General features: G+C 43.7%; 2 protein-coding genes and 1 non-coding gene across 5 annotated transcripts; all 3 read right to left on the bottom strand.

Moving 5' to 3' along the window:
* Positions 1 to 107,716: 107,716 nt before the first annotated feature.
* On the bottom strand, positions 107,717 to 145,657 carry TMEM86B (transmembrane protein 86B; the record flags this gene model as incomplete). Its single annotated transcript, XM_056541711.1, has 3 exons — positions 107,717 to 108,464; positions 110,681 to 110,939; positions 145,598 to 145,657. Coding segments are annotated over 3 exons (747 nt in total), but the record flags the coding sequence as incomplete, so codon positions are not given.
* Positions 145,658 to 159,791: 14,134 nt separating this feature from the next.
* Positions 159,792 to 279,242, bottom strand: PPP6R1 (protein phosphatase 6 regulatory subunit 1). Of its 3 annotated transcripts, XM_056543901.1 has the most exons (24): positions 278,743 to 279,241; positions 230,759 to 230,991; positions 228,831 to 229,017; positions 225,694 to 225,831; positions 224,308 to 224,373; positions 218,425 to 218,537; positions 215,220 to 215,333; positions 213,418 to 213,586; positions 204,713 to 204,865; positions 204,489 to 204,623; positions 202,412 to 202,476; positions 197,094 to 197,209; positions 196,897 to 196,982; positions 196,110 to 196,199; positions 191,466 to 191,563; positions 180,553 to 180,576; positions 179,495 to 179,552; positions 179,243 to 179,388; positions 176,708 to 176,829; positions 176,447 to 176,609; positions 169,815 to 169,912; positions 168,600 to 168,795; positions 167,405 to 167,524; positions 159,792 to 165,040 (listed from the first exon to the last, which is right to left on the bottom strand). In XM_056543901.1, exons 2-24 carry the CDS (start codon positions 230,983 to 230,985, stop codon positions 165,037 to 165,039), a joined length of 2,688 nt encoding a protein of 895 aa, XP_056399876.1. In that variant the 5' UTR covers positions 230,986 to 230,991; positions 278,743 to 279,241; the 3' UTR covers positions 159,792 to 165,036. The 3 variants fall into 3 exon arrangements, with proteins under 3 accessions (XP_056399876.1, XP_056399878.1, XP_056399877.1); XM_056543903.1 differs by lacking the exon at positions 180,553 to 180,576 and having other exon boundaries at positions 278,743 to 279,239; XM_056543902.1 differs by lacking the exon at positions 159,792 to 165,040 and having other exon boundaries at positions 167,401 to 167,524; positions 278,743 to 279,242.
* Positions 209,794 to 209,896, bottom strand: LOC130294718 (U6 spliceosomal RNA). The gene has a single exon (XR_008848593.1). It is a non-coding gene; the product is annotated as a U6 spliceosomal RNA (small nuclear RNA).
* Positions 279,243 to 288,358: the final 9,116 nt, after the last annotated feature.

Here is a 288,358-nt window from a genome sequence, read left to right as displayed (position 1 = left end):
ATGCGATCGCCACCCAACCCCCAATGAGCTGCTTCCATAGCTGTCCCAATTTGGAAGGAATGGGAACTTTACTCACTAGGGACCAAAGCCCTGGCCACCAAACACTGCCGGAAAATAGCCACAGCACCAGCAATATAACCGGACCCACTGGACGCAGCTCCAAAAATGCCCTGAAACACTGCACAGGGCAGACCACAGAACCCACCAACGCCCCCAGCACTACCCTACGCCCCTTACTGCATTGATCCATTTTTGACTGACGAATCCTACACCACACCTCCTCCTCCCTCAACTCTACATCCCCAAACAATAAACCACCCACCACTGAACTACTATGCGCCATTAACTCGGACACCGGAAACACCACCCCTCCTATACCCACGCAGAGCCCTGAGCACTAGAAAATGTTTAGTCGCATCAGCCAATCCACTGGCAGCGAACCAAAAGGCTAAAGCCAACATGCAACCATTCACACCCGACACATACACCCCCAACTCATAAGACATACCAACAAAGTACAACACCGCTGACACCCAAACATCAGCACTCAAGCACGCACCCACTCTGCTCAAAACTTGTTGACACTCAAAGACCTCTGGATCAACTCCGCTGCTGACCCCAGACCACGCTCCACAGCCATTCGGGACATGGAATCCCGCTCCGCATCCGGTGCTAGTCCATGAAATCTGTCCCACTGAGAACGAGAGAGAGAATCAGCAATTGAGTTAAAGGGGTACTCCCATGGAAACCTTTTTCTTTTTTAAATCAACTGGTGCCAGAAAGTTAAACAGATTTGTAAATTACTTCTATTAAAAAAATCTTGATCCTTCCAATACATTTTATGGGCTATATACTACAGAGGAAATGCTTTTCTTGTTGGATTTCTCTGATGTCACGACCACAGTGCTCTCTGCTGACCTCTGCTGTCCATTTTTGAAACTGTCCAGAGCAGCATATGTTTGCTATGGGGATTTTCTTCTGCACTAGACATTTCCAAAAATGGACAGCAGAGGTCAGCAGAGAGCACTGTGGTCGTGACATCAGAGAAATCCAAAAATAAAAGCATTTCTTCTGTAGTATATAGCCCCTAAAATGTACTGAAAGGATTAAGATTTTTTAATAGAAGTAATTTACAAATCTGTTTAACTTTCTGGCACCAGTTGATTTAAAAAAAAAAGTTTTCCATGGGAGTATCCCTTTAACCCCTTAAGGACCAAGGACGTCCGGGGACGTCCTGGCACCCTGGGCTTTAAGGACCAAGGACGTCCCCGGACGTCCTGGCGTTTTCCGGTCCCTGCCACGCCCTTGGCGTCTGGGCATGCTGGGAGTTGCAGTTTTGCAACATCTGGAGGTCCACAGTTTGGAGACCACTATGCCCTTCCAGATGTTGCAAAACTACACATCCTCATCATGCCCTTACTGTCCAGGCATGCTGGGAGTTGTAGTTCTGTAACATCTGGCCCTTCATATGTTGCAGAACTACAACTTCCAGCATGCCTGGACAGTTGTGGCATACTGGGAGTTGTAGTTTTGCAACATCTGGAAGGGCACAGATTGGGAACCACTGTATTAGTGGTCTGCAAACTGTAGTCCTCCAGATGTTGCAAAACTACCACTCCAAGTATGCTGGGAGATGTAGTTCGGCAACATCTGGCTCTAAAGATGTTGCTGAACTACTACTTCCAGCATGCCTGAGAATGCTTGGAGTTGTAGTTTTGCAACATCTGGAGGGCTACAGCTTGGACACCACTACCCAGTGGTCCCCAAACTGTTCTCCAGCTGTTGCGTAACTACTACTCCCAATATGCCCTTTGGCTGTCTGGGCATGCTGGGAGTTGGGGTTTTGCAACAACTGGAGGCACACTGGTTGGGAAACATTGTTTGTTTCCCAACTCAGTGTTTCCCAACCCTTGTGCCTCCAGCTGTTGCAAAACTATAACTACCAGCATGCACTGATAGACCGTGCATGCTGGGAGTTGTAGTTTTGCAACAGCTGGAGGTTTCCCCCCCCCCTGTGAATGTACAGGGTACATTCACATGGGCAGGGGGCTTACAGTGAGTATCAGGCCGCAAGTTTGCGATGCACCAAATTTTGCGCGGCAGCTCAAACTCGCAGCGGGAAACTCGCTGTAATCCCCTGCCCGTGTGACTGTACCCTAAAAACACTACACTACACTACCACAAAATAAAATAAAAAGTAAAAAACACTACATATACACATACCCCTACACAGCCCCCTCCCCAATAAAAATGAAAAACGTCTGGTACGCCACTATTTCAAAAATGGAGCCTCCAGCTGTTGCAAAACAACAACTCCCAGTATTGCTGGACAGCCATTGACTGTCCAAGCATGCTGGGAGTTTTGCAACAGCTGGAGGCACCCTGTTTGGGAATCACTGGCGTAGAATACCCCTATGTCCACCCCTATGCAAATCCCTAATTCAGGCTTCAAATGCACATGGCACTCTCTCACTTTGGAGCCCTGTCGTATTTCAAGGCAAAAAGTTTAGGGCCACACATGGGGTATTGCCGTACTCGGGAGAAATTGCCTAACAAATTTTGTGGGGCTTTTTCTCCTTTCAACCCTTGTGAAAAGGTGAAGTTGGGGTCTACACCAGCATGTTAGTGTAAAAAAAAAAATTTTTTTACACTAACATGCTGGTGTTGCCCTATACTTTTCATTTTGACAAGAGGTAAAAGGGAAAAAAAAAAAATTTGTAATTCAATTTCTCCAGACTACAGAGATACCCCATATGTGGGAGCAAAGTGCTCTGGGGACGCACAACAAGGCCCAGAAGGGAGAGTGCACCATGTACATTTGAAGTGATTTGCACAGGGGTGGCTGATTGTTACAGCGGTTTTGACAAATGCAAAAAAAAAAAAACACATGTGACCCCATTTCGAAAACTACACCCCTCACGGAATGTAATGAGGGGTGCAGTGAGAATTTACACCCCACTAGGGTCTGACAGATCTTTGGAACAGTGGGCTGTGCAAATTAAAAATTGTGTACAGCCCACTGTTCCAAAGATCTGACAGACACCAGTGAGGGGTAAATGCTCACTGTCCCCCTTGTTACGTTCCTCAAGGGGTCTAGTTTCCAAAATGGTATACCATGTGTTTTTTTTTGCTGTCCTGGCACCATAGGGGCTTCCTAAATGCGACATGCCCCCCAAGCAAAATTTGCTCTCAAAAAGCCAAATTTGACTCCTTCTCTTCTGAGCATTGTAGTTCGCCCGTAGTGCACTTCAGGTCAATTTATGGAGTAGCCCCATACTCAGAATAGATGGGGTTACACATTTTGTGGGGTATTTTCTGCTATTAACCCTTGCAAAAATTTGAAATTTGGGGGGAAACACACATTTTTGTGAACATTTTAATTTTTTTATACATATGCAAAAGTCGTGAAACACCTGTGGGGTATTAAGGCTCACTTAATTCCTTGTTACGTTCCTCAAGGGGTCTAGTTTCCAAAATGGTATGGCATGTGTTTTTTTTTTTTTTGCTGTTCTGGCACCATAGGGGCTTCCTAAATGCAACATGCCCCCCAAAAACCATTTCAGAAAAACGTACTCTCCAAAATCCCCTTGTCGCTTCTTCGCTTCTGAGCCCTCTATTGCGCCCGCCGAACAATTTACATAGACATATGAAGTATGTGCTTACTCGAGAGAAATTGGGCTACAAACATAAGTGTACATTTTCTCCTTTTACCGCTTGTAAAAATTCAAAAATTGGGTCTACAAGAACATGCGAGTGTAAAAAATGAAGATTGTGAATTTTCTCCTTCACTTTGCTGCTATTCCTGTGAAACACCTAAAGGGTTAAAACATTGAATGTCATTTTGAATACTTTGGGGGGGGTGCAGTTTTTATAATGGGGTCATTTGTGGGGTATTTCGAATATGAAGACCCTTTAAATCCACTTCAAACCTGAACTGGTCCCTGAAAAATAGTGAGTTTGAAAATTTTGTGAAAAATTGGAAAATTGCTGCTGAACTTTGAAGCCCTCTGGTGTCTTCCAAAAGTAAAAACACATCAATTTTATGATGCAAACATAAAGTAGACATATTGTATATGTGAATCATAAACATTTTTGGGGAATATTCGCCATGTTGATGGTATTGGAGTGGTGGCTTCCTTTCTGCAGACCAGGGGTATCCAGTTCCGGACACACAATGAAGACGTCATGCAGCTGCTCGATTTTTTGTTAAAGTACTACCACCAGCTCAGGGGAACCGCAATGGGGAGCCCAGTGGCTCCCTCATGTGCAAATCTTACCTTACCAAATCTGGACCTCCTGATTCCTAGAGAGAAGAAGGAGGGAGACAGTCAAATACGACTGATTGGTATGTTTGACAATCAGGTGTATAGGGTAAAGGCGATTTTGAGGAGGCACTGGCCTATCCTATTACATGATGAGGATGTCAGTGACGTGTTACCTGCATATCCTTCCATCACCTACAGGAAAGGCAGATCATTGAGAGACAGGTTAGTACGTAGTCATTTTCAAGGTATAAAAAGAGTAGGTACCTGGTTAGAAAGGCGGCCCCTTGGAACTTTCCGTTGTGGAAAATGTAGGGCTTGTGCATTTGTATCACAGACTAAAACTTTTGCCAGTGCAGTGACTAAGAAGAGCTATGTGATTCGTGATTTTGCTAACTGTGAAACTGAGGGGGTCGTGTACTTGTGCACTTGCACATGTCCTAAACAATATGTAGGAAAGACAAGGAGAGCCTTTAAAAGACGCGTTAGGGAGCATATATGCAACATCGAAAACAGATGTTATGATTCGGCTAGCTGGATGTGGATCCACTGTGTCAGCGAGGGATTGGCGTGGGCCGTGTCGGTGACCGTGACCGGTTTTCACCAGAGCCCGCCGCAAAGCGGGATGGTCTTGCTGCGGCGGTAGCAACCAGGTCGTATCCATCAGCAACGGCTCAACCTCGCTGACTGCTGAGAAGACGTGGGACAGAAGGACTAGACAGAGGCAAGGTCAGACGTAGCAGAAGGTCGGGGCAGGCGGCAAGGTTCGTAGTCAATGTGGATAGCAGAAGATCTGGAACACAGGCTTTGGACAACACTAAACGCTTTCACTGGCACAAAGCAACAAGATCCGGCAAGGAAGTGCAGGGGAAGTGAGGTAATATACACAGGGAGCAGGTGGAAGCTAATTAGGCTGATTTGGCCAGGCACCAATCATTGGTGCACTGGCCCTTTAAATCTTAGAGAGCTGGCGCGCGCGTGCCAGGACATGACAGCCGGGGGCCGGGACAGGTGAGTGACTTGGGATGCGATTCGCGAGCGGGCGCGTCCCTCTATGCGAATCGCATCCCCGCTGGCAGTGTCAGTGCAGCGCTCCCGGTCAGCGGGTCTGACCGGGGCGCTGCAGAGAGAGGAACGCCGCGAGCGCTCCGGGGAGGAGAAGGGACCCGGAGCGCTCGGCGGAACAACAGATACTCCCCTAGCACAACATGTCTCAGAACAACATGGAGGCAATACAGGAGATATTACGTTCTGTGGTAGTGGTCGTTCGTAGACCCCTGAGAAAGGGAAAATGGGATAAAAGGATATTACAGTAGGAAACGGAATGGATCCACAGGTTAAAGTTACACCGCAGGGACTTAATGAACGTTTATCGTTTAGCTGTTTCATTTGATTGGACAACATGAATACAGTATTCCATTTTTTCTTATCCTGTTCAGTTATATAAGAGGCAATGATTTTAGGGATACCTTGAGTACCCTTGGATGGCAATATTATGGTAAAAAGACCCTTGTCTCTGTTTGGAAGTGAGTTGGCTATTATTATTGGCTCTAATGAGTAATAGAGAGTTTATGGTATTTTATATCGATACTTTCTGGGGGTGGGTAAAATAATAGAAGAACATCCCTGTTTATTGTTAATTCTGTTCAAATACCTATATGTATGATGGCTAGGTCGGTCTTTATGGAGGAGATAATGAATGCCCATTTTGTATATGTGTACTTTTGTGAGTTAATGCCACTGTCTGCTTCCTATAGTTATCACCAATGGCCCCTTTAAATTAAAATAATTACCTCCCTGTGTATTTGTTTTTTGCAGTGCACTATGGGTTATTCATGAGATTATATTAGGTCACTGAATCGATCCAGAGGATTGGAATGCAAAATAATAGGCGTTGGAACGCACCCCATCTATCTGACACGCATATGTGCACCAGAGTGAGATGTGGAACGCATCAGGCAGTCCTGATGGGGAAACCGGAAATAGAAAGGGGCCGGTTATTGAGGCGTGGAACGCAGCAGACTGGGCTTTGACACGCATGTAAGACACACGGCCGGAAGTGACACACTTGGCGTCCCAGTCCAATGCATGTGATTGAAGCAAGGAAGGAGGCATATATAAAGAGCAGCTATGCTCCGCATAGATGCCGCCAGCCAGAATCGGAGTCTGGTACGGTCATTATCTGTGCCCGGACCATTGTTGAGGTGAGAACCATCTGTTTTATGGGGTTGTGTTGAGTGTTGTTTACCAAGTTGCATGACGGTGTTTTTGTTATCTAGGCAGAATAGTTACATGGCAACAAGAGAGGCCTCCTCTTCTCTTTGTACTTTGTGGATCTATTGCAGTCAGGGAGTGTTGAGGTAAGAGTCAGTTACATTTATTTTCTGACCACATGTATATCCAGCAAGTTGGTTACTGTATGAATTGTGCTAGTTTGGTCATTCTATCCTATTGTTATTACTAGGAATAGATCATTCTTCTCCGGCTTATAGTAGCACTGTGAAGGTTATATTTGGTTACATCAATCCTTATACAGTGAAGACCAATAGTAAAGGTATTATCATTTCCACTCCCTCCCCATTTTGGGATATATATATATATATATATATATATATATATATAATTTTTTTTATTTTTTATTTTTTGTATTGTTGTGGAGCCTCATGTATAGTTGTTTGTTTTCTTATGGTGTAGTTCCCTTTGGGAGTTATAGTAACATATTTTTCATCTGGACATACACACGGAGGTAATGTTTATTTATTTATTTACTGATATATTGAGAATTCTCTCCTAAGCAACTACCTTTTGCTAATTAATTCTATATATATTGATTTTTTAGCGAATAAGGGCCATTGATGAGAAGGAAAATAACAGTTTGTTTACCTACTCTATTATGTATGGGTATACGCAGAAGTACTTTAGTCTGGCATCCAGGTACTTATTACAATTATTCCATTCTATCAAATTTATAATGAGTAATCCTCCTTGTTTATCTATTTATTTGTCAGTAGCAGCACACTGAAAGTGACAAGCTAATTTGCACTTTTGTGCACGCATTCAGGGTGGCCGGAATTTTAATTTATAAGTTCCTCACTGTATATACCAGAGCACCTTACATTTTTTCTTATACTGATAATGAATAAAAGTTAATTTTTAAATTTGACTGTAGGCAGTCTCTAGTTTAGGGCAGTCCTGAGGGGCTTGTCCCTAAAATTGTGAATAATTATACCCAAAAACTTAACAACCGTCGCCGGGCCCTCCGTCTTATCCGCAACCAACGGCACCCCAAAACGTAAAGCCACAGCTTCCATGGTGTGCAACAGAACTGAACAAACCTGTGAACCTTCAGGACCTAAAAACAAGAAATCCTCCAAATAGTGAAGTACAGAAGACCAGCCGGCCTCCTGCCTCACCACCCACTCCAAAAGACAACTAAAAGCCTCAAATATGCACACAAAATAGAACAGCCCATAGGCAAACAACAATCCACATAATACATCCCACCCCCAACGAATGCCCAACAAACGAAAGCTATCCGGGTGAACAAACGAAAGCTATCCGGTTGCCGCTTCCACATTCGTCTTAGCCAACAATGCCCCCTTGCCAAACTTCCGCACCCACCTGACTGCCGTGTCAAACGAAGTAAAATGTACACAACAAGAATCCTCAGCAATGCCATCATATACCGAAGTCCCAGCTGGGTAAGATAAATGATGAATAAGCCGATACTTCCCAGGTTCCTTTTTAGGAACCAAACCCAAAGGGGGGCTCAACAAAAGGGCCCGCCATCCGCCCCAAAGCAACTTCAGCAGACAACTTAGCAGACACCACTTTAGGACAGCCATAGGCAGAGACGAAATTGCGCCCCCCTGCCACAGACGCCACAGCAGAACTAGGGATCGGAAACCCATTTCGGAAACCAGCCTCCAACAGAGCAGCCGCGGCCCTATCTGGGTACAGCCTTAAAATCGGAAGCATCTTTTCCACCATGACCGGTGTCGCCCCGCGGTTGCAAAGTATCAGCAGATTTCCCCTTTCCACGCTTAAAACACCTGGACAAACTATGTGCTCCCCCACACCCTGAGCATTCATGCTTGAACTTACAATCGGAGACAAACTTACAGTATCCCTCATTATACTGCCAGCAACAGCCCCGGCGCAACCAGGCCGACTGCCTGACTGTTGAGGAACCGCCAGCCGCCCCATGAAAGGGCTGAGAACCGCCCCGCAGTGCAGACATTAGACACATCCACAGCACAGTTCAGGATGCACCACCTTGCGCTGATGAAATTGTTCGTCACAGCGCAACCAAGCTACACCCCCATAAACCCTATAAGCCTCTCCCACTGCATCAAGATAACAAAAAAGGACCGAACAGTGATCAGGCACCTTCTCACCTATAACACTCTCCAGAATGGAAAATGCCTGTGTCCAATTAGAAAAAGTGAGTGGAATCAACCGATACCGGTTACAAATTTTGGGTGGCTTTTTCTTCTATTACCCCTTGTAAATTTCCAAAAACTGGGTCTACAAGAATACAAAAGTGTAAAAAATGAAGATTTTGAATTTTCTCCTTAACTTTGCTGCTATTCTTGTGAAACACCTAAAGGGTTAACACACTTACTGAATGTCATTTTGGATACTTTGATGGGTGCAGTTTTTATAATGGGGTCATTTGTGGGGTATTTCTAATATGAAGGCCCTTCAAATACACTTCAAATCTGAACTGGTTCCTGAAAAATTCAGATTTTGAAAATTTTGTGAAAAATTGGAATATTGCTGCTGAACTTTGAAGCCCTCTGATATTTTCCAAAAGTAAAAACATGTCAACTTTATGATGAAAATATAAAGTAGACATATTGTATTTGTGAATCAATATATAATTTATTTGGAATGTCTGTTTCCTTACAAGCAGAGAGCTTCAAAGTTAGAAAAATGCAACATTTTCTACTTTTTCATCAAATTTTTGAATTTTTCACAAAAAAAATTATGCAGGTATCGACAAAAATTTTCCACTAACATGAAGTAGAACATGTCACGAAAAAAAAGTATCGGAATCAGAATGATAGGTAAAAGCTTCCAAGAGTTATTAATACTTAAAGTGACAGTGGTCAGATGTGCAAAAAATGTCCGTGTCCTTAAGGTGAAAATGGGCTGTGTCCTTAACCCCTTAAGGACGCAGGGTTTTTCGTTTTTTGCAATTTCGTTTTTTCCTCCTCACCTTTTAGAAATCATAACCCTTTCAATTTGGCACCTAAAAATCCATTTGATAGCTTATTTTTCGCCACCAATTCTACTTTGCAGTGACATCAGTCAATTTACCCAAAAATCTACAGCGAAACGGAAAAAAAAACATTGTGCGACGAAATTTAAGAAAAAACACAATTTTGTAACTTTTGAGGGCTTCCGTTTCTACGCAGTACATTTTTCAGTAAAAATGTCACCTGATCTTTATTCTGTAGGCCCATTAAGGTTCGATTAAAATGATCCCCTACTTATATCGGTTTGATTTTGTTGTACTTCTGGAAAAAATCATAACTACATGCACGGAAATGTATACGTTTCAAATTGTCTTCTTCTGACCCCTATAACTTTTTATTTTTCTGTGTATGGGGCGGTATTAGAGCCCATTTTTTGTGCCGTGATCTGAAGTTTTTAACGGTACCATTTTTTTATTGATCGGACTTTTTGATTGCTTTTTATTAATTTTTTCATGATATAAAAAGCGACCAAAAATACGTTATTTTATTTTTTTGCGCATATGCCATTGACCGTGCAGTTTAATTAATGATATATTTTTATAGTTCGGACATTTACGCACGTGGGGATGCCACATATGTTTATATTTATTTTTATTTACAAGGTGTTTTTTTATGGAAAAAGGGGGGTGATTTGAACTTTTATTAAGGAAAGGGTTAAATCACATTTATTAACTTTTTTTTACACTTTTTTTTTGCAGTGTTATAGCTCCCATAGGGGGCTATAACATTGCGTACACTGATTGCCAGCACTGTTCACTGCAAAGCCATAGCTTTGCATTGATCAGTGTTAATGGGAAAATGCGGTGTCCTGATCAGCTGGGACACGAGTGGAGGTCCTCTTACCTTCCTCCGGAGTGTCCCTCCGGCGATTGATTGCTCCAAGCCGGAGATGCAGGCTCGATTGCTCAAGCCTGCATCTCCGGCTTGGAGCAATCAATCGCCGGAGGGACACGCCGGAGGAAGGTAAGAGGACCTCCACTCGTGTCCCAGCTGATCAGGACACCGCATTTTCACTGCGGTGATCCCGATCAGCCCCACTGAGCAGCCGGGAAAGTTTTACTTTCGTTTTAGATGCGGCGTTCAACTTTGAACGCTGCATCTAAAGGGTTAATAGCACGCGGCACCGCGATCGCTGCCGCGTGCTATTGGACCCGGGTCCCAGCTTCAGATACATGCCGGAACCGACACCGTGTGACCCCGCATTATATCGCGGGAGCCAGCCAAAGACATAAATATACGTCCTTGGTCATTAAGGGGTTAAGGGTGCCAATAATTTTGTCCAGACCATTTTTGGAGTTTGGTGTGACCTTATGTCCAATTTTCTTTTTTTCCTCTCTTTTTTGGTTTAGTTCCAATACACACAAAGGAAATAAATATGTGTATAGCAAAACATGTGTTACTGCAATCCCTTTCTGTGAGAAATACTTCATTCTCTTGAAAAATTTCTGGGGTGCCAACATTTACAGCCATGACTGTACATTACATTACTTATCCTGTACTGATTCTGAATTATATCCTGTATTATACTCCAAAACTGTACCCACTATTCTGCTGGTGAGGTCACTGTGTACATACATTACATTACTTATCCTGTACTGATCCTGAATTATATCCTGTATTATACTCCAAAACTGTACCCACTATTCTGCTGGTGAGGTCACTGTGTACATACGCTACATTACTTATCCTGTACTGATCCTGAGTTATATCCTGTAATATACTCCAGAACTGTACTCACTATTATGGAAAATCTGTAGAAAATTATGCAGGGCCTCATGTTCGAATTTTGCCTCAGGCCTCACAAAGTCTAGAGCTGCCTCTGGACAACATTATAATGATCATTGTCTTCATACAGAGGATGAGGATCTACTGACAGTGAGGAACCAATGATGTTCGGCATCAAACTCTGCAGAGAAGAAGTAGCTGGAAAAAGACATGTTGTCTGGACCAGATGAATAAGAAAAGGAAAAGACAACAGAGAAGATGTCACTCAGGTCACTGATATCATTGTGTATTCTCCTGACTAGGTCCCATTAGAGCTGTATTCACTTGTAAGTTATGCAGTAATGATGGGTAAAACTGTACCCCAATCTGTAGCTGTAACTCCCATAGGGCCTGAGGCTCTCCAAGAAAGATTGGAGTTGTAGAGCCACTGGAAACCACTTGAACCAATTGGATTTTAGACTATGCAGCCCATTTTATTTAGGTGGGGGTCCAACTGTTGAGACCCTCACCTAAAAACTGGGCTGCATAGTCTAATATGCCCGGGCCTATTTTTGGTCCCAGTCCAGCCCTGGCACAGTGTTACATGTTGGGCCTCAAAACCAGGAAGAAAACTGGAGCCAGAGGACGGGAGACATCGGCAGCACCAGCGAAGTGGAGGTAAGTTAAAGTTTTTTATTTTAATAGTGGCAGTCAAGGCATATAGGATAAAGAAAATATTTGCCTCCAGTGCCCCTTTAAAATTGTCCCTTTTCCGCTGATACCACACATTTTATTTAAAAAATGGGGGGTGATTCTTTTATTAAGAAAGGTTCTTATTCACATTTTTCACAAATTTTTTTGACTATTTTATGTCACCATAGGGGACTATTACATGCAGTTTTGCAATTTCATACACTATGCCAGAGAACAGCATTGATCAGTGTTACCGAGGCTCCATTACTACTGGTTGCTGCAGTGAAGAAGCATCGATCAAATAGATGGATGTAGGGAGGAAAGCCTTGCCCTTCCTCTTAACTGATCGGGACCCAGCTCCATTGGTCCCGATTAGCATCCTAAGGTAACTGGCAACATCTTTTCCTATTTATCTGCTGCAATCCGCTTTGCTTCCTGTGCCTAAAGGGTTAATGCCGGACATCGACATGAACGGCGATGTTCGGCATTAGCAGTGTGTCCTGGCTGCTGATAGCAACTGGGACCCACCGAGTATAAAACCTGCTCAGCACCTGAGCACACAGCAAAAATCACAGCCTCAGGATAATATTTATCCTGATCCCATTGAGATGGCAAATGGAGCTGTAATGGGAGGAGTTTGGGAGCTAGTAGGAGGTATCTAGTAGGTGATGATTTCATCCTATAGTTAGGTCCGGTGCAAATTTTTGTCTCCACCGGCAATGGTGCATTTTGGTGCCTCCCCCATTCTGCTACAATCGCCTGGCATCCCTCGGTGCCAATCTGCTTATGTCCCTTGCTCTGTCCCCATCTCTCCTGTTCATATTAGGTGGGATGACAGCTTCTGTGTTAAACAAGTGACATCCTCTCTGATCAGAGATGTTCTCTTTCCTTTCCTCCATCCAGCCTTTCACACTATGACTGCTTCTCCTGCTGATGACTTTCTGCTGATTTGTTTGTTTTGTCACTTTTAGCTGGACATCCCCTCTGTACCCCCTAAGTATAGTAGGGCCACCTTTATGTAATAGCCCCACACAATGTGCCTCTAAGAGTTCCACACTGCTCCCCTTGGATATAATACTGCCACACATTGTTTCTCCTTGATATAATACTGCCACACATTGTTTCTCCTTGATATAATACTGCCACACATTGTTCCCCCTTGATTTAACATTGCCACACACTGTTCCCTCTTAATTATAAAACTGACACACACTGTGCCCATGATTAGAATACTGAATACTGCCACACACTACCTCCCATGGATATACCACTGATGCCACACACTGTGTCCCTGAATATAATACTACCATACACTGCCCCCCACTTGGATATAATACTGCCATATACTACCCCTGAATATAATACTGACACACACTGGCCCCCTTAATACAGTACTGCCCCACACTGTACCCCTGATTATAATACTGCCACATACTTTCTCCCTGAATATAATAGTGACACATACTGCACTTACTGAATATAAGAGTATTGTTTATGCATACATAATCTGCTGCAGGTTTTCCGAAGAGGGAATCCCACTTGTGGAGCAAAAGATCTGCAGCAGATTATGTATGTGTGAACACACCCTCAGTACAACACTGTCCAGAGCAGGATAGTTTTGCTATGGGGATTTGCTCCTGCTCTGGACATGCCTGATGAAGCCGCACCGGCAGTGAAACGCGTTGCATTGTTTTAATAAAGCCATCTTGCTACCTACTTGTGTGTCTGCTTTCAGTCAGCGCCGTTGAATCCCACCACCTTCAGAAGCCTCAGAAGTCTCTCCTGACATGAACAGAGGTGTCAGCAGAGAGCACTGTGGACAAACAGAAAAGAAATTCAAAAATAAAAGAGCTTTCTCTGTAGTATACAGCAGCTGATAAGTACTGGAAGGTTTAAGATTTTTTAATAGAACTAATTTACAAATCTGTATAACTTTCTGGCACCAGTTGATGTAAAATAAATAGTTTTCCACCGGAGTACCCCTTTAAGGGGTTAATGGATTGTGGCATAGTGACCAGGTGACCCTGAAACCCCAATGGGGGACCCCCAAACCTAGCCCTTATGTTGTGTGGGGGGAGGAGCTGTTCAGTGTGGGTCTGAGTCTGGACCTGCTCAGTTGCAGTTTAGTGTAAGAGGAGTAAGGAGTGGGGTGCTGATATCATGAGGAGAAGCCTAGGGAGAAGAAGACTACAAAATTCCAAAGCCACGCCAATCTCAAGAAAAAATCCCTACGTACAGGGGAATGTCAAAGCCTGGCAGTAAGCAAAGCTCTTGGAGAAAAATCTCTTCAGTCAGTCACTCAAGTTAAGTCTTTTAAGTCAGCGTCTGCTGCTAATAATCTTAAAGCTGCGTTCAACAGTAAGTACAACTTCCAGCAAAGCAACAGGCTCCCCGGGTCCCACTCTGCCCATTCCTCTGCACAAGAGACTGTATAGTTTGAGATTTGCTACTTCCAGCAAAGTAAGGATAATTAACCGTAACCTTGCATTGGTGTATTCATTACCCCACGCCTGGCCCAGTATAAACTATCTCAACCTTGGACCGTGTAGGTTAACGGTGCCCTGGCGTAAAGAACTGATCTACACACCCTGCACACAGTCAGTAGCAGTAGTTGCCACAAATTCTCAAATGCTTTTTCCAGAAGAGTGGAAGCTGGTATAACTGCAAAGGGGGTGTCAAATCTATATTAATCCCTAAAGGACAACGACAATTTTCACTTTCCATTTTTTCTTTCTCCTCTTTTAAGAGCCAACAGAGCCATGTAACAAAAAACAAACAAAGCCTCCTTCAGGCATCACAGGCACGGGGTGCGTTAATTGGCTCTATTATAAGCATGGATATTATTCCCAACATGGCCTAGGTTTTTTGTTTAGTTTTTTTGCGGATTTATGGTCTATTATCTGTACAAGCTTTGATTGACGCTCATTCCACTCCCCAGTCTGTCCACTGAAGATCCCAGCACCATCCGAGTAAAACACTTTGGAACTGATGCGTTTCTTTTTGTCACACATATCGACATGACATGTTACTGGTATAATAATAATAATAATTATTTATTTATATAGCGCCTACAGATTCTGCAGCGCTTGGTATACTTAGGCTTTAAATCTATAGACATTTTTTGTTACTGGGTTATCTGTTCTATTGTTCCAGTGAGCTTGGAGGGGCAAGCTGTTCATAACTAGCTTGCCCCCTGACTGTTGAGCAGTTAAGGGGTTAAGAAAAATACAGGCAAGGTTTTTAGCCCCCTCCCCCGCCTGTAAAATTTGTTGGTAACTTTAGTGGTGGGGGGGAAGGAGTGCACCAATCAGGGGTTTAATAGTTTCCCTGGTTTTCAGGGACCCTCCCCTGGGTATTTATAGCTGGGGTGTCTCCCTTCCCCCTCAATCTGCCCAGGACCCGGAGTTTTGCCCTTCCTCCCTTTTTTGTATCTTTGTTTGTTGTAAGTCACAGCTTGGAAGACGGTGAAAGTGGAGTCAACCCGGGGTAGACCTCCGCACAGGGTTGGCAAGTAGACAATCGGTGTCTTTGTTACAGTTAAATTGTTATTTATATAAGTAATTTTATAAATAAAGCTGTGGCCGATCCCCACCCACGCAAAAGTTAAATTGTTGTTGTGTCAGTTGTTATTTCTTTATTTAATGTAGTAAGGGGGAGGGGTAGTTTTAGCCTGCTAGGAGGTAATTGGGTCTCAACAGTCTGCCTCATTCATCAGCAATTGATACTACACTACTGATCCTGTGTGGAATTAAGGTGACCCATATATTATCTTTGATAACCTGGTAACAGAGCTCTATTCTTGACACCTGTACATTGAGCTGCATTATTATTGCTCTGAGTCTATTTGATACATTTGCTCAGTATCTATATTTATTATATACAGGTCCCTGGATTTATCAATGAGTTTAATCTCCTCATAGTGGAGTTTTGTTCACTCACTTTTTATTTGGGGTTTATTTTTACCTTTTACAATTTTTTAAGTTATATTTTAAATGCAGGTGCTACAGTGACATCTTAATCCAAAGTGAAACCTGTAGCGGACGGCATTTTTTAATACAATAGTTTAGAAAAAAAAATCATATGCAATACAACACATATTCAATAAACTAGTATACAAAAGAATCATACATTTGTTATAACCTAGTTAAACATAAACACCAAATCTTAAAAGTAACCTGAGCCTTACAAAGGTAGAGAAGCAAAGAAGAGGGGAAAAGGAGAAGAAATAACAATAATGTATGTAATTTATCCCTTAATTTATTGTCCAAACTTAGAATACCATTACTGTTTTTATTAATATTTTTATTAAAGAAACCATTCTTACAAGAGCTGTTTGTGTGAGCAATATTAGGATAATTGAAATAATGCTGCCCAAAGTAGAGATCTACATACAGTGGTCCCTCAAGTTACAATATTAATTGGTTCCAGGGTGACCATTGTATGTTGAAACCATTGTATGTTGAGACCATAACTCTATGGAAGCCTGGTAATTGGTTCTGAAGCCACAAATTGTCATCCAAAAATAGGAAAAAGTCAGGATTAAAGATAAATAAGTAGATAACTAATACGGATAAAGCAAATCCTTATATATAAAAGTAAGAAAGATCTTGCTGGAAGCTGTAAATCACTGTCTATGTCAGTGTTTCCCAACCAGGGTGCCTCCAGCTGTTGCAAAACTACAACTCCCAGCATGCCCGGACAGCCAACGGCTGTCCGGGCATGCTGGGAGTTGTAGTTTTGCAACAGCTGGAGGTACCCTGGTTGGGAAACAATGGTTTATGTTGAGAACAGGAGCTTCTTCAGGGTCCTATACAGTACACACAGGGTCCCAAATGGAGCCACCCTTACTTGGTGTCCAAAGGAGCAGCTAACCCTGGCACAGGTAAGGAGTAGTACATAACTTTTAGTTCCTCCCTGTACTGTAGGGGGGCGCTACCAGACAGCCAGTCAGTGCTTTTACTTCAGTAATAGAGGCGATTTACCAGTAAAATGCCAATTCTGATTGGTCAGTTCCTCCAGTTGTGACATGTCTCACACATCTGGACTGTCTGTAGCATTGTATGTTGAGGTTTCAAGTTACAATGGCCCAGAAAAGACCATTGTATGTTGAAGCTATTGTATGTTGAGGCCATTGTAAATTGAAGGATCACTGTATTTTTTTTTTTTTTTTGCACTAACAAAAAACGTTTATTATGGAATAAAATAGATAAAAATCAAAGTATTTATTAGCATTTTTTTTTTTTTTACTACCACTACTATACAATGTGAACTTCAGTGATATGGCATTATATCGGCAGTGCCACTTAAAAAGGAGCTAAAGATCTTAAAGAATGATGACATCATGACAGAAGTTTTTATAAGCCACTGCCGGCTGGACTCTGATTTCAGTTGAAGTTGGAGTTGGATTGTAAGTATGCCTTTTCATTGACTCTTGTTTATTTTTGTTTCTTTCTATATAATTTCAATAGATGAAGAGCCACAAAATATGGACATGGGAGAAGATCAAAATGGATTTGGACCAGCCCCTTAGAGGGCATGCATCAACAGTTTTTCCTGAATTTGCAATTCAGGAAAAATTTGGCTGGAGTATTTTTGCTAATTTAATGAAGTCCCCAGAATATAATCCAGGTAATCCCAAACCAGTGCTTTACCTGTACAAGGCACAATACAGGGGATTATAGCAGATACACTACACTACACTACACACTTGTTTAGAGAAGGGGTTGTGTAGATTGTGTTTTGTACTGTCCATGAATATCTGTAATTGTACAAGATTCCCCACTGATCACATGATGTTACATTGGCGACCCCCCCTTATAGGAGAGCAGTGGTGATAGGGGTTAAGATCTGTAGGATAGAGATCTATAAACACCTTACATTGTATTTTCCATGTTTCTGAGCTGCGCCATTCCCAACTGTCACTTTCTAATGGTCTAGTCACACGTACAGTATTCTTCGCAGAATTGATTCGCAGGATTTTCTGCTGCAGATTTCAATGTAAACTGAATGACCGAACACAGCTTAAAATTCTGGGCATCAAATCCTGTACGTGTGAATAGACCCCAACTGTCACTTTTCCCTCTTCCCTGCAGTGGGTGGGGCTTAGTTAGAAGATGACAACTGTTGTGTGGTCAGCAAAAAAGAAGACATTGAAGGAAGAAATATAAATAAAAAGCACATAAGAAACATAAAACATGAACCTGGTCTAAGACTTTATGTAGAATTACACTCCGGGCTGCCTATAATTATGATTGGACCCCGGACAACATCTCACCTCCCAGAGGTCGCTTAACCAATGCTGGATGTCTCCTCGGACACCCAGCATCTAAACAAGAAAACTCATAGGAAGGCATTATACAATTAGTTTAAGGAGTTTATAAGGCTCATTAAAAGCCAATTGAGAAACCTCTGTGAGAAGAAGGCTTGGTCTCTCAGGCAAGGGCTCCCAGTGTGAGACACCGGCCGAGGCGTGGCTTGTAGCTTCTGGGCCCCGATACAAAATCTGCAACAGGGCCCCATATGCCAATTAAACTACTTGTTCTCTTATGGGGCAGATATGCTTTGGGGCCCCCTTATGCACCAGGGCCCTGGTGCGACTGCTACCTCTATAGCTACACCCCTGGACACAGGCCAGGTCTGTGGGAGCTACAGCATGGAGGAACCCAAGTCTGGTGAGAAAGGCAATTGGTAGCAAAGAGAAAAGTTTCTACTGTAAAAAGTGCACACCCAGATAATGTAATAAATAAATAATTCACACCTTTATTATGTTAACCAAATGTAATACAAAAGGAGACATAACCTCTAAAATCATTTAAAAGAGCTCAAAGGTGAGCTCAGCACAACAACTGGGGGAGGGGCCATGAACCCCCTCTCCCCTACCCTGCCCGGCAGATGTATACAATAATAATATACTGATGCTCCAACAATCTATACTGAAACAAATAATAAATAACAAATAGATGTGAAGAAAGTATATATGCCGCTGCCTAAATAACACAAATAATCAATAAACAATATTAGTGAGGCAAACCAGACAGAGGAGCAGATGCACAGATAAACACAGGGCAGGGAGGCTGGAACCCCAGGCGTTCCGTCACTCTGAGGTGACTTCCTCAGGGGTGTTGAGCCAAAAGAACCATGTTCCCCTTTATATATACACAAATACTAAGTATAAATACCTGTCAGGTGGAGTGTCTCATAGATTTCATGATGCGCGTAGCGCGCCCAGCACACGCCATGTCGCGGCGTGAACTTCCACCGCAGCTATACATGGCACTTCCATTAAAGTGCCGACTGGCAGCATAACAACGCCAATGCCAGCACTATGCGCATGCACCAATTCCCACGCAAGGTATAATCATATGCATGCGTAGTTGGCATCACTGCGCTGGTTTAAGCTGTGTAGGTTTGTTGACACACGTGACTCGGATACGAGTCACGTGTGTCAGGCATGTGATCACATGACCCTTCAAACTAGTAAATAGTAGGATGACTGCGCATGCGCAAATACTCTTTGTTAGAACATAGCAATACATCGATAAATATAGAAAACAACAACATAAAAGAGTATACAGACAATGTAAAAAGATGAGCCACATTGAAAAGTCAGGATACACTGCATTAATGTGACAAGGATTGGAGCCACTGCGTTATAGCCGTACGTACTACAGCATGGTGGATCTCGTAAGTGTATATACTACATCAATACAGAAATAATAGTAACTGGAAAAACAAATATTTTGTCATGGCAAAATTAGTGTTCAAAGGACAGCTAATAAAAAAGGCCATATATCAATAATGATAGCTGAGTGTCACAAATGATATAATAATATGAATTAAATAGTATATACAATAAATGAATATTTAGTGAAAAATAAATAATTAAATATGAATTACTAATAATTAATATTGTATTATGTGAAAATACAATGATAATTAATGCTATGTATGTAAACAATAATAGTTGACAGATTATATCAATAATCCTTTTAATTCGTGATTAGTGAATAAAGATTAAATTAATAATAGGCTAATCGAGTTAGAATAAAATATACGTATAATTAAATAAATATAATTGATTAAAGAACAATAGAAATAAATAATAAATATATTCTTTATTTTTTGTTTTTTTCTATTTTTAGTTTTTTTCTTATATTTTTTATATATTTTTATATTTTTCTATATTTTCGTTATTTTTTATATATATGTTAATTGATTTAAAAAAAACATATACACATTAAATAATTTATAAATATATGCTATATAAAGAATTTATTTTCTAAATGCCATGGCTATATCCATATAGAAAAAAAAAATTATATGATCCACAAAATGCTATCCAAGGGGCCCACCCAAGGAAATGTTAACACAGTGACTCCAACCAACGCGATACACAGCATAATTCAACACTCCACTTATTCAAATACTACATGTGTGTACATAACAAATGATCAAATTTATATAACTATGATTCATGATCAGTTTTTGCTGACATATACAAAGAGGTCAAAAAAATAATAATAAAATAGTAACAAAAATAGCTTGCTGTGTGGAATGCAAGTAGTCTTATATTTCACACCTCAGCTTATGACCCAAAATCAAAATATGGGTCAAACATCCAAAAATTGGTTAGCAGATGAGTCCACAACCCTTACAGAGTCAAGTTTAAAGTCAAGTGTCCACAAAATGTATATACGTGTATATACATATGTGTATGTCCATAATAGCACAGGATCAGCACATGTTTAGGTCTCCCACCTCCAATCTGTGCTCTCAAAAGAGAGTCCATAATGGGTAACGAAGATCCAGAGTGATAGATACAAATGTATATGTTGCCGAAGCAGCAGGAAAAGTAGGGTGTTTTGGCGAATTTTCATACAGCTGGGCAAGAAAAATCAAAACTTGTCCATTGGGCGGAAGATCCAAGTGTCCCCTTCAGACACCATTGCAAGGCAATAAGTACTTTTCAACTCCTATTGTGGGTATTGGGCCAGATGTTAGTATTATTCCAGGTGTTCATCCCCTCCCATGCAAAAGAGTGAAAGCCTGTCTTTCTCCAGATTCACAAATATTGTATCTCCTATAGGTATACCCCTCTTCATCTCCTAAGGATAGCATAAACGGATCCCGTTAACACAATATTACAGATACGTATCTAGGGAAAGACAATACAAAGATGTATCCTCATTATAAGACACACACATTGTTATTATAAATGTTGTTGTTAACACCACCACATGGACAGAAATGCTGGACCCGGGAGTCCAAATATTGGAAATACTGTAGAAATACAATATATAAATATGTGGTTGTTGACACCACCACAAGGAAAGATGATGCTGGACCCAGAAGTCCAAAAAATTGGAATGCTGAGGGCATTTAGAATATAGATATAGTAATATAATAGTATATAAATGTTGCCCAGCATTGTCCATACCTAACGTTATGGAAGGTGTCAACAGAATATAATAAACCCTCACATCCAAACCCACACCCTCACACGTGTATTAGATGTCAGAGTGATACTATGTGTGTGATACTAAGTGTAATAAATAATATACTATGTGTATGATTGAACTATGTGTGCTATATGGGTGAAGGTGCTATATGTACAATTGACCACAGTGGTGGTGAATGTGTGTGTATAATGCATATATATAGTGCTGTACCTAATAATAGTATGTGTAAACCTAGTGAAAATCTGTGAGTAGTGAATAAGTGACATATATGTGTAAATGGTGGAATGTGTAAGAATGTGAGTGTACCTGTGCTGTTTTTAGACTGCAATTTGTGGTGTGCCAACCATCTCGTACGCTGGAGATGGCGATCCCCACAAGTGAGTAACCCCTAAGTATGTTGCGATATGTATATATATATATATATATATATATATATATATATATTTAATAAAGAAGAAGTTAAGGAATTGGCCATCTTCATCATACCCAGGTGAGATATCAATGCCTATAACCTTATGAATGCATGAAGTGACTTTTATTCACTATCCCATATAAACCAGGAGCAATGAGAGGGAAACAGGGGGCCATTTAGTTGGGGATAGGCCCATACTGCTCCATTTGTTTGAATGCCAAAATACTTTACCAAAAAATTACATATTTTAGTATTTAAAAAGTGTATACGATTCTTTTCATCATAACCTTTGCCTGAAGCTGTTCAGAACACTAAAGAATGGAGAAATGTGACCTAAACATGTTGCCTATTATATATAGCTTTTTTACATTAGTTTTGCCTAATAAATGAATAAAATGAATGTGTAATGTAACTCTCAGCTACAAGAAAGTATGGTGCTTATTAAGTTCTTATATCACCTTCTACATGGGCCAGATGGAATAAGTAATGTCTGTAGTTCTATTGTGCTTTTTTTTTTAGTAATTTATTAATTTACTGCAGCAGTGAATAGAGCTATGATAAATGCTGCAAAGATATCAATAAAATCTCAAGGACTTTGATACAGGTATCTGCCAGGGCTTATCTGTACAATGTTTTTTAATGGTTTTTAACAAACCATTTATTTCTGACCATTACTTGGGCATTTGTCCTTTGCACAAAAAGCTATGAGAGAACCTATCCAGGTAAATACAAGTGAGAATACATCTACATGATGAACAGCGCTCTTAGAATTGTCACTCTTTTTCTATATTTGTTCAGGTGCAGCCTAACATAGTAAGTAGAAGAGACACACAGGATGGTAAGACCCTCTAAGCACCCACAAAGCATTACACACAGATAAGGATGGGCAGCCAGAGACAATAGGGGAGATTTATCAAATCCTGTGTAAAGTAAAAGTTGGTCAGTTGCCCATAGCAACCAATCAGATCACTTCTTTTATTTTTCAGATGCCTTAAGAATGAAAGAAGCAATCTGATTGATTGCTAAAGGCAACTGGTCAATTTATCCTCTGCATGGATAAATCTCCCCCATTAATATGTCATAAGTCACATGGTCTACGGGGAACATGCCTATGCTGCAGTGAGTGGGTAGATAGCAGGGCTAGAGATGAACACATTTTTGAAAAATTCAATTCGGCTGATTCGCTGATTTTTTTTAAATTGAATGAATTTGCTGAATTTGATTTGATCTGAATAAATTTGTGGCGAATCGATATAATAAAGTGTGTGTTTTTAACTTTTTTCCCATTTTTTTTTTTTTTTTTAGGTAGTACTGCTACGTAGTACTGCTACTCCCAGTATGGAACAGACTGTTCCATGATGGGAGCTGTAGTACCTGTACTGATAGACAGATCGCCCCAGGTGTCACTTCTGACACCCGTTGCAATCCTCTTGTATAATGCATAGAAGCGGGCAGCTGGCCGCTCTTCCTCGCAATCCTACGCTATGTTCTTAGATGTAAAGTTCTTCACATCACAGATTCATTTTTCCCGCAGAGAGCTGAGATTGGCCAAATGGTTCCAGCCAATCACAACTCTTTGCAGGAAATATGAATAATAGGTATTTGTGGTCGTTGCTACATGACTGATATGCGTACAACCCTAATACTAACCTAACAACCAACTGTAACCAATAATCTATCAACCTCAACTAAGCAGTTTGGAGTGTGCCATAACTGCGGCGTAAAGAATATGCCTGGAAAAGAGGGCATACCCTGTGGTAAGTGTGATGAAATGAAAAGAAGGGGGGGGCGGGTGGGAGCGAAGAACCCACGGCGTCAATGAAGGGGGGAGAGCCGTGGGTTTTATGGTCATCCCGCTCCTCCCACAATTACAGGCCAGCTGCGCAGGCCTTTCCATTTGTGGTCGTTGCTACATGACTGATATGCGTACAACCCTAATACTAACCTAACAACCAACTGTAACCAATAATCTATCAACCTCAACTAAGCAGTTTGGAGTGTGCCATAACTGCGGCGTAAAGAATATGCCTGGAAAAGAGGGCAAAACCCGGATTTAAACAAACATTTGTTTATTGCAGATTACAACACAAGAGACTGGAATGCGCTAGCCATTTCTTTGCGAGGGTTAGGGAAATACTGCATGTAGCATCCACATTTCCAACATCCTAATTTCATGATTACTTGGGTCGGGACCCCGTGCCTAGAAGTGGCTGTAGCTGCGCCAAAACGGAAGGAGTGACCGGATAATGAAGTCGGGACTCCTCCCAGCGACCTGACCGAAATGCGTAAATGTTAGATGAATTGAGAAGTAGTTAGCGGGTTGGATCTGAAATGGAGTAAAGAGTCATCAGCTGATAGGTTAACACAGGCATTCAACAATTCACGGAGGATTGTGACAGGACACCATTTGTGCACGGTGGGAAAACCGAACAACCACCGTATGACCCGGAGACGAGGTCTTGGTCTGACTGAGGGACAGCTGGAAATGATCAGAGACACGTGACAGCTGACTGACCTAAGGAAAGGGTGCGTTAATGGTCCGAGTAGTACACTCACCCGGTCTGAGAACCCATAACAGGCAAGGTACATGGCCGCTTTTAATGTGAGGCTATCACGGATACCCAATGGTGTGGAGTCTAACAAGTCGGACAACTGCCTGAACATGTTGCCTGTGATTGGTTGTCTGACTGGGCTGCGAGGGACTTCCTTCTCAAGGATGCCCTTCAGAGCGGACTTCACCAAGCGAGAAGGGAGTATGGAGTAACTACGGGTATTGGTCAAGGATAAATGGTGTTGGATACCGGCTAGATAACTCTTAAAAGTATTGTGGGATAAATGCAGTGTGGAATGGCAAAACCCGATATATGCTAAATAGGAAGGGAACTGAAATCTTGTCGCCCTCGGCGTGCTTGGATCTGGATTTGGAAAACGAGTTCCACGCCGTACCATAAATTTTTGCGTATTTGCGGACAAGGCATCTGCTGCAATATACTGGACTCCTTCAACGTGAGCACATGTGAAAGTAAATGTATGTAGTAGGGACAGCCAAACTAACCGTCTAGCCAAGCTCATTTATCTATAACATGGCTGACCGTCTAACACCAGGACAGAGAGAGAGTATCCGAAGACGTGACGGGTGAGAATTGTATACGTGACGGACCTAGACAAGTATGTGCCCGGTGACAAGAGCGAAACGTTATACAAGTACCTTAACAACCTGGAACACCCTGAAGAGCATCTTTAGGAACGAGACTACACGGAGAAAGGAGCGCATCGACAACGCAAGCAATCACAACCTGAAAACGCGTCAGGTTCATGAGGTGATTACTTGGAGAACAATGTACGACACTTTAAACCAGAACAGAGGGAAAGTATCCGAAGACGTGTTGGACGAGAATCGTATGCGTAACCGGGCCTAGACGAGTATGCGCCCGGTGACAAGTGCGAAACGCTAAACGAGTATCATATCAACCTAGAACACCCTGAAGTACACTTTTGGACATGACTACACAGAGAAAGGAGCGCATCGACAACGCAAGCAATCACAACCTGAAAGCGTGTCAGGTTCATGAGGTGATTACTTGGACAATAATAATCAACTCTTTAAACCAGGGCAGAGGGAAAGTATCTGAAGACGTGTCGGACGAGAATCGTATGCGTAACCGGGCCTAGACAAGTATGCGCCCGGTGACAAGTGCGAAACGTTATACGAGTATCATATCAACCTAGAACAGCATGAAGTACATTTTTTGGGACATAACTACACAGAGAAAGGAGCGCATCGACAACGCAAGTAATCACAACCTGAAAGCGTGTCAGGTTCATGAGGTGATTACTTGGACAATAATAATCAACTCTTTAAACCAGGACAGAGGGAAAGTATCTGAAGACGTGTCGGACGAGAATCGTATGCGTAACCGGGCCTAGACGAGTATGCGCCCGGTGACAAGTGCGAAACGTTGAGAAAGGAGCGCATCGACAACGCAAGTAATCACAACCTGAAAGCGTGTCAAGTTCATGAGGTGATTACTTTGAGAACAATGTACGACACTTTAAACCAGAACAGAGGGAAAGTATCCGAAGACGTGTCGGATGAGAATCGTATGCGTAACCGGGTCTAGACGAGTATGCGCCCGGTGACAAGTGCGAAACGTTATACGAGTACCAAATCAACCTAGAACACCATGAAGTACATTTTTAGGACATAACTACACAGAGAAAGGAGCGCATCGACAACGCAAGTAATCACAACCTGAAAGCGTGTCAAGTTCATGAGGTGATTACTTGAGAACAATGTACGACACTTTAAACCAGAACAGAGGGAAAGTGACCGAAGACGTGTCGGACGAGAATTATATGCGTAACTGAGTCTAGATAAGCGTGTGCCCAGTGGTAAGTGCGAAAGTTTATACGAGTACCATGACAACCCAAAACATCGTGAATTCCGTTTTTTGAGAACGTGACTATATCGTAAAAGAGGTGCACCGACGATACAAGTAAACACAACCTGAAGACGTGTCAGGTTCATGAGGTGATTACTTGGATAATAAAACAAATCTTATCACCTATGTGTGGCGTTATTGCTGTTCTGAAGGCGTGTCAGTAACAACCGTGCGACGTACTCCCTGCAGGCGTGGCAGGCATGATGGGTATACATCACCTATGTGTGGCATGACAGTCATAAGAACTATGCGACGTACCCTTCCTGTAACATGACAGGCTTAACAGGTAAATACCACCTATGCGTAATGTCAGTGTCGCTCAGAAGGCATATCAGTACCAACGATAATGAGACATACCCCGTCTGCAACGGTTTACTGGGTAAGCCCCGCCTGTGCGTCGTGTAATTGTCGTTCTGAATATGTGTCAGCAGCGACAACTGCTATGTATCACTCTGTCTATACAAAGATGCGTGCAGAACGACTACGTGTGAAACTGTCGTGAACCGCTATGCATGGCTGTACCACCAACTTGATGAACCTATACTCGGGCCAACCATATACGCGTATAGACCACCAGTGAATGCCTGAAGCTAACCACGACCTGATGGCAGAGAATATGCCGGGAAGTAGTAACTATTATAACCACATACCTGCGTACAGGGCCACACCCCATGAGCTGTATGAGCATGTGCGCTGCACTAAACTGCGGGCGTACGAACTTCACAAATAGCGCAAGTGCAGGTACAGAACACATGCCACGGGTGCACGGGCAGCCTGATTCCCGCGTGCACCCGAGTAATATAACCCTACAAACACGCGTGATACAGGTCCTGCGAGCGGGAGTGCAGCACAAACCTTATGAGTGCATATTCAGTAGTAATCTTACAAGCGTGGACCATGTAATACTATAAACGTGCGTACAGAGTGACTCGTATGAGCGTGTACAAAGTATGAAACCTATGAGTGTGTACAACATGACTCCTACAAGAGTGTGTGTAGTATGAACCCTGGAAGCGAGTAAAAGCGTGTATACTACGTAAACCTACGAGCAAGTGTACAGTATGGATGCTACAATGGTATGTACCGCATGAACTTTATGAATTATGCGATCAAGTGAACCGTATAAATGCTACCGGCGAATGTGCTGGATAATCCTAACGCGTGTAAGTAAGAATCCAACAAGCGTGTGTACAGGATATCCTACCAGTGTGTACCGTGTATGGCATGAATCTTATAAGTGTGTACGCAGCATAATGCTACAATTATGTACAAGCGTGTGTATAAATGTAACCGGCATGAATCCTACCAACGTGTATGGGTACCAGGATGTGTACAGCATGAACCCTACGGCATGATTCCTATAAGTGAGAATCGTAGCTCCACAACAGCTGGAGGCACACCGCCCGGAAACACAGAAGTATAAAATAAATGAAAAGAAAACTGTGAGGAAGTTAGTTAAGAGACAAAGGTTGGAGGTGAGCGCAGCTGTTGGTGTAGCGTGCCTAAGACTGACCAGATTGGCAGCTGTGGGGGTGAAGCATAAGGCCACAGGGTGGGGCGGAGCGGTGAGTCTGATTGAGTGTAAAGGTGTGCGAGTCTCAGTATACTGGAGACACATATAGATCCTCCCAGCAGCACAGAAGTACAAAATGTGATAATGATATATATGTGCAGGAGGCTGTTACATAGAGCGGCAATGATATATATGTGCAGGAGACTGTTCACATAGTGCGGCAATGATAAAATAAGTAGGAGGCTGACCACATAGTGCGGTAATGATATACATGTGCAAGAAGCCTATCACGTGGTGCGGTAATGATAAGCATGTGCAGGAGACTGTTCATACAGTGCGGTAATGATATGTATCAGCAAGAAGCCTATCACACAGAGCGGTAATGATATGCATGTGCAGGAGACTGATCACACAATGCAGCAATCAAATACATGTGCAAGAGGCCAAACACATAATGCGGTAATGATATGCATGTGCAGGAGACTGTTCGCACAATGCAGTAATCATATGCATGCGTAGCAAGCCGTTCACATAGTGCGGTAATGATATGCACGTGCGGGAGGCTATTCACATAACAAAGTAACGGTATACATGCTCAGCAAGTCGATCACATAGTGCGGTAATGATATGCACGTGCAGGAGACTGTTCAAATGGTGCGGTAATGATATGCATGTGCAGGAGGCTGTTCACATAACAAAGTAATGGTATACATGCGCAGCAAGTCGTTCACATAGAGCGGTAATGATATGCACGTGCAGGAGACTGTTCACATAGTGCGGTATTGATATGCATGTGCAGGAGACTGTTCACATAGAGCGGTAATGATATGCATGTGCAGGAGACTGTTCACATAGTGCAGTAATGATATGCACGTGCAGGAGACTGTTCACATAGAGCGGTAATGATATGCATGTGCAGGAGACTGTTCACATAGTGCGGTAATGATATGCACGTGCCGGAGACTGATGACATAGTACGGTAATGATATACATGTGCAGGAGACTGTTCATATAGTGCAGTAATGATATACATGTGCAGGAGACTGATGACATAGTGCGGTAATGATATGCACGTGCAGGAGACTGATGACATAGTGCGGTAATGATATGCACGTGCAGGAGGCTGATGACATAGTGCGGTAATGATATGCACGTGCAGGAGACTGATCACATAGTGCGGTAATGATATGCACGTGCAGGAGACAGTTCGTGTAACAAAGTAATCATCACATAACAAAGCAAGCCATAAGTAAACACATACATGCGCAGCAAACCGATCACCTAGTGCGGTAATGATATGCCTGTGTAGGAGGCTGTTCGCATACAAAGTATCCATATACATGCGCAGCAAGCCGAAGTAAATATATGTGGCCGAAAACCGTATAATGCGACCGGCGAATGCCGAATGCCGACATGTAATACGAAAAACCTGGGGCCGGGCTGACCAAGGGTTTCCCTGAACTCCGGCTCACCTCCGGAGTCCGGGAACCGCCAGCGTTACCCCCGGTCAGCCACGGCCACTTACCCCCACCATGCTGGCTGAAGCGAGGTTCCTGTCAGCTGACTCGTGCAGTCAGCTGACCGGTGGGAACGTGACTCCACTTCCTGCCGACGTCACGTGACACCCTGAAGCGAAGAACCCACGGCGTCAATGAAGGGGGGAGAGCCGTGGGTTTTATGGTCATCCCGCTCCTCCCACAATTACAGGCCAGCTGCGCAGGCCTTTCCATATATACATCAGTGCAGGGGACCAGAGAAGTGCGGCTGTGACCCGCATTCACAGAAAAGGATTGCAGTATCACATGTTTTGCTATACATATGTTTATTCCCTTTGAGTGTATTGGAACTAAACCAAAAAAAGGGAGGAAAAAAAGCAAATTGATCATAATGTCACACCAAACTCAAAAAATGGGCTGGACAAAATTATTTGCACCCTTAACTTAATATTTGGTTTAACACCATTTGGAAAAAAATAACTGAAATCAGTCGCTTCCTATAACCATCAATAAGCTTATTACACCTCTCAGCCGGAATGTTGGACCACTCTTCCTTTGCAAATTACTCCAGGTCTCTCTTATTTGAAGGGCTTTTCCCAACCGCAATTTTAAGATCTCTCCACAGGTGTTCAATGGGATTTAGATCTGGACTCATTGCTGGCCACTTCAGAACTCTCCAGTGCTTTGTTGCCATCCATTTCTGGGTGCTTTTTTTTACGTACGTTTGGGGTCATTGTCCTGCTGGATCTCGCACACAAACCCAGCTTTCTGACACTGGGCTGTACAGTGTGACCCAAAATCCATTGGTAATCCTCAGATTTCATGATGCCTTGAGCACATTCAAGGCACCCAGTGACAGAGACAGCAAAACATCCCCAAAACATCATTGAGCCTCCACCACATTTCACTGTAGGTACTGTGTTCTTTTCTTTGTAGGCCTCATTCTGTTTTTGGTAAACAGTAGAATGAAGTGCTTTACCAAAAAGCTCTATCTTGGTCTCATCTGTCTGCAAAATGTTTTCGCAGAAGGATTTTGGCTTACTCAAGTTAATTTTGGCAAAATGTAGTATGTCAGCAGTGGGGTCTTCCTGGGTCTCCTGCCATAGCATTTCATTTCATTTGAATGTTGACGGATAGTTCGCGCTGACACTGATGCTCCCTGAGCCTGCAGGACAGCTTGAATATCTTTGGAACTTGTTTGGAGCTGCTTATCCACCACCCAGACTATCCCGCGTTGACACCTTTCATCAATTTTTCTCTTCCATCCACGTCCAGAGAGAGATTAGCTACAGTACCATGGGTTGCAAACTTCTTGATATTGTTGCCCACTGTGGACAAAGGCAAATCTAGATCTCTGGAGATGGACTTGTAACCTTGAGATTGTTGATATTTTCCCACAATTTTGGTTCTCAAGTCCATCAGTTCTCTTTTCCTTCTTTCTGTTGTCCATGCTCTTTCTCTCCTTTTTATCTGCTTTGAGGTGTGATTTTCATATTGCCCACACATGTTATTTGCCCCAGGTGAGTTTAAAGGAGCATCACATGCTTGAAACAATCTTATTTTTCCACAATTTAGAAACATGTGTATAGCAAAACATGCTACTGCAATCCTTTTCTGTGACGAATACTTAATTTTCTAGAAAAATTTCAGGAGTGCCAACATTTACAGTCATGATTGTATAATAGGCTCCACAAGAATAATATAGTGGAGCTGTTAATAACAAGGATGATTCTGGATATTGTTGTCATATAATTATGAGCTGCAATAGAGTATCTGGGCTTATATATATTTTTCAGTAATTTTGTATCTTGAACTCCCACACAAGCAGAAATAATCTAAGGTATGGACAAATGTGCAATAACATGTAGTAATGTGGTATGCTGCTGTTCAATTTGAGCATTTAAATACACATATATATATATATATATATATATATATATATATATAAATGATCTAATGGGAAAGTTTACATCTACATACTGTACATCTACATTATATATTATTACATATTATCCATATAGTACATATACTCAATATGCTGGGTCCTGCAACAGTAATGAGATATGCTGCGGGACGCACTGACAGTCAGTTTACAAACAGTGCAAAATATATGTTTGCAAACTGTCCTTGGGTATTCAAATAGGATGCAGGTCTCGTTCCTTCAACCCAGGTCAGATATGCAGATATGCTGCAGGATCAGTGGTACCCACGGACAGTTTGCAAACATATATTTGGCACTGTTTGTAAACTGACTGTTGCATATCTCAATACTGCTGCAGAACCCAGCATATCGAGTATATGTACCATATGGATAATATGTAATAAAATATACTGTAGATGTATGTAGATTTAAACTTTCACATTAGATCATATATATATATATATATATATATATATATATATATATATATATATGTAATTATCAAATAGGAGGGAAAGACCTTAATTGAATAATAAAACCACAGCCAAATAAGGTTAAACCACTTGACCCCCAGGACGGCCATGGACTCCCTGCCGGTCCCGCTGCAACCACTGTACTGGAATTCAGGAATTACAACTCCCATCATCCCCTACATATAAAATAAAAGATTTTTCACATACAGAGCAGAGACATTGGCATTGCAAAAAAAAATTTTCAGTTATTTGTCAATTAAAACCAGCTCATACTGTAGTACAATTACAATGACATCGTCTTTCCTAATTACATTAAATTCTTACATAGATTATTGTCCCGGCCATCTGCCTCCTCAAATAACAATTTGAAGAATCTTTAATTTCTGATAGAAGACCTCTGTAAATGTATGGATTTTTGGTAAATTAAGGAAACTGTCAGCTCTTTTTTTTGCCTGCTGTATTATACATATTACTGATGTCCCTGTCCTTGTCTCGTCTCTGACCTCTGCAATTATTCATGCCAGTACCTCTAAATGACCAAAAAAATTAAATAAATGGGGTTAAATAAGTAAAGTGAAAATATATATAATATCGCTCCCAATAATTAGTCTCTGTAGTAATTGCATTAATAGACGGATCAGAACAGGTGTAAGAAGTGACACCTGTTGCGATCTGTCTATTAATGCAGGTACTATAGCTCCCAGCATGGAGCAGAGTGTGCTCCATGATGGGAGTAGTAGTACCTGCAGTTAAGGAAAGATCACAGTGGGTGTCACTCCTGACACCCCCTGTGATTGTCCTGTATAATGTATAGATGCGGGGCACAGCCGCTCTTCTCTGGTCTCCTGCACTGCAGTATATATACCTATTATTCATATTTCCTGCAGAGAGTTGTGATTGGCTGGAACCATTTGGGCAATCACAGCTCTCTGCGGGAAATATGATTCTGTGATGTGAAGAACTTTACATCTAAGAACGTAGTGCAGGATCGCGAGGAAGAGCGGCCGTGCCACGGCTTCTATGCATTATGCAGAAGGATCGCAATGGGTGTCAGAAGTGACACCCGGGGTGATCTGTCTATTAGTACAGTTACTACTACTCCCATCATGGAATAGTCTGTTCCATGCTGGGAGTAGTAGTACTACCTAAAAAAATGTAAAAATAAAGAAATATAGTGCAAAAAGTTAAAAACACATACCCACTTTATTAAACACATTATTAAAATTCATCACGAATAAAAAGTTTAACAAAAATAATTCTAAAAAATTAATTATGTTTACATTTAACCCCTTAAGGACGCAGGGTTTTTCCGTTTTTGCATTTTCATTTTTTCCTCATCACCTTCTAAAAATCATAACGCTTTCAATTTTGCACATAAAATTATATATGATGGCTTATATTTTGCGTCACCAATTCTACTTTGCAGTGACATTAGTCATTTTACCAAAAAATCCATGGCGAAACTGAAAAAAAATTCTATGACCGTGCGGTTTAATTAACGATATATTTTTATAGTTTGGACATTTCCGCACGCGTACCACATATGCTTATTTTTATTTACACAGTTTTTTTTTATGGGAAAAGGGGGGTGATTCAAACTTTTATAAGGGAAGGGGTTAAATGATCTTTATATACTTTTCTTTTTTTAGTTTTCTTTTTTGCAGTGTTCTAGCTCCCATAGGGAGCTATAGCACTGCACACACTGATCTTTTACTCTGATCCCTGCAAAGCCATAGCTTTGCATGGGTCAGCGAGATAGGGGCTCGATTGCTCAAGCCTGTAGCTCAGGCTTGGAGCAATCAAACGCCGATCAGACGCAAAGGAGCAAGGTAAGGGGGTCTCCGCTTGCGTCCTAGCTGATTGGGACATCTCGATTTTATCGCGATGTCCCGATCAGCCTGACTGAGCTGCCAGGAAGCGTTTACTTTCACTTTCAGACGCGGCAGTCAACTTTGATCGCCACGTCTGAAGGGTTAATAGCACATAGCACAACGATCGGTGCCGCATGCTATTAGCCAGGGGTCCCGACTATCATTAGCAGCTGGGACCGAGCCAGTGTGATGCGGGGTCACAGTATGACCCCGCTTTAAACACCGAGATCGGGCGTAGGGCGTACAGGTACACCCTACGTCCTTAACAGGTTAAATGGCCGCTTTCTACATTTGTATTTTTGTCGGCTACATTTTTTGGTCCCTGACGCCCACATTAATTGGTCCCTGTTTAAGAATGAATTAAAATTTTATTATAGAAAATAAAAAAAAAATTAAATACATTTTTTTACTGCAAACATTCAGTGGAATCCTAGCCTTAGAGTAATAACAAAATAGAGTGAATGAAGAAATTCTTTATTTCGAATCGAGTGGAAATTCACATTCGGATGGTGACCCCTCCACCTCCCGCTGAGCGCACCCTGAGTCCGCCCCTAGTTCTAATAAGATTATAGCAGCATGCAGTGCAGTAAAACCCTGTGCTGCACAGTATTTTACTGCACTGCACTGCTATCATCTACTATACCCTATTCTGGTTACTGTGAAATTGCCCTATAATCACCCAAAAAATGTGTGAATATTTTGACAAACTGGGGAAGATTTATGAAAACCTGTGCAGAGGAAAAGTGCAGAGGTTACACATAGCAGCCATTCAGATTGCTTCTTTAATTTTTAGAAAGGCTTTGAAAAATGAAAGAAGCCACCTGATTTGTTGCTATGGTTAACTGCACCATTTTTACTCTGTATAGGTTTTGATGAATCTTCCCTGCTGACCATACAGAGATAGATACATTTAATGACTCACAGGCGACATCTTCTCTGATTGGAGTTGTTTACGTTTCCTTTTTTCCTCTATTCCACCCAGGGCATCATTAAGACTTCTCTTTGCCAAGACCCGTCTCCACAGAACCTGTCAGAGCATCCAAACATTTTAGGTACCTTTCTTCAGCACAATATCACATCTTAATACTTATATTTATAATTGTAGGCCGTCTGTGCCCCATATATATTTGTAGGCCATCTGTGTCCCATATATTGTTGTAGGTCCCCTGATATGTAATTGTAGGTCCGTAGTGCCCCCATATATAGTTGTAGGCCCTTCTATGTCCAAAATATAGTTGTAGGCCCCACTGTGCCCCCATATATAGTTGTAGGTCCCTGTTCCCCATATAAAGCTCCGATGCAGGTGCACACATCGTCCATCAGCCCATTTCTGGGCATCATATTACATCTCAGCACCTCATTGTCCCCTGGGGTTAGAAACGCGTCAGGAAAACTAGAGAACAGCCATCCAGAACAGATAAGATGGTTCAGTGTTTTATGCTGGTTCTCTCCCATCCTTGTATATATGCATGACATATGTATTTGATTTGCTGTGATATCGGTGTATTCATTTGAATCCATAACAGATATATGATATTGGTGATCTGTTGTGATATTGGGGTATTCATTTGAATGAATAACAGATTCATGATAAATTAGAAGCATTCATTCTGCTATTTGTATATTCATCTATTATAATTATTACTTTTATATTTATATAAATATATTTGATATATGAATATTCTACTATCTGGTGATGACATATACATGACTGCTATATATCATACAGTTCACTGCATGATTCACAGATTTGATTTGTATATAATTTCTGAAGTTCGCTGTGTTGAGCAATAGGCTCATTAGGGCATCATCGCTTCTCCTATCCAGAGAGTCAGACAGAGACAGAGAGTTCCCATGCTCCCCAACTGTCTGTTTATAGAGTTGAGTTAGGTCACTCAGGGGTAGGTTCCGGAGCGGGACCGCTCTTATCAGGGCGCCCACCCCGCCTAGGATTAGGGATAGGAGAAGGGACTCAATACAGGGTGATCAGGTAGGGACCACTATCATCAGGCCCTCCCCTTAGCACCTTCCCCCGTCTTTCCTTTCCTATTCCCTTTTCATTCCTTTAGTCCTAGTTGTGCAGTGCTCAAAAAAATAAACAAAACACTTAAACAACACAATGTAACTCCAAGTCAATCACACTTCTGTGAAATCACACTGTCCACTCAGGAAGCAACACTGATTGACAATCAATTTCACATGCTGTTGTGCAAATGGAACAGACAACAGGTGAAAATTATAGGCAATTAGCAAGACACCCCCAATAAAGGAGTCGTTCTGCAGGTGGTGACCACAGACCACTTCTTAGTTCCTATGCTTCCTGGCTGATGTTTTGGTCTCTTTTGAATGCTGGTGGTGCTTTCACTCTAGTGGTAGCATGAGACGGAGTCTACAACCCACACAAGTGGCTCAGGTAGTGCAGCTCATCCAGGATGGCACATCAATGCGGGCTTTAGCAAGAAGGTTGGCTGTGTCTGTCAACGTAGTGTCCAGAGCATGGAGGCACTACCAGTCGACAGGCCAGTACATCAGGAGATGTGGAGGAGGCCGTAGGAGGGCAGCAACCCAGCGGCAGGACCGCTACCTCCACCTTTGTGCAAGGAGGAGCACTGCCAGAGCCCTGCAAAATGACCTCCATCAGGCCACAAATGTGCATGTGTCCACTCAAACGGTCAGAAACAGACTCCATGAGGGTGGAATGAGGGCCCGACGTCCACAGGTGGGGGTTGTGCTTACAGCCCAACACCTTGCAGGACTTTTGGCATTTGCCAGAGAACAACAAGATTGGCAAATTCGCCACTGGCGCCCTGTGCTCTTCACAGATGAAAGCAGGTTGACACGGAGCACATGTGACAGACATGACAGAGTCTGGAGATGCTGTGGAGAATGTTCTGCTGCCTGCAACATCCTCCAACATGACGGTTTGGTAGTGAGTCAGTAATGGCGTGGGGTGGCATTTCTTTGAAGGGCTGCACAGCCCTCCATGTGCTTGCCAGAAGTAGCCTGACTGCAATTAGGTACCGAGATGAGATCCTCAGACCCCTTGTGAGACCATTTGTTGGCCCTGGGTTCCTCCTAATGCAAGACAATGCTAGACCTCATGTGGCTGGAGTGTGTCAGCAGTTCCTGCAAGAGGAAGGCATTGATGCTGTGGATTGGCACGCCCGTTCCCCAGACCTGAATCCAATTGAGCACATCTGGGACATCATGTCTCACTCCATCCACCAATGCCACGCTGCACCACAGACTGTCCGTCACCTCATCAGGAGCATGCCCAGGCATGGTAGGGAGGTCATACAGACACATGGAGGCACTATTGGAGGACACACTATTGAGCCTCATTGCCTCATTGTGACTTTTTTTAAGGACATTACATCAAAGTTAGATCAGCCTGTAGTGTGGTTTTCCACTTTGATTCTGAGTGTGACTCCATATCCAGACCTCCATGGGTTGATAAATTTGATTTCCATTGATAATTTTTGTGTTATTTTGTTGTCATCACATTCAACTATGTAAAGACGAAAGTATTTCATACGATTAGTTCATTCAATCAGATCTAGGATGTGTTATCTTAGTGTTCCCTTTATTTTTTTGAGCAGTGTATTTTATTACTCAGGAAGCTGTACATACAACAGGAAGCTGTACCTCTATCCTCTGTTCTGGCATTGGCGGCTGCTAACTGTGGGTGACTTATTCACCTTATTGTTATTGATTTTCAATAACTGGAACATTGCATCCATATTGCTGGTCCTATGTTGACCACTTGACCGACATATTTTTTTTATTGGATGGCAATGTGTATTTTTTTAAACAAACTATTAAATGTTAAGTATTAGTGTTGGTGGTGAAGGACACTTTAGAGGCCCCGTATGCCCAGATATATATTTGTAGGCTCCTCCTCCATCATAAAGCTGTAGTTCCCCTCTCCCCTATCTATAGCTTTAGGCCCCTGTGTCCCCATATATAGTTGTAGGTCCCCTGTGCCTCCACATGTAATAAAAGCCTCCTCTGTGCACCCATATATATATATTTATAGGTCCCCTGTGCTCCATATATACATAGCTATAGGCCCTCTATGTCTTCATGTAATAATATGCCTCCTGTGCCCCCTTATATAGTTGTAGGCCCCCTGTGCCTCCACATGTAACAATAGGCCTCCTGTGCCTCCTTATATGGTCGTAGGCCTCCTATGTCTCTTTATATGGTTGTAGGCCTGTGCCCCCACAGACATACTGCTTCCAGCCATATACAGTATATGGCTAGAGGCAGTATGTCTGTGTACTGCCCTGCTTCAATTCTTCGACCACTACTCCTCCAGGCCGAGGCCCATGGGCTATAGCAGTAGGTACCCGGACCGGAGGAGCAATGGTCGGAGCACTGAAGGCAGCCTGACTGCTGTATAATTACCTTCCTGGCCGACACACCTTCCCGCTCCGCTCCTCCAGGCTGGGCACACGCAGGCACATCAGTCACGTGTCTGCGTGCCCTGCCTCCCGACAGACTCTGAAAATTGAAAGTGACCGTGGGACATTCCTATATCCTGAAAAGATCTCTCAAGACACATGGATGTGCCTGGTGGGCAGTCGCTAGGGCCGGGCCTCCTGGAGGCATGGGCCCTCACTGGGGTACTACCTGTACTCCCCTGATGGCAGCCCTGATGAAGTATATTAGAAAGGTTAATGTTTTGCCAATATATACAACATATAAAAAGTTTTTGTATCTGACAGTACCCATTTAAGAACACAGCAAATATATATATATTTTTTTTGCATTTTCATGTTTTTTCTCCTCACCTTCTATGAGCCATAACTCTTTTATATTTCCATCCACAGACTCATCATATGTTGTTGTTTTTTGTGCAACTAATTGTACTTTGAAATGCATCACTCATTTTACCATAACATGTATGACAAAATTGGAAAAATATTATTTGTGCGCTGTGGGTGATCCGATCAGCCATTAGAACAGCTACATTGCCGCAGATGCCGTGATCAGTATTGATAACGGCATCTGAGGGGCATAGGCGTGCGCAGCCTATTGCATTAGGGTGTGCATCCTAAAGCACAAACTCACGCAGCGCACGCGTATGTGTGATATATATACACACACACACACTCTTGCTTGCATGCACACATACATAAACATACCTACACTCATAAATATCAATACAAACAAAATGAAAAACTTTATTAAAACTTTTTTTTGGATTGGAGGCTTTTTTTTGGATTGGACGCTCCATTATACATACACTGTACAGAAATCATATCGCCATTATACATACACTGTACAGCAATCATACATCCATTATACATACACTATACAGCAATCATACCTCCATTATACATACACTGTGACTGTACAGCAATCATACATCCAATCCATTAATAATGGATTGGATGTATGATTGCTGTACAGTCACAGACAGTGTATGTATAATGGTGGTATGATTGCTGTACAGTGTATGTATAATGGTGGTATGCTTGCTGTACAGTGTACGTATAATGGTGGTATGCTTGCTGTACAGTGTATGTATAATGGTGGTATGATTGCTGTACAGTGTATGTATAATGGATGTATGCTTGCTGTACAGTGTATGTATAATGGAGGTATGATTGCTGTACAGTGTATGTATAATGGTGGTATGCTTGCTGTACAGTGTATGTATAATGGAGGTATGATTGCTGTACAGTGTATGTATAATGGAGGTATGATTGCTGTACAGTGTATGTATAATGGCGGTATGCTTGCTGTACAGTGTATGTATAATGGCGGTATGCTTGCTGTACAGTGTATGTATAATGGCGGTATGATTGCTGTACAGTGTATGTATAATGGCGGTATGCTTGCTGTACAGTGTATGTATAATGGATGTATGCTTGCTGTACAGTGTGTGTATAATGGAGGTATGCTTGCTGTACAGTGTATGTATAATGGATGTATGATTGCTGTACAGTGTATGTATAATGGATGTATGCTTGCTGTACAGTGTATGTATAATGGATGTATGCTTGCTGTACAGTGTATGTATAATGGTGGTATGCTTGCTGTACAGTGTATGTATAATGGTGGTATGATTGCTGTACAGTGTATGTATAATGGTGGTATGCTTGCTGTACAGTGTATGTATAATGGATGTATGATTGCTGTACAGTGTATGTATAATGGATGTATGATTGCTGTACAGTGTATGTATAATGGATGTATGATTGCTGTATAGTGTATGTATAATGGAGGTATGATTGCTATGATTGCTGTACAGTGTATGTGTAATGGAGGTATGATTGCTGTACAGTGTATGTATAATGGAGGTATGATTGCTGTACAGTGTACGTATAATGGATGTATGATTGCTGTACAGTGTATGTATAATGGAGGTATGATTGCTGTACAGTGTATGTATAATGGTGGTATGCTTGCTGTACAGTGTATGTATAATGGAGGTATGCTTGCTGTACAGTGTATGTATAATGGATGTATGCTTGCTGTACAGTGTATGTATAATGGATTTATGCTTGCTGTACAGTGTATGTATAATGGTGGTATGCTTGCTGTACAGTGTATGTATAATGGTGGTATGCTTGCTGTACAGTGTATGTATAATGGATGTATGCTTGCTGTACAGTGTGTGTATAATGGAGGTATGCTTGCTGTACAGTGTATGTATAATGGATGTATGCTTGCTGTACAGTGTATGTATAATGGAGGTATGATTGCTGTACAGTGTATGTATAATGGTGGTATGCTTGCTGTACAGTGTATGTATAATGGAGGTATGATTGCTGTACAGTGTATGTATAATGGAGGTATGATTGCTGTACAGTGTATGTATAATGGCGGTATGCTTGCTGTACAGTGTATGTATAATGGCGGTATGCTTGCTGTACAGTGTATGTATAATGGCGGTATGATTGCTGTACAGTGTATGTATAATGGCGGTATGCTTGCTGTACAGTGTATGTATAATGGATGTATGCTTGCTGTACAGTGTGTGTATAATGGAGGTATGCTTGCTGTACAGTGTATGTATAATGGATGTATGATTGCTGTACAGTGTATGTATAATGGATGTATGCTTGCTGTACAGTGTATGTATAATGGATGTATGCTTGCTGTACAGTGTATGTATAATGGTGGTATGCTTGCTGTACAGTGTATGTATAATGGTGGTATGCTTGCTGTACAGTGTATGTATAATGGTGGTATGATTGCTGTACAGTGTATGTATAATGGTGGTATGCTTGCTGTACAGTGTATGTATAATGGATGTATGATTGCTGTACAGTGTATGTATAATGGATGTATGATTGCTGTACAGTGTATGTATAATGGATGTATGATTGCTGTATAGTGTATGTATAATGGAGGTATGATTGCTATGATTGCTGTACAGTGTATGTATAATGGAGGTATGATTGCTGTACAGTGTATGTATAATGGAGGTATGATTGCTGTACAGTGTACGTATAATGGATGTATGATTGCTGTACAGTGTATGTATAATGGAGGTATGATTGCTGTACAGTGTATGTATAATGGTGGTATGCTTGCTGTACAGTGTATGTATAATGGAGGTATGCTTGCTGTACAGTGTATGTATAATGGATGTATGCTTGCTGTACAGTGTATGTATAATGGATTTATGCTTGCTGTACAGTGTATGTATAATGGTGGTATGCTTGCTGTACAGTGTATGTATAATGGTGGTATGCTTGCTGTACAGTGTATGTATAATGGATGTATGCTTGCTGTACAGTGTGTGTATAATGGTGGTATGCTTGCTGTACAGTGTATGTATAATGGAGGTATGCTTGCTGTACAGTGTATGTATAATGGATGTATGCTTGCTGTACAGTGTATGTATAATGGTGGTATGCTTGCTGTACAGTGTATGTATAATGGTGGTATGCTTGCTGTACAGTGTATGTATAATGGTGGTATGATTGCTGTACAGTGTATGTATAATGGTGGTATGCTTGCTGTACAGTGTATGTATAATGGATGTATGATTGCTGTACAGTGTATGTATAATGGATGTATGATTGCTGTACAGTGTATGTATAATGGATGTATGATTGCTGTATAGTGTATGTATAATGGAGGTATGATTGCTATGATTGCTGTACAGTGTATGTATAATGGAGGTATGATTGCTGTACAGTGTATGTATAATGGAGGTATGATTGCTGTACAGTGTACGTATAATGGATGTATGATTGCTGTACAGTGTATGTATAATGGAGGTATGATTGCTGTACAGTGTATGTATAATGGTGGTATGCTTGCTGTACAGTGTATGTATAATGGAGGTATGCTTGCTGTACAGTGTATGTATAATGGATGTATGCTTGCTGTACAGTGTATGTATAATGGATTTATGCTTGCTGTACAGTGTATGTATAATGGTGGTATGCTTGCTGTACAGTGTATGTATAATGGTGGTATGCTTGCTGTACAGTGTATGTATAATGGATGTATGCTTGCTGTACAGTGTGTGTATAATGGAGGTATGCTTGCTGTACAGTGTATGTATAATGGATGTATGATTGCTGTACAGTGTATGTATAATGGAGGTATGCTTGCTGTACAGTGTATGTATAATGGATGTATGCTTGCTGTACAGTGTATGTATAATGGTGGTATGCTTGCTGTACAGTGTATGTATAATGGTGGTATGCTTGCTGTACAGTGTATGTATAATGGTGGTATGATTGCTGTACAGTTTATGTATAATGGTGGTATGCTTGCTGTACAGTGTATGTATAATGGATGTATGATTGCTGTACAGTGTATGTATAATGGATGTATGATTGCTGTACAGTGTATGTATAATGGATGTATGATTGCTGTACAGTGTATGTATAATGGAGGTATGATTGCTGTACAGTGTATGTATAATGGAGGTATAATTGCTGTACAGTGTATGTATAATGGAGGTATGAATCCTGTACAGTGTATGTATAATAGATGTATGATTGCTGTACAGTGTATGTATAATGGAGGTATGATTGCTGTACAGTGTATGTATAATGGTGGTATGCTTGCTGTACAGTGTATGTATAATGGAGGTATGCTTGCTGTACAGTGTATGTATAATGGAGGTATGATTGCTGTACAGTGTATGTATAATGGATGTATGATTGCTGTACAGTGTATGTATAATGGAGGTATGCTTGCTGTACAGTGTATATATAATGGTGGTATGCTTGCTGTACAGTGTATGTATAATGGTGGTATGCTTGCTGTACAGTGTATGTATAATGGAGGTATGATTGCTGTACAGTGTATGTATAATGGAAGTATGATTGCTGTACAGTGTATGTATAATGAATGTATGATTGCTGTATAGTGTATGTATAATGAATGTATGATTGCTGTACAGTGCATGTATAATGGAGGTATGCTTGCTGTACAGTGTATGTATAATGGTGGTATGCTTGCTGTACAGTGTATGTATAATGGTGGTATGCTTGCTGTACAGTGTATGTATAATGGTGGTATGCTTGCTGTACAGTGTATGTATAATAGAGGTATGATTGCTGTACAGTGTATGTATAATGGATGTATGATTGCTGTACAGTGTATGTATAATGGAGGTATGATTGCTGTACAGTGTATGTATAATGGATGTATGATTGCTGTACAGTGTATGTATAATGGAGGTATGATTGCTGTACAGTGTATGTATAATGGTGGTATGCTTGCTGTACAGTGTATGTATAATGGAGGTATGCTTGCTGTACAGTGTATGTATAATGGAGGTATGATTGCTGTACAGTGTATGTATAATGGATGAATGATTGCTGTACAGTGTATGTATAATGGAGGTATGATTGCTGTACAGTGTATGTATAATGGAGGTATGCTTGCTGTACAGTGTATGTGTAATGGAGGTATGCTTGCTGTACAGTGTATGTATAATGGATGTATGATTGCTGTACAGTGCATGTATAAAGGATGTATGATTGCTGTACAGTGTATGTATAATGGCGGTATGCTTGCTGTACAGTGTATGTATAATGGCGGTATGATTGGTGTACAGTGTATGTATAATGGCGGTATGCTTGCTGTACAGTGTATGTATAATGGAGGTATGATTGCTGTACAGTGTATGTATAATGGAGGTATGATTGCTGTACAGTGTATGTATAATGGCGGTATGCTTGCTGTACAGTATATGTATAATGGCGGTATGCTTGCTGTACAGTGTATGTATAATGGCGGTATGATTGCTGTACAGTGTATGTATAATGGCGGTATGCTTGCTGTACATTGTATGTATAATGGATGTATGCTTGCTGTACAGTGTATGTATAATGGTGGTATGCTTGCTGTACAGTGTATGTATAATGGTGGTATGCTTGCTGTACAGTGTATGTATAATGGATGTATGCTTGCTGTACAGTGTATGTATAATGAATGTATGCTTGCTGTACAGTGTATGTATAATGGATGTATGCTTGCTGTACAGTGTATGTATAATGGTGGTATGCTTGCTGTACAGTGTATGTATAATGGAGGTATGATTGCTGTACAGTGTATGTATAATGGATGTATGATTGCTGTACAGTGTATGTATAATGGAGGTATGCTTGCTGTACAGTGTATGTATAATGGTGGTATACTTGCTGTACAGTGTATGTATAATGGTGGTATGCTTGCTGTACAGTGTATGTATAATGGAGGTATGATTGCTGTACAGTGTATGTATAATGAATGTATGATTGCTGTATAGTGTATGTATAATGAATGTATGATTGCTGTACAGTGTATGTATAATGGAGGTATGCTTGCTGTACAGTGTATGTATAATGGTGGTATGCTTGCTGTACAGTGTATGTATAATGGTGGTATGCTTGCTGTACAGTGTATGTATAATGGTGGTATGCTTGCTGTACAGTGTATGTATAATGGTGGTATGATTGCTGTACAGTGTATGTATAATGGAGGTATTATTGCTGTACAGTGTATGTATAATGGATGTATGATTGCTGTACAGTGTATGTATAATGGAGGTATGATTGCTGTACAGTGTATGTATAATGGATGTATGATTGCTGTACAGTGTATGTATAATGGAGGTATGATTGCTGTACAGTGTATGTATAATGGTGGTATGCTTGCTGTACAGTGTATGTATATTGGAGGTATGCTTGCTGTACAGTGTATGTATAATGGAGGTATGAGTGCTGTACAGTGTATGTATAATGGAGGTATGATTGCTGTACAGTGTATGTATAATGGAGGTATGATTGCTGTACAGTGTATGTATAATGGATGTATGCTTGCTGTACAGTGTATGTATAATGGAGGTATGCTTGCTGTACAGTGTATGTATAATGGATGTATGATTGCTGTACAGTGCATGTATAAAGGATGTATGATTGCTGTAAAGTGTATGTATAAAGGATGTATGATTGCTGTAAAGTGTATGTATAATGGATGTATGATTGCTGTACAGTGTAAGTATAATGGAGGTATGATTGCTGTAAAGTGTATGTATAATGGATGTATGATTGCTGTACAGTGTAAGTATAATGGAGGTATGATTGCTGTACAGTGTAAGTATAATGGATGTATGATTGCTGTACAGTGTATGTATAATGGCGGAATGATTGCTGTAAAGTGTATGTATAATGGATGTATGATTGCTGTACAGTGTAAGTATAATGGACAGGGCCGTCTTTAATTTTGATTGGACCCTGTGCAAGCAATTTTTTTTGGTCCCCCCGGTCCCCCACCCCCATCCCACACACACTCGGGATCAGTACAGGATCAGTAATGTAATGTATGTACACAGTGACCTCACCAGCAGAATAGTGAGTACAGCTCTGGAGTATAATACAGGATATAACTCAGGATCAGTACAGGATACGTACGGGGGAGGGGATTATCAGATTATGCATGTGAGGGGAGGATAATAGTGATTATTATAATCCTCCCCTCACATATATGTAACATCTCCCCCTCACATGTATAATCTGATAATCCCCTCCTCACATTGATTATCCCCTCACATATATATATAATATCATACTCAGATTATATGTGAGGGGATTATCAATGTGAAGAGGGGATTATCAGATTATATATGTGAGGGGGAGATGTTACATATATGTGAGGGGAGGATTATAATAATCATTATTATCCTCCCCTCACATGCATAATTTCCTCCCGTCTCACATTATATAATAAATCCCCCCTCACATTATATAATAAATCCCCCCCACCCCCACACTATATAATAAATCCCCCCTCACATTATATAATAAATCCCCCCCACACTATACAATAAATCCCCCCTCACATTATATAATAAATCCCCCCTCACATTATATAATAAATCCCCCCTCACATTATATAATAAATCCCCCCTCACATTATATAATAAATCCCCCCCCACACTATATAATAAATCCCCCCTCACATTATATAATAAATCCCCCCCACACTATATAATAAATCCCCCCTCACATTATATAATAAATCCCCCCTCACATTATATAATAAATCCCCCCCACACTATATAATAAATCCCCCCTCACATTATATAATAAATCCCCCCCACACTATATAATAAATCCCCCCTCACATTATATAATAAATCCCCCCACCCCCACACTATATAATAAATCCCCCCTCACATTATATAATAAAACCCCCCCACCCACCACACACAAACACACACTATATAATAAATACCCCCCCCACACACACACACACACACACACACACACATTATACATACTCACATATCCGGCGGCGGGTCCCCTGCTGCGGCCTTGATCCTGGAAGCGGCCATGTGGGGACTGAGAGGAGCGGGAGACTCTCTCTGCTCCGCTCCTCTCTATGATGCCGCCCGTGACGTCGCACGTCACGTCACGTCACGTGACCATCTCCCAGACAGCCATTGCGGTACTGGCTGCCTGGGGATGAGTGACGACGGCGGCGGCAAACATAAAAAGGTAGCGTGCGGTGCAAACCCGCCCCCCCCCCGGCCCTCTCCTTCCCCCTGGGCCCCCTCCCACTAACATTTTGGCCGGGCCCCTGACGCCTGGCCCGCCAGCCTTTATCAGCTTTATCAGGGCCCATGGGGCAAAAGGGGCGAGCTGCTTTTGGGCCCCCAGGAATTACAGGGCCCGGGGCAGCTGTCCCTTTTGCTCCACGGCCGCGGTGATTAGGGTGTGCCTGGGCACACCCGGCACACCCTGTGCGCACGCCTATGCTGAGGGGATAATGGCAGACATCAGCCTGATCGCTGATGTCTGCTATTACCGGCAGGTCCCTGGCTGCTGAGAGCTGCATAAGTGAGTGTGGTGTCCCGGTACAGGACCTCATCCTGTCCCCTGTATTAAGTCCCCTCAGCTAGAGTTCCTCCATCTCCACAGGGCTCTCTTGCAGGGCTTGCCCCTTGGTCGCCTCATATAATTGTATTTACATGTCTATTATTTAATGTATAGGTAAAATAAATGTATAGGACCTTCCCAGGTTATGTGATCTACCGTTGTGAATGTACATATGTTTAAGGACCTTCCTGGGTCATGTGCTGTACCCAGAGTTCACTGGGTTCAGGACTTACAGGTTTGCTGGCCAATGAGCTTTGTCCAGCCCCCTTAATATATAAAGGGCTGTAGTCTGTAAATTCTCTCTCTTATTTCCCGGATCCAAAGCCAAGCACAATCAGCATATCTTCAATCTCATCTCAATTAGGCCAAAGCCTAAAGAAGCAGCAGCCACTAAAACCATGAGTTATAAAGCTCAACCTACACATCCTGTGTGACTACTATTCTACTCAAATCTTATAATTAATAGCACAGTGGCCTGCTTAAAGCTCATTACAATCAGTCCCAGCAAAGCCTGTGAGGAACCTGCATCCCGGTTACCTAAGAGAAACTGTTTCATTGTACAGACTGTTGCATAAAAGTAAAAGTTTCCAGTTATCTCATAAATTCTGCTGTGGACATTCCGTTTATTAACCCTGCCTTTTGTGGGCCGGTTGGCGGCAGGACCAATACTAAGCAAACTTCACCCTGGCATCACGACAATTAAGGGTTAATAACACCAGACCCTGTTACACGATTGGAAGACCCCAGACACCACATGAGCACAACTTTGATAACAGTCTCTAAAGAGTTACATAGTTACATAGTTAGTACAGCTGAAAAAAAGACATATGTCCATTAAGTTCAACCAAGGAGGTGAAGGGAAGGGGCCCTGATAGTTGATGTCGAGATTTAGCCATCAGCTCCTGAGCGCGCATCATAGAAAGGGAGCAGACGCAGGGTGCACACTTACATCCTGTGTCCTTAAGGTAATACTCTGCATACACACATACACTCATTTACATTTATATACATTACCTTGTAAGTTAGTGAGGTTATTACATGAAATTGCCATTTTCTGACTCCTATAACTTTTTATTATTTGGTCTTTGGGGCTGTGGAAGGGCTTAATTTTTCCGCTGTCGTATTTATCCGCTGTAGTATTTATCTGTACCACTTTTGCATACTTTTGTTATCCGTACCAATTTTGCATACATTGTTAATTTTTGTAAACTTTTAATCATTTTTTATTCTATTTTTTCTGTGATGTGACCAAAAATGTTCAAATTTTTACAATTTTTGTGCATTTATGTCGTTGATTGTGCAGGATCAGGAATCGGATAATTTAATAGTTAGTATATGCAAAATAGAAATTAGATTGGCGTCCTGGCTTGTACATGTAGTGTACTGAAGAAATAAAGAAACTATTCACGAGTGGTGAGTGTCACTAATCTAATTTCTATTTTGCATATATGTTTGAGACTTGTTGGTCTTTTGAAGCTGTGCAGCGCTAGCATGATCCCCAGTGGCTCCGCTCACGCATCTGCGATCCTTCTATATAAGTTGGAAGTATATGTGATGTGCCGATCTGCCTACCTCTGTTGAACAATTTAATAGGACAATTACATAGGATGTAGCAACAGACAGGCCATGGAGACCTAGGGAGGGGGCCAGCCCCCCCCCCCCCCCCCCCCCTGAGATTGCTATCTATCTCCTATCTATCTGTCTATCTAGAAATTGGAAATATCCGTAGCACACTGAGTAGTAAAATCCAAACAAGTTTTATTCCATCACAGTGAGGGTGTCCAGAACAACGTTTCAACCAGCTCCCTGGTCTTTTTCAAGCTCAGTATACAATGTGCACAACACACAATTTATAAGGGTACTCATCAAGTACCAAGATAAGTGTCAATAAATCCATAACATCAAATATAATGTTAAAAAAAAATCCATCATTAAAAAATAATCGAATACATCATACCAAAATTGTGAAAATATACAAATTCAATCCATAATTAATTCAAAAGTGTACATTAATACTGTGCTATGTGCACCAATACCTTAATAGGTGTCCGATTGTATAGATCAGACACCTGTGTGCAAATTAATCTATACAATCGGACACCTATTAAGGTATTGGTGCACATAGCACAGTATTAATGTACACTTTTGAATTAATTATGGATTGATTTGTACATTTTCACTATTTTGGTATGATGTATTCGATTATTTTTTAATGATTGATTTTTTTTCACATTATATTTGATGTCATGGATTTATTGACACTTATCTTGGTACTTGATGAGTACCCTTATAAATTGTGTGTTGTGCACATTGTATACTGAGCTTGAAAAAGACCAGGGAGCTGATTGAAACGTTGTTCTGGACACCCTCACTGTGATGGAATAAAACTTGTTTGGATTTTACTACTCAGTGTGCTGCCGATATTTCCAATTTCTGCTTACATATGGATCCCTGACCCGGGTCTGGACTCTGCGTGCACCGATCCTTGTTTACCTAGGGTGCTGCTCTCCTTCTATTATATATCTGTCTATCTATCTCAAATCAATCTATCTCCTATCTATCTATCTATCTCATATCTATCTATCTCATATCTATCTATCATCTTTCTATCTATCTCATATCTATCTATCATCTATCTATCTCATATCAATCTATCTATCCATCTCCTATCTATCTATCTATCTCATATCTATCTATCTCATATCTATCTATCATCTTTCAATCTATCTCATATCAATCTATCTATCTATCTCATATCTATCTATCTCATATCTATCTATCTCATATCTATCTATCATCTTTCAATCTATCTCATATCTATCTATCATCTATCTATCTCATATCAATCTATCTATCTATCTCCTATCTATCTATCTACAAAGCAAAACAGCAGCACTCAGGTTTCTGTGAAGAAAAAAGTGTGTGGCTTTATTCAACCAAACAACATAGGCGACGTTTCAGCCGTCTCGCACGGCCGTTGTCTAGCAATGGCTGGTACAAAGTGCAGAATATATATAGCATACAAGTGTAGTATAATCAATACATTAATTAGTGCTAATTAGATGAAAACAAAACAGTGATATTACGATTATGAGTTACAGGGCATAAACAGGCATATCAAAAACATAAAATAAGGCACCTGGCCCTCATGAAATAAAACATGGTGCAAAATCAAATCCATAATCAATCTGTTTCCAGTGACATAATACATAATTAATATACAAGTGGCGTAAGTGATCGGTGTACCTTCCTGGAGGGGAGGAGCCCCGCAACACATATTTCATCCACAGGGACACACGCGGACACCAGCCAATTTCCTGTATGATCTAATACATGTATCTTCCGGTTATCGCCGGAAGTGACGTCTGTGTAAACAAATGCACATGTGGACTTCACGCATGCGCTCCTCGCATGCCATTAATACAAACGCCATCTTGGGACCTGGCACATATCGCCCTTAGCTTGTTCCTTCTCATGATAGTGCAGGTAAGTACTGGTTATACCAGCACATCGTGGGGGTGGGGATGTACCCTAAACTGGAGCTTTATTATGGAGCGGGGGTCCGTTCCATTATCCAGACAACCATCCCCGGTGGGTGTCAATCCATACGGGTGTCGGGTTCTGGTTTTCTCGTGTCAGACATGGGCATCCTGGCATCCACTCACCCATCTTTGCATCAAACCATGCACTTAATCTTCTATCTTGGAGGGGTGCTCAGGTATCCATGGCGTGATAATGAAAAAATAATAAAATAAAAAAATAAAATAATAGAAAAGAAAACAATAAAAAAAAGAAATTGTTGCTGTTGTCCACGGTGTCCGGTGTGATCTATGTGTGTCGTTCTCCACTCACTCCTATGGAAGAGAAAAAAAAATTGTTGTTAAAAAAAGTACCAATCATACATCAGAGTTTGCATAGATATCATGGAGTCAGCGGTTTACATAATATTGAAGAGAATGAGCTATGGGTTACAAATATTATGACTTATCTTGTACTCAATATTCAAACCTGCTGGTTTGAGGGAGTTAAGCATGTAAATCCACTTCAACTCCCTCCTCTTTAGTATACTGGTGCGATCACCCCCTTTCTTTAGGGGGGGAATATGATCCAGTAGCATGAACCGAAGTTCTCGTTCAGTGTGTTTGTAATCATCAAAACGTTTCGCCACCAGGAGATCTTGGCGTTTTTTCCTAATGGTGTACCTGTGATGGTTAATTCTGGTCTTAAAATCCCCTACGTACAAGAGTTTACAGGGACACCATAACACATATATTACGTGAGTAGAATTACACGTGAGGTAGTGTTTAATTGCAAATTCCAGTGTTGGGGTGTATAAATTTGCTGCCCTTTTCCATGAGAGGACAGTTTACACATGACCTACATGGATATGATCCCAAATTAGCACTCGTGATATACCGTTGCTTGGGCCGTTCAGTCACCACATCTGCTCTTACTAGGTGATCCCTTAAATTCCCCGACCTACGGTATGACATTAAAGGGGGAGATACAAACTCTTTGACTTTTTCATGTCCGGTCTTCAGGATGTGCCAATGTCCCGTAGCACTCCTGCCACTCTCCCTGAAACTCCAGAGAAAGTGGAGACAAAAACAATTCTTGAAGGGGAATGTTCATGTGGTGTTGTTTGTGTAGTCTGATCATTCATATTCAGAATTTTACGTTTGGACTCCTGAATCAATTTTTTTGGATGCCATCTTAGTAAAAGCTGCATCCAACTTTTCCTCAGAACTGAAAAGCCTCTATGCTCTAAGCATTTGACTGGTTGGTAAAGAGTTTAACATGTGCTTAGCATGCTGGCTATCATACCTAAGGATGGAATTAACATCAGTGGTTTTGACAAACAGATCGGTCTGAAGCCAATTACCTTCAATCTGTTATTTTCTCTTCCCTAGGAGTGAGTGGAGAACGACACACATAGATCACACCGGACACCGTGGACAACAGCAACAATTTCTTCTTTTTTATTGTTTTCATTTTTATTTTATTATTTTTTAATTATCACGCCATGGATACCTGAGCACCCCTCCAAGATAGAAGATTAAGTGCATGGTTTGATGCAAAGATGGGTGAGTGGATGCCAGGATGCCCATGTCTGACATGAGCAATCCAGAACCCGACACCCGTATGGATTGACACCCGCCGGGGATGGTTGTCTGGATAATGAAACGGACCCCCGCTCCATAATAAAGCTCCAGTTTAGGGTACATCCCCACCCCCACGATGCGCTGGTATAACCAGTACTTACCTGCACTATCATGAGAAGGAACAAGCTAAGGGCGATATGTGCCAGGTCCCAAGATGGCGTTTGTATTAATGGCATGCGAGGAGCGCATGCGTGAAGTCCACACGTGCATTTGTTTACACAGACGTCACTTCCGGCGATAACCGGAAGATACATGTATTAGATCATACAGGAAATTGGCTGGCAATCGCGGATACTATAGGAAAAACAGTTCTTTCACGTCCCTTAATCTTCTATGCACCCTCTTCATGTACCTATATCTTAATATAATATGAAATATATTGGGAGAATTTATGTCCTATCACACTGGCTTCCGGATCACATGAATGACGGGCACATGATTTTTAATAAATCAGGCAGTGCAGAGGCTGCCGTGTACCAAGCCTTATAACCTATGCTAGCTACGGACTACTGTAGATTTCAGCTACAATTTACACCAGCTCTATAGCAGAAACACTATTTTCCGAAACTGCAGTAAATATAGCACAGTCACATCACAGTTGTGCGATATAAAGCAACTTATAAACACTGCCTAAATTAGGCATAGCAAGAGGCCATACCCGTTTCACGCACACTTTAAGCCAAACTCCAGCCACTTTGCAAGTGTAAAGTAAAATTGATAAAAGTAGCAAATGTGAAATGTGTTTGTGAAAAATTTTGCAACTTTTTTAAAACTGGCTTCATCAATTTCCTGTTCTGTTTTTCCTACAATGCCCCCATATTTTATGGCGCTAAAAAGGAGTAAATATTTGTGTTATGTTGCAGATCTAGTCATGGTCTCTATTGATTATTGGAAAGACCTATAGTTAGAACATTTTGATGTCACTGGTCAAGACTATGCTCTGGACATAGCGTGAAACGGCCCATCGGCCTTTACTTGTATTTCGAGACCTGACTGTCAAAAAAAGGAAGAAAAAACGGAGTCACTTATACAAACAAGTACCGTGTCCAATGGATACAAATACAAGCAAGATAAAAAAACATATAATATGAGGAATGCAGCAAATAAAGGTGATATCACCGGTTCTGCCCACTGAAATGAGTATATACTCATCAATTGTACAAATAACATGCAGTACGTATCTAGAAGCAACCAAAGACAATAGTCGGGTTGCAATATGTAAACATCAACAATGTATTATATATATATATATATATATATATATATATATATATATATTGCACCTATATATCCATAGCAGCAATGGCAACAAACCTCACAATGAGGTAAAAAGGTGCTATAAAGGACAAAGTGTCATGTGCATAAAAACAAGGTGATGGAAACAAATGCCAGATACAGAACAATGAAAATATTACCAAGTAAGAGCAGCAAGTGGGCAGACGCCGGGATAGCACCACTCCAACGTACGTTTCGGTACGTCACCTTCGTCTGGGAGTGGCTCTATCCCGGTCTGTCTGTCTATTTATGTGTGGAACCACCAATCAACACACTAACCTGAATTAGGTTCAGCAAACACCTGTGGCAACCGTCGGCACATGAACGCCGTCACAACCCATCGCCGGGGAATCCGGAAGCGGCCGCGTCACATGACCACGGCATGCAAAAATGTCACATGATCGCATCAGGACGTAGGCAAGACCGCCCGGATCCCCAGCGGCATCGGATCAGTGCATGCGCACGTGCGACAAGCACAGTGGCTATAAGACGTACAGCACACTGAAGCTGATTTTGGAAGAGACATTACATATATAACATAAATAATAACATCTAAAGAGCACAAATGGCATTATTAGGTGAAACTCTAACATGAGATATGTCTAAATGTGTTTTGAATCCATACACAAATAATTTGTATTATGGGTGTATGGAATCGCACCTATACAAAACAGGGGGGATTTTTAGGCTAATAGTTAAAGCACCATAACAAGCACATAAAGGACATTTATACAAATATATATAACTATTAGCTATTTAACTATTAGCCTAAAAATCCCCCCCTCTTTTGTATAGGTGCGATTCCATACACCCATAATACAAATTATTTGTGTATGGATTCAAAACACATTTAGACATATCTCATGTTAGAGTTTCACCTAATAATGCCATTTGTGCTCTTTAGATGTTATTATTTATGTTATATATGTAATGTCTCTTCCAGAATCAGCTTCAGTGTGCTGTACGTCTTACAGCCACTGCGCTTGTCGCACGTGCTGGTCTGACGCCGCCGGGCGGTTGCGCCTACGCCATGATGGGGTCATGTGACATTTTCGCATGCCGCGATCATGTGACACGGCCGCTTCCGGATTCCCCGGCGGTGGTTTGTGACGGCGTTCATGCGCCGCTGGTTGCCACAGGTGTTTGCTGAACCTAATTCAGGTTAGTGTGTTGATTGGTGGTTCCACACATAAATAGACAGACAGACCGGGATAGAGCCACTCCCAGACGAAGGTGACGTACCGAAACGTACGTTGGAGTGGTGCTATCCCGGCGTCTGCCCACTTGCTACTCTTACTTGGTAATATTTTCATTGTTCTGTATCTGGCATTTGTTTCCATCACCATGTTTTTATGCACATGACACTTTGTCCTTTATAGCACCTTTTTACCTCATTGTGAGGTTTGTTGCCATTGCTGCTATGGATATATAGGTGCAATATATATATATATATATATATATATATATATATATAATGCATTGTTGATATTTACATATTGCAACCCGACTATTGTCTTTGGTTGCTTCTAGATACGTACTGCATGTTATTTGTACAATTGATGAGTATATGAGTATATACTCATTTCAGTGGGCAGAACCGGTGATATCACCTTTATTTTCTGCATTTCTCATATTATATGTGTTACGCTGAGCGCTCCGGGTCCCTGCTCCTCCCCGGAGTGCTCGCGGCGTTCCTCTGTCTGCAGCGCCCCGGTCAGACCCGCTGACTGGGAGCGCTGCACTGACACTGCCGGCGGGGATGCGATTCGCATAGCGGGACGCGCCCGCTCGTGAATCGCATCCCAAGTCACTCACCTGTCCCGGTCCCCGGCTGTCACGTTCTGGCATGCGCGGCTCCGCTCTTTAGGGCGCACGCGCGCCAGCTCTCTAAAATTTAAAGGGCCAGGGCAACAATGATTGGTGCCTGGCCCAATCAGTCTGATTAACTTCCATCTGTGCACTTCCCTATAAAGCCTCACTTCCCCTTCCCTTCCTTGCTGGATCTTGTTGCCCTTGTGCCTTGTGAAAGCGTTTACAGTGTTTGCCTTACCAGTGTTCCTGACCTCTTGCTATCTCCATTGACTAGGAACCTTGCCGCCTGCCCCGACCTTCTGCTACGTCTGACCTTGCCTCTGTCTAGTCCTTCTGTCCCACGCCTTCTCAGCAGTCAGCGAGGTTGAGCCGTTGCCGGTGGATACGACCTGGTTGCTACCGCCGCAGCAAGACCATCCCGCTTTGCGGCGGGCTCTGGTGAATACCAGTAGCAACCTAGAATCGGTCCACAGACACAGTCCACGCCAATCCCTCGCTGACACAGAGGATCCACATCCAGCCTGCCGAATCCTAACAGTAGATCCGGCCATGGATCCCGCTGAGGTCCCGCTGCCAGTTGTCGCTGACCTTACCACGGTGGTCGCCCAGCAGTCTCAACAGATAGAGCAACCGCACAGAAACCTTGCTCATGAGCATTGGACTGCATCACGAAAAAATTGAACTTTTTGTTTTGCCCAACTGCACCTCTGAAGTCCTCCTCGGTCTGCCATGGCTCCAACGCCACTCTCCTACCCTTGACTGGACCACCGGGGAGATCAAGAGCTGGGGTGCTTCTTGCCACAAAAAATGCCTCACGTCTGCTCCCAGTCCCGTCAGTCAAACCTCAGTGTCTCCTCCTCATAGCCCCCGTCCTGGTAACACTCTGCCCCGTGCCAAGCTTCACCCTCTGCCCCCCCTCCCCATTCCCACTCCTTCTGAACTGCCTGCCGTTGATGAGTATACCCAGGACTTCTCTGTCTTCCAGAACGAGACTCTACAATCGCTCCCAATGTCCTCGTCCCATGTGGAGCGACAACCGGACAAAAAGAGGGGGAGACCTAAGGGGGGGTACTGTTACGCCAAGCGCTCCGGATCCCTGCTCCTCCCCGGAGCGCTCGCGGCGTTCCTCTCTCTGCAGCGCCCCGGTCAGACCTGCTGACCGGGAGCGCTGCACTGACACTGCCGGCGGGGATGCGATTCGCATAGCGGGACGCGCCCGCTCGCGAATCGCATCCCAAGTCACTCACCTGTCCCGGTCCCCGGCTGTCACGTCCTTGCGCGCGCCAGCTCTCTAAGATTTAAAGGGCCAGTGCACCAATGATTGGTGCCTGGCCCAATCAGTCTGATTAACTTCCACCTTAACACTAATAGGCTGCATATATTTATACTTACTGAACAAATAGTTTAAAAAAACTTATACCTCAGATGTTTACTTTATTTTGACGGCATTTATTTATTTTCTTTGTTTAAATTTACATTTTAAATGAATTAGAAGCCAAAAATTTTACTTGAAATTTTGAAAACTTTGGAAATTTGAAAAGTACATCTTTTCTTATGTGCTATGCATAGCCCCCCCCCCCCCCTCCAATGACCCCATTTATAAAAACTAGACCCCTCAAGGTATTCACTGGGGCATATAGTGAGTGTTCTTACACTATAGTTTTTTGGCAGTAATTCTTACAAAGTCAGTGTTAAAAATTTGGAATAGCTTTTTTTCACAAATTGTGTGTGTGACATATTTTTTGTACATTGCTTCTGATATTGAAAGAAATGCACCCTATATTTTATTGAGCTGCTTGTTTTGTGTTTGGAAATACCCCCGCTTAGGCCATATTTGTTTCCTTGGTCTTGTGGCGGGTCCTAGAAGGAGAGCAGCGCCATTTGGCTTTCAGGGCATCATTTTAGGCTGAATGGATTATAGGCCACACTTCATGCCTGCAAAGGATTTTAGCTGCCAGAACTATACAGAACCCCCACAAGTGACCCCATTTTTGGAAACTACACCCCCAAAAGTATTGGCCTAGACCAAAAGTGAGTACTTTGAGTCCTTTTTGTGTGTCTGGAATGGTTACAAAGTCAGTGTAAAAAATAGAAATTAGCTTTTTTTTCACAAATGCATAATTTTTTGTACATTGCGTCTGAAAAGTAGTACCACATATTTTATTACGCTGTTTGTCCCATATTCAGCAATACCACCACTTAGACCATATTTGGTTGCTTTGCTACATGGTGGGACCAAGAATGAAAGGAACCCCATTTTGATTTCAGGACATCATTATAAAAATTATAGGTCCCACTCCATGCCTGCAAAAGATTGAAGCTGGCAGATCCATACTGCACCCCCACAAGTGACCCCTTTTTAAAAACTAAACCCCCTAAAGTATTCACTTGGGTTAGTAGTGCGTTCTTTGAGGTCTTTTTGTGTTCATGGTATTCTGGGAAATCTGGCCTTAGCTGTGAAGATAATTCCATCTGTCTTATACTCAGTAAAGCCTCCGTTTGACCATAACTGGTTGTGGACTCTCATTTCCCTACTAGCAACTGGGATAGCGGAGAAGCCAGGCGTGTGGTGTTCCGGCACCCTAAAACCAAACTGGCATCACGAACACTAGGGGTTAACAACATCTTGCTCCCCGAGGTTAATACCATCTGATCCCACCACTCACACCGCTACACCCATGGTACCGCCATACACCGGTGGGTCACCACACTGGTCACTTAACATTGGTCACTTAACATTGGTTAATGTCACTTAACATTGGTTAAAAAATGTGTATATTTTCGGGCGAACCAATACTGTCTTGTTCCTGCAGCTATTTACTGTGTGTCTCTAAGCAGAGACACAATAAAGGAAGTGTGAGCAGAACATGCAGGGCTTTGTGCAGGCTCCTGTTTTGTCAATCAGCCTACAGGGCATGTCACAACCCAGCTTTTCAGTCCTGGATATCACCAGTTTGGCATCCTGAGGTCCCAGGAGTTCAAATATTGCTCCTATGAGTCTTTCCTGCTGTGTCAATGGTGTTGTAGGTATGATAAGGGTAATCTTAAAGGGCCAAACACTGGCAGTGTCAACTTGAAGATCAATAACAGACCTTTAGCAGAATAACTGGTGGATTGGTAACGGTGAGATATTTGTGGCAAGCTATGAAAATGGAGCTATACAACTAACATTTCCTTCATCAAATCAGCAGCTGGAAAGCAAAGGACCTGTATATTGTTCTCAGCAATCTATGTCCATTCCTGATGGTGTTAAACATTCATTCTTCCTGTCGACAGAGACCTGAATGCTACAAACACCCTCCTACGCAAAGTGTTTTTAGGCAAACATTGTAAAGAGTTCCCTGTAAACAATAAATACCTTTTTAAATCAAACAATTGCTCTGTTGTTCCAGTTTGTCTGCACATTGGACACCATATATAATGTACCAGGTTCCCTTTAACAGGACAGTGATGAAATTGTGTAAGAATAATGACATTCATTATAACAATGGGGTGGCCCAGTACAGGAGTGTTACCCCGTACCCTTGCTGTCCTGTCAGGCAGCCTCCTTCAGTGTCCCCAGGGCCCCTTGCACCTGTTTCCCCCTGTACATATGTTTTGCAGTGTATTGGATTATAAAATGTGTTTTATCTTTAAGAGTTATGTGATGTGATTGTTACCCAGGAGGTACCAGTGACCAGGTGATCCCAAGAGTGACCCATGGGCTCCATGCTAGTCTCCCCCATATAAGTCCTGGGTGGAGCTAGCTCTTTCTATTTTTTCCTTTTAGGTCTTTGCTGAGGTCCAGTGCAGTCGTGCCTAGTGTGTGTGTCCAGAGCGTTGGAGACCTCATAGTCAAGTCCTGCAGCAACCGTCATTTCAAGTAAGCTAAATGTGGTGACCCACAGGTGTATGGTGGGACCACGGGTGTAGCGGTGTGAGTGGTGGGGTCAGATGGTATTAACCCCAAGGGCAAGATGTTATTTCCCCTATTGTTCGTGACACCAGTGTGGTTTTAGGGTTCCGGAACACCACATGCCCGGCTTCTACGCTATCCCTGTTGCTATTAGTGAAATGAGAGTCCTTTTATATAGTGGGGGGCTGGCTCACAGGTTAAGCTGGTGCTGTCTGGGAAAACATGTGACAACAAATCATGTGACTACATGATTAGTGTGTATTGTGTGTATTGCTTTAATGTCTAGGCATTAAAGCAATACACACAACATTCTGGAAACAACAGGGGAGACCTTGCAGGGGAGTCCCCAGATCACTGAGGGTCTCAACTTGACTGGGCATAAGGTTAGTACAGGACCATGTCCTGTACTGGGATATTACATAAAGTCACAGCTTTATGAGTGAAGTCAGTCCCTGTCATCTGTCAAGTCAGCGTGGTCTACATTCAATTGTCCAGTCCTACTACAAGTCCCAGCAAGCCCTTAAGGTCTCTACATCACTGGTCACCTCCTTGGGCCCTGGCTGAACTGTTTAGACTTTATTGCCCCCGTGCCTAGCCCAGGATTCAGCGGTATACTTTCGGGTGGTTTTAGGCTAAACCACGCCCTGGCGTCACGAATACTAGAGGTTAATGCCATCTGCTCCGAGAGTAACAACATCTACCCTCATCAAACCCCGCTACCACACAATGTTGATAAATATAATAGCTCTCAGCATCCAGATAAAAAGAAATATCTGATAGATTGTGCCAGGTAAATATTAGCATTATTTTCTATCCACAGTGTTTAGTTTCTGGAGCTCTGCTGGTTCTTTGTGTACAAAACATTTCATACACTGGCTGCACTTTTCGTCTTCCAAAGTATTTTGTCTTAGGTGTATATTTTATCTGTATCCCTTCCTCTTTTCTTTCACATTCCCCCGTGTTATCAGTATATGTTGTAAATACGCTGTATCATTTATCATGTTTTGTTCCCTTTACAGGGAAAAAGACTTAGGAACTTTATTTGACCGTAAACATATCTGTAGCAACTTGGGTTGCCATCTTTCTTGCAAAAACAAAAATACCAGCCATGCTAATTTGCATAATTAATTACATATGTGTAACATCACAGGATACACGTATGCAGGGAAAATTTTGTCCTATTCTGACCCCTATAACTTTTTTATTTCTCTTTATACTGGGCCTGTATGAGGACTTATTTTTATGGCCCCAATCTGTGATTTTTAACAGTAGCATTTTTTTTTTTAAATTGACTTCTCTGATTGCTTTTTTTATTTCAATTCGGGATAAGCAGTCAGTTACTAACTACAACTCCCAGCATGCCCTGACACAACCTGTGGCTTAGCAGCTGCCCCAAACAAAAACTACAACTCCCAGGATGTTGGACTATATAGTCGTGTGGTAAGCCTCAGGGGTAGGGGTAGTGTAGTCAGGGTATTGTTTCAGTATATCAGGGGTTAAGGTTAACCCTATTGTTCGTGACGCCAGTCTGAGGGCTAGTATGCTGAGGTAATTCTCCGGCCTATCGCCGCCCTTCCCAGTAGCGATAGGTGCATGCATAAAATTACTGAAGGTCCACAAGGTAGTTGAACTTGGATAAACTTTACTTAAAGACTTGTGGTACATCCAATGAACAGTAACAGTCTCATCAATACAGTCTCTATACACTTCAGTGACTGACAGTTGTTGAGGACCTTGACTTTTGATATAAGTCTCAGAATTTAGGGTAATTTGCGAAGATCCGTCCGGATTTAGGGGTTAGATATGGTCTGGTGATCTTGCAGAGTGCTTAGGGATTGATTACACTCACAGTTTTGTAAAGATCAGCCGTCGCCGCAAGGCTCGGGCCTAACTCACTGATCACAGCAGCGCAGATCCTTCCCTATCAACAGTCCACGAGGAAAGAGAGAAAGCAATGGCCGCCGCTCCCTTATATGGGCAGGGGCAGGGCCGTTTTGGTTTGGTCCAAGTCAGCTGTCACTCACCGTTACATAGCCTGATGGGTAAACACCTGACTTCCTCCAAAGGTCCTTGAACTACAAACCATAGAGTCTTTGAAATGCATCACGTGACCCGCAGGTCCTGCGACGCTAACTAGGCAAGTACACCTACTATATAAATATATACATTAAATTTAAAAAAATGTATTTACAAAAGGGGTGACAAGGGGCTAGATAAGGATGAGGACCCCACCTACACCTAGGGACTCTGACTTTGGGGACCTCACCACAAGGCAGCGGATGCAATCCGGTGCCGGGACACCACAGTAGTATATAGTATAGGTCAGTGTTTCACAGCCAGGGATGCCCCCAGCTGTTGCAAAACTACAACTACCAGCATGGCCGGACAGCCGTTGGCTGTCCGGGCCTGCTGGGAGTTGTAGTTTTGCAACAGCTGGAGATGCTCTGTTTGGGAAACACTGGTATAGATTATGGTGCAACATTCCGGGGGTTGGAGGACTGGTTGGATAAATACCGCCATTGCATTGCCGGTATTTTTAATATACCGGCCAGGTGGCAACCCTAATAGCAACCAGTGTCAGGCAGCTGCTGCCAAGGCAAATGAAACCATGGGGTATATCAAAAGAAAGATTATCACACTTACTACTCCAACATGGAAGGGAGTTCTTTACTGTAAGAGCAGTGAGACTATGAAACTCTATTGATTGTCATAGTTTAAAAGGGGCCTGAATGTCTTTCTTGAATGTAATAATATTATAATATATTAGTAATAGATTTCTGGAAACAGAATGGTAATTCAGGGATTTATTGTGAATGTCATATCTGGAGTCAGGAAAGATTTTTTTCCCTTAAGATAAGCAAACCCTGCGCTACACATTGTGGCATTCGTATTTACGGTGCATTGAGACAATATTAGACCCTTTTTTCACATTTTGTTATGTTGCAGTCTTGTGCTAAAATAAAATTTTAAAAAATCCTGTTTTCCTCCTATCACTCTGCACTCAATATCCCAGAATAAGAAAGTGAAAACAGAATCTTAGAAATCTTTGCTAATTTATTAATGAGGAAATAAAAATCTTGAACAACAACAAAGACGTGGTCTCAAATGGCAGGAAGTGCTCAACCCCAAAAGCGGTTGCACATATATGCTGGGGGGCAACATATCAGCCAACTTGGGTGGGGCTTATAGTCTGCCTCCCTCCTCCCATTGTATGTGTGCCCAGCCACACTGGAGGTAACTGGGAGCTGTCGGGCCTAATGCTGCTGTAATTGCTCACTTGCCCCTGGTTTTGCTGTACTAACTAACACAGATAGGTTAGTGTTAGGTCCCGTGCCAATTGAGAAACCTTGGCATTGGTGTGCGGGCTCAGGTATGTCCTTCATATAAGGATATGTGGTGCCCCGGTAGAGGACTTGGTCCTGTCCCTTTGTCTGGAGTCCCCTCAGCCAGAGTCCCTCCATGCTAATGGAATCTCCTGAAGGGCTAACCCCTAGTTGCCTCTTAATATGGTAATATTCAATGTATATGTTTATATATGTAATTAATCTAGAATACCTCTGCATGGGACCTTAGAGGTCACGTGCCTTTAATTTATTTTATGCTATGGTTTACGGACCTTTGGGTCATGTGATATACTCAGAGTTCCATGGGTCAGGACTAACAGGTTTGGCTATCCAATGAGCTTTGTTCCACCCCCTTTATATATAAGGGGCTGCTGCCACTAAATTCAGGCTCTTGGTTCCTGCACTTCAAAGCAAGCACATCAATCTCATATCTCCTCATCAATTCAAGCTAGGCCTGAAGCCTTATCTTCCGCAGCCACTAAACCGTGAGTTATCCAGATCAAAACTACTAAAATCCTGTGTGACTACTTCAACTCAATTATCATAAATTCAGTAGCACAGTGGCAAGCAAATCAAAGCTCATTGCACTCAGAAGTCCTAGCAAACCTGTGAGGAACCTGAACTATGGTCCTCTATACAAAGAGACTGTTTTGTTACCTGCAGTTGTATAAAATATGCAGTAAAGTTTATTCCGGTTTTCATCAACATCTGCTGTGGACATTCCTTTATTCTCCCTACCGTTTATGGGATGGTTGGCGATAGGACTATTACCCTAAGGAAACCGCATCCTGGTGTCACGGCAATATAGGGTTAATACCAATACCCCACACTACCACTCACAACACCCCATTGCATCATTTGGTGTCTCACGAACAGGATTCGGGTGTGTGCCTTAAAGAACTTTGCTACCCTGACTAAAGCAATAGTACTCAACCTATCAAGAAAAGTGTTATATGGACTGTCCGAAATTTTTGCATGCTGCGATCATAATTGCACGCAAAAGTGCACAGGACTTTGCTATTGAGATTGTGCTTGACTGGTGCGCAAGAAAAAGTAAGGTGAAGATTGTTTTCTGCGAAAATGTGCAAAATCAGCAACGAAGCCATGCTGCGCTCCTCACGACCGTGTGTACCAGAAAGGGTTAAGGATTTACCCAAAAAGCACGTGAAAATGACCGGAAGTCAGAGCTGCACTGATTACGTCCTTCTGGCCGGAAGCCATTTTGTGGAAGCCTCACATAAAAGAAGCCCCGCAGCGCGACCTCTTCAGTCTGGAGATGGAAGCAAGGAGTACAGACATGGCGGAGCACAGTGGTACACGTGGTGAGAGCATCAATATGGCACCCGAACAGCGAAGAGTTGCCACGGCCGCAGCGCAAATTTTCCAAGACTTGGCCGATCGCTTGTAGCAGTTGTCCATCAGCACCGAAGGGACCTGCAACCTACCACCGCTGCCTGAGGATGACGAGTGGCCAGCTACCCCGAAAGGGGGATCACCTGGGACATCGCCTGCGGCATCACCGGTGAAACCCGGGGTCCTGGGCCGAGATCCCAACAGAGGAATCAGACGTGAGTACCCCGGCGGAAGCCACGTTTTCCTCTTTATCCAGCCCAGAGACAGAGATCCCCCTTGTCCCTAGTCCCGCTGCCGAGTGCACGACCGCGCTCACCCCCTCTCCCGAAGTGGGTGTTCGGCGATGAGCCTGAACTAATTGAGTATATGTGGGACCATGTTCTTCCCCGCCATCCACCGGTCCCCACAGCACAGAGGGAAAGGGCCCGCAGGGAGACTGAAATTAATGACATTATGGAAAAATTGAGAGTTGAGCACAGGGAGCGTTATGGGCCAAAGTATCTCCCCTATGAAGTGAGGGAAGAGCAGCAACGTGAAACTAAAAAGTTGGAGGCCCTATATACAAGGAAGTTGGACTACCCCCAAGAGGGTGAAGCACCATCTAGAGCGCCACTGTGATTAAGTTCAATAAGAACAAGGGTTTTGGTACCCTCCTGGATTGCAAGCATGGGGGAACCATCCTAGTGAACAGGAGGGCTGTGAAAAGGGACTATCTACCCAAGAGATATCACTCCCTGGAGCGAGGGGAGATTGTCGAGTATACCCCTGTCCAGAGTCGGTGGGGTGAATGGGCTGCAGCAGTCATGAGGCCCAGGAACCCTACCCAACTTCCTTTCAACTATTTTCCGGCGGACGGCTGTGAGGCAGACCCACATGGTATCCGGCTGATGAGGCTGCCTAGAAACGCAGAGGAAGAAGAAGGATTCAAAACCCCCATCATGCACCCCAAGTATCTGCAGAGATCCTACTCTGATTTCTCAGTGTCTGAAGATGTGCCCAGGCCTACTCCCCCTGAGGAGGTTTGGCCTAACCAGCGGGCACCAACAGAAGTGCCGCGGCCTACTCCATGCCTGGAGGTTTGGCCTAACCAACAGGCACCAACAGAAGTGCCACGGCCTACTCCACTTAAGGAGGTGAGGCCGGATCAACCGGCACCAACCGTGGCTCCAGTGGCCTCAGCAGCGGCCGTTAATTTAGTTGTAAGTGTGAATCCGTCTGTGTCCTAATCAACGCTCACAAATGTTTCGTGGGACACTGCCATTCATCCTCTGAGAGAGTCCCCACCTCGCTCCCCTCGTTATATGTCTGAGAGGAGAAAGAATCCTGACAGGACCTTTGGGTCATGTGATATACCCAGAGTTCCATGGGTCAGGACTGACAGGTTTAGCTATCCAATGAGCTTTGCTCCACCCCCTTTATATATAAGGGGCTGCTGCCACTAAATTCAGGCTCTTGGTTCCTGCACTTCAAAGCAAGCACATCAATCTCATATCTCATCATCAATTCAAGCTAGGCCTGAAGCCTTATCTTCCGCAGCCACTAAATCGTGAGTTATCCAGATCAAAACTATTAAAATCCTGTGTGACTGCTGCAACTCAATTATCATAAATTCAGTAGCACAGTGGCAAGCAAATCAAAGCTCATTGCACTCAGAAGTCACAGCTAACCTGTGAGGAACCTGAACTACAGTCCTCTATACAAAGACTCTTTTGTTACCTGCAGTCGGATAAAATATGCAGTAAAGTTTATTGCGGTTTTCATCAACATCTGCTGTGAACATTCGTTTATTCTCCCTACCGTTTATGAGACGGTTGGCGGTAGGACCATTTCCCTAAGGAAACCGCATCCTGGCATCACAACAATATAGGGTTAATACAAATATCCTACACTACCACTCGCAACACCCCATTGCATCCTTCCACCCCGGCACCACAGATATACTGGCTAATGTCTCAATTTTAACAACAGTTTTGAGGGTTAGCCAATGTCATTGTTCATATCTACAACAGTAGTGCACCTAAATTCCTGTATTGAAATTAAAATCTTGCATTGACAAAAGTATTCAGACCCTTTACTCATTATTTAGTATTTAGGGCTTACCCTTTGGAAACAATTACGGCCTCCAGTATATTCGGGTATGAAGCCACATTTTCTGACAATTTCATCTGCAGATCCTCTCAAGCTCTGTCAGGTTGGATAGGGACCATCAATGGAAGCCATTTTCAGGTGTCTCCAGAGATGTTCCACTAGGTTTAAGTCAGGGCTCTAGCTGGATGACTCATGGACATTCACAGAGTTGTCCTTAAGCCACCCCAGTGTTATCTTGGCTGTGTGCTTACATTCATTGCCTTGTTGGAGGGTCAATCTTTTTCCCAGTCTGAGGTCCAGAGCACTCTAGATCAGGTTTTTATTTAGAATATGTTTGGGCTTTTCTTCATTAAGGTTTTCCTTAACCCTGACCAATTTCCCTGTCCAAGCGACTGGAAAACATCCCCCACAGAATGATGCTGCCACCACCATACTTCACTGTAGAGATGGTATAGGGAAGGTGATGAGCAGTGTCTGGCTTACGCCAAACATGACACTAAGAATTGAGGGCAAAAAGTTCAATTTATTTCAATCAGACTGGAGAATCTGATAAACCTTATAGGTGTTTTTGTTTGCCAAATCCAGACAGGCTGCAATATGTCTTTTTCTGAGGAGAGGCTTTTTCTGGCCATGCTGCCATAAGGCCCAGATTGGTAAAGGCTGCAGATAAAGGGGTACACCGCTGCTCAGCGTTTGGAACAAACTCTTCCGAACGCTGGAGCCGGCGCCAGGAACTCGTGACGTAATAGCTCACATAGACTTGCATTGAGGGGGCGGGGTGTTACGTCATGAGGAGGGGGGCTATTACGTCACGAGCTCCCGGTGCCTGCTCCAGCATTTGGAACAGTTTGTTCCAAACGCTGAGCCACGGAGTACCCCTTAAAGTAGGCCACTGTGCTCATGAAAACTGTCAGTGCAGCAGAAAATGTTAAGTACCCTTCTACAGATCTTTGCCTCTAAGCAATTATGTCTCTGAGCTCTACAGGCAGTTCTTCTCACCTCATGGCTTGGTTTTTGCTCTTGTCAGCTGTGAGACCCAGCTGACAGCAAAACAAAGAACATCCATACCTTTTAGTATATATGTAGTGTTCACAATATTGTATACTGTTACGGGAGAGTGTTTATAGCTAATTATTAGTCATACATGTAAATGTGGGTGGAATAAAATAATATTCAGATTATATATTTTGTGTTTTGGAATCTTCTGATAGTAGTAGCAGGCAGGGACTGATATAATTTCTCCCTGTATTTGATGAATGCAACATTTCCCCTTAAACCATACCAATAACTTAAAGGAGTACTCCTCCCCTGTCCAAAGGATAGGGGATAAGATGTCTGATCGTGGGGGTCAGGCCGCTGGAAACCCCCCCCCCCCCCCCCTCCGCGTAATCTCTCCTGCAGCACCCTGTGTTATCTGCTCCACTGAGCGCACTTCGCTCCGTGGATGATGATGGGCGTTACAGGGGCCGGAGTATCCTGATGTCACAATCCTGCCCCCTCATGACATCACGGTCCGCCCCCTCAATGCAAGTCTATGGGAGGGGCGTGGAAAATGTCTTAGGTTGGGTTCAAATATAGAATTTTGGTATTTTTTGCCAAAACAAGGAGTGAGACCGACATAGACTATAAAGAAAAGCTATAATGGAAAGACTGCATCTTTATCTGTGTTTTGACTAAAACTACTGACCAAAATACTAGGGGTGAACCCAAATTCAACCTGATCATAAAGACAATATAGCTGTCAACTGAACTGTTATGCACTATAGCTGGCCACTATTGCTCTAACTGAGTAGGTACATTAGTAAGCCATGTCTGTTTGATTTTTTAGAAGACGTTGACAGCTTTAGTGCTTACCTCTAGGGGAACAACGGATCAGACATGTTTATATACAACATGCCTGATCTTTCTCACACAAGGGGACAGATGACACTCTAGGTTGAAAAGTCTCTGTACAATGGAAGATAACCTGCTGTCACTCATAGTCAGTAAGGCCTTTTCATCCCCCAGATCTCTAGTTCAATTTGTGCTACTACTTTAGTACGATCCAGATCTAGTACTTCTCTCTTTTTTTCTATAAAAAAAACCTCTGTTGGTTAACTGTAAAGCATGTGTAAATCTTCTTGTGTAATATCCATTGTTTCTTGCTGTCAGAAGCATTCATCTCCCTTCAACCATATTCATCACGTTTGTTTCCTCATATTGCTAAGGCTGCTTGTTATTTATCTTCTGTAACATGTTGTTCCTCTATTTTACTCTACATCAGGCTTTGCAGCCTTGTGTCTGGGTTTTTCCCTTTTATAGTTCATGTTTCTATGAAGTCGGAGGTGGGGGCAAATAGAAAACATGCAAGAATGTCAGAGCTCCTCGTTGTGAGATAACAGTTCTGGGTTCTGGCTACAGGTGCTTCTCAGTCACCTTCTCATTCTTATTATAAATCTTATCTATTTAAGTCTCCTTGTGTGTTTAAAGGGGTACTCCGATCCTAGACATCATATCCCCTATGCCTGCTGCACCCGGCATTCATTTAGGACGTCTGGTGCAGCGCTGGAGGCTCGTGACATCATGGCCGCCCCCTGCTCATGATGTCACGACCACTCCCCCTCAATGCAAGTCTATGGGAGGGGGCGTGAGAGCCATCACACCCCCTCCCATAGACTTGCATTGAGGGGCCATGGCCGTTACATCAAGAGCGGGGCATGATCCGTCAGTCATCCGGCATGGAGCGAGGTTGGCTCCGTACACTGGATGTCTAGAGGTGCTGCAGCTGAGATTACAGGGGTCCCCAGTGGCGGGACTCCTGCGATCAGACATCTTATCGCCTATCCTTTGGATGTCTAGGGACGTTAAGCTTTTCTTTTTCATTTTTTTGTGCTTAACAGACCCTGAACGCGGCAGAGCACTATGGGCACCAACGGGTCCCGATGGATCCCATTGACTTTTCATGGGGTCTGTTGGGTGTCCACTATTTTGGAGGAATATGCAGAAGAATACCAGACGTGCAATTATTTTCCCCCGATAAACTCTCGTCATTTTACAACTGAAGTCCATTTAACTGTGCTCAGCAGTAATGTGTAAGGGCCCTTATTGGCTTCAGCTGACCCAGGCTTCCTTTACCATCTACTTTTGACTCCTCAGCCATTACAGAGCTGTTGTATTGGCTTGTTTGACCTTCTTATTAACCTCTCAATATTTCAGTTTGATTTGCTCACTCCACAATTACTTTTCTGTTTCTATGATTTCCCTTTTATTCTGTAAAACAATTATACTGAAGAAAATTAAGATGCTGCAAATTGCTGTTGGTAGTGACAGCCCATGTTAACAAAGTGGCAGATTGAAGTTTAGTGGTAAGGAGTAAGTAAGACTGCCTGAAAATCTGCCTTCCAACCTCAACTCCTTAATTCATTCTCAGTGTTAACCTTGTAAGTAGACCAGCTGTCCCAACACTGTTGAAGTTTGATTTACCGTAACCCATAAAGCCCTGTTGTCAGGTTCACGATAACCTTTAATGGACAGTAATCTTTAAGACAAATATCTTACTATTTTATGTTCACTTTGTCCTGTCACTGACATATTGAAATAGTGGCTACTTAAGGTGATGTAAAACATTGTTTCCATGTCTAGTAATACTAGTATCCAATGGCAATGTCCTTTCTTGGATGGAGGGGAAGTTTGTATTGGTCTTTTAACTTCTGGCTCCCACAGTGTGTATTCTTATAAAGTGTGCATTTCTAGCCATAGATTATGTTCCCAGCCAAACAATCAAATTGAACTCAGCTATTAAGGATAAACACATTTTTAAGGTGTTTTTATGTGGGCCGATTATCAACTGATGGACATTCCTATAGCTTGTTTAAAAGAGGTAGAGATCAACGTTTGCTTGTCAGCTAACCATTCTCTGCCGCATATTGCTTTTTGTAAACAGGGGATATGCAGCCCACAATGATGAATTTTAGGTTTACACAAATGATCCAGCGATTGTGTGGTCTGGCTGCACAATAAACTAAGCATTGTATCAGGATCAGTAAATGAGCGCAGATAAACAAGATCAGCAATCATCGGGAGCCCATTGACCCATCTATAAGGGCCTTTACTTGCTGACTACTTTCCATTATCTAAGCGAGATCAGCCTCATACATTACACTCACCTTTGTGACTTTGAGATATAGTGATATAACACTGTCCTTTTATGGTCGAGAGCAATGCAGGACACCTATTTCTACTTCAATATATACACATAATATTGTCGAGTTTTTGGAAACAATCATTCTCTCCTTATTCTCTTTTTCATGTATTTTGATCAAAATACTGTCTCAAAATGTATATTGACATGTTTTACTTACCTGTTAAATTTTCAATTAAAAATCAATTGAAAAGAAAGAAAGTGCCATGTGGGAGTGGAAAAGCCATAGGCCAATTGGTGGTGACATTGATCATATCACAGCCACTTACTGAACAGAAAGAGGATGTTAACTTTCTGAAACTCACTTTTCACAGAAGGTGACTGCTGTTTATAACCAAAATCCTTTTTTGTTCTCCCATTAGCTTACTGGATAGAAATACATTTGTGTTCACAAAAGTTTACCAAATGGGAACCCACTTGTGTCAACACCAATAACTGCAGGCTTGTGTGCAAGAGCATTATATGAGTTCCTGGTCACATGTCAACAGTAGAGATGAGCAAACTTTAGAAAAATTCAATTTGGCCGATTCGCCGAATTTTCAGAAAAAAATTTGTTTTAGGTGGAATTTATTTGCGAGCCTTAATAGGGATGTAGAACACTTTGCTTTGTTCTAACACACATATGGAGTGAAATAATACTGTTATTCAGAATAACATGCAGATTACAGGCATCGCTATTAGAATCACGGCCGCAGAATCGGAATCAGAGCCTGGAGGTGGCATCAGTATGAGGAGACCATATAGTAGCTGAATGACACAGCGTGGAGGTGTTGGCAGCATGAGGAGACCATATAGTGGCTTAAAGACACAGCCTGGAGCTGGCAGCAGCATGAGAAGACACTAGGGCTTCACAATCCCTAAGATTAAAAGATTAATTTTTACATTTAAACTGAAGATTTATGGTAGCTAGTGCTACCATAATTTTTTTTAGACCCAGCAGCTTCAGTAAACCATATAGTGGCTGAATGGCACAGCCTAGAGGTGGCTGAAACATGAGAAGACTATATAGTGGCAGAAAGGCCCAGAATGGAGGTAGCTGAAGCATGAGGAGACCATATAGTGGCTGAATGGCACAGCCTGGAGGTGGCTGAAGCATGAATAGACCATATAGTGGCTAAATGACACAGCCCGGAGTTGGTTGAAGTATGAGGAGACCATATAGTGGCTGAATGACACAGCCTGGAGGTGGCTGAAGCATGAAGAGACCATATAGTGTCTGAATGGCACTGCCTGGAGGTGGCAGAAGCATGAGGAGACCATATAGTGTCTTAATGGCACAGCCTGAAGGTGGCTGAAGCATGAGGAGACCATATAGTGGCTGAATGCCACAGCCTGATGGTGGCTGAAGCATGAGGTGACCATATAGTGGCTGAATGGCACAGCCTAGAGTTAGCTGAAGCATGAGGAGACCATATTGTGGCTGAATGGCACAGCCTGGAGGTGGCTGAAGCATGAGAAGAGACCATATAGTGGCTAAATGGCACAGCCTGGAGTTGGCTGAAGCATGAGGAGACAATATAGTGGCTGAATGGCACAGCCTGGAGGTGGCTGTAGCATGAGAAGAGACCATATAGTGGCTAAATGGCAGAGCCTGGAGTTGGCTGAAGCATGAGGAGACCATATAGTGTCTTAATGGCACAGCCTAGAGTTAGCTGAAGCATGAGGAGACCATATTGTGGCTGAATGGCACAGCCTGGAGGTGGCTGAAGCATGAGAAGAGACCATATAGTGGCTAAATTGCACAGCCTGGAGTTGGCTGAAGCATGAGGAGACAATATAGTGGCTGAATGGCACAGCCTGGAGGTGGCTGTAGCATGAGAAGAGACCATATAGTGGCTAAATGGCAGAGCCTGGAGTTGGCTGAAGCATGAGGAGACCATATAGTGTCTTAATGGCACAGCCTGAAGGTGGCTGAAGCATGAGGAGACCATATAGTGGCTGAATGCCACAGCCTGATGGTGGCTGAAGCATGAGAAGAGACCACATAGTGGCTGAATGGCACAGCCTGGAGTTGGCTGAAGCATGAGGAGACTATATAGTGTCTGAATGTAACAGCCTGGAGTTTGTGGCTGCATGAGGAGACCATATAGTGGCTGAATGGCACAGCCTGGAGTTGGTTGAAGCATGAGGAGACCATATAGTGTCTGAATGGCACAGCCTGGAGTTTGTGGCAGCATGAGGAGACCATATAGTGGCTGAATGGCACAGCCTAGAGTTGGTTGAAGCATGAGGAGACCATATAGTGTCTGAATGGCACAGCCTGGAGGTGGCAGCAGAAGCATCAGGAGTCTTAAAGTGACCTGGTGACAGAGTGGTGTGATGGGTGGCAATACCAGTACCCAGTGACGAAGATGGGTGAAAAAAGGCCTGAGGAGGAGGAATGTTTGTAATTGTGGAGCAGCGCCTTAAATCTATTTGGCACTATCCATATTTGTGAAGTGTTGGTGTGGCACCATGGTCAATCTACTCTGATGCATCAGGCATTGGTGGGTGGAAATCCTGGCTGATCCATGCCTGATTAATCTTCACAAAGGTCAGTCTCTCCACATTTTTCGTGGACAGATGAGTTCTCCTTGGGGTGACTATGGCCCCCGCCGGACTAAACACCCGCTCTGATGGCAAACTACTGGCTGGGCAGGACAGCTTTCCCAGGGCAAACTCTGCTAGTTGAGGCCACAAATCAAGTTTGGCTGCCCAGAAGTCCAGCGGATCTTCAAGGTGTGTTGGCATGGGCATGTCAAGGTATGCCACCACCTTCTGGTTCAGGTCCTGCTCCAGGTCTACCTGCTGGTGATGAGTTGCTTCAGTATGCGGGTGAAGAAAGCTACTCATCAGTGACTGTAGACTTAGGCCGCTGCTGATGGAGCTGGTACTGCTCCTGCCACCCCACCCCTCCCCAGCAGCCATGGCAGTGGATGGTGAGCACAGGGGGGCCCCCGATTCAGACCTGCAAGAGAATGGACGATTGCGCCGATAGACATCGGCCAACTGACTACATAAGATGCACCTGTAGTAGGTCACTTTGTCCTCCCTCTCAGTGGGTGTAAAAAAGCCCCCTATTTTGTGGCGGTAGCGAGAGTCCAATAAGGTGGAGATCCAGAAGTCATCCCGCTGCCGAATGGTGACAATTCGGCTGTCACTACGCAAGCACGTGAGCATGCAGTGTGCCATTTGTGCAAGTGACTCAGAGGGACTCCCTGCCACCATCTCCATGCCACCTGGGTACTCTGTCTCACCTTCCTCATAACCCTCTAGCTCCTCTGGATGCTTCTACTCCTCCTCTACTGTCAGATTACTAGAAAAAAAGCCAATTTGGCGAAACCTAAACTTCCACTGTGCCCCTCCCCCTCCTCCTCCAGTTCAGCCCCCAAAGGGCTCATGTAGCCATGAGATGTAGGCGCCATGTCTCCAGTGCCCTGACCAGCCATCGTTTCCAACACATGTTGTAAGAAATTAAGCAGTGGAATGACGTCGTTCATCCCGTAATCCTGGTGACTTACTAATAATGTGGCTTCCTCAAAGGGCCTGAGCAAACGGCAGGTGTCATGTATGAGCTGCCACTGGTTCACATTGAAGTTACACAGGGGAGTACCCCTATCCGCTTGGGTCATCAAAAAATCGGTGATGGCTTTTCTCTGTCCATACAGTCGGTCCAACATATGGAGGGTGGAATTCCAACACGTGGCAAGGTCACAAATCATGTTGGGGGATACCGTTCTGATGCTGCAGCTCAAGGAGGGTGTGCTTTGCGGGGTACGAGTTTCTGAAGTGCATGCAAAGTTTCCTTCCCATTGTTAGGATGTCATGGAAATGGGGATAACACTTCAGAAACTGCTTCACAACCAGATTGAACACATGTGCCAACCAGGGAGCATGTTTCAGCCTTCCCAGTCGTAGCGTATGCAAGATGTTCTTCCCATTGTCACCATGGTTCCCATTTCCAGTTTTCGTGCAGTAAGTGTTAAATATTTATACCTGTCATAGTTTTTGACCTGTTCACCATTGGAGAATAAGTGAGAATCTTGCTAATATAAAAAACATACATTTATTGTAATCGTCTTGGCAGACATAAAACAAGACCTCAGGTACTGTAGAAGAGTTATGCAATCATGTCCTTAGACTTCTCACCAGCAGGGGTTTGGATTCATCTTGGAGTCCTAAGATGGCTTCCTCCTTCATCAAGCTTGTTTGGTCTGGTCAGGCTTGGCCCCGCCTTCCTTCCTCCTTGGTTAGTTTGGCTTTACTTCCTTCATTAGTCTTGCTTCCTTGTGTTGCCTTCTTGTAGTGGTGGTTGTGTCCCCCTTGTGTTGTATACAACCCTTCTTATATACCATATCTATGGGTGTGAATACAGGTAGAAAAAACGGACATGGCCACACATCCACAATTTTGTATTTTGACCTTATTGCTTCTCAGCATAATTTCAAAAACTAACAGGTTGTTAGTATACATTTTGATCAAAAGGTGCAAGCCCACTCGCTTCGTCAAGGCCACCTATTAAGAGTGGGTCCCTAACGTCCCTAGCATAAAATGGCGTAGCACCAGGCGGCGTCCACCACCGATGCGACATCAGTGCCCACCGAGGGAACGACCCACTGGCAGAGCGGCCCCAATGCCACTCAAACCAGTCTCTGGGCCGCAACCCCCCCCAGACACGGCGCCGCGGCAGCAATGGACGCCACACAGCACCACACCAGTGTGAACAAGGTGTAAAAGCTCACTTACCATGTGCTCCCAGTCAGACTGGGAGGCTGCTAGAAAATGAAAGGGCCTTCTGTGGGCAGGTGCGACCCAGGGACTGGTTTGAGTGGCATTGGGGCTGCTCTGCCAGTGGGTCGTTCCCCCTGTGGGCACTGGTGTTGCTTCGGTGGTGGTCGCCACCCAGTGCTACGCCATTTTATGCTAGGGATGTTAGGGACCCACTCTAATTAGGTGGCTTTGACGTGGCGAGTGGGCTTGTACCTTTTGATCAAAATGTATACTAACAACCTGTTCGTTTTTGAATTTATGCTGAGAAGCAGTTAGATCAAAATACAAAATGTAGATGTGCGACCATGTCTGTTTTTTCTACTTGAATTTACATATCTATGGGTGAGTTTACTATGATTGAAGTGTGTCCTTTACATATGGGGACGTGTTTATCTTAAGTAAACCTGTGTCTTCTATCCATAAATATACCTATATAGTATATATCTCCTCCTAGTGGGTTGGCTGAATGTATATTTATCTTCATGGGTGTATACATTATGTCATAGTTACCTTGTTATCTGATTGGATACTGCTAGCCTTACATATATGGTACTTCTAATCTCAACATGACTACGTGTCTATTCTCCAAATAGTATATAGTATGTCATGAGATTCCTCATGCTTAGCAATTTCTATCTATAGGATACAACTAGCTCAATTTAACTCTTCCTAAATGTCAGGGCAACCATGTTGTATACCCTACATGGGCTACAATGACATGAATATTAATATTTCATATATTTTTACATTAAGCCATGCTCCAATTTCTTTACGAATTACTTTTAGCAGTTCCTCCCCTGTGTGACTCAGTTCGCCAAGGCAAACCATGTGAAGAACAGTATGACACCACTGTGCCCTGCACACGGTATGCTGAAGGGTCACTGAGACTTGTCTGGGCAGTGGAGCCTTATGACACGATGGAGGAGGCGGAGTCGCGTACTGTCACAGGACCAACAGCCTGAGAGCGTGGAGGAGGAAGCGGCGTGACCTGTCCAAGTTGGGGTTGTGGCTGTGCAGGAACCACATTCACCCAGTGAGCCGTAAAGGACATGCATTGTCCCTGACCATAGTTACAGCTCCAGACGTTGGGGCTGCTGTGCACTTTGGTACACACCGACAGGCTCAAGGACTGACCCACCTTCTCTTCCACAAAATTGTGCAGGGCTGGTACTGCCTTCTTCGCAAAGAAATTATAGCTTGGCACTCTCCATCTCGGCTCGGCACAAGCCATGAGTTCTCTGAAAGGTGCAGAGTTCCACCACTTGAAAAGGGAGGGACTGCAGCACCAGCAACTTAGACAGGAGCACATTCAGCTTCTGCGCCGTTGGATGAGTGGGCGCATACTGTTGTCTCTTTGACATGGCTTTACCGATGAATTGTTGTCGGAATGGCTGACTAAAAGTAGGAGGAGCAGGAGCATCTGGAGCGACAGAAGGAGGTTATGACACACAGCTCCCTTCGGCTGAGGTGGTGGAGCCTTGGCTGGCTGAAAGAGGGAGCGGCATGCCACTGGGTGATACAGCAGGCTGGACCATGACATCGGAGCCACATTTCTCCCAGGCCACTTTATGGTGGCGAAGCATATGTTGACACAGGGCCATGGTGGCAACATTGGGACCCTGTCCACGCTTCACCTTCTGCCGACATATCTTGCATGTGGCTATGTGAACCTCCTCCGGATGCTTGATGAAAAACTGCCACTCCACCGAGTAGCTGATTTTCCCACCAACAGTCCTCTCGCTGCGACTCCTGCGGCCACTCACCCCTAGTCTGCCTGATGAATTTAGGCCTCTGCCACTCCTCTGTGCCCGTCCTGGCACTTCTCTGCCTGACATACTTAGTACGTATATGAGGGGAGTACAATACGCTTCACTACGCTTAAAACAGCAGGTGTGTACTTTTCACTGTCCTTTCCCAGTATCTGGGCCCTTGACAGATTAACAGGTACAAAATAGTACACTACTTGCATACCACATACGTACATCTATTTATGAGAACAGAAAAATGCGCTACAGTACACTTAAAAAAGTATCTGAATAAAAACACCAGCCAGTGAGTACTTTTGCCTGGACTTTCACAGTATCTAGGCCCTTGACAGATTAACAGGTACAAAATAATACACTTCTTAGATGTAGGTATGTGGTATGCTCTCATGAGGGCAGAAAAATGCGCTATAGTACACTTAAAAAAATATCTGAGTAAAAACACCAGCCGGGGAGTACTTTGACTGGACTTTCACAGTATCTAGGCCCTTGACAGATTAACAGGTAGTGTTGAGCGGCATAGGCCATATTCGAATTCGCGAATATTCGCGAATATATGGACGAATATTCGTCATATATTCGCGAATATTCGCATATTCGTAATATTCTCGTTTTATTTTCGCATATGCGAAACTTAACATATACAAAATTTGCATACGCGAAAACTCGCATGTGCGAAAAGTAGTATATGCTAATTTTCGCATATGCGAATTTTCGTCCGGCAGTCTCACACAGTAGTATTAGAGCCTTCTTTACACCACACAAGCTGGAAGCAGAGAGGGGTGATCACTGTTATGTGTGCTGTGAAGAAAAAAAAAAAAAAAAAAAAAAAACGAATATTCGTAATTACGAATATATAGCGCTATATTCGCGAAATTCGCGAATTCGCGAATATGCGATATTCGCGAATAATATTCGTATTGCAAATATTCGCGAGCAACACTATTAACAGGTACAAAATAGTACACTACTTAGATGTACGTATGTGGTATACACTTATGAGGAAAGAAAAATGCGCTACAGTATGCTTAAAAAATGTAAACCAGCAGTACACAACAGTGCTGCAGCACACAGTCGCTGTGTACTAAACACAAAATTGCACTTTTTCACGGACTATTAGGAATGGACTGCTGGGTATGTATTATGCCGTCTACAGACTAATATAACCAGCAGACCACTTGTGGTGGAACAAACAGGGCAGAAAAATGTGCTACAGTACGCTTAAAAGAAACGTATTGGAGTAAAACACCAACCGGTGATTACTTTTGGCTGTCCTTTCACAGTATATAGGCCCTTGACAGATTAACAGGTACAAGATTGTACACTACTTAGATGTACCTATGTAGCATGCACTTATGAGGGCAGAAAAATGCGCTACTGTATGCTTCAAAATTTATTTGAGTAAAACACCAGCCGGTGATTACTTTTGGCTGTCCTTTCACAGTATGTAGGCCCTTGACAGATTAACAGATAACAGGGACAAAATAGTACACCACTTAGATGTAGGCATGTGGTATGCACTTATGAGGGCAGAAAAATGCACTACAGTACACAAAAAAAAATTTGCCCACAACACCAGCAGTACACAACAATGCTGCAGCTCACAGTCACTGTGTACTAAATCCAAAATTGCAAAAAGACTGTCTCTCCAATACTATTAGGAATGGACTGCTGGGTATGGATTATACCATCTACAGACTAGTATAACCAGCAGACCAGTTGTTGTGGAACAAAGTCACAGATTTGCCCTAAAAAATAATTTTTCTCTCTGTGTCCTACAGAAGACTGAGGTGACTAAGAGGTGAAACGCTGCTGCAACAAGCTTTTCTGTGTAACATACACACAGCAATGTCCATCCTATCTCTCTGCAGTGTAATGAATGAAATGATGAGTCAGAAAATGGCTGCCAAATATATAGGGCTGTGACATCACAGGGGTAACTGGCTGCTGATAGGCTGCATCCTGCATGGGATTCAGGGTAATCCCGCCTACCTGCCTTCCCGTCTTACCTTTCCATCATTTCTTGCCCCATGTACTGACATGTGGATCTGCCATTTTAGATGTCCTGGAGCCTGGTAAATGGAGTTTAATTAAGCGATTGTGCTTTGCATTATTGTTTGTAAGTACTACTACTCCTATCATTTACAGTCATCTTAACCTGTTGCTGACGAAGGTTGTATGCATACGCCCTTGCGTCCTGGTACTTACGGATGAAAGGCGTATTCATATGCCCATTAGGAATTTCGGCCCCCGCCGTGCGCAGGGCGGGGACCGGGGTGACTGCTGATATCGATCAGCAGCCCCCCCCGTGCAAATGCCCATGTGGGCGATCGGCGCAAATCGCAAGTGAATTCACACTTGCGATTTGCGCCGATTCCGGGTCATACGGGTCTATGGTGACCCGGAATATAAGGGGGATCGCGGTTGTCTAAGACACCTACAATCCCCCTGAAGGGATAGGAGTGAGGTGGCAGGGGTGCCACCCCTCCTATCCCTGCTATTGGTGGTCTAGACACAACCACCAATAGCAGATCGGGGGCGGGGGGGGGGGTTACTTTCGTTTTCCCCGTCCTGCCCACCAACAATAGGCGGGGCAGGACGGAGAAACCGGCGGGGACCGGCGACGAAGATCCACTTACCGATCCGGAGGCTGCGGGCGACGGTGATCGGCAGGCGGCGATGACGTGCGGCAGAAGAGGACGGCTCCCTGGATCCTACGGAAGCCGGTAAGTTGCCTAGCAACATCTGGAGGGCTACAGTCTGAGACCATTATACAGTGGTCTCTAACCTGTAGCCCTCCAGATGTTGCAAAACTACAACTCCTAGCAAGCCCAAACAGCTGTTTTCTGTCTGGGCATGCTGGGATTTGTAGTTTTGCAACATCTGGAGGGTCACAGTTTGGAGATCACTGCAGTGGTCTATAAACTGTAGCCTTCCAGATGTTGAAAAACTGCAAATCCCAGCATGCCCAAACAGCATGCTGGGAGTTGTAATTAAGTACCTCCAGCTGTTGCATAACTACATCTCCCAGCAAAATACTGAGTTAGGTAACAGAACCTAACTGAAGGTTTTACAACCAGTGTGCCTCCAGCTGTTGCAAAAGTACAACTCCCAGCATGCACGGTCTGTCAGTACATGCTGGGAGTTGTAGTTTGAAACAGCTGGAGGCTTGCCCCCCCCCCCCCCCCCATGTGAACGTACAGGGTACATTCACACGGGCAGGTTTACAGTAAGTTTCCTGCTTCAAGTTTGGGCTGCAGCAACTTTTTCGCCACAGCGCAAACTCCTAGCTGGAAACTCACCGTAACACGCCAGTGCGAATCTACCCTAAAAACACTACACTACACTAAAACAAAATAAAGGGTAAAACACTACATATACACCCCCTTACACTCTTGTCCCCCCCCCCCCCCCCCCCCAATAAAAATGAAAAACGTATTGTACGGCAGTGTTTCCAAAACGGAGCCTCCAGCTGTTGCAAAACAACAACTCCCAGCATTTCTGGACAGCCACTGACTGTCCAGGCATGCTGGGAGTTTAGCAACAGCTGGAGGCACCCTGTTTGGGAATCACTGGCGTAGAATACCCCTATGTTCACCCCTATGCAATCCCTCATTTAGTCCTCTGCGCATGGCGCTCTCTCATTTTGGAGCTCTGTCGTATTTAAAGGAAACAGTTTAGGGTCACATATGGGGTTTATTTACAACAAACATAAAACTATTTATCCTTTTTTATGTTTGTTTTAAATAAATTGCACTTTTATTATTAGTCAATGTTCACACATTATTTTTGAGCCAGAATCACCATTTCAGCCTAAGAAAGAAAAGAAGCAAGAAACCTGAAGCTCACCTGTATGCGGGCGTATTCCAAAAGTTCACCGGCATGAGGGGAGCAGGACGGACTTAGCTCCCCTCGGTGAAGTAAGTTTCACCGGTGAAAGTATTCAAAGTGTGTATGCAGACATAAAGAACATAGGTGTGTCCGCTCCTCGTTGTTTTTTTCCTTTCATTCCAATGATGCAAACATAAAGTAGACATATTGTATATGTGAATCAATATATAATTTATTTGGAATGTCTATTTTCCTTATAAGCAGAGAGCTTCACAATTAGAAAAATGCTAAATTGTAAAATTTTTCATAAAATTTTTGAATTTTTCACCAAGAAATGATGCAAGTATCGACGAAAATTTACCACTACCATAAAGTAGAATAGGTCACGAAAAAACAATCTCGGAATCAAATTTATAAGTAAAAGCATCCCAGAGTTATTAATGCTTAAAGTGACAGTGGTCAGATTTGCAAAAAAATGCTCCCGTCCTTAGGGTCCTAATGGGCTCCGTCCCCAAGGGGTTAAAGAGGACTTGAGAAAAAACTATTCAATGCCATATATAGATAGGCAAGGGGCGGGTGATCACATACCTGTTAAAAGTATGGCATTTATTGCACCCTCCTCTTATATTCCAGAGATATAGGTTAGCCAATCTGAAAGTCTAGTTACTCCATCAGATAAGCAGGTACATTATTATACAGTGTGCTGAGTGTGTGCACTGTATTAGAATGGTGGAGGGGTATCTACTTAATGGCCAGGATGTGTATTAAGCTCCCACTGGTGCTTATTTAACCGGATCTCGTGCTTGCTGGGCAAAGCCAAATACATCCTCCCCCGATCATGACGTATGCACGCCTCCCCCCATCATAGTACAACACACCCATGCCGCACACTGCATAATGCCATCTCTGCCCATCTGACGGAGTAGCTAGATCATCAGATTGGCTAACGAGCCCTATATCTCTGAAAAGGAGGGAGTGGCAGGGCATCACCTCAGAGACCACAGGTCCTCTTGTAGTGAGTAGTTGCTCAGTCATCCTGTAAGTTCTTGCTCCTGTCTGTTGCAGCCACCCTTGGTAAGTGATCTCTTAAAGGGGTTCTCCGGTGCTTAGACATCTTATCCCCTATCCAAAGGATAGGGGATAAGATGCCTGATCGCGGGATTCCTGCCGCTGGGGATCCCCATGATCTTGCACGCGGCACCCCGTTTGTAAGCAGTCCCCGGAGCGTGTTCGCTCTGGGTCTGATTACCGGCGACCACAGGGCTGACAGCATGTGACGTCACGCCTCCGCCCCCGTGTGACCTCACGCTCCGCCCCTCAATGCAAGTCTATGGGAGGGGGCGTGACAGCTGTAGTCGCCGGTAATCAGACCCGGAGCGAACACGTTTCGGGGACTGATTACAAACGGGGTGCCGTGTGCAAGATCACGGGCGTCCCCAGCGGCGGGACTCCCGCAATCAAGCATCTTATCTGTCAGATCCCACAAAAAAAAAATGTTACTCAGTACCTAATCCCGACCATGTACATCTAATTTGTATGCTTCTATCACCTACATTTATTATATAAATACCTATTTTCCTTAGCTTACAGTGTTATAAATCCTCTGGGGAAGGGAGTGTGTCCCTCCCTTGTGGTGGTGGGAGGTGATTGGTGTGTCTGCTCATGCAGCTTTGCCCATGAGTCATCTCTTGTCCATGACTCATGGACATGCCTGATGCTGCTGCAGGACTGGTTAGTGTCCCAGTAGGTACGAGGACTCCTAGTGGTTGGATTTCCAGGAGTCGTTTTCCTTATTAAATATAAAAAAAATTAATGAACAACCATATTACAAAAGGTCTTTAATTTTCATCAGTAACAACCGTTTTTGGATCTGACAGTGTCCATTTTATCATACAGCAGGTACTACTGCTCCTATCTGCCACAATTATTCTCATGAGTAGCTACTCATTACTTCTGATTTGATATGGAGTTGTATGTATTTTATGTGTGATTACTGATGGGTCTCATATCCTCCCCTGCCATTAAGACCTGGGGGCTTCTAAGTACAGGGTACCATTATAAAGACCCCAGGAAGGCGGCTGGTGTAGGTGAAGTCTGGTACTGAAGCCTAGTGACCCTCTAGTATCGTATCAGCTCCCTTGCCTGCAGGGCCCCTGTGCAGCTTTACAGGTAACACATACTGTATGTCAGCCCCTGTGGACAACTTAGCCTGTTATTATTTGATCAAGGAATACTTGTGAGAAAAAAGACCAATGGATCCAGGCGCTGCTCTATCCAGGTATACACAGGATGCAGGTAAGTGTTCTTAATCAAGCAATTTTATTGAACACAAAACAACAAAAGGATCATGAAGCGTTTCGGGGTAAATTCCCCTTCCTCAGATGATCTAGGTTCTGCTACAACAAGCGCCCTTTATATAATGGCAAGGTGGAGGAGGTACAGGTCAGGAAGGGGTGGGCTGAATGTGATGTCACATCCAGTCCACTTACAAAAAACTTAATTTACATGTAGAAACAGCAGAAAATAATTATTGTCTAAAACATACAGGTGTGCGTTCGATTATGATAATAATATAACATCAATATAAACAGTACTAAGTGATATAACATGGGTGGAATCGGCAATGTGACAAACACATCCCGGTAGTGATTGTCCAAAACGAGGCTCAGTTGCGGGAGCTCTGACGAGGTAAACAACATAGCCATGTGGCTGAAAATAAACATAAACAATGGCATCGGTCTATTGTAAGGCGCTCCACTCGCAGCACGCGCCGACATAGCAGTGACAGGAGTATCCACGGACGCGTTGCCAAGCAGACGTCTCTGAACGGAAAACAACCAATCACAGTCCACGGGGCGCGGCTTGCAGCGGAGCGCCCAACATAGTGAGTAAACCGGGTGATACAAGATGGAATAAACTGCCATAGGGAACAACACCATCTATGGAAGAAAAAGGTAAAGTAAATACAAAAATAAATAAATGAAATGAAGGCAAGAGATACAAGTAATCCACAATATCCCATGTTAAAGGGTGGGAATTAAAAAATAAAATAAAATATATATAAACATAAAATGCCTTAGGATGTCCATATCGGGCGTTACTAACAGCAAAAACCACAAACTAAAATGTACCTTCTGAACACACATAATAAATTATTTAACACGCCAGAATAAATTAATTGGTAAAAAATAATTAATAAAAAATGCGCATTTTTTATTAATTTTTTTTTTATTAATTTTTTTTTATTAATTTTTTTTTACCAATTAATTTATTCTGGCGTATTAACTAATTTATTATGTGTGTTCAGAAGGTACATTTTAGTTTGTGGTTGTTGCTGTTAGTAACGCCCGATATGGACATCCTAAGGCGTTTAATGTTTATATATTTATTTTTATTTTTTTTATTCCCACCCTTTAACATGGGATATTGTGGATTACCGTATTTATCGGGGTATACCACGCACCGGCCTATAACACGCACCCTCATTTTACCAAGGATATTTGGGTAAAAAAAGTTTTTTACCCGAATATCCATGGTAAAATGAGGGTGCGTGTGTGCGCGTGTATACCCCGATATACCCCCAGGAAAGGCAGGGGGAGAGAGGCCGTCGCTGCCCGCTTCTCTCCCCCTGCCTTTCCTGGGGTCTAGAGCCCTGCTGCCGGCCCTTCTCACCCCCTGGCTATCGGCACCGCTGCCCGTTCTGTCCCCCTGTCTATCGGTGCCGGCGCCGATAGCCAGCGGGAGAGAAGCGGCGCCGACAGCCACGGGAAGAGAAGGGGCAGCGGCACCCATTGCCGGCGCCGCTGCCCCGTTGCCTCCCCCCATCCCCGGTGGCATAATTACCTGGGTCGGGTCCGCGCTGCTGCAGGCCTCCGGCGTGCGTCCCCTGCATCGTTGCTATGCAAGGCGTGGCGCACTGACGTCATGCGCTGCGCCGTGCAGCGCATAGCAATGACGCCGGGGACGCACGCCGAAGGCCTACAGCAGCGCGGACCCGACCCAGGTAATTATGCCACCGGGAATGGGGGGAGGCAACGGGGCAGCGGCGCCGGCAATGGGTGCCGCTGCCCTTTCTCTCCCCCTGGCTGTCGGCGCCGCTTCTCTACCCCTGGCTATCGGCGCCGGCAATGGGGCGCCGGCACCGATAGTCAGGGGGACAGAACGGGCAGCGGCGCCGATAGCAAGGGGGAGAGAAGGGCCGGCAGCAGCACTCTAGACCGCAGGAAAGGCAGGGGGAGAGAAGCGGGCAGCGACGGCCTCTCTCCCCCTGCCTTTCCTGGGGCTGTATCGGCCTATAACATGCACATGGACTTTAGGCTAAAAATTTTAGCCTTAAAAGTGTGTGTTTTACGCCGATAAATACGGTACTTGTATCTCTTGCCTTCAATTCATTTATTTATTTTTGTATTTACTTTACCTTTTTCTTCCATAGATGGTGTTGTTCCCTATGGCAGTTTATTCCATCTTGTATCACCCGGTTTACTCACTATGTTGGGTGCTCCGCTGCAAGCCGCGCCCCGTGGACTGTGATTGGTTGTTTTCCGTTCAGAGACGTCTGCTTGGCAACGCGTCCGTGGATACTCCTGTCACTGGTATGTCGGCGCGTGCTGCGAGTGGAGCGCCTTACAATAGACCGATGCCATTGTTTATGTTTATTTTCAGCCACATGGCTATGTTGTTTACCTCGTCAGAGCTCCCGCAACTGAGCCTCGTTTTGGACAATCACTACCGGGATGTGTTTGTCACATTGCCGATTCCACCCATGTTATATCACTTAGTACTGTTTATATTGATGTTATATTATTATCATAATCGAACGCACACCTGTATGTTTTAGACAATAATTATTTTCTGCTGTTTCTACATGTAAATTAAGTTTTTTGTAAGTGGACTGGATGTGACATCACATTCAGCCCACCCCTTCCTGACCTGTACCTCCTCCACCTTGCCATTATATAAAGGGCGCTTGTTGTAGCAGAACCTAGATCATCTGAGGAAGGGGAATTTACCCCGAAACACGTCATGATCCTTTTGTTGTTTTGTGTTCAATAAAATTGCTTGATAAAGAACACTTACCTGCATCCTGTGTATACCTGGATAGAGCAGCGCCTGGATCCATTGGTCTTTTTTCTCACAAGTATTCCAGTTTCAAAAGGGCGTTGACACACTCCTGTGACCATCAGGCTCGGCAGCTCATCCAACTCTATCTGGTACCCCAATCAAGGGGTGATATGCGCAATTCTTCTACTTTAAGGTGAGCGGCCACCCTGACTTAAGTCCTGGGTGTACATTCAGCATGCTTTTTGGTTCCCTTACCTGCCAAGGGTAATACATGAGGCGCTGCCTCCCGGTTGTCTTTTTTGTCTTTATTTCTTCATTATTTGATCAAGGTACCTAACAAAGATATATTCACACTGTATTTTGGACAGTATTTGGAGCTCATTTCAGAATATTTTTTAGCAAAACTTGTGGGTCCTAAACCCAGAAAAATGTGAAAATCATTCCATTATAGTGCCGATTCCTCTCCCGGTTTGGTAAAAATACCAATATGTGTGAACCTAGCCTAACAATATAAAGGGCCCGAGCATGGAGAATCCTAGACTACATTACAGATGGTAGTCATAGATCATAACTGCGTCAAGCTATGAGGGGCCTGGAGACTACAATCATCATTAACATTAAAAGGGTACAAACTGGGCACAATGGCCTCAGTTGTGTCTGGAGAAGTAGGTCAATGTTACAGTGGATGTTACAGTACACAGTGCCCCCACCCCCACACACACTTCCTGACAGAATGAAGTCTGGTCTCTTGGTCATGGTGGAGGAAGAAATTAGTATTGTGTAGAAAGCTATTAATATCATCAGGGAGTGTCTGTGAGACTTGACATAATGAGACGCTTTCTCTTCGCTCCCTCCCAGATCTTAGACATCTGCCAAGGAATGTGGGGTAACAGTTCGGATGCTAGATCTAACAAAGAATGCTGTTCCACAGAAGGGAGCGTGGCTCATATGTGATGTGTGTCGTGTAGTGACAGAGGTTACATGGCAACTTTAATGACATGTTGTTCGGTTTCCTAGGTTTCCTGCCCAGCACATTCAGTACGGCAATTCTGCAATAAGGAAACATATTTCTACACTGATAATAATAGTGAGGAGAATAACCTCCATGTATATAGCACCACATATTTAGTGACTTGTTTATTGATGATAACTATTGACATTGTTTGGCAGATTGGAGTCGGGAAGAAATTTTCCCTCTAGTATGGGGCAATTGGCATCAGCCTCATGAGGGTATATTCCTTTTCTCTGGATCCACACAGTAGGGACACCACACGGATTATAGGCTGAACTTGATGGACTCTGGTCTTTTTTAAACCCTATGAACTATGTTAGGCTCGGTTCACATCATGTTTTCAGCCATACGTGACAGCATACGGCTGGGGGGAGCTAAAACCGGGCGCTCCCGTATCCCTGCCGTATGCCGCCCGTATATAATTCATTTCAATGAGCCGACCGGAGTGAAACGCTGACTCCAGTCCGCTCATTTTTGCCCAATATGCGATTTTCCCACCAGACCTAAAACCGTGGTCGACCACGTTTTTAGGTCCGGTGGAAAACCATTTTTAATGGGAGGGGTGTTGAGTGGGGACTTTAGGATACAAATGTAAAAACCGTATACGGTTTCCTGCATGGAACTGTATACATGTGCGTTTCCCATTGACATCCATGTTAAAAAAAAACGAATGTGGTTGCGATTGACCACATTTTTGTCTCCTATTTAAAAACCGTACTGCAACCGCATATGTTTTTTTTAACATGGAGGGAAATGGGAACGCACATGTATACAGTTCCATACGGGAAACCGTATACGGTTTTTACATTTGCATCCTAAAGTCCCCACCCAACACCCCTCCCATTAAAAAGAAAAGAATTATCAAAAACGTATGTTGTTGTTTTTTTGTTTTTTTTTATAAAAACGGACGGAACTGTAGGCACTTTTCAAAACAGTATACAGTTTAAAAACGCATACGGTTAACTTTTTCCCATACTGTTCCATCCTTTTTTTGCCATACGGATTTCTTTAGAAAAACGGATAGAAAACAGTATGGCAAAATGTGATGTGAACCCAGCCTAAGCCAGTGTTCCCCAAGCAGGGTGCCTCCAGCTGTTGCAAAACTACAATTCCCAGCAAGCTCGGACAGCCGGCTGTCCGAGCATGCTGGGAATTGTAGTTTTGCAACAGCTGGAGGCACCCTGGTTGGGAAACACTGCACTAACCACTCACTTCTCCCAGCTTGTAATAATGATTGGTCGAGGTATGAACAGTCAGACCCTGACCAATCAAAAGTTCTGATATGACTCTGAAGGTCCTACAGAAAGACAAACTCCTTTTACAACTCTTCCTTTTGTCTAAACCAGTGGTCTTCACACTGCGGCCCTCCAGCTGTTGCAAAACTGCAACTCCCAGCATGCCTTGATCTGGGCATGCCTGGAAGTTGTAATTTTGCTATGGCTGGAGCAGCTTGGAAACAACTAGTCTAAACAATGAGGATCCTAAAGAGAGAATCCTACTTTATTAACCCACAAATTTCCAACAGAGAATATGAAAACAGATTTTTTTAAACAAGTGATCCATTTTATTCACTTCTATAGTTCAACAACATTCTAATATACTTCATGGTTCTACTTCTAACCATTTTCTTGATATTGATTTGTTGCATTTAATGTTTACAGTATATTAAACATTTTATCCATGCATCCAATGTTTAATGTACAACATAGTAACGTACCATAGGTTGCAAGGCTAAAAAAGACGAACAAACTAGAATATACCATCTCAGTGAGAAATGGAAACAATTGTATACAGTCCAGAAAATGCTTTGTGAGCTGAACAGGTAGGAATGCAGATTGATTTGTGGTGAGGGTGTGATGAGGGCAGATGGAATTACCCTAGGGGCAGATGGCATTAACCCCCTGTGTTTGTGACGCCAGGGCGTGGTTTATCCTCCACTTCCCCCGAAGGGATACCGCTGGATCCTGGGCTAGGCACGGGAGAAAATAATAACTCATGACTTACATGGGGAGACTAGGAGGGGTCCCATAGGTCACCCTTAGGTCACATGGTCACCGGTTCCTCACTGGATTACAATCACATGCCAACAGGTCTTAAAGGCATAACACATTTTATATACAACACTCTATATAACAAGCATAGAAGCAGGTATGCAAAGGAACAGGTGCAGGGGGGCAGGGGTCACTGTATGGAGGCTGTCTGATAGTAAACTTGTAGAAAGATGTGCTGCAGCAGCTGCTAATGTGCATTGCATGCATCATATACAACTGCATGTGATTCTCAGTTCAGAGTATGACTACCTATGTACAGCTTCAATCTCTGAGTGTAAACAGGAATATTGTCATTCACTGGCAGCATGATCTTAAATGGCCACTGTCAGATTCAAAAACTTTTTATATGTTGCTACTGATGAAAATTAAAGACCTTTTGTAATATTGTTTTTTGAAAATGTTTGAATATTTAATAAAGAAAATGACTCCTGAGAATCCCACCACTAGGGGTCCCCATACCTTCTGGGCTATTGGGACACTAACCTGTCAGCAGCAGTATCACACTTGTCCATGAGTCATAGACAAGGCTGCATGAGCAGACACACCAATCACCTTCCACCACCACCACAAGGGAGGGACACACACCCTTTCCCTGAGAGGATTTCTAACACTGTGAGCTAATGAAAAGAGGTATTTTTAAAGGAAATATAGGTGATAGAGGCTTTGAAATGTTTGAAATTTTATTCCCCCGTTGATCACCCTCTTCATGCCCCCCATGTGTCATTTCATTCTACCCCTTGATCCCCATCTGTGCCACTTCATCCTCCCCCTATATTCCCCCACCTGTGCCGCTTTATTCTTCATTCTTCCCCTTCCCTTTATTCTTCTCCTTGATCCCACGCTGTGCCTCTTCATAAAGCCGGCCCGCACTATTTTATTCTCACCTGGCCTCAGTCCAGCTGTGTACGGTGCCGACTCAGCGGGTCTGATGAGCAATGTCCTGCTCCACTTATCAGTGCATTGTCGGGGGCATCACTCATAAGTCCTGCCAGCCAGCCTGCTATACATTCTGGCTGTCAACTTTTTGGGGAAGATTTATCAAAACCTGTCAAGAGGAAAAGTTGCTCAGTTGTCCATAGCAACCAATCTGATTGCTTCTTTCATTTTTCAGAAGCCTTTTCAAAAATGAAAGAAGCAATCTGATTGGTTGCTATGGACTATTGGGCAACTTTTCCTTTGCACGGGTTTTGATAAATCTCCCCCTTTATGTTTTATCCTTTAATTTGCTGTCATTGGCTTACACACTTGTGTAGCCAATGTGGATTTAGATTTCAGTAAGTATATAGTAATGGGTTATTTTAATTTAGGTTCCTATAAGCAAATTATTTTATGTAGCATAAAGTTGCATTTATTAATATGAGCTTTTGGTCGCTTTCTTGCATTATAGACATTTTGTGATCTCATGGAGACAACTCTCTTTCAGATAACAGCCAGGAGCAGCGGCTATCAGCCTACCGCCAGGGCAAGTTTACTGCTATGCCACCTGCTATAGAATGCATCTTCAGGGTAAATCAATAATACTCAATATAGAGGGAGTGCTGAGCACATATAGAAGAGGGTTGTCTTGACAAAACAATCCTTTTACTACATTTCCCTCTTGTGTTGTGTCCATTATTCCTATATAGCATTTTTACTTTATGTTTTACTTTATATTCTTTACTTTTGTGTTACTTGTCTTACGTACTTCAGTCTATGTGCGCTATCTCAGGCGTTTAGCTTGCATTAGCTGCTCTGTTTCCTACTAGGCTACAAGGGATATAGATGTAAGCAGGGCTTTGACTCTATTGCCCTCTAGTGGTCACTGGCCAGAATACATTTAAAATGGAATAGTTTGTGTAATTAGAATGGGATATTTTGTATAGTTGTATAACAATCTAATGTTAGGTAGAAGCAACTACTTCCCCATCATCCACATCTCCGTGCTTACTATTTACTTTATTATTTTCTCTGTTTTCAATCTCTGCCTATCCACCTGACACTCACTGCCCTGACATCCCTCGACACCTCTGCATACATGCCCGCTGCCTCTTGATAAAGCTACAGTCGTAGCGAAACATGTCGAGGGGGGCTGTGTAATAAGATTTTAAACATCAGTGGTTACTGGCCTGCAATAGAAGCCGAGTGTGTTCTGCAGACATATACAAGCAGATGAGACTTGTCTCACCTAAAGTCTGAGACACAGAGTTCACAGTGACAGGCTGGTACACTGTATTTTTAATATTAGGTGCTAAGGCAATCAATAAAGTTTTGTTTGGGATTACTCTTATTATTATTTAAGTATATGGGAAGAATGGGATTATTGGATGACCCTTAGGGGCCATTTATTGGTATAGAAACTAAGTTAACCCTCCATATGCTGGTCTATAATATATGGACCTCTGCATACATCTCCTATTTGGGGGGCATCTGTCCGGCGGGTCACATGGGCTGTCATGACTGGTGTGGAATGCAGACAGAGTCCAGGGAGATCCTCCAGGCTCTGCTTAGTTGTTCCTCCTGTATCCTTTAAAGGGGAACTCTGGTGGAAACAAGTAGAAAACAAATGTTTTCAAATTTTCAAATCAACTGGTGCCTGAAAGTTTAACAGATTTGTAAATTACTTCTATTAAAAAATCTTTAATCCTTCCAGTACTTATCAGCTGCTCTATAAAACAGAGACACCTCTGTCCATGTCAAGAACTGTCCAGATTAGAATCATATCCCTATAGAAAACCTCTCCTGCTCTGGACAGTTCCTGACACGGACAGAGGTGTCAGCAGAGAGCACTGTGGTCAGACTGGAAATAATTTCACAAATTTCTCTGAAGTACACTGCTCAAAAAAAAATAAAAGAAACACTTAAACAACAAAATGTAACTCCACGTCAATGACACTTCTGTGAAATCCCACTGTCCACTCAGGAAGCAACACTGATTGACAATCAATTTCACATGCTGTTGTGCAAATGGAACAGACAACATGTGGAAATTATAGCCAATTAGCAAGACACCCCCAATAAAGAAGTGGTTCTGCAGGTGGTGACGACAGGCCACTTCTCAGTTCTTATGTTTCCTGGCTCATGTTTTGGTCACTTTTGAATGCTGGCAATGCTTTCACTCCAGTGGTAGCATGAGACGGAGTCTACAACCCACACAAGTGGCTCAGATAGTGCAGCTTATCTAGGATGGCACATCAATGCGAGCTGTGGCAAGAAGGTTTGCTGTGTCTGTCAGCGTAGTGTCCAGAGCATGGAAGCACTACCAGGAGACTGGCTAATACATCAGGAGATGTGAAGGAGGCCATAGAAGGGCAACAACCCAGCAGCAGGACCGCTACCTCTGCCTTTGTGCAAGGAGGAACAGGAGGAGCACTGCCAGAGCCCTTCAAAATGACCTCCAGCAGGCCACAAAGGTTCATGTGTCCACTCAAACGGTCAGAAACAGACTCCATGTGTCACGTATGGGCAGAGAAGGAGTGCACACTATTCTTGCCCACTCCCCTATCCCTGCCTACTTACGTACCTGCCTTAGGTGACAGGTACGTAACCACGGTCAGAGAGCAGAGATAAAGGGTCAAAATGCCATATATATCAGATACAGTAGAAAGCTTGCAAGGAGTACAAAAACTGAGCTCTTTAGCAGGCAAAGACTGGGAGTAGACTGCCAGCTTAAATAGGTCCAGACCAGGTGTTCAATCAAGGTCAGCTGACCAGTCTCAGCAGACATGCGTAACCAAAGCAACAAGACCAAACAAAAGCTCTCAGTGCAAGTTAACCCTTCGGTTCCTTACACCATGAGGCTGGTATGAGGGCCCGACATCCAGTCTGGAGATGCTGTGGAGAACGTTCTGCTGCTTGCAACATCCTCCAGCATGACTGGTTTGGCGGTGGGTCAGTAATGGTGTGGGGTGGCATTTCTTTGGGTGGGCCGCACAGCCCTCCATGTGATTGCCAGAGGCAGCCTGACTGCCATTAGGTACCGAGATGAGATCCTCAGACCCCTTATGAGACTATATGCTGTTGCGGTTGACCCTGGGTTCCTCCTAAAGCAAGACAATGCTGGACCTCATGTGGCTGGAGTGTGTCAGCAGTTCCTGCAAGAGGAAGGCATTGATGTTATGGACTGGCCCGCCCGTTCCCCAGACATGAATCCGATTGAGCACATCTGGGACATCATGTCACGCTCCATCCACCAACGCCACGTTGCACCAACTGCAGACTGACCAGGAGTTGGCGGAGACTTTAGTCCAGGGTCTGGGAGGACATCCCTCAGGAGACCATCCGTGACCTCATCAGGAGCATTGTAGGGAGGTCATACGGGCACGTGGAGGCCACACACACTACTGATCCTCATTTTGACTTGTTTTAAGGACATTACATAAAGTTGGATGAGCCTGTAGTGGGGTTTTCCACTTTGATTTTGAGTGTGACTCCATATCCAGACCTCCATGGGTTGATAAATTTGATTTCCATTGATAATTTTTGTGTGATTTTGTTGTCAGCACATTCAACTATGTAAAGACGAAAGTATTTCATATGATAACCAGCTTGCGATTGTTGGATTACAATGGAATCAGACGATTCTGCAGACAGTATCCCTGAAGTGCCGGATGGTGCAATAGGTGCCGGACGAAAGGACGTCAGTGAGTTTTTTAATCAATGTAACATTAAAGACACTCTGCAAGTTTTAAGTATTAAAAATCTTGAATTCAAAGTGTTCTCCTTAGCGGAGAGGGAAACACGGCTCTTCTGGACAGTGAGCTCTTTAAGATCCTACCTCGAATGTGAACGGGTCCCGAGCGGGCTGAGGACTTACAAAGATCCCTCACAGTTTGGGGATGACCCGGAATTCGTAGCAACATGGAAAAGAATTCACCAAGAACATGCATTACAAATGCTGAGAGCTGTCATAGATAGAAATGAGAAAGAATACTCCAAAGTCACGGAGGAACTGTTGAAAACTAAAACAGAATTAAGAGCACGTCTAGAGAATGAACAATTCCAGTCTTTTAGTAAGAAATTGGAAAAGAAAATTGTTACCCTTCAATCAATAATAAAAGATCAGAAAAAAGATAAATTTATCAGAGACCGCTTGGATTATGAATCCGATAAAGCTTTTCCACCAGGTGGGGCTAAAAAACAGTACCCTAGACGAACTAGGAACAATCCAAATAGAAGAAAAACAACGGATTACTGGACAACAGATTCCAGCTCCAGTGGGAATGAAGAAACAAGTAATAATAATAATAATAAAAATACAAAACCCACCAAAGATGTTCAAAAAAACAACAGAAAAACGGGTACGTCAGGACAAGAAAGAAACAATACAGAAAAAGCCTCTACGAGTGACCCTTTAGGAGGAAGATCAGAAGGGGCCCAAGGAGAAAAAAGAGACGACGGGTCAGTTCGACCGAAGAGGGTGATGCCAAGAAGGAAGAAAGTGTCATGGGACAAGTAGTTCCTCAGATGGACACACGTGCTGTCATCAACCTTACAGATAGGACCTTTGATGACGATACCCTGTCATTATTAAGCAGAGGCCTAAATTTCTGCCTCACTGAGGACTTTAACATTGTGGATTTTGAAGTGGATTTATTTAAATCTATAAGAAAATTAAACTTGAAAAAATTATATGCTAATAAAGGAAAAGTAGTAAATCCACTAGAGGGAGAAATCCCTGCCACTATAGGTCCGCTTGGCTTTAGCGTGATGAAAGATGCCACTATAGCTGAATTAGAATGCCTTGATAATTTGATAGATTTACAGGATGGTATAGAAAGTGACACCTTTTGTGACAATGATGTTTTGTCACTTGAGGATTTTAAGGGAGGGATAAAATCCTCCTTTTGTCCCCAAGTGACTCCGGGTAGCAACCTTGACATTTTCCAGAATAATGTTTTACGTGAAGTGAAGTCACTAATATACAAAAAAGATCCAAGTAATCTCAAGTTAGGTGAGAAAAGGGCGTTAGATCGTCTTAAAAATATGGACGATATAGTACTTAAAAAATCGGATAAGGGCGGTAACGTCGTTATCATGACCAGTGAATATTATGCCAGCGAAGCCCTCCGTCAACTTAATAACCCACTCACCTATCAAAAACTAGCAAATAATCCTGTTCCTAAAATTAAAACCAAACTCCAAACCCTATTACGAAAGGCAGTAGAGAACAATGTCATTTCCAAAAGTAGAGCCGAAAAATTGATCCCTCCATTCCCTTCCAGTCCGCGATGGTACTTCCTGCCGAAGGTGCATAAGACCTTAGATGCCCCCCCCCCGGGAGACCCATCGTCTCGGGGCGGGGCTCTGTCACAGAGCCACTTTCCAAGTATTTGGAGTGGTTGCTGCGACCCCTTCTGCAGGAAGTACCATCGTTAGTAAAAGATACTAACCAATTTCTCACCTGCATTCAGGACCTAGCTTGGTCCGATAATATGATGTTGGCATCGATTGACATCGAAAGCCTGTATACAAGCATACCACAGGAGAAGGGAGTGGACTGCATAAAAGAGATATTAATCAACGCAGGTAAATCAGAGAAAGTAATACAGTTTATATGTGAATCTTTGGCGTTTATTTTGGAAAATAACACGTTTTTGTTCGATGACGTATGGTACAGACAAATTGGAGGCGTGGCCATGGGCACCCCCGTGGCCTGCACCCTTGCCAATTTATATGTTGCAGCTTTTGAGTACAGGCATATCTTTACAGCTAATAATCCCTTCTTGAAGTCCGTCCGGTGCTACCTCAGGTTTGTGGACGATGTGTTCATTGCCTGGGATGGCACCGAGACGGACTTCGGGGATTTTGTAAAATTTCTGAACGAAACAAACAAAATGAATTTACGCTTCACTTAGAAAGTCGATGCCAAGCAGATCGAGTTTCTCGATGTGTTGGTAGAGATTAATGGAGGTGATATACAGACGTCAGGGTACAGAAAGCCCACTGCCTCCAATTCTCTCCTTCAGTACACCAGCTACCATCCCGAACATGTTAAGACTGCTTTGCCCTATGGCCAATTTTTACGGCTAAGACGAATAAATAGTTCTGATGAGAAATTTTTGGTACAGGCTGGTGAGCTGAAGGAGAGATTGGGGGCACGAGGGTACCCAGAAAAGATCCTTGAGAAGGCATTAAATCGAGCATTTGCACAAGATAGAAAAACTCTATTAGATAACAGCACGAAGAGTAAGAAATGGAAAAAAAACACATTTAAAGTCGCAAAGCACCACTCTACCCCATTTCTCTTTTGCATTTAAATTCAGCCCCTTGGAAAAAATTATAAGAACAGCTATTCATAACAATTGGTCTCTGATTAAAAATGATACAGATTTAGGAAAACTGGTTCATGAAAAACCTTTGATAGCTTTCAAACGGAGTAAAAACTTAAAAGATGTAGTAACCAGTAGCAACTTTCATTCCAAATCGAACACCTCAGACTGGCTGTCAAGAATCGGCCCCACGGGCAACCACAAATGCGGGACTTGCATTTGGTGTCCCCATATTAAGACAGGAAAGTCTACGTTGATAGGTGGTGAAGAAATCTACATTAAAAATCTTATTACCTGTAGAACACAATGGGTTATTTATGCTATGGTTTGCCCGTGTGGCCGCTTCTATATCGGCAGCACTAAACGTGCATTGAACACACGTTTTAGGGAACATGTGTATTCAGTTAGATCTAAAAAAAGGTGCTCCCCGTTTTATTGAACACATGAATTCTGTACATGGAGGGAACTGTAAGGATTTACTCTTTCAGGGAAATTTTACTTCAAGCGGAAGCTAAATGGTTAATTAAATTGAATGCTGCTGGAAACCTGGGGCTGAATGAAAGATTCGATTACAGTGTCTTTTTATGATATACCTTCTGGTACTATTTATTGCAGAGTGTCCTTTTGATAAAGAAAGTCGGTTGATTTATGTTTTTAATGTTTTAACATATATGTTCTTGATTAAGTAGTTTGCACCTGTTCTGTGCACGTCACCAGAGAGTAGCTTCAAAAAGGTGATGCAGCACGGAACAGACAGGGTCTGAAGAAGCGTGAATGCGCACGCGCAACAGCTGTCACCCAGTCTTACTCTGATTAGCTGAGTCCTTGGAAACGTCCGTGCACCATGTCTGTCTTTGCACCTTAAAGAAATAAAGAATTATCGGCACAGTACCCCGGTGAGTGACGTCCCTGCTTTCTACATATGTTTGATTTCATATGATAAGTTCATTCATTCAGATCTAGGATGTGTTATCTTAGTGTTCCCTTTATTTTTTTGAGCAGTGTATGTCTGTAGTATACAGCAGCTGATAAGTACTAGCATTGTTAAGATTTTTAAATAGAAGCGATTTACAAATCTGTTTAACTTTCTTGCACCAGTTGATTTGAAAACATTTTTTCCACCGGAGTTTCCCTTTACCAACACAAAATTGCACCAGTTCAGTAACAGGTGTAGGTTCAGGGTAATTATATTTAAGAATGTCTTTTTCTAGGTTTATCTATTGTGATGCTATGTTATATTTTATGTAATATTACGTGGACATTCTTAAATCTTTAATTAACTCTCACCTGTGATTATCCTACTTAGACCTTTTAACCCAGTAGCCTACTGCGCATGAGTAAGGGGGCTCCTCCCCCGAAATGTCGTGCCATGTCCATTTATGTTTGTAAAGTTGTGGTTTATGCATTGGTGCGGACATTATAGATGTACATAAGGTTCTGCTTACCGGTGCACGGTACAGGCCGCCATTGCGCCACACTGAATCAGTGTAGCAGCGTTTAAACTGCACTCCCTTCTGCTGGTTACATTACCACTATTCTGCTGATAAGGTTATGTTATACATTTGTTGCATTACTTGTCCTGTGCTGATTCTAAGTAATATCCTGTATTATCAAACACTCAAGTAAAGAATACAGGAATATCCTGCACTCACCGCACAGCATCAGACTCAAAGCTCCTAACCGGAGCAGCCAGGACCAGGACTGCAGAGATGCGTAGGCGCTCATATCCTGTGTTATACTCCAGGGCTGTGCTCCCTGTTCTGTTGGGGGGGTCACTGTGTATATGCATTACATACAGCATTTCATGCTTACGTTATACACTATGTACCATGCCTACGTATACTACGCGTACATTCCCACATGTGTATCACGCCACGGGGTGTACCATGCTTATGTTCCACATAATGCACCATTCTTACGTTCCACCTAGTGTACCACGCTTGTGTTCACACCATATACTATGCATGTTTTCATACAGTATACACGCTTAAGCCTTCGTGCAATGTAACTCCCATATGTTTCCTTACAGCACTGCCTTTATAGCTTTGTGGTCACGTTTTTCATGTGTGGCATGTTATTTGTTTTACATGTTTTTTTATTGATCATGAGTCATTTACGCGATAACATAACACCAACGCACACATTCCTATAGCAGGTGCATTATACATACCTTTCTAGAGCAGTAACACTACACATACGTTACCATGACATTTATTCTACATTAGTTCCTATGACGTATGTTATCAGGACTGATGTTCTGTGCTTCATGTCACTATATCTGCTGTCCCGGGCATTGATATTGTGGCTGATGTACTGTGCTTATGTTGTTTTAGCTGATATGCTGTGCTTCGTGTTCATATAGCCGATACTGTGATTACATTACTATAGCTGACATACGGTGCTTATGTTATATAGCTGATAATTTGCGTTTCAATCAAAGTATGTGTATTAGTGGCTAATTCTACTGTTATACTGTACTTTAATGTTGTTCAGGGCTTACGTCGCTATAGCTGGTATACTGAGCATTTAATGTTACTTTAGCTGACATTTGATGTTATGTTACTATAGCTGACAATTTGCGTTATCTTACAATTGCTTATATACTGTGTATTAGGGGTTAATTTAGCCGATATGCTGAACATTTATGTTTCTTAGGGCTTACATAACTTCAAGTAACGTACCATGCTTCAGTGTTAAGGGTTCCCTTCCGTATAGCACATCATAGTGTTTCTCTTTAGTTTCATGGACGCAGTAAGTATAGATTGTCTGGTAAGTATAGATTGTAATTGTAGCAATGAATGCACAGTTACTGTACTTGTTACTTCACTTACGTCCCTATAGCTTTGTTACAGGCCATACGTTATTATAAGTTACTTTGCTTCATTACTTAGGAATTGTACTACACATTTAGTATACAGCATGGTAGCTTAGTGGTTAGGACTGCTGCCTTGCAGTGCTGGGGCCTTTGGTTCAAATCCCACTAAGGACAACAATAAATAAATAAAGACTTATTATTAATATAATAACGTCAGCAGAGAGCACTGTGCTCGTGATGTCATCAGAGAGAATTCCAAAAAGAAAAGAATTTCCTCTGTAGTATTCAGCAGCTAATAAGTACAGGAAGGATTAAGATTTTTTAATAGAAGTAATGTAAAAATCTGTTTAACTTTCCGGAGCCAGTTGATTTAAAAGAAAAAAGGTTTTCCCCGTAGTACCCCTTTAAGCCTCGTCTTATAGGTTCCTTCCTGTTCGTTACACACACCTTGCTACAACCAGTTTGACCTCATTGTTCCAGGTAAGCTTCAGAGCGCAACTGTCATAAAATCTGCGCCATATAACCTATACACATCCTCTGTATTGTGTGCAGCTTGTGTATTAGGCAGTGTTTTTACCTTCTCTCTGCCATCCTTTATTGCCCCAAAACAGTTTTGATGGAAGCTGCACACAGTTGGATAAGCGTGGCGTGAGTTTCGCAATGCCTTGCCACCACCACGCCTATCCCCTGCATGTAAGCGCTGGGACTGCTGTGTGATTGACACACAGGTCCCAGCGCATGCCCCCCTTTGCTTATCCCCCTTGCACGCCGCAGCGTGTGTTGTCATGCTCTGCTGTTCAAAAAAACCTTTATTCAGATGTTCACCTTTATTATTACTGAATATCTAATAGTGCCCGCTATCCTCTTCTTTCTTCTTGCTGTGCCGGTGACCGGAGATGCGTGCTCTGTTGCTTCTATTCCCAAAGCCTAGAGGCAGAGAGGAAGTGCGCTCCCTGCCTCTAGCACTGGGCATGAGCACTGAGGAGGTAGGCGGTGGGAGCGAGCGCTTGTCATGACGACACACACCGGGGCACACACAGGGGATAAGCATAGGGGCGCATGTGCTGGGACCTGTCTGTCAATCACACAGCAATCCCAGGGCATTGCGATCCTCGCGCCATGCCTATCCGACTGTGTGCGGCTTCCATCAAAACAGTTTTTGGGGGTAATATAGGATGGCAGAAGGTAAAAACACTGCCTTATACACAATCTGCACACAGTACAAAGGCCGTGTAGGTTATTTGGTCCAGATTTGATGACAGTTGCGCTTTAAGTAGTCTCTTTACATTCTTTCATATGTCAAACATGCTCCTGTTAGAGATAGGCTGCACAACAATCCTTGAGCCTCAGGCCGTTGTCATTTTTCTTTGTATGTTACATACGTTCCTGTTAGTGGCAGATTGCATCGTCATTCCACGAGCCTCATGTAGTCACTGTTTTGTTCTTGTACGTTACATTCGCTAATGTTAGAGACAGATTGCTCGTCAATCCTTGAGCCTCATGTTGTCACTATTTTGTTCTTTTATTTGTTATTTACGCTTTTGTCCGAGGCAGATTGCATTGTCAATCCACAAGCCTCACGTTGTTGTTATTTCGCTTTTAACTTCCATCTCATTTCTATTACTAATACGGTTATTGTTGTCTTAGTTGTACTCGTCTTAGTGATAAATTATTCTGTGTGGGTATGGTTTCCAAGTTTCTTGTTGTGTGTGTTGATGTCTATTCATGTGTGTACCCATGTCTATTCATGTGTGTATCCTCTGTTTGCCTGCGAGTAGGAGGATTCTGCTTTTCTGGTACACTAAGCATCATGTTAACTACATCATGTCCTCTGTTGTATTGTATGGTTCAAAGAGTATTGCATGTATAGCATGGGCCTCTTTGTGTATTTCACAGCTACTTCTCTCTTCTGTCACTAACACTATCTTGAACACCTGCAGGGGTCTGTGTTTTGGCCACTTTTCAATCTGAGTCACTCATGGTACCTTCCAACTCTATTTAGAGGCTCTCCAGCTTTTCCCATCACCGACACCTGGGTTACCTTCGTTATACATGCGCACCTGGGTAGAGCCATTCTAATAGGCATGCCAAGAGGTACATCCAGAATTTCATTTCAACATCAGCTCCTCAACGGCATGAGTCAGTGTCTGGTTAGGGATCTTTGTTGGTCAGTTCTCTGTTATATTGGGTTAAGTAAGCTATGGCACTGCTTCCTCCCTGCTTCCATTGTCACATTCCCATCCTCAGGCTGATAGCTAGAGTATTTTTGTCCTTACCTCAAGTTTTATGTTATGTATGTTCTGCTTAAACCATCAATACATGCTTTTCCTAATTGATGTGTTTTGCCCCCTTCTTTAGGATACCCTTCACGGACGGCCAGGTCACCTCAGGCCTGTTTGTTCACCCAATGGTTCGCTCCACTCAGTTACATGTAACTTGACCACAAGTATAGGTTAACTAAATAAAGTTAACCAAATTTGTCGGAGGAGTCTGTTCATACTTATACTCACTAGTCCAGGGCGGAGCTGTCGTCAGCCTGCTAGACGTCCCAGCCCTCCCTCCCCTTTTTTCTTACAGTCACTCTTAGGGTATCCCCCTTCTGTAGTATATCCTTCACGGCCGGTCAGGCACACCTCAGGCCTGTTTTTTCACCCAATGGTTTGCTCCACTAACGATACATGTAACTGGACCAAGTACAAGTATTTAGATTAGAGCTTGTTCAAGGGTGTTGTATCCGGCTTGTTCTGTGTCTCCATGCCGAACTTTGCTCTCCCAAAGGTGGAAACTACACAGAAAAAACAATAAATCGAAGATTTGTATTTTTTTGCGCTTTGGCTCCATTCTTGGTTTTGGTAATAATACTGTCCAAAATACTTGGGGAGATTTATTTAAAAAAAACTTGTGTAGAGGAAAAGTGGAGCAGATGCAACCAATTACATTGCTTCTTTCATTTTTAAAAAGGCCTCTGAAAGATGGATGATGATTGGTTGGTATGGACAACTGCACCGCTCTTCCTGTACAGAGGTTTTGATAAATCTCCCCCACTTTGCCTTAGTGGAAAAACATAAATTTATAAAACTCATAGTGAGACCAGATGGAACAATGACTTAAATATTGTAATAGTGAACGTTCACATGCACAATACCTGCTGCATATTTTGCTACATGTTTTTTGCAGGTGACTTTGTTACCCAGTGATATCAATGGGTAGCAAAATCCGCGGCAGAAAATATGCAGCAGATCCTGCACGTGTTGTCATCACTCCTAAAGGGGCAGAACACCAACTGTTTATCACAAAAGGACAATATAGAATAGTGAGTGGGGGTGCAGTGCCTGCAGATCACCCCACATACAACATGATTGGAGCTGTGTTAGACTGGGTTCGCATATGTCCGGCATATGGCATAGGAGAACTCAGCATAAATCTTGACACAACCAACTGATGCCACAACTGATGACAACGTCTACCAGATGTCATCAGTTGTGTAGCATCCAGTGTCCGTTGCTTCTGGACGCTACATACCCTTGTCTGGTGCCGTTCGGTGTGTCCAAACATTTGGCATCCAAATTGATACGCAGGATGATTGTGAACTGTCCCATTCATATGAATGGGACCAATTCTACCATCAGTTTCCCTCCAGTGCATGCCGTAGGAAAATACTGGAGGGACAACTGATGTATGTGAGGGGGGCCTTACATGCCACTTCAGCACCTAGTCAAAAGCATTACTGGGTAAGAAAAAAAAAAAGTTAACCCTTTTTGTTCTTGGGATTGGTAAGAGTCTCTCTGATCAAATTTCAATGACATATATGTGGTGACCCAGTACAGAAGAAAGCATACTGTCCATCCTGTGGGATGTTGCCTTCAGTGTCCGTCTTGGACCCACATCACTCAGGACTCAATATAATGCAATGTTAATGTATTGGCATTTTCTGTGTACCTGTTGCTTTAAGCCTGTTAGGGGAGTGTGAATGTGGTAAACCATGTGCTTTGTCAGCCCAATGGGAATCCTCCAAATCTGCCCCATATATAGTGTGGTAGGAGTTCAGAGTTCAGTTCAGGAGAGGCGTGAGATTCAGCTGAGGTACAGTTTAGAGAAAGTCTGAAGAGAGAGAGTGTGAGGTGTTCTGAGGAGGCCTCAAGTCAAATCCTGCAACCACACATCAGCTAAAGAATAACCCCTGAACCCAGGTGAATGTCAAGCCTAGCGGTAAGCACTAAAGTCCCGGGGATCCAAGTCAGTCTAAAGCAGTCCTAGAAGTCAGTCATACAAGTCAGATATTTAAGTCACTAAAGTCAAGTGTGGGTTGCTATACAGCAAGTCAGTCATATACAGCACAATCAACTACAAGTTCCAGCAAGCCCATAAGCTTCCAAGGTTTACCCTGCACCTCCCTTTATACCAATCTGAGCTGTAACAGATTTTACCATCTATCCTGCCTCAGTAAAGTTATTTTATCTGTAACCTTGTGTCAGAGTATTCTTTGCCCCGTGCCTGGCCCAGGAGAAGCTGGCTCAACCTCAGACAGTGTATAGGCTAACCGTGCCCTGGTGTCACGAAAAGGTTAATTTGCACATTACCCTCATCCGACACCACATATATTTGTGCCCTCTATCAAGGCCACCATCAAGATAATATAGGAGTAGTGACAAAAAAGGCAAAAGGCTTTCAATCTGGAAAACTCAAACCATCTATATATTATATATGTTTTCCCATTTATTTAAATGGCCTCCATGTCATATTTTATTTCTCCTGTAGTGTCCACTGCAAAGACGATATCCCCCATGGCTTATGCCTGGCAGAGAAGCTACTACCGGCAGTGGTTTACTAATCCCAGCCATGGTTTCTTTTTAACTCCTTCCCGAAGATTGACATACGTGTACGCCACACGTCAGTCAAGGTGTATGTAGAGGGCTGAAAGTCCACACATACATGGCAGGTGCCTTCTGTAAACTTCCTTTCCTGTTATTTTAAGGAAACCGGTCATCTGTTCGCCCACACTAAACCCAATACACTGGGTTATACTGTGGGTGAACAGGAGACCGATGAGGGATTAACAGGTTAAATACATACCTGCACTCCGAAGATCAGCATCCATCTTCAGTGAATTGTGCGCTGGAGGCGGGCCCGCTGGCTCAATTTGAATATTCATTGTCGCAGGTCACATGAGCGCTCAGTCAGTCGATCGAATGCTGCCGTAATTGCCCACTGGCCACTGTTTTGCTTATCAAGCACAGGTAGGATTAGCGTAGGTCCCGCGCCATTTTGAGAAACCTTGGCGTTGGTGTGCGGGCTCTGGTGTGTCCTTCATATAAGGATACACTAGCGAATTTTAACATCAGTGTTGAGGGATTAGCCAATGTCATTGTATACATCTACCACAGTAGTGCACCTAAATTCCTGTATTGTATTTTTCTAATTGTTACACATCCACACCGTCTATGTGGTGTAGGATTCTATTGTGGCACTTGTAGTCCGCTGCAGGCATCCTCCATTGTACAGTAACCCCCCCGACCTACGATGGCCCCGACATATGATAAAATCGACATACAATGGCTTCTCATATAAAAGCATTGTATGTCAATGCTGACATCGATATGCGATGGCCTCTGTCAGGGCCATCGCATTAACTGCTATCCGACAGCGCAAAATGCTTAAGCTGCTGTCGGATAGCAGTTTAAGCATCCCGGGCAGGTTCGCTTACCTATTCCCGCTGCTCCGGGTCCACTTCGCGATCCTCCGGTGTCTTGCGCATCTTCTCCAGGGTCCGGGTCTTGGTTTCCGGCGTCGTTATTACGTCACTACACACGCCGCGCCGGCGCAGCAGCATAATAACGTCACCAGAAAGCGAGGCCCGGACCCTGCAGAAGATGCGGAAGAAGCCAGAGGATCACGAAGAAGACACCGGAGCAGCGGAACAGCATCGGGAGCGGTGAGGACCTGTCCGGAGCGACGGGGACAGGTGAGTACAGCTTCCTATACTTTACATTGCACGGATCCCTCAACATACGATGGATTCGACAAACGATGGGTCGTTTGGAACGAATTACCATCGTATGTTGAAGGACCACTGTATGCATTTTTATGCAGGGAATCGCCCCTAGCAACGGACTACAAGGGCAGGATCTGCTCCCCCAGTATAAATGCACAACCGCATTTGGGGTTGAGCACCTCCAGCCATTTGAGACCACGTTTTTTGTTGTTTGTTTAAATTTTATACTTGAAGGTGTGTAAACTCCAAAATTAATGCGCCTTGAATATCTTCAAGGCAGCATTAAAGGGGTATTCCGCCACTAGACATCTTATCCCCTATCCAAAGGATAGGGGATAAGATGCCAGATCGCCGGGGTCCCGCTGCTGGGGACCCCGGGGATCGCTGCTGCAGCACCCCGCTATCATTACACTCTGCACGTAATGACGCTTTGCACGTAATGACGGGCAAAACAGGGGCCGGAGCATAGTTACATCACGGCTCCGCCCCTCGTGACATCACGGCCCGCCCCCGTCAATACAAGCCTATGGGAAGGGGGCATGGCGGTCATCACGCCCCCTGCCATAGACTTGCATTAAGGGGACGGGCCGTGATGTCATGAGGGGCGGAGCCATGATGTCACGCTGCTCTGGCCCCTGTATCGCCCGTCATTACGCACAGAGCGAACTCGCTCTGTGCAGTAATGATGACTGGGGTGCCGCAGTGGCGATCCCCGGGGTCCCCAGCGGCGATCCCTGAGGTCCCCAGCAGCGGGACCGCGGCGATCTAACATCTTATCCCCTATCCTTTGGATAGGGGATAAGATGCCAGGGGCGGACTACCCCTTTAAGGTAGCACCTGTGAGGCTATGCATCCATATTAGCCAACTCAGGTGGGGCTTGCAGCTTGCCTCCCTCCTCCCATTGCATGTGTGCTCAGTCACGCTGGAGGATATCTGGGAGGAAGTTGTGAGTCGACCGAATGCTGCCGTAATTGCCCACTGGCCCCTGTTTTGCTTATCAAGCACAGGTAGGATTAGGTTCCGGGCCATTTTGAGAAACCTTGGCGTTGGTGTGCGGGCTCTGGTGTGTCCTTCATATAAGGATACACTGGCGAATGTCTCAATTTTAACATCAGTGTTGAGGGATAGCCAATGTCATTGTATACATCTACCACAGTAGTGCACCGAAATTCCTGTATTGTATTGAGCGCTCAGTCAGTGCAGCTCTCACATACCCCAGCGGGCCCTTTAACCCCTAAGATGCCACAATCAATGGTGCAATTTTTTAGCACTTCAGCCCCCTGCAAGGCAACTGCAGGTTGATGTTCATTGTCACAGCAGGGTGTAATAGCACAGTACATTACAATATATTAGTACTGCTGTGCAATGTACAAGCAATGGAGTAAGTCCACAGGGGGATTTAAAAATGTAACAAAATAAGTAAAAAATAAATTAAAAAAATTAAATAAATAAATCTCCATGAAATTGAATCACCTCTTTACCATGTTTATAAAAAAAATAATAATAATAAACATAAAAAAATGCATCATTAGTATAAATGCCAAAACTATTTGAACTATTTATATATAATATTTCACCTGCACTCTTTGACTTTAATGCCTCGAATATTAAATTGGGACTAGGCTTGGTCCATTTACCAAATTGAGGAGAATCATCAAAACCTGTGTAGAGGAAAAGCTGACCAGTTGTCCATAGCAACCAACCAGATAACTTCTTTCATTTTTAAAAATACCTCAGAAAAATATAAGAAGCAATCTGATTGGTTGCTATGGACAATTGCTCCACTTTTCTTCTGCACAGGTTTTGATAAATCTCCCCAATTCTGTTTCTGTGCAGGGCTTAAAAACGTGGTAGACCATGAGGAATCATTCTGGATATAGACTGAACATAGGCACATACTGTAGTTAGGCATAGTTCCTCCTAATAAAGTCAATGTCAAAAGCATAATACACCAAAGAGATAGCAGGCTCAACCTCAAAGTGATCACATGGGTTATACCTATGCCTTTTAACAACAAACCAATCAATCAAGAGGAATAGCAAGGAAACAAAGAAGGTTGAACACAGTATACAATAATAAAAATAATAATAATGTTTATTGAAAGTTCATAACAAACCGCCTCACACAATTAAAACAACTTAAAAAGAGGGGGTCCAAACAAGACACATTGACCACCCTCAACCACAGAGATGGACCCCAAAACCCAGCCCCCCCCCCCAAGGGACACCAGTCTAATCTCAATGATCTGTAATATATGAGCTCTCTTAAGATTCACAGCCCCTACATAAAGTGCAAAAAGTAGATCAAAAAAGACTAGCAGCTATATAATCATATATGAGTACATGCCTGGACTAAAGTGCAAAGTCAAGGATAAACATCCATATTCACATAAACATAGACATAGAGCAATGTACCAATAGCAGCTATGAGGTTAAACAGTAATATACAAAAGATATATGTGCACAAGAGAGAGAGAGAGAGAGTATAAAATACGTCACGCTGTCATCATGAGAACAGGTGTCCCTCCAAAAAAGGTCCCAATTTTTAAAGAAGTAGTATGGCGCACACTTTTCTCATTTTATCCCGTCTGGGCTGCAAAATAAAAGAGAACAAACCTTCTCTTACCTGCCATCGAGCCCCCGGATCTCCGGTACAGGTGTTCGGTCCCCGGGCTGTACTCTTCTTACTTCCTGTTAGCCCGGCACGTCACACGGAGCTTCAGCCTATCACCGTCAGCAGCGATGTCCCACCTCGGCTGGTGATAGGCTGAAGCTCCGTGTGACATGCCGGGCTAACAGGAAGTAAGAAGAATACAGCCCGGGGACCGAACACCTGTACCGAAGTGTACCGGAGCTCCGGGGGCTCGTTGGCAGGTAAGAGAAAGTTTGTTTTCTTTTATTTTGCAGCCCGGACGGGATAAAATGAGAAAAGTGCGCGCCGGACTACTCCTTTAAGTGGTTTTAATTGTGTGAGGCTATTTGTTGTTAACTTTCAATAAACATTATTATTATTGTATTTGGTGTGCAAACTTCTTTTTACCTTGCTATTCCTCTTGATTGATTTGAATGTCAAAAGCATGTCAGGCTTCATGCCTGCCGTTTGCCCCAAAACATGGTGTGAATTAAGTCCAACATCATATTTTACTGCAAATTGAACTAAGAAATATCAGCCCCCTCCCAAAGTGGTGCAGCTGTATTTATTTTTTTTTTTTTCCAATTCACCCCATGCATTTTTTTTTTGTATACAATGCATTATATGGTAAAGGAAAGAGTGCCATTGAAAAATACAACTTGTCAAACAACAAAAAAATAAGCCCTAATATGGTTATGTTGATGCAAAAATAAAACAGATATGGATCTTAGAAAGGCGAGGATAAAAAATACAAAAGTGAAAAAAAATTGCTGTGATGGAAAGGGGTCCAAAAAATTGTGTTCATGAGAAACCCCTTTAATAGTATACATACTTACATTGTTTACATATTACTTAAAAATACAGCCGTATGTGATTGGAGGCCATCCTAACTGATCATATATGAGGAATACATTCTGTATAGACGTTATTTCGATTTCCACATAAAGTCTTCTCTGGACCAGCCAGTGATGGAGAGAGCGATCAGCATCTGGGCACCATAATATGTTGACATGATAATCGCCCGAGAATTGGAAAGAGGGAAGCAGAATTTATCAACAGCCAGTACACAGTCAGAAATCATAAAAGAAATAGATCCCACAGCTGCAGAGACCTGTGCCCAGGAGAACTTGGAAGAGGCCAAGTTGACCCTCGAAAGTGCCCTCCATGTCATAATGCAAATAAGCATAGTGTATCCCGCTACCATATACACAAAAGGTCCACCAAGGTACTGGAAAGTCAGAGAGTAAAAACTGACCCCAAACATGGCAATAACAATGAAGATTCGGAGATTCAGAGGGTGGAAGCCAAATGCAGTCGTGTACATGATATGCGCCAATCCAAACATGACCATACCTGAAAGAGACCAAAACATGTTTTCATGTAAATAATCCTTTTTTAGAAGCGTATTTGGACTAAACATAGAAATGGTCAGCATGCAGAAAATCAATCAGATAGTAAAAGCCATTCTACCGCTAATATCATTAAAATAGATTCTAAAATGAAAAATACAGAACATAGATTAAAAAAAACTTTCAGATTAACTCTTTGTCTCATTTGTTGAGAAAAGACAAAGGGGTTGTTTGGGATCAGAAAAGATGGTTGCTTTTTTCTCCAGTAACAGTCTTGTTACTCTACTCTTGTCTTGTTTTTTTTTAGCTTGATCTCAACGTTTTACTGTGATATGGGACTCACTAGCAGTTTTCCCAAATTGCAGCATGCTGAGACTACGGCGTTTTTTAAAGCAAAAATTCCACAATTTCAGCATCAGAGGAAAGTAGTGATGCATAGCATCACTACTTACCGCCACCGCTGTATAGTATACACCGGTGCTTAGCCGCAGGCACAGCTCAGTCCCAATGTCAGCAGGGACAGTATACATTGGTGTATGCTGTGCAGCAGAGGTAAGTAGTGATACAATGCCAGGGGAGAACACCCTAAAAGTTCTTACCCATTTTTCATGTTTTTACTTTCTTTTTGTTTCAGATAAGTGAATGTGGTGGACTACATTGAATTTGAGGACTACGTTGATGACCTGTTTTTTTTTTTTATTTCAATGAAATGATTAATGAGGGCTTGTGGGGAAGTGGTTTTTGTAATAATGTTTTTTTTTCATGTGTCTTTTTTTTATTATTCATTTTTAGGCTTAATAGTAGAGTCCATTACTAAGCTGGGGCTTAGCATTGGTACCAAAAACAGCTAGTGCTAACCCTCAATATTATCCCCAGTTCCCACTGCCCCCAGGGATACTGGGTAGAGATGGTATCAAACATGCCTGGAATGCCAACAATGGTGCTTCTGGGCCTAGGTGGTAACAGACTGGCATTATTTTGGCTCGGGAGAGCCAATCACATACTATTTTTTCTTTCATAAATACATTTAAAAAAAGTGACAGCCTTTGGTTGTCTGGGAAAGATGGAGGTTGTAGTTTAGCAACAGCTAGAGGTCCCTGTCTGGGAAGACACTGCCAGAAAGGGTCTGTTCACATTATACAAAACGTACAACGCGAACAGAGCTCTGGCTCCTTGCTTGTGCTCTGCCTCTAATGACGTCAACAGGACTTATTAACTCTTTCCTTGCCAGGTCAACACATGCTAATTTTTTTTTATCACTTTTCTATTTTTTTCTAGAATGTGATGTGACCAAAATTGTGATTCTGGTGTTTAATTTTTTTCCTTTTACGCCATTCATCATGCAGGATTAAGAGCAATATATTTTAATAATTCAGATAATTCACTGTCAATTCAGACAGTGATACCAAATGTCTTGAGCTGCCATGACAATGGATTGGTTCTCCATGATTACGCAGGAGAGCCAATTCGAACCACTGCACCCCAGTGACTCTTAGTAAGGCCATTTAAGTTCCACCTAAATGGGCTGTGTGAAAAAAAATACCTGAACTTTTGTAAATACTTGATATACATGCTCCCTATGTAGTTTTATCGGGGGGGGGGGCGTTTCTTCATTAGCTGTCGGAGTAATATAGTGCTTCTACTAAGGCAAAGGCAGCTGATGTTAGGTCAGGGGGCTGGCTTGGATACTCATGCCAAGCCCTCAGAAAACAGGAGAGTGATGATTTGTCATCTGTAAAAGGTGATGGGGAACCAGGAGAAAAGTGCAAAGAACAAAAAGATGCCAGCTGAACTACAGAGCTTCCTGGTGATGGGGAGCAAATAATGGATAGGACAAAGATTTTATCTCAGCTAACTAAAGCATATTGCAAAGGCCAAAAACTTTTTATATGTAATTAATTTGAGCCACTTCTCCTTGTTGAGCGAAGCACACATCTCCATTCTTTTTGACCAATTTTGTTTTAGCACCTGCGTCAGGTTTTTTTCTTGTTACAAACTGCACCAAAATTCTTAAACATACAGTGGTTGCTCCAAGCTTCCCTCAGCAAGAACAGCTAACCACCAAGGGTTTAGGTGCCCAAGCCCACAATGATTACTGCCTTCCTTTCAGAAGGGCTTGTCTAGTTGGCAGAACCCCTTTAAAAAGTGATGAACCAACATTAAGCTGTAACACATGACCAATGGTTAGTTGAATTTGGGCATTCATTGTAGAGCTCTTACCCAGTTGAAAATACTCTGGCCAAACCAGGCTAATATCTCCAGCAGCAGAAAAGACTAGTCCCAGGAAGATTATCTTAGCATAGGGGCTGAACTTGCCCACACCGACGGAATAGACGAGAACAAAGTAGATCAGGCTTACAATAGGCAAACACTTAATCAGGGCATTGTACCAGTCTGGCTCCGAGAGTGGAATCCACAGCACAAAATAAGTGCACACAGTCATAAGGAAGGGGAGCAGTTTTGACACAGTGTTCCTTGCCTAGAAGAAAAACAAACAGTTATATAATATTATTGCCACTTCTTGTCATTGTGTCCTTGGTTTTGTTTCTTTTTGTATAATTGCCAGAAATTACAGAAATAGTAATATTAAATCTCATGTGAGATGTTAATGGATGCAACGTGATTTTGTACAATGTCAAGAAACAAATGTAACCATTGTAAATATAGTTTTAAAATGTAAATTTAAATCCCAGCAAAGGTTCAACAGGTGAGGACCATCACACACACTGCCAAGTACTTGATATATCGGTCATTCATGATAAACTGTCTGTAACCAGAAAACAGATATTGCACAACAGACATTGACGGATCCCAATGACTTTAATGGGGTTTGTCTGGTTTCTGTCTGGATCTGATCTGGAAAAAAAATATGAATGCTTCCTGCATTCTGCAAGAGATTCTGCAATGAAGCTCCGATGCATGTGTGAACATTGCCTTAGTTATTATATTTCAGAAACAGACTCCTAGATGCTTCATTGGCATATACACCACATGTCATATACAGACTTACTGTGGTAGAAAGAAAGCAAGTTCAGAAGTACCGTATTTATTGGGGTATACCCAGCACTGGCCTATAACACGCACCCTAATTTTTCCAAGGATATTTGGGTAAAAAAAGTTTTTTACCCAAATATCCTTGGTAAAATGAGGGTGCGTGTGTGTGCATGTGTATACCTTGATAGACTGTTTCTGACCCCGCAGAAGCGCGGATTTTGCGGGGTCAGAGACCGCCGTCGCTGCCCGCTTCTCTCCCCCTGCCTTTCCTGGGGTCTAGAGTCCTGCTGCCGCCGCTTCTCTCCCCCTGGCTATCCAGACACTGCCGCCGCCACTGCCCCATTACCTCCCCCATCCCCGGTTTTATAATTACCTGTTCCTGGGGTCCACGCTGCTTCTGGCTCTGGAGGCGTCCTTAGCTGTCACTGTGCGCCAGGCCACCGATGGTGACGTTGCGTGAAGACGTCACTCGTCATTGCGCAGCGCATAACAACAACGCAGGACACAGCCGGAGCCAGAAGCAGCGCGAATCCTGGGAACAGGTACCGTAATTATAAAATCGGGGATGGGGGAGGGAATAGGGCAGTGGCGGCGGCGGTCTCTGGACCCCAGGATAGGCAGGGCCAGAGAAGCGGGCAGCGACGGGAGGTCTCTGGCCCCGCAAAAGCCGTTGCAGTTCATTGATTTAAAGGGCCTGCTTTAAATCATTGAACTGCAGCGGCTTATCGGCGTATAACACGCAGATAGACTTTAGGCAAAAAAAATTTGCCTGAAAAATGCGTGTTATATGCCGATAAATACGGTAATAACCACATTGTTGAAAATTGTCTCTTTGACTATCCACATATTCTAGTAGATTTAGGGGGGGGACAAATTCCTTGTAACAGAGCCACAGGCGTAGTGGATTGGAACTCAGAGATGCCATATTAATGGTGCAATGGAAACATTCAGAAAATACTCTCTACTCTAGAGACAGCAAAGACAACTCTCAAGGTATGTTCACACTGCAGAACTTCCGTAATTTCACAGAGATTCCGTTCAACAAAGCTTTCCTAAATTGTGGCAGAATTGTGATGTAATTTCAGCAGAAATCTGGGTTATCTATACACAGAATTTTGCTGAAATTCCTCCCCATTGATTTTAATAGTATTCCAACTAGTCTAATATTTTGACATAATGAGGAAAGAAGAATATCCGTGGTGGAATATCTGCTGTGTAAATTCTGCTGTCTGAATGGGACTGTGAAATCCCATTCAAATTAATTTATAGTAAATTACCGTGGAATTTCTGTCGTAATTCTTCTGCAGAATTCTGAGCGGAAATTCCGCTGTGTGAACATATCCTCATAGACCACATGAAGGAATCGGAATCTGTTATCATTGGTAATCTGTTATCATGGACCTCCACATTAGCAAGTAAGGTAATGGAAAGACTTTTGATCTGTCTCAGTTAAGTGTTACAATAATGGGGTAGGGGTAAGTTTAAAAAGGGATTGTTGACAAGGCAATGGGGTCTTCCACACCTGCCTGATTTAGTAAAGCCTACTCCTGCAGATGTTTTAGCAAATGTCTACACTAGCTCTCAGCCGGCATATATTTCAGTGAGGCTCCCAGGGGCAAAAACGCGTCTGGATTCATTAACTAATTTCATCTGTAGATAAATCCAGCGCATTGTACAGTGGCAGGGTTTGACTTGAATTTTTTTCAAATCAACTGGTGCCAGAAAGTTAAACTGATTTGTAAATTCTAATTTAAAAAAAACTTAACCCTCTCAGTACTTATCAGCTTCTGTATACTACAGAGGAAGTTGTGTAGTTCTTTTCAGTCTGAAAAGAATATTATGACCCTCATATTTCCCCCATAGTATATTATGCCCCTCACATTGCCCTCCATTGTATATTATGCCCCTCAATTTGCCCCATTGTATATTATCCCCCTCATATTTCTCCCCTTTATATATTACCCCCTCATATTGCCCCCATTTTATAATTATCCCCTCATCATGCCCACTTTTGTATAATATCCCCCTCACACTGCCCCCCATCATATATTATGCCCCTAACAGCATGGGGGGCCTGCACTAAATTGTCCATATCTACTGCAAGTACCAGCAAGCCCTTAAGGTGTCTGAAGTCACTGGTCACCTCCGTGGGCCTGGCTACACTGTATAGACTGTACCATCTGTCACTGAGTAAAGCTACCGTTGTCTGTAACTTGGTGTCGGAGTCATTATTGCCCCCGTGCCTAGCCCATGATCCAGCGGTATACCTTCGGGTGGTGTTGAGGATAAACCATGCCCTGGCGACACGAATACAATTGGTTAATATCATCTGCCCCTAAGGTAATTCCATCTGCCCTGCATCTAACACCCCATACCACACTACCATCTATAGTGTGTACAACTCCTAGTCTGCACATGGTGGAGGTTGTGGTCTACATAAGAAAAGCAGCCACAGAGGGGCATAAGGGCTAAAAAAAAAAAAAAAAAAAAGGTGGGAACAACTAAGAGAAAGAGAGGGATTACAAATGATGGTCAATAAGGAAAATGTGTTTGGACAACCCCGTTTGGACAAGCAAATGAAACATGGGTCTTATTAAAGAGGTATTCCAGGCAAAAACTTTTTTTTATATATCAACTGGCTCCGGAAAGTTAAACAGATTTGTAAATTACTTCTATTAAATAATCTTAATCCTTACAATAGTTATTAGCTTCTGAAGTTGAGTTGCTGTTTTCTGTCTAACTGCTTTCTGATGACTCACGTCCCGGGAGCTGTCCAGCTCCTATGGGGATATTCTCCCATCATGCAAGGGATATTCTCCCATCATGCACAGCTCCCGTGACGTGACATCATCATTGAGCAGTTAGACAGAAAACTTCAGAAGCTAATAACTATTGGAAGGATTAAGATTTTTTAATAGAAGTAATTTACAAATCTGTTTAACTTTCCGGAGCCAGTTGATATGTAAAAAAAAGTTTTTGCTTGGATAACCCCTTTGAATACTCCCTGAAAAAGTGCATTCACATCACAGTTTTACCCTTCAGCAGCCAGATCCGGAATGGGGAATTAAACGGACCGCCCGATGTATCCCTGCCTGACCCGTGCCATAACCCATTCAGTTGAATAAGCCTACTGGAGTAAGCTAGTGACTCTGGTTAGCTTATTTTCTGACCATATCATATTTTTAAACCGAACTGAAAAAAGTGGTCTCCTGCGTGGGTACAGGCTGTTGTCACTAGGAGGCGACACTACAAAAAAGTGTTATCTCCTCCCTCATAGGCTATCAGTTTGTACACAAGCAGAAGTAGCCAACACGTGACTATGAATATATGGCGAGGCACCTAGGAGAAAACAAATCACCTGATGAGAACGACATGAGATGTACTGGCCAGTAGGGATATCTATCTGGATAAAAAGACAAAACAGAAGGCAGTCCTGCTTCAGAACAGAAGGATGGGGTGGGTGGGGGTATTCCCCTGGAGGATTTCCATTAAAAAATGACTATGTATTGTTGGTGTGGTGCTTAGATATTATTAGGGGTGGTTAGGTTATGGTGTGGGGGGAGTCGAGGCGCTAACAGCCTGGCTCTCGACTCGCCATTAAACCAAACCTGCCTCCAACTAAAAGAAACCAAATAGTTACAGTTCAGCATTAAGTCCCTTGGGAGCTAGGGTTCTTATCTCATATATGAATTTGGATTCTACTCTAGACATTTTTTAAGTAAAATTGCCCCCCTCCATTCTGGTTGTACAGTTTGTGTGTCTGCAGATTGTATACCTCTGATGTGACAGTTATGGTATTCTTTGTAGGGGGTGGATAGTATATGTTTGTCATATCCTCTTTTTCTATTATAGAAGTGTTCTGCGATGCGTTTTTTTATGTACGTGATGTGCGACCTGTATATTGTTTGTTACAGGGACAGGTAATGATGTATAGAACATTTTACTATTGCATGTGAGAAGTTCTTTAATCTTGTGTCCCTTGGAATTTGCAGTGGAAGTGACTGATTCTGTTTTTCTTGGAAAGTTTGTGATTTTATAGTTATTACATTGATTGCATCTATGGAAACCTGTTGTACCTGTTAAAGTGGATTTGTACCCTGTACCACTTTAGTCAGTTTGGTAGTGGGTGCTATTTTTAATCCCAAATTGGGTGCTTTTGTATAAATAATTGGTGCTTGTGAGGGTCCTATTGTTTTATCTGCTTGTAATGGATGCCAATGTTTATTGATAATTTTTTTGATTTGACAATGTGATGTGTTGAATGGGAGTAATAATTTAGATTGTTGTTCCAAGTGACTGGTTTTGTTTGTTTTTCTGTAAAAAAAAAAATGTATCACGGTTTTGTGTCCTAGCTTTGTGTAATGAATTTTGCCGAAGTTGAAAAGGATATTGTTTCTGTTGAAATTGTTCTGTTAATGTTTCGGCTTCTTTTTCAAAATTTTGGGTATCAGTGCAGTTACGTCTGAGGAGTCGATATTTTCCGTATGGTATATTAATCAGCCACTGAGGTAGATGACAGCTGTCAAACCTAATATAACTATTTTTAGATTTAGGCTTATGATATGTACTGCATGTTAACCTGTTGTTTGTGACTGTGATTTTTAGATCTAAAAATTCTATTGTGTGTAAATCGATGGTCGGTGTGAAATTGAGATTAAATGTGTTTGTATTGAGTTGTTTTATGAAGGTTTCTAGATGTTGAGGGTTTCCATTCAATATTATTATGATATTGTCTATATATCACTTCCAGGGGACTAGGTTCGCATCCAGGTCCGGGGTCAATGTGAGTTCTTCCCAGTAGGCCATGAATAGATTTGCGAAACTGGGTGCGAACCTAGTCCCCATTGCGGTCCCAACTGTTTGCAGAAAATTGGTAATTAAAACAAAAATTATTATGAGATAAGATGTTATTTATGCTTTCTAATATGAATTGAATTTGATTTTGTAGTAATGTACTGCTTTGTAAAAAATTCTTTATTGCTGTGGTTCCTTGTTTATGATCTATACATGTATACAGTGAACTTATGTCTAAGGTGGCTAGGTACCACTCCGGTTGTCATTTTATGGATTCAATAGTTTTAATGATTTGGGTGATATCTTTCATATATGACTTGGTTAGTTTGACAAATGGTTGAAGAAGGATGTCTATATATTCTGATAGATGAGATGTGAGTGATTTTATGACTGAGGTTGAGTGGGATGTTTATGGATTTTAGGTGTACAGTAGAAAATGGGTGTACGTTTTTCTGTTGTTGTAATATAATCATATATTTTTTGGAGTAGATTTCTGTTGGGTTATAAGATAATGTTTTATAAGTGTTTGTATCAGATAGTTGTATCAGCCGGAGCGCCGCTTGTGACAGATAGTTGTTTGTCACATTCTGCATATACATAGTAGTATCCATGATCACTATGCCACCACCTTTATCGGTGGGGCGAATTACAATTTGGTTATCTTTCTGTAAATCTTTCATAGCTTGAATTTCCCTATTTGTAAGATTATTTTTAGTATGCATTTTGAGTCTTTTTATGTAATTTTCAAAATTTAATTTAAATGCTGCCATATTTTCACAAATTTCCTGTTTTGCATACGATTTTGATTTGGGTTTTAAATCTGTGTGTTTGTATTCACCTATTGTATGCTGTTATTCGATGGGATTTTTTTGATGGGATTTCTTGAGACATAATTTTCCCATGTATTTTCTATTCCTATGTATGTCTTGAATTTTTCTAATGGTTCGCTGGTTGCGAACTTTAGACCTTTATTTAGTAGTTACAGATGTTGTGGATTCAAGGTTTTTTGGCTTAATTAATTATGGATGAGTGTGTCATGTGGATTTTGTCTGGTTTTGTCTTTGGTCTTAAGTCTGGTTCTTTTGCTTCTTCATCTGGCTTTGAGAGATATTTCTCACAGTGGGGGTGAATCTGAACTGATGTGGTTGATTGTGTTGGTGGTGTAGCTAAGGTTGGTGCTTGATTTGGAGGATTCTGTGGATTCTGATCTGTTGTGAGTGTGGGTAATAAGGGTTGCCTTTGTACTTGATTTAGTTGTGATTTGTAGTGTGTTGGTGATCTGTTTGGTATGTTGTGGCCTGAACTGTAGTGATTGTGCAGGTGTGGGGGGTATTGTGTGCCCCAATTTTGGGTTCAGCGGTGATTTGGATATCTGTTTGAGTAATGTGGGGGTTGATTTGTGTTTATAATGTGGGGATTCATGTGGATTGTATTGGTCTTGTGATAAAAAAAAGAAGCCAATGATAGTGGAGAATACCTATTTGTTTAAGGGGGACACTTTTTCAACGAAAAACCCATATGATGCCTTATTTTTTGCGCCACCAATTCTACTTTTTAATGGCATCAGTCATTTTACCCAAAAAATATATGGCGAAACAGGAAAAAGAAATAAGTGTGTGACAAAATTGGGGAAAAAAATGGCATTTTGTAAATTTTGGGGGCTTCCGTTTCTACGTAGTACATTTTTCGATAAAAATTACACCTTATCTTTATTCTATAGGTCCATACGATTAAAATGATACCCTACTTATGTAGGTTTGATTTTGTCATACTTCTGGAAAAAATCCTAACTACATGCAGGAAAATGTAAACGTTTAAAATTGTCATCTTCTGACCCCAATAACTTTTTAATTTTTCCGTGTAAGGGACGTTATGAGGGCTCATTTTTTGCGACGTGATCTGAAGTTTTTAGCAGTATAATTTTTATATTGATAGGACTTATTAACCCAAAATACACTATTTTGGACTTCGGAATCCTTTTGCATGTACAACATTGACCGTTTTGTTTAATTAAAATATTTAAATATGTTTAAATATAAATATTTAAAATATTTTTATAATTAGGACATTTATGCACGCAGCGATATCACATGTTTATTTTTATTTACACTTTTTATTAAATGGGAAAAGGGGGGGTGATTCAAACTTTTATTAGGGATTAAATGATCTTTATTCCCTTTTTTTTTTCACTTTTTTTTTTGCAATGTTACAGCTCCCATAGGGGGCTATAAGACTGCACACACTGATCTTTTACATTGATCAATGGTTTCTCATAGGAAACCATTGATCAATGATTCTGCCGCTTGACTGCTCATGCCTGGATCTCAGGCACTGAGCAGTCATCCTACTGTCTTACAGCTGTTCGGGATGCCGCGATTTTGCCGTGAACATCCCGAACAGCCCCCTGAGCTAACCGGCAACGATTTACTTTAACTTTAGACGCGGCGTTCAACTTTGAACGCCACGCCTAAAGGGTTAATAGGTTGCGGCACCGCGATCAGTGCCGCACACTATTAGCGACGGGTCCAGGCCATTGTTAGAGGCTGGGCCCGACCCACTTTGACGCGGGGCCATGCCGTGGCCCTGCATTATAGAATGGGAGCAGACTCAGGACGTACATTTACGTCATGGGTCCTTAAGAGGATAAATGAATACTTATATATAATCTCAGTCAGTAATAGTGAAAAAAAAATTATATATATATGTATATATATATATATATATATATATATATATATATATAAATATATATATAAATATATATATAAATATATATATATATATTATTCACTATTACTGAGAGGTATTTCTATATATGAATACTTATATATAATCTCAAAGACCAGACTTGAGGACAGTGTCCCCCTTGTACATATTTATTTGATTCAGTTTATATAGGATACATAACCTTCATATAAATATCTATTTGTTACTGGTACATTGTAAGTGACAGTGTTGTGAGGTTTCATAGTCTGATATTTTGTAGTTAGTCGAGATGATTAAGTTGAATAATCTCTGTTACATTTTTTGATTTTTTTTTCTCCATAATATCTTTCTCTACCTTCTCTAACTTTCTGCAAAGACATTCTTGGTACTTTAAGTATTCTTCCTTTTGCGTGAACTTATCTACCGTATATACTCGAGTATAAGCCGACCCGAGTATAAGCCGAGACCCCTAATTTTAACCCAAAATCCCAGGAAAAGTTATTGACTCGAGTATAAGCCTAGGGTGGGAAATACCTCATCCCCCCCTGTCATCATCCAGACCCGTCATTAACATCATCATCATCCCCTTGTCATCATCCCACACATCCCCCCTTCATCATCCCCTTATCATCCCACACATCCCCCCTTCATCATCCCCTTATCATCCCACACATCCCCCCTTCATCATCCCCTTATCATCCCACACATCCCCCCTTCATCATCCCCTTATCATCCCACACATCCCCCCTTCATCATCCCCTTATCATCCCACCCCCCCCCCCCTTCATCATCCCCACACCCCCCCTTCATCATCCTCTTCTCATCATTCGCCCTCAGTGGTCTTCAACCTGCGGACCTCCAGAGGTTTCAAAACTACAACTCCCAGCAAGCCCGGGCAGCCATCGGCTGTCCGGGCTTGCTGGGAGTTGTAGTTTTGAAACCTCCGGAGGTCCGCAGGTTGAAGACCACTGCGGCCTTCAACATCATCCAGCCCCCCTCTCACCCCCTTTAGTTCTGAGTACTCACCTCCGCTCGGCGCTGGTCCGGTCCTGCAGGACTGTCCGGTGAGGAGGTGGTCCGGTGAGGAGGTGGTCCGGTGGGGAGGTGGTCCGGGCTGCTATCTTCACCGGGGGCGCCTCTTCTCCGCGCTTCCGGCCCGGAATAGAGCCGTTGCCTTGGCAATGACGCAGAATTACGTTCGCAATGAACGCACCTCTGCGTCGTTGTCACGGCAACGTGACTATTCTGAGGCCGGGCCCGAAGCACTTAGAAGAGGCCTCCCCGGTGAAGATAGCAGCCCGGAACTACTATCCCACCGGACCACCTCCTCACCGGACAGTCCTGCAGGACCGGACCAGCGCCGAGCGGAGGTGAGTACTCAGAACTAAAGGGGGTGAGAGGGGGCTGGATGATGTTGAAGGCCGCAGTGGTCTTCAACCTGCGGACCTCCGGAGGTTTCAAAACTACAACTCCCAGCAAGCCCGGACAGCCGATGGCTGCCCGGGCTTGCTGTGAGTTGTAGTTTTGAAACCTCTGGAGGTCCGCAGGTTGAAGACCACTGCGGGTGGGGGAGTTCACTCGAGTATAAGCCGAGGGGGGTGTTTTCAGCACGAAAAATCGTGCTGAAAAACTCGGCCTATACTCGAGTATATACGGTAGTTCTTGCTTGATATCATTTCAGCTTTTTTCTAATTCTTCTAGTAGTTGTTTACATCTATTGATCACTAACTACACTGTGGCTATAGATTGTTGGTGAAAAATTTCTTGCCATTCTTTATAAAATGTTTCCCCTTGTAAATCTCCTGCTGGGTTTTTGTACGATCTCAAACCTTTAGTTACAAAACCTGATTGTATGCATTCTGATAGAGATTGAATTTCGCATTGTTGTCTTAATTGACCACCATTACCACTAACTATGCTAAATCTATGAACAGAAAATATATATTGGCCAGTTTAATATTGCATATTATAAGCTATATATGTTCTTTTATATTCACCTTTTAATATTCATTTTTAATATATTTTATAAGTTTTATAAATACTCTATAATGCTGTATGTACTATAATTTTTTCTCCTCAGCGTGACTGCAAGGGCCCTGCAGACTGTGCCTACTATATACATTGATTATAAATAAATGTAATATATTTTTACTATTACTGACTGAAATTCTATATACATACAGTGGTCCCTCAACATACGATGGTAATTCGTTCCAAACGAGCCATCGTTTGTCGAATCCATCGTATGTTGAGGGATTCGTGCAATGTAAAGTATAGGAAGCTGTACTCACCTGTCCCCGCCGCTCGAGATGGTGTCCCCGCCGCTCCCGATGGTGACCCCGGCCTCCGCTGGGCTCTCCGCTGTCTTCTCCGGTCCTCTGTTGTCTTCTCCGGTCCTCTTCTGTCTTCTCCGGTCCTCTTCTGTCTTCCGCAAGGCCTTACTGGGCCTGCATAGTGATGTCATTACGCCGCTGCGTATGCCATTCCTATTGGATGATGTGCGCAGCAGCGTATTGACATCATCGGAGAGGGCCGAAAAAAAACCGGAAGACCAGCACTGGACCCGGAGGGCACCCCGGAGCATCGAGGAGGGGTAAGTAATACTTACCGCACCACACGGGGAACATTAAGCTGCTAACCGGCAGCAGCTTAAGCATTTGGCGCTGCCGGATAGCACTTAATGCGATGGCCCCGACATAAAAAAGCATTGTATGTCGATGCTGACATCGACATGCGATGGCCTCTGAGAGGCCATCGTATGTCGATTTCATCATATGTCGGGGCCATCGTAGGTCGGGGGTTCACTGTATTCATATATATAAATACCTAAGACCAGACTTGAGGACAGTGTCCCCCTTAAACAAATAGATATTCACCACTAACATTGGCTTCTTTTTTTTATCACAAGACCAATACAATCCACATCAATCCTCACATTATTTATACATATTAGTTTGATTCAGGTTATATAGGATACATAACCTTACTACACCAGTACTCGTCTGGCAATATATATTGTGTTTTTCCTTGTGCCTTGTGGTTGAGCTGCACAATCCCGTTCACATATATATTTAATTCAAGTATCCAATAGATAAGCTCCCATCGCAAAGCCAAAACATAAAGCAAAGCAAAAATACATTGAAACATACACTTTTAATCCAAAGGGAACACAGACTACACAAGTAATTTGCACACAAAATATCGACAAAAATCTATCTGAAACATTTAGATCTTTAGAATATGTCTTAATTAAAAAATGAAGACAACAAAGGGAAATTCAATCTCTATCAGAATGCATACAATCAGGGTTTGTACCTAAAGGTTTGAGATTGTACAAAAAACCCAGCAGGAGATTTACAAGGGGAAACATTTGATAAAGAATAACAAGAATTTCTTCACCAACAATCTATAGCCACAGTGTAGTTAGTGATCAATAGATGTAAACAACTACTAGAAGAAGTAGAAAAAAGCCAAAATGATATCATACAAGTTCACACAAAATGAAGAATATTTAAAGTACCAAGAATGCCTTTGCAGAAAGTTAGACATGGCAGAGAAGGATATTATGGAGAAAAAAAATCAAAACAATTTAACAGAGACTATCCAACTCAATCATCTCGACCCACTACAAAATATCAGACTATGAAACTTCACAACACTGTCACTTGCAATGTACCAGTAACAAATAGATATTTACTTGAACGGGATTGGGCAGCTCAACCAAGGCACAAGGAAAAACACAATATATATTGCCAGATGAGTACTGCTGTAGTACGGTTATGTATCATATATAACCTGAATCAAATAGATATGTATAAGGGGGACACTGTCCTCAAGTCTGGTCTTAGGTATTTCTATACATGAATACGTATATATAATCTCAGTCAGTAATGGTAAATAACATATATATATATATATATATACATATATATTTCACTATTATTACTATATATACATCTTCATATATAGAAGTACCTATGACCAGACTTTAGGACAGTGTCCCCCATGGGCACTGTCAGATAAAAAAACTTTTGATATGTTGTAAAGCATGCAAAACCAATAGGTTTTGCAATTGCTTTCATTAGAAAAAGCCAGTCAAACAACTGCCCCCCTCTGCCTGCTTGGACACATACTAGGTCTGATGTCCATGCATCATCACCCATGTCATGGACACACTTCCTTGATTGACAGCTGTGAGCGCAGGGCTCACAGCTGGAGGAAAAATCCTCCAACTGTCAGCTTGTGTCCCGCTACTGTCAGTGAGAACAAGCTGGGAGTTGTAGTTTTGCAAATGCTAGGGGAGATGTGAGCAAACAGCATACTGAGGGAGGGGGCGGAGACCTGCACAGTGAGGAATTCAGACTAGTGAGCTAAATTAAAAGTGTAATAAAAAAATAAATAATGATGCTAAACACATAAAAATGTGATGTACATTGTCAGGATTAGTGATATATTTAAAAAAAAGTTTTTTTGTTTGATCTGACGGGTACGCTTTGAACAAATAGATATTCATCACTAACATCGGCACAATCACGAACGTTCATGCCACAACATACCAAACAGATCACCAACACACTACAAATCACGACTAAATAAAGTTCAAAGTCAACCCTTATTACCCACACCCACAACAGATCAGAACCCACAGAATCTTCCAAATCAAGCACCAACCTTAGCTACACCACCAACACAATCAACCACATCAGTTCAGATTCACCCCCACTGTGAGAAATATCTCTCAAAGCCACACCAACACGAAAACGAACACACGAAGAAGCAATAGAATCAGACATAGACAAAAACAGACAAAATCCACATCACACAGACTCGTCCATTATTAATCTAAGCCAAAAAAACTTGAATCCACAACATCTGTAACTACTAAATAAAGGTCTAAAGTTCGCACCCAGTGAACCATTAGACAAATTTAAGACATACATAGGGATAGAAAATACATGCAAAAATTATGTCTCAAGAAAACCCATCAAAAAAATCCCATCTCACAAGTTACAACAAGTGAATACAAACAAATCAAAATCGTATCCAAAACAGATTCACACAGATTCACACAGGTCCAGCGGATCTACTACTTCACCTGCTCCAGACTACCGTGGTATTACGGGTCATCTACTCCCTGGGTACCTGCCGTCTGCGGTGAGTCTTACACTATCTGATACAAATACTTATAAAACATTATCTTATAACCCCACAGAAATCTACTCCAAAGATTTACAGAAAATGTGATAGAGCATCCCAACAGAACATCCTCACAAAAAAAAATATGATTATATTACAACAACAGAAAAACGTACACCCATTTTCTACTGTACACCAAAAATCAATAAACCTCTCACTCAACCTCAGGCATAAAATCACTCACATCACATCTATCAGAATATATAGACATCCTTCTTCAACCATTCGTCAAACTAACCAAGTCATTTATCAAAGATACCACCCAGATCATTAAAACTATTGAATCCATGGAATGTCAACCGGAGTGGTGCCTACCCACCTTAGACATCAGTTCACTGTATACATGTATAGATCATAAACAAGGAACCACAGCAATAAATCATTTTTTACAAAGCAGTACATTACCACAAAATCAAATCCAATTCCTATTAGAAAGCATAAAACACTATAACTGTGTTATATTTGTTATGTATTGTTCCATGGCCACGTTGTTTTCTTTGGCCAATCTTTCCTTTGTTGTAAATTTCTCAAAAAAAATCCAATAAAAATTATTTAAACCAGAAAGCATAAAACACATCTTATCTCACAATTCTTTTTGTTTTAATGATCAATTTTTTCTGAAAACAGTTGGGATCGCAATGGGGACTAGGGTCGCACCCAGTTTTGCAAATCTATTCATGGCCTACTGGGAAGAACTCACATTGACCCCCGTACCTGGATGCGAACCTAGTCCTCTGGAAGTGATATATAGACGATATCATAATAATATGCTATGGAAACCCTCAACATCTAGAAACCTTCATAAAACAACTCAGTACGAACACATTCAATCTCAATTTCACACCGACCATCGATTTACACACAATAGAATTGTTAGATCTAAAAATCACAGTCACAAACAACAGGTTAACATGCAGTACATATCATAAACCTACATCTAAAAATAGTTATATTAGGTTTGACAGCTGTCATCTACCTCAGTGGCTGATTAATACACCATACGGAAAATATCGACTCATTAGACGTAATTGCACAGATACCCAAAATTTTTAAAAAGAAGCCGAAGCATTAATGGAACAATTTCATCAGAAACAATATCCTTTTCAACTCCTGCAAAATTCATTACAGAAGGCTATGGCACAAAACCGTCATACATTTTTTACAGAAAAACAAACAAAACCAGACAGTATGGAACAACAAGCTAAATTAATACTCCCATTCAACACATCACATCGTCAAATCCAAAAACATTATCAATAAACATTGGCATCTATTACAAGGAGATAAAACAATAGGATCCTCACTTCCCTCACAAGCACCAGTTATTTATAAAAAAAAAAAAAAAAAAGCACCCAATTTAGGATAAAAAATAGCACCCACTACCAAACTGACTAAAGTGGTACCGGGTACCAAATACCAATCCACTTTAATAGGTACTGTAACACTCACGTTTTAGTATACAGGAACACTGGTGGATGTGGATCCGCTGGACCTGTGAGGCAGATGACATGGACCGTACCAGGGAGCGGAGTCTAAGGTGCTGCTGGTTTTCACCAGAGCAAACTGCAAAGCGGGATGGACTTGCTGTGACAGGCGGTACCCAGGTCGATACCCCTGGCACGGCTCGACCACACAGGCGGCTGAGGAATTCGAGGCACAGGTAGGATACGGCAACTCATGGTCAGGATAGCAGAAGGTCAGGGCAGGCGGCACAGTAGCGTTGTCAGGAATGTCACAAGTGATCAGTAGGCAGGGGGCAAAGGAGCAAGGTCAGGTCACGGAGCAAAGGGTATGATACATGGCAAGGCAATACACAGGAATGCTTTCTCTCAGGCACTAGGGCAACAAAGATCTGTCAGGGAAGCCTGGAAGGAGGAGTAATTTATTAACTGAGCCACAGGTGATTATTTAATTAATGGGCCCTTTAAATCTTCTCTAGGGGATAGGGACACGCGTGCCAGAGCACAGAGTCAGAGGAAGAGGCAGGAGGAGCAGGGGGTGAGTGACGGACTGGGATTCGCATGCGGGCGTGTCCTGCGATGCAAATCCCAGCCCTGCCGGCAGCAGAGAGAAGCGAGGCCATGTGCTCACGGCCGGCATGTGCAGCCGGAGCACGGGCATAACAGTAACCCCCCTTTGTTTTCCCACTCCTTTTACAGTTCAGAAAACTCCTGAGAAGGTCACGGTCCAGAATATATAGGAGGTCTTCTACTCTTACCAGCTTGCGCCTTCATGAGTGAGGAAGCCTGAGATAACGACTGTCGGGTTTGTTGCCAGATGGTGGAGAAGTCACGAACCAGCTCATCTACAAAAGGCACACCGGAGGAAACTGGTAGTGGAAGAGGAGAACGGAGATGGAGTCCGTAGACAACAAAAAAAGGGAGATGACCCCGTGGACTTGGTATCCTTACGATTATATAAAAATTCAGCCCAGGGAAGCAGGTTGACCCAATCCTCTTGGCGAGCTGAAACAAAATGCCAAAGATAAGTCTCAAGAATCTGGTTAACCCTCTCCACCTGACCATTGAGGGTGGAAGGTCGAGAAGTCCAGACGGGTACAAAGGGCTCGCCAAACTGCACTCCGCGATCCGAAAGGGCTCAACAAACTGCACTCCACGATTCGAAACGATATGCTTAGGAAGACCATGTAAGCGAAAGATATGCAGCAAGAAGTACTTCGCCAGCTGGGGAGCAGAAGGAAGACCAGGTAAGGGAATGAAATGAGCCATCTTGGAAAACCGATCTACAACAACCCAAATGACAGTTTTATTACGAGATGGTGGCAAATCTGTGAGAAAATCCATGGCGATATGGGACCAGGGGGTCTGCAGAATGGGTAAAGGCTGTAAGAGTCCTGCAGGTCTCTGCCGAGGAGTTTTGTCACGGGCACAAGTATCACAAGAACAGACAAAATAAGAAACATCACATTCAAGATGGGGCCACCAGTAGTGCTGAGAGATTAGAAGTAGAATCTTCGGTATTCCAGGATGACCTGCTGTCAAGGAAGAATGACCCCATTTCAGTACCTTGCATCTCAATCTGGTGGGCACAAAGGATTTTCCCGGAGGAACTTGCTGAATTTCGGCAAGAGCGGCAGAAATCAAACAGTCAGGAGGAATAATATGCCTAGGCATGGAGTCCAAACCACTGACGTCAGAGGTCCTGGAGAGAGCACCTGCCCTGATATTCTTGTCTGCTGGACGGAAGTGAATGAAGAATTTGAACCTAGAAAAGAACAGTGACCACCTTGCCTGGCGGGGGTTTAAACGCTGAGCAGACTGAAGGTATAGAAGATTCTTATGGTCGGAGTAGATGCTTCCTCCAAAGCTAGCTTGATAGCGAGGAATTCACAATCTCCAATGGAGTAATTCCTCTCAGCAGGAGAGAAGGTCTTGAAGAAGAACCCTCAAGTTACAGTCCTGCCCTGCACCGGCTCCAACAGATGAGGCATCAACCTGCTTCATGCAGAAGATGTAAAGAAAAATCTTGGTAAGGTGGCAGGTCAGGTAAAGGAGGAAGATGAGTAACAACTTTAAGCTGAACTGGTTAGAGGCAAAGATTTTAACAGGATTGTCCCCAGCGAATAATTTCTCCAGTTCTCCAATCCAGTTGCAGAGAATGGAGTCGCAGCCAAGGAAGGCCAAGAAGAGTTTAAGAGGTACAGAGTGGCAGTACATAGAATGTAATCTTTTCTTTATGCAATACTCCCACTTGGATGATGAGAGATTTGGTACGGAAGTGAACCATACAGTCTAGATTTTGTCCATTTACTGAGGAAATGAACAAGGGCTTGGCAAGCCGAGTGACAGGAAGATGATACTTGTGGACCAAAGGAGCATCAATAAAGTCACCTGCAGATCCAGAATCCAAAAATGCTGTAGCGCTGAAGGAAGACTTGGCTGAAGCGAAGACTTGTACAGAAATAGTTAAACAAGGAGAGGTAGTATTCACACCCAGGGATGACTCTCCCACGTGCCCTAGGTGCAAGCATTTCCCGGACGTTGTGGACAGACTGTACAGTCCTTGAGGAAGTGCTCCTGGCAAGCACAATACAAGCACAAATTCTCACTATGTCGTTGTGACCTCTCCTGTTGCGTAAGACAAGAACGATCCACTTGTATAGCCTCTTCGGCAAGAGGCGCAGGAAACTGTAGAGGTGGACGTTGAAACACAGGTGCCAGGCGAGGATATCTCCGTCTTCGGACAGGTTCCCTCTCTAAGCGCAGTTCTTCCTGCTTCTCAGCAAAACGCACATCAATACGTGTGGTCAAGTGAATAAGTTCAGTCAAAGAAGACAGAGGATCACGTGCTGCAAGGGCATCTTTAATCCTGCTTGACAGTCCTTTTTTGAATGGGTCACACAAGGCCTCATCCTTCCATTCTAGGTCTGAGGCTAGAGTGTTGAACTGAACCGCGTAGTCACCAATGGAAGAATTCCTCTGACAGAGGTTCAGCAAAGCAGTCTCAGCTGAGGAGACACGTGCGGGTTCCTCAAAGACACTGCGAAATTCTGCCAAGAAAGCCAACAAGTTGGGCTCACCAGGCCAGGACATTTCCGGACAGTAGGCTAATGACAAAGGCCAGCTTCGCACATTCCGTCGGAAACTGTTCAGACATGAGCATGGAGCATTGTGTAACGAAGCCTCTGCATAACTTGGAATCACTGTCATACTTAGAAGGTAAAGGCAGACGTAGCTGGGAGCCAGAAGACACTGCAGGAACTGTTGGAGCGAGTGGGACAGGTTGCAGTTACTGCTGTTGTTGCTGCATGGACAATAGCTGTTGCATCATAGTAGATAGTTGAGTAAGTTGCTGTGCCTATCGAGCAAACTGCTGAGACTGACAGACCACAACAGAGGGAAGATCCGCAACTTCAGGCAGGGGTACCTCAGTGGGATCCATGGCTGGCTCTTACTGTAACACTCACGTTTCAGTAGACAGGAACACCGGTGGATGTGGATCTGCTGGACCTGTGAAGCAGATTACATGGACCGTACATGGGGAGCGGAGTCTAAGGTGCTGCTGGTTTTCACCAGAGCCAACCGTAATGCGGGATTGACTTGCTGCGGCACCCAGGTCACTACCCCTGGTACGGCTCAACCACACAGACGGCTGAGGAATTCGAGGCACAGGTAAGATACGGCAACCCATGGTCAGAATAGAAGAAGGTCAGGGCAGGCGGCACAGTAGCGTAGTCAGGAACATAGCAAGTGGTCAGTAGGCAGGCGTCAAAGGAGCAAGGTCAGGTCATGGTGCAAAGGGTATGATACACGGCAAGGCAATACACAGGAACGCTTTTTCTCAGGCACTAGGGCAACAAAGTTCCAGCAAGGAAGTGTGGGAGGAGGAGGAGGAATTTATTAACTGAGCCACAAGTGATTATATAATTAATGGGTGCACTGGCCCTTTAAATCTGAGAGCTCTGGCGCGCGCTTGCCCTAGGGGACCGGGACACGTGTGCCGGAGCATAGAGGCAGAGGAAGAGGAAGAGGCAGGAGGAGCAGGGGGTGAGTGACGGACTGGGATTCGCATGCGGGAGGGTCCTGCGATGCGAATCCCAGCCCCGCCGGCAGCAGAGAGAAGCGGGGCCATGCGCTCACGGCCGGCGTGTGCGGCCAGAGCGCGGGGCATAACAGGTTTCCATAGATGCAATCAATGTAATAACTGTAAAATCACAAACTTTCCACTGCTCTTCCTTCCTTGTGCCTTGGTTGAGCTGCCCTATCCTGTTCACGCATAGATTTGTATATTACTTCTATTTAAAAAATCTTTACCCTCTTAGTACTTATGAGCTGCTGTATGCTCTAGGGGAAGTTCTTTTCTTTTTTTATTTTTCTATCTGACCACAGTGTTGTCTGCTGACACCTGTTGTCCATGTCAGGAACTGTCCAGAGCAGGAGCATATCCCCATAGCAAACCTATCCTGCTCTGGACAGTTCCTGGTATGGACAGATGTGTCAGCAGAGAGCACTGTGGTCAGACTGAAAAGAAATTCAAAAAGAAAATAACTTCCTGTGGAATATACAGCAGCTGATAGGTACTGGAAGGATTGAGATTGTTAAATAGAAGTAATTTACAAAATTTATTTTTTAACTTTCTGGAGCCAGATTATTTAAAAAATAATAATAATACCCCTTTAATTAATTAGCTGTGTTCTCTGTTACTAGAACATGCTATATAAATTCAATTTTGTTTTTTAAAACTACAGAGGTATATATGGAGATACATACATAAAAAAGTTAGCCCCAGATTGACCCTTATTATAGTGCAGGGTTTTACCAATAGGGGAGAAATCATGCCACATAGTTGCCAAAGGTTTGGATCCTGCCCCAATTAGGCCCCCTTTTTTTAAGGGCCCGAAAGCAGCCACATGAACTAAAGTAGCATAACAATTGTAACTACGTGTAACTTTCCAATCCACAATCAGTAATGTTGATTTTTCAGAATATCTGTAAAGACAACCTGTTACAATGGGAAATGTCACTCGAGTCTCCAGCTGCCAGGAATCGTAAACTTACAGTAGCCACGGACTTTCTCCTGTATCTTGAATCTGTCTCTAGAATATCCATGTCTGTTTTAGAAGTCAAAACACAAAACAGAGGCTAACAGATGCTTCCCCTCCTGTAGAATCTGAGAATGAATTAATTCTATCTGCACATATTGAGCATGTTACACTTTAACCTGTGGCCTGGACTTTTAACTTAGCCAGAGCATTACTGATAACGGGGTGTCTGTGTTCACCATCATCACTATCCGGGCAAAGAGCAACAGTAGCATAATCTAGTCACAGTCCTATGCCTGCCATGTATTCACTACAATACTTCTGAAGAGAAATGCATGTCTTTCCATCTATATATGGCAGATTAAGTTAAAGGTTCACACTATACAGTATATTTATACAGTTCTCCAATGTCTTTGAGACCCACTATCTGCTGTGTATTTCAGATAGATATTTAGCAGATTTTAGACATATGGGCATTTTAGGTAGTGTTAGATGACATGTGAAGTTTATGGGGCCCCTGGGCACTTGAGCTATAGGGCCCTTGGAGATGTAAAATGAGGGGCACCATCCTGTTTGGTCCCATTCCTTTTTCTACTGGTAAGACACTAAGCAGTACTCCTATCTCCAAGCAACTGCAATGTCAGCAAATTAATGGGGGAAGGGAGGTGTTATTGACCAATGGGCTATGGAAAACAAGGGGAAATAAGCATCGGGGGGAAGATTTATCAAAACCTGTGTAGAGAAAAAGTAGATCACTTGTCCATAACAACCAACCAATCAGATCACTTTTTTTTTATTTTTCAGAAGCCTCTTTAAAAATTAAATAACGATCTGATTGGTTGCTATTGGGCAACTGGTCAACTTTTCCTCTGCACAGGTTTTGATAAATCTCCCCCAGACCTTTCTGTCCTGGGGTGGCAAAATCATACACCATTATAGGATGCCTATTTCGATATTTGCTATTGGGCCCCTTGTATGTACACCTTTTATGTGCCTTACAGTGCTCACTATGTTAGACGAGTGTTTATAGTAAAAATGTCTAGGCTTCATGATGTCTTCCCTGAAGGCTGTGCCCTGGGCCAGGGCTCACTCAAGGTGCCTTTAGGGGGACATCCTTTCTCAGTGGGACAGTCTCCGGTCTTCCCTCGACTCTCCCTTCCATTTCTCGGCCACCACCAGGAAGGATCTAGTATGGTGGTTGAACATGGCCAATGTCACCTGTGGGAGGTGTCTATCCAATACTCCCCAGTCCATTCTGACTACAGATTCCTGGGGAGCTCACCTAGGGGACCATTGGGTCCTGATTAAATGGTCGAGTGTAGAGAGTCGGAGTTCTTCCAACCTTAGAGAAATGAGAGCGGTCCATCATGCCCTTTAATCAGACATAAGAAGTGGCAGAGAGTACTGGTGCAATCCGACAACCTTGTAACAGTGTTCTATAATCAACAAGCAAGGGGAGACCAGGTCCCTCCTGTTGATGAAGGAGTGCAGTGCCATGATGTTGTGGGCCGAACACAACTTAGCAGAGATTCGAGTGGTACACATCAGAGGAGAGAACAAAGTGAAGGCGGACTGGCTGAGCAGGCATGCAATTAACCAGTCAGAATGGAGTTTGGATCCAGAATCATTTCAGTGGATCACCGCCAGGATGGGAGTTCTGGATATAGATGTCATGGCATCCAGAGACAGGAAAGTTCCTGTCTTCTGTTCCCTCAACAAAAGGGGCAAACTGGACCTCTTGGATGGTCTGTCAATATCTTGAAAGGACAAGTTGGTTTATGCATTTCCTCCTCTTCAACTGGTGTCTCGGGTCCTGAAGAAGATCAGGATGGAACTAGCCCCGGCCATATTGATCCTGCTCTTCTGGCCCAGGAGGGCTTGGTTTCAGTGCGTGTGGGAAATTTCGAGGGGATCATCTCTCGAAATTCCCCTCAGGTCAGATCTATTGAGCCAGAGAGGAATACTGCACCAAAACCAACAGAGTTTCCGCTTAACAGCTTGGAGGCTGACCGTTCTTCGTTGAAGTCGAGAGGTTTTGCGGATGAAGTAGTTGATATCCTATCATCTTCTCGCAGACCGGCTACTATCAAAGTCTATGATAAAGTAGCTAACAGATATTCTTCTTGGTGCAATCAAAATGATATTGCGGATCCAGATATAAAGGATATCCTGAAATTCTTTCAAGAAGGATTCGAGAAAGGATTGAAATGGAATACCTTAAAAGTGCATTTTTCAGCCGTCAACTACCTTTTGAAGGTAAATTCTCTAACTGCACCTTGGTTAACTGTTTCTTCAGAGCCATAAAAAAACCTTCATCCTCCAGTGAAATCTCCAGTTGTTTTGTGGGATTTTTCCATTGTTTTAGAAGACCTGACTATGGCTCCATTTGAACCCTTGGAACAAGCCTCTATTAAGTTAGTTACCTGTAAGGCCATATTTTTGGTGGTGATCTCTACAGCTAAGCGTGTGGGAGAAATTCAAGTGCTTTCTTATAGGGAGCCTTATATGAGGATTTCACAGAACTGTCTCATTCTCAGGACTGATCAGTCCTTTCTTCCCAAGAGGCCTTCTGTAGAAAATATCAATCAGGAGATTTTTCTACCCACTCTTTATGAGGATCCTCAGCATGAGGAACAGCAAAGGCTTCATTTACTCAATGTGAAAAGAGCAGTTCTTACCGATGTGTAAATCAGGCGCTCATATTCTTTATTCATCTTGATAGCTTACCCCTCAAGGTCTCTCTCCACCAATTGGAATTAGGGTGCATTCCACAAGATCTGCATCCACTTCTTGGGCAGCTTTCCTGGGACCAGATTTGTTGGGCAGCCACATGGTCTATGCCGAATACAGTGGTCCCTCAACATACGATGGTAATTCGTTCCAAACAACCCATAGTTTGTCGAATCCATCGTATGTTGAGGGATCCGTGCAATGTAAAGTATAGGAAGCTGTACTCACCTGTCCCTGCCACTCCGGACCAGGTCCTCACCGCTCCCGATGCTGTCCAAGGGGCTCCCGATGCTGTCCCGCTGCTCCGGTGTCTTCTTCGCGATCCTACGGCTTCTTCCGCATCTTCTGCAGGGCCTCGCTTTCTAATGACGTTATTACGCTGCTGCGCCGGCGCGGCGTGCGTAGTGACGTAATAACGACGCCAGAAAGTGAGGCCCGGACCCTGGAGAAGATGCAGAAGACGCTGCAGAAGAGATTGCTGCATTTAAACACAGTGTGGGGTTATTTGTAGGGAATATTTATGTGCATGGAGGCGTGTACTAGATTGATTAGTTAAATTGTTTTTAATTAAGTACTAATTCTTTGGTTTTTATTTCTTCTGCCTGATAATAGAAATAAATATGTTAACCCATATGTTGCCTGTGCTGCCTACGGACTTATGGAAAGAAAAGATTTTAGATTCAGTAAGGAAATCTGAACTTTATTTAACCCCGCGTCATAGCGGGTCGGGCCCGGCGGCTAACGTCTGTCAGGACCCATGGCATAGCACTGATAAGTGTATGCAATCAATGTAATGAATGTTAAAGTCCCCTATGTGGGCTATAATATTGCAAAAACAAGTAAAGAAATAGTTAATAAATGGGATTTAACTTCTCTAATAAAAATTTGAATCGTCCACCTTTTCCCACTTAAAAAAACAACTATGTAAATAAAAATAAATATGTGGTATCGCCGCATGCATAAATGTCTGAACTATAAAAATATATCGTTAATTAAACCGCATGGTCAATGGTGTACACTTAAAAAGTCCAAAATAGCGTATATTTGGTCACTTTGTACATCATAAAAAATTTTTTTTATAAAAAGCGATCAAAAAGTCCAATTAAAACAAAAATGGAACATACCGCCCCGCATGCGGAAACATAGTTAAAAGGGGTCAGGAAAGGACATTTTTAAATGCATTAATTTTCCTGCATGCGGTTATGATTATTACCAGAAGTAAAACATAATCAAACCTATATAAGTAGGGTATCAGTTAATCGTATGTACCTACAGAATAAAGATAAGGTGTCATTTTTACCGAAAAATGCACTGCGTAGAAACTGAAGCCCCCAAAATTTACAAAATTGCGCTGGGTTTTTAAAACTTTGTCCCACAAATATAATTTTTTTCGTTTCGCCTTAAATTTTTGGGTAAAATTAATGTCATTTCAAAAGTAGAATTCATGGTGCAAAAAACAAGCTACATATGCATTTTTAGGTGCAAAATTGAAAGGGTTATGATTTTTTAAAGGAAAGGAGGAAAAAACAAAAGCGCAAAAACGCTTAAGGGGTAAAATTTTAACTTAATTTTAGTTTTAAATTTAGTTTTTTTGTTTTTTTACTTTTAGTCCTGTGAACAATAGATTGCTTGTACAATACACTGAAATACTTTTGTACGGCAGTGTATTGAATTGTATTAAACCTCTTAAGGACGGTTGGCGTATCCATATGTCCCCATTTTAAAGTCCTTAAGGACTGAGGGCGTATGGATACGCCCGTGGAAATTCCGGTCCACGCCGCTAGCCGGTTAGGGACCGGACCGAGAAACCTGCTGAACTCATTCAGCAGGCATCCCGGCACATCGCCGAGGGGGATCCTGAGACCCCCCATGTCGGCAATCTCAGGAGATCGCATGTCAATTCAGACATTTTCTGCTTTTCTGCTATTCCGGGCTGATCAGGTCTCTGGTAACCCGATCGCCCAAAAAATAGGGATGATCGGAGCTGTCAGTGACAGCCCCGATCATCCTAAGGGATAGGAGGGAAGTTGCAGTGCTGCAACCTCCTCCTATCCCCTGACATTAGTTAGCACAGAGTACTGACCAATGGCAGTGGAAGACGGGGGGGGGGGGGTTGCCATGGAAACACCCCCACCCCCCGGTCTGCCCACCCCTGGATGTGGGGGAGAAGATGGCGGCTGGTACCGGAGGAGAAGATGCCGTGGGGATCATCGGTAGCATCAGCGGAGATCAGCGGCGCAGGTAGGGAGGCGATGGTGGGGGGGGGGGGATTGGGGGGAAGGAAGGTGGCAGTAAAGTGATATTTACTGCCTGCCTGCTAGTGGTATGCTGGGAGTTGTAGTTTTGCAACATCTGGAGGGTCACAGTTTGGAGACGACTATTCCAGTGGTCCCCAAACGGTAGCCCTCCAGATGTTGCAAAACTACAACTCTCAGCATGCCTAGACTGCCCAGGAATGCTGGGAGTTGAAAATTCTGAAGGGACAGATGTTACAGAACTACATGAAAATTTTGAAAATTGCTGCTAGACTTTGAAGCCCTCTAATTTTTTCAAAAAGTTACAATATGTCCATTTTATGATGCCAACATAAAGTAGACATATTCTATTTGTGAATCAATATAATATTTATTGGGAATATCCATTTTCCTTATAAACAGAGAGTTTCAAAGTTAGAAAAATGCAAAATTAAAAAAAATTTCATGAAAGTTTGGGATTTTTCACCAAGAAAGGATGCAAGTAGCGACGAAAATTTACCACTAAAATAAAGTAGAATATGTCACTAAAAAACAGACTCAGAATCAGAATAAATCGGTAAGAGCATCTTAGAGTTATTAACCCCTTAACAACCACGGACGTAAATGTATGTCCTGGTTTGGCGGTACTTCCCGCACCAGGACGTACATTTACGTCCTGTGTATGAACGTGAGCATCGGAACGGTGCTCGCGTCATGAACGGCAGGTTCCAGCCGGGGACCCGCCCGTGATGGCCGACATCCGTGCTCGCGCGGATGTCCACCATTAACCCCTCAGATGCCGTGATCAATACAGATCACGGCATCTGCGGCATTGCGGTACTTTGAATGGATGATCGGATCGCCAGCAGCGCTGCCGCGGCGATCCGTTCATCCAGCATGGCGGCCGGAGGTCCCCTCACCTAACTCCTGCAGTCTCCTGCTCTGGTCTGAGATCGAGCAGACCAGAGCAGGAGATAGCCGATAATACTGAGCAGTGCTATGTCCTATACCAGCGGTACTCAACTGGCCAGTCATCCGGACCTCCGTACGGTTCAGTGGAACCGCTATCCTGGCATTCATATGTATTGGTGTCTTTCAGACACCAATACAAATGAATAGCTGAGCGCTGCCGGAGCAAGGGAACACTCTGCTCCCTGCCCGGCGGCACTTCTCCTATGATGCAGGCGGCGCGATTAGCACTGCCTGAATCATCTGCTCTGGCCAGGCCTGACTAGAAGGGGCCAGAGCAGCGAAGCAGTACGCGACCTGCGACAGAGAAGAAGCAGGATCGTGCCATCCGCGGGACCCGCCATCTACGCCCGGCACCATAAAACTGAAAGTAAATGATGGTGGAGGGGAGTGAAAGTAAAAATGATGCAGAGGTCTTGGGGGGCAGGGATAGCGGTGTTAGGGTTAAAAGGGGATAAAAGGGTCGGGGAGGCATAAAAGTAAAAAGGATGGTTGGCGTATCCATACGTCCCCATTTTAATGTCCTTAAGGACTGAGGGCGTATGGATACGCCCGTGGGAATACCGGTCCCCGCCGCTAGCCGGTTAGGGTCCGGACCGAGATACCTGCTGAACTCATTCAGCAGGCATCCCGACACATCGCCGAGTGGTGTTAGGGTTAGAATGGGATAAAGGGGTCTGAGGGGCATAAAAGTAAAAATGATGCAGGGGTCTTGGGATGCAGGGGTGGTGGTGTTAGGGTTAGAAGGGGATAAAGGGGTATGGGGGGGAAAACAACTGTAAAAATGCAGGAGCAAAAATGTAAAGAAAATGATACAGGGGTCTTGGGGGGTATTAGGACAGAAAAGTGTAAAGAAGGATGATGCAGGGGTCTTGGGGGGGGGGGGGCAGATGAATCTGGAGGAGGACTTAGGGGTCAGAGGAGTCTGGATGAGGACTTAGGGGTCAGAGGAGTCTGGATGAGGACTTAGGGGTCAGGGGGGGGGAGCTTAAGGCCCATCCACATTGAGGACATTCCTCCGGTGGAAATCTGCTTGCAGCAGAGTCTTATTGTTTCAATGGGATTCTGCTGCTCTGTGCATACTATAGAATCCCCACAGTGGAATTCCCCCAGCAGAATGGACATAAACCCCAAGAACGAACATGTTCATTCTTTAGGTGAGCGTCTATTCTGCTGGTGGAAGTCCATCAGACTGCTTTGTCATCTCTAGAGATGGCACCCATCTGTGCAGTCCTATTGCCAATGGCTTCGGTGGCGCCTGCAGCAAGTGGACATTCTGACGACTAAATGTCCACAGTGTGATGAAGCCCTTAGGGGTCTGCAGGAGGAGGGGAAAAATGGGTCTGGGAGAGTACAGGGGTGGGATTCTGACAAACAGAGGAAACAGTATCTGGCAGTATTATTTTAGGGGTCCAGATGTCTTGCAGGGTTATAATGATTATTGTCTTTATACAGAGGATGAGGATCTGCTAACAAAGAAACCAATGATGTCCAGGCGTCAGACTCTGCAGAGAAGATGGAGCTGAAAGAAGATAAAGACCAGAGGAAGAAGAAAAGTAAAGACAATAGAGAAGACATTTCCTGTGAGTCATTATACAATTGTGTATTCTCGTGACTGGGCTGCATAGTCTAAAATGCCCGGGCCTATTTTTGCTCCCAGTCCGGCCCTGGAAGTATGTTTATACAGGAATTTCCCAACCTTTATCTCTACAGTTGTTTCAAAACTACAGTTCCCACCATGCTCTTCTGGAGAGTTCATATGGGGGGGGCACCTCATTCATTGTTTTAAGGGACACAGAGGTATAATTCGCTTCAGGGCACAGTGGCAATATAATATTTGGGGGCCAAGCGTATGGTAGTTTTATACTCAGGGGCACAGTGTGAGGCAGCATTATAATCAGGGGCACAATTTGTGGCAGTATTATACTCAGGGGCGCGGGGTGTGGCAGTATTATATCAGGAGCATAGTGTTTGACAGCATTATATTTAAGTATACAGCATGTGGCAGTATTATGTTCAGGGGCCACAGTATGTGGAAGTTGTATATTCAGGGGCACAGTGTGTGGCAGTATTATACCAGGGGCACAGTGTGTGGCAGTATTATACCAGGGGCACAGTGTGTGGAAGTTGTATATTCAGGGGCACAGTGTGTTGCAGTATTATGTTCAGGGGCACAGTGTGTGTAAGTTGTATATTCAGGGGCACAGTGTGTGGCCCTATTATCCCAGGAGCACAGTATATGGCAGTAATATATTCAGGTGCACAGTGTGTTGCAGTAATATATTCAGGGGCACAGTGTGTGGCAGTATTATACCAGGGGCACAGTGTGTGGTAGTATCCCAGGGGCACAGTGTGTGGCAGTTGGAGAACAATTATGATTAATTAAGTTATCATAATGTTCTACAACAGGCAGCGCCTATTTCTTGCATGGCACTGCGGCCGCTAGGTGTGAACCAGGTCTTAGCATTTAGCTTGGACCTTCACCGGATGGCAGACCTGGAAAAGCGGACCCCTACTAAAAGTAGTTGAGTACCCCTGTCCTATACATAGCACTGCACAGTATTAGCAATCAAAGGATTGCTATAGATAGTCCCCTATGGGGACATAAAAAGTGTAAAAAAGTAGAAAAATGTAAAAATAAAAAGTGAAAAATTCCCTCCCCCAATAAAAATGAAAATTGTCAGTTTTTCCCATTTTACCCCCAAAAAGCGTAATTTTTTAAAAAAATTAAACATATTTGGTATTGCCGCGTGCGTAAATGTCCGAACTATCTAAATAGGTTAATGATCCCGTACGGTGAATGGCGTAAACATAAAAAAATTAAAAAAGGCCAAAAATGCTGCTTTTTTTGTCACATTTTATAAAAAAAAAAAATTATAAAAAAATTATCTAAACGTTTTATATATTCATATGTGGTATCTAAAAAAAAAAGTACAGATGACGGTGCAAAAAATGAGCCCTCACACCACCCTATATACGGAAAGATGAAAAAGTTATAGGTGGTCAAAATAGGGTGATTTTAGATTACTGATCTTGTACAAAAAGTTTTATATTTTCTTTAAGCGGTACAAAAATATAAAAAGTATCTTGCCATGGGTATCATTTTATTCGTATTGACCCACAGAATAAAGAACACCTGTCATTTTTAACGTAAATTGTACAGTGTGAAAACGAACCCTTCCAAAATGTGCAAAACTTTGGTTTCATTAAAATTTTCTCCCTAAATTTCCGCCGTACATTTTATGGTAAAATGAAAGGTTTCAATACAAAATACAATTGGTGACGCAAAAAACAAGCCCTTATATGGGTCTGTAGATGGAAATATAAAAGAGTTATGGATTTTAGAAGGAGAGGAGGAAAAAAGGAAAACCCAAAAATAAAATTGGCCTAGTCCTTAAGGTGAAAATGGGCTTGGTCCTTAAGGGGTTAATGCATAAAGTGACCGTGGTCAGAATTGCAAAAAAAAGGGCTCAGTCCTTAAGGGGTTAAAAATAATCCTTGTCAGGACCTTCCATTGACATCAATGGGGCTTTGATTTCACAAGGATTCCAAGTAGATTTTGAGCCAGAATCCATGTGGAAATTTTATTGAAATCTGCTCTTAATTACTCAGTGTGCAGTGGTTTCTGCATGGAGAAGTAGAGGATTTCCGTTTTTCCTCAGTTTGAGCAGATCATTGATCCACAGAGGAATTAATTATTGAGGAATTTCCTGACTGAACTTCCTCAGTGTGCATGGGCCCTAAAGGGAAGAGTAAATGTAAAATTCTTCCCTTCAGATAATGAAACTTCCTTCAAGTTTGTGCATGTTTTACGGTCTACACGCGATGTTGTATTATGTGAAGATTGTTCACCCATTAGTCCTGTGATTTAGCCCCGCTGCCATGCCCTATCAGGATAGCCATCAAAAAGAATGCTTGGGGTTTCAGCTGTTAGACATGCCAAGACCAGAAGAGCATGATGCTGACAGATGTTGAGACAGTGGAGCACCGCACCTCAATGCTGAGGCTCCATAACAGAGATTGAAATGGGCCTCCTATTAGTGCTGGGAGGTATGACCAAAAATGCAGATCTGGTCATACGTGTAAGTTATGGCGGTTCCACGGTATTTAACGGTATACCCAACCCCGCCGCTGCGCTTTAAATGAATGAGATGCCGGCCGCCTGTGCTTTAAAGGAATGAGATTACGGCCTCTGCGCTTTAAAATGAATGAGATGCCGGCAGCTGCGCTTTAAATGAATGAAATGGTGGCCGTTGTGCTTTAATTGAATGAGATTCCGGCCGCTGCGCTTTAAATTAATGAGATTCCGTCCTCTGCACTTTACATGAATGAGATGCCAACCAGTGCGCTTTAAATGGTTAAGTTGCCAGTCGCCGGCACTTTAAATGAATTAGATGCCGGCTACAGCGCTTTAAATGAATGAGATGCCTGCCGGTGCGCTTTAAATGAATGAGATGCCGGCGGCTGCGCTTTAAGTGAATGAGATGCCGGCGGCTGCGCTTTAAATGAAGGAGATGCCGGCGGCTGCGCTTTAAATGAATGAGATGCCGGCGGCTGCGCTTTAAATGAATGAGATGCCGGCAGCTCCGCTTTAAATGAATGAGATGCCAGCCACTGCGCTTTAAATTAATAAGATGTCGGCCGCCGGCGCTTTAAATTAATGAGATGCTGCCCACTGCGCTTTAAATGAATGAGATGCCGGCCGCTGCGCATTACATGAATGAGATGCCCGCCGGTGCGCTTTAAATGGTTACGTTGCCGGCTGCCGTTGCTTTAAATGAATGAGATGCCGGCCGCTGCGCTTTAAGTGAATGAGATTGCGGCAGCTCCGCTTTAAATTAATGGGATGCCAGCCGCTGCGCTTTAAATGAATGAGATGCCGGCCGCTGCGCATTACATGAATGAGATGCCCGCCGGTGCGCTTTAAATGGTTAAGTTGCCGGCCGCCGTCGCTTTAAATAAAGTTACATACAAGTAATAACATAATATAACACCTTACACAAAAGTTTAGTCTAGCCCTCAGTCCTCCACTCTCACGTACCCTGACTAAGCATGAGGTTGCTAGGTAACCTACTTAAAGCTACAGATACCTAATAACAGATTATTAAGTTATAACATTGCAAATACACATTAGAAATGGTTGAGTCCCTGCAGGGGAGCCCACAGGACACTGTAGGTCTCAATCTGACAGGGCCTTAAATACCTTGACACAATGTACCTGTACTGGGACACCACAGACCCCTATAACTTTCTTTTACCGCGTTTGGGTCGGTATGAGGGCTCATTTTGTGCGTCTTGATCTGAAGTTTTTAGCGGTACCCTTTTTTGTATTGATCGGATTTGTTGATCACTTTTTATTCATTTTTTCATGAAATAAAAAGTGACCAAAAATACATTATTTTGGACTTTGGAATTTTTTTTGCGCGTACGCCATTGACCGTGCAGTTTAATTAACAATATATTTTTATAATTCGGACATTTCCACACGCGGCGATACCACATATGTTTATTTTTATTTACACAGTTTTTTTTTTTAAATGGGAAAAGGGGGGCGATTCAAACTTTTAATAGGGGAGGTGTTAAATGATCTTTATTCACTTTTTTTTGCAGTGTTATAGCTCCCATAGGGACCTATAACACTGCACACACTGATCTTTTACATTGATCACTGGTTTCTCATAGGAAACCAGTGATCGATGATTCTGCCGCTTGATTGCTCATGCCTGGATCTCAGGCACTGAGCAGTCATTCGGCGATTGGACACCAGGAGGCAAGGTAGGAGACCCTCCTCGTGTCCTGCAGCTGTTCGGGACGAGGCGATTTCGCCGCGGCGATCCCAAACAGTTCCCTGAGCTAACCGGCATGGTTTCACTTTCACTTTAGACGCAGCGTTCAACTTTGAATGCCATGTCTAAAGGGGTAATAGCACGCGGCACCGCGATCACTGCCATGAGCCATTAGCCACGGGTTCCGGACGTTGTTAGAGGCCGGGCCCGACCCACTATGACACGGGGCCACGCGTTATAGAAAGGGAAAGGACTCTGGTCGTACCTGTACGTCCTTAAGGGGTTAAAGCACCAACGGCTCACAGGAGGACGGGGAGAACATATGATTATTTCCCCAATGTGGGGACAGCCACTGCGGCTGATACACTATTGCATTATAGGAAAAATTCATATCGTGAAGGAAAAACATACCGGTATTCAGTATGAACCGGTATACCGCCCAGCACTACCTCCTATTATGGTATTTGACTGCCCCCATGACAGAAAGATACAGAGGGAGATTTATCAAAACCTGTGCAAAGCAAAAGTTGCCCAGTTGTCCATAGCAACCAATGAGAACGCTTCTTTCATTTTGCAGAGGCCTTGTTAAGAAGAAGTGAGCTGATTGGTTGTTATGGGCAACTTTTCTTCTGGACAGGTTTTGATAAATCTTCCCCATGATGTTTATTACCCATGTTGCTTTGTGTGGCTCTTAGCTTAAAACCTTAATCTATTTAATTACTGACAATTGGTTCTTGGGGAAAGGAGTCTTTCACAGCTTCTTTTCAGAAGCAAAAGGAATAGGACTAACCAGGCCTGAGCCCCCCTTTTTTAAAAGGCCAATAGCATCTGCATGGTCTGCCTCTATGGTAGATGGGTGTGTTTTGGCTAAAAGTGTATAGTGGATGTTATGTGAACTAGACATGTGTTTGGCCTAGGCCTATAAGTTATAGGTGAACTGTGACAACAGTCCTGGAAAGCGGTGTGGAGTTAACACTGCCCAGAGGTCAGTAAACAAATGTCTATGACCAGCTTTAGATAATATATTACTTATCTCTTCTACTCTACTCATTACCATTAAGAAATCCTTTTATTGCTGCCTTGTCCCAAAGTCCAACATAGATTCCAAGTATCAGATATTCATCCTTGATCGTCCTTTACCACATATGACCAATTCATTCATCAAAACTATATAAATTGATCTTTGGAAATTGGCTTATTGCTACATGGTGCAATAGTTATTAGGCCTATACAGAAACACTAAGCCTGCAAAATCTAACAATGTGAAATGTGATGCAATATATCTTCCTTTCTGAGGAGAGGCAGCCTGTCCGTTATCAGGATTAGTGACATTAAGTTCAGGACAATCCCTGGCCCTGTGACTACTCCTTCCTCTTAAATTGCGCAAGCACAACATAATGTTTCTGCAATGCCACTCCAGGTCAGACCACAGTCTGAAGCTTATTTCAATCTAATCTATCTAATCTTAGCTATTTATTGAAAATGTGTGCTTTTTTGATAACTAAATGACATACACACAAAAGCCAACAGTGGGGGAAAATAACTTTATTTACACATAAAATGATAAACTGATAAACAATGATGGATTAGGTAGACCATAGGCCCTGGACTGTTGTCTAAATGAAAGAGTGTGTGAGTGTGAGTGTATTATACGTATGCATTAAGTGAACGGTTAAACCACACACAAAAGTCCAGCTCCCCATCCTGCACTCCAGTTCAAATCTGCGGTGACCACTGCACTGACCGTATTCCAACAGCATAAAAGGTGACCAACATAGCTTGAGTTGTTTATAGTAAATCCAAAGTGATAGGAAGACCTGTAGACACTAAACGTCTGACATGTTTTGAGCGTTTTAGACCCATATGTCCAATGCCGTACACTTAAATAATCAAGTGAGGGGGAGGGACATAATACCAGTTAAGAAAACCTCATAAACATGATATTAGTCAAGATAAAAATAACTGAAACATTTAGACTAGGGCTGCAAGGATTAATTGATAACATTTTATAACGGGATTCATTGTCGATGAATCTTGTTATCGAATAATCAGCCAATTCATTGTCCGGCCACTAGCGGTCATGAGGCTGCAGCAGGTCAGGCGCTACTATGCCGCACTGCCACAGCGTGCTATATATAAAGTGTAAAGTAATAAAAAAAAAAAAAAATTTGTTTTCTTAATAAACCCCTTTGTAAATTTGGTAAATAAACCCCTCTTCCAATAAAAATAAGTCCCCCCACCCCTTTTCTTATTGTATACAAAAAAGTGAACAAAAATTACATATTTCTTATTGCCACATGGGTAACAGTTGGAATTATTAAAATTTAAATGTTTGAAGAACTATTAAAATAAAATGTTAATGATTCACTAACATTTTAATTTGAATAGTTCAGTCAGTTACCCATGGGGCAATATCAAATTTGTCATTTTGCTATTGAATTTTTTTTTATATATATATACACATTTACGGCGGTTGCTGTACAGGATCATTTATAATTAATCAAAATTGATTACAAAGTCACATATATGCACACAAAGTGAATCAAATAAACACAACAGATCACGGCGGGGAACTGAACGGTATGTGACGGGGAATCTCAGCCTGATGATGAGATACCACAGATCTGCAGACAGTAATCACACATTGGGCTGAAATACACCAGTTCAGCAATAAGTAATAAATATATCAGGCTGAGATACCTCATATATGCAGATAGTATCACACATGAAGCCATGTTTAACCACTTAAGGACCAAGAGCGTACAGGTACGCCTTTGCTCCTGGTACTCAAGGACCAAGGGCGTACCTGTACCCCCGTGGGAATTTCGGTCCCCGCCGTGTGCCGGGCGGGGACAAGACCGGGGTGCCTGCTGATATCGATCAGCAGGCACCGCGTGCAAATGCCCATGTCGGCGATCGCCGCAAATCGCAAGTGAATTTACACTTACGATTTGCGGCTATTCCAGTTCATACGGGTCTATGGTGACCCGGAAAATAAGGGGGATTGCGGTTGTCCAAGACACCTACGATCCCCCTAAAGGGATAGGAGTGAGGTGGCAGGGGTGCCACCCCTCCTATCCCTGCTATTGGTCGTATAGACACGACGACCAATAGCAGATCAAGGGCGGGGGGGGAGGGTTAACTTGCGGTTTCCCCATTCTGCCCACCCACAATAGGCGGGGCAAAACGGCGAAACCGGAGGGGACCGGCGACGAAGTCCACTTACCCTGTGGGTGACAATCTGTGTTGGAGATCGGCAGGCGGCTAGCTCCCTGGATCCTACGGAAGCCGGTGAGTTGCCTAGCAACATTAGGAGGGCTACAGTTTGAGACCACTATACAGTGGTCTCAACTGTAGCCCTCCAGATGTTGCAAAACTACTACTCCTAGCATGCCCAGACAGCGATTTGCTGTGTGGGCATGCTGGGATTTGTAGTTTTGCAACATCTGGAGGGCCACAGTTTGGAGATCACTGTGCAGTGGTCTCAAACTGTAGCCCTTCAGATGTTGCAAAACTGCAAATCCCAGCATGCCCACACAGCAAACAACTGTCTCGGCATGCTGGGACTTGTAGTTCCGTACCTCTAGCTGTTGCATAACTACATCTCCTAGCATGCACTTCGACGATCAGTTCATGCTGGGAGTTGTAGTTTTGCAACAGCTGGAGGCACACTTGTTGGAAAATAGGTAACAGAACCTAACTGAAGGTTTTCCAACCAGTGTGCCGCCAGCTGTTGCTAAAGTACAACTCCCAGCAAGCACGGTCTGTCAGTACATGCTGGGAGTTGTAGTTTTGAAACAGCTGGAGGTTTGCCCCTCCCCCCCCCCCACCCCATGTGAATGTACAGGGTACATTCACACAGGCAGGGTTACAGTAAGTTTCCTGCTTCAAGTATGAGCTGCTGCAAATTTTTCGCCGCAGCGCAAGCTCGTAGCGGTAAACTTACTGTAAACCGCCGCCAGAGAGAATGTACCCTAAAAACACTACACTACAATAACACATAATAAAGGGTAAAACTCTACATCTACACCCCCTAAACACTGTCCCTCCAATAAAAATGAAAAAACTTATTGTACGGCAGTGTTTCCAAAACGGAGCCTCCAGCTGTTGCAAAACAACAACTCCTAGCATTTCCGGACAGCCACTGACTGTCCAGGCATGCTGGGAGTTTAGCAGCCGCTGGAGGCACCCTGTTTGGGAATCACTGGCGTAGAATACCCTTATGTCCACCCCTATGCAATCCTTAATTTAGTCCTCAAATGCGCATGGTGCTCTCTCACTTCAGAGCCCTGTCGTATTTCAAGGAAACCATTTAGGGCCCCATATGGGGTATTTCCGTATTCAGTAGAAATTACACTATATATTTTGGGGGGCTTTTTCTCCTTTTACCCCTTATGAAAAGGAAAACTTGGGGTCTAGACCAGCCTGTTAGTGTAAAAAAAAAAAAAAAAAAAAAAAAAAAAAATTACACTAACATGCTGATGTTGCCCTTTACTTTTTATTTTCACAAGAGGTAAAAGGAAAAAAAGACCCCCAGAATTTGTAACGCAATTTTTCCTGAGTACAGAAATACCCCATATGTGGACGTAAAATGCTCTGCGGACGCACAAGGCGGCTCAGGAGTGAGAGCGCACTATGTACATTTAAGGCCTAAATTCGTGATTTGCACAGGGGTGGGTGATTTTACAGCGGTTCTGCCATAAATGCAAAAAAATACGCACATGTGACCCCATTTTGGAAACTACACCCCTAATGGAATGCAAAAAGGGTTATAGTGAGCCTTAACACCCCACAGGTGTTTGAAGCATTTTCATTAAAGTTTGATGGGGAAAAAAAAAAAAAAAAAATCACTAAAATGCTGGTGTTACCCTAAATTTTTCATTTTCACAAGGGAAAATAGGAAAAAATAGAAAATAGGAAAAAAAGGGTTGTAAATACTCACTGCACCCCTTATTACATTCCGTGATGGGTGTAGTTTCCAAAATGGGGTCACGTGTGTGGGGGTTCCACTGTTCCGGCACCACGGGGCCTTTGTAAATGCACTTGGCCCCTGACTTCCATTCCAAACAAATTCCCTTTCCAAAAGCTCAATGGCGCTCCTCCTCTTCTAAGCATTATAGTGCACCAGCAGAGCACTTGACGTCCACACATGGGGTATTTCTATACTCAGAAGAAATGGGGTTACAAATTTTGGGAGTAATTTTCTCCTATTACCCCTTGTAAAAATGTAAAATTTGGGGAAAAAACTGCATTTTTGTGAAAAATTTTTTTTTTCATTTACACATCCAACTTTAACAAAAAGTCGTGAAATACCCGTGAGGTGTTAAGGATTACTGTACCTCTTGTTACGTTCCTTGAGGGGTGTAGTTTCCAAAATAGTATGCCATGTTTTTTTTTTTTTTTTTGCTGTTCTGGCACCATAGGGGCTTCCTAAATGTGACATGCCCCCCAAAAACCATTTCAGCAAAATTCCAAAAGCCAAATGTGAATCCTCTTCTGAATATTGTAGTTCGCTCGCAGAGCATTTTACGTCCTAACATGGGGTATTTATATACTCAGAAGAGATGGGGTTACACATTTTGGGGGGTATTTTCTCCCATTACCTTTTATAAAAATGGTCAATTTGGGTAAAAAATGCACTTTAGTGAAATTTTTTTCTTTCTTCATTTACACATCTGACTTTAAACGAAAAGTCATCAAAACACCTGCTAAGGCTCACTGGACCCCTTGGTACGTGCCTTGAGGGGTGTAGTTTCCAAAATGGTATGCCATGCGGGGGGAGGGGGGGTTCTGCTCTTCTGGCACCATAGGGGCTTCCTAAATGTGACATGCCCCCCAAAAATAATTTCAGAAAAACTCACTCTCCAAAATCCCATTGTCGCTCCTTCCCTTCTGAGCCCTCTACTGCGCCCGCCGAACACTTGACATACACATGAGGTATTTCCTTACTCGAGATAAATTGGGTTACACATTTTGAGAGGCTTTTTCTCCTTTTACCTCTTGTAAAAATTAAAAAACTGGGTCTACAAGAACATGAGAGTGTAAAAAATGAAGATTTTGAATTTTCTCCTTTATTTTGCTGTTATTCCTGTGAAACACCTAAAGGGTTCACACACTTACTGAATGTCATTTTGAATACTTTGAGGGATGCAGTTTTTATAAGGCTAGGTTCAGACCACAGAATCTCCGGGCGGAAATTTTCTGCCCGGAGATTCCGAGTGTGGCCAGCGCTGACTGAATCAGTCAGCGCTAGGACCGTGCGGACACTGCAGTCTCCAATAGACTGCAATATGTTCCGCACGGATTTCCGCCTGAAGAAAGAGCAACCCCTTTCTTCAGGCGGAAATTTCTATGCGGATTTTCCGTTCACAAATTCCGCTTCACAAATTCCGAAGTGTGAATTTGTGAGCGGAAAACCATTCACTACACTATACATTTTAGCAAGCGGAATTTCCACCTGCAATTTCAAAGCAGAATTGCAGGCGGAAATTCCGTAGTCTGAACCTAGCCTAATGGGTTCATTTGTGGGGTATTTCTAATAGGAAGGCCCTTCAAATCCACTTCAAAACTGAACTGGTCCATGAAAAATTCCGATTTTAAAAATTTTGTGAACAATTGGAAAATTGCTGCTGAACTTTGAAGCCCTCTGATGTCTTCCAAAAGTAAAAACATGTCAACTTTATGAGGCAAACATTAAGTAGACATATTGAGGGACATTTATCAATCTTTGCTTATGTATTCCTTTTTTTTAGTAATTTTTTCCTTACTTTTTTTTGCTTATGTCTGACTTATTTATCAACTGGTTTCTGCCTGTTGATAATTTTCTTTCACGTAAGCAATTTTTCCTTTTTTACTTTGGTAGTAGCTTTTTCTGCTCCATGTTTGAGCTGGAGTAAATTTAGTCAATTTTTAACGCTGTTGCGACTTTTTTTTGCGCAGTTGCGACTGTCGCAGTTAATAAATACCTGACTACCCGTAGTCCATTTTAAAATTATTACTACATAGTAAATTTTTGGAAAACTTGCTTTTCTCGCTTTCCAGTCAAAATGTCGCACGAAAAATCGTGTAGTCGCAGTTGCGACAATTATAGTAAAGAAAACCTGACTAAACCAGTTGATAAATGTCCATAATTGTACTTGTGAATCAAAATATAATTTATTTGGAATGTCTATTTTCCTTATAAGCAGAGAGTTTCAAAGTTAGAAAAATACAAAATCTTAAATTTTTTCATCAAACTTTGGAATTTTTCACCAAGAAATGATGCAAGTATCGACAACATTTTACCACTAACAAAGTAGAATATGTCATAAAAAAACTGTCTCGGAATAAGAATGAAAGGTAAAAGCATCCCAGAGTTGTTAATGCTTAAAGTGAAAGTGGTCAGATGTGCAAAAAACGCTCTGGTCCTACAGCGAAAATTGTCCTGGTCCTTAAGGGGAAGTTGATTAAAAAGATATGTTGTGCCAAATAGTGCTTATACTATAGATAGAAGTAGTAGATAGCAAGTATATGCAAATGTACAGTATATTTTTTTTTTTCATTTTTTTGGTGCTAGAATACAGAAAAACAAAAGATTGGCTAAAACTAGAAACTGCAAGTGAAGTGGTTTGCTGCTGCACCTCCATGATATCAATTCTCAGAGCAAGCAGCTCTGTCTGAACTTTTGCCTGCACATTTACAATTTTTTCAGGTGTCAAAAACTTTGGTTTTCTAAATCTTGGGTCTAGCACAGTGGAAATAATGACAGTAACATGGACTTTTTCTGGAAGGATATCACTGACTCATCTGCTGTAAAAACAAGAGAGCGCACTCCATAGCGTAAAACCACCCGGGTGAACGTGGCAAAAAGATTGCTTTTAGTAAGCCTCTTACCCAAGGTGGTTGTGTGAACTCACACACAACAATGGTCCACGTGGGTGAGTAATATGGTCCGGTCTGTAGCCTCCCAACCAAGTAGACAGCAAATGGGGATCGACTTCCAGAGGATGGCGGGTCTCCACGGCGCTGACCAAGGACGGACACATCAGGTTACTAAAAAGGGATTTTATTGTGATAATGCAACGCGTTTCACTGCGCTTTCGCGGCTTCATCAGGTATAGTAATCATGGTGGGGGGGGGGGAGCTTTTATACAGAGTACAATTAACCTTTTCAAAATCTTTGTTATATTTTTACCAAAAGTTATAAAAACAAATAAAATGCATTTATAATTTTCTAATCAAATATATATATATATATCATACTTCACATGGCTTACGAGTGACATGCATGTTTGTATAATCAGAGTTCATACTTGCATATATTGTTTTTAGTTTTTTCATTTTTGGTTTACTAGCAGATGAATTTGCCCTGACCCACAGGGGATAGGGAATTTTAATTGTGCATAATTATATATATATATCAATCGCACCAAACCTAGAACATATATGTCGCTGCAAGCATGCATGTCGATCGCAAAACATGCGAGCAGCATGCATGCCTGCAAAAATTCAGCATATTATAGTTTACATTGTTATTTTTGTTTTCATTGTACTTTCTATATTTATGATAATTCATATTCACGGCCTATAAAACGGACATGCATACCAACACGCAATAAATAGTAGTAGATTTACATCTTAGATCTTTATACCTAGACTATAAAATATTCTGTCATAGTATTTATAAAATAAAAATGCCAAAATTCCATTATAAAAAAATGAAAAATATATAAAGAAATCAAAATACATACAAAATATATATCTATATAAAGAAAAATATGAAAAGCATATGAAAAAACGCTGTGTGTGAATTAAGCACCAGGGTTGAATTTTAGCATACGTTCTCAATCGTCTCATTAAGTCCTTGCCGGGTTAACGTGGATAGTTTGTGAATCCAGAAGGATTCCCGATTGATTAACCGTTGGAACCAATCAGGATGATCCTCTGGAATCTGTTCAAGTATAATGCTTACCGTATATCACCTTTATGTTTAAGAGAAAAATGTCGTGAGACACTGTGTAGCAGAAATAGTTTTTTTATGTTGAACCTATGTTTGCACATACAGGATTGCACCGTCTGTGTGGTGCGACCCACATATTGCAAGTTGCAATTACATATCAGCAGATATATAGCAAATTGTGAACCCCAATGGACTAAACTTTTAATAGTAAATTCTTTCTTTGTTTGAAATGAAGAAAAAGTTTCAACCCTGGTGCTTTGCACCATACTACAGCAAAAACACCTGCTTTTGTTACACGGAACACATCCCTTCTCCACTGTCTCACCACGCTAGGAGCTTCTGGTATTGTTTTAATATAGGATCCGCCCGAATAATCGGCCAAGGTTTAAGAATTTTTCTGATGTTTTTTATTTTATTTTTTTTACTTTATTGTAAGCTGGAATTTTGGCATTTTTATTTTATACATACTATGACAGAATATTTTATAGTCTAGGTATAAAGATCTAACATGTAAATCTACTATTTATTGCGTGTTGGTATGCATGTCCGTTTTATCGTCTGAATATGAATCATACATATAGAAAGTACAATGAAAACAAAAACAACAATATAAAACTATAATATGCAGAATTTTTGCAGGCATGCATGCTGCTCGCATCTTTTGCGATCGACATGCATGCTTGCGGCGACATGTTATAGGTCTGGTGCGATTGAGATATATAGGATTATGCACAATTCAAATTCCCTATCCCCTGTGGGTCAGGGCAAATTTGTCTGCTAGTAAACCAAAAATGAAAAAACGTAAAATTATATATAATGCATGCCACTCATAAGCCATATGAAGCATTATATATGTTTTAAACTTATACATGCATTTTATTTGTTTTTATAACTTTTGGTAAAAACATAACAGGTTTTGAAAGGGTTAATTGTACTCTGTAGAAAAGCTCCCCCACCCTGATTACTATGCGTGATGAAGCCGCACAAGTGCGGTGAAACGCGTTGCATTATCCCAATAATATCCCTTTTTACACACCTAACGTGTCCGTCCTTGGTCAGCGCTGTGGAGACCCGCCATCCTCTGGAAGTCAATCCCCATTTTCCATCTGCTGTAAAGCTGGTTGGTTGCAGTGGATTTGAAGCACCTCATGGCCAAATATTCAAAACCTGTACACCTATAACAAATGAGAAAGACTAACGAAGCGGTTGAATTGTGCCCAAAACCGCGTATGAGGGCACGCCTATTGAGGGCAAAGAAATCAAGAAGTAGAATTAACAACATTATTCCTAACCATGATGACCAAAGCCACACACTAGTCACATCTAACTCCCTTAACTGAACTAGAGAAACAAAGAGTGTTATGCCTGCAGGCTAGCAACTACAAGAGGCAGTTCTTGATGCTGCAAAGTCAAGGCAGTCATGCCTACTACAAACTGTCCGACACTGGAAACGGGACCTGACTACGTACTAGCTGGCTCGTGCATGTTGACATACTTACTGTGCCATTGTAGAAGAGGAAACCATCAAAGCTTGTCAGGCATGACGCATCTTGCACTCCCTGCTAAATAAGTGGCAAAATGTCATTGTTAGTTAGTGACGCTCAACCTAACTATGTGACGAACCCTCGGTAGATTTAGACAGACATTAAAACGCGCTCGTGCCTGTAGATGTGACAGGTCTTTGCATAGACGTTTTGCCTGTGACTAGACAAACCTAATTCGAACCTCGTACCTGTAGGTGTGACAGGTCTTGAGTAACCCTTGTGTCTGCGGATGTGACGGATGTTTGCGTGACGCTGACATGCGAGAACGAGACCGGTTGATTCGAGAAAATGACCACTTGAGCGATATGAAATTTATAAACTTCTATGACTTGTGTAAGGGTGACATTGACTATGCTGTAAATCCCCTGCAGACTTGGCAGGAGATGGTGTGGAATCCCTAAGTATCACGGAGTCATTGCACTGAAGACGTGTCAGTAACGACCACCAAGTAGTGCATCCCCCTGCTGACGTGGCAGGCATGATGGGTCTACAACTACCTATGTGTAATGATGTAGTTGCTCTGAAGACGTGTCTTTTACAACTATGCAGTGCATCCCCCTGCAGGCATGACGGGTATACAACCACCTATGTGTCATGATGTAGTTGCTCTGAAGATGTGTCAGTAACAACTATGCAGTGCACCCCCTGCAGGCGTGGCAGGCATGACGGGTATACAACTACCTATGTGTCAAGATGTAGTTGCTTCTAAGACATATCAGTAACGAGAATGCAATGCACCCCCCCAGCGGACGTGGCAGGCATAACGGTTATACAACCACCTATGTGTCATGATGTAGTTGCTCTGAAGATGTGTCAGTAACGACTATGCAGAGCACCCCCTGCGGGCGTGGCAGGCATGACTGAAACACAAACCACCTATGAATCGTGAGGTTGTTGCACTGAAGACGTGTCAGTAACAAGTACTTAGCAGAGCCCTTATCCTGTAGACGTGACAGGTATGACGGGTACAACCACCTATGAGTCATGCCATTGTTATTTGAAGACATGTCATTAAGCATAAGAAAATGTCAGTGCCAATGACTTTGTGCATGCCCTTGGACAATTTGAGAGGTAACTAGTGAGTGTATGATGAGATACGGACGCTTCAACTGTGACTATGTGCAGTTACTATGGTAACGTATGTGAATCATGTCAGCTACGGGAACCAGGTGCTGGTACCTCAGCTGAAGTGCAGCAAATAAGCGTAGTTAACTGTGTGCATGGTATGTTACCTATGGTAGTGAGCGCTTGTGACAATACTATGTGGATGAAGATTATACGAAGCTGTCTCGTATATGCTGACTCGTAGCAGTGTACCTGAGTAATGGAATGTAACACCATGCCACTGACACTACTTATACCGTGCTTAAGGACAAGTCTTATAACCACTACGGTCATGCATAACACCAACTAACTAAGTAAAGATACACATGCGTGCTATGAGCCTATACAACAGTATGAAGCTGTGAGCTTATATTTAGTGTACTCCGTGTGAAGCTATGCGTGTATGAACAGTATGAGCTATGAGCATGTGTATGACAACAGTATGAAGCTAAACACAACAACTATGAACGTACGTCCCATGTTGCTACACTAGCGTATGGAAGGCACATGTGAGTGCAATATGACAATGACGAGTCCATAAGCGGTGCTAGTGGTTTGAGCGTTCAACCTGTGAGTGTACTTGCTGTATGTGACGCAACGAGCGTATGTACCATACAATACTGACCGTGCCTGCAGTATGTGACACTATGAGCGTATGTACTGTTATACAGTGATGTGACCGTACCCACTGCACACAGCACTGTGAGCGAGTGTACTGCATGCCATGCTGTAACTGTACCTACTGCATATGACCCCAAGAGTGCATGTACTGTAACCAACACTGGCCATACCTGCTGCATAGACACTATCAACGTGCGTACTGTGTATAACAATAACTATCTACTGCGTATGATACTATGAGCGCATGTGTTGCATACTATACTGTAACTGTACCTACTGCATATGCCACTGTGAGCATATGTGCTGCACACTGTGGTGTAACTGTACCCACTGCACATAACACCACGAGCGTATGTGCTGTACGCAGCACTGAACTGTACCCCTTGCATGAACACTATAAGCGTATGTACTGTATGCAATGCTGTAACTCACCTACTGTATGCAACACTACGAGCGTATGTACTATATACGACACTGACTGTACCCACTGCATATAATGCTATGAGCGTATGTACTGTACACAACACTAACAACACTGTGATTGTACCCACTACATAACAGTAAGAACGTATATACTGTGTACAACACTGACTGTTACCCACAGCATGCCACTACCCCCTGTATATGACACCATGGAAGCACACACCGCGCTCACACCGACCGCACGTGCCGCATGCCTCACTAAGAGCGCATGAAGCACGCGTGCAGAGCAACGCCGTGAACGCCCCCATGCGGTGTGATATGCCGTGATCGTATATGCGTTGTAACCTACGTGCAGTCTGGAACTGCTATGTCGTAAGAGCAGTAACGCTATGAGTGTGAGTGCCGTGCTCATGTTACAGATATGAGCGTAGGAAGAGACTACGCAGTATGCGGCATGAATGCTGAAATTGACTGTACGGTATGGGTGCTTTAAATGACTGCCCGGTATGACAGCTATGAGTGACTGCACGGATTCACGGCTCTGGGTGACTGTACGTTATGAAAGCTACGAGTAACTGCACTGTATGGACGTTGTGTAACTGCACCGTATGAATGCAATGAGTGACTGCACGGTATGAAGCCATGAGAAACTGTAAGGTGTGAATGCTTATGAGTGACTGCACGGCATGAGCGCTATGAGTGACTGCACGGCATGAGCGCTATGAGTGACTGCACGGCATGAACGCCATGAGTGACTGCACGGCATGAACGCCATGAGTGACTGCACGGCATAAACGCCATGAGTGACTGCACGGCATGAGCGCCATGAGTGACTGCACGGCATGAACGCCATGAGTGACTGCACGGCATGAACGCTATGAGTGACTGCACGGCATGAACGCTATGAGTGACTGCACGGCATGAGCGCTATGAGTGACTGCACGGCATGAACGCTATGAGTGACTGCACGGCATGAACGCTATGAGTGACTGCACAGCATGAACGCTATGAGTGACTGCTCGGCATGAACGCTATGAGTGACTGCACAGTCTGAATGCAATAAGAGACTGCACGATATGAATGCTATAAACCGCACGGTATGAATGTTGCAAATTACCGTGATGGTATGAATGTTGCGAGTGCTATGGGACAAATGCTGAGGCACGGACTTTGTAATTCATGCATGCACATGTGATAATATTCTGCAATAAGACAACCAAAGTGAGCTTCACCTGTATGGTGACACCGAGCACGCAGGCCCAGAGCCACGTGACGTACCCGTGAGAACCCCGCAGCATACCGGGTCAGGGATTGACCAGAATCAACCCGAGGCCGGGTCCCCAGGGGCTCCACCCCCTCGTGCCCCATGGGAGGCGAGCAGAGGGGTGTCAGCCGGAACCACCGCGGCCAGCCCGTGTAGCCGACACCGTAGGTAGCTCCGGCTGACCGGGACAGCTGACGGGGTAGGCCCCGCCCCCTGCACCACGCAGCCGCAGGAGCCGGGGGATCCCAAGGCTGCAGCAGGGCCTACAGCCCCACTGCTATTGCTGTTTTATTCACATGAGAGAATTGCAGAGCAGAAAGAGCTACAGTTTTACAGAGCAGAACCGCAGATAGTGCAAAGTACTAGTAAGTGCTGCCAGATTTCCGCACATCAGTAACGAAACTCTGGCATAGACAATAGTAAACAGTGTTTGCCCGCCCTGTTCACAAGGAAACTCCGCCCTCCGCATGCCACGTGGCCTGGCAGCGTCCCCCCGGCAACCGGGAGGGACGCCAGGCACGCAGCCCAGCCACGGGGAGCGGGAGGAGGAGATCCCCACAAAGTACCAGGTAGGGGGATCGGCCTGATCTAACGGAGGCCGGAACTACTGAGGCTCCAACCCCCTCTGCCCCCACTCATCCCGGTAGTGATACTGCGGCTGGGGGGAAGGGGTGCGGGATGGGGCACCAGTGAGCTGTCCAGACAAGCTTGGAGGCACCCGGAGCGGGGGAAACCTGGGGCGGGGAAGCCGTGACCCCTGCGAGCCAGTGCAGTGCCGGATGGGAGGAAAGGCCGGTGTGCTGTGAGAATGAATTAGAGGCCGGAGACCCGGGCTTACCGTACTGGAACCACTCCACCCCCTGCACACACTCCCTCCGAAATGACTCGTACGCCCCGCCTGCATGGTGGAGGGGCGTTTTATAGTCGTGCCTCCGTCATGGCTCCACCTAGAGGTTCGGGGGGCGTTGGAATTCACGCCCCTTAGCACAAATTCAGCCTTAATAGGCTTCCCACATATATATATATATATATATATATATATATATAAAAAAACTGCAATATTTGCAACTTTATATTTCTATGCAGGGCTCTTAGGCTAATGTCATACACACTGCTTTTTAACCAAAGGGAAATTCTCACCTTCTTTAACCCTAATTTCATCTTTCATCCTATTAGGAAGAGCAGCTGTTCTTGATGTTACAGCAAACACCTGTCTTGTACATGGCCTGGGACAGTGATTACATTACAAACATGCCAGGGCATTGATGTGAAGTCTTTAACCCCTTAAGAACTCAGCCCATTTTGGCCTTAAGGACTCAGACAATAAAATTTTTACGTTTTCGTTTTTTCCTCCTCGCCTTCTAAAAATCATAACTTTTATATTTTCATCGCCAGACTAGTATGAGGGCTTGTTTTTTGCATGACCAGATGTCCTTTGTAATGACATCACTCACTTTATCATAAAATGTATGGCGCAACCAAAAAACACTATTTTTGTGGGGAAATTAAAAAGAAAAACGCAATTTTGCTAATTTTGGAAGGTTTCGTTTTCACGCCGTACAATTTACGGTAAAAATGACGTGTGTTCTTTATTCTGAGAGTCAATACAATTAAAATGATACCCATTATTACATACTTTTATATTAGTGTGGTGCATAAAAAAAAATCACAAACTTTTTACCAAATTAGTACGTTTATAATCCCTTTATTTTGATGACCTATAACTTCATTTTTCCGTATAAGCGGCGGTAGGAGGGCTAATTTTTTGCTCCATGATCTGTACTTTTTTATGATACCCCATTTGCATATAAAAAACTTAATACATTTTTTATAATTGTCTTTTAATAAAATGTATTAAAAAAGTAGCAAGTTTGGACACTTACGTACGATACCAAATATGTCTATTAAAATTTTTTACGCTTTTTGGGGGTAAAATAGGAAAAAAACTGACGTTTTACTTTTTTATTGGGGGAGGGGATTTTTCACTTTTTTTACTTTTAATTTTAAATTTTTTTTTACACTTGAATAGTCCCCATAGGGACTGCCACAGATTCCGGGAGCTGTATTGATCACGGCATCTGAGGGGTTAATGGCGGACACCCGCGAGATCGCGGGCGTCGGCCATTGCCGGCGGGTCCCTGGCTGCGATCAGCAGCCGGGATCAGCCGCGCATGACACTGGCATCGCTCCGATGCCCGCGGTTATATACAGGACGTAAATGTACGTCCTGGTGCGTTAAGTACCAATGCACCAGGACGTACATTTACGTTCTGCGTCCTTAAGGGGTTAAGATCTGAAATATTTAAATATTTAGCACTAAATCAATTAGAGGTTACATGTGAGGGAAAAGGTTTAGAACATTTAGAAAGTTTCTTCTTAATGCAAAAAAAACTAGAGCTAAATTTGGTTATGTACTTTTCATGAAAATTAACTTAATAAATTCCATTCAATGTCCATCTGTGCATCTCGCTAAAAAAATGTTTACTAATACAGTATGCAGATTATTAACCTTTATTTATACAGCACTTTACAATTCATTAGCATTCCCTGTTTCACTGACAAAGGATGTGGTATGGAGTCCCTAGACTCCACCCACTAGTTTAACTCTTTATAGTCCATTTTAAAATACAATTTGTCTCAGGCACTTTAATAGTGTCCTAGTATAAAATAGGGTGCTCTTACACAGAACCACTGGCCTTGACTAATGATCCTGATAATTCCAGGCAGGATGTGGAAACTACTTTAAAGGGGTTCTCCGGTGCTTAGACATCTTATCCCCTATCCAAAGGATAGGGGATAAGATGCCTGACCGCAGGAGTCCCGACGCTGGGGACCCTCGTGATCTTGCACGCGGCACCCCGTTTGTAATCAGTCCTCGGAGCGTGTTCGCTCCTGGTCTGATTACTGTCGATCACGGGGCTGGCGGTGTGTGATGCCACGCCTCTGCCCCCGTGTGACCTCATGCTCCACAGCTGTCACGCCCCCTTCCGTAGGCTTACATTGAGGGGCGGAGCGTGATGTCACACGGGGGCGGAGGCGTGTCACACGCCGTCGGCCCTGTGGTCGCCGGTAATCAGACCCGGAGCGAACACGCTCCGGGGACTGATTACAAACAGGGTGCCGCGTGCAAGATCACGGGGGTCCCCAGCGGCGGGACTCCCGCAGTCAGGCATCTTATTCCCTATCCTTTGGATAAGGGATAAGATGTCTAAGCACCGGAGAACCCCTTTGAACCGTGGCAATCGCCAGTGGCTTCAGCTAAGGCTCTGTTCACACGTTGGAATGTCTGCATGGAAATACAAAATTCCGGCGCTAGGACCACCAGTGTCTGCTAGTCCAGGTCCTGTCTACAGTTACCAGGATTGCAAGGGCTAGCCACGGCCTGTAGCACTGCATGCAAGAGCACCATATTATAGTTTGTGAATTATGCATTGACCTCTGGATAGATTTCGCTTTATTACCCAAACTTTTATTTAACAACAAACACACAAAACATACACAAACACAAGATAAATATACACTGTAAGCAAGTATATGTATAATTTATTTTTCTTTCCAGCAAAGAAAAAATAAAGGACACATATTTAAAATATTTTCAAAGTTGCAAAAGAAAATATATAAATTATCTGATATATTTGAAATCATTTTTTTAAACATTTTGTTTTTCATTAAAAAAATGAACAATTCCGTCCTGTTGCTAAGTAACATAATGACTTCACAGAAATGCCGGGAAAGGCATCAGTTAGCAAGGTAGGTACAGAACATACTTTATACCTATTTCCCCCCCCTTGTACCATAACTGTGTTTCTAAAGGAGGACAGTCAACATGCACCAACCACATAGGGCTAGTGAAAGGCACATTCAAATTAAAATGCTGATTGTTGTATGACAAATACACAACTGAAGAAAAATCTGAAGTATTAAAGTCTGCAACAGCACCCTTGCCTAATCCCTTATTGGCATTAGGTCAATGATATGAGACAGAAAAGGTAAGTTGCTTTGCATTCTGGGTCACACAAGTAGTTTTACATTTGTTGGGGTTTGCTTAAAAAGGGGTTCTCCGGGTTTAAGAAATGCTTGTCAATTAATATTCTCTATTTTTCCTATACTAATGCATTTATTTTCATTCTGTTATACAGGTTTTCTATCTAAACTGATATGAAAGACAAGGGGGTAAAGCTTTAGATACATGTTATAGAAAATTATTCAAACAAAGTCCATAGCCTTTACTAAATGGTAAAAAATAAAATACATTTTTAAAAAATGTAAGCACTTTTCTTAAGCAGCTTGCATGTGTTCCAATAAACTGCAACCTGCTCAGTGCTGTTCAAGTTGATGTAATAGAATTAGAATTGCATTTAAGAGAAGGCAGGACATGAGCCAGTCAGTCTGCAGAGTTTGCTGTCAATTGGCATTTTTAGTGTAAAGTTGATCAATGTACTAAAATACATGAAAGCTTTGGAGGAAAAAATGATTATAAATAAAGTTTTAATAAAAGAATCAATTGCATTGTTTTTAAATCAAAAACTAGATAAAATGCATCAATAACCTTCAAACAATCTATATAGATATAATCTGAATTACCGTACTTATTTATGGGGCTGAAATACAATCGGGGGGAAAAAAAAAGGCATGTTTATGATTGGTGCCACTCTTGCCCATGTGTTGGCATCCCCCCATTTGGTGGGGGGTGGGGTATCGGGGATAATAAGTCCGACATTTTTAACAATTGAGGACAACTGAAACAGACATTCCTTTATCACGGATAACACCTTTATGTCTTTTACCACTTGCATTTTGTCCAAGCTAAGGTGGGAAATGGCACAGTGTGGCTGGAACCAAGATGCTTCTCCCCTTCTCAGCTGTCAGCACAGTGTCAATGTTACCTTTGGCTGAATAGTTGAGTCATAGACAATTTCTATGCGGAATTATGGCAACACATTCCCAGAAACCAGTCTGTTTTGGATTACTTTGGATAAGTCTGCCACTGGACTAAAAGCAGAGAGGGCAAGAAGGTGCGAAGGAATTTTAAAGTATTGTTTTAATAGTATTTATCATATTTTAGCAAAAATACATTTGAGGCAAGTTCTAACAATCTATTGTCCACACAGGAGAAATATGGGATATTAGGAAATAGGTGGTCATTTTAAGGAAATTAACTGAACATATATATAAAGCAATAGAGGAAAGCAAAAAAAAAACCCCAATAAGAATACTTGTGATCGTACAGTCACAGTGGTCCACAAATTCATAATAGCTTATACTGTACAGAACAAGAATTAAAGACATTTCCTGACTACTGGTTCATTGTAAGTGTTAAATTATCAAGCGGATGGCAGGCAAAACCTCCGCCAGTGTTACGAATAATTAGTTCTGGTCCATGTGTTCAGTAGAGAGATTACTACAAAATGACTGTCCTTTCTCTACTGAAGTCAATGGCAGGCAATCACCACTTAATGCAGTAGTCAGAAAACCGCCGTAAAATTACTGAGGTCACACTGTGAAGTTAAACTAATCTAGTCTAACTTATGTAAATTGCCCACTGGGGCCTTAAACATTAAAGATTCTTGAATTTCGGAACCAAATGTTTTTACCCTAACCAGTCACATTTTATATCTTGCAAATTGACTAGTCATATAGGACTGCCTCATCCACAGCTCCATTTATAGAAGGGACTACTGGCTACAGAACAGATGTACAGGCTGGTATACAGTACTGGGAAAGACTTCAGTCCACATATGATGGATCTAGACAAGTGCATGAAAATATATGTTCTTACTAATCAAGGCAAATAAGTGCTTGAAGTTTTATCATCTGCAAGTCAACAAAGTTAGTTAAGTGCCTCCATAGAAGTATACACAGTGTTAAACTTCACTGTGAGAAAGGAAACAGAACACCTAAACCCAACTAAAAATGGACATGCAAATTATTGCTTTATAATCAGAGCACAAAAATTATAGATCAGATACAACCTTCATGAATGCCAGAAACACTTCAACTGCCCACTAGCCATGAGAGGCAAGATCTTTTTGGTTTATTTTAACAGTACTATTTAGACTAAATTAATGTTTAGACTATTTTAGTTTTCCAGAACTTAAAATGATGACCCAGCCTGGATGGATATGCCATTAATGACTGATCAGCAGAATAGCAACAACAAGCACCTCTGCCGATCAGCTGTTCAGCACGGCTACGGTGCAGGCATCTACACAATGAACAGGGCCAAAAGCAGATGGCTCCATCTATTGTGCAGCAGTGGTGCTGGGTTACTTTAGGTCAGCTCCAACTGAATGTGTATATGCCGAAGCCACCCTGCTGATCAGACATTGATGGCCTACCCTGAGCACAGGCCATTAATGTAAAAGTCCCGGTAACACCTTTCCTTTTCTTAACTGGGTCATCAGAATTTGACTAAATTGTTTAAAGGACCTATCTGCGCACTTTTCATGTCCGTCTCAGTAAATACATGTATTTCCTATGAAATACCAATTCTGGGTCATCTTTTCTCTGCATTGTGCTGTTTCTTCTACAAATTTAGGACTAAACTGACAGCTAAATCTTTTTAAATCAACTGGTTATAAAGATTTGTAAATTACTACTATTAAAAACCCCAAAAAAATAAAACACTATCAGCTGCTGAATGCATGAGAGGAAGTTGTGTAGTTCTTTCCAGTCTGACCACGGTGCTATCTGCTGCCACCTCTGTCTGTGTCAGGAACTGTCTAGAGAAGAAATAAACTTTTGTTTTCCAGCTTTGGACATTTCCCGACATGCACAGAGGTGTCAACAGGGAGCACTATGTAAGATTAGAAAGGACTAGATGACATCCTCCAGGACATACACCAGCTGAATGTACTGGAATGTCTATTTAACAGATTGTTGATAGTTGTGCAGTTTTGCAGGTAAAAAGACAGTTACCTGCAAAACCGTGCGGCCATTAACAACCTAGTCATCAGCCATGCCCATTGTAAGTGGACAAGACATCAGACACATGTAGCTCTAACTTGACAGAAGTACAGTTAATCCCAGTTGTTAATCTATTAATTTCAAGGAGAAAAAGCACCATTACAATGGAGGGTTCCAAGAAAAGATTTTTTTCAGAATGGTTTTCTCATATGGAATACAAGTATTAACTTGTCAGAAGAGGAGACTTGTAAAGTGTGTCTCTGGTTTAGAGGTACACAGTGAAAGAAATGTAATATGGCCATGCTAGTTAATTACATGAGCAATATGACCAAAGAAAACAGACAGACTTCCTGACCCCAAATAAGTTGCAGTCAGGCGTTCACAGCAGTGCAGCCTGAGGTATATAACCACTGAATATTATCAATGGTGGCTACAGCTGGCAGACAAGCTCAAAGAGAAGCTCATTTTCTATGACAAAACAACATTCAAATACCTTAAATCCTGCAAAACTTAATACTAGGGCAATGCATTTGAAATAACCCAAGTCTACTGGCTTGGTTGCTAAACTTGAGTATTTTCAAACATGTCTAGTTGAATACCCTTCTAGAAAAAAAACACCTGTCACGTAAAAGGTGTTTTTAAACAGAATCTACGACTAGTAAGAGCTAAGGGCAGTCAAACTAGTGCTAGATAGGGGGTCACTAGTTATATTTTAAAGGTCAACTAAAATTTTGCTTTCCAACAAAATCAATGTGGTTTTTTAAATACATTGAATATATTTGCTGGCAATGTATTTGCAGCACTTGTGAACTACAGGTTGGTTGGAGCCTTCTGGCAGAACACAGATCACCATTTCTTCAAGCAATATCTAAGGTACAAAAAGCTCTGAAGCAGACAGCCATACCTGGGCAAATATCTGCGAACGAGAGACAGCTGCAAGGAATTCGATGAACGCTACATACCTTTTCAGGATGCACAATATACACATACACTGAGTAATGTCATTCCTAGTACATTTTAATGGATTTCATGTTCATGGGATGACAATAAGGCACTGCTAATATTATTACTGAGAGTCTAACAATTAGGGGATTTCTTTTTTTTTTGTCTTTGTTTTCTTTTGGTAACCACATTACAAAAAGCTATTATAGCAAAGAATATCAGAGAATGTGATGCCCGTGGATGAGAATATAAATGGGCTGGACAATTTATATAAAAAGAAAAAAAAATTACATTTTAATCAGAGGCATTCGAGAACAGATGGAATTACACAACTATGCCTGAAAGAGGCAATAATCCAGCCGAGGCATCCAGTACAATGGCCAGTTATTGCTGTGTGCACATCTGCATAGAGAGTTTTTGATTTCTTTTGTGATGGATCAAGGGTGGACAGAAGAAAATCATTTTAATTTGGTTTTGACTTATTGTGCTTAAGTCTGAGGCGTCGCCTGCCATCCAAAAAGAGTAAAATAAAATGTATATATAATTTAAATTTCAGTAATTCCTGTTTTTCTTTTTATTTACCGTTGCCACTTTCATATATAAATATATATATATAAAAGCATGTGTGAAATAGATGTGTGTACATATAATACTTTACGTTCATATATATATATGCACATACATACACAAACACACATATATGCTATTAACTTTCAGTGCAAAAAAATAGTATTGTTTGTCTCTTGCTTTCACAATCTTCTTGTATACAATGGATTACAACGGATTCTGGATTTGTGTCTCCTTCCTCGTATGGAGACAGAACCTTGGTCTTTGTCCTGGTTTAAAATCCATATGTATACGTAATGTAGATCTTTGGATGTACAGTCATCTATTTCTAATGCCAGATTGGGGGGGTGCAATGTTTACCTAGAAGAAAAGAAGAAAACATCTTAACAAGTGAGTTCCCTTTAATTCTATCTTAAATTGTAAAGTAAAACCATTCTGAGGCTGTGTTCAAACAAAGCAGAAAAAACATGATTTAGCAAATTGGGGCAAAACCACAGCATTCTAAGCTAAAACATGTGAACTGCTCATTTATATCAATCCTAAAAATATATAGTGATCGTAGTGGATGAGATCTAAAGGACTGGGGAATAAAGGGTGTGAAGTAATTGGAATGAAAGAAGATGCAGGGAGTTGAATAGATAAATAGATACAATGTAATAGATGCAAATATAGATAGTTACTATGTGTGGTGCTTAATAAATGGCTGGTGATCAAGTATGAAAAAAAAGAGGTAGATGTATTGTGTAGCTGCAAATGAATTGTGTGTATGTCTACTATGTTGCAAATTGTATCAAGTGTTTCTGAAATAACTACTGCAATAGATGTATAAGATGTACTAAATGTCCAGGGTACAACACATTTATTAATCAAATAAAAACAATTGTTTAGTCCATTTAAACCGTTATGTAGAAATGTGGAGTAAGAGTGCAGGGCCCGTGCACTCCTCCCCACCTGTTATAATTAAAAGGTAAAGATCATTAAAAAAAAAATATATATATATAAAAAGATATAAAATGAAACACACAGTATATGTGATAAAATGAAAACACACTCAGTTCAAAAGTTCAGTGGTGGTTAGAGGCAAATCCACTTATGTGTACTTGCAACCTCTGGAGACCCCAGTTTGGGGCCCACTGTTGCGAAAACACAGAGGTACGGCTCAGCCGTTTTTAAGTAAAGTACAGTGGAGAGGTGTGTCAGACAGTGTGTGGGTGATCAGATACGTATCGGACTATCATAGTCCTTCCTCAGTGAACTGAGGAAGGACTACGATAGTCTGAAACGCATCTGTTCACCCACACACTGTCTGACACACCTCTCCAGAGATCACCACCAGATACCCCACATTCACAATCCCAAGTCACTATCACCTACAGTTCTCACAAAGCGCTCCACGGCTATCGCCAAGGAACACGGAGCATTAACAGCATTACCACAAGGAACGAGACCCCTACAGAGAGAGAGACCGACAATATCCAGCGCATGGACTAGGCGACCGGCCTATCGGCAGACAGACCACAATGCCAGGACATCGGGACCCCATCTCACAGAGCCTCGCTCCACCTACCCACAGGACGGGTAAGTGGTACATAGTACCGGAGACTTTATCTTTACGGCCGCCAATTCATTTGAACTGTAGTTCCTACAGCGCTCCATACTATTACAAAGCCTGTATGCAGGAACCATCATTAGAGACGTTGTCATCTATAGCTTTGAACCTACGGATTAGTGACTTGGTATATATCCCCACCACTGTACTTTACTTAAAAACGGCTGAGCCGTACCTCTGTTTTTTTCGCAACGGTGGGCCCCAAACTGGGGGTCTCCAGAGGTTGCAAGTACACATAAGAGGATTTGCCTCTAACCACCACTGAACTTTTGAACTGAGAGTGTGTTGTCATTTTATCACATATACTGTGTGTTTCATTTTATCTCTTTTTATATTTTTCTTTTTTGAATGATCTTTACCTTTTAATTATAACAGGTGGGGAGGAGTGCACGGGCCCTGCACTCTTACTCCACATTTCTACATAACTGTTTAAATTGACTAAACAATTGTTTTTATTTGATTAATAAATGTGTTGTACCCTGGACATTTAGTACATCGATTTAATTTATACATCTATTGCAGTAGTTATTTCAGAAACACTTGATACATTTTGCAACATAGTAGACATACACACAACAGTTACCCTTCATTTGCATCTACACAATACATCTACCTCTCTATTTCTCCATACTTGGTCACCAGTCATTTATTAAGCACCACACATAGTAAATTATCTATATTCGCATCTATTTTATTGTATCTATCTATTCAACTCCCTGCATCTTTCATTCCAGTTACTTCACACCCTTAATTCCCCAGTCCTTGAGATCTGATCCACTACTATCACTACTTTTTCTCTCAATTTCAAGGTGGTCTGAGGATACCACCAGGATAGAGATCTCGGACAATACATACCAAGCAGACTGAGTACCTCCAGCTCAGCTTTTCATTCCTAAAAATATATAGGTTCATGACATATACTATTCCTATTACTGTGCCGCAAATGCACATAAAAACTTGTATGGGTGACAAATCATTAGAAAGTTTAATTGTAATTATCTAACTTTTCATACATGTAAAGTCATAAAGTCAAGGAAAACTGTGTGAAATATTATAATTTTGCAGGAAATGCATGTATCTCAAAGTCAGATAAACAGCAGTTTAGGGCTTCTTACCGGATTTCTGTCTGGTTTTCATTAGAGTTCTTATCTAAAGTGTCATTTGTTAATTCCAAGCTCTGTTTAGACTCTGCAATGCTATCCATCTTTGAGGTAGATGGGGCTCTATCTTCCACCCTACATTACAATAAGAAGAAGAACACATGATGAGTAAACAAGTTGGGATTACCCAGGGTCTTCTGAAAATTGTCTAGCAATATTAAAAATGTATAATATGAAGGCCACTTTTTGGCACAAATAGTCAGAAATCGGTAAAATATTGCTTGGTAAATCTCCCAATATGGTTTGAAAATAGTCTAGAAAATTGACGAGACAAAGACTCCAAATGTGCCATAATAAAGGGTTTGTCCAGCTAAAGCAACAACCTGTGTAAGGTGTCAAAAAGTATAATACAGCAACTTACTACTATAATGTAATAAGCCATAGTGCAAAGATCTCTCCATATCAGCTCAGCTTGCTCCCTTGTAGCTGTGATATCAGACAGAGCTCCCATCCCTGCCCTCCATTCCCCTGCTGTCTATTTAGGAAGATATTTATGTGAAGAGGGGGAGCTCATATTACTGCTCATTAGATTTTATGGCGGCAGGAAGCCTCTTTCAATCACAGTTACTTCAATCAGAACAGGCTCACTGCTGTTTTATCTGAGAAAGTTTTCCTAATTTCTTTAAATCTAATGAGCAGTAATATGAGCTCCCTTGTTCACGTTAATGGTCTTATCCTCAGCAGACAGTAGTCATCTAGAGAAAACCTAACAGAATATCCTTTACACGCTCCTACCTAGCTCTCTAGGGAGGTTATTTTTTGGAACATGCACCTATTTTCAGAGAAAGGAAAAGTATGCCTGCCTCCCAAATCCTGCGAACGTCATGAATGTCGAAAATGGGAATACCCTTTTCAAACATATTCTCTACACTAACTCCCTCACATTTTCTTCTACACCGAGTACACCTGAAATACAATTTTTCGCACAAAGGTTTAATTTTGGTTCCTTTGTACTTTGTCATTACTACAGCATCATGGTACATGTACACATCTACATATAAGTTTGTTGGCCGGGGTCCTCTTCACTTAATATAGCAGAAACAAAAAAATAAATAAAAAAAGGAAATTGGGGAGGTTTATGAAAAATTGTGCAGGGGCACAAGTTTTGCTAAATTTCCCCAATTGTGTTATATTAAAAAACTAACTGTACCTGTTAGTATCTTCTGTCACAGTTTCATCTTGCGTTACAGGCTCAGCAGTTTCACCATTTAAAGTCAAACTGCACGTGGATTCATTCTCAGATTCACTGGAAGATGGTGCAGTTGTACCCGTTTCTGCAGCAGAACACTGTGGGGTTTCTATACTCTCCTGGGAGTTACCCAGTGTGGCTGAGGTTTGCATGGTTTCTAGATTAGCGGATTGAAAGGGGGCGGAGAGAGAGATTTAAGATAGGCACAATGACAAACAAAAAAAATAGCAATTCGTAACAAAATGTGAAAGGAGAGAATAAATGCAGATTAAGTGCAGATGTGAAGTTCTCAAGATCTAATTAAAAACACTGATATTTATAACCCCAATTTCTCTATACATCAAATGCTAGTGAGTCTTCTAAAAGCTTTCTTAAAAAAATCAATTCTGACCTACCGTATATACTCGAGTATAAGCAGAGTTTTTCAACACAATTTTTCAGGTAGAAAATGCCCCCCTCGGCTTATACTAGAGAGTGAAAAAAAAAATGATATACCGTTGGGGGTAGGGGGGTTGGTTGGCTGAGTCGTCCATCTTTGCTGCAGGGACCATCCGACTAGTGACACTGGATCGACGCCGCCTCACAGGGAAGTCCGCGCGCAGCAGACGTACCGTGACGTCAGGGGTGTCCTTGCGCACCGTCCCAGCGCGGCAATGCAGCGTCACTAGTCTAGGTCCGGCCCCAAGCGGAGAAGAAGGCCTCCCGGTGAAGATGGAAGGCCTAGACTGGCTCACCCTCCCCACTGGAATGTGGACGGTCCCTGCAGCTACCAAGCAACAGGACCGAGAGAACTGGGGAGGTAAGTAGACAACAAGGGGGACCTATATGATGACGGAGGGGTCGGTCCGGATGATGACAGGGGGGATATAGACGGGGTGATGATGACGGGGGGGATCTGGATTATGACTGGGGGGGGATGATGTATTTTCCCCCCTAGGATTATACTAGAGTCAATAAGTTTCCCCAGGTTTTGGCGGTGAAAGTCGGGGCCTCTGCTTATATTTGGGTCCGCTAATACTAGAGTATATACGGTAAATCAAAAACATGCATTGTTCATTAACATACCATGCTGTACCGTTTGTACACCAAGTCTTATTACACTCAATTAACAAAAGATGTTTTACCGGTTGTGGATCACAAGCCCTCATATAATGTATCATAGTAATAGAAACGCACCTTTTACAGACGTTTCAGATGCTTCACCATTATTTACTTCCTGAGCTGAACAATTTTCTGCTTTTATAGGTGCTTCTGCGGGGGTTGTTGACTGAAAACTTTACAAAAACAAGAGATTATATAGGTTTTCAAAATCCACAATTATGATTCTTTTAGTTTCAATAAAGGCAAAATGTGGCATCTAAATGCTTTTCTACAAAACTAGTAAGAAAATTATCTTTCTGAGTTCTGTATATTTAAAGGGGTATTCAAGGCAAAACCTTTTTTTATATATATCAACTGGCTCCGGAAAGTTAAAACAGATTTGTAAATTACTTCTATTATAAAATCTTAGTCCTTCCAATAGTTATTAGCTTCTGAAGTTTTCTGTCTAACTGCTCAATGATGATGTCACGTCTCGGTAGCTGTGCATGATGGGAGAATATCCCCATAGGAACTGCACAGCTCCCGGGACGTGAGTCATCAGAGAGCAGTTAGACAGAAAACAACTCAACTTCAGAAGCTAATAATTATTGGAAGGATTAAGATTTTTTAATAGAAGTAATTTCCGAAGTAATTAACTTTCCGGAGCCAGTTGATATATATAAAAAAAAGTTTTAGCCTGGCATACCCCTTTAATAGCAAAAAGAAACAACTGTTCTTTAGTCTAAAATACTAGGATACCAGTACAGTGTCTGTACTGTGGATAAGATTCCTGATGGCAGGGGTCCTGCCGCTGGGGACTCCCACAACCTCCCTGCTGCACCCACTTAGCGTCACAGAGCTAACATCGCTCAGTGTCTGATGACTCCCTATACAGGGGCCAGGGTATCGTGATGTCACGGCTCCGGACCCTCGTTATGTCATGCCCACCCCCTCGTGACGTCACGCCCCCTCAATGCAAGCCTATGGGAGAGGGTGTGACGGCCACCATGGCCCCTCCCATAGACTTGCATTTAGGGGGCGGGCAGTGATGTCACGATACTCCGGCCCCTGTATCGTAAGTTAGACACAGAGCGATCTTCGCTCCGTGAGGCTGACAAGTGGGTGCAGCAGGGAGATCGCGGGGGTCCCAAGCGGCAGGACCCCCACCATCAGACATCTTATCCCCTATCCTTTGGATAGGGGATAAGATGTGTAGGGTCAGAGTACCCCTTTAAGGACACAGGCAATTTCATTTTTGCATTTTTGTTTTTCCTTCTCGACTTTTAAGAGCCATAACTTATTTTTCCATCCACTGACCCATGAGGGCCTTTTTTTTTCTTTTTCCCCAGGACCACTTGTGGACACACACTACCATAAAATGTACAGCACAACTACAAAAAAAAAATATTTATTTGTGTGGGGAAATTGAAAAGAAAATCACAATTTAGCAAATTTTGGAGTTTTGTTTTTTCGTTGTACACTTTATGGCAAAAGATTTTAAATGTTTTCTTTATTCTGCGGGTCAATACGAATCAAATGATACCCATGTTTACACGCTTTTCTATGATTGTACTGCTTTAAAACAAATAAAAACCTTTAACAAACTTGGTATGTTTAAAATTTTGCAATTCTGAACCCTATAACTTTCAAATTTTACCATATATGTGGCTATATGCGCTCTGATTGGGAGAGAGGCTTATTCACTTTGAAACATTTTTCCTTAAACTTTTTTAATCCCTACAAGGGACTATTTATTGCCGACGAGTGTTTTGATTTGTGTCTCCACACACCAGCAATACTGCCGCAACACAGAATCTGACAGGTTGAAGGCAGACGACAGCGGACCCATTATTCACAAGGTCCTGGCTGCTGTTAGCAGCAGCCGTCCGGTTTCGATCACTGTGTCAGGCACTGCGGTGATCACGGAATCACGCAATGTAAATGTCCTCTAGGCGTTAAAGAAACGCTAAAAAGGGCTAGGTAAACAGTACTTCAGAAGTTAAAGTAATACCCAAAGTATGGTAACCAGGTCTCGCTTACTGATTTGGTTGAGTGCGCTTCACTAGAAAAAAGTAGATTTTTATGCTTACTGTAAAATCTCATCCTCGGAAGATCCATTGGGGACACAGAGACAGTGGGTATATCTTGCTGCCACTAGGAGGCTGACGCTAGGGAATACAAAAAGAAAGTCTGCCCCTCCTGGCAGAATATACCCTGCCCATTGACTGAGCTAATCAGTTTAGTCCCAAAGCAGTAGGAGAGGACCGACAGAGAAAGAAAACAGCAACTGTCCGAGGGAAACCACAGACCAAATAACCGAACCAACCCCCGGACAGACAACCGAACCAAAGACACCAGAACAAAAGGGTGGGTGCTGTGTCCCCCAAGGGATCCTCAGAGAAATATTTTACGGTAAGCATAAAAAAAATTATCTACTTTTCTCGGTCGGCTCCATTGGGGGACACAGAGACTGTGGGAGGTACCAAAGTGGGAGAGAACCCAAGCAATTCAGGCAGAAGGCTGGGCCACAACTGCCTGCAACACCTTGCGACCCAAGCGACCCGAGTCAGCAGAAAAAGTGTGCACCTGGTAAAATTTGGTAAAAGTTTGCAAGGATGACCATGGTCACTAAATATGCGTAGTATGTTTTTAAGCCGCTACCCTAACAACGGACGCCAATGACAAGCACTTGCCTGCGTATATCAGAGGCGACGCCGCCACGTCACGGCATAAAGCCAGAAGAAGCCGCCGGCGAAACCCTGTGTCGCTCTATTTGTGGATTGCTCCAGCTCTGTTTGCTTGTGATTCTCCATTAAAGATACCCTGTAAAGCACAGTGAGTTGCCACTACTATTTCTTCACATTCTTATGCCAGTTGCTTTTCTAGTGAGCACCACTGAATGGGACTATTAGAGGTCACTCCTGCAGTGCTAACTGTCCAGCAGTGTGGTTTTCCAGGAGGATTGATTGGACTGTGAGTGGTGCTCATCTTTTTCTACTCCACTTCTATTGTTGCATATTGGAAAAAAAAAAAGAAAAAAAAAATCACACTGACAGCAAGGTGAAGTGACTGAAAAGTAGATCCAAACAGGCTGAACCCCGTCAAGACAATGAAGCAAGCATTCCCTGGGATGGGATGGAGTTAGGCAAAAAGGATGGGAGGATGATATCCTCATTCAGGTGAAAGGAGACCACCTTTGGTAAAAAGGTGGGGATCGGCCGGAAAACTACTTTGTCTTGGAGCAGGACCAGATTCGGGGAACGGCAGGAGAGAGTTGCCAACTCAGAAACCCTCCGGATGGAAGTGACTGCAATGAGGAAGGCCATCTTCCAGGAAAGGACGCGAAGAGGAACGGCCCGGAGAGGTTTAAAGGGAGCACCTTGTACCAGATTCAGATCCCACTGAGGAGTGTGGGATCAGTATGGCGGAGCTGCATGAGCTATGCCCTGCAGAAAAGTGCAGATGTGAAGATCGGATGCCAGGGGGCGCTGAAAGAGAATAGAGAGCCGACACCTGACCTTTAAAAGAGCTGAGGGCCAAGCAATGCTCCAGACTCTAAAAAAAGAAAGAAGGCGCGGAAAGGAGAAAACAACTGGCGAGAAAGATTGATACACCATTGCAAATAAAACCGGCAAGTACAGTGATAAATCTTCGCAGGGGAAGGCTTACAAGCCCTGATGACTTTGCGGATCACCTAGGGGAGAGAACCCCCTGGCCCTTACAATCACGGTTTCAACTGCCACACCATCAAATGCAGCGACAATAAATTGGGGTGGCAAAGGGGACCCTGAGAGCAGGTCGGGACCAACTTGGAGACGCAGTGGTACATCGGCTATGAGGCGAACTAAGTCGGCGTACCACGCTCGTCTGCGCCAGTCCGGAGCACGAGAATGGCGGAGGCTCCCTCCGCTTTGAGTTTCCTCATGACCCTGGGAAGGAGAGGAAGAGGAGGGAAGAGATAGGGGAGGACAAAGTGCAACCAGGGGATCACTAGGGCATCCACGGTCAGAGCATAGCGGGACACTGCGACGAAGCGAGGAACTTTCTGGTTGTGGCGTGACTCGAAGAGGTCCACGTCCGGAGTCCCCCAGTTGTTGCAGATTTCCGCAAACACCTCCGGATGAAGAGATCACTCACCAGGGTCAGCAGAGGAGCGGCTGAGGAAGTCTGCCTCCCAATTGTCCACCCCCTGTACGTGGATCGCCAAGATGGAGGGAACTCTGAGTTCTGCCCAGAGCAGAATCCTGGAGACCTCAGCCACCGAGTGCCGCCCTGGCGATTGACCTACACCACAGTAGTGGCGTTGTCCGACTGGACACCAACAGGACAGTCCTGGAGAAGACGCTCCCAATGGAGGAGGCAAAAGGTAAAATTGCCTGGAGTTTCAGAATGTTAATGGGGAGAGGAGAGATTCCTGAGAGGACCAACAGGCCTGGACCGTCCAATCCCAGAGACTAGCATCCGTGATGACCTGCCAATGAAGAAGCAGGAAGGACCATCCCCGCCGAAGGGGAGACTGGAGCCACCACAGGAGAGTCTGGTGAGTCCTGGAGGGGGGTTTGGGGGGGGTGGAACTGTTTCCATGGCCGCCACCATCTGACCCAGGACTTCCATGCAGAAGCGGATGGAAACTGGTACAGGATGACGGAGAAGACAGACGCCTGCTGACAGAGCGATGCTTGTCCAGCGGGAGCCGAACCCGGGCGGCCGCCGTGTCGAATTGGAGTCCCCAGGAGGCCGTCCAGGTAAGGTATCACGGACACACCCCCTGGCTCAAAGAATGGCAATCACCACCGCCAGGACCTTGGTTAAGACACTTGGTGCCTTGACCAGGCCGAAGGGAAGGGCCACAAAGGGGAAAATGTCCCTCAGAGATGGCGAAGCGGAGATACCGCTGATGAGCCGTAAAAAAATCAGGATGTGAAGATAAGCATCCCAGATATCCACGGAGGAAAGAAACTCTCCTTGATCCATGGACGCCACCACAGAACGGAGGGATTCCATGCGGAAATGTCACAGGAGTAAGTGGCAGTTGAGAAGCTTCAGATCCAGGATAGGGCGGACGGAGCTCCCCTTCTTGGGGACAACGAAAAGATTTGAGTAGAACCCAGAAAAATGCTCCTCAGGAGGAACTAGGACGACCACTCCCTGAGCGAGAAGGGTCTGCAGTGCAACCCGAAAGGCCGCCTCCAAGGAAGGAGAACGAGGAGGGCGGGATCGAAAGCAAACTTGATCCAAGATAACCAAATGTCTCGGTACAGGGACAAACAACCTTCCACACAAAAAGATTTCCTGTGTGGGGTGCGGCGTCCCTTCAGGCGGAGGGAGGCTTACGGGTGCCTGACTTGGCTGCAAAGCGTCCGGAACGGTTTTTCGACTACCAGGAAGGACACGCCTTGAAAGAAGGAGCCTTTCGATCGTGTCAGGCGACGGCCTGACTGAACAACCCAAGGCAAAGGACCGAAAGGAAGTTTACTTCCGGCGGGAATCTGTATGGCGGGACCTGTCCTGCGGGAAAAGGGAGCTCTTACCCCCAGTAGCCTCTGAGATAATTTCATCCAGGCGTTTTCCGAAGAGCCAGGTCCCGGAGAAAGGAAGTTCCGTGAGAGATTACTTGGAAGCGGCATCCCTGTCCCAAGCCTTCAGCCATATGGAGCGACGAATCGCCACCAGGTTACCTGTAGCAAAAGCTGTACAGCGGGCGAACTCCAATGCTGGAGACTACCTGTCCTCTGCTTCCTTGGAGAGTTGTAGTGCAAGATCCGCCAAATCTTCCGAAGGGGCACCAGACAAAATGCCCTGGCGGAGCTGGGAAGCCTAAGCAGATAAGGAACACCCAAGCAGAAGCAAAGGTGGGAAGCAAGGATGAACCTGCCGCTTCAAAGACTATCTTGGCCAGATTATCAATTCTCTTATCCTCCAGATCCTTAAAAGGAGGCTGCATCCGCCAATGGTAGAGTAGTCGATTTCGACAGACTGGAAACCGGTGGATCCACAGGAGGTGGCCCTGTCCATTTCGCAATCGAGTCGTGGGAAAACGGAAACTGTGCCCGAATCTTCTTAGTCCCTTGGAAGAGTGTGTCGGGATGCTGCCATGTCGCTTCCAGCAATGTGTCAAATTCAGCATGAAAACTGAATACCTTAGGAGAGTGACGGAAGGAAACTTCTGGAGCTCGGTCCGAAGTTCTGGGGTCCTCTAGGTGAAAGGTGTCATTGATGGCTGACACCAAGCTGTCCGCCATGTCGGACATACTGGTTCAGTCCTCTGGAACAGAGGCAGAACCCGACGCCTCATCCTCCAGCTCCCAGGAAAACCGGGCGGGTGAAAGCAACCTTAGATGAAGGAAAACGGAGACAAGAGGAAAACGGAGACAAGAGGAAAACGTAGACAAAAGGAAAACAGATCGGGAGACTCGCACCAGGTCGGAAATAGACTGAGAAAGGGAGGAGACCCATGAGAGAGGGAGGGAAAAAAGACAGACCGAGAAAAAGAGAGATTTAAAAAAGGGAGAAAATCTACATACACGTCCCTGAATCATAAATAAATAAAAAAGTAAAAGACCAGGTCTGGAGAACTGGGTATATTCTGCCAGGAGGGTCCAACTTTCTTTTTGTATTGCCTAGGGTCTCTGACCTAGATATCATTTTTAGACAATGCTCCACAGGAAAACAAGCATGAAAATTTGTTCTCCTACAGAAGGAAGGGGCAAAAGAGAATATATAACAACCTTGTCTGTTTACTGAGATCTGTAAAGACAGCCCAGCCCTCTTCACTACTGTTATTCGGTACATTCTTTTCCCACTCAGATGAACCAGTAACTTCTGAAGCAATTGATGGAGAGACCAAGGCATCTGTAGATGTTGAATCAAATGATGCTGTCCAGCTAGGATCTAAAGAGGGAGAAAAAGTATTATCTTCCTAAGATAACTTCTTACATAATAAATATGCTTGTATAAAATTGTGTCTACTAATAACAGAGCTTCTGTACCTCGTGATGTTTCTGGTGCTGGCTCTGTTGTTGAAGGATTAGTATTACTTGCACCACCACCAGAATCTTCCTCTTCTTCATCAGAATCTCTACTATCTTCACTATCTGTGCTTCCACAGCTCCTAAAACAAAAGTGGTTATAAAAGTTACATGCCATACTAAAAGAAAAGTATAAAAATTCAGCAAAAGTTGGACAAGTGCAATAATTTGGCACTTCCCTTCTGTTTCAGACCAGTAAATGAGACTAGAGCTTGTCTGGACCGGCCAGAATACTTTGCCAACAAGAGACCCTGTTACAGCTATACAACCTTGTGCTAATACCCTACATCAGCCCTTATTCTGGGGCACAATCTGCAAAGAAAATGCTGGCCTAAGGGTTAAATAAATAAGTCACTAACCTTTAAAATTTAGGAGTCAAATTAAATTGTTTTGGTCACCATAGGGAGCCCCTTTATAGAGATAAGGCAAGATGATTTTGTGACAACCAAACCCAACAGACATGGCATCATTTAAATAAATAAAAATTTTAATAAATAAATGTCTACTAATAGTGCTGGTTAATACAGTCATGGTCAACATTAGTGGTACAGTTGTCAAAATAAATGTAAATGCACCAACTTAACATTTTAATAGAATGTCCAAATGCATTCAACAAATATGTTGACCTATTAACATACATGCAGTCAATATAAAAAAAACAAAAAAAAAACACCTGCATAAAAAAAATGCATAGTAACGTATATACTCGAGTATAAGCCGAGTTTTTCAGCACGATTTTTCGTGCTGAAAACACCCCCCTCGGCTTATACTCGAGTGAACTCCCCCACCCGCAGTGGTCTTTAACCTGCGGACTTCCAGAGGTTTCAAAACTACAACTCCCAGCAAGCCAGGGCAGCCATCGGCTGTCCGGGCTTGCTGGGAATTGTAGTTTTGAAACCTCCGGAGGTCCGCAGGTTGAAGACCACTGCGGCCTTCAACATCATCCAGCCCCCTCTCACCCCCTTTAGTTCTGAGTACTCACCTCCGCTCGGTGCTGGTCCGGTCCTGCAGGGCTGTCCGGTGAGGAGGTGGTCCGGTGGGATAGTGGTTCCGGGCTGCTATCTTCACCGGGGAGGCCTCTTCTAAGCGCTTCGGGCCCGGCCTCAGAATAGTCACGTTGCCTTGACAACGACGCAGAGGTGTGTTCATTGCCAACGTACTTCTGCGTCGTTGTCAAGGCAACGGCTCTATTCCGGGCCGGAAGCGCGGAGAAGAGGCGCCCCCGGTGAAGATAGCAGCCCGGAACCACTATCCCACCGGACCGCCCTGCAGGACCGGACCAGCGCCGAGCGGAGGTGAGTACTCAGAACTAAAGGGGGTGAGAGGGGGCTGGATGATGTTGAAGGCCGCAGTGGTCTTCAACCTGCGGACCTCCGGAGGTTTCAAAACTACAACTCCCAGCAAGTCCGGACAGCCGATGGCTGCCCGGGCTTGCTGGGAGTTGTAGTTTTGAAACCTCTGGAGGTCCGCAGGTTGAAGACCACTGAGGGCGAATGATGAGAAGAGGATGATGAAGGGGGGGTGTGGGGATGATGAAGGGGGGTGGGGATGATGACAAGGGGATGATGAAGGGGGGGTGTGGGATGATTACAAGGGGATGATGAAGGGGGGATGTGTGGGATGATAAGGGGATGATGAAGGGGGGATGTGCGGGATGATAAGGGGATGATGAAGGGGGGATGTGTGGGATGATGAAGGGGGGATGTGTGGGATGATGACAAGGGGATGATGATGAGGATGTTAATGACGGGTCTGGATGATGACAGGGGGGGATGAGGTATTTCCCACCCTAGGCTTATACTCGAGTCAATAACTTTTCCTGGGATTGTGGGTTGAAATTAGGGGTCTCGGCTTATACTCGGGTCGGCTTATACGGTATATAAATATGGGCTGGATAAAAAGGTACCCTTCCCCAATACTTGGCTGCACAACCTTTTCCAACAGTCTCCATTGTTTTGTAGCCATGTATGAGTTTGGGTAGGTGGAGATTAATAATGTTAACAACTGTAAATAAGGTAATGTTATGAAACAAAAAAAAAAAAAATAATTCTGCACCCCAAAAGAACAAAATAATGAGATAAGCGAAGTTACAGCGATTCGATAAGAACTTCACTGCTCAGCGTTTGCCGACTTTAGCCTGCATAAATTAGTTCAGCTTTCAGGTGCTCTGTTGGGCTGGAAAAGGTGGATACAGTCCTAGGAGACTCTCTCCTAGGACTGTATGCACCTTTTCCAGCCCAACAGAGCACGTAAAAGTCAGCAACTGCCGAGCCGAGAACTTCGCTCATCTCTAAAAATAATTATTTCCTCACTAAAACAGCCCCTTTTAGATAGGTCTTATTTGACATCATGGTGGAGAGTCTTCTGAAAAGGAATCCCCTCTATGACCGCTCTATGTAAAGTGTCAAGCTCTAAAGGATGTGAACAGTCCATGTATTACAAGTATGGCGATTCAAAGTGAACATTTTGCTGGACACACTGATGAACTTTCACTACCTTGTGCCAGCACTCTGCACTGTCCCTGAAGAAAAACGGATCTCCTTCTCTTGCCAGATATCCTCCCCATCTGAGCCATCATCTTCATCATCATCAAATTGCTGAATGCGTTCTTTGTAGCAAATCTCAAACAGATTGGAATTCGGCTGCAATTTATGAATATATATAAAAAAAATAAAAAAGTTACATTTTTTTTGTAACATTTTTTTTAAGTTAAAACTAGGGACAAAAAAATAAAATAAAATAACTTACGCTTTCTTCGTCAGCATTCAGGGAAAAAGTGATATTGGCTGTTTTATCAAAGGGAGCACTGAAAGCAATAACAATACATTGGAAAATTAATAAAAATTCTCACTTTTTTTCTCGTTTACCAGTACAGAATTTTCCCATAATGCATTTTGAAGAAAATATTTGTTAAGGGGGAAAAAACAAAAAACCCAGACAGAACTTTGTTATTCTCCCATGCAGTGTAACTGATACCACCACCTCTGTTAAATAGCCTCGTAAGTGTGAACCGCACGCCATGCAAAAACATTCATATCATGCAAATGTGATGCCTAATACCTCTCTGCAGCTGTTTTGGACTTCCAACAACAAAAGTAAAGAGACAAAAGGTTAGCACCATAGACAGTGCACATGTTAAAGGAGACAGTTGCCTCCAAATCCCTCTGCCCATCAAACCTAAGTCATCAGTAAATAGATTAAAAGTCACAGATTAATATTTTTATCTTTCTATTCACTTTCATTCCCCCACTGTAAGTTTGCAAATATAGGAGACTAAGCAGACCTTTCTATTATATTTCAAGCTAAGTAGTCATCTCTATGCATCAGCATGCTCAGTTTGCAGGCATATAGAGGAGGAATGCAACTGAGTAGAAAGACAAAAATTTGAGATATGGAATCGGTTTCCTAATCCATTTAAAGATTACTTTAGTTTAGAGGGAGTTTTGGGGGTGACCAAGTCACTTTAAATTTCAAAACAAACCTGAAACCCAGGTTTAGTAGTAACAAACACACTTTGGAAAACTAAACTATCTACAATTACTATCAACAGGATTGCTTCTCCTTGCATACTGAGTAGGAAATGTTGTTGGAAGGTCCATGAACACTTTTATAGTTACAAAACAACATACAATATGGTGAGGAGGATGAAATGTGCCATCTGAAGCCAAACTTCAAGCAATAAATGAATGCTTGACATAAAAAAAAATTGCAATAAAAATCAAAATATATCAGAATCCTTAAGTTGAAGCCTGAAGGGTACGTGTCATTGTGTAAAGCCCTACCATAACTGTGTAAGCATGTTTTACCTCTTCAGCTGTCGAAAGTGAGCACTGCAGGTTAGAGAAAGAGAAAGAAATAGCAAACAAAATCAAACTAAGGTGGAAGGAAAAAAAAAAGGCAGCAAAGCAAATTATAGAAGCAACAGGTAAATGACAAAAATCTGGGACCAAAAGTGAGAGTGCAGTGGTAAGACATTCATTGTGCAAGGCAAGTCAGTTATAGGTAATAAAAGGACAAATACACAGTGATTTTAGATATTGACTACATATTGCTACATACGTTGGTTATTGATTAACTTGGCGGCCTTAGATGACCTGATACTTGCAGTGAAGAGCACTGATCTTGTAGAGTCTATAACAAGGCTTCACCATCGTGCAGCCCTTTGCTGCCATCACTCATCGGCCACACATACACTTTTAGCCCATGTTCAGACAGCAGAATGTCCGTGTGGAATTCCGCCAGAATATTCAGCTGCAGCAGAGTCCCATTGATTTCAATGGGATTCTGCAGCACTGTTCACACGGTGGAGTTTCTGCAGCGGAAATCCTGATTCCGGCATAAGCCAATAAGAAAAGACTTGTCTTTTTTTGTGGATTTCGCTCGGAAATGCATTGCTGTCTATAAGTCTTAGGGCCCACTGGATTATTCAAATGTGAGAAATGTCCGCAAATGTTTTCCGTGTGGACCTTCCACACATTCTACATGGCCTTATAGAGGGAAATTGTGGATAATTTTTTTGACTGGTAAACATGACCTGATCATTAAAGGGGTACTCCGCCAGATCGCCGGGGTACTCAGTCAGATAGCCGGGGTCCCGCTGCTGGGGACCCCGGGGATCGCTGATGCAGCACCCCGCTATCATTACTGTGCAGAGCGAGATCGCTCTGCACGTAATGACGGGCAATACAGGGGCCGGAGCATCGTTACATCACGTCACGGCCCGCCTCCGTCAATACAAGTCAATACGCCACGCCCCCTGCCATAGACTTGCATTAAGGGGACGGGCCGTGATGTCATGAGGGGCGGAGCCATGACATCACGCTGCTCTGGCCCCTGTATCGCCCGTCATTACGCACAGAGCGAACTCGCTCTGTGCAGTAATGATGGCGGGGTTCCACAGCGGCGATCCCCGGGGTCCCCAGCAGCGGGACTGCGGCGATCTAACATCTTATCCCCTATCCTTTTATAGGGGATAAGATGCCAGGGGCGGAGTACCCCTTTAAGCATTTGCTTGTTCATCAGTAGATTGCTGATCCTATTACACAGGGCAATGTCTGTATGGCTGATAATCTTCCAGTGTAAGGGTGCATGCACACCACGTTTTTGCTATAAAGTTCCCGTATACGGTTTCAAGTTAAAAACCGTACAGAACCGTATGCATTGACTTAACATTGTAAACCGTATGTCAAAAGCATCATCCAGTTTAGTCTGTTTTGCGTCTTACACGGTTTTGTTCGTTGTTTTTTTTTTTACCTGTACCCAAAACCATAGTCTACCACGTTTTTTGGTCCGGGTGAAAAACTGTATTAAACCGTACAAGTTTTATTTATTTATTTATTTTTAACATGGGAGTCAATGGGAACCGTACAGAAATATAGGTGCGTACGGTTCCATCTGGTTTTCACCATATGTTTTTTGACTTTACACAGGTTTTTTTTCGTGGAATTTCAATCAAACAAGTGAAACTTATCAAAATGGAGTGAAAAGTTAAAAACTTATATTTTTTTCTTTAAAAAAAAAAACGGATGCAACCGGACATCATTTTTCAAACCGTAAACTATTTTCACCCGTATATGGGTTAGAATTTGTACACAAATTTTGATACAGTTTAGTCAGGTTTTGAGGAATCCGTTTTTCATCAAAAACCTGATACGGGAACTGTATTGCAAAAACGTGGTGTGCATGCACCCTAAGAGGGCCTTTACACAGTTTGATAATTATGGTAGGATTCTTTACGTAAAATTAGAAGCTGTATGGCACAGTTAATTAAGTACTTCTTGCACAGCTTGTCCAGTTTTCATATTACTACCTTATCTAATTTTTACACAACTAAATTAAAAAATTTAATTTGTCCAAAAAGGAGATTTCTTTGTACTCACCGTAAAATCTCTCTCGTAGACTTCATTGGGGAACACCATACTGATGGGTATATGCTCTTGCCACTAGTAGGCGCTGACACTAGGAAAAAAAAGTCTGCTCCTCCCTGGCAGGATATACCCGCCCACCTGCAGGGAGGTAATCAGTTTTGTCACAAAGCAGTAGGAGAAGCCAACAAAGAAATACGTCCAAAGGACCCTAGAAAGAATCCCGGAGAATAACCCAAGAACCGGAAAAAAAAAAAATAGTCCGGAAAAAAAGACGAAGAAATGGGTGGGTGCGGTGTCCCCCAATTACGTCTACGAGAAAGATTTTACGGCGAGTACAAAAAAAAAATCTCCTTTTCTCGATCGCTCTTCATTGGGGGGACACCGTACTGATGGGACGTACCAAATCAGTCCCCTAGGGTGGGAAAAACAACCACCAGAGAAAAGGAATCAGTCCTGAGACTGAACTCACGTGTCCACAAGGCCTGTGGACGAGCCCCCCAGGCGGAGACACACTAGGCCCAGAAATTGATCTTCTGGAAGATCCCAGTCCATGGAGATGGACTAGGACATCAAAAGGAATAGGCCATCCTCTGTAGAGACTGCCGCCCCCCCCCCCCCCCGAGTCATATAGAGAGACAAGAAAAGGAAGCCAGATGGGCCAAAATCATCCCGTAAGCAGAGAGGAAACAACTCCTAGGAACCCGGCAGGGAGATGAAGTGTACACCTGAGCAGAAGACGAGCACAGAAGGTGGAGACCAAAAACCACAGGAAAAAAAAAAAAAGAAAGAAAGATTGAATTCTGCTCCAAAGAGGTCTGATGCAAGAGAACTAAGACCTGAACAGCTGCAGACCCAGGGGGCCTGCCGTGAGCACCCAGAAGGCGACAATAGCTGTACCGGAGTAAGGCGGATGACCTGAACGCCCTCCAACTCGGGAGGACATGGACCCCAAAAGGAAGAAGGAGCGGAGCACCCTGAAAGGGGGGGGCATCCAAGATACCGGAGACACCAACAAGTAAACTGGAGATGTCAGAAGCACTTGGAAGATGAACCCATGAAGAACAAGGAAAACAGACGTCCATAAAAACTCTGATGACAAACTTCCATGTAAAAACAGGAAGTGAAGGCGTGCAGTACAGAAAGACCACCCCCATCTAATGGGATCACGGAGGAGTCTGGGCCGGATCACTACACATGCCCAAAACCCAAAGAACCGGAAGAGCCGCCTGAAAAGAAGGCACGCCACAGCATCCAAGCCAAGGAGACCAACTAGTCGTTGACCCCAGTGGACCAGAGCACTCTGAAGAAACAAATGAGAACCCAGCTGGGACTCCCAGGGACTGGGAACAGGAAGGATTACTCCAGAAGACTTTGGTGTCAGTGCAGTACAACTTGCACAGACAAAAAGGAAAGGAAGAACACATCCTACCAAGGAAATTGCACAAACTCCTCCAACAGAGCAGAGAATCAAGGCTGCGTGAGCAGCAGTAGATAAACAAAAAATCAGAAAGAGAGCCAGGCTGCGATGGTGGACAGTAAACACACAAGCCTAGACAGGAAAAGGTTCTGTTGAATGCTCTTCAGCAAAAAACAAGGGCCCTGCCAGATACTCCACCTATATAGCAGGAACAGAGAGATGGCATCCTCCTGGCAGCAGAAAAAAAACGCAACAAGAAAGTCCCTCTAGAGGAGGGAAAACAATGGTGGTCGAGAAGAGAAAACTCTAGTACAGACCCATGCCAAGCACCCCGATTCCCGTACCCCCTGTGGAAGAAGGATTGGTAAAGAGCGCCAGGCACAGTAGGAGCAGGGAAATGCTGTCCCCCAGCCACGGACAAGTAGTGGGTGGACGGAGCCCCCAGGCCCCAGCGGCAGCCCACCGCTGTCTGGAGGAGCCATCTGTCTGGAGGAGCCACACTGGAGCTGGGCAAAAAAGACAAGACGTGTTGAGAGTCATTCCAGACGGTGAGGAAGGCAACCGAGTCACCCAGGACAGAAAACCCTGGAAAAACACCTGGAGGCATAAGGAGGGGCTGAACTGACCGTCACTCCAGCAGGCCCCATGCCAGAATAGAAGAGCTCAACCGCCGCAGAACTGCAGAAACAAAATCACAGGAAGCCCCAAGGCTCACTCCACCAAACAGAAGGAAAGGTGGGCTCCACACCTACAGAGCGGTCTTAGCATATGTAGGGACACAGACATGGGGACCTCACAAGTAGTGGGGTTACCCAGAGATGTCTTCAGCCAGCTTTTTAGTCACCTGCATCACGTCAGGCTGAGACAGCGGGACGAGCAGGGAAAAAAGGGGGACCTGGACCCAAGGTGCAACCCCAGGCTCTGGCCATTGGCGGGAAGGTGTTAACGGTGCATTCATGAATGTCCCGTGCCCCTTCGCCGCATATGATTACCTCACTGCAGGTGGGCGGTTATATCCTGCCAGGGAGGAGACTACTTTTTTTTCTAGTGTCAGCGCCTTCTAGTGGCAAGAGCATATACCCATCAGTAAGGTGTCCCCCAATGAAGAGTGACCGAGTAAATGATTTCAGGGAAGATTTCTCAAAAAAAAAAAAAAAGATTGTTTTTTTTTCCAGAAGCCTTTTTAAAATTATAAAAAGCAAACATAATTTAACCCCTTAAAGGAGTGGTGATTCAGTGGTTTACAACTTATCCCCTATCTTAAGGATAGGGGATAAGTTGCAGATCGCGGGGGGTCCGACCCCTGGGGCCCCCCGCGATCTCCTGTACGGAGCTCCGACAGCCCGCGGGAAGGGGGCGTGTCGACCTCCGCACGAAGCGGCGGCCGACATGCCCCCTCAATACAACTCTATGGCAGAGCCGAAGCGCTGCCTTCGGCAATCTCCGGCTCTGCCATTGAGATGTATTGAGGGGGCGTGTCGGCCGCCGCCTCGTGCGGGGGTCGACACCCGCTATCTCGGCGGAGAGCCGGGGCCCCGTACAGAGAGATCGCAGGGGGCCCCAGCGGTCGGACCCCCCGCGATCTCAAACTTATCCCCTATCCTTAGGATAGGGGATAAGTTTTTCACCACTGGACTACCCCTTTAAGGACCAGGCCCATTTTGGCCTTAAGGACCAGAGCATTTTTTTGTACATCTGACCACTAGAGATGAGCGAACTTACAGTAACTTCGATTCGTCACAAACTTCTCGGCTCGGCAGCTGATGACTTATCCTGCATAAATTAGTTCAGCTTTCAGGTGCTCCGGTGGGCTGGAAAAGGTGGATACAGTCCTAGGAAAGATTCTCTTAGGACTGTATCCACCTTTTCCAGCCCACGGGAGCACCTGAAAGCTGAACTAATTCATGCAGGATACGTCATCAACTGCCGAGAAGTTTGTGACGAATCGAATTTACTGTAAGTTCGCTCATCTCTATCTGACCACTGTCACTTTAAGCATTAATAACTCTGGGATGCTTTTACTTTTCATTCTGATTCAGAGAGTTTTTTCGTGACATATTCAGTGGTAAAAATTTGTCGATACTTGTATCATTTCTTGTTGAAAAATTCAAAAATTTTATGAAAAAATTTCATATTTTGCATTTTTCGAACTTTGAAGCTCTCTGGTTGTAAGGGAAATAGACATTCCAAATAAATTATATTTTGATTCACAAATACAATGTGTCTACTTTATATTTTCATCATAAAGTTGACATGTTTTTACTTTTGGAAGACCGAGGGCTTCAAAGTTCAGCAGCGATTTTCCAATTTTTCACAAAATTTCCAAAATCTTAATTTTTTTTAATGGAGCAGCTCATGTTTGAAGTGGATTTGAAGGGCTTTCTTATTATAAAAACTGCACCCCTCAAAGTATTCAAAATGACATTCATTAAGTATGTTAACACTATAGGTGTAGCAGCAAAGTGAAGGAGGAAATTCAAAATCTTCATTTTTTACATATGCATTTTACACGGGGGTAAAAGGAGAAAAATCCTCTTAATTTGTAACCCAATTTCTCTTGAGTAAGAAAATACCTCATATGTGTATGTCAAGTGTTCGGCGGGCGCAGTAGAGGGCTTAGAAGGGAAGGAGCAACAATGGGATTTTGGAGAGTGAGTTTTTCTGAAATGGTTTTTGGGGGGCATATCACATTTGGGAAGCCCCTATGGTGCCAGAAAGGCAGAAAACCCCCCACATGGCATACCATTTTGGAAACTACACCCCTCAAGGCATGTAAAAAGGGGTCCAGTGAGCCTTAACACTCTACAGGTGTTTGACGACTTTTCGTTAAAGTCGGATGTGTAAATATAAAATTTTTTTTTTACATTTTTACAAGGGGTAATAGGAGCTTTCCTGACAAATGCAAAAAAAAATACCCACATGTACCCATTTTTGGAAACTACACCCCTCACGGAACATAAGGGGTATAGTGAGCCTTAACACCCCACAGGTGTTTGACGAATTTTAGTTAAAATCTGATGGGAAAAAATAACTAAAATGCTGGTGTTACTCAAAATTTTTCATTTTCATAAGGGAAAATAGGGAAAAAAATCCCCCCAAAAATTTGTAACCCTATTTTTTCTGAGTAAGAACATACTCCATATGTGGATGTAAAGTGCTCTGCGGGTGCACTACAATGCTCAGAAGAGAAGGAGCGACATTGGGCTTTAGGAGAGAAAAAATTTCCGGAATTGAAGGCCATGTGTGTTTACAAAGCCCGCATGTGACCCCATTTTGGAAACTACACCCCTCACGGAATGTAAGGGTGCAGTGAGTATTTACACCCCACAGGTGTCTGAGATTTTTGGAACAGTGGTCCGTGAAAATTAAAATTAAAAATGTTTCATTTGCCCAGCCCACTGTTCTAAAGATCTGTCAAACGCCAGTGGGGTGTAAATATTCATTGCACCCCTTATTACATTCTGTGAGGGTTGTAGTTTCCAAAATGGGTTCACATGTGTGTTCCACTGTTCTGGCACCACGGGGGCTTTGTAAATTCTCACAGCCCCCGACTTTCATTCCAAACAAATTCTCTCAAAAGCCCCATGGCACTACTCTTCTGAGCATTGTAGTGCACCAACAGAGTACTTGACGTCCACATATGGGGTATTTTCATACTCAGAAGAAATGGGGTTACAAACTTTCTCCTATTACCCCTTGTAAAAATTTTATATTTTTTGGGGGGGGGGGGGGACAGCATTTTAGTGAAATATTTTTTCATTTACACATCCGACTTTAACGAAAAGTCGACAAACACCTGTGGAGTGTTAAGGCTCACAGTACCCCTTTTTACGTTCCTTGAGTGGTGTAGTTTCCAAAATAGTACGCCATGTGTGCCTTTTTTTTTTTTTGCTGTTCTGGCACCATAGGGGCTTCCTAAATGCAACATGTCCCCCAAAAACCATTTTAGCAAAATTCACTCTCCAGAATCCCACTGTCGCTCCTTCCTTTACATCGGCATATGAGGTATTTCCTTACTCAAGAGAAATGGGGTTACCAATTTGGTAAAAATAAAAAATAAAATGGCTCTACAAGAAAAAAATGAAGATTTTGAATTTTCTCCTTCACTTTGCTGCTATTCCTGTGAAACACCTTAAGGGTTAAACTTTCTGAATGTCATTTTGAATACTTTGGGGGTGCAGTTTTTATAATGGGGTAATTTATGGGGTATTTTTAATATGAAGGCCCCTCAAATACACTTCAAAACAGAACTGGTCCCTGAAAAATTCAGATTATGAAATTTTCGTGAAAAATTGGAAAATTTCTGCTGAACTCTGAAGCCCTCTGATGTCTTCCAAAAGTAAAAACATGTCAACTTCATGATGCCAACATAAAGTAGACATATTGTATATGGGAATCAATATAAAATGTATTTGGAATATCCATTTTCCTTACAAGCACAGAATTTCAAAGTTAAAAAAATGAAAATTTTCATGAAATTTGGGGATTTTCACCAAGAAAGGATGCAAGTAACGACAAAAATTTACCACTATGTTAAAGTACAACATGTCACGAAATAATCTCGGAATCCGAATAATCGGTAAAAGCATCCCAGGGTCATTAAGGCATAAAGTGACAGTGGTCAGAATTGCAAAAAAAGGGCTCAGTCCTTAAAGGGGTACTCCGGCACTAAGACATCTTATCCCCTATCCAAAGGATAGGGGATAAGATGCCTGATCACGGGGGTCCCGCCGCTGGGGACCCCGGTGATCTTTAACGCAGCACCTAGTTACCCTCAGCCCCCAGAGCATGTTTGCTCCGGGTCTTATGACTGCCGATCAAGGGGCCGCATTATTGTGAAGTCACGGCTCCGCTCCCTCAATGCAAGCCTATGGGAGGGGGCATGACAGCTGTTAAGCAACGACCCTTTTTGTTTACAAGTTGGGTTTGTCAAGAAAAGGATATTTCACTGGTGAAACCTTTTTAATTGTATGTTGGAATTCACAAGAATTTGCCTTTCCAGCAGTTTTTACTCATGAAAACTTCAGGTGGTTAAAGCACCATGTCACATTCAGTCATGAAAAACACTGAAAAGCAAATGTACATGCTGCAGTTTAGTGTGAGAACTGCAGGACATATACCCTTCAAAGACATAATGGCCCTGATTTACTAAGAGTATTGGGATTATTTTAGTGTGGAATGTGGTTTCAGACATGATTTCACTCTACCTACTGAAAAGTGAGAATTTACAGTCATTTACTCACAGCAGCGTGTGAATTCAGGGTAATAAAAGGCGGCTTGTGTGAACATGCCACTTTTCCTGCTCGACCACACCTCTTTTTGGGTTTATCAGTAAATTCTGGTGCATTGTGCCACAAAATCTAGAGCAGGCATTGCCACATTTTGGCACAGATTCCAACAAAATAAGGTTAGGTTTACAATAGTAAATCAGGGCCAATGTGTGTCAAAAGACATTCAGAAAAATGCCATGTGAACCTGGCCTTAGGGTTTATTAAAAACAACAACAAAAAGTCACTTGGGTTCATTATGTTCCTAAAACTAAAATTTAGGAGCCTAATGTCTACTGTTTAGGTCACATCTGCAATCCCTTTTCCATTATACAGATGCCTGTTATAGTAGGTAAATGGCAAAATGTAATCTAAACCGTAACCAAACAGATTTAGCATAATTTTTCCTAAAACTATAATTTTCTGCCAATAGTGTTGACATGTGACTAACTGTGTAGTTGTGTGAAACTCAAAGCAAAGTTCTGTGTTCCAAGAGTGCAAAAACAAAAGGAGAGTTAAAAAGAGATTGTAGAAGGAAATCGCTCAGCTCACTACGACAAGCCCTTGACATATGTCCTACTAAAGAATATAGGGATATATTTATCAAGACCTGTGCAGAGGTAAAGTTGTCCAATTAATCAATAGCAGTTCTTTTCTCTGGTTCATAGGGTAGAAGGAAGTCTTTGTCAGGAGACCCTGCTCTATGATGTCTATGGGGGAGATTTATCAAAATCCGTGTAAAGGAAAAGTTGGCCAGTTGGCCATAGCAACCAGATCGCTTCATTTCTCGGAGGCCTTTTCAAAATTGAAAGAAGCGATCTGATTGGTTGCTATGAACAACTGGTCAACTTTTCCTTTACACAGGTTTTGATAAATCTCCCCCATAGACATCAAAGAGCAGGGTCTCCTGACCAAGTATTCCTTTTACCCAATGACCCAGAGAAAATAACTACTATTGAAGAAAAGATTTTGCTCTGGTGGAATTAACCTATACACACATTACAAGAATGGCTATTCAGGATAATGGTCTAACTGACCACAGCTTCCTGTGACCATAACTACTGATCACTGGGCCAGCTTTAAGGACAAGAGAGGATTTCACGATGAGGTAATCTAGTCAGGAAAACATGCATTATATATTTAAAATTTCAAGGGAATTGGCAATGTGTAATATATGCTAAAATCGCTATCCTCACCATTCCCAGGTGACATTTGTGCCCCCAGGGAATGTGAAGATATTAAGTTATAAAGTCCCTCCCGGCTGTTCGGCAAGTTGTCCCCTGCTTACCAACTCTGTTCACTGCGGCCGTGGCCCCACCCTGACTGCTTGTGTCATCGCTCTGCTCCGTCTGCTTAGGGAGCATGATGATGCAAGCCATCATTCAAGACGCCTGGGCGGGCCACTGTCGCAGCGAACGGAGGTGGGGGGTACTTTATAACTTAATATCCATGCCATCCCTGGGGGCACAAACGTCCCCCGGGGAGGGTGAGGATAATGATTTTAGCATATAACACGCATTGCCAAGCGTTATATATGCTAAAATATGCTGATTGGTCCCCTTTAACAGAGAAGCCAACATTTATCAACACGCCGGACAGATCAGGTACTTTCCACCTTTACAGTACATTACAAAACTAACATATGTTCTTAGAATTAAGAACAAGTTGTTCAAAGTGGTTGTCAGCTCCATGAGAGGACATAAACAGCAGTCTGTCTATGGCTGCAAAGGAATTGGGGGGGGGGGGGGGGGGGACATGGGAGGCCCAATTTATTCCCATTTTGGATACACGTGTAGGCCCCGATTCATCAAAATGTTTCAAGATTTTGCCCACAAAAACCAATCGCAGTTCAGCTTTCATATCTTAACGAGCAGTGGTACAGTGAAAGCTGAGCTGCTATTTGTTGCTGTGAGCATCTCTACACTTTTTCGCTCACATTTTGCTAAATCAAGGCATAGTGGTAGAGACCAGTAAAATAACACGGTTCCCTTACATAGAACAGAAGATTTTCAGCTGGCAGATCAACTTTATTATTCAAAAGCATACAGCTATTTCACACGCCCATAGCCAAGTATACTGTGACGATATCAATGTGAATGTACTGTAACAAATGTGCTATGTGTAAAATCAATGATGACATGATATATGGCTATATTAATAATACTAACTTGACACTTTCTTCTTGCTCTCCAAACTCCTCATCGTTGAACCCAAAGTGATCTATAAAAGCAGAGGTCATCTGCTGCATTTGGTAGTCAACAAAAGCCTGAAGAAACAGACAGATATAAAGTTACAAATGTATGGAAATGAGATGTACTTTGCTGATTACTTTTAAAGAAATTAATTTCAAATGTTGAAATAAAACAAATGAAAGAGAAAGCTAAATAAATATTCAGGGGACACAAATGAACATACTAAATCATATTTTCTGAAAAAAGCCAGAAAGTAATAAATAGGTGTGGCAGTTCAGCGTCTGATATTGTTCCTATAGTGTTTAAATGACCCAAGAGTGTCTATAAGCCAATAATACAATTCAATTTCCTCTCTATTACAATCAACAACAAAAAAAAATGTTCTGCAACTTTTTTTTTTTTTTACTTTAAAAACAAGAAAGAAAAATAATATTAAACATTCTGCATTGCAGTGTTCTCACCCTTGTAACTTTTTTCTGTCTATGGAGCAGTGTGAGGGCTCCTTTTTTACACCATGATAATGTAATTATTGGTATTATTTTAGGATGGATAGTGCTTTTTGATTGCTTTTCATTTCATGTTTTCCTAATATGAAAGATTACATTCAGTGTTTACAGCACTTACCAGGCAGCATAAATATTGTCATATTTTAGTAGGTCAGACAGTGATAGCAATTAAGTTAATCTTTATTGGTTAAACTTAAAAATTGGGAAAGGAGGGCCGTGGCTTGCTAATGGCAATCCGCTGTCAACTTGGGAGGACAGATGTACAATTCCACCGTGTAAATGGAGCCTAAGGAGAAAAGCAATAGGACCATTTCGGACTTTCATACTTTAGGTCCAATGATACTTTGGAACCTATTAAATGGAAGGCTCTTAAGTGGAATATTTTATTGCTCATGGTGCGAGGCTAAAGAAGGCCAATTCTTTTACTGAGGCAGTGCTCCACCCCTAGACATCTTATCCCCTATCCAAAAGGTTAGGGGATACGATGTCTGATCGTGGGGCCCCGCCTCTAGGAACTCCCAGGAACTCTCCTGAAGCACCCCCTGCTGCACTGAGCGAACTTCGATCCATGCCTTATGATGGGCAATACAGGGGTCGGAGCATCGAGACTCCACCGCCCCTCCCCCTCGTGATGTCACATCCCAGACACTCAATACAAGTCTATGGGAGGGGGCGTGGCAGACACTACCATACACTTGTATTGAGGGGGCGAGGCGTGAGGTCACGAGGGGCAGGGCCGTGGCGTCACAATACTCTGGCTCCTGCATCGCCCATCATCAGGTATGTCGCGAAGTTCGTTCCGTACAGCAGATGGCACGGGGTGAGGTAGGAGAGATGGCAGGACCCCCGTGATCAGACATCTTATCCCCTATCCTAGGAGCGGAGTACCCTTTTTAGGAACTGGCAGCCTTGGAGTATTTTAACCATTTAGGCTCAGATTTGCACCACAAAACTATTAGGAATAAGTGATAAGAGTGACTCTAGGCTCTCTCGAGTTCTACATCCTACATTGTCCTAAGTCTATGTTCTTTCGTTAATCTCATCTACTCGTGGGACAACTACACACCATGCAACAAATTGTTAAGTTTGGCTCTGTAACCTGTAAATCCCTGTAACCACATATGGGGTAAATACGCTGAGTTTTCCTGCTCTTTCACAATAAGATTAGGGCGTGTCTTTGTAAACCTAGCTTGCCTTCATTGCCCACCGACTAATTGGGTACCCTGGAGGTGCCATTTGGACCTGAGGAACTGGCATCTGTTATTATGGGTCATAAAAAAAGGCCTCATATTGCTATGTTTGCCTCTTATATTGCTATCGCTGATGAAGCAAACTTCCTGCCTCAGACCCTCATGAAGACTATCACTGCTTTTACCTGGTATATTTGTGAAGTTCTCAGAGTTCAAGGCCTTATGCAATTTTAAAGTGAAAACCCATAAAGTAAAACTCCTGATTGTCTCTGTCTCCTGAGGGCCTCTACTGGTTTACCTATTAATTTACATTTAAACTTTAACACTGCTCATTCCATTATTTAGGGGTCAATTTGGTGGCTGATCATAAGCTTTTTTTAAAGGAAAACTGTCACCCTGATGACCCAGACTAAACCCAATACACAGGGTTATAGTGTGGGTGACCAGGAGTGCAAAGAGGGGTCACTTACCAAATTCCATCCAGTGGCCCGTGATATTGCCCCACGAAAGTCCTGTTCTCAATTTGGTTACCTGCGCGCAGGAGGTGGGGCCCCGATGGCTGTCAGCCCCGCTGCTTTCTGCCTCCAGAAACAATCTGCCTCTATTAGTATATTTAAATTCTGCGCTGCGCTCTGAGGCAGGAGAACAAGTGCAGTTAGTTTACAAACAGCTCATGTCCTAGTGATGTGAGTCGCATGTCACGTGAGCGCTGCGCTCCGAGGCCGAAGTGCATATGCTCTGGCACAGTAGCAGAGCGCTCTGGCAAGAAGAGCTCTCTCATTACTAGGACATGAGAGCAGTCTAAACTAACTGCGCTTGCGCTCCTGCCTCAGAGTGCAAGCGCAGTTAGTTTAGACTGCTCTCATGTCCTAGTTAGAGATACATGAATGCTGGGAAAGGTGGGGTTTGGTTGGAGACTGGGGGAGGAGGTTGGGATAGCGGATAAATTGTTTAGCACCACAGTACTCCTTTAAACAATGGTGCCTGTTACTTCCTCCTGATTCAGCTATTGCCCACTATTAAAATGGATATACTACCTTGGATTCTTTACCTGACACAGACTCTACCCGTACATATTCCAGCCTCCTTTTGGTGAGACTCCATTCTTTCTGTTCCAAATTTCTTTGGTCTCCCGGTGGCCAGACACTGCTCTGTCGCCCTCAATGCCAGGATTATGGTTTCTTCATTGAAGACTCAGTCAAATCTATTTTCTTACCCCTTTGTTCCCACCTTCATAGACAGCTACTCCCTTTGGACAGGAGTGTGTCCTCTCTTCTTCCCATATCATACTGTTTCTCTGGTCTATGGGGTGCTATGATTGGAGTTGGAGACCGCATATGTTCACCGTTGGGAGAGGGATTGAGACCTAAGCGCTGCCAGAACTGCTATTCTGAGGCACTGGAAATCCACAGTGAGGGAGGAGTTGTGGAAACTCTAAATTGCATTTGAAGAATGGAGGAGTTGGTGTGGAATGATGGGGGTAGTTCAGATACGTTCAGGCTAGGTTTCAGCACAGATTTTTATTTATTTATTTATTTATTTTTTTAACTGCCACTGCAGCTATTGAGCCAAGGCCAGAAGTGTATTCAAAAGGAATGGGAAATATCAGTGACCTTTCCTTCTTGCTAGATCTACTTCTGATTTTGGCTCAAATACTGCAATGTCAATTTTCTAAAAAAAATAAAATAAAGTGTGGAGACCTAGCCTTACTAGGGTTTGGTATCCCTCCACCCCCCCCCCTGGGTTGCTTAAATCTTTCTTTTCCACCTCCCTTTCCTACCAAATTCTTACCTTGTGTTCACCTATACAGTATGCCTCCAGTTGTTTCCCCACTACAACTCCCAGCATGCCCTGACAGCCAATAGATATCAGGACAAGCTGGGAGTTGCAGTAGGGAAACAGCTGGAGGAGCCCTGTATAGGTGCACTACGGGCGGAAGTGTCGGCCCCAGCAGGCATCAGTGACGTGGTGCCTGCTGGGGCAGTCTGCCTGGTAGTGAGCACACTACCAGGCAGACAAAAAGGCATTTTTAATATGTAAAAAAAAAAAATTAAAGGCAGGGAGGGGGTTAGGGATAGATGGGTAATAGGCAGGGACAGAAAGAAAGTGATGGTGGGAGCTACCCTTTAAGGTTTTTTTATGCAAAGATTTAAAACTTAATTTTTTTGCCACGAGCCTGTAGATGTGTCTTTTTTCGACCACTCTAGACATTAATTTTCCGTGCCATTTCTTACTTCTGGACCTGCGCATCTTTCTCTTTGGCGAGGCTATATATTCTTGTTTTTTCTCGTTGATACATACAGATTTGCCATAAAAATTGGGAAAGAGGGAGTGATTGTGATTTTTAGTTAGAGGGAAATTTAGTTTATATTTATTTATTTTATTTATTTATTTTTTTACCCCAGTAGGGGACTTTACTATGCGAACACTTGTATAGCTTATGCAATACATACGTGTTGCAGTAAACTGTTAAACTACTGATGTCCTATAAAGGCCTGCTATAGGGAGGCTAAAATAGGACTTCTAACACGGTAGCCATAGAGACCTTCAAAAGGTAGCATGTAGGCAGTCAGTACATGGATTAAACTAAATAAGTGACATCTTAACTCATATGTTGTAGTCACCACTGACAGCTGCATTTACAAGGTTAAAAGACTGGCATTGTGGCAGCTGCTTACTACGGAGTATGGATAGGGCTTGGTTTCTGAGCCCTCTCCATACATCCTTAACATTACCACAACTCAACAGTAAGTCATGATGTGCTAAGGGGTTTAAGAACAGCAAAGATGAAGTCTACTCTGAAGTCTGAAGATAAAGTCTGTTCTACCTGTTTTCCTGAGAAAAGCTCCCCCAAGTGACCAGGAAGTTATTGAGTTTTTCATTAAATTTCTGTTTGCCTTGTATATGAGGAAAATTGTTGTCACCTGCTGAAGTACTGCCTCTTGGGGAAAATTAAATTCCTTTAGGTCGCTGTCTTCATCATCACTGGAAGAGTGCATATTTCTTGTGTTGACCTGAAAAAAAAAAAATGTAAAAAATAAAATATATATATATATATATATTATATATTATATATTATATATTATATATATATATATATATATATATATATATTTTACAACAACTATTATAATACTTTAATATAATGCAATCTTAAACAGTAAACCAATGATGAGTGTGAAATCTTCTGTAACACATTTTATAATATTTCACCCATAATTAACAAACAAAACAATGTAATCCACTTTATTATATTTGTTTAAAGCACATTATATTTTTCCCTCTCTGCCATTTACTGTGAGGTATAAATGGCATTTTGACACTATATTAGGCCTTAGGCAAGATAATACCTAATAGGCTCACGTAAATTGCAGACCACGGGGCCTATACTAAGCCCCTGTTGCTATAGCAATCCATCCCCAATGAATTTGTTGTGTGGGTACTGATGGGCTTTCAAAATTAGTCATTTATGGGGTCATACAGCCAGGATCAGAGTTAGCTCCAATAATGGCCAATTCTGTAGGTGTCAAACTATTACAGCTTACACCCCTCACTGTCAGTGCGGGTGCTATCCATTTAGGGCGCTGTGCAGTAACAATATCTGTGGGTACCCTTCATGTTCACCAATATGACCCCTATGTCCCAATTGGTAGTTCTAGGGAATAAGCAGTTCCTTAAAGAACAACATAAAAAGTACATTACAATCCTTACAAGGTCCACAGTGTTCTTCTTGTTGGTATCTGTAAGAGATCCTGAGATGAAGCTTTCCCACCGCTCTTGTTGCTCATCTGGAAGTTCTGTGAATATACCCAAGGCCATCATTAGACTCAATTGTTGGGGAATATTTATTGTTAAACTATTCCAATAATTTTCAACCATTGAAATTCAAGAAAAAAACTTGCAGCCACCTTTAATAAGCTGGCTAATAAGAGTGGTGTTGGAACCTTTCTCTGAACTTTGTACCAGTGCATTTGCTGTTTTGGTGAGATGACCCATAAATCCTTTCCTCCGTCCACCTTCTGACCTGAAATATTAACAGACATAAGGACATTTTAGCAGTTAGTCAATCGGCTCTAAATCTAATTTATAACCAGCATGGTATATAGGCTGAGATAAGGAAGATGCTGTGTGTGACGTTTCGCCAGCAGGTCCAAACTGGCCCCTTTATTCATCTCTATGGAAGAGGCGGAGACACCATTCGTGTGCCGTCATCTCTCCCATAGAGATGAAGAGGTGGCGTGTTTAAACCAGCTGGCATGCTGGGTATGAAACGCAATCTAGCAGCGCAGAGCCGGGGCCCTGTAAGGGAGATCACAGGGTTCCCAGCAGTATGCAATCATAAATTTATCCCCTATCCACAGGATTTCTAAATTTCTTAGCACTGGACATCATCTTTAATGTTTAGCAGGACTACTAAGTGACCGGTTTGGTTTACAGAAGTCAGTGCCCCTACAGTTTGTGAACTGCAAGGTATTGGGCTCAAGGCTGCCACCAATATGAGCAATATGGCATGCCATAAGACAACCATGCATGTTTTTACGTTTTAAGAGTTAACTATCCCTTAAAACAAAAACATTTAACATGTGAGAGTGGTGCCAAGAGGAAACCAATAGGCAAAGTGCTCAGCTGAGTTTTTTTTTTGCCTGTTTCAATGATCAGTGGGGGTCTCAGCAGTTAGAACTTCAGATGCCACTATTATGTGCCAGAAGTTTTCAAAAGTCATAGCTACCATTCAAATACAGTGGTCCCTCAAGTTACAATATTAACCCCTTAAGGACGCAACCCTTTTTCGCAATTCTGACCACCGTCACTTAACGAATTAATAAGGCGAAAACGCTTTTACCGAATATTCTGATTCTGAGATTGTTTTTTTCGTGACATATTCTACTTTATTTTGGTGGTAAATTTTCGGCGTTAATTGCATCCTTTTTTGGTGAAAAATCCCCAAATTTCATGAAAATTTTGAAAATTTAGCATTTTTCTAACTTTGAAGCTCTCTAATTGTAAGGAAAATGGATATTCCAAATAAATTTTATTTTTCTTCACAAATACAATATGTCCACTTTATGTTGGCATCATAAAATGGACATACTTTTGCTTTTTGAAAAAAATAGAGGGCTTCAAAGTAGAGCAGCATTTTTCAAAAATGTCATGAAAATTGCTAAATCTGAAGGGACAGATGTTACAGAACTACAACTCCCAGCATGCCTGGGCAGTCAAGGCATGCTGAGAGTTGTAGTTTGGCAACATCTGGAGGGCTACTGTTTGGGCACCACTGTAACAGTGGCCTCCAAACTGTGACCCTCCAGATGTTGCAAAACTACAACTCCCAGCATGCCCAGACAGCCATGCTGGGAGTTGCAGTTTGCCCCCCCCTAGTGGTTGCCACAGTAAAGATAGATTTACTTTCACTTTCAATTCCCCCCCCACTGTCGATTCCCTACCTGAGCAAAGATCCAGCAGGCTCCAGCAAAGATCCCAGGTCCCCAGGCATCTTCTCCTGCAGGTACTGCCGCCATCTTCTTCCCAGAGCCCCTCGACATCCAGGGGCGGGCAGAACGGGTGGTTGCCATGGCAACCCCCTGTCCTGCGCTGCCATTGGTCAGAACTCCGTTCTGAGTAATGGCAGGGGATAGGAGGAGATCACAGCTTTGCGACCTCACTCCTATCCTTTAGGCTGATCGGGGCTGTTGCTGACAGCTCCGATCAGCCCTATTTTCCGGGTGATCGGGTCACCAGAGACCCATTCAGCCCGGAATTGGAGAAAATCGCATGTCTGAATTGACATGCGATTTTCTCCGATCGCCGACATGGGGGGGGGGGGGGGGTTCTCAGGACTGAATGATTCAGCAGGCATCCGGCTCCGGTCCCCAACCGGCTAGCGGTGGGGACCGGATTTCCCACGGGCGTATGGATACGCCCTTGATCCTTAAGGACTCTGAATGCAGGGCGCATCCATACGCCCTGTGTCCTGAAGAGGTTAATCTGTTCTAGGACGACCATTGTATGTTGAAACCATAACTCTATGGAAACCTGGTAATTGGTTCTGAAGCCCCAAAAGGTCATCCAAAAATAGGAAAAAGTGAGGATTAAACAAAAAATAAGTAGATAACTAATATAAATAAAGCAAGTCCTTACATATAAAAGTAAGAAAGATCTGCTGGGAGCTGTAATCACTGTCTATGTAGAGGACAGGAGCTTCTTCAGGGTCCTGTACAGTACACACCATGTCCTAAAAAAGTAAAATGGAACCGCCCCCACTTGATGTCCAAAGGAGCAGCTAACTGTGGCACAGGTAGTATAGAGAATGTAATACCTTCCTGTACTTCAGAAATACAGGTGTTTTACCAGTGAAATGCCCATTCTGATTGGTCAGTTCTTTCGCAGATCTGGACTGTCCATAGTATTGTGTGTTGAGTCTGGTTTCAAGTTACAGTGGTCCGGAAAAGACCACTGTATGTTGAAACTATTTTATGTTGAGGCCATTGTAAGTTGAGGGATTACTGTACGTAAAAAGCTCTAAACACTGAACAGATGTAAATAATTTATATTTGCATGTATAAGAATACTACATATATTATTTTCAAAGAACATGTTCCGGCAAGGAAAAATGTAAGTGGGCACAATCGTACTCTCTGAATGGCATTCAAAAAGGCATTATAGAAGGAATGGTGTACTCACAAGATGCAGTTCTATTGAGGTGATGGAGAAGCACTAAGATATACATGATGTCTGCTGCATGCAATTGTTAAGAAGCACCGACATTTCATAATACGTTTGCCCTATACTTAATGGGCCCATAAGTGATGCATACCAGTAACTCATGCATACATCCGATCAGAAAATGAAAACTGAAAATTTTCTTCTGATTTTAAAATATGTTGTCCATAATCTGCCCACATGACCTATTAGATGAATGTTACACAGAGTTTATTCCAGCCCATCATTATTAGTCAAATCTTAAAGATATTACCCCTTAACGACCTGTGCTGTATATATACACGGCACGGCAGGTCTATGAAGCGAGCTCAGAAGCAGAGCTCACTTAATATCCTTTCGGGCAGGTCATCGGAGCTGATGGTTATCATTGCGGGGAAATCGCGATGTCCCTATCAGCTGAAGGGACGGCCCTTACCTGCCTCCTCACTGTCCAATCGGTCTTCTGCTACTCCAGCCTGCTAAAACTTCCTGGAGCAGCAGAAGACCAATCGGACGGCGAAGAGGTAGGTAAGGGCCGTTCCGCCATCCTCACAGCTGATCGGGACATCGCGATTTTCCCCTGATGATTCCGATCAGCTCCGCTGACCTGCCGGAATGGAATTTGTCATTTTAGACGCCACGATCGCACCGATAACACTGATCAATGTTATGCTATGGCATAGTATTGAACTGTGTATGCAATCTTATGATTGCATATAATAGTCCCCTATGGAGACTGAAAAAGTGTAGAAAAAATAAAAAGTAGAAAAAAAAAGTTAAAGTGCGATTTAACGCCTTCCCTAATAAAAGTTTGAATCACCCCCCTTTTCCCATTAAAAAAAGTTAATAAAAACAAACATATGTGCTATCGCCGTGTGCGTAAATGTCCAAACTATAAAAATATAATGTTTATTAAACCACACGGTCAATGGCGTATGCATGAAAAAAAAATACTAGAATCCAGAATTGCGTATTTTTGGTCACTTTGCATAGCCTACAAAAAAAATAAAAAAAATATATAAAAAGATCAAAAAGTCCCATCAGAACAAGAATGGTACCAATAAAAACTACAGACCATGGCACAAAAAAAAAATAGCCCTGACATAGCCCTGTATACTGAAAAAAAAAAAGGAAAAGGGGCCAGAAGAGAACATTTTTAAACATGCTATAGTAGTAGTAGTAAAATAAAATAAAACCTATTTAAAAGTTTGGTATAATTTTAATCGTAAGAATAAAGATAAAGTGTAATTTTTACCAAAAAGTGCACTGGGTAGAATCGGAAGTCCACAAATGTTACAACATTTAAAAAAATATATATTTTTTATTTTGCCCAACAAATAATTTTTTTTGTTTTTGCCATAGATTTTGTGGTGAAATGATTGATGTAATTATAAAGTACAATTGGTGGTGCAAAAAACAAGCCCTTATATAGGTATGTAGGTGGAAAATAATGATTATTAGAAGGTGAGGAGGAAAAAACGAAAGTGCAAAAATGAAAAAAGGACTCCACACAAAAGATATTACATAGTGGCAATGAGCGAACTTACAGTAAATTCGATTCGTCACGAACTTCTCGGCTCGGCAGTTGATGACTTATCCTGCATAAATTAGTTCAGCTTTCAGGTGCTCCCGTGGGCTGGAAAAGGTGGATACAGTCCTAGGAGACTCTTTCCTAGGACTGTATCCACCTTTTCCAGCCCACCGGAGCACCTGAAAGCTGAATTAGTTTATGCAGAATAAAGTCATCAACTGCTGAGCCGAGAAGTTCGTGACGAATCAAATTTACTGTAAGTTCGCTCATCTCTACTAATGACCAGCCAAGTAAAATATAATAAGAGATTGATGTCAGTAAGTGGAATGATGGAAGATCAAGTCATTATTAGAAAGTCTGTCACAAGATGGGAAAAGTTGAACACACTTTAATATCTTGTCAGTGACCATTCATACTGACACCTACAGCTTTAAAGGATAACTCCGGCCCTAATACATCTTATCCTCTATACAAAGGATAGGGGATAAGATGTCTGATGGCGGGGGTTCCGCCATGGGGAACACCGCAATCTGTCATTCAGCACCCACGTTTGCGAGCTCTCCTCAGCACTGGAGGCTGCGAGTGTGCAGTGTGACGACCACGGGGCCGTAGTATCAAGACGTCACAAATCTGCCCCCGTGTGCCATCACACCCCACCCCCTCAATGCAAGTCTATGGGAGGGGGCGTGGTGGCCATCATGCACCCTCCCATATACTTGCATTAAGGGGACAGGCCGTGATGTCACACGGATGCGGAGCCATGACGTCACGATGCTCCAGCCCTGGTATCGCCCGTCATTTAGAGAGATTGCTCAGTGCAGTGATGACATCAGGGTGCCGCAGCCGAGATCCCGGGGGGTCCCCAGCGATCTGACATCTTATCCCCTATCCTTTGGATAGGGAATAAGATGTCTAGTGGCGGAGTACCCCTTTAAGAAACATTTTAACCATGTAAACAAATAGCTGATCTAGGTCTTGTGTAGTATAAACACTTACTGTTCTTTCTCATTATCCTCCCATGCTGAAAGTATCCTCTGCACAAGCTGGCACGTCTGTAGAAGCTAATATTGACAGACATAAGTAAAAATTACTTAAATATCTAAGGATGTACTAACAATAAATATGTACACCTTACATTCAATGTACAACATCAGGCGGGGCTGATTACCCCTACTTCACACTTGTCGCCAGACCTTATTTTAAAGTGTACCAGTCATTTGCAAAAACTTTATATACAGTGTAGATCATAATATATTATAAATATATATATATATATATATATATATATATATATATTTTTTTTTTTTTTTTTTTTTTTTTTTTTACCAGGACATGCAGGTATTTGGAGGGACTTCGATTATACGGCCTGTGGCGGTGTAGGGCTGTGTGGGATTTGCAGGACTCGCAGGCATAGTGCCTGACTGCCCACTCGCAGCAGCCTCATTCCCGCATGCATATATTGGATTGGGTCCCGCAGAATCCCAATTCCAACTCAAGGTTCTAATATGAAGCTCTCAGCAAAACAGTTTTTGTGCCAAACTGCTGCATACCTATTATAGTCTGCCATAGGGTATTGGGACTCCTACTATGGCAACCACAGGAGCCTAAAAAATGCTTCTGTGGTTGTGACCAGCAGGTCGTTTTAAACCACCTAGATGCTGCAGCAGTCACTAGCAGTGGCATCTGGGCATTTAAATGAATTGGAGATAGCTCTGATTTTGACCATTGACCAAAGCTGAAAGTGCAACAATACATCAGAATTTAAAGAGTTATTATTGGAAATCTTGCAATTTTCCCTACTTTCTTGCTCAAATGCAAGAGGAAGCAGCAAACGCTCACTATTACTAGAATGCATGCAGAGTGAGCAGAGTAAGAAGTCTTCAAAGGGCAACCTCACTACATAGCTACACAGCAGAAAACATCTTGGCAACTTATATGTAGGGTTAAAGGGTTATTCCAGGAAAAAAAAATTAGAGTAGAAGAGGTTTGCTATGGGGATTTGCTTGTACTCTGGAAAGTTCCCGAGACATGTGTCAGAGAGCACTTAGACAGAAAACAACAACTCAACTTCAGCAGCTCATATGTACTGAAAGGATTACGATTTTTTAATAGAAGTAATTTACAAATCTGTTTAACTTTCTGGAGCCAGTTGAGATATAGATATAGATATATATACATACATATATATACATATATATATATATATATACATATATATACATATATATATATATATATATACACATATACATACATATATACATATATATATAAGTTTTTTTCTGGATAACCCCTTTAACAGAGTTCTGCCATAATTAAAAGAGCCACACTGCTCCAACCATTCACAGGAGAACTGAGTAATTTTGTTTTATGCTCCTGTGTGTTGAACTTTAGTTAGGTTCAAGTAAGCATCTGCGCAGGGATAAGACCACAACTAGTCATGGTGCTTTGCCTGTAATCACAATTCTTCAAATGTGATTGACCAGCAAAGAGGCTTCTGCATTCAACCTGAATTTTACATATAAACCTCTTTTGCCTGTCAATCACACTTGGAGAGGCACATTTAAATGCAAAAGAGCCTTGACTAGCTGAGGCTTTATCCTCTGCTGCATTGATTGCCAACCAGGGTACCCTCAGCCTTTGGCTGTCCGGGCATGCTGGGAGTTGTAGTTTTGCAACAGCTGGAAGCACCCTGGTTGGGAAACACTGCTCTGCTGTTTTGTACATTATGGTCCATGAACATCTGCCCAGCAATGCCTTAGCAAGCCGCCATGTATAGTATGTATACTACTTTGTACATACTATACTTTGGCCAAGGGAAGGAGATTATAGAGGGAGTGATGCAGGAGTTGGGGAAGACTGTGCACAATTTATATGTACTTTCACAAGTTTGGGAGACTTAGTAGTAAAATGAGCCATGGGACAACCCATTTGGGGACCTGTACTGTACAGCACACCTTGGAAACTGGAACCAGAGTGAAAGAAAGTCCATTTTGTTATAATTACTTTTCATAAGATAAATATCGCCATGTTTAAAAATCCACTTCAAAGTCAAAATGTTTAACATTCTTACATATTTGACAAGCAAGTTCTCTTGCGCGTTGCTCTCATTGGCATCTTCGATTGAAGTAGAGTTCAGAATTGTGGTGACACAAGCCTCAACTTGAGAGTGTAAGAAATTGTTGTACATGTACTTGAAGTACAAATTCTTTATTTAAAGGAAAAAAGAAAAAAAAATTAACAAGGTGAAAAGACAAAGGCCGATTTCCTTATATGTTACAATAAAGAGCATCTTACCAGCATGGTGTTGACTGAATCTAGCTCAATCAGTTCTTGGTTTAAAGCCATGTTGTTTGCATTAACTATGCTAGTAAGCAATTTCACCACATGGAGTCGTGTATTCCCTAATGGTGGATCAAGAACACCCCAAGTTGTCTGCAAGCTTTCCTTCTAAAGAAAGAAAATTAAAAAGAATAAAAAAAATATAAAAGTGGAGCAAGGTAAGACATGATTTTCTGCATTAAAAGAAAAACCTTGCAGAAAGTTGCACATTCTGGTCCCCAACCTTCAGCTCTCCAGCTGTTGCTAGACATGAAGCTGGGATTAATTGTTATCCAACAGCTGGAGTCCACTGGTCTAACAGATGGATGCTAAAGCCCCCTTCTGTATGCGCTTGTGTGTTTGGTAGTATCAAGGTATCAATGCTGAAGAGCACTAATGTATCCTTATCTGTATCTTTTTAAGGTGCTGTCTCATTGTAAAAAATTTTCGATTTTAAATGTTTTAAAGTAGCTACAGTGAATCTCCCATGGCTAAAAAAAACAAAAACAAAAAAAAAACAATATTGCTGAGGAAAACTTGTTGATACATATCTATCATTTCTCAAATGTAAATTGTCATCCTTAGACTTTTCTATTTAACTGTATAGATATAGGGACAGAAGGAAAAGGATTTTTTTTTGTTTGTTTTTAAGATCTAAAGCTTTACTGCCATAAGAAAAAAATTAGAAGGAAACAAAAAAAAAAAAACTTGACATGTTAAAAAGTTTAGATTAGTCAGTATCTCATCAGGATTAGGCCACAAGTCAGGGAGTGAAGCTCACAGCTGCATGCTTCTCATGGTTAGAGCATTACTGTCATAAGAAACAACATTTTTCCATTTAAAAAAGGACAAGTCCCATGCCCAACAGTACAGAAAAACGTATCCCCTATCCCAAGGAAAGGGGACAAGTTTTAGATCACTCCGAGCGCTGTGGCTCCCTCAATCGTCTGTACGGAGCTCCAGCTCTCCCACAGAGCAGTGTATCAGGACCCCGGCCACCACGTCCCCTCCATATATCTTTATGGGAGAGCCAAAGATTGCCGAACGGCTCTCCCATAGAGATATATGGAGGGGGTGTGGCCACTCTGTGGGAGAGCCAGGCCTCCGTAGAGACGATAGTGGGGGGGGGGGCCACAGTGCTCGGACCCCCAGCAAGTCGTGCATAAGACTACTTCTTTAATACTTCCTTAAAAACTAAGCATTTTCCAAATATACTTCATAAAAAAAAATGTATTGCTAAAAGATGTGACCACTAGTTATCTTTGTATCTTTAATTTTGAAAACGAACCCTGGTATCTAGGGCTCTTTGGTCCTGAAGGGAGGGGGAGGGGGAGTGGGGGTGTGATATGCTCTCTCCTCTGCCCACTCAGTACAGTGTATAATCCAGCTTTCAAATGTGTGAAGAGAACACCTGTGAGATCCAGACAAGATGCAGACAGCTTGCAGCCTCTTCAGATGAGGGGCACTCCCATGCACAGTGACAAGCAATAAAAGGTGCTAAACTATTATTTATATGCAAAATGATTTCTCTTTGGTCATTTTATTAACATATTTCTTGTTTATTTCCACCACATAGGTTCACATGGCTCCTTTAGGGTTATAAAAAGCATGCACTTTGGTCACAAAGCTGCGAAAATGTAAAAATCTTTATTATTTTGGCACAAAATGCAGGTTTTTCTTCTGTCCTGGCACCATTTGGCTGCATTAGAGTTATATAGAGCATGCATTTAGACAAGAAGCTGTCCAAGTGTAAAAAGGTTTGTGCAGACCCCATAAAATCTCTTTCACATAGGCTTCATTGGGGAACACAGAGACCATGGGTATTATGCTGCTGTCCACTAGGAGGCTGACACTAGGCGCATCCCAGCAGGATATACCCGCCCACAGGCACAGAGCTAATCAGTTGTGTCACAAAGCAGTAGGAGAAGCCAAACAACAAAGAGACATGTCCAAAGGACACCAGAAAGTAACTGGTAACAAACAACCTGACCAGGAACCGTAAATGGGTGGGTGTTGTGTTAGCCAACGAAGGCTACGAGAAAGAGATTTTACGACGAGTACAAAAAAAATGTCCCAAAGCAGTCCCTGGGGTGGGAAAAAACATCCGCCAGAAAAAGGAAGAGGGAAAAAAAAAAATCAGATGTCAGCAACCCAAGCGGAGCAAAACCCCTCAGGTGACACGCTCCCACAGCCGAGACCGGAGGTGGAGAAGTCACCCCCCCCCCCCCCATTGAAAAAGTGGAGAGAATAGGGACAAGAACGCCGCCAAGGCCAGAGGCAACAACCCTTGCCAAGGTGAAGTAGCAGGAAAACCATTTGTGAAAGAACGAGACCTGGAACAGGCACCCGGAAGGTAGCCCAAGTAAGAAGGCACACCAGCAGATTTTTCCTGAAAAGGTACAATCAAGAGTGAGAGGGTCCCGAACGAGACTGGCACCACAAGGGAAGGGTCATATACCCTAGGGGAGAACAGCGGGCAGAGTAACCAGCCGTGCCACCACTGGAATACCGCACCACCCAGCACTAACCGACTCAATAGACGAGAGGACAGACAAGGCCGAATAGGAACTGGATCCCAATGGTCATAACTGACCGGATGACTCTGGGAGGGAACATCCCAGAGAAAACAAGTAATCGAGAGGGAGACAAAGGAGACCCAGCTGATGTGTTAGTCTAGCCAAAGCAAAAAGGTGCAGGAACAGAAGGCACGTGCAGGGCAAGACCATCATCCAAGCACGCAACACCCGACAGTCACTAAGAAGCAGGATTGATACGCTGCAACCAGAACTGTCGCGGAACCTCTGGAAGCCAAAGGCAACTTGAAACAAAAGAGGCAAAGGAGGAAGCCCTGGAGACAACCAAGCAGAGAGCCTGCTGGAGAGAAGAGCAGAGGTAAAACAGAGAGCACCCTGCAAATGGAAAGGAAGAGAGGAGACCGATAGAAGCCAAGAAAGAAACAGCAAGAGGACTGTCAGGACAACTCCTATGCAAGCGCTACCCCGAGAGATAGTGCAACCCAAGGCAAGGAAGCAACCACCCCAGCAGCGCCAACAAGCCCCTAAAGAAGGCCAACGAGAAAGCAAGGACAGCAACAGCTGTGACTATGCCAACAAGCCCCTAACAAAAGGCAGTGAGAAGGCTTGGGAATAGGCAAAAAGAAGGCTAGGACAGCAACAGCTGTACCTATGCCAAAACCTGCAGTACACCGCCTAAGGTGGGGTATGGTGGCAGGAATTGGAAGAATAGGAACCAAAAGCAACAAACTATTCGACAACAGGAGATAGCTGGACCTGCCATAGAAGTGGTCACATAAGGCTGTTCTAACACATGCCTAGCGAGGAGAAATGCAATGACCAAATGAGAATCAGTGGTAACTTACAGTAGGTACAGTAGCAGGTAGCAAGACCACAAATAATCCCTGCATGGATGGGAGAAAAAGACACCTACACCGCAACACCCTACAAACAACTACCCCAGTGGAAGGATAGAATGAAATGTCTGTAGGTCAGTGCAGTTACTCTGCAAACCTGCCCCCCCCCCCCCCCCCCCAAAAAAAAAAGGGTGGGAGTGCGCTGGCTGTGAGGGCTACAGCAGGCAACCTGCAAATTACTGCCATTGGAAAGCCAACATACTCCACATATGGAGAGGGGGGAAAAACAGATGCCATCACTGACAAGCGTCCATTTCATACACAGGATCACTCCACTGGACCCCCCCCCCCCCCCCCCCCCCCCACACTTAGCAATATAACACCATAACCACCACCGCGGAAGGGGCAAATATGGCATGGGCCCCCCAAGCAGAACAATAGCAGATACTATTGTAAACCAAGGTTACACCACCCATGAAAGTGGTGCAGTGGGCGCTGCCGCTGTAGAAGGTACATCGAAATTGCTGGGACACAGTCAGTGGACAACTCCCACTGGTAGCTGGGGGACTGGAAACCGACAGTACGCTCCCCTGGATGGTGTAGAGACCCCGTTGAACACGCAGGGTCACCCCTTCGGCAACTGCAGCTGTGGATGAGGGAGACATCATGCTCTCCATAGGCATAGTAGAGGGTCCTGCTACATCGGTCTGCCCACACATATAGTGGGGTACCGGAACTGCAGCCGTAGATGTGGCAGGCATCACGCTCCCTGCAGGAGTCGTAGAGGGTCCATTGCACATCGGTCAACTTCCACTCGCAGTGGAGTACTGGAATACAGCTGTGGAAGACATCACGCTCTCCATGGGCGCAGTAGAGGGTCTATGCTATATTGGTCTGCCCACACGTCTAGCAGGGTACAGGAACTTCAGCGACTGATGAGGCAGGCATAGCACTCCCCGCAGGAGTCGTAGAGGGTCCACTGCACATCGGTCAACTTCCACTCGCAGTGGAGTACCGGAAATGCAGATGCGGCCGATGGGCGTTACAGAGGGTCCATCTTACGTTACTCCCATGGAACCTGCCATGAATCCGTTGCACATGCCGGGGCACCCCTGGCAATCACCTCGCACAGGTAGTGCCGCAACGCAGCAAACTTTGTATGGGTGACCGATGTAAAAGGAAACGGGCAGGTTGCCGCCAGGTTACCGGGTATTCCCCAAGGGACTGGAAGGGCAGTGTGGTGAGCCACGGTTGATGAGTACCCCCAAGTCTGTACCACTGTAAAAACCCCATACCCCTGTGAAGTCGACTAACAAGTTGCTATGGAGAAACTGACCAAAGCCCAAGTAGGTGCTCAGGAACAGGGGCTAGAAGCATCTAGTGCAAACTCCAGGTCCATGGTTATGACTGCAAATTGGTACAGTACGGAAGGGTATGTGTCACAAACACCCGGACCAAAGGCCAAACATTTCAAAAATTAGAAGGGAACAGACAGAGGCAATCACACATCTGTACAATACAACCCCCTACAGCAAGACACTCATTCTGAAGGCTGAGAGTAGAGACAAATGGGAGCACTGTACCTGAAGATATTGCTATATGGGGCAAAGCATAGGGCAATGAAAGAAAGCTTCTAAAATTTACCCCAAACTAAAAAATCCATTTAATATACGGTCAGAGAGGGGACAGTCATATGAAACACATCAAAAATTTTGCGTGTTATCCTCGCTCAGGCACCATGCTAATATTCTCTGTATCGCTCCAATATTCATTTAAACATAATAGTATGTTATTTAGTTATTTCATTATTTTAGTATATGTGCTGCCGAAGCAAACACCTGAGCAATTAAATTGACATGAAGGGGAATATTCCAATAAAAAATAAATAAATAAACTATGCAGCAGAAATAACTACTTTTGGCCACTAGAGGGGGGCCCAGTATCAAACTGAGCTGTACAGACGCGGCAGCAGCCGTAAAACAGCCTGCATAAGGGTTAAAAACATGGCTTGCCGGCTGCACTGACTGAGGCCAGACTGAGGCCAGGGAGAGATCAGGCCAGGGACTGGCCTCATGGCACAGCCAGTTCTGGCTCTAATGAGAAATCATCCGGCCACTTGGTACCAGGGACCTGCAGCCCCAAAATGACACCCGGGCAATCAGAAGAAGGTCTCCAGCTGGTGCTGGAATAGAACGCGGCAAAACATGTGCACCATGCGGTGCACGCAGGGGTTAAACGTGATTGCTTGTGGGGGTGGATTGCGGTGCAGGCGCACAGAAAACCTAAAATAAAAACAACATGACAGGACATGGACGTATGTACCAAGCCCTCCTCACCACCATGAGCCGCCACTGCAGTCACACGGGAGAACGGAGCTAGAGAGGAGAATGCAACCCAGTACTGTCCCCTGCAGCATGGCACCGCTGGAGCATCCTATAGTAGAAGCCAGGAGGCCATGCAGTCCGGCCCTGCACAGCCACATGTAATGGCAGCTGAGGAGCTGAGCCTAGAAAGGAAGGGAGACACTGGGATAAGCATAAGGGAGAAACTTTAGAAATAAATAAAAAGAGGGGGGGCTGCCATAGCGAGGTGGGCAGGGGCAAGTGGGGGACCCGGACCCAGGTTACTACCGCCAGGTGCTGGCCGTTGGCTAGAAGGGGCTGACAGCCCATACTCTTATGCACCATGCCCCTTAGTCGCATTTAGGGGCGATCAGGTAGCGCCATGCTCCTGTCACCCTACCTAAAAACAAGAAAAAGGGGGAAAAAAAAATAAATAAACTAAATACAGGCCCTTACTAGAAAAGAATATAAAAAAAATATATATAAAATAAAAAGCAGGTCAGGTCTGGAGAACTCCAGACCTGTGTCTGCCTCCTACTGACACTGAGGTAAAACTGATTAGCTCTGTGGCTGTGGGGGGGGTATATCCTGCTGGGAGGAGCAGACTTCTTTTTTTGCCTAGTGTCAGCAGCATAATACCCAATACTCTGTGTTCCCCAATGAGGCGACCGAGAAAGGTATTTTACATACTAACACATGCATATTATTATGCATACAGGTCTTTGGGCACATTACTACACTGATTTAAGCATTTTTTAAATGTTCTTACTAATTATAGTAACGCCTTAAATGTAGAAATTGGTGGGGATCTAATCACAGAGACCTCAACCAATCTAAACTTTTGAAATGCTTTAAATTCATAGTATTTTAAAAGGGTAAATGTACATCTTAAGAATTTGACCTCTAGGGTAGCAGGAATGAGTGGTTTTGTAATAGTCTCGAGTTAGAAAAGTATGTGTACTTTTGCATCGATACACATCTAAAATACATATATAATCTGTATTAAAATATATGTAATATATCAAAGGGACACAATTAAAATAATGCAGTAAACCGGGGCAGGTAATCTGCCAATTACAACAGTGCAATAATAAAATAATTTGACTAATAAGACAATGCACTTCCAGTTCAAGGGTATCTCATTACACCCAGGCAGCAGATCCAAGCTCAAAATCCCATCAACTCCATTCTCTGCTGCTAATGTTAGCAATATACAGAATTTACAGAAGTCCCACAGACTTGCAAGTGTATAAACCGTGAAAGTCTGAGGGACTTCTGCCAATTCTATATACTGCTCCCCTTAGCAGTAGAAATGGAGCTGATGTGATTTTGCACTTCGATCCTTCTGTCTGGGTGAAATGAGAGATACCCTGTAATGTTCAGGACTAGGGCTGCAGCTAACGATTATTTTAATAGATTAGTTGTCGAATATTTCATTGATTAATCGGAAAACCGTCAAAATGAAAAAAAAAAGGTGTTTTTACTAGAAAAATTATGTACAATGGCCATATTAAAAGTTTTTAGCATGTGATGTGACCAAACCGCAGCAATTTTGGAGTTTTTTCTTATTTTACGTTTCGGCCGGTTGCTGTACAGGATCATCATTAATGAACATGTACTGAAACCAGCGTAAATTTGATATTACCGCATGGGTAACTATCTGAACTATTAAAATAAAATGTTAAATGATTTACTAACATTTAATTTTAATAGTTCAGACAGTTACCCATGCGGCAGTATCAGATATGAAAAAAAAAAATAATAATTTTAAACTTTTTTTTTGTATTGCAATAGGAAAAGGGGGAGCTAATCTTTATTGGTGGAGCAGTTTACTTTAATTTTTTTCCCTTTTTTTTTTTAATAGCACTCCTATACACATGGGGGTATGTGCAGACTGCATAGCATTGCACCCGACCCATGACTGTAGTAGACTCTGTAGTACTACAAACACTAGAATGCAATGCTCTGCACATACTACCATGTGTATAGCAGTGTATATGTACTACATACACACTGCTTTACCCGTGGGGGTATGTGCAGAGCATTGCACCCTTGTGTTTGTATTACAGGCACTCTGCACATACCCCCATGGGTAAAGCAATGTGCACTGCCCACACTTTATTAAGTAGGGCTATTATATTACCCCCCTCTGATGCTCCCTGTGCCATTATACCCCTCCCTCTCTAATGACTCCTGTGTCATTATATTCACCCCCTCTGCTGCCCCCCATGACAATATATCCCACCGATGCCCTGTGTCATTATATTTCCCCCCCCATGCCCCGTGTCATTATATCCCCCCCCCCCCTCTGATGCCCCGTGTCATGATATTTCAGCCCAACCCCCTCCCCCCACATTGTACCACATTACCAAACCTCCCCTCCTCTCTGTTCCTCTGCTACCTGTACTCTGCCCCCACGTGCGCTCCAGCAGGCTCAAGAGCTCGGCGGTCATTGTTGGTACAGGACCACATCCTCGGTCCGGACAGAGGTGTGCGTGATGAGTGACGTCATCGCACGTGCCTACGCCAGGATGCTGTCATCCTGCACGGCTCGCTATAGGCTGCAGCGCATAGCTGCAGCCTATAGGAGGAGATTAGTTACAGGGCAAAACAGATTGCCCCGTTATATGTGAATTCCTCAGGCATTTGGCCCTGCTTGCCCAAAGCAGGGCTAAATGCCTGAAGAATTCACCTGCCCGGCACCTGGAACTGCATGTCCCGGGCGTCGGGCAATACAATATCAATCACGGTCACTGAGACTGCTGCGGAATTTTCGGGACTCTCCTGACTGCGGCAGCCTCCTGGCTGCGGACAACGAATCACGCGATTATTTGATAACGGAATTCGTCGACAACAAATCAAGTTATTGAATTTAATCGATTTTATCGATTAATCGTTGCAGCTCTATTCAGGAGTTAAATGATTATTTTCAACCAATAGTTAGATAGTATAGTTCTACTTAGTTTTACCTTAGGGGGATCGATGAGGAGCTGATGGAAGTCTTTTAGACTCTGCTTGATAGCTAACAATGTGCCTAAGCTGGCTTGGGTATTGTAAGAAGAATCTCCACTGGGAGGATTAATCTCCAGCTGCCCCTCTAAATTACAGTAGAAAGCGTTCAATCCTCCTAGTTCAGCTCTGCAAGAGAAAAAAGAGGTTTATAAAACTGGACAATTTTAGTCTTAAAAGTAGTATTAAAGTTTCAGCAAGAGTTGTCATTCACTAGAACCTTCATTATATGAAAACTGTCCTGGTCATTTGACAGACACAAATGCAGTTGTCCTAACTGTCTGGACATAATGAAGTGTGAAATGGCCACAAGAAATCGGCACAGAAAGAATGTTAAATTTTAATTCTAAAATGAATAGGTTTCAATTAACACTGTTGGGCCTGTTAAAAGTATTCTTATCAGAGGCAACTGCTGCTGGGACAGTCACACTGCTAGCACAAAAAGCAGATTTTGCTTAAAGGGGTACTCTGGTGCAAAACATCTTATCCCCTATCAAAAAGGATATGGGATAAGATGTTAGATCGCAGGGGTGCTGCCGCTGGTGACCCCCGTGATCTCCGGGCCGCCAGGAGCGGTGTCCAGAACACAGGAGCTCCCGTGTTTGTGACGTCGCGCCACGGCCCCTCCATTCATGTCTATGCCGTCACGCCTCCTCCAATAGACCTGAATGGACGGGGCGTGGCAGCTTTAGTCGCCAGTCATCCAGCACAGAGCGGAGTATGCTCCATGCACGGATGACCGGGGTCCCCATTGGCAGGATCCCAGCGATCTAACATCTTATCCCCTATACTTTTGATAGGGGATAAGATGTATTGCGCCAGAGTACCCCTATAAAAAGTACCTCATGATCTTGTAAAATTTTATAATCCTCCCAGTTCACTGCCCCATCATGATAAACCACCCCCTGCCTTTATTTTTATTTTTTTATTTTTCTACCTTGATATTGCTCTGTATTTTCTGCTCAGTCTCAGTCAGATTCACAGACTGGGAAGGGGCATTCCCCAGCAGGTGTGACATCATCTGAAGCCATACAGGGGAGAACTTCCTCCCTTACTCTGCTACACACAGCTCAAAGCAGTTCAATGTGAAATGAGCTATGATTGGTTATGGCTGCACACATCCCCCTCAGCTCTCCAGACTGCATTTCTTGATTTTGGAAATCTGCCAGGACAGCAGGAGTTCAAAGTCTGTGCAAGAGATGTGGGGAAATGTGCTCTGGACAAGTAGGGGGACACCTAGTGGCAGCTTTTTTAAACACAAATAAAACATAGAAAACTTCAATATTTTAAACAAAGTACATTAGGAAGATTTTTTTATTTACCATAGGGAGTGCAATAGCAAAAACAATTTTAATGATAGTGTCCATTTAATCATGTGGCCTGGCAGGAATTTCACCTACATTGGTACACAGGGTAAAATGTAGTAGTATTGCATTGGGCTTCATGTTTGTCCATGTAATACAAAAGACAACACTAGTACACTAGCAGTGAAGCCACTCCTACGGAGCGTCACCCTTTCTATATGGATATGTAACTGCTGTAAGGAATCACTGGCCATAATGGTCATCTACTAACCGTTACTGGCAGAAGCAGTCACAGGCTTGTGAAAGTATGACATTTTTAATTTTATTAATCTAACAGTTTTGAAAAAAAATAAAGTGGTCAGAGAACCTCTGTAAAGCTGCACTTTTATAACACATGAGGTTAGAGATATTGTCTAACATAAAACCATAAACATCATGTAGATGCTTACACAGCTTACCTTGGCCTTCGAGGTTCCAATAAAGTGAGAAGTACTTGGATACCATTAACTATCACAGACTCGTTATGCTCTCCTTCAAACATATTACGTAGAAGCTGCTCGATGTTCTCCTGTCTGGAGAAAGAAAGGAAAACCCTTAAAAAGATCTAACACAAAAAAATGTCAAATATGAATCTTAGGCTTTTAATTAAACCCTTCACTTAACAGTCTGTTTTGACCTTAAAGGAGAACTCCAGAATAGAAAAATTGTCCTCCATAGTGCCGGCAGTAAAAAAAAATAAAGAGGTACATACCTTCCTTCGCTCCCCCGATGCCTCTGAGAACCCACTCCGGTCTCCGCCATGATCCTCTTCCTGGTTGCCGGGGCCAAAAACGTCACACTGCCGCTCAGCCTATCGCTGGCCGAGTCGGGACTTCGCTCTGGCTGGTGATTGGCTGAGTGCAGTATGACTCGCCGACCACCGGCAACCAGGAAGAGGAGACTGAGTGGGTTCTCAGAGGCACCGGTGGAGCGAAGGAAGGTATGTACCTCTATTTTTTTTTACTGCCGGCAGTATGGGGGGCAATTTTTCTATTCTGGAGTTCTCCTTTAATGACCAAGGCAAATTTTCAAAATATGACATGTGTCCACACATTTGGTAATAACTTTGGAACACCTACTTATATTGTACATTGTATATTGTACTTTACATTAATGGTAAATTTTGATTGATACATTTAGCGGTTAGATTTGATATTTTCTGCTTTTATGATAAATAGTCATGCCGCACCAAATTAATGATTAATTTGTCTACTTTATGTTCCCATTATTTGATAAAAAAAATATTTTTTTTACTTTTGTTGAATGTTAGAGGGTTTATAAGTTTACTAGCAATTTTCCAGATTTTCAAGAAAATTGCAAAATCAGATTTTTCAGGGAACAGATCAGCTCTGAAGTGGAATTGAGGGGCCTGAATGTTAGATACCCCCATAAAGCACCTGATTTTATAAACTGCTCCACTTAAAGTAGTCAGAATTACATAATTTTTTTTTAACCCTTTAGATGTTTCACAGAAATAAAAGCTAAGTGGAGGCAGAATTTAAAATTTTTATTTTTTTGTAGATTTTTCATTTTAATCCATTTTTTTTCTGTAACACATGAGGTGTGAACAAAGAAATACAACTCAAGATTTATGCCCCGAATTCTGACGTACTTAGAAATATCCCATATGTGGCCTTTGTGCGCTACGTGTCTCTCACAAAGCCTCAGACATGAAGGCGTGCTGTGTGGATTCTGGGGCATCCTTTTAGTTTAGGATATTTTGTTGGCATCATATAAAATTACAGGGGCCTTGGGGTGCAAAAATATTTTTGGGAGACAAGTTGACGCTTTCATTGGTACCATTCTGGGGTACATGTGACACTGATAATTTTTTATGAGGTGGTATACATAAAAATTAAAAATAAAATCGATTGTGATTGATTATTATTTAGGTCGTTCGTCATGCGGTATAAATGACATGTTATCGTTACACTACAGGTTGATACGATTACGGCGATACCAAATTAATTTTTTTTTATATTAGTTCATTTATGGCATACATTTATTAAAATGTTTTAACCTCTTAAGGATGGCGTATCCATACGCCCACGTTTTTAAGTCCTTAAGGACTGAGGGCGTATGGATACGCCCGTGGGAATTCCGGTCCCCGCCGCTAGCCGGTCGGGGACCGGACCGGGATGCCTGCTGAAATCAATCAGCAGGCATCCAGGCACATCGCCGAGGGGGGTCCTGAGACCCCCCCATGTTGGCGATCACAGGAATTCGCATGTCAAGTCAGACATTTTATGTATGAACTGTGTGCTTTGCTTCATACTATGAAACTATGTAACATACGATTTTCTGCTATTGCGGTCTGGTCGGGTCTCTGGTGACCCAATCGCCTGGAAAATAGGGATGATCTGAGCTGTCAGTGACAGCCCCGATCATCCTGAGGGATAGGAGTGAGGTCGCAGTGGTGCGATCTCCTCCTATCCCCTGCCATTAGTCAAATTTACTGCTGCCCTTCTAGTGGTATTATGCCTGTCTGTAAGTACTGGCATAGGATAGATCAGTCCCTACCTTAGGCCACTGTCAGTACTCGGTTGCCATGGCAACCATCAGCGCTCTGCTTTCACTTAGCAGAGCGCCGATCAGTGACAGAGGGAGATCCCTCCATTTGTTGCCCTAATAGACGCTGCAGTCTTCGTGACCGCAGCATATACAGGGTTAACCCAGGATCGGAGCACAGCCCGTGGGTGGCCTCCTCCGATGGGGCCCCCTCACCACAGATGGCTTCACACAGTGAAGTGACGGAGGAGAGGGGGAAGGAGCAGACCCGCACCAGATCCCTATACTGACGGACCAATAGCAGCGATTGCCGGCTGGGGACCGCTGTGATTGGTTTCTGGCCGGCTTCAGGGAGGCTCGGCTATGCAGGATAGCCGAGCTAAATAAACTGTCACAGCGCCCGGCGGCGCTGACAGTTTATTCTCATCAGGTACATGTACGTGGTGTTGCAGGCAGTCGTCCCTAATCACCACGTACATGTACCTGATTTTGCGGGAAGGGGTTAAATTTAGGCATAATTCCTAGTCAAGTAACACTGCATCAACAAATTCTGGACTAGTGGAAGTTTTACTCCCATTGTTCCACTATGGAATTTGGTTTTAGGTTAGAGTCACACACAGCGTAAACAAAGTGGGGGAGATCAAAACCTGACCAGAGGAAAGTTGCCCATAGCAACCAATCAGCTCGCTTCTTTCATTTTTGAAAAAGCCTGTGAGAAATGAAAGAAGTGATCAGATTGGTTGCTATGGGCAACTCAGCAACTTTTTCTGTGGACAGGTTTTGATAAATCTCTCCCAATGTATTTTAAGCTGTGCGAAATCTGTTGTGCAGTGGGAAATACGCTGCATATATACTCTGTGTAAACCCAAAATTCTGTATGTATGAATTCATGATATTATAATGGATGCAGCTACAGAGCTCTAAATTCAATTATATTTGGTACAGTTTTGCTTTTTTAAAACATGTCATGTTGGCCTCCAAGTATGCAGTTCTACAGTACCCGTGCCTAACACCTCTTACAAATATGTACGATGCCTACGGCCACTGGAATGTATACCCAAAACTTGTCAAACCAAAGACAGTAACTGCCATGACTGTATGTATTGCATGCCTTACTTTTCCAGAGTAGCCAGTAACTGGTCAGGTTCAGGACTGTCTTGAATCTGGATCATCTGCTCACGACTCAGTCGAATAATATCACATAGTGACTGTGAAGCATTGGAATGTTGCTGAAACAATAAGAATCATTATATTAAACAAGAAATAATGTACAGTGGTCCCTCAAGTTACAATATTATTCGGTTTTAGGACGACCCTTGTATGTTGAATACATTGTATGTTGAGATCATAACTCTATGGAAACCTGGTAATTGGTTCTGAAGCCCCAAAATGTCATCCAAAAATAGGAAAAGTGAGCATTAAAGAAAAATAAGTAGATAACTAATACAGATAAAGCAAGTCCTTACATATAAAAGTAAGAAAGAGCTGCTGGGATTTGTAATCACTGTCTATGTAGAGGATAGGAGCTTCTTTAAGGTCCCGTACAGTACACTCAATGTCCTAAAAAAGTAACATGGAGTCGCCCCCACTTGGTGTCCAAAGGGGCAGCTAACTGTGGCACAGGTTAAGAATTAGTACAAAACATGTAGTAGTACAGGACAGCCAGTCAGTGCATACGCTTCAGTAATAAGGAGATTTTTTAACACTTACCGTAAAATCTCTTTCTCGAAGGATCCATTGGGGGACACAGTCCGTGGGTGTATCTTGCTGTCTCTAGGAGGTGTGACACTATGGTAACAAAAAAAGTCGGCTCCTCCCAGCAGGATATACCCGCCTTCAGGCTCTGAGCTAGACAGTTTAAGTTCCAGAGCAATAGGAGGAGACCAATAGGGCAAAGAAAAACCCAAGACTGTCCGAGAACCAGAAGAAATAACACAACTGAACACACCCTCGGACAAAGAACCAAAAAGGAAAAAAACAGGAGGGCAGGAGCTGTGTCCCCCAATGGATCCTTCGAGAAAGAGATTTTACGCTAAGTGTTAAAAAAATCTCCTTTTCTCTAATCGGCTCCATTGGGGGACACAGACCGTGGGACGTACCAAAGCTGTCCCTTGGGTGGGCAGATAAGTAGTCAGGCAGACGGCCGATCTACCGCCGCCTACAACACCTTAATACCCAGACTAGCATCAGCCGATGCGAAAGTATGAACTCTGAAAAACCTCGAGAGAGTGTGCAAAGACGACCAGGTAGCCGCCCTGCAAAACCGCAAGGCCGAAGCTCTATTCTGGAGAGCCCAGGAAGCCCAACAGAACGTGTGGAATGAGCCACAACCCTGAAAAGGAGGAATCTTCCCCTTACAGCGATAGGCTTCCGCAAAGGTGGACCGAATCCACAGAGAGATGTTGGCCTTGGAAGCAGGTTGTCCCTAGCGACGACCTTCCGTAAGGACGACAAAGGAATCACACTGACGAAACGAAGTAGTGATGGAGAGATAAAACCGAACAGCCCAAAACTACAACCAGCTTGTGTAGTAACGCTCCTTAGGATGGGAAGGAGCCGGACAAAAAGACGGGAGGACAAAGTCCTCATTGGGATGAAAGACCGAGACCACCTTAGGCAAAAAGGAAGGAACTAGCCGGAAAACGACCTGTCTTGGTGGATCACCAGAAATGGAGAACGGCAGGAAAGAACTGCCAGTTCAGACACCCTGTGGATGGAGGTGATAGCAACAAGAAATGCCACTTTCCAAGAAAGGAGGCGGAGAGACACCTCTCTTAAGGGGCTCAAAGGGTTCACCCTGGAGGGCACTCAGAACCAAGTTCAAGTCCCAAGGGGGAGAAGGTGACTGATAAGGAGGAGCAGCGTGCGCCACTCCTTGCATGAAGGTCCGGACATGAGAATAGAAACCAGGGGCCGAAACCTGACCTTAAGGGAACAGAGACAACCCCAGTTCCAACCCCGACTGCAAAAAAAGGAGAGAAGACGGGAAACCGAGAAGGTCACCGGGGAGAAGTCTTGAAGTTCACACCAACGAAAATAAAAACCGCCAAGTACAGTGGTAAATTCGTGCGGAGGAGGGCTTATGAGCCCAGAGCATGGTGTGAATGACTTGGGAAGAGAACCCGCAGGCCCTCAAAACAGTGGTCTCAACCGCCATGCCAACAATGCAGCGACTGTAAATTGGGGTGGCAAGAGGACCCCGAGAGAGTAGGACCGGGCGGAGCGGAAGGCGCAGAGGAGCGCCGTCCAGGAGCCTGACTACGTCGGCGTACCACGACCTTCGGGGCCAATCTGGAGCTATCAGAAAGGCGAGAACGTCCTCTGCCTTGAGCTTCCTCAGCACCATAGGTTGGTGGATCCGCTGAGGGAGGGGAAACCACCTTAGCGACAAGGTCCCTGACAAATGGATAACGTTCTTGGATTGTCTTGATTCCCGGGAACCTCTTGTCTGGATGTTTCCATGCAGATTCCAGGATGTCGTCAAAGTCAGCGTGAGAGCTGAACCTTTGAGGTGCTGGCTTAGCACGATGAAAGGATACTTCTGGATAGACATCCGAAGATCCTGGGTCCTCTAGATGAAGGGTGTCTCTTATGGCTGTCACCAGTGAGTTCACCGTTGCAATTGAGTCTGAGCGGTACTCTGAGTCAGATGCCGGCTCGGAAGCCTCGTCCACCAGGGGAAGTGAATGAGTAGAGGCAGTCCTGGAGGGGGGCGACCCTGAACGGGTACGCAGCTCTGGTGTGGCAGAGCGGCGAATCCGAGAAAGTCCTCAGGAGGAGCGACGTTGGTGCCCAGATGACAGGGGGGGGGGTGGACCCACGAGGAGAACACCCACGTCCATCTGAAAACTCGAAGACGAGGCACCCCTATTATGCTTGTAAGAGCGAGAAGCATGAACGAGGAGCGGGCCCTCTCAGAGGTTCCGCGCAGGGAAGACCCCTTCAGGGCGGACACCCCTACCCGGAAGGCCTCAGCCACCGAACGGGAGACTTGGGTCAAGTCAGCCATATACTGGGTCAGGGAGAAACCCAGGGTGGTGAGCGGCTGAACCCACCGGGACCGAAAAGGGCATCAGGGGGTACCAGGGGCCTGGGGAAGCAGTGGAGCAGGCAGGGCAAGGGGGCTCAGCAGAGCCAGACATCTTGGTATTACAGTGCTACAAACATAATAAGTTACTGATGGTCCAGGTTTCTGAACTAGAGGGAGGAACAGCTCTGGGAGCGGACATAATGTTGTAAAAAGAGATGGAGAGAGGGACTAGCCTTCTCACCCTGGTCTGTGTCCCCCTGACAGCTGCAGTGAGAACTCACTCCATGCAGCTAAGGAGACTAAAAAAGACCAGCCAATAGAAAGGGAGGGGCGTGTCTGAAGTAAGGCACGCCCTGTGGGCGGAGCCAAGACCGTCCGAGAAGGACTGTAATTGCGCCCGCTCCCAGTCCCGAGTGCCATGTCCAGTCCGCATAGCGCTCGGGGAAACAGAGTGGGTGGCCTAAACGCCAGCCGACAAAAGTGAAAGAAAGCCGGAACAGAAGCGCCCGGCTCGAATCGGCGCCGCGGCTGTAAGCCGCGGATAAGGCGCTGAGGGAAAACGAAAAGTAAGCCGGCGCTGGAAGCGCCCGGCCCAAACAGCGCCGCGGCAGACAGCCGCGTATAAGGTGCTGAAGTATTGCACCAAGCACACACGCACACATAGTAAAATAAAGTGCCCTGTAATATATACCCCCTTAGGTGCCACTGCTCCCCCAATAAAAAGATGCAGTCCCATAAAACTAAAGGTGGGCCAAAAACAGGGGGTCTCCAGAGGTTGAGAGCCTGTACCTATGGAGAAAAAAAGGGGGAAAGTACTTACCTCAGTCAGAAGAACTTACCTAAAGGAGTCTTCAGTGAAGTCTTCAGCCAGCTTATGGTCCCTGCATCACGCCTAGCTGCTATGCGCGAGTGAGGTGAGCAGAGAAATAGGGGGACCTGGACCCATGAGGTACCACCCAGGCGCTGACCGTTGGCGAAGGGGGGTTAACAGCGCATATACGCAATGTCTGTGCCCCCTTACTCGCAGTGGGGAAACGGGGAACCGCAGTCCCCGAGTCCCCACCTGAAAACAGAAAAGAAAAGGAATTAAAAAATAACATGTCCCTAACTAGGAAAACAAAAAATCAGAAGACCTGGTCTGGAGCAACCCAGACCACGTCCACCTCCTCAGACACTAAGCTTAAACTGACTAGCTCAGAGCCTGAAGGCGGGTATATCCTGCTGGGAGGAGCTGACTTTTTGTTACCATAGTGTCACACCTCCTAGAGACAGCAACATACACCCACGGTGTGTGTCCCCCAATGGAGCCGATAGAGAAACAGGTGTTTTACCAGTGACTGTCCATTCTGATTGGTCAGTTCTTCCAGCCATTGACATGTTTCACAGATCTGGACTGTCCGTAGTATTGTATGTTGAGAATGGATTCAAGTTACAATGGTCCAGAAAAGATCATTGTATGATGAAAATATTGTATGTTGAGGGATTAGTGTACTTGTATCACAGTCTGTAGACAGTCTGGCATTGTTGACAAAAGGTAAAGGGATTGTCCGGCTAAAACTACACAGTCCGATTATCAGCTGAATGAGCTCTCTTCTAGGACAATCTATAATCGGCTCATGTAAAAGGTCCAGCGATCAGGTGACAAACAAGGAAACGCTTGTTTGTCAGCCGAATGGATCTTTTGTGAGGTCAATAAAATTATAGTTATTGGTTGCACATTGCCCCAACAATGACAAAGTTTAGACCTATTTGATTGATTAAGCCTAGTAAATGAGTGCTGATGTTGGCCGGTGCAAACGAGCCTTTAGTTTTAAAAACGTGCGGTGCCTGTGCTGGCAAAATCCATCTTAATCAACAGTAAAGCTCTGATGTATAACGACAGCTAAAAAAAATAAAGCACAAATAAGGGTTGAGCATTGTCTAAAGACCTCTACTGCATATAAAAGGACACAATCTTAGAAAACCAATGAATAAGACACAGACAGTTCTGTACTGGGCCATAGGTAAGAACATGCAGATCGAAGTGAAAAAATAAAGTGAGAGTTTTCAGTAGTTAAAGTGGTTATCCAGGATAAAACATTTTTTATATATCTACTGGCTCCAGAAAGTTAAACAGATCTGTAAATTACTTCTATTAAAAAATCTTAATCCTTTCAGTACTTATGAGCTGCTGAAGTTAAGGTCGTTCTTTTCTGTCTAAGTGCTCTCTGATGACACGTGTCTCGAGAACCGCCCAGTTTAGATGCAAATCCCCATAGCAAAACTCTTCTAGGGCGGTTCCCGAGACACGTGTCATCAGAGATCACTTAGACAGAAAAGAACGACCTTAACGTCAGCAGCTCATAAGTACTGAAAGGATTAAGATTTTTTTTAACAGAAGTAATTTCAAATCTGTTTAACTTTCTGGAGCCAGTTAATACATAAAAAAAGTTTTTCCCTGGAATACCCCTTTAAAACCTTTTAATGGCATAAATTTAACTGAAAAAAAAATGAAGCTTTCAACACTACTACTTGTAAGGGTACGTTCACATGGGCATATTTGATTGTGAACTTGCAGAGTGTTTCTTGCTTTGAATCTCTGCAAACTTTGACTTCAATTAGGTCTGTGGCAAATTTTCTGTAGCAGAAATTTTGCTGCCGAAGTGCTGACAGGAAGCCCGTCCCCAGCTCACAGCGGAAGACACTGCGAGGTTGCAAGAAGTTTTGCCTGTGTGAATGTACCCTAAAACTGGATTATATAGTAAGGAGAAATACTGTCAGCCAGAAGAGGAAGGAGACAGATTCTGATCAGAGGCATCTACCCAGCAGCACAGATTAGTAGAAACACCAAGGAGGCCACGTGATAGGTAAACTAAATTTCTCTAAACCAACTACTAAACAGACATTTGAGACTTAACATGAAAAAGATGAATGAAATACCTAATATTAACCAAGAAATTGCAAAAAAGCAAGGTAGGATATCTACTTACATTATCATCTTTTGAAGGATGAATCATTTCAATCAGCCTTTGAACTATTTTTTCTTCATTCAGCCACTGTGTATAAAAAAAAAAAAAGTGAGAGGAAATAAGGTCACAAGCTATAGGACTAATGCCCAATATTCATTAAAAAGGAAAATGGTCACCTGTTCACCCACACTATACCCAATATACCAGGTGAACAGGAGAACAATGTGGACTCTCTGGCTAATATACATACCTGCAGTGCGGCACCCGGTCCCTCTGAAGATCTTCTGTCTTTGAATTGCGTGCTGGAGGCGGGCCCGCCGAATATTCATGGTCGCTGATCAGGTGAGCGATCAGTAGGCACAAGCGCTCATGTGACCAGCGACCATGAATATTCAGAATCCAGCCAGTGGGCCAGTTTCCAGCACGCAATTCAGAGAAGACAGAAGAGGATCTTCAGAGGGACCGGGTGCCAGACTGCTGATATGTACCTGCACTACAACCCGGTGTATTGGGTTTAGTGTGGGTGAACGGGTGACTGTTTTCCTTTAAAGCAGTATACCCCATAGTCTGCAAATGTAGACTTTCACATTTTTCATGTATGCCGATCCCTGTGTGGTTTCAGCCAAATTTAGACTGTAATATAGATGGAAATCGACTGCTATCTGGAAGCTTCCAACAAAGAGGTGGCTGATCTGATTTGGCCTCAATACCTACTGTAATTATAACTTCTGTTTAATAGTAAGGCAGCGAAGTGAGGTAACACATCTGGTGTTTGTGGATACATGATCGGCCAAATTACTAATTTAGACAAGATTTTAGGGTTTAATGTGTACAAGAGTCAAGAGGTATCAAATGTGTTATTCAAGGTAAGAAAAACTGAGCTTATCCCTTTATGATAGCTTTACATAAACATACAGCCTGTGTGATGAATTTCACAGGTTGCTATGTATAACCATAGTTTGGGTGGCATACCTGGTCCTATAAATTTACCCTATGACAACCTACTGAAGATTGGGCCCTGCCTATCACCTCTGATGACATTCAGTGGGATGAGAAGTAATCACGTATAATTATTAGGATGGGCTCCTGCGATGGGAGTCACTGAGAAGAAGAGTAAGTGCTGCCATTCAGATCCAGAGGCGACCATTGGTGGGTTAAGGAGCATACCATACTCCCTGTCCAACATTATGAAGATATCTAGACTTTACACTGACTGATACTAGTTTTAAAACAATATGTAAATTGTAAGGATGAATAAATGTTACAGAAGTTACCTATTGTAGACTGAGGATGACCTGAAAGGGGCAGCTCTAGCTATGCACATGACAAGTCCTGAGCAAACCATGATTTCACTTTTACAAAGCTCCACACTAAAAACACACTTCCATTTTTAATGTCAATTCTTACATTAAATACATCCTGCCTCAGTTGAGGCTGTTCCACACATGTCAGAAGCCGCAGTAACAGATCCATAATTGCCGATGTGCCAATGTGACGCAGCAACAGGTTTACAAAGTCATCCTTCTTACGTAGAAAGGCTATAATCTGTAAAATAAAAACAAATTGCTGCAAGTGGTTCACGTACTAGCTGTATTTTTAGGGCCAAAGTAAAATGTGTCAGGTAAACACACAGGAAAGCTTGTGAAATGAGCAGCACTTAGTGAAGCATATGCACATGTCATTTAGGATTTTACACAACCACGTACATAAGCAATCCTCTACCCCAATGTTTCCCAACTAGTGTGCCTGCAGCTGTTGCAAAACTACAACTCCCAGCATGCCCGGACAGCCAACGGCTGTCCGGGCATGCTGGGAGTTGTAGTTTTGCAACAGCTGGAGGCACCTTGGTTGGGAAACACTGCTCTACCCAACCCCTGTTATCAGGCTACAATAAAATCACACACCTCATGTAAGAAGAATTTAAATCAGTTCTCACAACAACCCCCGAAGCGCTTTGGTGGTCACTCTGCCAGGAGCTTATTGCAAAGGGTATTGCTGCTTGAAGCCAGCAAAACCCAATATAAACATTATCTTCAAGGCATTAAAAAAAAACTGCAGTACAGAGCACTAAACTCAGAGGTATCAAAAGGATCCCTTCACATTTATAGGGGTACTCTGCCCCTGGCATCTTATCCCCTATCCAAAGGATAGGGGATAAGATGTTAGATCGCCGCGGTCCCGCTGCTGGGGACCCCGGGGATCGCCGCTGCGGCACCGCACTATCATTACTGAACTTGCTCTGTGCGTAATGACGGGCGATACAGGGGCCGGAGCAGTGTGACGTCATGGCTCCGCCCCTCATGACATCACGGCCCGTCCCCTTAATGCAAGTCTATGGCAGGGGGCATGACAACCGCCACGCCCCCTCCCATAGACTTGTATTGACAGGGGCGTAGCCGTGACGTAACGATGCTCCGGCCCCTGTATTGCCCGTCATTACGTGCAGAGCGATCTCGCTCTGCGCAGTAATGATAGCGGGGTGCTGCAGCAGCGATCCCCGGGGTCCCCAGCAACAGGACCGCGGCGATCTGACATTTTATCCCCTATCCTTTGGATAGGGGATAAGATGTCTAGGGGCGGAGTACCCCTTTAAGAGCTAAACTTGTGATAAGGGGGGGGAATAAAAATTTCCAGTAAAGCGTATAGATATTTCCATAGTTTGAACATGATACAAAAGCTTAAAAGAACACCACAACATCTTTTCTAATAAACATTCTGATAATTTGTCCTCATGTGTAACTTTCAACTCCAGGTTACATAAAGCAATATTTCATGTTGCATAACTTTGTACATACATTGCGTCACAACACGTGTTACAATCCAGAGCTGCATTTACAATTCTTCCCAGCTTTCTCTGGATCAATGCCTGCACACAGCTTGCCCTAGTCATCTGCATTATTAGAACTAACATCATTAAATCCTAAACTATACAGTAATACTACATATTGAAAAAATATTTCTGTGTTATGGTATCCCAGCAGAAGTGTATAAATACTAACAGGCTTAGCTGCTTAATATTGCGCCAACATGACATTTTTAACCGATTGTCAATGGTCAGGTGATTTACCAGGTAACAGCTTTTCCCTGCAATCGTTTGCATCCATTAACAATCAGTATGAAAACCACAAGGGATTCCTGACACTTCTAAGATAAAAGATCAATAATAAATGCTACATCAAGTATCTTAGGGCCTCCTTCCCTTTTTTGACAGCAAAATGCTATAAACATAATAGATATGCAAAACGACAGGAAAAACACACTGCAAAAATAGTGTTTTTCAAAATGCTTATAAAACAGCTGATCAGCAATAGTTTCATTTTATATATAAGGCACAGATAAGTACCGTATATACTCGAGTATAAGCCGACTCGAATATAAGCCGAGGCCCCTAATTTAACCCCAAAAACGCAGGAAACGTTATTGACTCGACTATAAGCCTAGGGTGGGAAATACATCATCCCCCATGTCATCCCCCGCAGTGGTCTTCAACAAGCGGACCTCCAGATGTTTCAAAACTACAACTCCCAGCATGCCCGAACAGCCATGCTGGGAGTTGTTTTGCAACATCTGGAGGGCCGTAGGTTGTAGACCACTGCGCGGGCCTTTGTCATTATCCAGTCCTCCCCTCTTTTTAGTTTTCTACTCACCTCCCCTCGGTGGAAAGGAAGGGTGAGCTGTTCCGGGCCATCTATGCTGCAGGGACTGTCCGGTGGGGGGGGGGTTAGTCGTTCCGGGCTGTACATCTTCAATGGGAGGCCCTCTTCTCTGCTTGCTCCGGGCCGGCCCCGGACTAGTGACATTGCCTTGACTACGACGCACAGGGACGTTAATGCACATCCCTGTGCGTCGTCGTCAAGGAAACGTCACTAGTCCGGGGCCGGCCCGGAGCAAGCGGAGAAGAGGGCCTCCCAGTGAAAATATACTGCCCGGAACGACTAACCCTCCCCACCGGATGGTCCCTGCAGCATAGATGGCCCAGAACAGATCACCCTTCCTTCCCACCGAGGGGAGGTGGGTATAAAACTAAAGGGGGGGGGGGGATGATGAAGGCCCGCGCAGTGGTCTTCAACCCGCAGACCTCCAAATGTTTCAAAACTACAACTCCCAGGCATGCCTGGACAGCCGATGGCTGTCCGGGCATGCTGGGAGTTGTAGTTTTGCAACATCTGGAGGTCCGCAGGTTGAAGATCACTGATGACGGGATGGACAGGCCGAGAGTTTACTCGAGTATAAGCCGAGGGGGGCGTTTTCAGCACAAAAAAATCGTGCTGAAAAACTCGGCTTATACTCGAGTATATACATTTTCCTTGTTTTACTTAAAAAGTGCAGGTAATCTGCAGCAGAGCTGGAAAATGATAATGACAGGGAACAACCTGTACACAGGTATAGTATCTGTTCTAAAACAGCATTTACACTCCAGGATGACCATACCATTTCTGAAAACTAATCCAGGCAGCTTTAATTCTTAAGACTTTAAACAGTTGAATGTATTTTTTTGTGCACTAGTTTTCATACACGTCGTCTATGTAACTTCTTAAGGTTACCTGTTCTGTCTTGCGGTTTATAAGGATTCCCATAACTTTGCTGAAGAAGCTGGCTAGCAAAGGATTCAGATCATCTTCATTTTGTAAGAAGCTATACAGACGCTTCAGTAAAGACTCATCCTCTCCTAAGGCATCATTAATCTGTGTTACATCTGCTGTCAGTATCTCACATGATACACTGGGATACCTGAAAGAAAAAAACAGGCAAATCTTAAACATGAAGAGCTGAAGTGCTATTTCCAACACACACCACAGTAAGAGATTGCATTGTTAGGCTAGGTTTATATCTCTCAGATGTTCTATTTGGAGCCGTCACTGAAGATATCACAGAAAATTGCAGACAAAAAAGTACAGCATGCTTCACAGTCATCGTAACCGAAACCTGACAGACCCCAATGGGAATTGTTGGGCACCATTGGCAACTTCTAGCACTGTGGTTATTAGTTTTCAGTAATCATCTCATAACCACAGACAATAACAGGCATCCTTCGTACACAGTGACGTTAGCACAGGTCACAAAGCATGCCTAGTACCATACAATAGAACTCAAATCATCTCCAGTTTATGGTTCTCTGGTCTCTGAGGTTGCAGTAAAGCATGTCTCTGAATGCAGTTTACAGCTCAAGCAAAATGGCTGACCACAAGACTGTACAGAAAATAAACATATCTACTATCAAAAAATTAAAACAAAATTAGAAAAATATTCATTAGTACATGGCTTTGAATTAAAAAAATATTAGTAATACATTACCTTTATGTCAATGGCAATATGTCAACCCATACATTATTAATCTGCTCTAAGGATTGGGTGCGAGTGGACAGTATGAATAGCTAAATGTAAATCTCAAGCAGTGGTGGTCAACTAGTTTTGTTTTAACAAAGTAGTCTCACTTTTCAGATATGCCGATTAGGGATCGACCGATTATCGGTTTGGCCGATAATCACGATTTTTGGGCATTATCTGTATCGGCAATTACCTTGCCGATAATCCGATAATGCCCCCCCCCCCCCCCCCCCCCACCATTGCCTCCCCCATCCCCGGTTTTATAATTACCTTTTCCCGGGGTCCACGCTACTTCTGGCTCCTGCTGCGTCCTGCGTTACGCTGTGTGCAATGACGAGTGACGCGACGCCACCGTCAGTGCGCACAGTGACAGCTCAGGAGGACGCCACCGGAGCCAGATGTAGAGTGGACCCCAGGAACAGGTAATTATAAAACCGGGGATGGGGGAGGCAATGGGGCCGGGGTGGTGCGTGCGGAGCGGAGGTGGGGGGGTGCAGGCGCGGAGGCGGTGATAGGACTTAGGAGGACCCCCGGACAGGCAGTGGGAGAGAAGCGGGTGGCGACGGTGGTCTATGGCACCGCAAAAGCCGCTGCAGTTCATCGATTTAAAGCGCCCGCTTTAAATCAGTGATCTGCAGCGGTGTCGCGGGGAGATAAATAGCCGATAACTTATACCAGAATATCGGTATAAGTTACCGGCCCTAACCTCCACAGATTATCGGTATCGGCCCTAAAAAAACTATATCGGTCGATCCCTAATGCCGATTACCTGGTCTGACGATTAAATCTGACGATTTATAAAGTATAACTATTTTTTCAAGACAAAAAAAAAAACAACAGTTGCTGCTTGAGGTTCATATTTTGTCATTTGTAATGTAAATTCCCTCATCTATACTAAAAGATCCATGTTTAACAAGTTATTGCCTAAATTATATTATATTATACTATCTTCTTTTATTTTGTAATACTTTTAGATTATGCAAACCTCAGCATAACTACTAAACTTAATATATATAAGTTTTCTACCAGCTGTCAGAAGAGGCTGAACCATATAAAAGTCACCCTTTAAACGGTGGGAAAATTGAAAAATGTTACATGGGGAAATAGATTTGATACATATTTCATAACATTAGCCCACACTTACTTGTAGCGCAGCTTCTCATCTGTGTCGCTGACCGGCTCCTGGGTAATGCAGGTCACTAGTTCTTCCATGTGCTGCGGGTGAATGAGGAATTCCACAAGCTTGCGATTGACTACTTTGCACTCTTGGAGAACATCTTCCTCATCAAGCAGCTCAAAAAGAGTGACATTCTCCCTCTCCAGCAGGGTGTCCACATGTGAACTTGTGTGCAGGTCAAATTTCCAAAACATGTCTCACTGCAAAATAGACACAGTTCTTATGGTTACACTTGAGAGACTTGTAGAAGGTGTCACTCGCTTCGTGAGAACAGAGGACAGACTAGAAAATGCAGAAGCAATTGAAACCATAGAAACTTCTGAAAAATAAATAATCTGCTGGATGAGCACATACAGACTTGTAAGGAATCAAACACAGGTAAGTGGACACCTAGGTGGAGATTTATCAAAATCTGGACAGAGGAAACGTTGCTGAGTTGCCCCTAGCAACCAATCAGATCACTCATTTTTAACAAGGCCTCTGCAAAATGAATGAAGCGAGCTGATTGGTTGCTACGGGCAACTTTTCCTTTGCAACGGTTTTGATAAATCTCCTCTATAGTATTTAGAAAGTGGTCAATACATACAAACTCCTAAGGCTGCATTCACACCACATTTTTGCAATACAGTTCCCCTATGCATTTTCAATGTGAAAACTGTATGGAACCGTATGCCAAACGATGCATCCGGTTGCATCAGTTTTGCATCTTGTACGGTTTTGTCAGGTTTTTTTCCCCGTACTCAAAACCGTAGCCTACCCCTGTTTCTGGTCCGGGTGAAAAACCATTATAATATATTAATTTTATTATTTCTTTTAAACATGGGAGTCAATGGGAACTGTAAAGAACTGTATACGTGTACGGTTCCATCCAGTTTTCACTAGGGATCGACCAATATCGATTTCTTAGGGCCGATACTGATAATCTGTGACCTTTCAGGCCCATAGCCGATAACTTATACCGGAATATTGGTATAAGTTATCGGCTATTTCCCCCTAGCCCCCCCGGGAACAGGTAATTATAAAACCAGTGATGGGGAGGCAATGGGGCAGCGGTCTCTGGCCGGGGAGGCGGGGCATTATCGGCAAGGTAATTGCTGATACCGATAATGTCCAAAATCGTGAATATCGGCCGATAATATCGACCAGACCGATAATCGGCCGATCCCTAATTTTCACCAGTTTTTGACTTTGCGCATTTTTCTTGGAATGTCAATCAAACAAGCGAAACGTTATTCACAATGGAGTGAAAAGTAAAAAATGTATACGGAATTTTCTTAAAAAACGGATGCAAACGGACATAATTTTGCAAAACTTATACGGTTTAACCATATATGGGTTAAAATTTGTACACACGTTTTTATACAGTTTAGTCCGGTTTTGAGGAATCCGTTTTTCATCAAAAACCTGATACGGGAACTGTATTGCAAAAACGTGATGTGCATGCACCCTCAGAGATAACTTAAAGCGACAATTCTCCATTGCTCCACATAACCAGAGAGGAAATGTCACATGGTGGAAAAAGATATAACTAGTTTGCCTTGACTTCTTTACTGTGACTCAATTGGATATACAATACATTCAGAATGTTTTCAGACCCCTTCAGGTTATGTTGCGCTACTTGTGCTAAAATAAAAATAAAAGCTCTCCACCATCCTTCTGCACTCAATAACCCATGATGATAAAGGAAAAACAGAAGGGGAGTTTATCAAGACCGGCATCTCATACGCTGCTCAATTAATCCCCCACCAGCGTACGGGCACGCCTCTTCATAAATCCCTGCGTATCCGAGACTGCCTGTGTGCCCCCTCTGAAGATTTCCACTATAGTGTACATCTGCTAGCAGGCGTAAACCGTAGGAAATTAAGAGAGCGCACCCTCTCTGCTGCAAGCCCAACAGACACGGCAAGTGCAGAGGAGATGCTCAAAAGGTCGCAAAACGTATGCAACTTTTTTTTACATTTTCCACCAAAAGCAGGCATGATAAATGCTCCCAGAATGTTATAATATAAGTCTTTACTAATATTTTGAGCCAAAGCCAGAAATGAAATGGGAAATCTAAAGGAAGGAATACAGCTATGTTCACACAGCACAATGTCTGCTTAATTCTGCATGAATATTCTGCACAGACATTCCACAGCAGAGTCCCATTGATTTCCATGGGATTCTGCAGCACTGTTCCCACAGCAGAATTTCTGCGCAAAAATTCAGATTCTGGCGACCGCAGAAAGAAATAGACTCTTCTATTCTTACTGCGGATATAGAAAGGAAATGCACCGCCAAAAAAAAAAAAAAAATATATAGCTGAGCAGATGGTACAGAAGAGAATTCAACAGCACAGATGTGAACCCAAACTTACAGAACGTGTCCCTACACCAGCATTTCTCAACCAGGGTGCCTCCAGCTGTTGCAAAACTACAACTCCCAGCATGCTTGGACAGCCTTCGGCTGTCCGGGCATGCTGGGAGTTGGAGTTTTTCAACAGCTGGAGGCACCCTGGTTGAGAAACCATGACCTACACAATAAGGCCACATTAAAGGGGTACTCCTGTGAAAAAATTATTATTATTTTTTTTTAAATCAACTGGTGCCAGAAAGTTAAACCGATTTGTAAATTACTTCTATTAAAAAAATCTTAATCCTTCCTGTACTTATTAGCTGCTGAATATTACAGCGGAAATAATTTTCTTTTTGAAACACAGAGCTCTCTGCTGACATCATGAGCACAGTGCTCTCTGCTGACATCTCTGTCCATTTTAGGAACTGTCCAGAACAGCATATGTTTGCTATGGGGATTTCCTTTTACCCTGGACAGTTCCTAAAAATGGACAGAGATGTCAGCAGAGAGCACTGTGCTCGTGATGTCAGCAGAGAGCTCTGTGTTTCAAACGGAAAAGAATTTCCACTGAAGTATTCAGCAGCTAATAAGTACAGGAAGGATTAAGATTTTTTAATAGAAGTAATTTACACATCTGTTTAACTTTCTGGCACCAGTTGATTTATATACAATACATATGAAAGGTCTAGTCACTCCACAAGTCCAATAACCTGGACAGTATAGATCACTCTGATGCTTTCATTTGATTTCTCTAGACCCACAGATAGGCCAGGACTTGTGTCTATTACACATTTGTGAATGTGCTGAAAAAGTATTGGCATGTTACTTTTCAGAGCTTGGGATAAAAAAAAAAAGTGAAAAACCACATGGCAATTTTTTTTGGAACAGTTTTTGCCTTTGTGAACAAATTGGAGCAGCTGGCTACACAGCCAAAATTACATCCACATATGGTAGGTACAACTTCCATCTAGATTAAGGTTTCCCGACCAGGGTGCCTACAGCTTTTTGTAAACAACTTGCAGCATATGCTTCGGCAATTCAAGCATGCTGGGAGTTTTGCAACATCTGGAAGTTCCCTGGTGGGGAAACCTTGATCTAGATTGTTAATTATTTTGGCGCAAAATAGCAGATTTGCAGGTACAAGTACTATTTACCTACAAAACCTGGTTGAAAGTCTTGCCTACTGTAGGTGGACACTGTTCCCACTTTATAAAGCCAACCAATGTGGCCTGACATCTCTTAGATAATGTATGGGCCTTTTTCAATTTGTACATTTCCAGGCAAAACAACAGAGTGAATGTAGAACACAAAAGATTATCCAGATTTTTTTATGGTAAAGGCAAAGATTTACTAATTCATACAAGAGATAACAGGTCCTCTTAACGGTGGACCCGACATTGTTATTGACAGTGTTATTTAGGGGGGAGTTCACACTACGTTTGTAGTGTACGGGTGCTGGATCTGGTTGGGGGGAGTGAAAACTGTCCGCTCCGGTATCCCAGCCGAACTCCATTCATTTCAATGAGGCTCATTTTTGCTCATTTTCTAACCAGACCTAAAACCTTGGTATAACATGGTTTTAGGTCCGTTTAGAGAACCGTATACGTGGCAAAAATTAGCCAACCGGAGTCAGCGTTTGACTCCTGTCGGCTCATTGAAATGTGTTACATACAGGCCAGGTCCGGCTGGTAGGGCTGCGGGATATACCGGTTCATAACGAATACCGACATTTTTGTGCTGCACGAAATGAATTTTAACCCATACCGTAATACCGGTTTGGCCACTCCCCCTTGGGAATGGACGAATCAGCCCAGTGCTGCGCAGTCCCCACATCAGGGAACTAATCCTATGTGACCTGCAAGCGCTGTTCTGCCCCCCCCCCCCCCAATTAATTAGTCCAGCACAGTCCCCATCAGGGTACTACTCACATGTCACCCGCATGCGCTGCCCTCCTCGTCCTGTTTGTTGTGGCCGCCGACACTATACCAGTTGTCTCCAGCCTGCATGCTGGGAATTGTAGTTTTGCAACATCTGGAGGTCCGCAGGTTGGAGACCACTGCTCTATACTGTGCAGTATCGCCCGGGCTGCAAAAACAAAATAAACTTTAACTCACCTCCCATTGGTCCGGTACTGGCCTCACTTGTTTCCTGGGGACGGGAATGTCGGACAGCCGTCAGCCTATCACCGGCCGCAGCGATGTCCCGCCTCGGCCGGTGATAGGCTGAGCCCACTGTCATGTAAGAACCCGGCTTCTTACATGACAGTGGGCTCAGCCTATCACCAGCCGAGGCGGAACATCGCTGCGGCTGGTGATAGGCTGACTGCTCTCAGACGTTCCCGTCCCCAGCGTAAGGCAGACGTAGGTGCGTTAAAGTTCATCTTGTTTACCTTTTGCAGCCCGGGCATAGGGATACTGCACAGTATAGAGTGCCAGCGCAGGTGGCCCGCAACAAACAAGACGAGGAGGGCAGCGCTTGCGGGTGATGTGAGGATTTACTCCGATGGGGATGTGGGCTGATAATTAATATGTGATACACACATTTAGTCATACCGCCCAGCCCTACTGGCTGGGATATGGGAGCGGCCCCCGTACACTACAAACGTAGTGTGAACCCATCCTTACAGAAATCTGAAGTCATTGAGATTCCAGACGAGAACATATTAGCCAATCTAACACAACCTGTATTGTTGGTTTTATATTTAGCAGTTTTTATAATTGTAGGAAGAAAAGAAAGAAAAAACACTAACAATTCATGGACATCTACTACTGACAATCAAGACACATAAGAAGCAAAAAAGAGCAAGTGCCAATATGAAGATGACCAAAAGGAAAGGACATAAAACTGCAGGGGTAGCATGAGGACATATCTAAATTAAAAAAACACAACAGTAAACACACAAACCATCACTGTTCTTCCAAAATGAAACATTATAAAGTTCCCTAATAAGGACCCAGATTTATCTGCCTAAAGCAAACTGTAAGAGGTCACCCGTAGCAACCAATCACAGCTCAGCTTTCACATCTTAATGTGATCTGGTAGAATGAAAGCCAAGATGTGATTGGTTGCTGTGGTGAACACCTGGCAATTTGGTTTTGAGAAGATTGATAAATCTGGGCCAATAAATATCTCATTGTGTAAATTGTATTTTTACACATTTTATCCACTACAAAAGCACATCTGGCTACTGCAGCAAGTTACTGAAGAAGCCACATAGGCGAAAGGTGCAGGCTAATATCTCTGATACAGTCTGTATAAAAACAGGAAACGTGTATGTTTATAGTGAACACACAAAGACCATGCGAGAACCCGGTGTTCACACTTCCTACAATACAGTAATCTGTTGACATTCAGTTCCTGTTCATCAACCTCAGGAGTTCCGCACAATGCTAAGCGTGGCCGAAGTGATGTACAGTCAGCTGGACAAGAACTTAGGGCAGTGGAAACCCCTGCTGTGGGCTAATGTATCCAAATGCATCATCTGACCCAAAAATCACTAAGGGTAGGGTCACACAGCATATTTTACACTGCATGTGTATTCTCCTATGAAGAGACACAGGGCTTTCCCGTGGCAGCCTTATGTACGCAGTAAGGTTTGGAGGAGGGCCGAGAGCGACAACATGACTGACGTACAGACCCATCTCTAAACCTTACTGCACCATGATCTGCACTTGAGCTAGATGGGACTTTTTAATTGCTTTTTATTATTAGTTTTCTGGGACGTAAGGCACCTTTCACACTATAAAGTTGTTCCGTTAAAGGATCCGTTATAAACATCCGTTAGAAAAAACGGATATTAAACGTCCGTTAAAAAATCCCATTCAAGCCTATGGGATTTTTTTGGGATTATCCGTTATGACCCGTTATAGCCCATCATGAATAACAGACGTTATTTGTGACGGAAGATAAAAAAGGCACATGCACTAATTGTCACAACAAACAGGTAAATTAATGGCTGTGAATTTTAACATTGAAGTCTATGGCAAACGGATGAGCCTTTATGTCATCCATTTGCACCTGGTTTATAATATCGGTTATTACTTCTGAGCATGCTCAGAAGAGGTGACATCAGCAGACTCCTGCAGAGCTGAGGGACTACTATTACTCCCATCATGGAACAGACTTGTTTCCATGATGGGAGTAGTAATTCCCTGGCTGCGGGAGTCTGACGGCGTTTGTACTATTACCCCCCATCATGGAACAGAGTCTGTTCCATGATGGGGGTTGTAGTACAGGGACTGAGGGATTGATTGCACCGGGTCTCACTTCTGAGACCTAATGCGATCAGAAGTTATTAAGCAGGGGAATCCTGCGATGTATGGTGCGTTTTTACTTTTATTTTTAAATCCCCTTGCGGGGAGCCCTGAATGGCCGGTACTGAGGAGCCATTCAGGGCTCTCTGCAGGGTTTTTAAAATGAATATTGAGTGGCAGCGGGGGCCATATGTATATTAAGATATTAAGCGCTGTGGGGGGACAAGATATATAGAACTGCAGGGGGGGGGGGGTCAGACATGTAGCCTATATATCTAGCCCCCCAGCGCATTAATATGCCCCCCACAGATCATCAATAAAGATATGACCCCCCCCACCGGCGCATTTATAAATATATACACCCCCCCCCCCCGCTGGCGCATTTGTCATATTATGCCACCGCAGCGTTACATGTGAAAAGTTTATCTATCAGCAGCCAGCCGGCCCAATGAGGATGATAGAAATACTTTTCATTCACAGTGCTGCGGGGGCATATGCATATCGAAGTGCTGTGGGGGGCAGATAACTCTGTATGCCTGCCCCCCGCTGCGCTTCTATATACATATGCCACTGCAGCGATATGTATGAAAAAAATTGTATCAGTATCATCGGGCCGGCCGGCTGCTGATATAGATATACTTTTCACATGTAACGCTGCGGTGGCATAATATGACAAATGCGCTGCGGGGGGCACATAAATGCGCCGGCAGGGCTCATATTATAAATGCATTAGATATATATAGGCTATTTATGTCTTCCCCCCCCCCCTGCTGCGCTATATCTCTTTCCCCCCACAGCGCTTTAAATATACATATAGCCCCCACTGCCACTCACAATGTTCATTTTAAAAACCCAGCCAGAAGCCCTGAATGGCTCCTCGGTATCGGCCATTCAGGACTCCCAGTGGGGGATTTAAGAAGGAAAGTAAAGACGCACAATACATCACAGTGTTGCGGACCATGCCGCCCGCTCCCCTGCTTAATAACTTCTGATTGCATCAGGTCTCAGAAGTGAGACCCAGTGTGATCAGTCCCTTAGCCCCTGTACTACAACCCTCATCACTGAACAGACTGTTCCATGATGGGGGTAGTAGTACAAACACTAATGTCGCCTCCCCATCCAACGGCAGACTCCCACAGCCAGGGAATTAATAATTATGAATACATAAATAATCCATACAATTACATGAGCAGAAAAAGTGTTATGTGAAATTTGGAAAGCACAAATAAAATAAAGCTAGACATACTGAAAAGGTATCCGGTGTCTATTTCACATATAATCAATAGTGTAAGATGGTATCTTGTCTTCTATTCAAACCTTGCGGAAACCTAGTATTAAGCTTCAAAATCCAGAACACTTCTCGATCCAGTTTGTTTTAAAATCACCACCTCTTGATGGCAATGTGACTCTCCCGATACCCTGCAATTGTAGAGATGATGTACCGTATTTCTCTCCCCCCCCCCCCGCCATGTTTTTCTGCAACATGCTTCGTAACCATCGATACATGGAATGACTGAAAATTACTTGCATCGGATAGATGTTTACATATCCTGATTTTCAGTGGGTTGATGCAACCCACATATTGTAAATTGCAGTCACAACATGTAAAGAGGTATATCACTCCGGGAGTGTTACAATTTATGTATTGTTTCATGGAAAAACTATTATTGATGTGTGATTAAAACTGTGAGGCATTGACCATATATTTGCAACAGGTACATTTCTTTGCCCCACATTTGTAAGAGCCCAGATAATTAAGCCATGTGGGTTTTCTTTCTGGACGATCCATGAAGAGACTCTGAGATCTGGCCAATGGTGGGAGCCCTCCTGAATATGCACACATAGCCTGGTTTCAGGGCATCCCTGAAACCTGGATCAGTATATAATATAGGTATATACTTATTTATAATACTCTTCACTGCTCTGAAGAATACAATAGGCTTTTTTGTGTCATTTTTCTTGGTACTGTGGGATGGAATAAGATCTTCACGATTTCTATCTCTAGCAATGGATACAGCTATCGAGATATTCCATTTCAGGTAGCCACGCTGTCTGTTACCCACAGCAACTGCCTCAATGGAGAAGGAAATCACTCTCCAATGTGCAGTTGCGTCATGCCCGGATCATCTCCCCCACAGGCAAATTTCCTACATGTGCGGGGTGGCAGCATGGGGCATTCAAAATAGAATTAACAGCAGTATCTATATGAAGTAGATACTACTTTGCCACCACCTCTGTCCCCCCCGCAGACTCAGATCAAGGAAACTAACCACCTCCAGATGATAATCAACCGTAAATTTGAGGTTCAGAATATTGGAGTTGATGAACTCCGCAAACCCCTGTATGGCCGTCACATTGGACCCCCAAATAAAAAGAAGGTAATCGATTTCGCAGCCATACGACAGGAGATGTTCGCTGTAGGGGTTCGAGGGGGCGAAAAGAGTCTCCCTCTCCCACCAACACAGAGATGTTGGCGAGAGAGGGGGAGAATTTTGCCCCCATCGAAGCTCCCATAACCTGAAGGAAATATAAACCATTAAACATAAATTTTTTGTGGCTTAGTAGATACTCAACTACCAGTAATACATATTCACGTAATTCCATGGGATAACGGGAATATGTATCTAGAAACTATGACAAACCCAAAAGTGTCAAATCATGGGGGATTACAGAGTAAAGAGGTCACATACGCTAATTCCCAGAGGTTACTTCTCCCCCAACTAACATGGTCCATCATATCAAGGAGATGTTTTGTATCCTTGATATGCCCAGGTATGTGTGGGATAAGGGGCTGAAGCAGAGAATCCACCCAGGCACATAGGGGCTCATTAAGGGATGAATTCCCAGAGATTATTGGCGTGAGAGCTTCGGTCAAGATGCCATCAGTATATGGCTGATACCTTGGTTAACGCCAGGTACATTTGCGGCCCCTTAGTAGCTTTGGCAAAAAGGGGCATCGAACCTGGATCCTTGCAGGTGCCTTTTGGCCCGGAGGTGAAGGGTAGGTTTGTTGGGGGGCCTCTCATGTTAGAGAATGGCTTTGCGATAGACCACATCCTTAAGTGTGACATGTTTGCACTTTTTCTTGCACTTTGGGTGATAGAGAGCACTTGCCTCAGCTCTATTAAAAAAAAAAATTTAAAAAAATGGAATATGGGAACAATGGGATTCTCAATAATTAAATAGTTGGCCACTTTTTCATTCAATAAACCCTTTTCCAAACCCAGGTGCACAATAGAGGATAATGGGGACTTTAACACATTGGTGGGGGGTCACTGAGCAGGGGTCTGTATGCGTTACCATCCCCCAACATGGACATGTGGAGTTTACAATACAGACCCCTGTCCAGAACCACCACTGCCCCACCTTTGTCAGCCTGTCTGAAAATCCCATTTTCCATTTCATTCAACTCATTTAATGCAGTTTATTCCATTATGGTAAGATTGTAACCTATCTTTCTTTTTTGTGTAGGAAGTTCCAATATGTCTCTCTCCACAACTTCCTGGAACATATCCAGAACGGAGGAGTGGGACATAACAGGGTAAAAACCATGGTTAGTGGTGGCGAACTCAGGAATATCTGTGCAAAAAAACATTGTCACATGACCCCTGTAAATATGCAATAATACTGAGCTCACCTAAACCAGATTGCAAACTCATGATACTATCTGTAGTGGTGACAATACCATCAGACACAGGATTCTGCTGCAAAACATTTGTATTATCAGACTCGGCATTAGAGACAATTTCACAAATAATACACTCTGAATTGGACATATTAGCAAAATGCTTACGAATGTTTATGTTCCGGACAAACCGGTTAACATCTAGCATTGTCCTGAAAAAGTCCAGTTTGTTGGTGGGTGCAAAGGTAAGCCTGCATGAAAGCAAGGAAAGCTGGGTTTCGGGCAATATAGCTGCAGAAAAATTGTAGATGGGAATAAGTTACCTCTTGTGATTGTTGCTCCTTGTGTTCCTCCTTGCGGGGATGATGTTTTCATCCCGCACGTCATTTTTTGACGGTTTACTTTGCGGCTTGGCTCTTTTTGGTGTTAGTAACGGGAAGATGCGGCATTAGGTGAAAACAGGATCTGGGCGCAGCTACGACTCTCCAAAATCCCAGTCCATTGAATCCAATGATGAGAAACTAAATTTTCAGGCCCTTTTTCTCTTTAGGCAACTTGTTTCTGGGGGGGGGGTTTTTTGCACTTTTTCAAGATAGACTTGGGTGTATGTGACTGACCGTCCTTGTTGGGCCATAAGAACACCGAATTGGTTCTGTAGTCCTCGGATAAATTTTTTCTGTTTGATGTCCGTTATGGTGGTTTCGAGTTTATACAGATTGTCCTTCATTTTGACGTCATACTCTTTGTAAATGGGATCTTGTTTGAATTGAGAGAGTTGCACGTAGGTCATTGATTTTTTTAATTGACTTCCATCAGTTCTTTCTTCATGCTCGATGATAAGACATATCAACTAATAAATTATCCAGTCAGCCTTTAACTCTGCCAAAAAGATGGTGGTTGGGAACTTCTTTATCTGAAGTCCACGTGGAATCATATTTTGCGTTATGTATTTCTTAAGTGTAGACATCCCACCATATTTTCGTTTCTTTTATAAGTGCTTCCTCTAAACTCTTCATAGCAATTTTGAGATCCAACATGTCCTGTGTCATTAAACATATGGGCGATTCGTTCCTCACGAGTCAAATTCCTGTTAATTTTGACCACATTCTCACCTCCACTGGTAGCCATCGTGTGAGGATATCAGTCAAATGGGAACAGGGGAGAACGGTACAGTCCAAGTAATAAAGAGCAAATGCTTAACAGCTCACAGGCGCACGGACCTGACGTGGACCTCGTCCAAAACTATAGAAGAAAACAGGAAATGTCCTGGAGTTCATCAACTCCAATAGCCTGAACCTCAAATTTATGGTTGATCAGATCCTCATCTGGAGGTGGTTAGAAATGACACAAAAAAGGATATCATGACTATTGCTTTTTCAAAGCAATATAGCACTGACTTGAGAGCAGTGAAGAGTATTATAGATAAGTATATACCTATATTATATACTGATCCCGGTTTCAGGGATGCTCTGAAATCAGGCTGTGTGTGTGTATCCAGGAGGGCTCCCACCATTGGCCAGATTATATCACCGAGTCTCTTCATGGATCGTCCAGAAAGAAAACCCACATGGCTTAATTTTCTGGGCTCTTACAAATGTGGGGCAAAGAAATGTACCTATTGCAAATATATGGTCAATGCCACACAATTTTAATCACACATCAATAATAGTTTTTCCATGAAACAATACATTAATTGTAACACTTCCGGAGTGATATACCTCTTTACATGTCGTGATTGCAATTTAACCAACCCACTAAAAATTAGGATACATAAACGTCTATCCGATGCAAGTCATTTTCAGTCATGCCATGTATCAATGGTTACGAAGCATGTTGCCGAAAAACATTGGGGGAGGGGGAAATACATAATCTCTACAATTGCAGGGTATCGAGAGCGTCACATTGCCATCAAGAGGTGGTAATTTAAAACAAAAAATACTGGATCGAGAAGTGTTCTGGATTTTGAAGCTTAACCCCTTAAGGACTGAGCCCTTTTTCACCTTAAGAACTCTGGGATGCTTTTACAGATTATTCTGATTCCGAGACAGTTTTTTGTGTGACATTCTACTTTATGATAGTGGTTAAAAAAATTCAAAATCGGAATTTTTCAGGGACCAGTTCAGTTTTGAAGTGGATTTGAGGGGTCGTCTTATTAGAAATACCCCATAAATGACCCCATTATAAAAACTGCACCCCCAAAGTATTCAAAATGACATTCAGAAAGTGTGTTAACCCTTTAGTTGTTTCACAGGAATAGCAGCAAGGTAAAGGAGAAAATTCCAAATTTTCATTTTTTACACTTGCATGTTCTTGTAGTCCCAGTTTTTGAAATTTTACAAGGGGTAAAAGAAGAAAAAGCACCACAAAATTTGTAACCCAATTCCTCTTGAGTAAGAAAATACCTTATATGTGTATGTAAAGTGTTCGGCGAGCGCAGTAGAGGGCTCAGAAGGGAAGGAGCGACAATGGGAATTTTTGGAGAGTGAATTTTTCTGAAATGGTTTTTGGGGGGCATATCACATTTAGGAAGCCCCTATGGTGCCAGAACAGCAGAAAAACCCCACATGGCATACCATAACAAGGGGTCCGCTGAGCCTTAACACCCCACAGGTGTTTGACAACTTTTCGTTAAAGTCGAATGTGTAAATTAATTTTATTTTATTTTTAATTTTCACATCCAACTTTAACGAAAATTTGTCAAACACCTGTGGGGTGTTAAGGCTCACTATACCCCTTGTTACATTCCGTGAGGGGTGTAGTTTCCAAAGTGGGGTCACATGTGGGTATTTATTGTTTTGCGTTTATGTCAGAACCGCTGTAAAATCAGCCACCCCTGTGCAAATCACCAATTTAGACCTCAAATGTACATAGTGCGCTCTCACTCCTGAGCCTTGTTGTGTGTCCGCAGAGCACTTTACGCCCACATATGGGGTATTTCAGTACTCAGGAGAAATTGTGTTACAAATGTTTTGTGTTTTTTCCCTTTTACCGCTTGTGAAAATTAAAAGTATGGGTCAACACCAGCATGTTAGTGTAATTTTTTTTTTACCCTAACATGCTGGTGTAGACCCCAACTTTACCTTTTCATAAGGGGTAAAAGGAGAAAAAGCCCCCCAAAATTTGTAACGCAATTTCTCCCGAGTACGGAAATACCCCATATGTGGCCCTAAACTGTTTCCTTGAAATACGACAGGGCTCCGAAGTGAGAGCGCCATGCGCATTTGAGGACTAAATTGGGGATTTGAATCCTCCACAAAAATACCCTACGGCAGTGTTTCCCCAAACAGGGTGTTTCCAGCTGTTGCAAAACTCCCAGCATGCCTTGACAGTCAATGGCTGTCCGGCAATACTGTGAGTTGTTGTTTTTCAACAGCTGGAGGCTCCGTTTTGGAAAAAGTGCCATACAAGATTTTTTTTTATTGAGGGGGGGGGCTGTGTAGGGGTATGTAGTGTAGTGGTTTTAGGATACATTCACACGGGCGGAGGTTTACAGTGAGTTTCTTTGCTGGGAGTTTGAGCTGCGGCAGAAAATTTGCCCCATCTCAAACTTGCAGCAGAACCCGCTGTTAAAGGGGTACTCCGCCCCTAGACATCTTATCCCCTATCCAAAAGGATAGGGGATAAGATGTCAGATCGCCGGGGTCCCGCTGCTGGGGACCCCGGGGATCGCTGCTGCAGCACCCCGCTATCATTAATGCGCAGAGCGAGATCGCTCTGCACGTAATGACGGGCAATACAGGGGCCGGAGCATCGTTACGTCACGGCTCTGCCCCTCGTGACGTCACGGCCCGCCCCCGTCAATACAAGTCTATGGGTGGGGGCGTGGCGGTCGTCACGCCCCCTGCCATAGACTTGCATTAAGGGGACAGGCCGTGATGTCATGAGGGGCGGAGCCATGACGTCACGCTGCTCCGGCCCCTATATCGCCCCTCATTACGCACAAAACGAACTCGCTCTGCGCAGTAATGATAGCGGGGTGCCACAGTGGCGATCCCCGGGGTCCCCAGCAGCGGGACCGCAGCGATCTAACATCTTATGCCCTATCCTTTGGATAGGGGATGATGCCAGGGGCGGAGTACCCCTTTAACCCGCCCGTGTGAATGTACCATGTACATTCACATGGGGGAGGGCAAACCTCCAGCTGTTGCAAAACTACAACTCCAAGCATGCACTGAGACCATACATGCTGGAAGTTTTAGTTATGCAACAGCTGGGGGGGGGGGGGGGGACCCTTGGTTGGGAAACACAGAGTTTGTTTCTTAACTCCATGTTTAGCAACCAGTGTGCCTCCAGCTGTTGCAAAACTAGAACTCCCAGCATGTACAGTCTCTCAGTGCATGCTGGGAGTTGTATTTTTCAACAGCTGGAGGCACACTGGTTGCAAAACATTGAGTTAGCTAACAAACTGTTTCACAACTAATGTGTCTACAGCTGTTGCAAAACTGCAACAATCAGCATGCATTGACAACCGAAGGGCATGCTGAGAGTTGTAGTTTTGCAACAGCTGGAGGCACACTGCTACTACTCCCAGCACACTCTTTGGTAGTCTGTGCATGCTGGTAGTTTTAGTTATGCAACAGCTGGCTGCACTTTCATAGAAAAAAAATTGCATCCAGCTGTTGCATAACTACAACCCCCAGCATGCACAGACTAGCAAAGGGCATGCTGGGAGTTGTAGGTGGAACTCCAGCAGTTGCAAAACTACAACTCCCAGCATGCCCTTTGGCTTTTGCATGCCGAGAGTTGTTGCTAAGCAACAGCAGGAAGTGAAGAGGCCTTACCTCCTGCTGTGCATCCTGCCCCGGGACGCCGCTGCTGCAGCCGATCCTGCTGCTCCTGTCGCCGCCACCGCACCAGAGGGGCCCCCTCCGGCACCCATCTCTGCTCCGATCGCCGTTCCAAGCAGGTCCGTGACTTATCGGTCGTTCCGACCGATCAATTACGTGATCGTGAGGCGGCACCTGTGCTGCCTCACTCCTGCTTGGTAAGGGTGAATGGGGCTGTATTGGACAGCCCTATTCACCCTTTTTTTCCGGGTCACCAGAGACCCGATTGACCCGGAATAACCACAAATCGCACGTCTGAATTGACGCGCGATTTGCGGCGATTGCCGATATGGGAGGACCTCCCTGGGCGATATGCCGGGATGCCTGCTGAACGATATCAGCAGGCATCCCGGTCCAGTCCCTGCCCAGTGAGCAGCAGGGGCCGGAAGAACGCAGGGCATATCCATACACCCTGAGTCCTTAAGGACTCGGAAACGGGGGCATATGCATACGCCCTGTGTCCTTAAGGGGTTAATACTAGGTTTCCGCAAAGTTTGAATAGAAGACAAGATACCATCTTACACTATTGATTATCTGTGGAATAGACACCGGATACCTTTTCAGTATGTCTAGCTTTATTTTATTTGTGCTTTCCAAATTTCACTTTCTGCAAATGTAATTGTATGATTTGTTATTTGTTTATGTATTTGTTTTATATATGAATATATAACTGCCTTATGTAATGGAATTGTATGAGCAGTTAGACTGATTTTTACAATGTTTTCTATGATATCTTTTAATGATAATGTTTGTGCATATCCTTCACATTGTCATGTCTGAACAATATCTTATTTTTGATTTGTATTTGTGTGTTCTGGATGTTCTAATGGGTCTTACCGGATGAACATGCCCGTTATTTTGATGGACATTATTCAGCTGTTAGCACCCATTATTTCATCCGATATTATACATCCGTTTTTACACAGAAAACAGATGTTTAATAACGGATGAATACTCAGTGTGAAAGGAGCCTAAGGTGACCAAATAAAAGAGCAATTCCGGTATTCAGTGTTTTGTCTTTGGTTTTACGGGGCAGAATAAATATGATTTTATCACTTGGACATTTCTGCACATGGCGATATCAATTATGTCCATTTTTTTTCTTCTGACTTTTTTCTTAATTCAGAAAAAAGGTAAATGGAGGGGTGACCTGAATTTTTTTTTAGGGTTTTCTCTTTTATTATGTTTAGTATTTTTTACTTTATTATATTTTTACTACTTCTAAGGAACTTCAGTATGCAAATGCTTATACAGTACACTGCAATACGTATTGCAGGGCACTGTTCTTTTATCTCCCATTAGCAGACCTAACGACTGCGACAAAAGCCTTCAGGAGACCCTGACTGTCAGAACAACCGAGAAGCAACCTGTGAAAAAAAACTACAAATGATAAATCGGCTTACTTTTACTATGTACATGAAGGACAACTTGAGACAAAAAAAAAAAACAATGTCAGAATTATCGTGATTGGCAAAACGTTACCAATGTTCTTCTGTAATAATGTCAGACATCCCCAATTTGAAAAAAAAAAAACAAAAAAAACAGGCCTGGTCTTTCAGGGGCGTACAGGTTTACTTGTATTGGTCCTTAAGGGGTTAAAGGAGAATCACATGCATGAAAATCTTATTTTTCCACAATTTTGAAGAGGTGCCAATAATTTTGTACAGCCCATTTTTGGAGTCCAATTAGCTTTTTTCGTTTAGTTCCAATACACACAAAGGGAATAAACATGTGTATAGCAGAACATGTGTTACTGCAATCCTTTTCTGTGAGAAATACTTCATTTTCTTTAAACATTTCAGGGGTGCCAACTAGAGATGAACGAACTTACAGTAAATTAGATTCGTGACGAACTTCCCGGCTCGGTAGTTGATGGCTTTTCCTGCATAAATTAGTTCAGCTTTCAGGTGCTCCGGTGGGCTGGAAAAGGTGGATACAGTCCTAGGAGACTCTCCTAGGAATGTATCCACCTTTTCCAGCCCACCGGAGCACCTGAAGGCTGAACTAATTTACGCAGGATAAGTCATCAACTGCCGAGCCGAGAAGTTCGTGACAAATCGAATTTACTGTAAGTTCGCTCATCTCTAGTGCCAACATTTACTGCCATGACTGTATTTAAGTAGGTCCAACAACAAGAAAAAAGTATACCATACAGCGCACACCCAGTATTTCAAAAAGAATAACAATCTTTATTTATAAATTACAAACCTCTTATCAGACAGACTGACATTTAAAAAAACATTTAACCCCTTGGGGACAGAGCCCATTTTGACCCTAAGGACAAGAGCATTTTTTGCAATTCTGACCACTTTCACTTTAAAAACTATAATAACTCTGGGATGCTTGTACTTATGAATTTGATTCAGAGCTTTTTCGTGACATATTCTACCTTATGGAAGTGGTAAATTTTAGTCGATACTTGCATCATTTATTGGTGAAAAATTATCCAATTTTACAAGTAAATTTCAAAATCGGAATTTTTCAGGGACCAGTTCAGTTTTGAAGTGAATTTGAGGGTCTTTATGTTAGAAATACCCCATAATGGACCCCATTATGAAAACTGCACCCCTCAAAGTATTCAAAACGACATTCAGAAAGTTTGTTAACCCTTTAGGTGTTTCACAGGAATAGCAGCAATGTGGAGGCGAAAATAAAAAATCTTCATTTTTAACACTAAAATGTTCTTGTAGACCCATATTTTTTATTGTTACAAGGGGTAAAAGGAGAAAAAGCCCCCCAAAATATGTAACCCAATATCTCTCTCGTAAGGAAATACCTCATACGTGGATGTAAAGTGCTTTGTAAGTGCACTAGAGGGCTCAGAAGAGAAGGAGTGACAATGGGATTTTGGAGAGCGAATTTTGCTGAAATGGTTTTTGGGGGCATGTCGCATTTAGGATGCCCCTAGGGTGCCAGAACAGCAAAACACACCCCACATGGTATACTATTTGGGAAACTACACCCCTCAAAAAATGTAACAAGGGGTCCAGAGGGCCTTAACACCCCACAGGTGTTTGACGACTTTGCGTTGAAGTTGGACGTGAAAATGAAAAATTTAATTTTTTTACTAAAAAGGCTGATGTTAACCCAAATTTTTCATTTTCACAAAGAGTAATAGGGTGAAAATGTCCCCCAAAATTTGAAACCCCATTTCTCTCGAGTAAGGAAATACATCATATGTGGATGTAAACTGATCTGCGGGTGCACTAGAGGGCTCAAAAGGGAAGGAGCAACATTGGGCTTTTGGTGAAACAGTTTTTGGGGGGCATGTCACATTTAGGAAGCCCTCAAGGGCCAGAACAGCAAAAAACACCCCACATGGCATACTATTTAGGAAACTACACCCCTCAAGGAACGTAACAAGGGGTGCAGTGAGCAAGGGGTGCCGTGAGCATTTACACCCCACTGGCGTTTGACAGATGTTTGTAACAGTGGGCTGTGCAAATCAAAAATTACATTCTTCATTTTCACGGACCACTGTTTCAAAAATCTGTCAGTTATCTGTGGGGTGTTAAAGGCTCACTGTACCCCTTGTTACGTTCTGTGAGGGGTGTAGTTTCCAAAATTGGGTCACATGTGGGTATTTATTTTGCTTTTATGTCAGAACCGCTGTAGCCAGCAGCCCCCCTTTGCAAATCACCAGTTTAGGCCTCAAATGTACATGGCGCTCTCTCACTCCTGAGCATTGTTGTGCGCCCGCAGAGAATTTTATGCCCACATATGGGTTATTTCTGTAATATGGAGAAATTGTGTTACAAATTTTGGGGGTCTTTATTTTCTTTTACCTCTTATGAAAATGAAAAGTATCGGGCAACACCCGCATGTTAGAGTAAAAAATTATTATTTTTTGCACTAACATGCTGGTGTAGATCCCAACTTTACCTTTTCATAAGGGGTAAAAGGAGAAAAAGCCCTCCAAAATTTGTAGCACAATTTCTCCCGAGTACAGAGATACCCCATATGTGGCCCTAAATTGTTGCCTTGAAAAACGACAGGGCTCTGAAGTGAGAGCGCCATGGGCATTTGAGGCCTATATTAGTGATTTTCATAGGGGTGTACCCGGATGCAATAATTCCACTTGCCTCCTCCACGAAAAATACTGTACATCAGTTTTCCCCAAACAGGGTGCCTCCAGCTGTTGCAAAACTCCCAAAATTCCTCGACAGTCAATGGCTCTCCGGCAATACTGGGAGTTATTTTGCAACAGCTGGAGGCTATGTTTTGGAAACTGATGTACAAGACGTTTTAAATTTTTATTTTGGGGGGGGCGCGACAGTGTAAGGGGGTGTATATGTATTGTTTTACTCTTTATTTAGGAGTTAATGTAGTGTTTTTAGGGTACATTCACACGGGCGGAGGTTTATGGTGAGTTTCCCGCTGCAGCGGAAAATTTGCCGCATCTCAAACTTGAAGTGGGAAACTTGCTGTAAACCCCCGGCCGTGTCAATGTACCCTGTACATTCACATATTTGGGGGGGTGGGGTGCAAAACTACAACTCCCAGCATGCACTGAGACCATGCATGCTGTGAGTTGTAGTTATGCAACAGCTGGAGGCACGCTGGTTGAGATTGGGAAACACTGATTTAGGTAACAGACTACCAAAATGTTTCCGCACCACTGTCTGTTTCCTAACTCAGTATTTCCCAACCCATGTGCCTCAAGTTGTTCCAATACTACAACTCCCAGCATGCCCAGACAGCCAAAGGACATGTTGGGAGTTGTAGTTATGCAACAACTGGAGGAGAACAGTTTGGAGAGCCCTGTGTAGTGGTATACAAACTACAGCCCTCCAGATGTTGCAAGACCAACTCCAAGCATGCTGGGAGTCGTAATTCGGCAACATCTGAAGGGCCAGATGTTGCCTAACTACAACTCCCAGCATGCTTGGACAGTCTCGGCATGCTTTGAATTGACATCTGGAGCGCTACAGTTTGGACACCACTGTATAGTGGTCTCCAAATAGTGCCCTTCCAGATGTTGCAAAATTACAACTCCCAGCATGCTGAGAGTTGTAGTTCTGCAACATCTGAAGGAGCAGATGTTACAGAACCACAACTCCCAGCATGCCTGGACAGTCTGGGTATGCTGAGAGTAGTAGTTTTGCAACATCTGGAAGGACAGCGGTCTCCAAACTGGCCCTCCAGATGTTGCAAAACTATAACTCCCAGCATGCCCAGACAGCCAAAGGCTCCTAGATACAGCAGTGAAGATCACTTTACGGCAATCTTCACTGCAGTATCTTGGAAGCCGCCGCCGCTGCTTCCACTTGCCTGCGCCTCCCGTCAGCCAGTCCCAGGTCCTCGGTCCGCCAGAACCCAGGTAACCAGCGCCGGCGGTCCCCCGCACATTGCCGCCATCTTCCCCTGCTCTGCCCCAACATCCAGGGGCGGGCAGAGGGGGGGGGAAATGAAAGTTCACCCCCACCTCTGCCCTGCAATTTGCCGATCTCAGTAATGATCAGCCAATCGCAAAGGATAGGAGGAGGTCTGCCACCCCTGCCACCTCACTCCTATCCTATAGGATGACCGGGGCTGTCTCTGTCTATTTTCTGGGCTATCGGGTCATCAGAGACCCGATCAGCCTGGAATCGCCGATCTAAATAGTCTCAGGACACACCCCTGTCCCCCCCTACCTGAAGGTAGCAATCCTATATATACACACACACACACACTAATAAATAAATATATATATATATATATATATATATATATATATATATATATATATATATATATACACACACACATACATATACACACACACATATATACATACGAGGCACTGGGAGATAGAGCCAGAGATAGTAAGAAATCGTACAGTAGTATATTCAAACAGGTGCCCTCCTGGAACCCCTTCTGTACGGTGTCCATTTTAGGACAGAAAGTCGTCAACCGTAACTCCATCCCACTTCAGGCGGAACAGCATCCTGCCTTCTCCCTTGGAACAATCTCAAGTCAGTGTCGGCTCTCTGCTCTCTGCTGTACATGCTATTCAGTGTTGGCTCTGCTATACAGAGTCTGTAGAACATGTAGTGTCTGTAGTACACGTGCAAGTATCACAGTTTCGACTATACCAGCGTCGGCTATGTGGCAGGAAGTTGTGTCTGAGGGAGAATCGTCTGAGGCATGATGGCATTTTGGACGAGGGAGCTTCGGATGAGGGAGTTATTGCTGAAGGATGACTGTGATTGGTGCGGGGGAGGAGGCGGGATGCTGTTTTGCCTGATGGGGTACAGAGTTGCGGATGATGACTGATGGCTAATGGTCCGAGGAGGGACACTCTCCTGATGCGGGACAGAATTCCAGCTGACGATGTCCTAAAATGGATGCCGTACTCCCTGAATATTTAAGTGACCCCTCATTTGACTCATGTTCATCCACACTATAACCCAGTGTATTCGGTTTAGTTTGGGTGAATAGGCCGACAGTTTTCCTTTAACCCTTTAGGTGCTTCCCACCTCTATCTCCCCTGTTAACACTTCAGGTGCTGTCCCCTCTTTTCCCTGTTAACTCTTCACAAGGCGGATGCCACTTCCTCCCATTATCTTTTTTCTGGTCCCCAAATCCAGTTACTTTTTTAATCTGATTAATTGAAGAAATAATCGGCTAATCGATTTGACAAATTATTGTTAGTTAGTTGTAGCCCTTATTAGGAGGCAGGCATTAGCTGGTAGCCAAGTTCCAAAACCTACTGGAAAGACTTAACCAGATTATTGGAGGCTGTTACTGCAGAAAAAGGGAGACCACGGCCATTACTTTCGTTGTCCATGGTCTGAAAACTAGACAGTCTAGCCTGTACAGGTGATGTTAGAACAAAAAAAAAAAATAAAGTCACATCAGGGAAAGTTCACAAGCATGTTTTGCTGCAGATTTTCCTGCCCACTGATTTAAATGGAGTAGGAAAATCAGCATCAGAATATCTGAAAGCAAAATATGCACATGTGAACGTACACTTAGAAACTGGCATATTGTGGTTTACTGAACAAATACAACAGACACAAAGCGCAGACGCTGGATAATAGAAACTATGAAAATACAAAGCTTTACTCTCAGTGACCCAAGCGTCTGCTTTAATCCTATATCCTTTACTAGACGCTGTTACTATACTACTACTTTTTATCTCTAGCGTGTACTCTTTGTAGATTCGCTACGCCAGAATTATGTTAGAGACCCACTCTGACTAGGTGGCATTGATGTGGAGAGTGGGCTTGTACTTTTTGATCAAAATGTTTACGGACAACCTGTTAGTTATGTTGAGAAGCAATTAGATCAAAATACAAATTGTGGATGTGCGGCTGTGTTTGTTTCTCTAATTTTTGTTTTACAGGCTTCCATACCTGCTATTCCCACTATGCTGCCTATCCCGACTAGGTTGAAGAGAAAGGGATAATAATAAGGAGTTGTGTCAGAGTAAAGTGCTTGTCTGGTACGCCTCAGTCCACATCCGTTTTTTCATAAAATTACAAAGGACGATTATGAAGACCGTGCAAGACCCCCACTAACTTAAATAGAGCCTGTGAGCTTTTTGTCATGGTTTCGGTCATTTTGTGGTGGTGGGTGGGGGGGGGGGGGGGGTTTGTGGGGAGAGACAGCATGTTGAGCTATTTATTCTGGCAAGCTTGCCTGATAAAAGAAAAAAGTTCACATGATGGAAATTTTGCCGAATGTCTGCCCGGAAAACACGGATGGACATTCCCCAAATAGTAGGCGCCAGCTGGAACATGCCTGCGCTAGGACCACTCAACAATGTGCTGTCTTCATAGATGGAAATGCATCTCCAAGTGAATCCTGCCAAAAGTTGACATGTGAATTCTTTCGGCACATTCCGCAGTGTGCGCAGTGCAGCAGAATCCCATTGAAAGCAATGGGATTCTACTGCAACTAAATTTACGAGCATAAATTTTTCTACCAAAAATTCGCCAGGCGGGGACCGGACCGGGATACCTGCTGAAATCATTCACCAGGCACCCCCCTTGACGAATTGCGGCAATCACAGTAGTGGGGTGGCCCCGGTGTTAGGGTCACGTGATTGTTCAGAACGAATGACCATTCACTACCCTGGTGGGCAGTGATTAGAGCAGTGATCAGGGCTGGCGGTGGTCCCCTCAGGAGCAGTGGCGGACAGAGCAGCAGGGGCGGTGGCAGCAACGGTGGAGGTCCCGGCGGTGCCGGCGGCAGGATACAGCAGGTGGTGAGGCCTGTTCACCTCCTGCTGTTGCTTAGCAACAACTCTCAACATGCACAGCCAAAGGGCATGCTGGGAGTTTTAGTTTTGCAACAGCTGGAATTCCAACTCTAATTCCCAGCATGCCCTTTGGTAGTCTGTACATGCTGGGGGATGTAGTTATGCTACAGCTGGAGGCACATTTTTTATCTATGAAAAAGTGTGCATTAAGCTGTTGCATAACTACAACTTCGGCTGTCAATGCATGCTGAAAGTTGCAGTTTTGCAACAGCTGGAGGCACACTGGTTGTGAAACAGTTTGTGTCCTAGCTCAGTGTTTCGCATCCAGTTTGCCTCCAGCTGTTGCATAACTACAACTCCCAGAATGTATGGTCTGTCAGTGCATGCTGGGAGTTGTAGTTTTGCCACAGCTGAAGGTTTGCAAGCCCCCACCATATGAATGTACAGGATACATTCACACGGGCGGGGGTTTACAGCGAGTTTTCTGCTATAAGTTTGAGATGCAGCAAATTTTTCCGCCGCAGCTCAAACTCCCAGTGAGAAACTCACTGTAAACCCCCACCCATGTGAATGTACCCTAAACACTACACAAAATAAAAAGTTAAACACTACATATACACAGTCCCCTACACAGTTCCCTCCCCAATAAAAATAAAAAATGTCTTGTACGGCACTGTTTGGGAAACACTACCTTAGGGTATTGTGGTGGCCTCAAATGCACATGGCGCTCTCCCGTTTGGAGCCCTGTCGTTTTTCAAGGCAACAGTTTAGTGCCACATATGGGGTATTTCTGTACTCGGGAGAAAATGCAATACAAATTTTGGGGGGCTTTTTCTCCTTTTACCCCTTATGAAAAGGTAAAGTTGGTCTACACCAGCATGTTCACGTAAAAAAAAAAAAAAAAAATATTTTACACTAACATGCTGGTGTTGCCCCATTTATTAATTTTTTTCCTTTTACCTCTTGTGAAAATTAAAGCAAAATAATGAGAGCCCCAAAATTTGGAACACAATTTCTCCAGAGTACGGAAATACCCATACGTGGCCGCAAAGTGCTCTGCCGGCGCACAACATGGCTCAGAAGTGAGAGCGCAACATGTACATTTGAGGTCTAAATTGGTGATTTGTACAGGGGTGGCTGTTTTTACAGCAGTTCTGACAAACACAAAACAATAAATACTCACATGTGGGAAATTTTGGAAATTACACACCTCACGGAATGTAACAAGGGGTATAGTGAGCCTTAACACCCCACAGGTGTTTGACAAATTTTCGTTGAAGTTGGATGGGAAAAAAATTTTTTCGCTAAAATGCTGGTGTTACCCTACATTTTTAATTTTCAAAAGGGAAAAAAGAAGAAATGGGGCTACAAGTTTTGGGGGGCTTTTTTCCTGAGTATGGAAATACCCCATATGTGGGTGTAAAGTTATCTGCGGGCAAACTACAATGCTCAATGCTTCTTGGGGGAAAAAAAAACAGCATTTTAGTGAAAAAAAAATCATTTACACATCAACTTTAACGAAAAGTCAACAAGGCTCACTGTATCCTTGTTGCATTCCTTGAGGAGTATAGTTTCCAAAATAGTATGCCATGTTTTTTTTTTTTTGCTGTTCTGGCACCATAGGGGCTTCCTAAATGTGACATGCCCCCCAAAAACCATTTCAGAAAAACTCACTCTACAAAATCCCCTTGTCGATCCTTCCCTTCTGAGCCCTCTACTGCGCCCGCCGAACACTTGACATACATGAGGTATTTCCTTACTCGAGAGAAATTGGGTTACACATTTTGGAGAGATTTCTCTCCTTTTACCCCTTGTAAAAATTCAAAAAAATGGCTCTGCAAGAACATGAGTGTAAAAAATTAAGATTTTGAATTTTCTCCTTCACTTTTCTGCTATTCCTGTGAAACAACTAACGGGTTAATGCCATTTTGACTACTTTGAGGGGTGCAGCTTTTATAATAGGGTCATTTATGGAGGATTTCTAAGGCTGGGTTCACATCACGTTTTGTCCCATACGGGACCGCATACGGCAGGGGCAGCCGAAAACTTGCGCTCCCGTATGCCTTCGTATGCGGTCCCGTATGTAATTCAATTCAATCAGCCGACCGGAGTGAAACGGTGACTCCAGTCGGCTCATTTTTGCCCCGTATGCAGTTTTCCCACCACACCTAAAATCGTGGTAGACTATGATTTTAGGTCCAGTGGAAAACCGCATACGCGGCAAAAAAGCGCAGCGTTTCACTCCGGCCGGCTCATGGAAATTAATTACATACGGGACCGCATACGGGAGCGGAAGTTTTCAGCTCCCCCTGCCGTATGCGGTCCCGTATGGGACAAAACGTGATGTGAACCCCAGCCTTATATGAAGGCCCTTCAAATCCACTTCTAAACTGAACTGGTCCCTGAAAAATACAGATTTTGAAATTTGTGAAAATTGCTGCTGAACTTTGAAGCCCTCTGGTGTCTTCCAAAAGTAAAAACATGTCAACTTTATGATGCAAATATAAAGTAGACATATTGTATATGTGAATCAAAATATACATTTATTTGGTATGTCTCTTTTCCTTACAAGCAGAGCGCTTCAAAGTTTAAAAAAAAAAAAAAAAAGCAACATTTTCCAATTAAATTTTGGTACTTTTCACCAAGAAATTATGCAAGTATCGACGAAAATTTACCACTATGTTAAAGTAGAATAGGTCACGAAAAAACAAATCTCAATCAAATTCATAAGTAAAAGCATCCCAAAGTTATTAATGCTTAAAGTGACAGAGGTCAGATGTGCAAAAAAATCCTCTGGTCCTTAGGGGAAAATGGGCTGGATCCTTAAGGTGTTAAGGTTTAACATTTAACAGACAAAGTAATTTGGCATATGTCGACCCCACCAAAATCATGTGTTCCCATAAGAAACCCCATATGTTTTCAGCAATATTTGGTTTTTGGTCCATTTTTGTTTGTTTTGCAGGGTTCAAAAAAAACATGCAACAAGCCACATTCAAATGAATGGGTCAAGTGGGGACAGAGGTACAGGACGGCATACCATTGTCCCAGGTTACTGACGTATAACAGAATTGGTAGCATAATCTTTGTATCTCACACACGTATTTTAGATTTTCTTTATTTGCAAGCGTATTTTGAAAGCAGATTTTTTTATAGCTTTTTCTTCAAGTATGCAGCTCAATACACACAAAACACACTTAAAGGGGAACTCCGCCCTAGACATCTTATCCCCTATCCAAAGGATAGGGGATGTCAGATCGCCGGGGTCCCGCTGCTGTGACCCCCGGGATCTCCGCTGCGGCACCCACCTATAGTGGCTTCCGGAACCGCTGGAGGTCCTCACGCTAATAACATCCCAACCACGGGGACAGCTGTCACGCCCCCTCCCATAGACTTGCATTGAAGCGGCGGGGTGTGACATCACATGGGGGTGGAGTCGTGATGTCACCATCTTCAGCCCCCGTGATCGGGATGGACTTAGCGTGAGGACCTCCAGCTGTTCTAGAAGCCACTACAGGTGGGTGCCGCAGCGGAGATCCTGGGGGTCCCCAGCAGTGAAACCCCGGCGATCTGACATCTTATCCCCTATCCTTTGGACACAGGATAAGATGTCTAGGGGCGGAGTACCCCTTTAAAAGTAGCAATATGCCCCTTTTTATGCCTGTGTAAAATAAAGAGTTTTAACTGTGCAGAGTTTTCCCACTGAAACCAATAGTAATTCAATGGGAAACCGAATGAACTTCATGATGTATACAAGCATTTTACAATTTAAAATACACCCACCAATACACACTGTGTGGGGAGGGGGGGGGCAGTATTTATCAATGCTTTTACCAGAAAACTGTTGTCTAAAAAAAAAAAAAAAAATTATCAGGTTTTTGCACCAATAACAGATTCCTGAAAACTAACTTTTTAGGCCAAAATCTATACAAAAAAAACCCTCTAACATGATTTTGCCCAAATAAGACACAGACAGGGGTTTAAGAAAGTGCTCATTAAGCAATTTGCTAATACAGCAATCTACCTGAGCCTCTCCAGCTGCTGTGAAGCTATATCAGACATGCTGGGAGGTATAGTGTCACAGGAGCCCTTTTACATTAACTCTGCGCAGCATTGCTAAAACATTTAGGGTTCAGTAAAGGAATATTCTGCCACAGATTTAACTGGCAGCAAGAGAAAGAAAAAGGCCAAACCTCAATGCAGCTTCTTTGCCCTTAGTGCTGTGACTTGAGCTAACAACATCAGTAATGTCAGATTGTTTTCCAGGGACACGCTGCCTGACAACCCAATATAAAAGGCTGAACTCCATCTCACATGACTCAGCTGTTCAGCTCAAAGGTGGATTGGCACTGTGATGGCAGGAGGGAAGAAATATGTAGCTTGGCAGCAAAAACAACATGCTGTCTCAGGCTGCAGTATTAAGCAGATTTTTATTAAAATTCAGTCACGGCCATAAATGTTGGAACCCCGAAATTTTTCAAGGAAATTAAGTATTTCTCACAGAAAAGGATTGCAGTAACACATGTTTTGCTATACACATTTATTTCCTTTGTGCGCATTGGAACTAAACTAGGGATCGACCGATAATTTGCGACCTTTCATGCCGATAGCTTATACCGATATTCCGGTATAAATATCGGCTATTTCCCCCCCCCACCCCCGGCCCCGCAGATCAATGATTTAAAGCGGGCGCTTTAAGTCAATGAACTGCAGCGGCTTTTGCATGGCCAGAGACCGATAATCTGTCAATCCCTAAACTAAACCAAAAAAGGGAGGAAATAAAGCAAATTGGACATAATGTCACACCAAACTCCAAAAATGGTCTGGGCAAAATTATTGTCACCCTTTCAAAATTGTGGAAAAATAAGTGTTTCAAGCATGTGATGCTCCTTTAAACTCAACTGGGGCAAGTAACAGGTGGGGGAAATATAAAAATCACACAGGAAAGAAGTTCACTTAGGGGGGTATTTATCAAAGGATGTGTTTTTTCCCCGTAACTTTGGCGCAACACTTTGGCGCAGTGTTTTTTTGCACCAAAGTTTGGTGAATATTCTCCACTGTCATTTTTACAACTTTCTCAAAATCACACTGTCCTGTGTGTGATTTTAACTTTAGTCAGTAATTCATCATTTGCGCCAATTGATCTTTGGCGCAATTTTGCGCCTTTAGGTTTTTTTGGCACAATTCACTGCCAAGAAATTTTGCACATTGAAAACACACATAGCAATGTCAGAAAATGTAAAGGCGTCAAAATACATAAAAAACTATTTTTGTGAAAGCAGCGACGGCTCCAGGGCTGCGCAATACTATCCTGCGACATAGTTGTCTCTGAGGAACCTTCACCCTCCGTTGAGTCAGCATTGGACATGGCCAAACAGGTTCAGGAAAGGTAAGCACTAAAGTTTAAAAAAAAAAACTAAAAAAAAAAAACTACTTAAGTTAAAAATTAAATCCATTTTACATGATTGCTATAAACCCCACAAAAGAAAATAACTCCTGTCGCTTGCTGATATACTGCAGGAGGGACTCCGAAATGGCTGCTCTACAGGGTAAAATACGCGTCCTCTGTGGTGGCAAGTTCTGTGTAAAAGGCGCTGTGAACAGCCGATTTCAACATTTGAGCCAAAATTACTAACAACTTGCACCAAGTGATAAATTTGGTGCATTAAAATGGAGGAAAAAAGCGGAGGTAGCGCCGGGTGCGGTGTAAGTCTTTATCTGGTATAGGTAGGTACCCAGGTGGGGGTAGCGTGTTCCTTGCCGGTGATGGTAGCTTGGTATGCAGGCCAGCAGCGTGAGGACAGAGCCCAGAGGAGAGTCCGTAGAGTAATGTAGAAGTATTGGAGAGAAAAAGCTGCGTTGGCGCTCCCAAGGAAGTAACCCAAGTCGTGGGTATTGATGCAAAATAATTTATTCTTACAGCATAAGAAATCAAAGAAAATAATAAATATAAAGCAAGCCGTGTTTCGGGAGTCACAGCTCCCTTTTTCAATTGCAGGGGGTTGCTGTATGGTAAGGTAACAGGTATATGTTTAAATACATGAAAAAATGGCGCCAAAACCAGGTGAGCTGGTGACGTCATGTGGGGTGGATGCCGGGGCCAGGTAGGGGCCGGGCATTAAAGACCTAAATAATAAAACATATTCAAAGGGGGGCATGAAAACCACAAAACATGTAAAAAATCATAGGTATAGTCTTTTACAGGAGTATTTGGAAGTTCAAACTGAACCGCGAGAAATGTCCGTGGTGGCGACCAATCAGGAAGCTGCCGGCGTCCGTGGGACCAATCAGGAGGCAGTAGGAGGAGGCTGTCATCGCTGTGCAGGGTTGCCACTGTGGGGAATGAATGGAGACGAGCCCCTTGTAACTGATTGGCCGCTTGCTGCGAGAGGTGAGGAGGTGGCCAATCAGGAGCGAGCCGTACTATGTTATGAGTACAGTTACGGTGTCATAGGGTCATAGGGGAACATGGGCCGTGTGTGGATAAGTCCAAAGAGAGTGGGCGGTGTGTTGATTGGCTGTCCGGGATCTTAGATGAGCCAGGGGGACGTATAGGTCCGGGTTGCGAGTCTTTGTCGCTGGTGAAAACCAAAAGGGAAAAAAAGAAGGGTAAAAAGAAACTTTCAACAGGCAAAATAGATAAATACCCCCCTTAGTCTTTGCATTGTGTGTCTGTGTGTGCAACCCTAAGTATGGAGAACCGAAAGAGGAGAAGAGAACTGTCTCAGGACTTGAGAACTAAAATTTGGGAAAAATATCAACAATCCTGGAGATGGACTTTTAACCTCAAGGTTACAAGTCCATCTCCAGAAATCTAGATTTGCCTTTGTCTACAGTGCGCAACATTATCAAGAAGTTTGCAACTCATGGCACTGTAGCTAATCTCCCTGGGCATTGACGGAAGAGATAAATTGATGAAAGGTGTCAATGCAGGATAGTCCAGATGGTGGATAAGCAGCCCCAAACAAGTTCCAAAGATATTCAAGCTGTCCTGCAGGCTCAGGGAGCATCAGTGTCAGCGCAAACTATTCGTCGACATTTAAATGAAATGCTATGGCAGGAGACCCCAGGAGGACCCCACTGCTGACACAGACATAAAAAAGCAAGACTACATTTTGCCAAAATGAACTCAAGCCAAAATCCTTCTGGAAAAAAGTCGTGTGGACAGATGAGACCAAGATAGAGCTCGTTAGTAAGGCCCATCATTCTACTGTTTACCAAAAACAGAATGGGGCCTACAAAGAAAAGAACACAGTACCTACAGTGAAATATGGTGGAGGTTCAATGATGTTTTGGGGCTGTTTTGCTGCCTCTAGCACTGGGTGCCTTGAAGGTTTGCAAGGCATCACAAAATCCAGGGCTGTGGAGTCGGTAGATAAATGTTCCGACTCAAACTCCACAGTTTTTTGTACTTCCGACTCTTCTGTATTAATATGCGAATGTATTTATTAACACTTACAGTTGAATCCAAGAAGCTGTTCCATCAAGTTCTTCTAAGCTCTTTTAGCAAAGAGGTAGTTGGGCAGAAGCTGCTGCCTTCTCCTTTGTGTGTGCTGATCTGCTGCTGAAGATAGGGCAGTGGGAGGATCCAAGAAGGGGCATTTATTATAAAACATGATTTCCCTAGTAAAATCCCATAGTCATGTTTAAAGTTTAAGCTAAAAATCAGAGTTTACAAGTTTTTATAGCCTTAGCTGAATGACAGCAAGTGTCTAGTCCGGCAAAAAACATATTTACTTAATCCCTTATCAGTGAGAGGCTAGGTTACCCATGGGTTCCCTGTAACAGCAGAACACAACACTATGGAAAGTATAAGTATTGCCGCTCCTAATTGTGCATTGTGTGCCATGTAGTGAAGCACATGAAAAGCTTCTTCACGGTCACTTAAAGTGTTTGTTTTGCACTTACGTGAGGCACTGCATGTATTGGTCTTTATTCTTACAGTAGAGAAGCCATTAATTATAACTTTTTGTGAATTGGGACATTTAAACTTGCTTTTTTTTATTCCAATCTAAATTTAGTAGGAGTCTGAGTCGGAGAAGGTGCATTGTTTGCCGACTCCAGGTACCCAAAATTTTGTCCGAATCCACAGCCCTGAGGATTACCAACGGATTGTGTCGCACTGTACAGCCCAGTGTCAGAAAGTTGGTTTGCGCCCGAGATCTTGGGTCTTCCGCTCTTCTAATAAGAGAGACCTGGAGCAGTTTGTAAAGGAAGAGTGGTCCAACATTCCGGCTGAGAGGTGTAAGAAGCTTATTGATGGCTATAGGAAGAGACTGATTTCAGTTATTTTTTCCAAAGGGCGTGCAACTAAATATTAAGTTAAGGGTGCATATAATTTTGCCCAGCCCATTTTTGTAGTTTGGTGTGACATTATGTCCAATTAGCTTTTTTCCCCTTCCTTTTTTGGTTTAGTTCCAATACACACAAAGAGAATAAACATGTGTATAGAAAAACATGTGTTACTGCAATCCTTTTCTGTGAGAAATACTTTATTTTCTTGAAAAATTTCAGGGGTGCCAACAATTACAGCCATGACTATATCTAGGTGGAGAACGTCTAAGATAACAGTCTTCAGCTGTACATTGTATAAGCTTTGGTATTCCATATAGGAATTTGTACACAGGTATTTGCAGTTCTTCATTCTACAATTTGTAGGACTTGCTGTCACTTCTGCTATTCAAATAAAGTTACGTAGACTTGAGTTATTCTTTAACCCTAACCCAACTCCCCCTGGAGAAAAAACGTGGGTGACTGATTCCTGAGTGGGTGTATAAACACAAGGCTACAGATCGCTGAAGGGCACAAGCCGCCCCTTGGACTCGCAACAACGCAGCTTCCTACATCCAGGCATCACTAGTAGGCAAACAGGTCAGCTTAATAATGAAGATGACAACCCCATGAAATGTGACCGTGTTCAAAGTGAAGGATGGGAAATGTTGCTACCTGAAGAAATTCAGAGCTCAAAAGGCTTGGGGGGGGGGTCGTCTTGGGGTTTCAGGGGAAAGCGCTTAAAAAAGTGCATGTGTTTTTGCTGCCAAGCCAGCCCCCTGATAATGTGTGTGGTCCATCTGTACATCCCAACGTACTGGTGTCCACTGCTTCCCCCATACAGGTGGACCATACACTTCAGAGGGCTGGCTTGTCAGGAAAGACAAAAAGGCAGCAAGCCCCCTGACATAAGTTGCTGTCTCAATCCACAAAGGATAGCGGAATAGGCTCGAGACAAAAGTCATCAGAACACAGAACCTGGGGGAGGGTACCATTTAAACAAGAAAAAGCGTACACCAAGTAAATGTAGAACATACATAGCTTTTCATAATGGGCAGGATAGTTTAATGCCTTAAAGGGGTACTCCGCCCCTAGACATCCTTTGGATAGGGGATAAGATTTCTAGGGGCGGAGTATCCCTTTAAGGACTCAGCGTTTTTCCATTTTCATTTTTTCCTCATCACCTTCTAAAAATCATAACGCTTTCAATTTTGCACATAAAATTCCATATGATGGCTTATTTTTTGCGCCACCAATTCTACTTTGCAGTGACATCAGTCATTTTACCAAAACATCCACGGCGAAACGGAAAAAAAATTGTGTGACAGAATTGAAGAAAAAAAAAAAAAAAGTCATTTTGTAACTTTTGGGGGCTTCCATTTCTACACAGTGCATTTTTCGGTAAAAATGACACCTTATTCTGTAGGTCCATACGATTAAAATGATACCCTACTTATATAGGTTTGATTTTGTCGCACTTCTGGAAAAAATCATAACTACATGCAGGAAAATTTATACGTTTAAAATTGTCATCTTCTGACCCCTATAACTTATTTTTCCGTGTACGAACCGGTATGAGGGCTTATTTTTGCGCCATGTTCTGTAGTTTTTATCGGTACTATTTTTGCATTGATCTGACTTTTTGATTGTTTTTTATTAATTTTTTTATGATCTAAAAAGTGACCAAAAAAACGCTATTTTGGACTTTGGAATTTTTTTGCGCGAAAGCAATTGACCGTGCGGTTTAATTGACAATATATTTTTATAGTTCAGACATTTACGCACACCGCGATACCACATGTTTATTTTTATTTACAGTTTTTTTTTTATGGGATAAGGGGGGTGATTCAAACTTTTATTAGGGAAGGGGTTAAATGACCTTTGTTAACTTCTTAGCTCCCATAGGGAGCTATAACACTGCACACACTGATCTTTTACCCTGATCTCTGCAAAGCCATAGCTTTGCATGGATCAGCGAGATAGGGGCTCGATAGCTCAAGCCTGTAGCTCAGGCTTGGAGCAATCAAACGCTGATAGGACGCGGGGTCTCCACTCGCGTCTTAGCTGATTGGGACATCGCGATTTTATCGCGATAGTCCTGATCAGCCTCACTGAGCTGCTGGGTAGAGTTTACTTTCATTTTCAGCGCGGCAATCAGCTTTGATCGCCGTGTCTGAAGGGTTAATAGCGCGCGGCACAACCATCGGTGCCGCGTGCTATTAGCCCAGGGTTTCGGCTATGAATAGCAGCCGGGTACCGACCCGGTGTGATGCAGGGTCACGGCGTGACCCCGTTTTAAACACCGGGACAGGGCGCAGAGCGTACAGGTGCACCCTACGTCCTTAAAGGGGTACTCCGGTGAAAACCTTTTTTCTTTTAAATCAACTGGTGGCAGAAAGTTAAACATATTTTTAAAATACTTCTATTAAAAAATATTAATCCTTCCAGTACTTATTTGCTGCTGAATGCTAGAGGAAATTCCTTTCTTTTTGGAACACTGATGACATCACAAATACAGCGCTCTCTGCTGACATCTCTGTCCATTTTAGCAACCATGAATAGCAGATGTATGCTAAGGGCACCACGGTGGCTCAGTGATTAGCACTAAATAAAGCGTTATTATAATAACGTCAGCAGAGAGAACTGTGGTCGTGATGTCATCAGAGAGCATTCCAAAAAGAAAAGAATTTCCTCTGTAGTATTCAGCAGCTAATAAGTACAGGAAGGATTGAGATTTTTTTAATAGAAGTAATTTACAAATATGTTTAAGTTTCTGCCACCAGTTGATTTAAAAGAAAAAAAGGTTTTCACCTTTAAGAGGTTAAAGTCCGTAAACCCCATAATAGCCCTTTAAGCTTGCCGATCAACCCTTTTTATTTATTATTTTGCGTTCCCCTCCAATCCACCCATTACACTATCTTAACACAGCCTTAAATGGGCACTATTATTTGCAAAACCTTTCTATATAGAGAAATATACAGTTAAAAAGGGTGTATATATTTCTTGGTGAAAACACTGTTTTCTGCATTTATTGCCTGGGTGTCTCTGTGCAGAGACAAAATACAGGAAGCGTGGAGGGCGAGCAGGGCTCCGGGCACCGAGGGCAAGCAGGGCTCTGGGCACCGAGGCTCTGTGACACACCCCGACTCAGCAGGCTGATTGACAAGCCAGAAGACTGCACAGAGGTCTGCATGTCCCGCCCTCATTTGCTGTATTTTGTCTCTGCAAAGAGAAACAGTCAATAGCAGCATTTTATCACTCAAAAATATACACAATTTTTAACCAATGTATATTACAAATATAAGTAAAAGCAAAATGTCCAGCGCGAATGTGAAGGAACTGGATGTTTATTCCAATAGCCAAAAAGACAAGGAGAACATGACAAGGTGACGCGTTTCGGTCCTAAAGCTGGACCTTAGGTATGACTAAGGTCCAGCTTTAGGACCGAAACGCGTCACCTTGTCATGTTCTCCTTGTCTTTTTGGCTATTGGAATAAACATTCAGTTCCTTCACATTCGCGCTGGACATTTTGCTTTTACTTGTCAGTTCCAGTCGGTGTTGCCCACGCCGGTCCTGGCGCGACGGGCTGAGGGAGTGAGCTGGACTATACACTTCTTTGTCTACATATTACAAATATACACATATCTACATTATATTAAAAGATTTTGCAAATTACATGTACACTTTAACCCCTTAAAGGATAACTGTCACATATTTTCTCCCGCACTATCCACAGGTATTGGTGGATAGTGCGGGAGACGCTGATTAAAATGGGCCCTACCTTGTTCTGATCCGCGCCGCCGTTCGCCCACAATTGTAGTTTTAATCTCTGTGTATATCCTGCTTTAACTGGCAAAGGCGGTACTTCTGCGGGCTAACGGACACTGACGTCAGCGCCGCTCATGAATATTCATCCCTCCCTCTGATTAGGAGCGGCAAAGAGAGGGAGAACAGGAGGGATGAATATTCATGAGCGGCGCTGACGTCAGTGTCCGTTAGCCCGAAGAAGCCCCGCCTTTGCCAGTTACGCTAGGACGTGGGGCGTATGCATATGCCCGTGGGAATTCCGATCCCTACCGCTAGCCGGTTGGGGACGAGACCGGGATGCCTCCCCATGTCGGCGATCGCAGAAAATCGCATGTCAATTCAGACATGCGATTTTCTGCTATTCCAGGCTGATCGGGACTCTGGTGACCCGATCACCCGGAAAATAGGGATGATCGGAGCTGTCAGTGACAGCCCCGTTCATCCTGAGGGAAAGGAGCAAGGTGGCAGTGCTGCGATCTCCTCCTATCCCCTGCCATTAGTCAGAAATGAATTCTGACCAATGGCAGCGCAGGACAGTGGGTTGCCATGGCAACTCACATTTGGGGAGGGGGGGTGCAAACCAACTGTTGCAAAACTACATCTCCTAGTATGCACAGACAGACCGTGCATGCTGGGAGTTGCAATTTTGCAACAGCTGGAGGCACACTGGTTGGAAAATACTGAGTTAGGTAACAGAACCTAACTGAAGGTTTCCCAACCAGTGTGCCTCCAGCTGTTGCAAAACTACAACTCCCAGCATGTACTGATCACCAAAGGGCATGCTGGGAGATGTAGTTATGCAACAGCTGGAGGTACGCAACTACAACTCCCAGCGTGGCGAGACAGCAGTTTGCCGTTCGTGCATGCTGGGAGTTGTAGTTTTGCACGATTTAGAGGGTCACAGTTTAGAAACCACCGCACAGGAACTGTACCCCTCTAAGTCGTGCAAAACTGCAAATCCCAGCATGCCCAAACTGCTGTGTGGGCATGCTGGGAGTTGTAGTTTTGCAACATCTGGAGGGCTACAGTTTAGAGCAGACCTGGGCATTGTACGGCCCGCGGGCCACATACGGCCCTTTGATTGGCTCTGACCGGCCCGCGCTGTCGGCCGTACAATGCCCAGGTCTGCACCAGCCTGTGCACTGAGCTCCAGTGCGATGACAGGAAGAGGGAGGGGGCGTGCACTCTCTCCCCTCCCCCGCCTTCTCTCTGCCGTGCGGTCTTAGAACCTCTGAAGGCAGAGGAGAGGCCGTGTATCCTGTCTCCCTCCACCCCCTCCCCTCAACTCTAAACTCCGACCGGGTGAGTGTATGTGTGTCTGTGTATATACCGTGTTTCTCCGAAAATAAGACTGGGTCTTATATTAATTTTAGTCACACAAAAAAAAAAAACACTAGGGCTTATTTATTTACGGTATGTACCTTGAACAACATGGGGGGCTGTAGCAGTGTGGAGGATGCAGCACCCCCCCCCCCATCCTCCACACTCCCACAGCCGCCCCGCCCCCCCCATCCCCCACACTCCCACAGCCGCCCCGCCCCCCCCATCCCCCACACTCCCACAGCCGCCCCGCCCCCCCCATCCCCCACACTCCCACAGCCGCCCCGCCCCCCCCATCCCCCACACTCCCACAGCCGCCCCGCCCCCCCCATCCCCCACACTCCCACAGCCGCCCCGCCCCCCCCATCCCCCACACTCCCACAGCCGCCGCCCCGCCCCCCCATCCCCCACACTCCCACAGCCGCCGCCCCGCCCCCCCATCCCCCACACTCCCACAGCCGCCGCCCCGCCCCCCCATCCCCCACACTCCCACAGCCGCCGCCCCGCCCCCCCATCCGCCACACTCCCACAGCCGCCGCCCCGCCCCGCCCCCCCATCCCCCACACTCCCACAGCCGCCCCCCCGCCCCCCCATCCCCCACACTCCCACAGCCGCCCCCCATCCCCCACACTCCCACAGCCGCCCCCCCATCCCCCACACTCCCACAGCCGCCCCCCCGCCCCCCACACTCCCACAGCCGCCCCCCCCCCCCATCCTCCACACTCCCACAGCCCCCCCCCCCATCCTCCACACTCCCACAGCCGCGGTCTGCCAGTTGATTACCCCTGGCCTAGGTCTTAGGTGGTGCCTGTGTGTTGTCTGTGTATATATGTGTGTGTTGTCTGTTTATATGCGTATTTATAAGTGCGTGTGTGTGTATGTGTGTATGTGTGTATGTGTGTATGTGTGTATGTGTGTATGTGTGTGTGTATGTGTGTATGTGTGGTGCCCTTCACAATATGCTGCCCTTCACAATTTTTTAGTTTCTAATGTGGCTCCATGGAAAAAATAACTGCCCACCCCTGGTTTAGAGACTACTGTATAGTGGTCTCAAAACTGTAGCCCTCCAGATGTTTCTAGGCAACTACTCACCGGCTTCCGTAGCCTGTACGAGGAGCCGCACGTCATCACTGCCGATCGCCGGTAAGGAACCTCCACTGCCAGTAACGCTTTTAATTTTTTTTGTACGGTTCCCCGTTCTGCCCACCGAGGGTAATCCGGGCAGAACGGGGAACCGAACATTAACCCCTCTGCCTCAGATTTGCTATTGGTCGATCGCTTGTGATCGACCAATAGCAGAGACAGGAGGGGTGGCACCCCTGCCACCTCACATTACACATTCAGGGGGACCGAGGGTGAATGATTTCAGCAGGCATCCTGGTCCAGTCCCCGACCGGCTAGCAGCGGGAATCGGAATTCCCACAGGTGAAACCCATATGTCCTTAAAAAGGAGTACTCCAGTGCTTAGACATCTTATCCGTTATCCAAAGGATAGGGGATAAGATGCCTGATCGCGGGGGTCCTGCCGCTGGTGACCCCCTGTGATCTTGCACGTGGCACCCCAGTTAAAATCAGTCCCTGAAGCGTGTTCGCTCCGGGTCTGATTACTGGCGACCACGCTCCGGGGACTGATTTTAACTGGGGTGCCACGTGCAAGATCACAGGGGGTCACCAGCGGCAGGACCCCCGCTATCAGGCATCTTATCCCCTATCCTTTGGATAGGGGATAAGATGTCTAAGCACCGGAGTACCCCTTTAAGGACTCAGGATGCAGGGAGTATCCATACACCCTGCGTCCTGAAGAGGTTAAAAGGGTATTCCCATCTAGTGAAGTTATCCACTGGATACAGGATAACAGTTCAATTGGTGGGGGTCCAACTGCTGGGACAACCACTGATCCTGAGAACAAAGGTGAAATGTCTCCCAGAATGTATGGAGCACAGAATGCATGTGCGGACAGCGGTCCATTTATTCTCTCTGGGGCTTTCAAACATTGCTGATGTCAATGCTTGGCAATAATTGAAAGCCCCATAGAGAATTAATGGGGCACTGGTCACACTCTCAGAGTTTTTTTTATTTGGGGATACAATTTACTTCTGTACACATGATCTGTGGGGTCCCTCTGATTAGCTTCTTATCCCTTATACTGTGGATAGGGACTAACCTCATGAGAAGTGAATGCCTCACTAATTGTCTATATGTTAATTTGGGCAGAAAACCTTACTGACCGATCACCCATGTGATATATATATATACACACACACATACACACACATACACACACATATACATACATATATATACATACATACACACACACACACCTTTTTGGCAATAGTAGTACTTTAAAGGAGAAAATTTCCTTTATAAAAAAGTGTTTAAACAAATGGCACTGGAGTGCATGGATTCTGGGGATTCTCCAGTAGTAATGTTTACATTAATGTGTACACACTTAGTATGGAGGAGTAATCCGGCCTGCTGTACAGTTCAGCAGATTACCACTCCTATTTGCCTGTTAATTTATTGGTTGTAAGGGATTTTCTTTTCGGTCAGTTGCAGTCTATAATCATGTACACGATTGTGTGACATTAGGAAACCGGGCAACAAATCTAAACACTGGAGAGTTAATCCGAGAACTACACAGTAAACACTTGGAGACGGAGCGCCGCAGACATGCTGCTCAGACATAATACATCACCCATAATAACTTAACATTATGTCTTCTGTGTGCCACAAAGCCTAAAGAGAGTTACACATGGAAGTATTCCTGACAATTTTTTGCAACTGGATTATGATAGCGTGGGGAGATCAAAACCTTTATTGAGAGAAAAAAGTTGATCAGTTATCTATACCAACCAACTAGATCGCTTCTTTCATTTTTCAGAGGCCTAATTCGGTGCTATGTGAAACTGGTCAACTTTTTTTTCTCAGCACAGGTTTTGATAAATCTCCCCTAGTGTCCCCAAGTTCATATCCCAATAGAAATCAGTAAGTTATTTAGGGCATTAATAGTGTACTTCCAGTGTTCTGGGAACTAGTGAAAAATGACTATAGTGCAGTACAGTGCACAAGTCATTTCTAACTCACTTTTATTTTTAATTTGGCGCTAGAATAACTTCACACTGAACCAGTTCTCCCTGCCATTTATAGTATATGAGCTGAATACACGGCGTTGCCCGGTTTTTCCTTCCTAATCCTTATTGGGAAGAAAAATAAACAAAGGAGGAAGCTTTTGACTTCATATCCCACCCTCATATATTGTTGCCATAGCCCGGTCCTCCTATCCCGACCTGTAATATGTGTACCAGGTATTGCAATATCTCCAGCCGTACGGAAGTTATGTGGGAACATACATTTCCCATTAATTTGCATGGGACTTTAAACAAAAACCTCGACACTCACAAATGGGGGTAGTTAAGGGTTAAATTAACTATCCTATATTTTAAGCGGACATATAAGTATCATGTGACCAAGAGAAGTTATGCAGTAACATTTCCCTTTGACTTGTATTGGACTTTAAACATAAACCCCGCCCCTGGCAAATGGGGGTGAGTAAGGGTTCAATTACCTATCCTATGTTTGTTGTTGACATATAAGTAACATGTGTGCCAAGTGTCATGTTAGTATCTTTAGCTGTGATGCTGGAACATACACACATATATACATACATACACTGGGTATTTTCTCAACAAACGGAGAGCTATAGGATATAAACTACTGGTCTGTGGTGTTGTTAAGGTAAGTAATAGTGTCATTCTATGGTCCTGGGTCTCTAGGTGGAGCAGGAAGCTCAGTATATATACTGAGCTTCCTGCTCCACCTAGAGACCCAGGACCATAGAATGACACTATTACTTACCTTAACAACACCACAGACCAGTAGTTTATATCCTATAGCTCTCCGTTTGTTCAGAAAATACCCAGCATGCCCAGACAGCTACAGGCTGGGAACGTTTTTTTTCCCCACCACCTCCAACAATAAGAGTGTCACGATCACACCCTATCAGTCCAGCCAAGACATTAGAGAGAGTGTGATGGTGCAAGGGTTAAAGCCGCCAGACCTCTGGGTATCCACTACTAGTCCCAGCAAGTCACCAAATAACCCTTAGATAAACGTGTTTACCAGAGCTGCCTTCAGAAAGGTGGGCTCATATATTTAGAGATCAAAGACCAGAGCTGATTAATTAAACATTTAATCTGATAAAAGGTATCACAGTGCTGACTATATAAAAATACAGAAACAAATTACATACAGTTACAAAAATATGAAAGAGTTTGGCAAGACAAGTTCAGAAAGCAAAAGATGAAGTTCTTACAGCATGATGGTATAGCAGTCCTTCAGTGAGTGAGAGTCCAGCTCCTGTCAGCTTTTTGCACACATCCTTGAACACCCAACTTTTAGTCTAGCATTGTTTAAATATCATATCTGCTTTCTTGGGAGGGAGACTCCATTCCCCCCTCCTTTCTGATCCCACCAGGGGGTCTTCTCTCTTCCTGGCCCCCATATATGTGTGATTATATGATGGGACCAGAGTGCCCCTTACATCCTGCTGCTTCAAAAGAGCCTTTGACTTCAAAAGGAGATGTAAACAAACAGCCAGACCCACAATAAAATGCAATACACAAGAAGGATACACCGTCTGAATGACCTCTCACCCATGTCTTGGATAATACATCACACACAGATATAATTTATAATACACATATAGGATTTTAATAATCAGGCCTTGGGCCTGACAAAGAGGTTCTGAAATGTCATGTCATCTAGAAGGGGAGTTGTAGCAGAATGCCTGAAGCATACTTGTAGGCAACTTTCACAACCATTTTTAGTAGGGGTGTGAATCGCCAAGAATTTGGCGATTCGATTCGAATCGCGATACCAGTGTGGCGATTCGATATATCGCGATATATCGCGATACCGTCTAGGTGACGATACATCGCGATATATCGCCCACCTGGGAGCATTCATAGATCCCAATAGACGCCGCTGTCAGCTTTGACAGCGGCGATCTAGTACTCCGGTGCGCACTTTTCTCATGTTATCCCGTCCGGGCTGCAAAATAAAATAAAACGCACTTTATCTTACCTGCCAACGAGCCCGCGGAGCTCCGGTACAGTCCGGTACAGGTGTTCGGTCCCCGGGCTGTATTCTTCTTACTTCCTGTTAGTCCGGCACGTCACATGGAGCTTCAGCCTATCACCAGCGGAGGCGGGACATCGCTGCGGCCAGTGATAGGCTGAAGCTCCATGTGACGTGCCGGGCTAACAGGAAGTAAGAAGAATACAGCCCGGGGACCCAACACCTGTACCGGAGTGTACCGGAGCTCCGCGGGCTCGTTGGCAGGTAAGATAAAGTGCGTTTTATTAAAAATTCCACATCCCTAAAAGAATCGATTCAAAAATATTTTGAATCGATTCTGTATCGGCAAATGAAAAATCGCGATTATCGCGAGAATCGATTTTTTCTTACATCCCTAATTTTTAGCAGTGGTGGTCAAATTAACATTATGTAGGGCTAGTATATGGCCTTGGCACCATCTGAGGGCTGAATACCATGTTGTGCCCTTCTTGCCCCAGTCATGTAGCACTGACTCTCGTGGAATTTATGGGTGATACAGAAAAGGCTAATCTATGCCATGTAGCACAGGTTGAGAGTGCAGATGTAGTCACTTCTCTTCCACATATGGAAAACTGGATCAGAAAATGACCCATTGGTTAAACTGCAACCAAACCATGCTATGTTCTCATTCCATATGTAAAGCTGTTTGTTGAGTACTGAGTTCCCCAACTAAAAATTATTTTTCAGCTTTTTTTTCCTACATAAGATGCTATCAGGTTACCTGGAAACCAGACTGCAAAACCAATTTATGGGACAAAAACAGGCGAAAAACTTTAGAAAACTTTTCTTTTAGCTCTTTGCAATTCCTCAGCTTCCACTGCTTTCCATAAGTATTGTATTGAGAAAGGGGGTATTGTATTCAGAAAGGGGGTGACAGGCACGCACATCAGAGAAATGACCCCAGCAGGAGGAAAAAAAAGCCAAGAGTCCGGGAGAGGAGCCTGACCCCTTCAGGGGAGAGAGAATAACCCTCACGTAGCTGCCTAAGGGTAAGTTCAAACAAACAAGAAGGGTGATGTTTTTGACATGGGAAACAAGTTGTTTTCTACATGAAAAAAAAGGAGAGGGTTTAGCACAAAAAAAGAAAAAAAGTTTTTCTTCCTAAAAGAAGCGTTGGTTTTAAACAATGCTAAAAATACTTATTTTAGGTGGTTTTACCTTTTCTAGTAATTTTTTCTTTCCAATTAAATCAATAAAAGGCTTGAAAACATTGCTTATTTTAGCTAGTGCACCTCAATTGGCACAGAAAACTTGGTGCTGTACTCCTTTGCGCTATGCAATACCACAGAAAGAACTTTAAAGGGGTACTCCGGTGGAAAAAAAAATAAAAAAAAAAAATTATATATATTTTTTTTTTTTTTTTTTTTTTTAAACAACTGATGCAAGAAAGTTAAACACATTTGTAAATTACTTCTATTTAAAAATCTTTACCCTTCCAGTACTTTTAAATGGGTACTCTCATTAAAATAATTTTTTTAGTTAGTTCTTGCCTAAATAAATATCTTTGTAATATATGTTAATTAAAAAAAAAAAAAAAAAATCTTGTTTATTTTACTTTTGAAAACCTGGCCACTAGCTGTCACTCTATGTGGTCCAGGAATCATTCCCCCCCCCCTCACGTTGAGCACGTTTGGACCACTGCTGTACGGGCAGCGTGGTCCGAAATGCTCGTCCTCCGCTCGCTCTCTGCTTGTATAGGAAACAGGCAGAGAGCGAGCACAGTGCTCGTGCACGCGCGGCGCAAGTTATTTAAATATCCCCGCCCCTGCATCTCCCTCTTCTCCATTGAGCTTGTGCACGCACGGCACCTGTAATTTAAATTTCCCCACCCCCTGCATCTCCCTCTTCTCAGTGCAGGAAGACGGGCGGAAAACGGCCAGGCTTCAGATGACGTCGCGCTGGCCACGCCCACTTCCTGCCCTCCGCAGAGAGCTCAACTCTGAGCTACCGAAGAGGTTATTATAAAGGTATTTTAATGGGGATTTGAATAAAAATGAATACAGGGATAGATGTAGTTAGTGTCAAGGACAGATGGGGAGGGGGATTAGGGAAAGTTTAGTTAATGATAGCTACTCTTTAACAGCTGTATGCTACAGAGGAAATTATTTTCTTTTAGAATTTCTTTTTTGTCTCATCAACAATGCTCTCTGTTGACACCTGATGCCCATATCAGGAACTGTCCAGAGCATCGTAGGTTTGCTATGGGGATTTTCTCCTGCTCAACCACAACAACCACCACAGGGACTCACTGCACTGTGCAGGTCTCCGCCCAAAGGATAGGGGATAAGATGTCAGATCGCAGGGGTCCCGCTCCTAGGGACCCCCAGGATCTCAGCTGCAGCACCCACCTGTTGCGGCTTCCGGAAACGCTGGAGGCCTCGGCTCCTGACCACGGCGACGTGAGATCGTGATGTCATGACTCCGCCCCCGTGTGACATGCCCCCTCCCATAGACTTGCATTGAGGGGGCGGGGAGTGACATCACGATCTTCCGTCAATGTGGCCGTGAGGCGTTAGGATGAGAGCCTCCAGCAGGTGGGTGCTGCAGCCGAGATCCCGGGGGTCCCCAGCGGCGGGATCCCTGCGATCTGAAATCTTATCCCTATCCTTTGGATAGGGGATAAGATGTCTAGGGGCGGAGTTTAAGGGCGGCCTTCAGAAAAAATGTTAAGGTAGGTGATACATGTATGGTAAATGTGGGTGACAAAAACAGTTCTCCACAAGAAAGACATCTGTCATTATCACAGCGTTGCAATACAACAAATTTATTCACAGCATAATTTCAGGAACTGCTAAATCAAATAACTATTCATTGGTGAGACTGAAGAACTCCAAAGTGAATCCTTAACAAAACAGAGTTTTCCCTTTAACAATAATGGGCACAATGAATGAATAGCTTACAGTAGCCGTTGCAAAGAATACTGTTATAAACATCCGGTACTATTTAGGAATTAGTCTATAAAGCTAAGGTCACATCACCATTGTGCTCCGTCCCATTAATGGCCCGTTCAGAGCTGAACGGTCCCAAAAACGGGTGGGAGCACAATGGGCTCCGACAGATCTCATTGAATTGGGTCCTTCAGGGATCAGGTAATTTACCGGAATACATAAATAAATAATTTGTGCATGCAAATTTTATTTTCTCTGCTCAACTTCAGACATTCTGACAGATTTGCCGACAGTGCTCCGTATAAGCCTGGGTTCACATATGTCCAGCATAGGTGAACTCAGACGAAATTTCAACGCAACTAATGCCACAACAAGCATCTGTTTTGCATCCGGCATGCATTATTTCTGATCGCCAGGCGGCATAATTTCTGCAGCGGATTTTGCTACCCATTGATGAGTAGAAAAATACGAAGCAAAATATTGCATGTACGACCCTACCCATAACTAGTAAAGCCCTTTAAAAGGTCGGCGGGTTTACCCATATTGGAGCCATGCATGTCCTCCCTGCAATGCTGGAGCTGCCGTAAATGTAAGTTAATTGGTAAATAAACATGAGGTTATAATGATATGTTCACATGCAGCAGATTTGTTGCAGAAATTTGTGCATCTCCCTATCCCCCACCCATGTGAAAATTTGGCAGTACTGAATATTTACGCGTTCTCAGGGGAGAAAGGAGGGGTGAGCCACTGCCAGACAGCAGCTTATAACTGAGAACAAGAGAGTTGGGCAAATGAAATCCAACATCCTGATCCTTTTCCCTGAAATCATATCAGAGTTGGAAGGTCGCTATTCATTTTAGACCATCACGTAGTTTGACTAACTCAAAGCCTCAGATCGGGGGGGGTAACATTCCCAGCACTTAGTTGACAGAAGGGTTGCAGTGCGCAAGAAAGTGCCACCACACACCCTTAAAGGGGTACTCCGGTGAAAACCTTTTTTCTTTTTAATCAACTGGTGGCAGAAAGTTAAACATATTTGTAAATTACTTCTATTAAAAAATCTTAATCCTTCCTGTACTTATTAGCTGCTGAATACTACAGAGAAAATTATTTTCTTTTTGGAATGTTCTCTGATGACATCATGAGCACAGTTCTCTCTGCTGACGTTATTATAATAATAATAAAGCTTTATTTATTGTTGGTCCTTAGTGGGATTTGAACCCAAGTCCCCAGCACTGCAAGCCAGCAGTGCTAACCACTGAGCCACCATGATGCCCTTAGCATACATCTGCTATGCACGGTTGCTAAAACGGACAGAGATATCAGCAGAGAGCACTGTGCTCGTGATGTCATCAGTGTTCCAAAAAGAAAGGAATTTTCTCTGTAGCATTCAGCAGCTAATAAGTACTGGAAGGATTAAGATTTTTTAATAGAAGTAATTTACAAATATGTTTAACTTTCTGCCACCAGTTGATTTAAAAGAAAAAAGGTTTTCACCGGAGTACCCCTTTAAGGGCAGTGGTCTTCAGCCTGCGGACCTCAAGATGTTGCAAAACTACAACTCCCAGCATGCCTGGACAGCCATTGGCTGTCCAGGCATGCTGGGAGTTGTAGTTTTGCAACATCTGGAGGTCCACAGGTTGGAGACCACTGCTTTATGGTATGTTCACACAGGCAAAAACTGCTGAATATCTGCACAGTATATTCTGCTCGGACATTCTACTGCCACAGTGTCCCATTGATTTCAATGGGATCCTGCAGCACTGTTCACACAGAAGAATTCAAATTCTGGCATCTGCGGAAAGAACATTCAAGTCTATTCTTTCTGTGGCGACTGCACGGAAATGCATAAATGCATTGCCTTCTATGAGACGGCACATTTCTCAGCGGTCCTAGCGCCCACTGGTTAGTCAAATGTGCTCAATGTCTGCATCTGTTTTTTGTGCAGATATTATGCACATTCTTCAAACATGTAAACATAGCCTTTAGTGTTTACCAGACACAGCACCTTACAGTTTGCAGTGGCTGTGCCGGGTACTGCAGCCCTATGCAACTTAATCCTATTCAAGTGGCTGCAACATCAGACACAGACCTTACTAAATGTACGGCACCTGGTAAACATTAAATAATGGAAAAGGGGGGGGGGGGGAGCAGACTCCCACTGATCTGAAATCAGAGTCCGAGAAAAACTAAGAGGATGTGTGAGACTCCGAACACCCAGATTTGTGATTTCCAAGACCTGCTTGATCAATATGGGGCCACAATGACAATGTATTAGCAGCCCATACCAAGACATGATGATTGTCAGTCCACTGATTGCTATCCTCCCCCCAACTTAAACGCTGCTGCCAAAGAAAAGCTTACAGGCCCTGAACATACATGGAAAACTTTAGGGGTTTTATATCAATTTTTCATTAAATTTTCTAAATCTCTGCTTGCCATCAGTGACTGGTAACCTTATTACCCCTAGAAGATGAAAGGTTGCAAGTCAATTCTACTATTCATTTTATAAACAGACTGCAGCCGTGTTCTCCAAGTTGTAGTTTAGGCAAAACTGGAGAACCCCATCATGCCATGACAGTATCAATGCATGCTGGTAGTTGTAGTTCTGCCATAGAGCCACAGCTTGGAGGAACGTTGGCCTAGACCAGTGTTTCCCAACCAGTGTGCCTACAGCTGTTGCAAACCTACTACTCCCAACGTGCCTGGAGAGTCTTTGGCTGTAGTCAAGTTGAAGTTTTGGAACAGCTGGAGGCACACTGGTTGGAAAACAGTGTCCTATACAATCTCTAGTGCAGTAAACTGTTGCAAAACTACAACACCCAGCATGCCCGGACAGCCTTCGGCTGTCCGGGCATGCTGGGCGTTGTAGTTTTGCAACAGCTTACTGCACTACAGATTGCATCGGACACTGTTTTCACCCTGGTTGGGAAACACTACTCTAGTCACTGACAGCAAGCAAAGCACTGGAAAAAAAACAATGCTAACTTGGTTACACAATGATCAAGCTTTATTTAATCTGTTACGGTGACATTCCCAATCAGTCCATATTTACTGTGCAGTTTAGTGGTATCTATTGCTCTTTGGCTGACTAGTTACAGTAGTATGTCTGCCCCCCACAGGTACACATCCCATCTAGTACCCCTGGCAGTGACCACAGAGCTGGCCGTGTCTGTAGAGGCGCGGGGCACTGTGGGTAATAACGTGCCTACAGGCCGCAGCGTTGCTAGGCGATACGCAGTAGCCGGCCCGGCAGGGGTTAACTGCCCGGGAGAACTTGTGGAGGTGGCGGCCCACGCGTGAGGCCCGTGTGTGCAAACACTCACCGTGTGGCGCTTCCTCCCGGGACACTGGACGTACAGACGGGGGCAGCGCCGGCGGGGCGGTCCTCCTTTCCCTGGTGTGGGACAGCAGGAGAGGGGGTAGGACGAGCGCACAGACCCGGCTGTCGCTGCTGTCACAGGGGGGGGTATGCAATCTCTGGAAGGACGGCAGCAGCGGAAAGAGCTGACTCTTCCGCTTCCGTTCACAAGGACCGCGGGTGGGAGGAGGAGGAGGAAGGGGGTTCCGGTGTGCTTCTCTCAGACAGTCCTGCGGGTGGCGCTGTGTAAGAGTTGTGGGGATGAGGGGGCGCCTTGAAACTTTTTGGGCGGTTCGCTCTGCTGAAGTCATGCGGGAGAGGCGGGGCCTCGTTGGTTTATGGGCGGGGAAGCGGGGAATGACGTAGAATACCGAGGGGAGTGAGCGGGGCGTCAAGGATGGTCACATGTCTTCTATACCAATGAGAGGCAAGTCAGGAATACGTTGTTACCGCGTCCATAGGGTAATACAGCACTTCAGGACACCGACCATTCTGCACATTGGGGGAGATTTATCAAAACCTGTGCCGAGGAAAAGTTACCCAGTTGCCCATAGCAACCAATCAGATCGCTTCTTTCATTTTGCAGAGGCCTTGCTAAAAATGAAAGCAGCGATCTGATTGGTTGCTATGAGCAACTGGGCAATTTTTCCTCTGGACGGGTTTTGATAAATCTCCTCTTCTGTTTTAGTGTTTTTCTCCTCACCTTCCAAGAGACATAACTCTCTTATTTTTCCATCCACAGAACCAGATGAGGCTTGTTTTTTGTGCAAGCAATTGACCTTTGTAATGACACCTTTCATTTTACCATACGGCGCAACAACAAAAACATTTATTTGTGGCAGGAAATTGAAAAAAAAAAAAAAAAAGGACGCAGGGTTTTTCTGTTTTTGCACTTTCGTTTTTTCCTCCTCACCTTTAATCCATATGATGGCTTATTCTTTGTGCCACCAATTCTACTTTGTAATTACATCAGTCATTTTACCCAAAAATCTACGGCGAAACAGAAAAAAAAAATCATTGTGCGAGAAAATTGAAGTAAAAACACAATTTTGTAACTTTTGGGGGCTTCTGTTTCTACACAGTACATTTTCCAGTAAAAATGACACCTTATGATTATTCTGTAGGTCCATACCATTAAAATGATACCCTACTTATATAGGTTTGATTTTGTCGGACTTCTGTAAAAAATCATAACTACATGCAGGAAAATGTATACGTTTAAAATTGTCATCTCCTGACCCCTATAACTTTTTTATTTTTCTGTGTATGGGGCGGTATGAGGGCTCATTTTTTGCGCCGTGATCTGAAGCTTTTAGCGGTACCATTTTTGTATTGATCGGACTTTTTGATCGCTTTTTATTCATTTTCTCATGTTCTAAAAAGTGACCAAAAATACGCTATTTTGGACTTTGGAATTTTTTTGCGCGTACGCCATTGACTCTGCGGTTTAATTAATGATATTTTTTTTATAGTTCGGACATTTACGCACGCAGCGATACCACATATGTTTATATTTATTTTTATTTACATTTTTTTTTTTTAAATGGGAAAAGGGGGGTGATTTGGACTTTTATTAGGGAAAGGGTTAAATCAAATTTATTAACTTTTTTTTTTGCATACACTGATTGCCAGCGCTGTTCACTGCAAAGCCATAGCTTTGCATTGATCAGTGTTATCGGCGGTCGATTGCTCAAGCCTGACTCTCAGGCTTGGAGCAATCAATCGCCAATCAGATGCATCGGAGGAAGGTGAGTGACCCCCGCTCGCATCCCAGCTGATCAGGACACCGCATTTTCACCACGGTGGTCCTGATCAGCCCCACTGAACAGCCGGGAAGGTTTTACTTTTGTTTTAGACGCAGCGTTCAACTTTGAACGCCGCGTCTTGTTACGCCTAGCGCTCCGGGTCCCCGCTCCTCCCCGGAGCGCGTACGGCGTCTCTCTCTCCGCAGCGCCCCGGTCGGTCCCGCTGACCGGGAGCGCTGCACTGTCATGGCCGTCGGGGATGCGATTCGCACAGCGGGACGCGCCCGCTCGCGAATCGCATCCCAGGTCACTTACCCGTTCCCGTCCCCTGCTGTCATGTGCTGGCGCGCGCGGCTCCGCTCTCTAGGGCGCGCGCGCGCCAGCTCCCTGAGACTTAAAGGGCCAGTGCACCAATGATTGGTGCCTGGCCCAATTAGCTTAATTGGCTTCCATCTGCTCCCTGCCTTTATCTGACCTCCTCCCATGCACTTCCTTGCCGGATCTTGTTGCCTTGTGCCAGTGAAAGCGTTTTGTGTGTCCAAAGCCTGTGTACCAGTACTACTGCTATCCACCCTGACTACGAACCTTGCCGCCTGCCCCCGACCTTCTGCTACGTCCGACCTTGCTTCTGTCTACTCCCTTGTACCGCGCCTATCTTCAGCAGCCAGAGAGGTTGAGCCGTTGCTAGTGGATACGACCTGGTCACTACCGCCGCAGCAAGTCCATCCCGCTTTGCGGCGGGCTCTGGTGAAAACCAGTAGTGACTTAGAACCGGTCCACTAGCACGGTCCACGCCTATCCCTCTCTGGCACAGAGGATCCACCTCCTGCCAGCCGGCATCGTGACAGTAGATCCGGCCATGGATCCCGCTGAAGTTCCTCTGCCTGTTGTCGCCGACCTCCCCACACTGGTCGCCCAGCAAGCCCGACAGATTGCCCAACAAGATCACCAGCTGTCGTACTTGACCACCATGACTCAGCAACTCCAGTCGCAGCTACAGCAGATTCAGTCTCAGCTACAGCAGCAGCAACCATCTCCTCCGCCAGCTCCTGCACCTCTTCCGCAGCGAGTGGCCACTCCTAGCCTCCGCCTGTCCTTGCCGGACAAATTTAATGGGGACTCTAAGTTTTGCCGTGGCTTTCTTTCGCAATGTTCCCTGCATTTGGAGATGATGTCGGATCAGTTTCCTACTGAAAGGTCTAAGGTGGCTTTCGTAGTCAGCCTTCTGTCTGGAAAAGCCCTGTCATGGGCCACACCGCTCTGGGACCGCAATGACCCCGTCACTGCCTCTGTACACTCCTTCTTCTCGGAAATTCGAAGTGTCTTTGAGGAACCTGCCCGAGCCTCTTCTGCTGAGACTGCCCTGTTGAACCTGGTCCAGGGTAATTCTTCCGTTGGCGAGTACGCCATACAATTCCGTACTCTTGCTTCTGAACTTTCCTGGAATAATGAGGCCCTCTGCGCGACCTTTAAAAAAGGCCTATCCAGCAACATTAAAGATGTTCTGGCCGCACGAGATACTCCTACCAACCTGCATGAACTCATTCATCTAGCCACTCGCATTGACATGCGTTTTTCTGAGAGGCATCAAGAGCTCCGCCAGGAAAAAGACTTAGATCTCTGGACACCTCTCCCACAGTCTCCATTGCAATCTGCGCCTAGGCCTCCCGCCGAGGAGGCCATGCAAGTGGATCGGTCTCGCCTGACCCTGGAAGAGAGGAATCGCCGTAAGGAAGAGAATCTTTGTCTGTACTGTGCCAGTACCGAGCATTTCTTGGTGGATTGCCCTATCCGTCCTCCACGCCTGGGAAACGTACGCACGCACCCAGCTCACGTGGGTGTGGCGTCTCTTGGCTCTAAGTCTGCTTCTCCACGTCTCACGGTGCCTGTACGGATTTCTTCTTCAGCCAGCTCTTCCCTCTCAGCCGTGGCCTGCCTGGACTCTGGTGCCTCTGGGAATTTTATTCGGGAGTCCTTGTTGAATAAATTCCGCATCCCGGTGACCCGTCTTGTCAAGCCACTCCACATTTCCGCGGTCAACGGAGCCAGGTTGGATTGCACCGTGCGTTTCCGCACGAAGCCCCTCCTAATGTGCATCGGACCTCATCATGAGAAAATTGAGTTTTTGGTCCTCCCCAATTGCACTTCTGAAGTTCTCCTTGGACTACCCTGGCTTCTACACCATTCCCCAACCCTGGATTGGTCCACAGGGGAGATCAAGAGCTGGGGTACCTCTTGCTTCAAGGACTGCCTTAAACCGGTTACCAGTACTCCCTGCCGTGACCCTGTGGTTCCTCCTGTATCCGGTCTCCCTAAGGTCGTTATGGACTCTGCCCGCCTTAAGAAGTGCCTCTCCCCCCCTCCCAGTCCAGTCAGGCAAGCCTCGGTGCCTCCTCATGGCCCTCGTCCTGGTGTCACACTGCCCCGTGCCAGGCCTCGCCCTCTGCCCTCCCTCCCCATTCCCACTCCTGCTGTACTGCCTGCCGTTGAGGAATCCCTCCATCCTTTCCCGGTGTCCTCATCCCAGGGGAGGCAGTTACCGGACAAAGAGAAGGGGAGACCTAAGGGGGGGGGTACTGTTACGCCTAGCGCTCCGGGTCCCCGCTCCTCCCCGGAGCGCGTACGGCGTCTCTCTCTCCGCAGCGCCCCGGTCGGTCCCGCTGACCGGGAGCGCTGCACTGTCATGGCCGTCGGGGATGCGATTCGCACAGCGGGACGCGCCCGCTCGCGAATCGCATCCCAGGTCACTTACCCGTTCCCGTCCCCTGCTGTCATGTGCTGGCGCGCGCGGCTCCGCTCTCTAGGGCGCGCGCGCGCCAGCTCCCTGAGACTTAAAGGGCCAGTGCACCAATGATTGGTGCCTGGCCCAATTAGCTTAATTGGCTTCCATCTGCTCCCTGCCTTTATCTGACCTCCTCCCATGCACTTCCTTGCCGGATCTTGTTGCCTTGTGCCAGTGAAAGCGTTTTGTGTGTCCAAAGCCTGTGTACCAGTACTACTGCTATCCACCCTGACTACGAACCTTGCCGCCTGCCCCCGACCTTCTGCTACGTCCGACCTTGCTTCTGTCTACTCCCTTGTACCGCGCCTATCTTCAGCAGCCAGAGAGGTTGAGCCGTTGCTAGTGGATACGACCTGGTCACTACCGCCGCAGCAAGTCCATCCCGCTTTGCGGCGGGCTCTGGTGAAAACCAGTAGTGACTTAGAACCGGTCCACTAGCACGGTCCACGCCTATCCCTCTCTGGCACAGAGGATCCACCTCCTGCCAGCCCGCATCGTGACACGTCTAAAGGGTTAATAGCGTGCGGCACCATGATCACTGCCGCGCGCTATTAGCCCCGGTCCCGTCTTCAGTTACATGCCGGGACCGACCCAATATGACACCAACCGTCCCGACCGTTTTGCAGCCAAATCGGGCAACCGCAAACCCACTTCTGCAGGAAGGGACGCCCCCACCTGCAGTTTTTTCTCGGGTGGGAGGTCGTCTCTTGCTTTTTCGAGACGTTTGGACCACACACATTCAGGACTCCTGGGGCAATGGATGTGGTGTCCAACGGATACCTGATAGAATTTGCCTCCCTTCCGAGGGATCGTTTTTTCAAGTCCCATGCTCCCCGATCTCCCTCGCTTGCGAGGGGATTTCGGGAGGCTCTTCAGTCCCTTCTCGTCCAGGGTGTCATTGTCCCAGTTCCTTCAAGGGAACGCTTTCGGGGTTTTTATTCCAATCTTTTCGTGGTTCCCAAGAAAAACGGTTCTGTGCGGCCAATCCTGGATCTCAAACGTCTCAACCACCATCTTATCCGCCATTTCCGAATGGAATCTCTCCGTTCGGTGTTGGCATCTATGGATCAAGGGGAGTTTCTTTCCTCGGTGGACATCAAGGATGCCTACCTCCACGTTCCAATTTTTCTCGGACACCAGCGGTACCTCCGCTTTGCGGTTCCGGAAGGTCATTATCAATTTGTGGCTCTCTCCTTCGGTCTGGCCACAGCGCCACGAGTCTTTACCAAGATTCTGGCGCCTGTGGTAGCTCTGTTACCGTCAAGAGGGGTCTCAGTGATACTCTACTTGGACGACCTTCTCATCAAAGCCCCCACTAGAGCCCCGGCTCTGGAGAATGTGAGCCTCACTTTTCAGACCTTATGTGGCTTCGGGTGGATGGTCAACCGAGACAAGTCAGTTGTCTCCCCCACCCAGTCTCTGGTCTTCTTGGGGCTTCAGTTTGACTCTGCCTTGGCTCGGATTCGCCTTCCGACGGACAAACGTCTGGCCCTCTTGTCGGGAATCTGCTCCCTCCGGATACCATCCCCTGTCACCATCCGTTCTTGCATGGAAGTCCTGGGTCGGATGGTGGCAGCCATGGAGGCCGTACCCTTTGCCCAGTTTCATTACCATCCTCTTCAGCTGGTGATTCTTGCACGATGGGACAGGCCCCTCTCTCTCTCAATCGCAAGATTGTTCTCCCTCTCCGGACTCGTCGGTCTCTGCCCTGGGGGCTCCGCTCCTCCCTTCTTCAGGGGCGTTCGTTCCTCCCCCTCCACTGGCAGGTGGTCTCGACGGATGCCAGCCTGTCAGGCTGGGGGGTGTTTTCAGGGATCAGACGGTTCAAGGCATCTGTCCTCCCCAAGCAGCCCTTCTTTCCATAAACATTCTGGAACTGAGGGCGATTTATCTTTGTCTGAAGCATTGGGAGTCCCTGCTTCCGGGCCGCCCTGTCCGTGTCCAGTCGGACAACGCCACGGCTGTGGCATGCATCAATCGGCAGGGCGTCACTCGCAGCTCAGCGGCCATGGCCGAGGTGTCAAGGATCCTCCTCTGGGCGGAACAAGTAGTTCCAGCCATTTCGGCGATTCACATTCCGGGAGTGCTCAATTGGGAAGCGGATTTCCTCAGTCGGTCCTCAGCCGACCCCGGAGAGTGGTCTCTTCTTCCGGATGTGTTCGCGGAGATCTGCGACCTCTGGGGGACCCCAGACATTGATCTCTTCGCGTCTCAACACAACCAGAAAGTTCCGACGTTTGTGTCAGTCCAGGGACGGTCGGTCGGGTTTTGTCCTGCCCTACCTGTTCTCTCCTCTCCCTCTCCTTCCCAGGGTTCTGAGGAAGCTCAAGGCGGAAGGAGTCCCCGCCATTCTGGTGGCTTCAAACTGGCCTCGAAGGGCATGGTACGCCGACGTGGTCTGGCTTCTGGACGACATTCCGCTCTGCCTTCCCCTTCGTCCAGATCTACTGTCACAGGGTCCCCTTTGCCACCCCAATTTACAGTCGCTGCATTTGATGGCGTGGCGGTTGAGACCGCGGTTCTAAGGGCCCGCGGCTTCTCTTCCCAGGTAATTCGCACCATGCTCAGGGCTTGCAAGCCCTCCTCTGCGAAAATTTACCACCGTACCTGGCGGTCCTACTTTCGTTGGTGCGAAGCTCAATCTTTTTCTCCAGTTACCTTTTCCGTGCCCCGTCTCCTCTCCTTTTTACAGTCGGGGTTGGAACAAGGGCTGGCTCTCAGCTCCCTTAAGGGTCAGGTTTTGGCCCTTTCCATTCTCTTTCAGCGTCCTCTGGCTTCCAACTCGCATGTCCGGACCTTCCTTCAGGGCGTAGCACACGCTGTCCCTCCTTATCAGTCCCCTTCTCCCCCTTGGGACTTGAACTTTGTTCTAGGCGCTCTCCAGGGCGCACCTTTTAAGCCTCTTTGGGAGGTTCCCCTTCGCCTCCTATCCTGGAAGGTGGCTTTTCTTATAGCTATTACCTCCATTAGGAGAGTATCTGAACTGGCAGCTCTCTCCTGCCGCTCTCCTTTCCTGATAGTTCATCAGGACAAGGTTGTTTTCCAACCAGTTCCGTCTTTCTTGCCTAAAGTCGTTTCGGCTTTTCATCTCAACGAGGACATCATCCTTCCGTCCTTTTGTCCTGCTCCTTCTCATCCCAGGGAGCGCCTGCTCCACGAATTGGATGTGGTACGAGCTATTCGGACTTATCTTTCCGTCACCTCTTCCTTTCGTTAGTGCGATTCTTTTTTCGTCCTTACGGAAGGCCGCCGGAAGGGACAGCCTGCTTCTAAGGCCACCATTTCTCGGCGGATTCGATGTGCTATTTCGTAAGCTTATCGCTGCAAGGGGAGGACCCCACCCTTCAGGGTTTTGGCTCTTTCCACCTGCTCTGTGGGAGCATCTTGGGTTCTCCGAAACAAGGCCTCGGCCTTGCAGATCTGTAAAGCGGCCACCTTGTCGTCTTTGCACACTTTTCCGAGATTCTACCAGGTTCATACTTTCGCATCAGCTGATGCTAGTCTGGGCCGTAAGGTGTTGCAGGCGGCGGTGGTACAGCCAACTGCTTGACCTTTTTTCTCTGCTCACCCAAGGGACGGCTTTGGTACGTCCCAGAGTCTGTGTCCCCCAATGGAGCCGATAGAGAAAAGGAGATTTTTTGGACTTACCGTAAAATCTCTTTCTCGAATGATCCATTGGGGGACACAGCTCCCACCCTTTTTCTGCGGTTCCTTTTTGGTTATCTGTCCGAGGGAGTGTTCAGTTATTGTTTCTTCTGGTTCTCGGACAGTTCATGTTTTTTTTCCTTTGAGCTGTCGGTCTCCTCCTATTGCTCTGAGACTAAACTGCATTGCTCAGTGGCCTGGAGGCGGGTATATCCTGCTGGGAGGAGCCGACTTTTTGGTTACCATAGTGTCAAGCCTCCTAGAGACAGCAGCATATACCCAAAGTCTGTGTCCCCCAATGGATCCTTCAAGAAAGAGATTTTCCGGTAAGTCTAAAAAATCTCCTTATTTAGAAAGTTTTGAGGGATTACATTTACACACAGTGCATTTTACAATAAAATGGACGTTATCTCTATTTCAGGGTTCATTACCAGTATAGTGTTACCCAAGTGATATAGCATCTTATGTTAGGACTTTTAAAGAATTAAAACAAACATAAAAAAAAAAAGTTATAGGGGGCAGAATTTGGCGATTTTGATCATTTTTTTTTTGTCTACAGGCCTGCATAAGGGCAAATTTTTTGTGTCATGATGTATAGTTTTATTGCTACCAAGGTAAAGTAGATGGAACTTTTTGATCATTTTTTGTTAACTGTTTCCTGATACGGCCAACAATCAGAAATTCTGGCATTTTAGTATTTTTTTTTTTTTTTAGTTTACGCTGCTTACCATGAAAGTAAATTTATATTTTAATAGCTCTGCATTTCTGAAGGCGTATCTGTCAGATCCCACAAAAAAAAAAAAGTTATGTTACTCAGTACCTCATACTGATTGTGTACATGCAATTTTGTTGTCTCTATCACTGATATTTAAAAAAAAAAAAGGAAATTAACACTGCTCACAGTCTTTAACACCTTGTCAAAGGGAAGGGGCGTGTCCATCTCTTGCCTGCACTGTGATGACTCCTCCCCCTCCCTCACTCTGCTCAATCACTGCTCTTGGAGTGAGCCTGGCAGCCCTGCTCTGTAACCCCTTATTCTCTGGTTTTATGCTGTACACACACACAATGATTATTGAAGATTGCCTGTACTCTACTACCAAAGACAATATGGTGAGTGTATAACTTAGATCTTCCTAAATTAGTGGAAAGGTTTAGTGCTAAAAGTACAGTGTTTTTTATGCATACATTTTATATATGTTTTTATGTCATTCATGTGTGTCATTCTTTGCCAGTCCTGTAATTCTGGGACTTGTAGTTTTGAAATAGTTTGAAATCTCCTTATTTAGAAAGGAGGTACAGTGTTTAGATAACTCTTTTTTGCAGCAGTGTTGCCTTCATCTGTGTGCCTAGAGCTTTTGCAAAACTACAACTCCCAGCATGCCCAGACATCCTTTGACTGTCCAGGCATG

Source organism: Hyla sarda, chromosome 10 (assembly GCF_029499605.1).
Source record: "Hyla sarda isolate aHylSar1 chromosome 10, aHylSar1.hap1, whole genome shotgun sequence".
Lineage (NCBI taxonomy): Eukaryota > Metazoa > Chordata > Amphibia > Anura > Hylidae > Hyla > Hyla sarda.
Note: the sequence above shows the minus strand (reverse complement) of the source record. Positions and strands in the feature narration are given on the sequence as shown.

Coding starts and splice junctions, on each gene's coding strand:
- PPP6R1 (XM_056543902.1), bottom strand. CDS start 230,985: ATGTTTTGGAAATTTGACCTGCACACAAGTTCACATGTGGACACCCTG. Junction 204,866..213,417: donor TCCTCATCGATCCCCCTAAG/GTAAAACTAAGT, acceptor TTCTTTCTTTAG/AAGGAAAGCTTGCAGACAAC. Junction 196,200..196,896: donor AGAAGAACACTGTGGACCTT/GTAAGGATTGTA, acceptor TTTTTTTTTCAG/GTCAACACAAGAAATATGCA.